This window comes from Poecile atricapillus, chromosome 1 (genome assembly GCF_030490865.1).
Source record: "Poecile atricapillus isolate bPoeAtr1 chromosome 1, bPoeAtr1.hap1, whole genome shotgun sequence".
NCBI classification, from domain to species: domain Eukaryota; kingdom Metazoa; phylum Chordata; class Aves; order Passeriformes; family Paridae; genus Poecile; species Poecile atricapillus.
The window spans coordinates 99,280,621-99,536,385 of NC_081249.1; the positions used below are offsets into that span (position 1 = coordinate 99,280,621).

At 40.3% G+C, this 255,765-nt stretch overlaps 7 protein-coding genes and 1 long non-coding RNA gene across 16 annotated transcripts in view; all 8 read left to right on the forward strand.

Annotated features, from left to right (window-relative positions):
- PLCXD2 (phosphatidylinositol specific phospholipase C X domain containing 2) overlaps positions 1–9,885 on the forward strand; it is a 17,964-nt gene extending 8,079 nt beyond the window's left edge. For 2 of the 3 annotated variants that reach the window (XM_058859360.1, XM_058859364.1), the window contains exons 2-4: positions 4,557–5,017; positions 6,718–6,959; positions 9,722–9,885. In XM_058859360.1, the coding sequence (XP_058715343.1) occupies positions 4,557–5,017; positions 6,718–6,959; positions 9,722–9,878 (860 nt within the window). In that variant the 3' untranslated portion in view covers positions 9,879–9,885. Of the gene's footprint in view, positions 1–4,556; positions 5,018–6,717; positions 6,960–9,131; positions 9,331–9,721 lie in introns of those variants that run through there. The other variant, XM_058859371.1, reaches the window with a different exon arrangement.
- A 16,549-nt stretch (positions 9,886–26,434) lies between these two features.
- On the forward strand, positions 26,435–63,177 carry LOC131582870 (uncharacterized). The gene is made up of 4 exons (XR_009278399.1): positions 26,435–26,528; positions 28,360–28,475; positions 41,700–41,772; positions 61,459–63,177. It is a non-coding gene; the product is annotated as an uncharacterized LOC131582870 (long non-coding RNA).
- Positions 63,178–71,119: 7,942 nt separating this feature from the next.
- PHLDB2 (pleckstrin homology like domain family B member 2) lies at positions 71,120–136,978 on the forward strand. Of its 5 annotated transcripts, XM_058846386.1 has the most exons (20): positions 71,120–71,192; positions 80,610–80,719; positions 84,021–85,369; positions 94,684–95,067; positions 97,304–97,447; positions 98,311–98,448; positions 108,102–108,230; positions 111,774–111,929; positions 112,684–112,794; positions 113,482–113,571; positions 116,735–116,878; positions 117,677–117,850; positions 118,501–118,641; positions 119,210–119,309; positions 126,502–126,709; positions 128,482–128,572; positions 128,993–129,139; positions 131,531–131,750; positions 134,247–134,332; positions 135,020–136,978. In XM_058846386.1, exons 2-20 carry the CDS (start codon positions 80,671–80,673, stop codon positions 135,158–135,160), a joined length of 4,002 nt encoding a protein of 1,333 aa, XP_058702369.1. In that variant the 5' UTR covers positions 71,120–71,192; positions 80,610–80,670; the 3' UTR covers positions 135,161–136,978. The 5 variants fall into 5 exon arrangements, with proteins under 5 accessions (XP_058702369.1, XP_058702387.1, XP_058702379.1 ...); XM_058846404.1 differs by lacking the exon at positions 117,677–117,850; XM_058846396.1 differs by lacking the exon at positions 108,102–108,230.
- Positions 136,979–138,411: 1,433 nt separating this feature from the next.
- On the forward strand, positions 138,412–145,664 carry ABHD10 (abhydrolase domain containing 10, depalmitoylase). The gene is made up of 5 exons (XM_058856128.1): positions 138,412–138,536; positions 141,401–141,584; positions 142,437–142,548; positions 143,474–143,611; positions 144,606–145,664. Exons 1-5 carry the CDS (start codon positions 138,443–138,445, stop codon positions 144,945–144,947), a joined length of 870 nt encoding a protein of 289 aa, XP_058712111.1. The 5' UTR covers positions 138,412–138,442; the 3' UTR covers positions 144,948–145,664.
- Positions 145,665–154,495: 8,831 nt separating this feature from the next.
- On the forward strand, positions 154,496–165,081 carry TAGLN3 (transgelin 3). Its single transcript, XM_058844974.1, has 5 exons — positions 154,496–154,946; positions 155,370–155,551; positions 156,400–156,574; positions 160,876–160,978; positions 164,524–165,081. The coding sequence occupies exons 2-5, from the start codon at positions 155,372–155,374 to the stop codon at positions 164,663–164,665; spliced, it is 600 nt and encodes a 199-aa protein (XP_058700957.1). The 5' UTR covers positions 154,496–154,946; positions 155,370–155,371; the 3' UTR covers positions 164,666–165,081.
- Positions 165,082–186,375: 21,294 nt separating this feature from the next.
- On the forward strand, positions 186,376–217,616 carry TMPRSS7 (transmembrane serine protease 7). Its single transcript, XM_058850690.1, has 18 exons — positions 186,376–186,430; positions 190,534–190,722; positions 191,429–191,559; positions 193,850–193,917; positions 194,923–195,116; positions 195,966–196,004; positions 199,613–199,841; positions 201,146–201,276; positions 202,509–202,621; positions 204,250–204,356; positions 207,915–208,051; positions 209,212–209,319; positions 210,023–210,133; positions 211,244–211,360; positions 213,353–213,530; positions 213,706–213,974; positions 215,106–215,242; positions 217,384–217,616. The coding sequence occupies exons 1-18, from the start codon at positions 186,376–186,378 to the stop codon at positions 217,552–217,554; spliced, it is 2,484 nt and encodes an 827-aa protein (XP_058706673.1). The 3' UTR covers positions 217,555–217,616.
- A 1,710-nt stretch (positions 217,617–219,326) lies between these two features.
- LOC131585023 (transmembrane protease serine 7-like) lies at positions 219,327–241,963 on the forward strand. Its single transcript, XM_058850699.1, has 17 exons — positions 219,327–219,404; positions 219,745–219,913; positions 220,612–220,736; positions 221,616–221,683; positions 222,658–222,836; positions 222,933–222,971; positions 223,838–224,057; positions 226,737–226,876; positions 228,336–228,433; positions 229,339–229,451; positions 230,150–230,283; positions 234,643–234,750; positions 235,769–235,888; positions 236,458–236,641; positions 237,367–237,638; positions 238,853–238,989; positions 241,708–241,963. Exons 1-17 carry the CDS (start codon positions 219,327–219,329, stop codon positions 241,864–241,866), a joined length of 2,343 nt encoding a protein of 780 aa, XP_058706682.1. The 3' UTR covers positions 241,867–241,963.
- Positions 241,964–243,971: 2,008 nt separating this feature from the next.
- On the forward strand, positions 243,972–254,368 carry C1H3orf52 (chromosome 1 C3orf52 homolog). Of its 3 annotated transcripts, none has more exons than XM_058829422.1 (7): positions 243,972–244,327; positions 245,410–245,640; positions 248,417–248,540; positions 249,129–249,262; positions 250,088–250,158; positions 252,362–252,552; positions 253,494–254,368. In XM_058829422.1, coding segments are annotated over exons 2-7 (702 nt in total). In that variant the 5' UTR covers positions 243,972–244,327; positions 245,410–245,460; the 3' UTR covers positions 253,496–254,368. The 3 variants fall into 3 exon arrangements, with proteins under 3 accessions (XP_058685405.1, XP_058685407.1, XP_058685406.1); XM_058829423.1 differs by lacking the exon at positions 243,972–244,327 and adding an exon at positions 245,029–245,211; XM_058829424.1 differs by lacking the exon at positions 253,494–254,368 and having other exon boundaries at positions 252,418–252,548.
- The last annotated feature ends 1,397 nt before the right edge of the window (positions 254,369–255,765 follow it).

A 255,765-nucleotide genomic window follows, 5' to 3' on the forward strand; every position in this document is an offset into this window, starting at 1 on the left:
AAAAAGGTATTTAAAGATATGAATGAAATTCAATCCACAGTTGCAATTACTGGGATAAAATTATGAGGTCGATGCGTAATTTCAAGTCTTGACATCTGGAAGATACCTATATAATGTTATTCTAACTATAACACAGTGATAGTTAAATATCTGGACATTTTATGGTATGTGACTTCTTTCCTCGAAGCTGGCAATCTTTGTCAGATGAAAGAAATGAAACTGAAATAAAGCTGCCAGTTGATTAGCAGTCACCTAATTTTTGTCTTTGAATGTGCAGTCTCTTTTATGATTAAATTTAATGCTTGGTGCTTCCTGCTGCACATCTTTACCCAGTTGGAAGCAATTGGCAAATCACCATCTCTTCCTGTAGTATCTCCTGTGCCTGACTTGGTTTTGGGAAGGGCTGAGCACCAGATTGATGCCATGTCACTAGAGCAGCTCAGTAAGGTTTGCAGTCTGAACACTAATCTGGTCTCATCTACAGTAAGTCCGTGTCCTTCACGTGCAGGAACATGTTTTTGAGGCGGTTCAGGCTGGGGTTCTGGCCTCTCCTTACTTAAAGGACAATGAAGACAAAATTACTTGGTTTTTCTCTGCCTTTTGACTTATCAGTGGGTGAGGTGGAGGTTATAAATACCTAGTCTTGTTAGTTGCTTTGTCCACAATCAACAGGTTTAAGGAATAGCTTTACTGAATAGGGTGTTATTTATATTTAAGTTGTGAATTATCGTGTGAAACGTCTTGCTTCAATAATTCTTGAGGTTGTTTTTTTCCCCAAGAGAAGTACTCAGCTTAATTTGAGAAAATGCTCATTATTTGTGTGGTGGGGAGCAACAGATGGTGAAGGATTTTTTACAGATGGAGAAGACTTTACAGTGTATGTTGCTATGAGAGTTTTGTGGTTCTTGCTCTGTCCAGGAACTGCCAGGCTTGCTGCTGTCACTGCGCAGTGTCCAAGTACCTTCACACATCCTTGTGTTAAATGTGAATTGAGAATCTGCTTAGCAGCTCCTACACTGACCTCCTGAAAAAATGGGGCTGGTCTGCTCCATTCTTGCGGTGTAGGCTTTGCCCTTTGCCTCTGAAGTTTTACAGATTTGGGTTGGTTTAGGTTATGCTTTTTCAGAAAGAAATCATGCTGTATCACATGTATCAGCAACCAGCTTGGCTCCTGATGTAGCAACAGAATGGCAAGACTTTTTATGAGTTTAGGGAGAGAGCAAAGGAGAGCAGGGATTATTTTGACATCATGATGCAATCAGCTTAGCATGTACTTAACATCACAGCTAAGCTATATTAAATGGCAGTGCCTGAGCTGGTAGTGTATCACAGTGATCTTAAATTAAAGAAGAGCCTGGTGGATGATGTGAGTCTTTACCTTGCTGTTACCCCACAGCCTCACAAGTATCCAGTGCTGTTGCTGCAGGGTTTCAGTTAGGGTTTTTTTATTCTTAGCAGAGTCAAACTATTGTGGGTCTAGGTTTGGCCTAGATATTGGTGACTGGCCTTTTTAAATGACCACTGAAGACCTAATTGAAATCTGCTGTCTTTCCAGACTCAGTGTTGATCACAGAATGATCGACAGAATTGGTGATGCTCCACTGCCCTCCTTAGAAGGTGATGTGCTACCAAGAGTGAAAAGGCGAATATATTTTGCAAATGCTCCAACTCATGTTCTGCTTGGTTATATCTAGGTTTACTTGTTGACTTCAGTGTAGGAGGGAAGCTCCATTTCTTAGGCTTTTAGCAGAGCCATGGGGCAGGAGTTAATAGGATCTTCTCTAACTATAGAAGCATGTCACACGTAGTTCAGTTGGCTGTTAAGGAGTGCAGTTTTTAAATTATGTATTGAAAAAGTTGCAATGTGCTGACCTGTTTGGGGGTTTTTTGGTATTGCTTTCTAGTGCTAGGCTCTAAATAGAATTTGGTTTATGATAGTGCAGGGAGAAAATTTGCTCTTTGTATCTTAAAAGTGCCTTGTAAATGACAAACTACAAAGGAAAGAGTTTTGTAGCTGTAAAGTGAATGATCAGAATTAGGAAAACAAGTTGTTTTTTGGTTCAGATTTACTTAGACATTTCTGAGGTGACAACAATATATTAGTGGCCATATAAAATTCTCATTCCTTTGTAAGTCAGATTTATCAGTCTGAGGGAGCATAATGGTGCAAGTGATTCCTATAGGTCTCAAGGATGCTGCACTGTCAGTTAAAATGAAAATATTTCTTATGTCATTAATTTGATGTTAAGCCATCTTCTACAGTGACCTAAACAGAAGAAAAAATAAAAATTGATGGAATTAAGAGCTAGGAAAAAACCAAACAAAAAACACAACCAGATGAAAGATTTTTGTGCAGAGTGATTAATTCCAAGGTAGAAGGCAAGCCCCTTGTGATTAAAGTCTACTTTGCAAATACTGTAGAAGCTTGAATGACTCATTCTGCTGTTCAGGGAGGTAGATGAAGCTCAAATATATGTAAACTACAGTTTGAAGCATCATATGGCTTCTGAAATGTCTTCACTAGATGTTTGCTCCTTTTTTGTGGGGTTAGATGTTTGGAGATGGGGAAAAAAAAAATATCTAGATGTCACTCCACAACTGACAGCCTCTGTGTGATGTATTTACCGGGACAGGTACTAAAGCACTGCTTAAGCTGGCATCTTTGGCACTTCACTTCTGTCCAGAACACTGAATGGAAAGCCATTACAGAGACACACTTTTACAAATGCTGTGAGGAATTCATGGAGAGTTGGTCAGAATTAGTTTTAGTGTTCATTTATAAAGCTTGAAAACTTAACTTTCACAATACCTGCTCAGTGGTTTTAAGCTAGTTGAAATCCATGGAAACAGAGTGCATTTAAGGTTATTGAGAAGTGATGTTTAGTTTATGCAGTCTGTTCTTTCATCTGGATTAAAAATGCCAACAAGATAATCCAATTGAGATCATAATCTTGTTTGTAGCTCTGATCTTGCATCACAGGAAATGCATCAGTGTTCAAGTGAGCACTGGTTCACAAATAAAAGGTTTGGATAAAGGAGGCTGTATGAATGCCTCAAAAGGTATCTTGAGGATGAATATGACAAATAGGGATTTTAAAGAGTTGCAGACTGAGGTAGAGGAGGAAATTCAAGAAAAGCATGGTCCTAGAAGCAGGGATGAGCATGTTGGAATGTAAAACACAGGTGCCAGCAGCTTGGTGCCTGGTCACTGTACCCTGTGGCAGCTGGAAAATGAGCTGCTTGGGTGAAGATGCTTTCTCTGCACTTCAGCAAGTGGGTCCGCAGGTTGCAGGTGGGATTTGGCTTAAAGGGCAAACTCTTTGCTCCTGTCCTGAAGACAAAGGGTAGCAAGGGCTGTTTGAGCTCCCCATAGTGTTTTTGCTGGCTGGAGCTTCACAAGGAAGATGAGTGTGGAGCAGCTACAGCTTCTTGGCTAGATTGCTGGTGCCTGGTGGAAGTTATTAGAAACCCCTGGTAAACCCCAGTCTGTGCTGGATCAGCTTCTGACAGTCTTTGCTTTATGCTGTTCTGGTACAGTGCAGACCAAGACACACTGCCTTTTCACTCCTTGTTCTGTTACTGACTTGGCTACGATAGGAATATTTCATTGACTCTGAAACTTTTTTTTTTTTTGGCATTTTGTTACTACTTAGGTTTTTTTCCCAATTTACTACTGAGTTTTCAATTGGAAGTTTTCCTAATAAGTAAAAATTTTGTATTGGAGATGCAGTTTCTCTGCCAAGGTACAGATTGTGTTACAGGAGCTTTTTTGGATGTGCGTTATTTTGGTAGGGACTGGTGATTTTGATTGCTGGTTGTATTTTTTATTTTTTTTTTTGAGATTGCTGTTCACAATGCCTTTGGTCACTCAAAAGCATGCCAGGTAAAAGACGTGTTCATCAAATTGTTTAACAGGAGCTTGGTATCTATCCACACTAACTGTGATGTGTTCAATTGTTCCACCTCCAAGTCCAGCCAGTCATTGCCCACTGGTCAAACTACTAATCATTCATCTGCCATCTCAGGGCTAAAGTGAGATGTGCTGGTGAGGCAGGTGCAGATCCCTCAATCCATTATGTGGATAAAGGTACCTGTTCCAAGATGTTTGGTGTATAAGGTTACAGCTGGATTTACCAGGTAGAAATAAAGTCTCAGATTCTTAAAATTAATCTGGAGTCTAATCCTAAATCAGTCATATGCCAGGCTCTGAGAAAGCTGTGGGGGTTGGTTTGTAGTTTGTAAAGGAAGGAATGAAGGAAGTTTAGAAGGAAGTTTCCCTTTACCACAAATGTTTGTTCTGTGGTGTTCAGAGAGCACTGAAATTCAGAGGTTATGCAAGAAAGCAGTTCAAACTGAAAAGTTTAAGCTTAGCTCTTGTTATACTGTCAGGGCAAAGTAAGGTGTAAAGGATAGTTTGAAAGACTTAATGTGAGCATAATGCTTCTGCACTCCTGTCATACATGTAGGACTTTGTTCAGTTTTCAGAGCACACGGGTATATGTGTTTTGGGATAGTCAGTTTTTCTAAAATTATTTTTTCTTGGCTTTTTTTCCTAGGGTCACATGATTCTTTCAGCTACTGGGTTGATGAGAAATCTCCTGTGGGACCAGACCAAGCAAAAGCCATCAAACGTTTGGCCAGAATTTCCTTGGTTAGAAAGATCATGAAGAAATGGTCAGTGACTCAAAATTTGACTTTCAAAGAGCAGTTGGAAGGTGGGATCCGCTACTTCGATCTTCGTGTATCTTCCAAACCTGGGGAAATAGGACAAGAGATTTACTTCATACATGGCTTGTTTGGCATCAAAGTATGGGATGGGCTGAAGGAGATGAACAGTTTTCTTGAGCAGCACCCCAAGGAAGTAATCTTCTTGGATTTCAATCATTTCTATGCCATGGATGACAGCCATCACCGCTTCTTGATCAACAGGATCCACTCAGCATTTGAATCCAAACTTTGTTGTGTTGAATGTGTAGAATATGTGACATTACTGTACATGTGGGAGAAGAAACACCAGGTAGGGAAAGGATGTTTAATATTTTTCAAACCCAAATTGTTAAGATTTTAAGGAGACAAGCTGGGTGTAGCTCCCACTCACAAGTGTTGGACCAAGGATGCTGCTGATGGTCAAGTTAAAGCCCACAAGGGCCTCATCTACGTAGTGTGCGTATTTTTCTCCCTTTACATGCTGCTGTGTATCCCCTCATCCATGGTGTGGCCAGTCTGTCATGCTCCAAACACATGTGTTAAATAATTTAACTGTAGTGTCCTTGGAGCCTTATGCTCCTCACAAAGGGTTTTCCCTTCTGGGAGGGTGTTGAGATGAAAAACAAGGGATGGGACCACCGTGCTATTTAAGATGATTTATTACTCAAGTAAGCCAGATAAGATACTGGTCTTGAAGGTATGAGATTTGAAGAGGAGCAACAAGTCAGCCATAGCTCAAGGTAGGCATGGGTTTCTTCTTCACACAGCAATATATAACATTTTGGTCCAATAAACAGTTAAAACTTGTTTCTACTTAATAACCCATCACCTTTGCCTAATTCTGCCACACTGCGTCCATCTTTCAGCCAACAAACTGAGAGGTCACGTGCCCACACACACCTCTATTACAGCTTCCAGATCCTTGGCCTACCCTATAAGTCACATTATTACAGCTTAAACATCTCGCTATTTTATCTATTACAATTTCTTACCTGCTTAAGGCATATTCTTACTTAAAATTATAGGAATGTAAGTTTATAATTTTTCACTCAGTGTTTGTGTGTCTTTGTCAGTACATTAACCCAAGCTGCAGATTGAACCCTTCAGCACCTGTGGAAGTTTCTATTTTTCCACTTCTCACAGAAGGGCATGTAGTGCAGACTTCTGTTGGTGAGGGTTTGATTAACTGTTGTCATTGTGGCCAGTGTGGAGCATATAAGCTTTAGCATGACTAAAGGCATGGACTGAATTTCTTACCTCCTCTGCAGCCATCCAGATCTGCAGAAGTGAGGTTAATGCCTCTTCTCTGTGCTAACTGTTCCTCTAGGTACACAAAAACTGAGAACAGAAAAGGGTTTCAGCAGCAGCACATAATCCTTAAACTGGAAATGAGGCTTTGAGGAATCATTCTGAACTGGTGCTATCAATGCTAAGGTTCAAGATGAATCTCTTGTAAATGTGGGTGTTAGTAAAAAGCTCTGTGCTGTAGAGAAGCACCTTACAAGGTATTAACTTTGGATTTGATGGTTTTGCTGACAGCAGGACTGGCTTTGGTTTCTCGTGCAGGAAGTATGAGCACAATGCCAGTATGTCAGTCATGTGCCAATCAGCCCAGCACGCTTTACCCTCTTAGTAGGAGGAGAAGATGGCAAGACTGCTAAAATCCTTAACTTCAAGTACAGATACAGTATTTTCTGGCAGTAAGAAGTTGCAATGCATTTAAGCTGAGTTCTTTAAATGACAGAGGCAACTTGTCATTTTAAACTGATGACTTGTAAAGCCTGAAGCAGTCCTATCCTCAAAGCAGAACAAAATCATCTCCATCTCCTTTGGCAGTAGTGCAACAAATACACTAACACTCATGACTAAAGAGCAACTTCTTTTTGTTTGGTTCTCTTCACTGCTATACTAGCTGCAGCAGTACTATATGAACATAAACTAATGCAGCAGCCTGTTCAAATAAAAATTCAGTAATTAAGTTTTTGTTTTGTTTTTTGTTTGTTCTGTTAGGTTCTTATATTTTACCACCACCCTTTGTATCAGGAATATCCCTTCCTGTGGCCAGGTAATAAAATGCCAGCACCATGGGCTAATACAACTAATGTGCACAAACTGCTACAGTTCCTGGAGACCACACTTGGGGAACGAAGTCGTTACGGGACTTTCCACGTATCTCAAGCAATTCTCACACCTCGAGTGAAAACAATTGCATGGCATCTAATTCGTGGTCTGAAGAACACCCTTGTTCTTAGGTAAGGACTTGTCTTGATTTTCTCAGTTCTTTATTTAGCGTGTCTCATGTTGAAAGAGGCACTGAGCAAGCAAGAAATTAGGAGATGTTTGCTTAGGCTTGCTGAAAGCACGCCGTTTTGCTCAGTACTGTTGTTCATGAGCAATAGTTGCAATCATTAAAAATAAAGAGTTAGTGCAAATAATAAATAATGTGTATAATATATATAATGTGTATAGTATAATATATAAAATAATATAAATAATATGTGTTTAATAAATAATGTGTTTCCTGGTAATTGGAACTTTTTCTGAATGTGATATGATTTTGTAAAATGTAGGATGGATGTGTGGCTTCAAACCAATAATTCATTTCGAACTGGCTGAAGTTGACTTTAGTCAACTTTTAGGGGGGTGAAAAGAGCTTGTGCCACAGAGGAAAATTGCTTATTTCTGGACTTAGTTTTACATTTGTCCATAAAAATGTTTCAGTAACTTCAGTAATGGCCAGAGGTATATGACCATGGGCAGTATTTTACCTTGTATTTTTAAGGGGCAAGGGGATGGTTTTCCAAAAATGAAATTCACCATTTGACTTTTTTTAATACCACTGTATTAAAATTGTACAGTTAATTTTCCAGTGAGTAAGGTCACTGTAAGAGCGTTTTGCTTTGATTAGCACAGAGTGCCAGTGATTTTTAATAGCATTAACAGCATGACCAGGAGAGTTCCATATGATTTATTTTATGGAATTATCAACTTGTAGCTCGTTTGCTAAAAATTACCAGAACTGTAAAAGTCCTCTTGGATATTAGGAAGAAATTCTTTACTGTGAGAGTGGTTAGGCCCTGGTACAGGTTGTCTAGAGAACTTCTGGATGTCCCATTCCCTGGAAGTGTTCAAGGCCACTCTGGGTTGGGCTCTGAGCAGCCTGGTCTAGTGGAAGGTGTGTCCCTGCAAACGGCAGGGGCTGTTGGACTGCGATGATATTTAAGGTCCTTTCCAGCCGAGGCCCTCAGTGATTCTGTGAATAAGAAAATCGGCGGTTCGGTATAAATCGCGGGATTTCCAGTCCCGTTCCTGTTAGGAGGCGTTGGTCTGGCACAAGCCCGCTGGGTCCCGCTGGGTCCCGCTGGGTCCCGCTGGGTCCCGCTGGGTCCCGCTGAGTCCCGGTGAGTCCCGCTGAGTCCCGGTGAGTCCCGCTGAGTCCCGCTGAGTCCCGCTGAGTCCCGGTGAGTCCCGCTGAGTCCCGGTGAGTCCCGCTGAGTCCCGGTGAGTCCCGCTGGGTCCCGGTGAATCCCGCTGGGTCCCGGTGAATCCCGCTGGGTCCCGGTGAGTCCCGCTGCTCTGGGCTGCGCTGTCGGGGCCGCGCTCGGCAGCAGGTGGCGCTGGGGGCCCGCGAGTGCGGGGTCCTGCGGGGCGGCAGCGCCGAGGCGGACGGAGCTCCTGGGCCAAAGCTACCAAAGGATCGCTGCGTTCCGGGGAATGAGCGAGCAGCTCCGTTTCGAGGGATTCCTGGCACAGATCTGTGCTCTAAGCCATTGTGTTAGCGAGAAGCCTGCCTTCAGTTCATCCCTTTCCCTCATCTTTACCACTAGTTTGCAATTAAACCACAAGTTGCAAATAGGTTCTGTTGTTTGCATAAGCATGACTACTAGTGTAGTCATTTGCACAAGCTATAGCCAATATGCAAATCTGTCACACAGTTTTATGTAGATGCCTGCCTTCTTGTAGGAAAATTTTGCCCTCAATTTGAATATTTAAGTGTTCTTGAGCTCTGCTAAAGGAGACTTGCAACAAGTCACACTTACCTGGCTGAAGTCTGTTGCATCCCTTGGCAGTAATTATGCCTTCACTCATAGTTCTTCATATTTTTTTTTAATTGTCCTGATGCAGCAGGAGTGGTGTGTCTTTAAGATTTTTGGGTTTTTTTTTCTCTTCATCATCCTGTTAGCTAATTTGCTAGCCTACCATCTTCTCAAATAATGTATATATGTTACAGCACTAATCTAAACAATGCTAACATAGTCATTTGTGTCAACTGCTGAAAAGCATGGCGTTTCATCTTAGAGTGCAACAAAGCTAGTGCAGACTCCTGACTTGCACTGTGTCCAAGAAATTACTTGACATTTTTCTCATGGCAGAATTTCTAATTTGATTTGACTCAGTTCCTGACACACCTCTCCTTTATCCAGTTACAGTGATGTGTAGCAGGATGTTCAACCCCTATGGAGGTTCATTCTAGGTTTGGATTCCCTGACCCCATTGCTCTGAGTGGGTCTGGAGGCTGGAGAGAGTTTGGGAGAAATGCAGTGTGCTGCCTCCAACAACTTTTTTCCTGCCCACCCTGAGGCAGAGAAGGGCAAGGAAGCATCTTGGGCCAGGTATAACCTTGCTTTGTGTTACACTGGTCTGCTGTGAAATTGAGAGTTTGACATAAGGTGTGCTTGGGTGAAAACAAACCACAGTGGAGAAAGTTGCAGTGCAGTGTTAAATTCTGAAGCTCAGACTGCCCAGTGAATATAGAGGGCTTTTGTATGCCTGCTAGTTTGGATTGTTGACTGACCAGTATACCTGTTTAATAGCCAATGACCAAGTGCTGTGTTAAGCACTCATCAGCCAGTTGAATTTAGGGTGACAGCCAGGCTCTGATCACAAATATGAGATAATATATTTTGTAAACAGCATGTTGTGTTTGAAATTAGAGTATGTATAGAAAAGTGCCTCTTCTTTCTTTTTTTTTTAAATTAATTTATTTTAATTTTCTTTGTTTCAATTTCTTTAGGAACCTGCCCATGATTTTGAATTGGGTGAAAGCACAGAAGCCTGGTGTTATGGGTGTTAACATAATTACATCAGACTTTGTGGAGCTGGTTGACTTTGCTGCTACAGTTATTGCATTGAACGACCTCCTTTTGGAAGACGATGAATCTGCAACTTAAATCCTGATTGCTGTGTCCCACTTGTGCTCCTTAGTGGACATCTTTGAACTATGCTAAATGTTTTACTTGTCAAGTGAAACCTATTGTAATCTCTTTATGAAAAAATGTTTCCTAGAGGAAACGTGGTGAAACATCACATACAGCCAGGTCCTTTCTCCTGGAGTGGTGTGGACCTGAGTGAGCTGAGTGCTGTGTGAGTGCTGCTGTGTCAGTCTGTCTGTCTGTGAGTGCTCTGTCTGGCTGAGCTGTGCACACATCTGCTGCTGACAGGGGCTGGCCTCTGGAGCAGATGTACCCCATTGTGGTGCACATCTCCCTGGTGACGGCGTGCCCAGCGCGCCTGTGTATCCGTCCTGCCCGCTTCCCATGGCCAGGGCTCGCTCCAGGGATTGCTGCTCATCCCATGGCAGCATGGCCATTATTCCTGGGCCACCTCTGGCATAGCTGGGCTCAGCTGGAGGCTGCTGCTCTCTTCATTATGCTGTTTTAGACACTACCTCTGACTTACTTGAAGAGACAATACTGCTGTTGTTCAGGTGGAAGCTGCTAACGCTGCATTAAATATCAAAACTGTCCTTTGGGCCTGACAGATGAAGGCTTGGCACAATCTTTCTTCTCAACCTCTGTTTTACTTTGTTACTTCAATACATTAATTGCAACCGTGTTTAAGTGTAATTTTTTTGGCATTAATTTGGAGAATATTTCAGTCTTATTTTGAGGATTATAACTCAAGTCTGAATTCCTGTTTCCTGTGACATATAGTAAACATTAATTTTCCTGAATTCCTGGGACATTTAGGACACTACGGCATAACCTTTCTCTTTTACCTGTTGGTAACTTGTTGGTTACTTGGGGTTTTTTAGTCCATCAAATTTTTCTTTTCTCTCACCCAGGCAGCTCTCCTCTGGAAGGAGATGGGCCAAGTAGGGGCTTGCTGGATATTCAGAGAACTGGACCTGACAGGGACTGCTCAAAGCCCAAATATTGGATCACTGTGATTTGTGATGGGACAGTGAATTCTGCAGTCAGACCTGAAAATTGTGCTTGTAGACAGAGAGCCACACCTATTAAGGGAGAAATTTCTCCAGCCTTCACCTGCTTGTGAGACAGTAAGCAATAATCACACAAGCACAGGCTGATGTTAGTACTGCTTCTTTCTTTAGTCATACTTATTTTTGTGCTGGTTCACCATGAAATGTGACTGTGTATGTTTGAGCCAATGGTCAAACATATGTTGGTACTTATCAGCACTTAATTTACTAGCTGATAATATCCTATGGTCTGATTTACCTTCATTGTTTTATTTTTTTAAAAAATGCACAAAAGGGACTGATTAGCAGATGCTTCTCTGCTCAGTCATCTTCCTGAAGCAACTATTGGTGCACTAATTATCTGGTGATTATGAATTTGTATTTATCTCCAAGCTTATTTATTATAGAATGGATTGTCTTTATACGTATTTAATTCAAAGGAAAAATTTATCTCCAGGTTTATTATTTATTTTGATAATGTATTATCAAAATAAAATTAAAAATTTGTTTTATCCTGTATCTGCCATTATGGTCTGACAGCTGTGAAAAATCCCAGCTTTCTTTGCTTGTCACAACTCAGGAGAAATGTAAAGGTTTGCAAATCTTCCATGTGAACCTTGGCCGAGTTCAGAGCAGACTGTAATCTGATTTATCTGTTGTTTGCCTGGCTTTCATTAGAGTTCCTTGAATTTTTTTAACTGAATGGTTTCTCTAAGGGAGTTGGGGGTGGGGGCAGTGCTGTCACACGCTGTCTTTCTCTTTTCCACTTGTGTCTCAGTGATAAAGGGACTAGTCCCAAAAATCAGGGTTTGGGAACTATGTTCAAATTTGTTTTAATACTTCCTTTTAAAACCACAGCAGAAGGTTTTTATTTGATTTGGTGCTTTTCTTCTTGTTGATGAAACCATCAGAACCTGTTTTGAACAGTTCCGTTCAGTCTGCAAGTGTATTTAAAATACCTGGATTTTCCTTAGCTGACTTTTATGTTTATTTTACTACTACTTTACTCATGGCCCCAACTGAAACTCCATGTGGATTTGGTTTTGGTGGTTTCCTTCTGCAAATTGTCTTGGTGCTCAGAGCTCAGCTGGGTGTTAACACCAAAGTTGTGGGTTTGTTCCCAGTATGGGCCATTCATTTAAGAGCTGGATTCATTACCCTTATGGGTTCCTTCCAGCTCAGAATATTCTGTGATTCTCTAACTTGGCTTGAATACCAGTGAGGCAGAAATAATACTTTGCAAGGTTCCCTGCAGAACTGGAAGACAAAGTAAGGTGAAGTGAGTATGGTGTTTGTACTTGACCCTTAATATATTTTCTACTATATATTTATCTGCCTCAAAATAGATTTGTTTAGCTTAACCAATATTTGTGTTGTGTGTGCACAGTAATGACTTACTAGTCCTTCTGCTGTATTTATTTAAATAGAGATAGGATGGGCTTGGGGCTTTGGTTAGATGTTTTTAAGTGCAAACTCAGAAGTTTAACGTATTTGCTGTTAGTTCACACCTGAAACATGCTGGGTGTTAAGAATGTCAGCAGATGGAAAAGAAATGGAAAATAGTTTTAGTACTAATGGTTAAGTATATGGGGAGGGGAAACATTTCTGTAAGTTTGGCCTTTCTGAAGAGACTTGAGTGTCATTTCAGAGCAGGGCTTGGTGGTGTGCTTCCAGTGTGAGCAACCTGACAGTCCTAAATGGTGAGTTGGGCAGTTGGCAGGTAACACTTGTCTATGACATGACATCTCCCTCGGCTTCCTACTCTGGGCAGCTTTCATGCTGGTGTTTAGAATTGGTCCTAGGGGTGTCTGAAACCACCCTAAGCAATATGAACTACCTTTCATCTATTCTGTTACACAGAGAAAAGCTATCCATATAATGGGCTTATCTTGCTTACTCAACACCAAAACATATCCAGACTTCCTCATGCTTTGCAAAATTGAGCTCATCCAGGCTTGGACTTTGGGCTGTGGATTCCATTTTCCAGCATTACAAAATTAAAAGGTGAGCTAGGCAGGAAGGGAGGATCAAGGAAGTAGGGCAGTAGTTTGCATGCAGTGCCCACATGGAAGGTGTGGCAATGCTTAGCCCAGTTCTGGGCAGCAGAATGGAGCAGGTCTGGCAGGTGAGTGACAGCACTGCAGCTCACACTTGCTTGGCCAAATCTGGCCCCTGAGATCAGCAAATAACAGCCTGCAAGGTCAGCTTGAGGAGAATAAAGATGTGTGTGAGCACAGGAGAAGGCGGGGGGGTTCTTACAGTTGATGTAGATGCTCATCTGGTGTATACAGTGGTTTTAGTCTTGCTTGTATATCCCCAAAGCACTAGAGTTCACTTTTAAGTGGGCTGGGAAGAAAACCTCCCCAGAGGAATTGTTTTGACCTCTTGACCATTTGGTAGGTTCTGGGAGAGAAGAAGCTAGAAAATGAGCAGCTGCTTGAGGCAGAGTACTTTAACTGTGTATTCTTGAATTGCACATATAGTTTGTTATTACAGATTCAGGTTAGTTATACACTGTTTTATGACTGTTGTTTCCCTTCTTGGTGTGCAGTCCCTGAATGCTAAGCACACTGGTGGCATTCCTCTTCTCACACTGATTGCTGCTATGTGCCATTTAAGGGCATATTTGAGGCACAGTAGACCTCTGTGTGTATCCCTGATGGGAAGAAGTAGATGTTTGTTATGGAGCATTTATGAGTTTTTAGCCTCTTCCTGTGTCCCACAGGCGAAAACAAAAAGCAGTTAGTACTAGGTATTGCACACTGACAATCATTTGGCTTTTACTTGGGGCCTACTGTCACAATGTACTGAACTGCATGGGGAAATGGTGGAGTCACCATCTGTGGAAGTGTTCAAAAATGTGTGGATATGGCACTTGAGGATATAGTGTAGTAATGAAAACACCACTGATGGACTTGATGGTCTTGGAGGTCTTGCCCAGCCTTAACAATTCTGTGATTCAGAATACAAATGCTGCAAAAAGGCCCATATTCTGTTAAACAGCCTCTTTGAAGGAAAGAATAATAGGGAAATGGTGTCTTTGCTCCTAGCACATGCTCGGTTTTGCTGTTGTTGGTACTGACTTAGCTGAATGTTGGAGTTTAAAAAGCACCTGAACTGTAAGGTGCCTTTTAAACTACACTTTTGAGCAGGGATTTTGTCTCAAACAGGAGCAGGGCTTCTGCCAAGATGCTCATCTATTCTCATCTGCTAAGCCTTTGGAAATACTTTCTTTGCATACCTGTCTCAGGTGTCAGAGTTCATTGATGCATCATTTAGCAGACCAGGGTTTAGGACATAGAGGACATGGATATTTTGATTTGGAATTGGGTTACCTACGGAAGTCTGAGCATGTGTGACTTGAGGTTTACTTGAATATGCAATATTTAATATGGCATTCATATGCTGTTTTCATAAGACTTTCATCTTGACTTGAACACATAGCTCCCAGTCCCTAATGAGCAGACTTTTGGTCAGAGGACCACTGTTTGGGACAAAACTTCAGGTAAATTTTCAATGCTTGTTAAAGCACAGAGAAATTGTCTAATGTGGGGAAGAGAACTGACTCAAAAAATTATCTGAATTATTGATCAGGTGTAAATGCAGTCCTTTTGGCAATGAAAAATAAGAATTATTTTTTCTTCTTTGACAAATTCTTACTCCAGCTTTGGTTTTTAGCTCAACAGATGGGTAGAAGAGCCAGAGCATATGGTGAAGAGCAAATAAATTTTATGCTAAGGACATGCATGTAGGACTAACTGTGGTAAGAGTATGGTGATTTACTTAATGACACCTTTAATGGTAATCCTATCAGCTCTTTGGTTTAGGTTGTTAAATCAGTCTCTGTTTTGCATTAAAAATAATAAGTCCCACTAATTCAATACATCTGTTCTGTTGAAGTGTGTTTACTTCTGTATGCATATTTATGTATTCTTTACAAGTCTCACCAAGTAAACTGTTAATTGTAGGGACTGGAATAGGAATGTCAACTTTAGAACTGTGTGCTGAATCTGCTTATATTTTATATCCCTGAATATTTATGCATTGTGTGTTGTCCATTTAAACAGTACTTACCCTTTGTTAGACCTGTCATACCATCTACATTGAGCTGCAGTGTATTCTTAATTTTGAAGGAAGTGCTGATCAGCACATCCTATATAAAAATAATTTAGATGGTTCTTTGATTTTTCTCAATGTCAAATGTATTTTCCAGATTTTTTTTTTATTATTTATACTCTGAAGGGTGCAGAGGAGACCAGGTGAAGGGGAGTTACCAATTCTCAGTATTTATTTTGTGCAGTCTGTCTTTTGGCTGTTTGTGCTTTACCCACCTGTCTGATTCAGTTTTGGGAAACCAGGATGCCTCATCTGCAGTCTCAGCTGCAGATAAATTTGGGGTTTACATCTGTTTCTTCTGCTTTATATAATTGGAGGTTTTAATCCTGAAAATAATAAAAATAAAACTTGAACTAATCATCTTTGCTGTGTGTTCTGTACTGCTGACTGCTTTGATACATGATGATTACATTGTGAGTCAGCTAACATCAGTTGAGCTCGGTAGCTTCTCTGGTGCAGAATGGTGTCATTGAAGGTTGGTTTGGGGTTTTTGTGAGGTGCTGCATCTTGCTGCACTTGTGTCCCCTGAGTAGGCAGACCCAGACAACATCCTTATTTTTAGGATGTGCTGACAACTTCTCAGTGCAAGTAGTAGTGCAAAGTGATCAGAAATCAGTGTGTGCTTGCGCTTGTGTGTACGCACAGCTAACAGCTTTGACTGCACTGGGACAAAAGCATGGCCAAAATCCATGGATCCAGTTCTGTCCTGGAAGGCAAGTACAACTTCTGTGCAGCCTCTACTGCTGTAGTACAGGTGGTGAAGCTCCACTGTAATACCTGATCAGGAAACAAAGCATTGTTAATGATTCCTAGAGCGTGTGCTGATGTTGGATGTTTGTAACCCAGTGAGATCAAACACACCCTTCTTTTGGGTTCTTTTCAGTGTGCATGTCTTGAAGATGTGGGAGTACTGGGGGTGGGGAGAGGGAGAGAATGGATGGCCCTGCTTCCCTCATAATTTTAGACAGTGGTAACTGAGGAGGAGCTATCTGTAGATATTTTTTTTTCAATCCCAAAGTTAAGAGCTGGGAATTCTGAGCTTAATCACTACCTGTTGTCTCAGACCTCGAAGTAGGTGTTTGCAAACCAGCCTTCATTAGCAGTGACTCACATGAAGCTAACAATTGGTGTCAGTAATGTCTGCAATGTGCTGTAGGCAGGGAGTGTGCCAGTATTTTTTTCAGAATATACCTCTGCAACACGAATCTAGTGACTGGCATAAGCTGCCAGTGTGTAAAAAGTGGATGGTTAAATAGCTTGGAGTGGCACTGAGGCTTACACACACACACACACCCCCACCCCCATATACCGTTTCCCCAGGCCAGGAAAATTATGTACCTTAGAGGGCACAAGAGTGAGTCTGATTTCATCATATTGCTTCCCCAGGGGATTTAATGGAGATTATTTTATTTTTTTTCAGTCTGTGTGCCTTTAGCAATGCTGGACAAGGTCACACATGTATATACATGCACATATATGCATGAAGTAAATGGTTATTTTGAAAGTGTGCAATGGGACTGCAGAAACTAGAAGCACTTTCTGTGAGAAATTTATGCACACCCTTTATACTGAGTTTCGCTGTTGCCACAAACCTGTGATTAGCTGCTCAAACAGAATCATTCCTGAATTGAGTGTGTCTTACTATTTACCTCTTAGGGGATGCTGCTGAACCTGCATGCAGCATTTTAGCTGTGGAGGATAAAACTCTTCCTTGCTGTCTGAAGGACAGCCAGTTTGGAGCCTGGTGTATGCTGCCAGCAGCTCTAGTTCCATGTCTAGCTGGAAGGTGAGCAAAATGCTGGCAGGCTCTGGAGCTGACTAATGGTAATGTCACTGATTCTTCTCATCAGTGAGCTGACACACCAGGCACTTGCATTAGACTAGAAGAGCATTTGACCAAAAAGCCTCTCTCAATTTAAATGTACTAAGGGGTCAGTTTGTCATGCTCTTGGGTGAGCAGATGCTGGAAAAAGAAACCAAGTGAATTTTGAACTACTGCTGGTTAGTGAGCCCAGCTGCTCTTCTTGGGGATCAGGGTTTGATCCACTCAGCTGATTGTGCCGCTGCCTGAAGTCAAGACAAAGTGGATTCTTCTGAAAAGATGGTGAGTGTGACCAGGATCATTAACAGGTAACTTGCTGTATGGGTAAGCTGTTAATACAATCACATTGAAAGTCAGCTTTCCCTCAGTTTAGGGATTTGTTTAAATTAAAAGCAAAATTTGCTTAGAGTAGAAAACGGCTTGTTGTTTTTGTTCTTTCTTGCATATCTCTTATCTGCAGTAGAAATAAAAATACTTTGGCAGAAGAACTTTGGGAGGGTGCAGAGTCTGCTCAGGGGAGAAGCTACTGTTGTACATATAACTCTATAGGTTTATATCTGCAGGTTCAACAAAGATTTGGTCTCAGACTCACTACTATTCCTTTCACCAACCAGTGAGAATGCATGCCCATGGCAGGACTGCTTACATGGCCAAATTTGTGGATTAAAGTTTCCAGCAAAATCTGTGGGCTGAAATTGCATACGGCTTTAAATAGGGTAGTACTTCAGAGAGGTGAATGCTTCTTGTGTCTGCTTCGAGTTTATTTTTGTTCTCTATAGTTTAAAAGTAAAACAATCCCATTTGTTGCAAGATACGATTTCTTAGCCTGGCTTCTAACCTAAAATTGGTGCAAGGGTAATTTTTGCTGCCTTATCTGTAGTGGGAAGTTTCTTGGTGGAAGAAAGGAAGCAACTGACAGTACCTTAGGCACTAGAGCATCAAGGGAGCTTAGCTGGTAGCTGCATAAAGTGGGAAATATATGGTACAATGCCAGCACAGACTGTCCCTTTATGATTGAGGCAGATGGATGAACCTTTAAAAGAGTTCTGGTGGCTCAGGAGATGCTGGACAATGTGTTGCTCTTCATGCAAAGGCTTGCAGGTTTCAGTGAAATGGCATAAAAGCTTGGCTGGTGTGTGCAAAGCCCAGGTGGTATCTCATGCTTGCGTGTGAAAGGGTATTTTCTGTTTGACCAGAGTTGCTGGTGCCTTTGTTGTTTCATCTCTGTTATAATCATGAGGAAATTTTGATATGGTTTGTGCAGATGCTGCTTGGGTGGTTCAGCAGAGGGACAGGCAAATGGCTGACCCCTCACTTTACTGTGGGACAGCACCTTGCCACTTGAGGTATGTTTGCAACTCTAATACCAAATTCCTCTTGGACTGGACATTTGTGAATGCAAAATACAGAAGAAATTGAGAGAAGAGTTATTTTTATCATGTTGCTTCTTGCAAATGCTATCTAAGAAAGGGAAAACAAAACACTGCCTAGGAGATGTTTCTCCCTGCATCAAAGTCATCCTTTGATTGGGTGGAGAAAAACACATTGTTTATTTGGTGAGGTCTGTGTAAATGAGAAATAAAGGTGGTAAAATTATTTTTCTTTAATTTTTTACGGAACGTTCACTTTTGAGTTTGTTCATGGCAACTGAGCAAAGCGTTGGGTTTTGGTAGTCCTGGATTTTCTTCCAGCTTGAATTTGCAAAACCTAAAATCACAAATGCAAGAAAGAAACAAAAACCATCCAGAGAGGCTGAAGCACTGGAAATGGAGGAGGAAAGGTATGCAGCAGTGATAGTGCTGTAACTTGCCCTTTGGAACAGAAAATAAAGCTCTTGGTTTGGAACGCTTTTATTTTGAGACAGAACAAATTATTACACCAAGTTCATTCTTTGAACCACATCCAGTACAAAGTTCATTTGATACATTAACTGCAGTTCCACATTTGCAAATACGCTGAATTTGATTTGATTGCATCTTTTGAAAGGCTACACTGGCAGCAAATAAAATGTGCCAGGTGCTTCTCCTGAGAAAAATAACAATTTCTAGTATTTCAGCCTAATCTCAATGCCAACAGTTTTGGTTCTTTTTCTCTATTTCTGCTTTTTTTGGAGAATTGTGACTTGAACTCTCTGAAGCATTAGAAGCAGCCAACTCATGCTTGTGACAGTGGATAGTGTTAGAAAATGTGCAAAACAAAAAAGAAATAAGTGTGTATTGCAAAGATAATCCCCTTCTGGCCCTCTATCAATGTGTCTTGAAAAATGTCCTTAGTAACAGGGTTGTGTGAGGATCAGTGACACCTGGGGCTGTCTCAGCAGGCTGACTCCTTTGCTGCACACCACAACCATGTACAGAGAGTGATGAACTGGTATTTCTCAAGGCTGGTTTTCCCCCTGTCTGCTGGCTATGTTCACTGTGTAGGCAAGCACAGTGCCGGCAAAAACACTTGAAGCCAGACATATCCTTCCAAGCTTTAAGATACAGAATGAATCTGAAACTCAGTTCTTGAAATATGTCCACAAAGGAAGAGCAAGGCTGCTGCAAGAAGAGTTTACATTAGCAGAGTCTATGTAATTTGGAGGATCCTAGAAATTCCTATCATGTAATTGCTTGTTTACACAGTGCTAGTTCTGGAAAAAGTTGTGGTGGTGCCAGATTGGAAGAGTGAATTTGGATTGTTCAGCCTGGAAACTAGAAGGCTTGGGGTGACCTAATTGTGGCCTTCCAGTACTCGAAGGGAAAGTCTCGAAAGGAAAAACTCTATGAGAAAGATGGAAGGGAACTTCTTACAACATGTAGTGACAGGACAAGGGGGAGATGACTTGAAACTGCTGGTGGGTTTACATTAGATGCTAGGCAGAAATTCTTTACTGTGAGGGTGGTGAGGCTCTGGCTCCCCAGAGAAGCTGTGGCTGCCCCATCCCTGGAAGTGTTCAAGGCCAGGTTCAGTGAGGCTTTGAGCAACCTGGTCTAGTGGAAGGTACTTGGAACTAAATGTGCTTTAAGGTCCCTTATACCTCAAGCCATTGTATGATCTTTATATTATGGAATACCTGGATTTCGTGCACAAAGGAGATTGCTTTCTCAGATGGTTATTTTACTGTTATCTCCTAGAAAGATTTACTAAAAACTAAACTACTAAAAAAATTTCTTATTGTTTATGGCAAGATTGTAAATATCTAGTTTAGATGCCTTCTTGCATTTATTGCCAAGAACAAGAACTCTTAAGTAGCTTAATTTCCCTTCCTCCTGTCTTTAGGCTAAGTTTGTTCCCATTCCAAGGCTGAAGGATAATGTAGGCAGCATTAACAAATGTACCAGGGAACTGGCTTCTCAAGATCAGGATTATAGTGCAATTCTGTTTATCCAAAACTGAAATGAGAGACTTGGCCAGTGAATTTGTTCTCTGCTCTGTTACAATCCTGTGACTCTTGGAGCAAAAGAGGCTGTTAGAGCAAGGATTTTAGCAGAGACTGAGGAAAACAGCTGAAAATCAAGCTTTCAGAGAAGACTGGAATACCCAGTAAACCTATGTGCTTTTGTAGATGGCTAACAAGCAATCAGCTTGAAATCCTTGTTTTCCTGCCCCACTAGCTGTGAGTGGTTGGTTGGGGCACTTTAGAAAAGATGAGAAGAAAAATCCTTCTCACTATCCTTATACATACTGAAATGCACTATTTAGTAGACACATCTGTGCTGCTGTCCCTCCTGCTTCTCAGGGGCCATGGGCTGCCAGAGGCCCAGGCTCACCAGGGTGTCCCAGGTGCCTACCATGTGTTCTGTTTTTGTTGATGTTCCTGGGATCTTCCTTTGGGGCTGGTTTGGCTTTAGCAGCTGTCACACACCCTTTGTGCCTGTGGAATGGATTTCTTTCATCGGTCTCAAGCCTTGCCAAAACTACAAAACATTTTGGAAGTGGCAAACGGAAAAACCTGTGTTATTATGTTTGTTTAGAAGAAAACAGTGACTGCCTTCTCATATGCTGCAAATGACAGTGGTGATCATTGTACCTGCTGAGATGACAGAGGTGTTGCATAATTTATGTTCATTAAAGCCTGAGGAACACTCCTGCTCCAGTGCTGAGGAAATCCAGAGCTTGACACAGGCACTAGTCTGAGCAGACCGAAACCAAACTCCCACACATAGACTCAAGAACACCCTCTGTGAAATGCTGGGGTGCTGTCTCACCTGGCTCTTCCTGTGACACACCTCCCTGGGGAATTCGGACCTCCAGGGTCAAATTTAGACTCAAGCATGTGTTTTGAGATACCATCTCTAACATTTAAGGGCACCACACCTTCTTTTCTTTAAGACTCCTGGATGTGGTACTACAGAGGAATGAGCACACACTACCTGCTGGCCTATCTCAAGCTCATGCTTAGACCTCTGTCTCACTTCCAGCAGAGTCAATCTTCTCTGTCCAGCAAGTGTCATCACTGATGCTGGTGCAGTTCCTTTCCTAACTCAAAGGCAGCTGGCACATGTAGCCGTGTCCCACAACAGACTTTAATGAGGTAGGGCTTTCTGGCTCCAAGCTGAGACAGACTGACTGGGTTTTTTCCAGATCCGATTGGTCTAGGAATAGTGTTGAAAGTTGCTTTTTAGTTTCAAAACACTTAGCCATCCTTCTAAATTATTAGCATTGGCAAGATGCCACCAAGCGGGACAGAGTCCAGTTCTGGCAAGGTGGTAGAACTGCTCTCTTAAGTGGTTTTTATTGAATAACAACCACAAAAGACCACCTAGTACTCATCCAGGTTTTTCCTCCTGATCTGATGGGAGCAGGATGTATAAATAGCATTGGGTCTGAGGGAAATGTGGGCTCTTCTCTCCCATGCTTTTCTTTTCCGTGTGTGCCAAGTTAAGGAAGAAGAGAATTCAGAAAATGAAAGGAATTCTCATTTCACTTTTTCCCTTGCTTGTTTTAAAGTGCCAAAGTCAGAAACCGGTACCTTAAAATGTCTTCTGTTTATTACCTCATGACACACTTTTTTGTGGTTTTGATACATGGAGAGGGAACATCCTCCCCCAGGGGTGTTTTGGACTCCTGTTATTGTATTTGCTGATGTTTGTAAAACTCCATTTGCTATTCTGTCTGTTAGTTGTTCTATTTCAACACACCTTTAGCTGACCTATGCTCCAGAGAACTGTTAAACATTGCAGGCATGCTTGAGGAAGGAAACTGATATTCCTTTCAACTTGGAGTGCAGCACTCCCTGGAGTGACAGAAGGAGCAGTAGAAGTGCTGTGGGTGGTGCTAAACTGGTTTGGAGAGAGCTGGGAACGGCATGAAGTGTGGAACAAAAAACTTTGTGCTGTGATGGGATGGATAAGTTAACTGGAAGATGTCAGACTTTGTTTTATGGGGGTGCTAGAGCTTTAAAACATTGTGGGCTGTAGAAGGAGCACTTTGGAAAGTCTTTGAGCCCCAGCAATGCCTTTGCCTTGGAGAAGGCGCAGGAGAAGGTCGCCAGAGATGGTTAATAAAGCTTTAGCTGCTGAGCTCACTAAACATTCTTCCAGTTCAATGGCCTATGCAGAATGATGTGTTTAGTCAATGTTTAATTCCTAAGCAACAAATGGTGATTGTCATACTAGAAGGCACTTGTGGTGTTGACTGAAGCAATGGAGGCCAAGGATTAAAAAGGTCGTGCAGGGAGATCACTTTGGCAGCCTCAAAGCTCTCACCTCTAGGTCAGGTACCTTCTCAGCAGGAGAAAACAAGGAGAAGTTCATGCTGCCTTAAGGCCAAAAAAGGTTTTCCAATTGGAAAACAAACTAGTTGTTTAAAAAAAAAAAAATTGGCTGTAGGAAATAAAACAAAGGGAAATGTGAACTGTGGTTAGCTGGGGGAAGGCAGGGGAAAACAGGAAATGAAGAGGCATTTACTCTTTCCCTGGTGATGGGAGGGCAGGAGTGGAGCATGTAGCTGGTCAGCAGAGGCAGGCTGTGACTGACAGCAGGAGGGGAATTGGGCAGCAGCTGTTGAGGAGGTTGAGGGCTGCTTGAACAGTCCAGACCTGCAGAAGAGATGAGAGAGGACTGCAAACAATGACTTCATGGAGCAGGAGAAGACCTGGATGCCATGTCAGGCAGAAAACTCAAGAAACTTTCTTGTTGAATGAGTCAGAAATGAGAAGTGCCCTCTCAGTCGAGAGCCTCTAACCCTGTCTCACCTTCAGGCTTTTCCAAGATCTGATTGCCAAGGCCTGGCCCCTGGGCTCTGAGCAGCCACCAGGGTTGTTTATCTCCAAGCCTGTCCTGGTTTTGTCTGAAGCTCCTTTATCCAAGGATTCTGTTAACTCAGGCTTGAAGGGGGGAGTGGGGATGTAGGCATGTGACATTCCTGCCTCCTATGAAAACTAACTCCAAGCATGTGAAGTTTACAAGTCTGTTTATAAAGTCTGGCCCAGGCCAATGGGACTGCTTTGCTGTTTCCTACATATAGCAGTTCACTTCTGTATCAGTGCTAGGAGGACTGGGATTATTTGTCCTTTGATGTTCTTTATTTTCCATGTTTTATGCATCAACATGCATAATAGCAATTACTTTGTGCTTTTCCAATTCTGCTGGGTTACATGGGGATTTTGTGATAAGACAGACAAAGGGAAAGTGCTGTTCAAACCACTGCACTTTCCAGGTTGTGACTCAGTCTTTGGGATTGCTTTGTCTTAAAGACAGATAGAGCTATAACCATTTTTTTTTTATTTTTTTTTTTTTGCTAGGCTGTTGCTGAGCCTGGACGTGTGTAATGCAGACCAGAGTTCTGCTTCAGTTTTAGGAGATTAGGGCAAGGCTGAGTGGATTTTCTTTGATCTACCAAGACCTCCACTGCTGATCTACTATGAGGGCAAGACTGCAAGCTAATACAAGGGCTTACTTGTGGCTAGGACACAGTACTTCTTCCATACTGGATACTGACTCCAGCACTTATTTACTGGGCACCAGGAAAAAGTTTTTGCCCATGCAATTTCCAGCTGCAAGATGGGTTTAGTTCTAAATTACTGATCTGTGATGATTTCCATCATGGCAATGATTAATTTCGCTGATGAGTTGATGGTTTTATAAACATGTAGGGCAGCTCTGCAAAAGTCATTGTTTATAATGTACTTGCTGCTTTTCCTTTTCAAATTTCATGCTGTTTACCTTGAGAATGAAGAATGAATGCTGTATAAAAGTGGCATGTTCCATGAGGCAGTATTACTTTGCTCAGACTGTTAGCAGGGCTGAGCTGTTCCAGCCATAAGGGTGCACATTCCAAAGCAATTACAACAGTTTCATAAGTAAATACTGCTCAGCAGCTGATAAAATGCCTTTCAGATGTCTTTGCAAAATAGATTCAGGTGACCAGCAAAGAACTACTTTCTTTAATCTTTGCACTCAAATGTGAAAATACTTATTTTGATTCTTAACAGCTTTTTCATTTAAAAATTGCTGTGGATTGAAAGCAGTTCATCTCTCTCATTGAAATACCCTGCAACTGAGTCACAGGGAAAAGAAATGGTGACAATCATGGATTCCCCACCCTATGTGTTTCATCAGGGTCTCTGCCCTCTCTGAGCATAACCACATATTGAAATCATTTGATGCTTGGCTTACTGTGAGTATAAAAACTTCTAGGGAGGAGGAAGAACAAGTGGGAGGGTGGAAACAAAAAAAAAAAAAAAAAAAGGATTTCCTCTGCCTATAAACTGGTGTACGAAATTGCAATTCATCTGGGAAACTGAAGCCTGTTTTCTGCTTATAACGAGCATGGTTTCAAGCTGCAGCACTGATTCCCAAACTTCTTGGACCAGCTTTTACCCATATTGTCCCTTGTCATAGAGCTTTGACTTCCCAACCTTAGAACAGGGCTGTGGTCTCCAGGCTCCTTTGCAGGCCCACCTGCTATCTGTATTTCCAGCTGCCCCTGCCCTAGGGCACTCTTTGGGTAAATGCATAGGATGTTGGCCATTATGTACTCCAAGACCAAAGCTAAAAATCTTTTTTTCCAGAACCATTCTTTCAGAAACTAAACAAAACAGTCTTTTAGATGTGGATTTGCTTTTCTCTTCTGTTACTTTTGTTTTCCTTTCTTTACTATCTTTTATGCCTCTTGGCTAATGTTACTTTCTGCAGATTGTTTCCTTTTTTTGAATCATAAAATAGTGTGAGTTGGAAGGGACCTTTAAAGGCCATCTAGTCAAAAACCCCTGGAATAAGAAGGGGCATTCTCAACCAGACCAGGTTGCTCAGAGAGCAACTGTCTAGACTAATCTGGAATGTTTCCAAGAACAAGGCATCCACCACCTTTCTGGGCAACCTGCTCCAGTGTTTAATCACACTCATTATAAAAACCCTGCTCTTTATAGCTAATCTAAATCAGCCTTCTTCTCATATAAAACCATCACCCCTCATCCTATTGCAATAGCCCCTGCTAAAAAGTTTGTCCTTATCTTGCTTATAATCAGAGAATCATCAAGGCTGGAAGAGAACTCTACAATTATCAAGTCCAACCATTAACCCAGCCCTGCTATGACTCCTTTAAGTGCTGAAAAGCTGCTCTAACAAGAGCCACCTACTCCCATGAAGAACAACCACAACTCTTTTTGCTTATCCTCACAGGAGAGGTGCTGCAGCCTTTAGATCACCTTCATGGCTCCTCTGGATCCACTCCACCAGGCCCATGTTTCTGTGCTGAAGCCCACATGGCTGCTTTCTGAAGGATGGCTAGAAGCCTATGGAGGCATAGGGTTTTTCAAACACTTTTGTGTCTGGAGAGTGTTGCTGTGATGAGCTGCACAAGAAGGCAGGCAGGAGGGAAGGCAGGACACTCACTGGAAACTCCAGCTGCAAGGATTAAGGAGGCCAAAAATGTGAAGTAGGGCTGAGTGCTGAGCCTGAGGAGTTGTAGAGAGTGGAGGTGGGCCTCAAGCAAAGACAGCCGAAGTTAAGCCTGGACAGTGCATGAGCCAAACCCTAAATCTGTTTGCTTTGACTGGGTAACTTAAGACCTGCATTTGGACATTGTGGCCAAGCCCTGGCCAAGCATATGGAGCTTTAGCCTGTGTGAGTATGAGGAAGAAATAATCAGCTTTGGCAGTCTAAGTCCCAAGCCTGTCATATAAGCACACTCTGAACTTTAAACCTACGTGTAGCCCTGTTTCCAGTACAGCATTTGAAAATGTGTCCTCACTCCAATCCTTCACCCTGATGAAGAAAACAGAATTTATAAAGAAGATTTTTTAGCATAAAGTTGCCTTTTGTTCTGTGGTGTACTGGAGCACACAGATAGTAATCGTACACAAAGATCTATTTAATTCCATTTACTCCAGTTAGCAGAAGTAGAACTAGCATTGGCTTGGGTTTTTTTGTGTGTTTGTGTGTCGGTCTTGTTCTGTTTTGATGTGGTTTTCCTGGGGATGATTGTATGTGATGTGGTAGCATGAGAATTGTCAGTCAAAGAACTGGCTTGGCAGTTTTCTGTGGATATCCAGGAGGTTGCTAATGGCATGTATCTGGAAAGGTTCCAGATATGATCAACTGTCAGAAGATATTTCTCCTGACTCTTGCCCAGACACTTTCCTCCCCTTGCTACCCCTTCAAGCTTTCTTCCAGAACAGCACCTCATACTTATAGTTGGTAAAGCCCATTTGTTCTAGAAACCTTGGCCAGCTCTGCAGCCTGATGGGATATCCAGGTAAGTCATATCCACTTTTTATCTTCCCTGCCTCCCAAATCTAAATATAAAAATCTGTGTTTCCATGTGTTTTTTCTTTTATAATCCCATGTTAAACTAAATAGGGAATCCTGTTGATTATGCTGTGCAATCTTATTTATGGCATGATTGTCTTCCTCAGCTAGACTCAGCTTTTTTAAAATAAAAAACAACAAACCAAATATTTCCAGAATGAGGTGACTAAAGTTTTCCAATGCCTCTGCGACCTTCAGTTCACAAGAAGTGTCCTGATCCTGGTTTGCTGTGAGTCAAAACTTAAACAAAATCATTAGGTCAACCTTACTTCCACCGCTGATCTCCACTATGTTAGAGCCAAAGGTGCAAATATTTACCTGGAAGAGCTTTAAAGGACCTTCCTCAGTTTGGAAACCTTGTGGAAAAAGTAAGAGGAAGCTTCTATAATTTTACATTTAGTTTCAAGCTGGAGTCAGAGTTTTCATAGTATTTTCTGGCTTTGGTTTGGAAAGGGAGCTGCTTTGGCCATTGGCCAGCTGGCACGGGGTAACTTTCAGCCCTCCCCATGGAGCCCTGCTCTCTGCAGGTCAGCAGCTGAGCCACAGAGTCTGGCCACAGGAGGGTTGGGTCCTGGCCAACTTGGCATGCTCAGCTCTGCTGGGTAAGGATGCAGCAGGCCAAGAACTGAACCTCTGGGAATCAGGGAGAGAGCCTGTAAGGAGCCTACCTCTGCCTCCCTTGGGAGGGTGCTGCTGCTTCATACCAGCATCAGTGTGGCAGGAAGGAGGTGCATCCATCATTCAGGACTGGATGGGAGGATTTCTATGTCTCTGTTTCCTAATCCCACACTAAGAGGAACAGGGTTGAAATCTGCAGCAAAATTAGCTCTGAGTCTTACAGCTCTGAGCGATATTCACTCTTAAAAAGAAATTAAAAGTCCTGTCATTGTTCTTAAAATCCAGGTGTTCTTACCTGCTTCAAAGCTTCCAAGTGGTTGGCATTACCAGCAGAAGTCCTATATATGGTCCCATGTGATGAACAATGGGATTCACCTGCAGAGGAGGAACTTCCTATAGAAACATAGAATGGTTCTGGTTGGAAGGGACCTTAAAGATAATTTCATTTCAACAGCTGTGCTATAGGTAGGGATGCCACCCACTAGACCTTGCTGCTCAGGTCCCCATCCAAGGTGGCCTTGAACACTTCAGTAGATGGGACAACTTCCTCAGGCAGCCTGTTCCAGTTCCTTGCCACTCTTACAGGTAACAATTTATTCTTAATGTCTAATTTAAACCTTCCCTCTTTCAATTTAAACCACTGCCCCTTGTCCTGCCACTATCTGCCCATATAAAAACTCCCTCTTTTTTATAAGCCTCCATGAGGTACTGGAAGAATGCAATGAGGTGTCCCTTGAGGCCTTCTCTTCTCCAGGCTAAACAGCCCCAGCTCTCTCAGCCTGTCTTTGTAGGAGAGGTGCTCTGATCATCTTCATGACCCTCCTCTGGATTTGCTCCAACAGGCCAATGCCTTTCCTGCTCTGGGTCCCCCAGAGCTGGATGCTCCCACCCCAGGTAGGGTCTCAAAAGGGGAGAATCCTCTCCCTTGACCTGCTGGCCAGGCTGCTTTGGATGCAGCCCAGGATGTATTTGGCTTTCTAGGCTGTGAGAGCACATTGCCAGGTCATGTCCAGTTTTTTGTCCAAGTCCTTCTCCACAGGGCTGCTCTCAATGATTGCTTCTTCCAGTCTGTGCTTCTGTCTGGGATTGCCCAATGCTCCATCACTTGAAACCTGGATGGTCCTGCTGGATCAATGTTGCTGTTTTGTTCTTCACTGCAGGCCACAGTCTTGACCTCAGGTACAAAGGTGTGTGGTGAGGTCTGCAGCTTTACAAGTCTGAATGTGGTCACCTGGGCTAAACCTGGCCCTTGTTCCTTGTGCCTTGAATGCAAAAGGTAAATCTTTCTCACTTTTAAACTTGTTGGTTTTCCACTTTGGTATGTTTCTGTTTGAATTGTTTCCTGTGAAAGAGAATGTTAAAAGCTGCTCTTTCACCTTTAATTTGGTAAAGGAGGCTGAGTGCTGCTAATATGACAATGCTTAAAGGGATTAGTTAGCACATTAACAGTTTCAGTTGCTAATCTCCAGTACAACACAGAGGCTTGGAAGGCAATAACTGCTTCTCCCTAGTGACTTTCAATTATTTGTTCTGCATGGATACAGGTATTTCCTCAGTCTCTGCAGAAGGCTAGCAAGCAGTGTGCAGAGGTAACAAATGGTGTGATGCTTCCACAAAAATTGGTAGTCGGCTGAGCTGCTGAGTTAGCATTAAAATCATCCTATGGAAGACCACTGGTCATGATCAAAAATATAAAATGCTTCATGGCATGACAATGTCTTCACCTCTCAGGGAAACCAAGAGCAGCTTCTCAGTCCCACAAGGCCCATGATGCCTAATCACTTCTCATTACTAAGTTAGAACAAGTAGCAAAAATCAATTTCTTCTGCGTTTCTGCTTTCACTTCCAGCTTGATGAAAAATCTGTGCTTCCCACACCCCCTTGAATTTGGTCCTTGCATGCATGGTCTACATGGTGTTACTTTACACTTCTCTGTGTAAAGCTAATAACTTCTGCATGCACATTTTCCAGCTGGGATGGTAGGAAACTGCTCATTTTCCCCCATGTCCCAGATGCTTTTAGTTTCAATGCATAATGATAGTGGGGATCTTGAATCTCTGTGTTCCTGTGGAACAGCTGCCTGCTGCTCAGATGGCAGCTCACGAAGCAGAGTGCTGGAGAGCAAGATGCATTTGTGGTGGAAGATGGACAGAGGAAAACTAAGAGTTCTCTCCCTAAAGAAGCCTTTGCAAAGGTGTTTACATGTTGACACAAATTATTCATCCCATCTCTTCTGCCTTAAATGTGTAATATTTTTTTTTTCCATTAGAGAAACAGACATCTCTGGCTACTCCTTCTGAAGGAAGGTAGTAAAGTTCAGTAGGAAGCCAGAATTAAAATCCTTTTGAGATGTGCAGTGTGTTATGTAAGCCGCTGGATTCCCTCGCATGTGCATTTCAGAATAGTGCTTGCCTGTAATCTGGAGAATGTCCAATCAATATCTCTTAGTGAATTGCACCATTTTTATTTTGGGTGAAGCTCTAACACTCTTTTCTTCAGTATTGTTTTCCTGATCTCAGCCATGGTCTCCTACTACTTCATCTCCCTAAAGCTCACTTGTGTTCCAAAATACTTCTTTGGAAATTAAGTATTCAGGAAAAAGATAAAATAAAGGCCTTGCAGCACCTTCTGGTGTTTTAACAAAAGGTTAACAAATGCAGAAATGGCTCCTGAAAGCTGTGGGCAACTTCAGGCCAGGTTTGCATTTTTCAAATTCTTGCTTTACCTTATTTGGCCATGCAAAATGGGATCCAGCAGTCCCCAGGGATTTGGCTGCACAGAGATTGGGCTTTGTTAAGAAGAAAGTATGTGTTTTTTCCTTGGGAGACACATGGCTAAATATGGGCTGTGTTAATAACAAATGAGTCTGTTTGCTGGCAGAGTTACAGATTCCCAATGTCCTTCAAGTTAAAAAGGCAGGCACACAGCAGCTCTCTAGCATCGAGCTTTGACTTTGACGGGACTGTATTGAAAGGTGGGGGAGTGGAGGGATGTGCCAACATCAACAGTCATGGACCTTGTCCTGATTTTAGTGGGAAGTAGTTTGGGAACAAGACAGCTGCAGTTGTCTAAAACAACTTGAAATGAAACCAAACAGAACAGAGAATCAGAGTTCAGTGATTTTTGTGAGCTGAGACTGTATGTCATCTTTTCATCTTATTTTGCAAAATTTTTCTTTTTATTTTAATTGTCTTTCCTGTGAACAATTAATCTGAAAAATGCAAGTAGGTAAAACAAGCTGGCCAAATAATATGCATAGTTTTGGGGAGTAAATATTGACTTAGTATCAGATATTGGTCAAGTGATGTGTTTGAGGTGTGCCCTATAAAATGTAGCTCTTGGGACAGGAGTGGTATCAGATCAAAAACCTCTGCTGAGTGCAGGTTTTATTTACCTATTCACAAGGGTTCACCTCAGTGCTTTGTTAGGCATGAAACCTGTTGATGCTTGGCCTGAGGTGAAGAGGACAGCAATGGAGAAGTACTGATGTATTAAAGTACGTGTTGTATAAAGCAGTAACTATATAACCACTTTTTAAAAAAGCCAACAAATTGAAGAACTCTTGCAGGAACAGGGGGAGTCATAGGCAGTCAGGGAGCTGTCAGGACCAAGGCAGATGTCAGGAAAAAGGTGGAAGTAGTTAAACAGCTCCTAAGGTTTACTTGGGCACTGCTGATGGGACAATATGAGCTAGATCCTCTTGCTAATTGAGCAATTTTAGCTCTTCAGAAATGATTACAGGCCAAAATCCTTATAGATGATTCTCTGCTCACAAAAACAAAACCTAGACCAACCCAACTTTAAAAAAAGGCAAAAAAAACCAAAACAGTGAAAGTGTAACTTTTCTATTAAGTGCAACTTGAGGCATATCATGGAGGAAAGGCAGAGAGGGTAGGTCCCTTCCCCCTGACACTTGATTAGGAACATGCTACATTGCAAGCTCAGTCACTTCACAAGCTGAGGGGATGAAAACATGAATTATCTAAAATGCTATTTGAAGATGTTGGGAATAAAACAGCCCTCTGTTGATATCTGTTCTTGGTAAAGTAATTCTAAACCTGCTACAGTCTCCTCATGTGTTTATATATTACTGCCTGTATTGTTTTCACTACAGCTAGTTGAAATTTTCTTGTAGGAAGAGTCTTGCAGAAAAGGATTTTACTGAAAAATGAAAATTTCACAGGGAAAATGAAAACTTCTTGCAACATTGCTTTGGATTGTTCTTGCCATCTCTGTTCAAAAATGTTTTATGTGAAAAGAGAATGATTTTAAAGAGCCTTTCTTTCAGACTTCCTGTGAATATTTGTGGTAGGATGGAGGGGAATATTGGTTCCCATAAGCGTTGTGTGGATTAAATACTTGGCAGACCTTTGAACATGTGAAGCATTACAAAACTACTTTTATTTTTGATGTAAATGACATTCTCAGTTGTCTTGCAAATGGTTTTGAAAGCCAGAGAGCAAAGAGCTCCAAAAAAGACAAGTGTATTTGCATGTCCAAGGGCAGCATAACTACTGACCACTAATTTGTTTGTTTTTTGGTGCTCAGGTTTGTACCTGAATATTTGTAAGAATGAATGACTGGTTGGGGTTGAAGATGGTTCAGGATTATCTCAAGTTCTGCTTGGGCACCTCAGGCCCCACACCAAGATTAGGGATATTGCCCTGGAGGTTTTGCTGCAATTTTTCCTCATGGCTGTCACTGGTTTTTTACATTGCTGTTACATGATGGTGAGCTGATATTTGGAGAAGATGACTGTGTCTGCTGAGGACAGATTTCACAGATTTCACAATTTAGAAATGTGTGACCAGTTCAGGAGTCTGCTCTGGACTGAGGTCCTGAGGTAGCTGGAGAATGGGTGAGTGAAGGACTGAGAGCTGAAGACAGTCAAGTCCCCTTAAAATGGTGGCTTGTTTTACTCCCTATGGCCTGTACCAAAGGCTAATGAATTTTACTATTTCTTCTGCATCCTTTCTATGGACAAGGTATAGGATTTTGCTAAGCTCTATCTTCTCATGCCCTTGGAGACAGTCAAGAAACTAAGTGCCTGTGCAAAAGTGGGGATGCAGCAGGCTTGTGGCTTTTCTCAAAAGCCAATCCATTCCTCTAGCTGAGGCAAGATGTGCTACAGGAATGAAGCCACTCCTGCAGCCCCTGTGGGCTTTTCAGTAAGGCTGAGCCAGGCAGTTGCCAGATTTCTGCAATACTGATGTTATCGCTGCTTGTGCTGCCTGTTTTGATTCCGAGCAGCGCCCACGTTCTCAGAGATGGTTTGTGAGGCTTTCACCACCAGCTGCCTGTGCCCACATTCTGGGGTGCGCTGGGACAAGGCTGGGATTCGTGCCTGAAATGCCTGGTGCATACCAGCAAACCCACTCCCACTGCCCGTCTGCTTGGAGGAGGCACTGGCAGACCAAAGGGCTCTCCTGGCCTCCGATAAGTTAATTACTGATGGCTTCAATGTTTATGGGGTGGAATGTGCCTCCCATTCAGCATCTGACCTGTGCTGAGGAGCTGCCTTTGACATGTTGTTTCATGGGTGAATGGTTTCAAGTGTCTGTGCGAAGTTGAAAGTTGTTTGAATGATGTTTTATCAGTGCTCCTTTATAATACTGAAGCTTTTGATTTATAATATGATTAAGCCCAGTACACTGGGGCTGGGGATGTAAGCTCATCTGGCACAAAGGTGTCTCTGAAGCTGTCATACAGCCCCTTCAAACCCAGTGGTTTTTGTGTGTAATTGTGTTGTTGCTAATTACAAGGTAGTCATTGTTTATATCCTCATCTACCCTTCCGGCTTCCTCTTGGAAGAACGGGCACGGCTCCAGTCTCCCTGAGGCAGCCGGAGGCTGTGGCTGATGGTGGCTGGTGGCACCAGCCAAAGTGTGACACTTGAGAGGGGAATGTCTGAGTTGGGATCCAGCAGTTGCCCTCCAGATCATCCTAACCCAGAGCAGGACACAGAGGAACAGCCCCTCACGGGAAAGGGGAGGCTTCCAGGATGAGCAGCAGCCTTAGGGAATGAGGTCTTGTGCAATGTACAAAAACCCCCTTATTCTGCAGTAAAGTGGAATTTGAATGCCATCAGAACAGTTCATTTGAGACAATTCTCTGCATAATTGACTTGATAATTCCCTTAAATCAGGGAATGGTTTCAATTTTATTTTTCCTTTAAAAAAAACATTTATTTTTTTTTAAGGAAATGAGAAGAAAGAAGGGATGCATGCTTTTCCTTTGGAAACAATAATGAGGGATTTGGATTATCAAATAGCAGCTGTGTTGATGCAGACACAATAGCTGTCTGTCAAGAGCATGCAGACAGCTTACAGATGAAATTACTGTGCTTCCAGCTCCCAGCAAACACTGGTATCCACTGTGGGAGAAACTGATGATGCCATGGGTGAGGCACTTCCTTAGCAGATTTCTCCATCATTATAGCTTTACATGCTGGGAAAAATTTTGATGAAAGCATTTTCTGTAGAATAAAGAATGCAGTTTTATCAAAACTAAAACACCTTTATGAAACTGTGGATCCTGGAAAAAAATATTTTGGAAAAAAAAAAAAAAAGAGTGATTAGTTTCCTCTGTTTGCTAAAGTGAAATGTCTATACCTAATCAACTGTGTTTTGGGAAAGTAGTATGTTTCATTTGGTTTGTTGAAGAGGGGAATTTTTCAGCCTTTTTTGCTTGTTAAGACTGAATTAGTCTTGAACATCACAATGATTTTCAAGAACAAAACCTGATTCTTGACCAGCTTATCCACAAGAAAGCATTTTATTCAAGTAGCTACCTAACTGCTAACAGCCTTCAGGATACCAGTGTTTTAGTTATTTCATTTAGGCTGTTAATCTCTCCACTTGAAATAACAGCTCCTCACCACTCAGTGTTTTTCCAGGAGCTTTTTGTACCACATGGAACAGGCAGAGAAGACACAACCAGCCCAACATCACATCTGAGCTTGACTTGCTTTAGATTCTTGAAAGAAAAAGCCCAAATGGTGCTGCCCTGGCAAGCTGTACAAGACCAAGCCCTCCACTTGTGTGTGAACAGAACTCCCTTTTAGTAGCATCCTGCAACACAAGGGAACTTAAAAATCATCACATTTGTGGGCACCTCTTTGTATACTTGATATGCTCATTGTCCTCTGAAACATAGGAAAGACAACATGGGTGCAGGTCTTCTGTTGTGCTGCACTGGTCCTGGAGGATGCCACAGTCAGATGGAAAAGCCATGAGAAGAAAAGATTCAAAACATGTTTGTGAGGGGAAAATGAAGTGTGAGAGACAAAGCAGGAGGGGAAAGAAGTCCCTGACCAGCATACATTGCTTTAGAAGGAGTCAAGAGAGACTCCCTGGCAGCAGGACCACTGGCTTCCAGCAGATTGGAAAATGATTATGGACTGAGCAAAACACAGGGCCTGGGAAAGGGCATATTCTTCAGCAGGGTTTGGGACAGTTATTTCCCTCTGTCTATTCCTGTCTTGCATAAATACTTTAAACTGGCACCAGTCTGTAGCCAGTTGCAGCCGATGTTGCATGTTTTTTATGTACCACATTTTGAAAATGTGACTCAGAACTGCCTCGATCTGAAATGTAAGTTTAATTTTAAAACTGGGAGGAATGGCTTATAAGCCTTTGTGTAAAAGGATATGTTTTAGTACACTGTTATTTTTAAACATGTTATGGCATTGCAAAGTAGTGTGAATCAAGTGCTGATTCTCATGTTGTACCTAGAAATAGGAAAGTCTGTATTGAAGAGTCAAATAACACTGAAAGTTAGAAGGTTAAACTAGGAGCAAAAAGGAGGTTAATGCAAGTAAAAAATTAACCTGATTTCTAAAGATGCAGAGTTGTTTAATCAGACCTGGTACTGTATCTACATGTCTTTTTCTGTCTGAAAACTCTTTTTATCTATTGTCCAACTTCAGGTGTGATAGTGGGAGAAAGATATTCAAAGTGATTAATTTTTTGTCAATGAAATGCAGTGAAAGGGTGGAGAAGATACTGCTGCTCCCCAGAGAGAATTTAGAGGTGATTACAATCTTGCATAGACACCAGAAAATCAATGCAGAGGAGCCCTTGTGGTAGGGAAAGCCACCTGGGGTGGTTGCAGAGGTTCCACAGTTCCACCTTTGTACTGGGCTAGGCTCTTCTCTTTTAGCATCTTTATGGAAATGGTTTTAGCAGGATAGTCACACAGTGATGTGCTCAGCAAAGCCCTGTTTGTTGGAGAATGGATATGGTAGAGTGTAGCAATGGTGATGGGCACTGACATTTCCATGCAAGCCCAAAGGTATTACAAACCCAAAGAACTATAAACACAGAGCTGAGATTGCTCAGCTGTCTCAGCAATGAGCAGCATGGCATGGGGGAAGAATTGTGCCTCTAGCAACAAATATGAAGTCAAGATGGGCTCATTCCCACCCTGGGAATTGTTGTTTTAGAGTATGGAGTGGCTGTTAAATTGCAGAGATTAAAGGCTACCTCTGTGTTTAAAAGTTGTGTAAATATGTAAAAAGTGAAAAAGATGGTGCAAAAGAGTGCAGAGCTTTTATAAGGCTGCATTTCACAGATGCAAAATGTAACACATTTTTGCAGGTTTTTCCTAGTACTGCTTTCTCATTACTAGATGGTGGAGTTGTTCACTGGACCTGCTAAGGAGAGGTGCAGTTTAAATGCCCTGCATAAGTCGATTGTCAAGCATCACATTGCAGAGCTCAGTTTCAGAGCACTGAATTCTTCTTGCCACGGGGATTGGCCATGGCTGCTTTCAGGTGACGTGTGACAGCAGTGTGGAGCACTGGGTGATGAGCCTGGTGTTGATACTGAGTCTTCCCTACAGCTGGTCTAAGTCTCTTCTTTGTGCTTACAGGGAAGAAACCTGCTCCAAAGTGTCCTGTGGACTCTGTGAGGGCAGGATGTGACAGTGCTGGCACCATGCTCAGCAAGACTGAACTTCAGGTACTCCACGCTGTGGTGGCCAATATTGAAATGGTATAAAGCCTGTTCTTTAGCAAACAGAGCTCACCCATGCCTGATGATGATGATGGCCAAAATAGGAATATTTTGCAGTGGCAGGAAATCCTGATGAAGCATGCTGCTGACACTTGTCACTGTGGAAAAGCTGTGCTCATTTTAAAGGTCTTCAAACAGACCAAGTTACTACTTTATTGTCTATTTCCTACACTGTGGAAATGATGTGCTCATCATACTATTTTATGGAGTAATTGTGGTGGGTTTGTAATGGTGTTAAATATTCGGCTTTAGCAGAATCATAAGATTTATAAAACAGTGGAGTTTACAAGTGAAAGGAAAAATCTCAGGGAATTGCAGTAGGCAGTTTTTAAATCTCTGAAACTGTAAGGTTCTAGAAGTTTTTGTTATGACCAAGTGTCTCTTGATTTCCAGCTTTAAATGCCTTTCGCAGTCAAAGATATTTGTTTCCTCATGCAAATCAGTGAGGACTTTGCTTACTTTGGTCCTCAAAGTGAAAGATCCACCAACTAGTGTTTATGAGAAATTATGCTATTAGAGTCAACAAGGAATAGTTTCTGTAATGCTATGCTTGACTGTGGAAGAGAATAGTACAACTGTGAACTGTAAAACAGAAAATTGTTGCAAAAGAGTGCAGTTTAACTTAGCAGTTCTAGAAATTTGGAAATTTTGAGTTTCTGTGAGACTCAGGTGATGGAATGTTTTGTGTGTGTCAAATAATACTTTCAGATCCAGACATCTTAGAACTCTGGTTTTATAGTGCTATTATATTTCCCTTGGAAGTAAATGGGAAATAAAACCAAGCATGTGCAGACCACATTGATCATGGATGCTATCAGCTGATGTTTTTCAACTTGAGCTGCACTGTATTTTTGGTCCCGTTCCTTTCTTATTCTTTTTGTGGTTTTTTTGGATCCTGGCTTTGTTGAAACTGGTCAGACCTTAAGCTGTTACACTTGTGAATGCAATTCTTACACTCTGTCTTTTGCAGGGTGCAGCAAGCAAAAACGTTTTTGTTCCACCCAGCACAAACAGCAGACACAGCTTGGCTGTGCATGTTGGAAGGGGAGCAGGATCTTGTGTGCCAAGGAGCAGTGACTGCCTGCGAGGTGGGCTCGGCTCTTGTGAGCGCTGCAGGCATATTCTTCCTCTGCAGTTACTGTGGGCTGGGCTGTCAGCCAAAATTCCTTGAACTGGAGGGGAAAAAAGAGTTTGGTATGGTGCACTACAAGCAGCAAATCAAACCTCTGTGGTCCTCTTGAAGAATGACAATTATGATGAGGGTGGTGAGGCATGAGCATAGATTCCCCCAAGATGCTGTGGATGCCTCATCATTGAAAGCGTTCAAGGCCAGGTTGGATGGGGGTTTGAGCAACCTCATCTAGTGAAAGCTGTCCCTGCTCATGGCAGAGGAGTTGGAACTAGATGATCTTTAATTTCAATTCAAACCATTCTATTATCCTATAAAGAGCATTTTGGGACCTGCCTTTCAAGGGAACGGTGGAAGCAGATGAGCAAAGACCTCATTTGCTGCAGAGAGGCCTCAGGAGGAGATAATTAGGAGATCAGCTTTTCTGAAGCTGAAGAGATGGCAAGAGGTGGCCATGTCTTCTGAGAGGGAACATGGAATACTTGTCACTTCCTCTTCTGGTTGGTAATTTCATGCTTGCTGAAGTTGTTTTAATCTGCAAGTTTTCTGTCAGAGCTCTACAGGAAAAAGGACTTTGATTCTCCCTTTTCAATAGCACAGTAGTTTACATCAGTCTTTAAAAGATGATACAGGCAAATGTGGATGTGTCCTTTGTTAATCAAATATTCTAACTAAATGTCAGTATTGTCTTGCTTGATAAGTCTGGGGAACTATGATCTAATCAAACAGCAGATCAGAGAAGTGCTCTTCAAGTACTAGCTGGGCTCATCATCCAAATGAAAATATTCATCCAAGAGGCCTGAAGTCAGTATTTTCCCTAATGATTTGGATGATTGAACAGTGATTCATGATTAAATGTATTTGATAAAGTTATATTTCAATAACTGGAAGTGGGGCTCATGATTTCTAGGCAATGAGTTTCTGGTTCAAAATAACTGAAAGAAATTGAAAAAATTATTTGGAAACAGATGATGTAGGCCAGGCAGGACAAATGTGAATTTCTTCACTGTAACAAGCAATAATAGGTCAGTTGGTCACAAGGTGGGAAACAAATTAATAGATTGCAGTTCTGCAGAAAAAAATCTTAAAATGTCAGTGACTGATATATATATTTTTTTTTTCTCTCAGTAATATATTTATATTTACCAGTAATAAATATTTCCAGTTACTCCACAAGGTTAAACTGACAGAGGTGATAATACATGCAAGGAGAGGCTACTCCCTCTAAAACCAACTGGAGAGGCTTGAAAGGAATAAGAAGAAAGACTGGAGCCCTATGCAGTGAAGAGAAAGACATGGGTTGTGGAATTTAAGGAAAGCAAGGCTGAAAGAAACCAAATGAGTTGTTTGCAAAGACAAAAGCAATGCCCTGTTCTCTGGGCTGTGGTGGCCAAAATGGGCATTAAGATGGCTTTGCTGAAGGTAACAGTGGCTGGAGTAGGCAAATTGCAGATTCTCTGTTCAAACCACGCAGGTGACATCTGCCAGGGGTGGTGTGCACTCAGCTGATCCTGCCTGGGAACTGTGGTGTGAATTCAAGGTCCTGCTTGGTCTTGTGCCTCTGATTGTGCTGGGAGGTGGTGGGGGAGGGAGGAACCCTTAACCTGTGGTGGTCTTACTTTTTGGCCAATACTTGCTTCTGCCTTTCTTCAACCTAATGCTTCCAATTCCTGAACTCAGACTCTGCTCTGCCTACTTGTTGACATAAAGTGTGCACCCAGTCCTTTCAGGTAGGGGCTGTGTTTACCTGCCTATTTATCTGGCATCAGAGGGGCTCCAGTGTTGACTGGTGTTCCAAAGCATAAACAATAACCATTGTCAGAGTAAATGATTCAGAGCAGAGAAATCTGAAGTCATTTGGTTATGAAAAGCTCCCCAGAGCATGACTGCTTGCTGTGACCCAGAAATGTTGGCACGAAAATCGATTACATGGTAAGGATTTATGTGGCAAACTTGTGGCTCTTCCTTGTGCAGACAGCACATGGTGTCATGGAGATGGCACCTATTGTGTCAAATGTACATGTGCAGCCTTCCTAAAGGGAACAAACTCCAGCCATGGGAAAGATGCCCATTTGTTTGGAAAGGGGGTGATGAAAAGAGAGTCTTTGGAGTTCCCAAAGCGAGATGATATAAACAATAGTTGCTGGGGAGGGAGTGAGATACAGGGGCCAAAGATGCAGGGTATGAAGCCAAGTGACTTCTGTAGGATATGGTCTCCGAAGAAATGGCAGCTCTGTTGCTTGAGAGCTGATTACACAAAGCACTGAAGAATCCAGAGCTGTTTGAAATGGGCCAAAATCCCTCATTCTCTGCCCTGCTGCTTTCTACCTTGGATGAACATTCCTGCCATATTCTGCTTGCTTTTTGGTTGGTGGGGAAAAACTGGGAAAAATTGCTCCTATCACCTGCCCTGTTTCAGAGAGCTTTGCTGCTGAAGGTACAACAATGGGGATTCAGGCCCTGGAAACTGATGTTATATTCCCCACCAAAATTGTGGAAACTGCTAAGGTCCTCAGCTGTTTTGCCCTGTCGGTTTCTCAGAGCTGTAAAGGACAGTCACCTGAGCAGGCAGACTGTAGGTGCACAGTGCAAAAAAAATAAACTTCTATAAACTTTGGATTTCTCTTAAACAGCTTTAAAATGCAAAATTTGTGCCTTTTTGTGCCAACCAAAACCCCCCAAAACCAAAACACCCCAAAATGGCTAAAGGTCTTTATGGAGACTGTGTTAAATCTTAATCTGAAATGATAAATCTGCCCCAAGGACTAAATCCATCTGAAGATGATCAAAGCCATTCTTCCAGTGCATTCTAACTAGCAGAGCGAGGGAATTTCCTAGTAAGTCATTACTGGTATGTAAAAGTGCAATGTGTTAAATATCTAAAAGGTATGCTCAGTTCAGAGCAATGAAATTTGTCTTAATTTCTGCTTTGGACAAGTTTCAGAAACACAGAGACACAGAGCTAGAAAAGTAAAGCAGCAAGAAGATATGCATGTCCAGCATCCACATCTCCCTCTGGGGAAAATTCCCAATTCCTGAGTCTACAGCAAACCAACCATTTACAGAGCTATGGACTTGTGTGATAGTTTCATATGCAGTGAGACACAGTTTCTTTCCTAATCCATATGGTGATCAGTTTAAACCATGAAGTGTGAAATGTGATTACCCTTGTCCAGAGTTTGAATTAGGGGACTGCAAGGAAAAGCTCATTGCTCTGGGTTGCATGAAAGAGGAGAGAACAGGCAGAGACTGAGCTGCTTCTACATGTCTCTGTGAGGCAGGACAGAAATATTCCTCTTCCATTTATTCCTTGAGATTCAAGTATGGTGAAATAGATAACATTCCCTCAGGAGGGCTTTAATACAGATCTGCCACACAGATGCAATGCACTGACTTGGAGCCCTTTCTCCTACCCTGCCCTGAAAGCTTTTCTAATAGGAAAGTTAGTGTGCTTTGCTGCTGATCTAACACTGGTACTGTTCACACTACAAGGCTGAGAAATTCACTTTAGGGTTACATAAGCTTGCTTTTGAATCTGTGCTGCCATTGGAGCTGTCAGCTTCGTAAAGAAACCCCACTAAACTGTAGGTAAATCTAGAATGTGTAAATGAGAACAGCTGAAAATCAGTAGTGTCTTCATTGAAACACCTAGTGTAATTTTCTCTTGCTCCTTCACTTGCTGAATTTCCATATTTTTTTAACCAGTTATGGTAGCCTTCTAGAATCAGAAGAGTCACTGCTCTGCTCTGGAAGCAGCTGTGTGAAATATTTTGGTTTTTAGTGTAGTTTCATCTTAGTGCACCGGCATCCTGTGACTGCATTTAGAGAGACAAATCCCATCACAGCTCTGCGCTGTAATCGCCTGCTTGCAAGTACTTGACTCTGCAGTTGCTTGGACTTGGACATGTTATAATATTCATGAGATATTGATGGTCTGTATCAAAGGAAAAGAATTCATTCTGCTAGCCAAGTCTGGGAGCTAGACTTAAGGAAATCCACGCAGTACAAAAATCTCAGCTTTAGTTTGGTGGGCTGCTAATACGTGATTGGTTTATCTGAGAACAGAATGGTGTTCTTCACCTGCCTATAAAATGCGACACAGCAAATACATTAGAACAGTAAAGTTTTGTAGTCTTTATGCTTATTCTCTCTTAAAGGCTTTCTACTTGCCTTTGAAAACAAACTAATTTTCAATATTTCAGTATTCACTCCATGCAAGCTATTGTGTAGACTATTGGCAAGCTACCTACAAAGAAATTCCAGTCTGCTTGCCTGTTGCCTTTTTCTGTCACATTATTTATGTATTAACATCTTTCCAAGCATAAGTCTGTGCACTGATGTTTTTTTTTTCATTCAGGGCGTTTTTTCCCCAGTCTGCTGTGTCCTTGAGGAAATTCTGGAGGGATGCTGGAGAGCTGTTGTCAGTCTGGGTGAGTCTCACTGCTGAGCACAGGGATTTTCACTTGTGAGTGGGAGCCTCAGACCTCCCTCCTTGACCCAGTTCCGTGACTTTGCTGTGCAGTAAGAAAAGATGCTGGGAGAAACAGAGTGGTTTTGGGTTGGGAGCCAGGAAAGGTGGGGAGATCGCTGTGTTTGGCCTGCTGGGGATTTGGTTGGGGTTTTGGGGAGTCTTTTAGTGAGCCTCCCTATTCAGCAACAGTGTTTTCTTCATTCATGCCCTGTCCTAGGCTTGAATGGCCAGCATGTAGCCCAGGCTGTAGATCCTGTACTAATTAGAATATAAAAGATCCATTGTTTATTACAAAAGAAGCAAGCAGAGATAGGAATAATATAGCTTGAGCTGTGAATCACATCTGACTCACGTAAAGGTTACAAGTCCAATTCTACTTCCATCTGTATCAAGTGCTGTTCTGCTGCTGGTGCTAATACATGCAAAAACAGGCGTTAGTACAAGAAAGCATTTAATGTGAGGTATTCATCTTATCTTATTTCAGACTAGGTATTTCGACTGTGTCATCACTTGTATTTAACAGTTGTCAAAACAGTTGAATATAGCAGAGGGGTTGTTTCTCATCAGCAGACTTTGCAGCCTGCCTGACTTCAGATAATAAATCCCTTCATAGCAAAAAATATTTTCCTATGGAGAAACCAGTTATTAACTTTTGCCTTCCTCAAAGTTTTAATAATATGCTGCATACAGGAGATATCTGTGGTTTGGATAGGATAGAGATGAGAAGAAATATAGCAATTTATTTTTACATATTAGGCAATATGTCTGGATGATGGGGGATGTGATAGAATTAATTATGTAGAGCTGCTGTGACAGCTAAAAAATGGAGCATACAAATACGGATGTATCTTTCGACTGTTGCTAGTTCTAGCCACCACAAATTATAGAGACTATAAAGCTGGCCCTGCTTGGTTTGTTCATTATTTCCAATTAGCTCTAATTTCTTTCAGATGTATGTGGCATTAGTCATTCTTGTATGGTGTGTGTATATATGGTTTGCTTCCATTTTTTCAGATCATTTGCTATTTGTACTCTGGGTTTGGTGTAGTAATCCTGATTATGTTATTTCTGTTTCCTCACTACTGACCAAATGGCACTGGCAGAAGAGCGCTAAAGAAAGGAAGGAAATGCACTTAGAAATCCTAAATTTCATAATCTTATTAATAGTGATCACTGTTTTAGGAGCCATGAACAGTTTTACAAATACTTGGTAATTCCCAAACATTTTCAAGCCTTTAATATTCTGGTCTGGTAAATTAACATAAATTAAGCTACGAGTTTAATTTCTTTTTAAAGCCATGCTTTGTTTTAAGCTTTCTTTTCCCATGCTACAGTATTTGATCAAACTGCTGCTAGCCACAGGGGTTTGTATTTGTCACAGGCTATCATTTTCCACAGGAAGCCAGGGGCCTTTGGGTTCCTGAGGCTGGGAGCTCTCTCACTGCATTTCTGTGTTTTGTTCCCGGGGTCTCTGCCGTGCTCATGGCCACGCTCACCCTGCTGCCCTGGCTGCTTTTCTCTTTCCTTGCTGTGGCAGGAGCTCAGCTGCATTGGGTTTGCATGGCAAAGGTCTGGTAGCAGGGGGGCTACAGGGGGGGCTTCTCTGAGAAGCTGCCAGAAGCCTTCCCGCCGTGTCCAGTGGAGCCAGTGCCACACAGCCCCAGGATGGACCAAGGCCAAGCCCATCAGTAGCAATAGTAATCCCTCTATCACAACATGTGTAAGAAGGGGAAAAAAATTATTGTGCAGAAGCAAATTGCAGCCAGAGAAAAGCAGAGTGAGAACATGTGAGAGGAACAGCTCTGCAGACACCGAGGTCAGTGCAGAAGGAGAGGCAGGAAGTGCTCTGGGCACGAGAGCAGAGGTTCCTCTGCAGCCCATGGTGAGGCAGGTTGTGCCCCTGCGGCCCAGGGACATCCATGGTGGAGCAGATATTCACCTGCAGCCCATGGAGCAGGCTGTGCCAGAGTGGGTGGATGCCCAAAGCAGGCTGTGACCCTAAGGCAAGCCTGTACCTTTTTCTCTCTCCTGCCCATCTGAGGAGGGGAGTGATAGAGCACCTTTAATGGGCACCTGGTGTCCATCCAGGATTCAACCCATCACATCAGCTTAGCTCAAGAAATACATTTTTTGGCACTGGAAGTAACTCTTATGGTCCTTGTGCCAACTGTCTGGTGCACAAAGCACAAAAAGCTCCTGATCTGTGCTTCCAGGCAGCTCTCATGACTGGTATCATCAATTACCACCTTCCCACATCAATCCTTATCTCCTTCTTCCCCCCACCATCTCCTAATTGTTTGCTGATACGTGTTCATTTAGAAGCATGGTTCTTAAAATTAGTTTACACCACTATTGAGGCTGGTAACAGCAGCAGCTTTTGACTCTGTGCTTTGTGCATGAGCAGTAAGAGATGGCTGTTAGTTCAGCCAGAGCTTCTGTAACATCTGACATGCAGCTTGTCTAGAAAACCTTGATGAAGACATTGTTCATCTACGGCTGGGTGTAGAAATGAGGAGATGTCATGGACCCACCTGGAGCCTCAGCTATGAGCCTCTCATTTTTGGTACCAGACTTCCATTTTCTGCTTTTCTTGAATCCATGAAAGTTAAGAAATAGCTGACATCTGTCTTGCACATCTCTTCATGTGTGAATAATGGATCTAATGACTACCAAAGGAGGCCTTGAGTGGAACAAGCAATAGAGATTCACAGGCTCAAAACTTTGCAAAGATTTTAGCTGGCTAGCTCCTTGGGATGTTAGTTTTATTTGTGTGGCTCCTAAGTTTTAGGGTTAATTATTTTAAATACAAGCTAAGCAGAATACATATTTATGTAAGTCCCTTAGCATCCTTTGGAATTAAAGATAATTTTGCTGCTAGATCCCACGAACTTCAGGAGGAAAATGCAGCTTTATAATATCAGGCAATAAAATTAAACTTTATCCTAGAAGAGGCCTCTTTAGATATTTCTACAGCTTTGCACATTGTCTTGGAAATGTCTGATGTTTGCAAGCATAATAAACCTCCTGCAGTGTCTCAGCTGTAGGCAGATGGCTCTGTCTCTGAATGGCCCATGCATATGGTTTTCTATACTTGAGGGGCAAATTGTATGATTAGGCAATTAATAGTAAACACTTTTCTCCAATGGAGTGCAGCAATATTCAGTTGAATGTATTGCTCATTTGTTCCTTGTAGCTCGTTTTTCTTTCTTAAACAGTCAGCACTGGTTGAGTAATCATTTTTTCATATAAGAAAAACAGTTTTGATTGCAGTCATCCCTTTCTGTAGTCCTGTAGTGAATACATCTCACATTCATTTCTCCTTTTGAACCTACCTGTAGAGGAGTCACCAATGCAAGATACTTGCAATTACCTCTTCTTGTTCAGAGAAGGCAATTAAGCATGTGATTCTTCATGTTGTAAAGTGATGCTTTGTCATAATGGGCCATTTTGCAAACAAATTCTAATGATCCTTTGAGCACACAGGTTCACCTGCTGCAGTCTCATGCTAACACTGCTGCAGCCATGGGTGGTAAATAGGACAAAGGGATATATGGCAGTAGCAGTATTTCCATAAGGGCATATGATGTTGCTAAGGGAGAAAATATTAGCACTGAAGAAAAAAATAGTCTTCTATTCCTCATTGAGTCACTGATATCCAGAAGTAAATAATTCACTGTCTGTCTTTCCAGTGTCATCGCTTTTGATAATACGGGCCCGTCCGTAAGAAGCAGGAGAACTTGCCCAAACAGACAGTGCTTTTGGCAAGCCATTTCTTCTCTTTAGAAAGGATAACGTGCATTTGCTGATTTATTTGGCATAGGTACTTGATTATTTTACTTTGTTAGATAGTATTTACAGCTGTTTTTTTGGTTTGGTTTAAACTCACTTGGTTTGTGAGTTTAAACATTCACTGCTGAAGGGAATAAATATTCTGGAGGAGGATGTTTAATCTGTCATCATTCTTCATTAATAAAGCAAAATCTAAAGAAAAGAGTGAGGATGGACCTTAGTATGGCTGCATTTGATCTGGTCTTGTGAGGTATTGCCTGCTTAGGCTATCTAGCTTGGGTTTCTTTTGCAAGCAGAACCCCTGCCAGTGCCTCTCAGTCACTAGGGATGGCTACTTCTGATCAGTTAAAAAATATGTTTTAGTCATGATTAAAGAGTTAGTCAGAAAACCAGTCTTTTCAATTTTATGAGAACTGGAGATACACCTGCATAAAGCCTGCAGACAACTTAGGGCTTGAATCTATAGGAACATTCCTTAGGCTATTTCTGTTGATAGATGATTTTTGTATAGGAACTTCTTAACTTACGGAAGATTGGTTTTCAGTTTTGAATGGTTGTTTTTTTTTTAGCCAGCTTTAAACACTGACACTTTTAACACATTTATCTTCTTAATATGAGTCTTCTCACTCCACCTCCTTTTCTCTGCACCTCCAGAAGATATTCCAACATGTCTGACTGTATTATTTGGACTCGTGAATGATGTCAGTGAACATGGGCAGCGGTGGTGTAGGGGGGAAATAGAAAGGGAGTGTTTGAACACCCCTTTCACAGGAGTTTAGAGGAGAGGGATGGCCTGAAGCTGGGAGAAGGCAGCACATGTATGTGCACACCCATCACTTTTCCTGGGTTTTCTACACTCCCCCTGTCACTTTTAGGAACTTGAGCATTCAAGAGTTGGATGTGAGGACAGAAAGGCAGAACAGACATGAGAGGGGGTGGGAGAGGCTGAGGCACGTTGTAAACCCTTGTGCACTTTGGATGCTGTCAAGGTCAGTGACTACACTCCTGAAGGTGAATGTCCGCTGCCAGAAAATCCAGGGCTCCAGCCGGATGTCTGCAGATGTTTTGTATCTCCCCAGCAGTGCCAAGGGCACTTGGACCACTGAAACAGTGGGGCAAAGCTGAGAAAGCCTTCCTCAGGCAGGCAGCTCGGAGCAGGAGCGTTGCTTCAGAGCAGCACTTGGCCATTGCTTACATCTGAGGCACCAGGGGCCATCCATCAGTGGGTGCTGAACAGCAGAGCAGGGCTTTGTTTGCCCATGGCAGGCAGCAGCCCCTGGGGCTCACATGTAGGCTCAGGACATTGCTGCCCCAAGCAACCCCTGCCAGGAATGATCTGCAGAAGCATCTACTTCATGCTGCCACTTCCCCCAGGGGATTAAAATTCCCCTTGGATCAAAATTATTCCATGGCATGGGAGGGGTATCTGGCAGTTCACAAAGGAAATAAAAAGGGATTCTCCTGGCACAGCTCCTGCATACTGTATTGTCTCTTCTTCAAAGATGTATTAGTGTCACTGGTTGCTAATATATCCTGGATAGAAAGATCAAAGATGAAAAGGGGGTGCATGAGGAGAGTGGTCCTGTAATGTAACCTAGACAGTGAAATTACCCTGTCCTTCCCTTGGCCATGAAAATAGCTGTTTACAATTTACTTTGAGTATTGTGACCAAAAACTGCATGTGGATTATGTGTAATTCACAGTGAAGTCACTGCTACAGGCACAGGCTAAAATTGCATGGTGTAATTTTCTGAAGTGACAATTGGTGATGTCTTCTTGAAATACACTGTAGGATCTGGGCTTTCGGAGGGAAAGTCTTCAATGCTGTCTGAAAAACAAAACCATCTGAGCAGTTCTGTGTGTTGAATATGGCAAATCAGAGATCCAGACTCACAGATACTTTAGAAACTATGGACTAAAATATAAGAAAATCTATTCTTCATCATTTTATTTCCAGGGTTAATTCTCTTGAGATTACCACTGACAGAGACATTGTCAGTCTTTCATTCCTCTTGCTGTGGGTGCCTAATCAATGGGAGCATTGTAAGACTTCAAATTCTTGTAGTGCAAAGAAAATCACAGCCTTTTTTATAAGATTGGTTTGTACTGACTGAATTCAGATGAAAATCACAGTCTTTGGTTTAAAAGTTTGGTTACATGGTGACTTTTGGCAGTCTTTTTCACAGAATCAGTCACAGAACCAATTAGGTTGGAAAAGACCCCTGAGAATTAGTCCAGCCTTTGGCTGAGCACCACCATGTGAACTAGACCACAGCACTAAATTTTTCTAGATTTTTCTTTATTTTTTTTTAAATCTAGTTTTTCTTGTATATCACAAAGCAAAACCTAAGTGAAGTGTAGCAAGACTTCAAAAATATTAATTTTTCCAGATGTGACACTTGAGTACAAGATGTTCAAAGAAAAAGCCTTTGGCTCACTACCAAAATGTCAATGACATTTGTGATGAATTAAAATAAATTTTGTTAGTTGCCAAAAACTGAATGGGAAAAATAAAGCATTTACAGCCACAGAAAATTACTCTGACTCCTTTCCATTATGCTGGATGATAAGGTCTAAATTCCCTACTCAGACTGATGCAGATCCATAATACTTCTCCCAAAATCAATTCCTAGCTCAAAGTTACTTATTTATAGGCAAGTGAATGGAATATTGCTCAGGTAACGTCTGCAACTTTGATAGAGATTCCAGTTTTCTCAAATGAATCACCTCAGAGTAAACTTCTAAAATGTTTACATAGGTCTTAAAATCTGTATTTTTATTTTTATCATTCCAAATTGAAAGTACAGAGCATTCTGTTTGTGGAAAAGAAAGCCATGGTTTAATTGATACTGGTTACATACTGTTAAAATATTTTCTGAAATGTAATAATAAGTGGAACTATATACTTAAGAAAAAGCTGCTTATTTAGAGTTACACAGATGTATAATATACTGTGAATTAAATTTTAACAGCCTGGTTGCAGGCATTGAGCATTAGGAGTAGTCATCAACAAGTAGGCAGGCCTTAAAATGGTAATAGTGAAATTTCATTTTGGATTAATCTCTGAAAGCTACCTGCTAGTCAAAAGCAGAGTACTGGATTTCTGTCCCCTTAGAATCTTTACAATGGTTCCTAGAAAATGTGAGTTATTTCAATAATATGTTATTGATACATGAATTCTATTAACATATTTGAATTATAATTCAAATACCCATATTAATACATTACCAAACTTCCCAGGCCCAGCAGGATACCCCTTGAGCTCACAAGAAAAAAGCTAACATTTGGAATTGCCCTAAACCATGTCACTGTGCCCATGTCAGTGTTTCCCTGGGGCCCCTCCTTTCCCTGCTGGGTGCCCTGCCTGTGTCAGCAGTCATGGCACGGGTGCCTGGGTGTGACAACGCTCCTGTCCTGCTTGGAGACAACAAAAATCACAGAGGTTGGCTGTTGGAGCTACTGATGGAGAGCTGCATCCTTCTGAAATGCAACAGCAGTGGCCTCTGAATGAGCTAGGCAGTAAAAATGCCATTAATTTGCCTTAAAAAATTTTCAGTGGTTTGATTTTTTTTCCAACAGGATGCATTTGGAGTCCACCAAGAGGAGCATGCTTTTTTGCCCCTTGTGCTCTTGTCTATTTGGCCTAAAATGGTTTAGCAAATTTGATCTGAATTTTTGGTTTGTACTTTTGGTTTGAATAAATTTCTCACTATATTGTGCTAATACTTACTGAATAAGAAAATAATTTTATTTATGCATCAAATTTCACGAAGCAGGCTCTGGGATTAAATTATTAAATATAATGTGTAATATAAGTGACAGAACTTGCAGAGTATATATATATATATAGTATTTATTGTATACTAAACAAGAAAAAGACACTTCAGCCATTATTAATGCAGAGAATAAAATCATAGGGCAGAAGAAAAAGGGACACAAAACTAGGTTTTTAAATATTAGTTTAAATTAATGATTAAACACCCAAATATCTGTAGGATAGGTTACGGTGGGAGAAGAAACCAAGTAATGACAAATCAGTGGCGGATGTAGTCTTAAGACTTAGGCTCTATGGCTTCTGGCTCCCAAAACTCATATTTGGAAGGAACAGGGAAGGCCCTTCAGTGAAGCTGTGCTGGTTTCACAGGGTCCTACTGTCTTGAGGCCTTCTGGAAATGTTTCGTGCTTTGGTGCCATTTGGGTGCCTGTTACTCTTAATTAGGTTTCCAGACCACTTCAGTGTTTTGCAGAAATTTGAGAATAAAAAACAAATACCTCATCTTTTGGGTTTTTTCCACTTGATATTTTTTAATAGAAACTATGGAAGAAGCTGGATTTCTCTGGGGGACAAAACAGGATAGCCTGAGAAATGGCATGTTTTAGTATTTGTGTGTTTTACACTAGATGAAGATGACAGATATCACCTGTTTTCATTTAGAAGCTTCTTTTAATTAGAGCGGCCCTTCTTTCAGCATGGGCTTTACTCTTATGCAGTAACTTTATTAATTAATTAATTTAAATTAATTAATTTAAAAGATATGGTTTTTATTAAGGCCACAGAGGACAGTTTTTAATCTGAATCTTCAAAGATTTGAAGATTTGCTTTGATCTGAGCAATCTCTTTCTTCTCCTTTATATTCAATTCAGTGTTCATCCACTGCCTCATTCAGGTACTGAAACACCTACTGTTCTTGTTTACCTTGGGCTGTAATCTCTGTACCTCTGTGGGGTTTTTTCCCCATCCAGCCAGGAAACAAAAGATAGGGAGTGCTTTTAAAGACAGGAAAGTAGCTTTAAATATCCTGATGGAAGGGCTGTGTGATTTATTTATTTTTTTAAAAGGTAACATTTTCTTGAAGACTTTCCAAATTTGTGCCTCTGTGAAACATTTATTTTACAGTCCCTTTCTGAGTCTAGAAGTGAAGCTTCTAACAACATAAGCAGGACTTCCTTTTCTCCTCTCATCCCCCTGCCTTCCTGGGGACTTTAAAAGAGCATTTTTCCTGTAGAATAAATAACTTCACCAAAATAGATATATAAACCCACTGTAGAACTCAGTCTGTTTATATCTGAAACACAACTGTTATTTTGCAGCTGGTCTCTGTAGTTTATATTGAACCTCACAGAAAGTTGACAGCTTCTCTGAGATCTTTGTTTTACATGTTAGTTCCTTTAAAATGAGAAACCAACCTTCATCCTGGCCTTTCTTAATGCTAGGTTCTATAAGCAATAGGTACAGGAAGGCTCAATACTTTGTGAGTACTTAAAATGTGTTCACTGTGTACACTTTGCTAATTGGAAGTTGCACCAGAGGCAGGAGCTGGTGTCAGGGCTGGATGCAGCTCTGGCAGCCATCAAGGCAAGTAGAAGAAGGTGATAAAGCAGAGGAAGGTGACCAGTGTGACTGTGTGCTAAAATAATACAGATAAAGGAAAAGCTCCACATAATTATCATTATTCTTGCTCTGTGCAAAGCTGTGCTTTTTTGCAGTTTTGAGGTGGAGGAAGAGAGACGGAGACAGGATTTGCAAATTAATCTGTGCAGGACCTTTTGTGGGTGAGTTCAGGACAGGGCTAGCATCTTCATTTTATAAAAGACTGTAGTTTCTAAGCTAGAGGTCATGGTCATAAAAGGTTCACGATCCTAGAGGTGATGTTATGTGCCTAGAAGCATGAATAAGAAATGTATTTACAGAGCAAAATTTTTTGGAAGCAGCCCTCTCTTTTTGCCAGAGCTACTTTTAGGCTCCTGACCACAAGAAAGCAAAGTGTGGAGACAACTGGAAAATTATGTTGCCTTTCCAGTTCAGGTGGTGGTGTCAGAATATACAAGACCTAACAAGATCAGAGTAGTTTTGCCCTTTAATTTGAACAGATGCAAGTTGAAGTTACTAGTAGATCTACATCATCACTCTGGTTCAACCCTGAGTCATGGGATTATTTCATTCTGCTATACTCATTTTTGATGAACCACTTTGCTCCCTTTTTTTTTTTTTTTTTTTCTTTCTTTGTGAGGGTGGGTTAAACAAATGTTAATTCCTCAGTGAAATATTTCTCCCCTGTTGAAACTTGAATGGGATATTACAGAGTGCAGAATCAGAAACCACCCTTCACACAATAGCTGTGCCAGAAATGGCTCACCAGGAAAGCAGATTGCCAAGGGGTGGGTAACGTGAATGAAAGGGACAAGGGGGGGCTTTTCAAGGGGTACTTCTATTTTGATGTTTCTTGTCTTGTGATATGAATGTAATATTTTTTTTTTTGCACTGAATCAAGTTGGATGTCACATATTTCTTTAATCCAAGTTGTTAAAATTCCCAGCTCTTGCTCAAGCACGTTGTCATTTCTGCTTTTCATTGAGGTTGTTTGACTCTTTCATGCCATGGAAAAAGAGGTTATTCACATCACAGCTTTCCTGGTTGTGAGGAGCAGATGGGACTGTATCTACCTGACTGCTAAAGCAAGTCCAGGACCAGGTCTTGACTCTGGATTTTTACAGGAACCCACAAGTTCAGGTGCCTACAAGGCCAGACGGGTAGGAGTGCAGAAGCACAGCACCCACCTCACCCCACTGAAGAGAAGGCCCAGGGCATTTGCAAAGTGTGAGTCAGCTGTGCAGCTCCAGAGTGCAGCTGCTACAGCATCATAGGAAAGCACTAAACTGAAGCTTGAAAACAGGAGAAGGGACAAACTCACTGTAGAAAGAAACTGTAAGTTAGTTGAAGGGTGCCAAGAGGACTTTAATAGAGCCTTCTAAGATTTTCTTGTAACTTCTACCGTTAATGAAAAGAAGCATTTTTCCCAAGATAGGGAACAAGATGCAGGTGTAGTCAAAGTAGTCTTGACCATGGTTGCTAATGCAAATGGAGAATGGATTTTTTTTTTCCAAGGCACTATATTTAAACCAAAGTTTAAATTATGAAGAAAAGGACCATTCTTGCCCAGCGCTGATCTTCCCTTTGCATTTTACCTGCATTTAAATCTATTTTGCTTTCTCTCCAAGAAATTCAATTCTCCCCAAAGTAGATTATGTAGTTACAGGAATAAGACTGCACTACTCATGGAAAAATCTGCATACCTTTGTGCTTACATTCCCCTCCTTTTGCGTCTGGGCTGAGCCCCTGACAACTGAAAATATTTAAAGAAGAAAAACTAAACCCTAATGAATGTGAAAGGCATCTGCACAAAAACACAAGCCTTCTTTCTTCTGTCTCAACTGAAATACATTTAAAGGCTTGTATAAGCTATAAAAGTAAACACGGTTACTCATTCCCTCTATGCTTGGTTTTGAAGGTCCTTGATACTGCTTTTGTGTCCTTATTCTTTACCTAATAAAGATCCCTAAGTAAAATTTCTGTCTGTGTCTAAGCTCAGCAGCTACGTGGTCACATCTCTCTGTATCATTTTTCCTGTAAACTTTCCATTCTTTCTCCTTTACTTGGAATAAAATCAAGCATTCTGTTAATGGCCAGAAGCCTGCAGCGGGAGGGCCATACCACAGCTCATCTGGGCCTGTGGATGCAATAGGTGAAGTGCTATCAGTCTTCTGGAATGGCAATGAGTATCTTTAAAGTCATTTTCCTATAACAGAAACTTAAGTTTAAGAGCAGGAAAAGCATTGGTTTCCTTCATGGCTTCTCAAGACCTGTTTTTGCCACGTAAACTCAATTGGCTATAAGCTGTGGACCCAGCTTGGCTTCGAAGTGTGCCTGGCTCTTCATTCACAAACTAAATGCTCTAGAGAGCTGCCAAACTGGGGAGATTATTTTGTCTCATTTTCTGGCAAGCTGCGACTGCGTGTACCACTTCATTTATATGCTAATTGAGGCCAAGCCTCCAAATAGGCTCCCTACAATATCAGTGTGACTTGGCTCTGGCTGTATGGTTATTCTGCCTTCAGCAGCCTCAATCTGTGTGTGCTCTGAGCTGGACAGGGTTTAATATGTCTTCATCAGTGAAGTCCTGGGTGCTGACCCCAGCTTTTGGAGAGTGACGACTAAACTTGGGGAGTCATTCACACTGAGGATTACCACATCTCTCTGAAGGTGAGCTCATGCCATTTCTTGACCGGGACTCTACACTTTCCAGGTCTGAGGAGATGTTGATGTTTCTTAGGTCAGCTGGCGTAATAAGAGGTTGCAGAGGGCACAGCTAATTATGGGGACAGTGTGTTGACAAGCCAGCTAAGCTGAACAGCCGGTTTTGTTGCCTCCTCCTGAGCATTGCAAAAGCTCGCTCTGTCCCAGACTGCCCATTTTAGAAGCATAGTGAGCATCCATGCTCTGTCAGCCATTCCTTCAGGAGCACAGTGCTGTAACAGAAAGAGCAGATACAAATGGGTGCATTCAAGGCTACTTTAAAAATATATTAAGGGTTCCATTTGACTGTTTTGGGTGTTATGAATCCCAAAAGTCAAGCATGGACTGTTCAGTAAGTGGACAAATGGCTCATGCTGAATATTACAGGATGTTTCACTGAGGGTCTCTGAACATAGGGTGGGAAATGTACATACTTGTGCAGAGAGGAATAGTAGTACCTCATGCTTTAAGGCAGAGATGTACTTTGCCATTAAACCCAGAGATCAGGGGTTCACACCAAGTTCTGAAATTTCTGTGATATTATTTCTAAACTTTTTAAACTTTCTTTTAGAAATATATCCAGGTGTGTTTTTAGAATCTTATTAAAAGAGAGCTGAGTGCTTGAAAGGCAGAAAATTCCCAGCTGTCAGTCACCTGTGTGATTCCTCTGTGGGTCTACTCTGCAGCACATGACATTTTGGACAACAGCAGAATGGGAACATGGAGTTGCAACATGTCTAACTTTTTAAAACTGAGGGCCTGGGCTGCATTTCCAAGTCCTAGTCCTAGAGTCCAAAATGGGGCTACTAGCCATAGCCTACTGGAGAGAGCAAACAGCCAAGGAGAGGGTATTGATAAGAATAAAAATGTGCCAAAAATTCCCATACTCTCCCAAGTTGATTACATGCTCACTACTTTGAAATAAGAGATTATCTGAAATAAAGATTCATGACTTGGGCTCAGGCACTTGAATTGTCACTTTATATATTGGGGGATTTGCTGTTCTCTTCGGAGTTGTGTCAGTGGCCATCTCTCATCCAGGAAGCAGGAGAATCAGTTCAGCATGAGCTTCTTCCCCTTCCTGAGGCAGCTCAAACTTACACCCCCTGTGCAGGATAATTGGCTTTTCCAGTTAAAGAATTGACACAGAGAGGCTCTTCACCTCACCTGTGGATGTGAAGTCATGATTTCACCTGAAAAGAAAGACTCATCAAGCCACAAAGCAAAAAGCTAGAGGTAGCATGACTGCTCTGCCTAGTGATGAGGCAATTTCCTGGGATGGTGCAGTTTTGGGATCAGGTACTTCCCAGAAGTATCTAAGTGTTTTTGCAATCTGCTTGTCATTCATCAGGTAAAACTTCCATGGGATTTCCAAAGCCTGCCCATGCATTCACTTTTATTTGTTCCTATGAACAGCTTGTGCCTGTTTGCAGTAGTGTGTTGCCTCCAGGTTATGACCTGTTGGTTGACAAAAACTGGTGCCAGATGAGGCTCCTGCCAGGGCATGACTGCCAGGCTGAAGAGTTCCAAGGAGGTGGCTCATTTATTTCCATGACACTGTGCTCCTTTGTGTGCTCCGCAGAGCAAGTCATGGCAAGCGGCATTGAAGCAAGTCTCTGTTTAAAGTGGAAAAGCTCCAAAGCTGATAAATTTCCTCTGTCAAATGGGTCAGAGAAAGGACATCCCTGCTCTAGGCCAGGCGGGTGTCATTAGGTAAACGAGGGTTGTTCCTCAGCCTTGGAAGTGGCCCAAGATGGAGCTGAGCACTTGGAAGCTGTGCTAAAGGGATGATTGGAAAGGGCAGGATCAGGGTGGAGGATCTGCAGCACTGCAGGGAGAAGAGCTTGTTGTGCACTCAGAGCACCATCCTGTGCTTTGCAAAGCTCTGCAAGGGGCAGCAGCCTTTGCTCTGTCAGGTGTCAGCTTTTCCCCAGGAAACAAAGGCAGTAAAGAATCCTGGACAAGCTGGGGAGAGCCAAGTTGGCACAATTTGGCTCCTAGGAGACTCGTGTCTGAAGAACCATCCAAAAGTCTGGAAATACCCTAATGAACAGTGGGAATCCTAAAGGTTTCTGCCTCAACCCCACAGCTACCAGTGCTGCAGTTTTGTAGCTGCTGCAGCACAACACTTGCTCCTCAGCAGCACTGGAAGTTTGAAATTGGTTTATTCAATGCTGGAGTGAAAAAAGAACTGTTGAAATGTTCTTCTTTTTTTACATATATATCTTTCATGTTAACTCAGTTGCACTAATGTTTGCTTTTGGATGGTAATGGGATGTTTTCATTCATGAATGTTTGTTGTTGAATGTGGCATCAGGAACTGACCTGATGCAGGGTCCCACTTAAAAGTTCTGCTTAAGTTGGACCAGAGATTTTTACTCCAGACCCACTGAGATGAACAAAGCAGGAACTTGAATGTGGGTGTCCCAATGTCAAGAGCTTTCCAGAGAATGAAGCCAGCTTCTACTCATTGCCATAAATGCCAGTTTTCACTGAAAGGTAAAAATTTCTTTATTCTGGCTATGCTGTATCTTAGCACATTAAGGCTAGCTGACAATACAGGTTAATTTTGAAATGTGTAGAGTTGTGTTTCACAAAGTAACAAATCTACAGTTAAGGCAAAATCCAGATCTTTCAGCAAAGAGAACACTGTTGGTGTATTTAACTGGAAAACAGATTTAGCTGGGGATAGAAAAATGATTTATAGAGCAAGAGGTAGAGTGGAACAGGCCATTTTCCTGTAGTACTCAGAGCCTAGTTTTGTCTAAAAAAAGGGAGCCATTGCATTTAAATGCAGGGTTTCATTACTGTAGGAATGTAGAGGAAGGTGGTCTGCAGCTCTAGAAGCTCCCTGGGAAGAGATCTGTGTGTCTGAGCAAACTTGCTGTCCATGGTCAGTGTCCTGCTGAGTCGTTCTGAGGGACATAAACACAGTGGCTTGCCTGGGTACTAAAAATGTGCATCTTGTGATGCTGGCAGCTGCTGAAGGTAGTGGGTGTAACAACCACCCTTCACTTAAATCAACTGCAGAGTGCAATTAGGCTTTAGGGAACAGATAGCTGAAACAATAGGAGCCACCACCCCAAAAATGAGGGTATGCACAAAGCTGTTTAAGAATGTATTGTGTAGGTGGAGGGTTTGATAACAGGCTGAATTAACATGCAGGTGACTGAATACTGTTCATGTGGAAGAGAAACCAGAAAGACATCAGGACAGCATGAAGAGAAGGCATAAAGAAAGTCACAGCTAAATAAATACTTTCTCTCTGACTGAGTAAAAGCTGAGTTTTCAGAAGTCAGGCACCTGGAGCTTCAAGCAAGCAAGGTGCTATCTCTTCTGAAGTTCTCACTGATATGTGAGAACTTGTGTTTAAGGAGTTGCTCCGAAATCAGGTTTTGTATCAGAAAAATGCAGTACCAGATTCCAACATTTGTCCAACTGCTGCAGACAAATTATGCAAAAGTATTGACCAGTTAGGACGTGGCAATGCTCTGATGGATCTCCTCATTGTTGCAGTGGCAAAGAAGCAGGTATCTCGGTTTTTATCTGTAGTTAAGCAAGTGAACCCTTTATTTGGAATGCAATTCCAGATTCCAGTGTGGAAAATATAAATTAGCATCAATTAGAAGGAAAAGGTCAGGTCAGAATAACACACAAACCAGACCCACCTGGCCTAAGCCAATTCTACTGGAGCTTTCCACATAGCAATATTTACTTGCTACAGAGTTGAATTTGGCAAAGTGAGAGTTGCACTTACTTGGAGGTTTGCTTTTTTCTTTATTGTACAGTCAGCACGATCACAGTTCAGTTTTACCCTTTGATTACTACAGTGTCTAGCACAGTCTCTCCCTTGAATGAGCTTTCCTTGGTTAATCACCTACCTCACTGCCTAGAAGGTTTTTTGCACAATATTTGTTTTGTTGACTAGATTTAGCATGTGCATGTGTTGCCTGCTGTGACAGAAAGGTTGTCCCTCGTGTCTTTATTTGAAAAAAAAAAAAAATGCTTTTGGCAATCTATTTATATGCCTGACCTTAAGTGATTCCTAACATTGTGACTTTATGAGACAAAGTCCAAGACTCTCCAAACTGTGCCTTTCACAGGTAGTTCCTCTGGTTTGAAAGTGTCTGCAGGCTCCACACAATTTCCCCTGTAACCAAGTCTCACTTTTATTAAAGCACTGTCTGCATCTGCCTTTCATTAGCCCCATCACTAAGTGTAAATTTAGATTCTTCTTATACTTGCATTGCAGCAAATGAAAAGCAAATGGGTTCAAGGTAACACTGAAGCAAGGCTGTCCATAATTCTGCTGCATTCTTCTGAACCCCAGCTAGCTCTGTGGTGGTGCACTGGCAGGAGTACTGGCTTTTCTGACCTTTCCATAATGCATTACCAACAGCTCAACATCTAGACATTCTTTCATGTGTTTTAAAGAAGTTTTTAGTCAATTTTCAATGTGAGAATACAACAAAGGCAATTGTTTCTCTTAAAACAGTGAGCAGTGTGTGGTATCACACACTGTACATGGAATAAGCCACCATGGTCATCCAATCCAATACCTCACAAGCACAGGGTCTGCAGACCCAGAAGGTCTACAAATCACCCATTCTGCATACACCACAAGCCACAAAACCCTCCCCAGTGCTCTGTAACAGCTTGAAGTTACACAGCACAGCCTCTCAAAGACACAGATTGTTGTTTGCCACAGTTGGGCCACTGCAAGCTCTTATCGCATACCACAAGAGGATAGCAAAGAAATCTATGGCATTTTCTAAGCTATGACAGCCTAAGCACCAAACACCCTGAAGACCTCTGAATGAAAATGCACTAAGCAATATATCCTACCCCATTCCTCAGCCCTACTTTTGCACTTTGCTGGTATGACACACGCTCAGCACAGGACTCATACCTTGCACTTCATCATTCATGTACATAAACATAATCCCCAGGGAGCTTCCAAAAACTACTTTTCCATCTTCACAATTGTGGTGTGTCTTCTTCCCTCTCCAGAGCCAGAGAAGAGAGGTGGCACCTCTCTTCCCAAGCACTTCCAAAGCCTGTCAGCAAGTCACCCGAGGCTCAGCAGCCTTGGACGTGATCCAGAGGCCAAAGGCTTTTTGGTCTCTCTGATCACTGGAAAAAACCAAAAGCTCTGATCTGTGTTTGAGAGGAAGAAAGTTTTGGGTCTCAATTGTTTGAGCAGACACACCTTCTGGGACTTTTGCTGCTCAAATGCAGAGCTTTTTTTCCTCCTCTTGTCCTGCTGGTGACTTTTATTTCCATGAATAATTAGGTGTGAGTTGCCAGGAATATTCCTTCCCTTGTGCAAAACCACCTTCTGTAATTTCAGAAACAGCTGTGTGTGTTTAATATCACCATATCTGGATGCTTCTACCAGAGTCACTGTGCCCTGCTCTCTGTATCTATTCAGAAGAAATACAGAGTATTCTCACTTGCTTTTTTGCCCCTCTCAGAGCAAAACATCAAATGCAGTAACCAAAACATATGTGCTACACAGGACCCTATAGAAAGTAGGTATGTTTTCAAAATGATGTGTGGTTTGAATATTGAGATTTAATCCAGTTTAGGTTTTCACTTACCCAAAACAGTTGCATCCACCTTAATTTAAAAAATGGAAGTAGCAGCTCTGCTAGGGACCAGAAAATTGATTCTATAAAGCTAGTTCCAAATGAAATGGTTCAGGAAAAATAATAATCTGAGAGCAGTACTCTTCTGGTAGCAGGTAGATGAGAGCTGTGCTTCACATGGAGGATAGGCTTGAACTATTGTCATCCAAACAGATCAGAAATGTGACATTTGTTTCTCACAGGAAAATCCTTTCCCTAGGGTACAGACAGGAAATCCAAAATGAGAGGAGGTAAATACTAAAGAACCACTGAGGAAAGGGGAGGAGAAAGAACAAAAAGCACAGTGTTCACTTGTTGTGTCCACTAAAGAAAGGCTCAGGAAAGAAAACTGCATGAGAAATGAGTGCCTATTTTGATATTAAATTAAGTACTGTGATTGCAGGATGAACCACTTCCGTGCTGCAAAGCTGTAGTTCAGATCACTGTGCAGCCCAGTGAAGTCTTCATTTACTGTATTCTTTGTTTCCTTAAAAATAATTGAATTCCTTTGGGGAAAAAAAAACTAAATCAAAATTCATGTTATTTAACTAAAGCATGAGACAGACTCTAAGTTTGTTCACAACACTTGTTTTTCTGAGCGCTGCCCACTGTGAACCAGCAACTTTTGTGAAGCTTTTGACTCTTTTGAGTTAGAAATTTTGGTGCAAACTCAGTGATCCAGCAGTGGGTGAGGATTACAGCAGCACACGTGTTTTTAACTTGGGGACCTTGTGCTGACCATACTGTGTCTAGGCTCACAAAGCCTCTCATTCTGCTTCCCTCTGAGTTCAGGATGCTCTGTTTCAGATGTAATGAGGGCTGGGAGGGACAAGCTGGCCCACTGAGCCTTGCAGTCGCTCCTTGAACCCGCTGATGGGAGTTTTATATTGGACTGATGCTGTCCCATCAGCCTTCCCCAGAGCTCAGCACACAAATGCCAGGCAGTGATGTGTGGGTGAGGAGAGCTGAGCACCAAAGCACAAGGTACAGAGCAAAGATAATTCACCTTGGAAGGAAGGGCAATGCAAGGCTCTTCTGTGTGGTGCTGCTGAGATGCTCCGTGACAGGGAGCCTGTGAAATGGGGGCTCTGAAAAGGACATTCTTCACTCTGGAATTGCTGACTTGAGGTTTTTGTCAGCTGGATCTTTGGGCTTCTTGCCAGCCCAGAAAAAGCTAACAAAGACCATTTCTGCTGTTGCATATCGTCAGGGAAGAAGGAAAGGAGGAAGAAAATAAATGAGAGACTGTAGTACTTTTTTAAAAGAGAAACATTTTTTGCAGATAAGTAAAAATGGAGAGTTAGGACAGCTTTGAAACTGAAACAACAATCTCACTGTGGTAAAAACTTAGAAAAGAAAAGATTAAGACTCCGATGGAATTGTTTGAACTGGATTTGTTAATCAAAGACAAATTTATTTTCAAGTGTTATTTTTACTTACTCAACGTTTTTTCACTCGGTTTCCTATGTTCTTTGGAGGGTTCATACTATTTTCATACTGTCTAGTGTTTATCAGGATTGCATGATTTCTGTGCCTTCCAGTAGAGAACTAGGATACTCATATATCCCTATTTTTCAAACTTCCATTTCAGTTTCTTAGCCATTTAAAAGCTGTCCAACTGAGATCAAGGATTTCATAATGCTCATAGCCCCTGGTCATGGCATATTAAACAAAAGCTGAGCTCTCAGATAACGTTTCCCAAACAAATTCCAGTACAGCTACATTTTGACATTCTCTTCCTGAGCTTTGACCAGATATAAGTGGCACCATTTCATTACCAAATTCTATCCAACTTCTATAAAAAAATAGAGAGGTGAAAACAACATTTTTAATAGGGAACGATAACTAACTATTGCTGTCCTTTCTCTGTATAAACTGTTATCAAGACTTTGAAGTTCTGCCAGCTTGTTTCCATTACAAGGAAAACCTGATACCAGCTGGAATTTTTGGAGTACAGAGAGAGCAATGGCAATAGTCCTGTTGACTTAAAAACTATGCATAATGTCCTGGGGTTTAGGAACACAGACTAAAGAAACTGGAAACAATTTTCTTCTTAGAGGTCTCTGCCTTTTCAACACTCTAAGCAGCTTCATCTTTTAAAAGTTCTTTCTAATGTGATATCCACAGGAACTTTTCTCATTCTCTCGTTTTCCAGGCTTCCATTCCTCGTCTCTCCTGCCCATCAGTACTTGAAACTATCAAATGTTCCAGCCCTGTGCTTATCTGCCCCTCGAGAAGCCTCACTGCTCACACAGCATAACTTCTACTTCATGTTTTGGGTGTTAGCTTCTGGGATTTCTCAGGCATCGCTGCTCCTGAGAGTCTTCTAGTTTGCTTAATGCAAGTCTGGGACCGATGAAAAGGGTGATTAACACTTTCAGCCTAACAGCTGGCTGCAGCTAGGGACATAAAAACCAGCTGCCATGTCCTGTTGATTGCATGCATCAGCAGGCAGGTAAAGCTTTATAATCAATATAATCTGTGGCAAGGGTCCTTCCTTGTATACACACACAAGTTATAGCACTGCTTCATCTGCAAAACAGCATGCAGTTTCAGCATGTGTACTGTATTAAGCTTTCTTTGCATCAATGTAAAAGAAATCTTCTGCAATATGTCGTGATTTGAGCCATATGGCGTGTAAGAAACAGGTGGAGCAAAGGCTGAGCAACAAGCACTGAAAGAAGAAAACAGCTATTATTTTAAATAATCGAGATAAAGGATTACATTTGTGGCCATCATCCTCCAAACAATTATTAACAGAATAGTCAAACCTGACAGATGTGCTGCTAACAGTTCTGTTCTGTATGTTGTCTATGGACAGGAATTGCTATAGGACAGTTTTCTGACTTACATTTTGAGTGTTCACAGTCTACTGCTTTTGTTATGATTTTTTTCACCTCCATAAAGGAGATTTATTTAAATGTCCCTATTGTGTGATTCTCAAACCCATTAATGCCCTTTTCAAAGTGGTTGCTGGAGCACTTCCCAAGTAAATATTTGTTGAAGTGCTTATTAGCAAGACAATTTCCTTGGGTATTTTCTCCTTCCATGAACATTCTTATTAGAAATGTTAACAGAAATGAAAAACAATTTGCAAAATTTGTTGATATTTCTAGCATAATGGAAAAAGATGGTTTAATCAGATTATTTACAAATTGAAGCCTCCTTTAAATTTTGCCTTTTGCCTGATTTTCTTTTCTTTTTATAATCAATAAAACTCTATGCAGTTGTGTGTTCCTATGGCAAGTAAAAGCCAAAGCAGTCATCCAGCTGTTAAAATTAGCGTTAGATCTGAATTTTCTATGGATTTCATGGATGGCAGGAAATCAGCTTTCATTGCTGCTTCCCCCTCCTCCCCATCCAGCCTCCTATTAGATTAATACCAGAAGCATGAAGTAACGTTTAACAGAAAGTTGTTGCTTTTAGCTCTGGGAAAACTTGGCAGCCTCTCCAGAAATGAAGGGGGAGGGGGAACCCGAAGCCTCCGTTAACTAAAGAGGAGATTGGAGGCAAAAAGAAACACTTTTCTCCCATTAAAATTCTGAAGTTTTAAAAAATGCATTAATGACAAACTGTTTCTAAGTCTAAGGAGGGTCTGCTGTCATACCTCCTCTCGATGCATTAATCGCCTGGCTCCTATGGGCTACTTTCATGTTCCCATCTCATATTGCTTAGTAATTTATGTCCTGTTAGCAAAGTGTATCACTGAAATAGTGCATTTCTCTTTCTGTTTAGAATGGGTTTCTACTTTACAGGATGGTCTGAGGATCATGCAACCAAAAAGAAGGGTGTTGCTTACCATCACTGAGATGCCTCCCCTTGAGTGCTTTAAGGTTTCAGTAGTACAAAGAAGAAAAAAAAAAAGGAATATGTAAACAAGGCATTATGACAAAGAAGCCAGACTACCCCCAGCTTTCTATCTCTGATTTTACAGTGGTCTTTAAACTATAGTACAAAATTAAAATTTATTAAAACAATGTGTTAAAGATTGTCATATGTTAATTTCCTGTGATACTCTGGGATCAGCAAGCATATTTTATTGCTTCCTGTGGGCCTAATCCTACATCAGTCAGTGGGATTTTCATGGGAAGTGTGTGGTGTCATGGCCACAGTAGTGCAAGAGCACAGAGCACATATGGAGCTCTGTGGAAAAGGGGCACCAAAGCTCCAGGAGCAGCGTGGCAGGACAGGGACAGGCACTCTGTGGGGAGCAGCATAGACAAGGACATGTGCATAAGACAGCAGACTTTACATGGCTCAGCTCCTGTAAAACAGCATTTTAAAACTACTCATATTCCCAAAATATCTGTGTTTATTTGCTTTTCAGTTTACCTTGTACCATTAGCTGGGGTGCTGCCCTGTAAAGCTTTAGCTTCTGGTTAAAGAGCAGAGTTCCCACTGACCACAGGCTGGGCAGATGGAGAGATGCAGAGCTCTGAAGTACCCAAATGCTTTACTTTCTTTACACTGAGCTCGGTGCCAGAAGCTCTTCCAGCAGCTTGCAGCCTGCACAAAGGACAAGGTGATCCAGAGCCCTCCCACAGTTTCATCCCCTGCCCAGCCTGCTGGAACCCAGTCCTGTTACTGGCCTGTGACAGACCCTGTAAGGCAGGTGGCACATCCAGCAGCAGGCACAGGGAACACCTGGAGCATGGCTGGGCACAGTCTCCCATTATTGCCCTGGGTAACCCAAACTGGGGCTGACATAAGGAGGGAATAACAGGATACACATTAATCTGGCACAGGGCATATATATCCTGGCCCCAGGAGCCAGATTTGTACAGCACCCATCCATTAAAAATCTGTGGGGAAATGCTGGACTATCTTCCCCTTTCCCTTGCATATTCTGTTGGGAGATGAACGTATTGCATTCTGTGATATTCTCCGCTATCCTGTTATAATTTTAGGATTTTGTTGAAGGGGGTACAAGTGCAGTAGGAAAGCTAGGTGGTGGGCTGTTGTTTGACTTCTGTTTCATTTTAGGTTGGTTTTACCTTGGGTCTTATTGCAGTGCATGTGCCACTTAAATCACAGAACCACAGAATTACTAGGTTGGAAGAGACCTTCAAGATCATCAAGTCCAGCCCAGCCCTAACACCTCAACTAAACCATGGCACCAAGTGCCACATCCAGTCTTTTTTTAAACATATCCAGGGATGGTGACTCCACCACCTGCCCAGGCAGACCATTCCAGTATTTTATCACTCTTTCCATAAAAAACTTTTTCCTAATATCCAATCTATATATCCCTTAGCACAGTTAAGACTGTGCCCTCTTGTTCTGTCAGCTGCTGCCTGGAGAGAGACCAAGTCCCACCTGCCTACAGCCACCTTTCAGGAAGTTGTAGAGAGTGATAAGGTCACCCCTGAGTCTCCTTTTCTCCAGGATAAACAACCCCAGCTCCCTCAGTTGTTCCTCACAGGGTTTGTGTTCCCAGCCCCTCACCTCGTTGCCTCCTCTGGACACGTTCAAGTGTCCCAACATCCTTCCCAAACTGAGGGGCCAGAACTGGACACAGCACTCCAGGTGTGGCCTCACCAGTGCTGAGCACAGGGGAAGAATGAGCTCCCTGCTCCTGCTGGCCACACTATTCCTGATCCAGGCCAGGGGCCATTGGCCTTCTTGGCCACCAGGACACACTGCTGGCTCATGTCCAGCTGCTGTCACCAGAACCCCCAGGTCCCTTTCTGCCTGGGCACTGTCCAGCCACACCATCCCCAGCCTGTAGTGCTGCAAGGGGTTACTGTGGCCAAAATGCAGGACCCAGCACTTGGATCTATTAAGCTTCATCTTGTTGGACTCTGCCCATCCATCCAACCATTCCAGGTCTCTCTGCAGAGCCCTCCTACCTTCCAACAGATCAACACACGCTCCCAGCTTAGTATTGTCTGCAAATTCACTAATGAAGGACTCAATTCCCTTATCCATGTCACCAATAAAAATTGAACAGGACTGGCCCCAGCACAGCCCCCTGAGGGACACCACTGGTGACTGTCACCAGCTGGATGCAGCACCATTCACCACCACTCTCTGGGCCATCCAGCCAGTTCCTAACCCAGCCCAGAGTGCTCCTGTCCAAGCTGAGGGCTGACAGCTTTTCCAGGAGTGTGCTATGGGAGACAGCATCAAGGGCCTTGCTTATTAGCACATCTTCAGGATGTTTGTCTTTGCATTTAGTATATTTTGTCTAAGCATTTATGCAATCTTAAGTAAGGGCCAAGGGAGAGAATTGTTATAATTTACATTTTTCAAATGTTTTTAATAATGCCTCTGTTAGGAGAAAAACCTCAGAAATCTGAGGCTAAAATATATCTCTGCATCTTATTCTGCCCCTATTACTGTGAGAAAGTAGTAGCAATATTGTGTCATCCTTTGTGCTGCTAATGGGAGATAATTCCACATTTGGGGGCCATCTGCTGAAAAGAAAACCTCTACAACCCATCTGGATGCACATATAAAAACTTGTCTGCAAAACCAGCTTCATGAATAAGTTGTGAGAATATATTTTATATAAACTTTGTTAGGCAAAGCTTTTTCCTTTAGAAATGCCCAAATGACTCCAAAGAGAATGAACGAAGTTTTGGCAACCATCTTGTACCATCTTGGTACAAATACATTGTTTTACCTCTTTTGACTCCATACTAATTAATTTAATTTGAATTTAATTAATTGAAGGGAAAGAATACTTTTTTTTCAGGAGGAAGAAAACAAGTGAGAATTTATTTCAACACAGAGAGCTCCATCTTTACACAGATTAACTGTGAAATTAAGGCAGTAACTTTGGTTCTTCTGTTCCATACCATGCCCCCACTGAGATTTCTTGTGTAACCTTGGGAAAATAGTTTAAATTGCTTTTGATTTCTTCTCACTTCCCACTGAAGGAAGTACTGTCTTACTGACATGACCCACAGTATTGTTATATATGCATCCAGATTTGAGAGGGACCAAATGAGAATAGAAAACTTCCCTGGCTTGGCATCAGAAGGAAATCATAGGGTCCCAAACTCCAGTGCATGTAAGGACTCATGAGTCAGCTTGTTGCTTACTGGGTAAAAGATAATTCCAGAAGGGGCAACTATGGAATGAAGGTATCCATGTATCCAACCACTGAGTACAAAACAATTAGCTGTCCTAAACTGTGACTATAATTGTAAACCAGTGTGGCTACAGAATTTGCAACATGTCTTGTCCCAACTGATTCCCTACTGCTTTGGCATCTATGAGGAGCACTGACCAAGGTTTTGCGAGTGCTCGCAGTTTTCAACATGTTTTCTCACAGCTCATATATCAAAAACGTACTTGTGTACAGGAAAAAACACTACTAGAGAGCTTAGCAGCAGTAGCAGAGCTGGCTGATGAAGCTCTAAGCCACCCCCACTGACCAGGGCACATGCAGATTCTAGAAAAGGGAAGCAATTAATCAGCAGTGAAGACAGAGGACCATACACAAGCTAATAGGGGAGTGCTTTTGTGACTTGAAGGAATGTCCGTACTGTGGTAGCAAAAATCATTTTGATTACTAAAATACCCTATTTAATGAAGAAATAGCGTGCTCTTCTGTTGCATTAAATAGTCCAGTTGCTTAACAAAAATGGTTACATCTCTGACAAATCTTGTCTTGTTTATATCTTTAGGCCATTATGGATACAACACTGCTGCTACTTAAATGAGTCATTATGAGTTGTGCAATTACAGACAGAGGGACTTTTAAAGGTAACTACTTATTAGTAACAGAAAATTAACTGCCTAAATTAATCTCCCTTTAATGGTAGTTCTGCAACACAGTTATGCTGTGAGATGGGCAGTTGGCATAAAGGAAGAGCAAACCTCCCAAATATGCTATAAATCTAGGCAAAAAACTTGCATGAGTGCAACAAAACCCACCTACCAGACCTGTCCCTTAAGCTCTGAACCCAGCTGTAAAAGCAGCCAGTGCCTGATTATTCAGAAAAATGCAAAATATAATCGCTTTTTTTGCCTTGCAATTACAGCCCAGTTAATTGTGTACAACTCTGCAAGGGAAGAGAGTAAGGAAATTCCTTTCTTGACCCTTCCAGCAATTGACTTGTGCCCTGAAGCATGAGATTTGATTACTCATGTAACTTATTTTCCCCAGGCAGTTTCTTCTTGATAGCTCTTGTGTGACAGTCCAAGAAAGTTTCAGGACGAGTCACAAGAACACTCCACTGGTTGAGCCCAAACTTCTTTTATTACTGATATATATTTCTACTGTGTGCTGCATAAGAGATTTTTAGATTTTTAACTAGGATGATCGGTGCAATTACAGGGCGTGATTTTTTTTTCACCAGAATGGTACTGATAAATGCAGTCATCCTCCAAGTTGCCTTTTGATTTTGCAGAGATTCCCTTAAAAAGGGGAAGCTTTAAAAATCAAGATTCTTTCATAACCTAGAATCCAGCCTGCTACGCTGCCTCAAAATGTCTTTGAGGAAGTTACAGCAGAGGAATCACTGCTTGCTTTGAAGTTTCACCCGAAGTTCTGGTTTTCAAGCTATAAACGAGTGGTTCAAAATGCTCTGGTTACATGCTTGAAAGCACTGAATCCTTATGACTTCCCTTGTTGTGACAGGTTTGTTCAAAAGGATGCAACTTAATCAATTGGTGTGTTGGTGATGCTGGTCCAAAAAACAGAAGTTCAGTCTCAAGCAGAGCTGCTCAGATCTATTTGTTTCTCTTCTCATCAATCACTCTAATGCAAGTACTTTTTGGACATTTTTGAAAAGAGGTAGAGGTGCTGGGAAGAGGTTTAACCTGGATCATTTTCTTGATCTAGTTCTCATAAATAATTGCATCACCCCACCAAAGAATGCAACAAATCATAGATTGTGAATCCAAATGAGTAGGTAAGGCACAAAATGGAAGGCACCAGAACAGTTTTGCCAAAAGTTTGCACCAAAGAAAAGGCTGGGTGTAACAGCACTCAGCCATCAATGGGAAGCTTTATCTCAATCGATTTTGTCAGGCTGGGAATTGCCTCTCCTCCTGCAGGTAACATAAAGCCAGAACCAACTCCCAGCTGTGGGCTCTGGCTCATGTGACAGAAATGCAGTCATGTCCACACCTGATGTGGATAAAATCTGTGAAGCTAAGGGACCAGGGTAAGGTGGTGGCTGCAGGTGCCTGCTCAGAGGATACTTTAGTTCTGAAGCAGCTGAAGTGATCTCTCTTATCTTATAGAAGCATGGCAACAAAATGGCATTTGATTACCATTTTCAATGCTCCTGATTAAAGCATGCTTTTTGTAAACATTCCAAAATTTGATTTCTACTTATATGAATTACCATGGAGACCAAACTTTTATCAGGCATACTTGCATACTGAGGGGTGGAGAATTTTAAAAGCCTCTGTGATATGCAGTTGATCTTGAAGTGCAATTGCCATGAAAACTGTTAATGCTAGCTAGATGGACTGTTGAAACCATCTTGTAGCTCTCATGAAGGTTTCCATATACTTTTTCCTGACTTTTTTTTTTTTTAATAGTAGCATTGCTTCTTTTGCTCCAGTAAAACTTTTCAGCTCTTTAGTTTACAGAGGTTCACTTGTTTCCTAATTTTGAACTATTTCCTACTCATAAAATGTAAGATGGGGTTTTTCTTGTTGCTTTATATTGCCACACTCTTGCCTGTTAAGCATTACAACTTACCAAGCTATTTTAGAGCCTCAGCTATGGTTGGTTTTGAGTACTTATTTTAGAAATAAGTCCTATTCTGTATTTTTATTCTATTTTCTATTCTCTTGTATTTTTATTTCTTTTGCTGAAAAGAAAGAGAAGACATTGGTTTGGACAAAGTTTTCCTAGCATATAGGTATCAGGGGAAGCATATGGTCGGCCTTACCCAGTTTTGCTGCCTCCTCACCTACTAGGTAGGAACTGAGTGAAGGAACATTTCAGCTGACATATCACAAGTCCTTGAGAGCAACAGTTTGACCGCAAGAGCAAAGTTGAAGCTTTCCGTACTCCTAGGCTTCACATTCCCTAGGGAGATTTTTGCAGACTATTACTTACAGTTTTTCCCACTTAAAAGGAAAAGGAAGATCATGTGAGATGAAGGAAAGGCTGGCTGCTTTTGGTTCTTGCTGTGGCAGGATTAAAAGTAATTTTCAGTTCCACCAACTGTGAGCATGTCCTTAACTCTGCATTTATTACATGCATATGCCTTTATTTTTTAAGTGTGTGTACTTCTCTTTGCTTGCTCAGTGAACTAAAGAGAAGGGTCAGGTTCAATGCTAGTGGAAAACTAAACACTGGGATGTTTGTGGAGGTATCACAGAAGAGACAATCTAGGTTGTGGCCTTTTAGAGTAACTGGTCTCAAAGCTTGTATTTTTATAGTGAGCTAAAGTAGACACCAGGACAGTCAAGGGCGCTCTATACACATTAATGAGGTATTACAAAGTTTATATTGTAGTGAAGTTACGGTTCTAGCCCAGTAAAAGACCCCCTGGAACACGTCAGGCAGGAAGTTTATCGCAGCAAACTCCGTTTCCTCATGGCACAGGGGAGCAGTGACGGCAGGGCTTTACCTGCCCGGGCGCTGGGTGAGCTCGGACCCATCTCACAGGACCCCCGCACTAATAGCTAAGTGCTGCTATTCCCTAATTTCCTCTTTGGGAAACAAATGGGGAAAGGTAGAGTGACGAGGCCACACAGCACGAAACAAGATCGCTATGCAGGAAACTCTGGCTCCCTGCCCTGAGCCCTCCAGGCTGGCTCGCATCTCTCACCGCCGGGTTTTCCTTACCGAGCCTGACACTGCACAGGGGATCCGAAAGCGAAGCTTGGTTATACGCCCTGGGCTGCCAGCACCGTGATCCCCAGCGAGGGACGACCCCTCCCCGAAGGCTTTGTCCCATTTTTTCCCCCCTTGTAGCAGCTCCAGCCGCGCTGGTGGCCTCGCTGCCTCTGTCACCGAGCAGGCCCCTGAGGCAGGAGCCCTGAGGGGTCCGGGCTGCCGCCTCCGGCCGCGGCCAAACACGGGGCGGGCGGGACGGGCTGCTCTGGCGAACACGCTTTGCCGAGCTGGGGCTGGTCTGTAGGGTTGCTTTGGTGTGAAAAGCCCTCCGGTAGGGGCCAGCCGGGCCCACCAGCCCCGTTCCCTGCTTTGGGAACAGCAAAATGCTGCTGGTGGCAGCTGCATCCTTCGGTGATGCGTGGGGAATGGACGGGGTCTTTTGGGAGCACCGTGTGTGTGCATACACACGAGGGTATCTATGTATTACACGCATACTTTCGTGGCTGTATTTTTCTAAGATAAGAGAAAATCTTGAATTTCGGGACACCTCAGGCAGAGGCAGCAGCAGGGTGTGACCCTGGGCTGGGTGAGTGGCAGGGGCGCCCCAGCCAGGGAAAGGAGGCAACCCAGCTCCGCTCCGGGACCGGGAGGGCGGAGAGCAGCCCCCTCCGACACGCGGCTTTCCCGGGGATGAGGAGGAGGAGGAAGATGAGGTGGCAGGCTGGCGCAGGTAAAGCGCACCCCAGCCCCAGGCACGGCAAACGGGGCCCGCGCCCTGCCAGCGCCGCCCTGTTTGCCGAGCTAATCTCGCGGGCAGGAAATTACTTGGCGACTCATATTTATGGATCGTGAAGAGCTCCACGGCGGCCCCTCCGGGGATATCCCCGTGCCCGTTTCCCGTTCTCGCCCGCCCACCCCCTGCTCCGTCCCTCCCCCCCCGTCCCGGCTGCCCTTTGCCCGCCCCGCTCCCGCGACCCCGGCCTGAGGGGAGCGAACCATTCCGCCCGCGGGGGTGCCCCGGCCCCGCCGGGGGGCGGGCGCTGCGGCGGGGGGCGGCTCCCGGGGGCGGCGGCGCTCCTGCAGCCGGGCGGGCGGCGGGGACCGGGATGCGCGGGCAGCGGCGGCGGGAGGCGGCGGTGAGTGCGGGGGAAGCGCCGTCCCGCGGGGTGAGGGAAGCCCTCCCGGGCCGCGAGGATGGACAGGGGCGGCGGGGCCCCGCGGGGATGGGAAGGGGGTCCCTTTCGGGCACGCAGAGCCTGGGCTGAAGCCGGCGGAGCTGCTCGCAACCGTCCCCGTTTTTTGGGCTACTTTTAAGGGAGTTTGTGCCACCACCACCCCCATCCACTCCCCCGCCTCCGGTCCCTTTCGCACGTCTGACGGGTGGGGGCGGTGGGGTCCCCCCTTGCCGCCCGGCTCGGCAGGGACCCCGCAGCTGAAAGAGACGGGGCTCCTTCCCTGTCCCTTTCGTCTCCAGACGCTTCTCCCTCTTTGTCCGGGTGTTCCCCCCGGTTCTGCCGGGTCCCCGCTGGCGAACAAAGCCTCTGCCCCGGGTGCGCCGGGGACATCCGTCCGAGGTCCGAGGAAGCAAGGGAGGAACGGCGGGGCTTGGCTTTGGTTGGTTTGGTTTTCCATCGTAAATAATCTACCTGGTGGAGGGGAAGACGTGGGACAAGGCTCTTTGTCCGCGATCCTTTGTTCGGCTGGTGGCTTATAGAGGCTCCTGCGGCTGTGCGAGGGCTGCCGTGCCCGGCGGGGATGGGTTCCCGGCGCTGAGCCGGCGATGGATGCCGTCTCGGCATCACTGGAGTTCAGCAACAGGAACCCGGCGGATCGCCTTGCGGACGGAAATCGGGGGTTTGGGCTCCATGTGCCCTGACAGAGTCACAGCTCCTCAGTCCCCCCTCGTGTAGCTCTGTCAGCAGCCGGGTGGGATTCGGCGGCACCCGGAGCCCTGCGCTCGGTGGTGAGTTCAGCTTGGAGATCAGAGCTTTCCTCGGAAAGATACCTGCTGCCCACGAGCAAAGGGAGGAGCGGGCTGGAAACTGCGGGCTCCCATCCTTCTCCTCCTGCCCCAAAGCTGCCGGAGGAATTTACCCGTGTGCAGAAGTGTAAATAGACTGACTGCGCTTACAGAAAGACTAAAGAGATGGGCTTTCTGCTCCTGCCACCGAGTGCTTGCTTGATCTCACACACATGGCTTTTGTCACCAGTTCCTTTTCCCCCAAATGCTCATCTTGTCAACCTGTCATCTTGTCTCTGTGCCTTGACTCTGCACATGCCCGAGTCCTCTGTGTCTGCATCTTCAGGGCATCTGGGTGAATATGTTGCCAGTCAGAACATGGTGAATATTTCATTTCTGTGCCACACCTTTCCTCTGTTTTGGAGGAAGAGGGACACAAGAGCAGCCTTTCTTGCAAATATTCGTGTTTAGTGAACTTTCTAGTTTTTGCATTCTCTATATTCTTGTGGATAATGTCCTCAAAAATAAGTTATTAACATGGGAAAGGATCAGAGATGGAAGTGAGACATGATAGAATGGAATTGCAAAGGGTGAGGACAGGCTTGCTTTCCCACAACAGAAGGAAGCAGTGTAGGAAAGAAAGGAGATTAAGTCATCAGAAGATGTGGCAGTGCCTACCTTTGCTGTCATGGGGAGGGATAGTCTGAACTAAGAGAATTACAGAAAAAGAGATTCCTTTAGGACTGTCAAGTAACATCCTACCATTTCTATATGGTTAATTTTACACAGATCCTTTTCTACACCAGCAGTTTATTCTGCTTCCATTTTGACAAATGCTAAATTGACTCATTAGTGTGTCTCTTTTTACTGAGAGAATGGAAATCTTTGCCATTAGCCAGTGCAAGAAGAGTGGTCATTTTTTTCCATATCAGTGTATGTCTATGCTTATCAGGTACAATTATCAGCCATATCTTTGGAAGTAGTAAAAGGCATCAGTTGACTATTGTTGAGAAGGAACAAAGCTCATCATGAAAAATTTGACGTATTTTGGGTTTAGATTGGAAGTGGAGATTGCGTGAGCCAAAGGTTGCAGATCCATCTTGAAGCTGCAGCTGGATCAGAAGGACTAAAGATATTTAAATGGGAAGAACTTTTTTGTCTTTTCCACTTGAAGATCCAGAGAAAAACTGAAACAAATTAGGTGAGGGCAAGTACACGTGATTGTTAATGAAGAGATTGATGCTGTGTTCACTGCACATGTAGTGTATTATTTCCATTTTAATTTGTTAAAATGAATGGTTAATTCTGCTGTGTAGTAACTGCCAGCAAGGCAAACAGTGTTTCCCACTGAATTAAACTAGCAGCTATAAAACGATGCTCTGGGTGTTTTGAGCAAGTGCTATTTGTTTAGGATTAGTTTTAGACTGGTGGAGCACATCCAAAGTGCCACGGAAATCCAAGGGGAGTTTTCCCCTGTAGAACGAGGGTCCTCCAGAGACTACAGTGAAGAGCAAACTGTGTAAATATGACCAACTGCGGGTTTTTTTCTTACTCATGTCTCATGCAGGCAGAGTCAGTTTTTAAGTGAACCACTTTAACTTCATTTATTATAGTAAATGGTGTAACTGCAGGTGTAGCACCCCTGTTTCCCCCCTCCCCAGGGGAAAGCAGTCTGGGACCTGCTGATAAATGCTGCCCCACGTTGGCTTGGTAGCACAGCAGCCACGGCTGGTGCCACTCGAGCTGTCACTGCCCTGCTGAGGTTTGCCAAGCACGTGTGATGAGAAGCATTTAGTCTGGGGGCACGCTTGCTGCCCTGAGAGTGCTGGGAAAGGATGGAGCATTAAAGAGCTGGAGGGCACGTTTGGAAATACGGGACAAGCATCCCGGGAAGGAGGCAAATTGTGGAGAAATAGATGAGCGAAACAGGAGACAGAAGCTGTCAGAATAAGTGGGCACTGGAGAGAATTGATTAACGGAAGGAAGTGACAGGCACAAAGTGGCAGTGAAAGAAATCAGCACAGAGCAAAGCAGATCACGGGCAAAGGTTGCCTGAGACTGGGAAAATGCAATAGGTGGGAGAAAAAAAGAAAAAAAGAGTGGATGAAGCTGTTTTCATCAGTTTTTCTAGCTCCTTAGATTTTCTGTGCCTTATCTATCTACCTGTTCTCATTGAATTTGTCAGGGGTGCCCTAGGGGCAAATTTGTCATGTCAAGTAGGATGGGAACAGAGAAACTTTAAGGTCTTTCTGCTCTTGTACAGACAGAATTTCTGCTCCTGTATGAATTTGGATACAAAATTGTTTTGCACTCAGTCCCCTTCCTGGAATTTTAGATGAAGAAATCTGTATTTATTTGGCTTCAGGAATAAGAATTATATTGGTCTAGAGTATTTAAGTGTATTTATTTGTACACCAGCTATGTTGTTTGGTTTGGGTTTTCTTAGTCTACACAGTAAGCAGTCACTGCCCACCAGCAGAGCTTTCTATTTGCCATCTCTGTGTGAGACTTTAGCGTTTCAGTTTGCAAATCTTATGAGCATGCTCAACTTTTCAATAGGAAAGGAGTTAATGAAATAGCATCAGAATGATACCAGGGAGCTTGTCACTACTGTCATGAGATGATGCAGTCATTGGGTCAGATAACTGACTGGAGCTTAACTAGCAGAAAGGTACCAAAATAGAAAAGATGAGTATGACTGGAGTTTGGCTTGTCCTCTGTCAACCCTGTTTTTCTGCATGATGAAAGGAGTCCATTGTTTCAACAGAAATCTCTTCTAGTACATTTCTACCTGTCCGTGGCTTTTGTTCGAGCAGAAAAGAATTAACTCTCCTTCTTCTTTCAACTTATCTCAGTGAACCACTCCAGATGAAACAGTGGCTAGTGTGACTGTAAGGTAAGGAAGAGGCTGTGATGTCTACTAAAGTAATGCTGTTTGAGTAGATGGTCTTGTATCTTGTCTTACCAAATGCGTAGGAATTAGTTGAGATCCTTGAAATCAATGCTTTAAGTTTCAGTTTCAGGTAAGAGTAGCTATTATGGCACCAAAAGTTATAAAACTTCAACATTTCCCCCAGCATTTTTATTTGTGTTTCATACATCCATGGCTCGACCCTCAGTCTGTAGTCACCCAGCTGAAGTATTTACATGGTCATGAGTGTTTTCATTTTTGATGGGCATTTAAAATTGTTGTAAATCAGCTTTTGTGACCTGATTAAAATGATTATTTCCATCTATTGGAAAGAGCAATTGATGTGACAATGCCTGCAACATCAATCCTTATCAAACAGGAGAGAATCATGTTTTAACAGTAAGACAGAGTAATTAAAAATGTCATATTTAAGTGCAATTTTTGAAGTAGTCGGGTGGATTATTACAGTAAAATAGATGTGGCTTATGAGGGGGATAATGTTACTTAGGGTGTTTCCTGTTGCACTGTTTTATTTCTCCTGTGTCTCCAATATCCAGTGTGATAATTTCTCAGAGGAAGAGGTAAGCCATAAGAGTGACTTCCTCTGCCACTCCCTTTTCCACATCGGAAGCCTGCAGGATTGCAAGGGAGTGACTTAGTCAAATATGATTCACAGATACTTGGGTTTTAACTTATTTAGTGTTGCTGAAGGTGCCAAGCTATGAGTTTTAGAACTAAAACACTGCCTGTCACCAGACCTTGTGGTCATTTGCATGCAAGGACCAGGATTTGTATCTTGAAAAGACAGGGACTGAGCAAATTTCAGGGCTATGCTGGCAAGAAATCAGGCGTAGTTTGTGGTCTAGTGTATTATGTTGTGGGGGAGGAGGAGGAGGAAATGAAGAAGGATGTTTAAGGCTACCTTTAGATCACAACCTTGCTGACTTGTCCAGTTTTTGGCAGAGATGACTTTGCTGTCTATTAAGGATATGTCCATTCATGGGTACAGAATCTCCACCAAATCATGCAGGTGCCTTTCTGTGAATATATTGTTTTATATTTATATTGTTTTATAAATATAAATATATTTTATATTTTATAATATATATTATATAATAATATATATTATATATTATATATTATATATAATATATAATATATAATAATATATATTATATATTATATAATATATAATATATAATATATATTATATATTATATAATATATATTATATTATATATATTATATATTATATATTATATATATTATATATTATATATTATATTATTATATTATTATTATATATATTAATATATATTAATATATATATTATATATATTATATTATATATTATATAATATATAATATATAATATATATTATATATTATATATTATATAATATATATATTATATTATAATATATATTATATAATATATATTATATAATAATATATATTATTTTATATTTTATAATATATAATTTATATTGTTTTATTTTTGCAGTGGGGAAGGGTAGATTTCCACATAAGTGTTTTGGAGGTAAGCAGTAGATTACAGTGAGTTTTACTTTGCCACCAGACTGAGCCTGCCAAGACTTTTGTTTGTAAATAAGCAGAGTAAGTCAGGAATAAAAACAGGTTTGATTTAATCAGGAGTAAGTACATTGTCCTCACATTATGCAGGAGAAAGGTAAATCAGCTTGGTGATGGAACAGTCTGTTTATGCACACAGGCGTGCTATACTGTGAGAAGATGAAATTTCCAGACACTGAAGGCAATCAGCACTCATTCACCAAATTTTGTTCAGAGTGTGAAAATTCAAGAGGCTTTCTTGTTTCTAAAACAATGTGCGTTTTATTGGAATAGTTGAAACTGACCCTAATCATTTGAAGATCTTGTTGCTGAACAAATGAAACTCTAATGATGTGCAGACGGTGCCAGTGATGGGCTTTTGTCCTCACCCTTCATCAGCTGGGGGTTTCATCTGTTTTCCAAGAGTGGCAATACACTGCTGTAGGAGTTTCTGAAGAGAAATGTCAGAGATAATAGAGGTGCCAGGAGCTGGAGGGAGCCACTGTTAATGTTCAGTGAGAAACTGAAAATGAAAAAACAGCGAAGAGCAGAAAAGCCTTAAAAGATAGATTACCAAGTTTGAGAGTTTTGTTTAAAACCATTTATTTTCAGTCAGGGAAGCACATTGGCGATTCCTGAGGCACTGCAACCCTCTTGATGGGTAACATAAGAGCAAAGTGGGTGCTAGAGCATGCTCTGCTAAAGGGAGGTGGGTATCAGCCCAGGCAGAAGTGAAGAAGAGGTGAGAAGCTTATGTGCTGGGACAACTTTGCCCTAAATCCATGTATGAAATGCTGGGAAGTGCTGTGTACACAGGTAGTGTACTTGTGGCTTGGTTGAGCTGCAGCTTTTGGCTCCTACACTAAAGTGTCCTGGTTTTGGCTGGGGTACAGTTCATTTCTTCCTGATAGCTGTTAGAGCATTGTGTTTTGGATTTAGTATGAGAATAATGTTGATAACATACTGATGTTTTTGGTTGTTGCTATGCAGAGTTTCTGTTGAGTCAAGGACTGCTCACATTCTTACAGCACACCAGTGAGGAGGCTGGGCGGGCATGGGAAGTTCAGAGGGGACGTAGCTGGGACAGCTGACCCAAGGGATATCCCACATCCTATGGCATCATAATCAGCATATAAAGCTGGGAGAAGAAGGAAAAAGGGTCTCGAACATTTGGAGTGATGGAACCCTGCATTCCTAGGGGTTTAATTCCCTATTTTGCTTTGCTTTGTACATGACTTTTGCTTTATCTATCAAACTGTCACTAATTTAATACATGTTTTCCCTCTTTTATGATTCTCTCCCCCATCCTGAGTGGGGGTCAACAAGGAACTGGGGGGCCTGAGTTGCCCAGCTGGTGTTAAACCACTGCACAAGGGAAAGGAGTTCTTACTGTAAAGCCGCCCAGTGCTATAATATCTTAAAATTGGAATCCTTTGTTTGACTCTCTGCTTGAGTTCTGAATCACTGTTTCTTCTGGTCGTTAGTGAAACAAAACTTAATTTGGCCTGGGCACTGTAGAGATGAAACATGATTGGTACTGCTGTATACATTCACTTCAGATGACTTTATAAATCCCAGATGAAATCATTTTGCTTCGTTCCAGACAAGGCAGAGCGTGGCATGTGCTCTGTAATGAGAGTCAGCCTTGCTGGAGGCCCTGCATAACCTCATCTGAAAGAATATGATTTCATGAGAGCATATATACTGTGGATTTTGAGCTGCTTGTTTTGTTAGCTCATTAATTCATTGATTGTTTCTTGGTTTTGCTCACAGTGGAAAGTTTTAAAAAAAGTTATTTTCCCCTTCAAATCCAATTATTGCTAAGTGATGACTTCTCTGATCTCTCATCCTCTAGGAAGGGAGATGTGTAATGAGTTCTCAAACCTAAAATGAAACCATATAAATATTTAACCTTAAAATGGTTATTAGCAAACCCAGGTATTCACCAAATTGAATAAAAGATTGAATTTTTAATTGCATAGAAACCCTTCTCTTTCAGCTGTGCTTTCCTTAACGTTTGTCACATTGATGAAGTGGTTGCTGTCACGTCACAAGATAGGAAGGATGCGGTTTTGGTGATCTTAGCCACAAATCAGTAATATTAGAGACACAGGAAATGCAGTGAATCTTCCTGTCTTTTTAACCAACTCTTTGTTCTGTCTTCTAATTCCAAGTTGTCCATGTTTTGTTTTTCTGTTTAAAGATTCGGTGACATCTTTGTTGCAGACAGCTGTGAAATGAGTGTTACTTGTTTTCTGTGTCAAGTTGAACATGGCCTGAAAAGTTTTTGGTTCTTTTCTGGGGACCTCTGGGCACAAAGTTCAGTATTTTTAATAGAGATGACACAAGCAATATGCCAAAGTGTCAACATAGTGGCAATATGAGCTGGATTTGTGTCCTGATCCTTCAGCATTTGGTCTGCAGAGAAGTGGGAGAGCTGCTGTCACCTCTTGCTGGGGTCAGCTGTGGGTCCAGGGCAGTCCCCAGCCCCGCTCCAGCAAAGCTGGGTGCCTGGGATGCTATACAGCCTTTGGGTTTGAGAGTCTGAGACGAGCTGGAAGGAACTGGGGAAAGGGTCTGTCCATAGGTTGGAAGACAAATAAGGTAAGAAGGATGGTAAATGTTTCATGCCAATAAAATAACCTTTGGAGGATGAAAATTGGGTTGAAAAGCTCTCTGATGCCCAGGTTCTTTCCCATCAGCTGGAGAATTTCAGTCCTGCTGTGCTGGAGAGCCTGGACATGTGGGTGAGTCCCTTCAGGAGCTGCAGCACTCTGGGGAGGCTTCCTGTTCTCTGGCTCCTTGGACAGTAGTGCCATTTTCGGGGAACCGTGGATTGTGTGGTCTTGGAGGAAGCTGCATCTTGCTGTGAGGGGCAGGATGTGCACAGTGGGGTTAAAACTTTCCTTAGGACTGAGAAATGACCTCTGCAGAGAAAAATAAAGCATTGCCAAGTGTGGCCAGCACAGGGGGGCTCCTGGGGGAACAGAGTGACAGGACAGGGACTGTCCCCCCTTGGGAGAGCAGCTTGTGGGGAGCAGGAGAGGCAGGAGCCGAGGTCAGAGAGAAGGAGCCTCCCTCTGCAAGGATCAGCAGCCAGCTCCCTTCTCCCAGGGCTGTCCTCCCAGGAGAATAACATGAAAAAGCATGACATGGAAAGTCTGTGCACCACAGACCTGCAACCTTGGGGCTGTGATGACTGCAGTTAATTAAATAGGTAGCTTGTCTCTAGACAGCCCCAGACATCCGTCTCCATTCTTCACTTGGTTTTCCGACATGTTTCTATTTGCTTGTCCAGAGCTAAGCCCAGAGGTCCTACAGATGGTCACCATTAATTTTGTCACTTGATGCAATTTTTAATTTTTTTTTCTCAACCTTTTAAAAACAGGTCTGTATTTAAAAAAAAATCTTTTAATAGAGCAACTCACTAGAGGTCTTCTATTTGGATTTAGGTTTAATTTTAGTTTTTAGTGTCTGGGATTCAATTTTGGCATTTCTTTTAAACCAAGTCTCTCTTGTAGCCATATCAATTTTCAATTTGATCTTAAATAAGTTTTCAAGATTCCCTTTGTGTTCCTAGTCTGGCTTCTTTGGAATCGCAGAAATCATTGCATGCCAAAACATTTTCTTTGTTTTGGATCACATACCTGGTTTTGCATAGGTTTATTCATGATTGCAGGATGCTGGTGTTGCGTGGGCTGAACTTGGGCTACTGGCTTTCCAAATAAAGTCTTCAGCAGTGAAGTGCAACCTTGTTAGTAATTTCTTAAGGAAGCCACAGGATTACAGACAAAACTCAGGAGCTGTGACCAGTAACTGGCCATACAGAGTCAGGATCATAGATAATGGCTAGTTATCAAGCCATTAGTATTACATGTGCTTTTAAATGGATAAACAGACGGGTTTGGCACTTTTTTTTTCACAGTCACTGTATTAAACATGGTGTGTCCTTTCCAAATATCTTTTACATATTTCTCTTTGAGTTGGCTCTGGAAATATTGCCGTAAGAAAAGCCAGTTGTGTTCTGTATTATGCACTCGAAAAATGTTCCCAGGATACACTTCTTAACACAATGACTTTTTTTGTTCTATTTTTTTTCTTTATTTGCAGGTCAAAATTTATCTGGTTCATTCAAATTAATGTAATTTTAACCATCCTGTAGAAGAGAAATATGATGCCAAACAGAAGTAACCTCTCCTCCTTCCAGAATGTTGGATCAGGTAATCAATTAAAATGAAGTTTGTTTGTAATACACTGAGATCTTTCAGAATTTCTGAGTTTGGCCCTTTAATTCTCCTGACACATGGGTAAGATCAGTGCTCTATTCTTATTCCATGTCTAACTCCATTTACCAGGCAGAACAAGGCCACAGCTGGATATGCTGCAGACAGCCAACCCTCCCCCATCACTTTAATGCCTGTCTGGAACAGATATCAGTGACCCCCAGCTAAACAGCTAGGAAAAGGAAGAAAAGGAATGAGGGAGGGAAAATAAAATTAAAAAAAAAAAAGAAAAAGGAAGAATTTCTTTCTGTAGCTCCAGGCAGCAAATACTTTGCTAAACAGAAGACCCTTGTGCTGAGCATGAAAGCTGGATCTGACCTGGATGTAGGATGGGTTCAGGGCACATCACGAGCTGAAGCCTCTGTCCTCAGTCTCTATATCTGCATGCAAAGACAGCATCAGCCAGGATGTGTAACACATCTTGGCATATTCATCAAGTTTCTACTCAAACATTACCCTAAAAATAAACAAAACGAGCAAGATCTGGTTGGTGGGAAGCAGCTATGGTTTATTTAAACGTGTGCTGTTGTCCAGTTGGGATTTAACTCTATGATTGTGGGCACTGTGGTGCTGGAAGCAAAAACACAGAAGAACTGGCATGAGTGATAGTAGAGAAAAGCTGGAGTGGCTACATAAAGGTATTGTGACCTTTTCTTACTGTACTTGCTTGGATTTCAAGTACAATGAACCCTTCACTGCTGTGGTGAACAGGCATGAAAGTTTCCATGAGCTAACTTGTTTTTTGGCAAAAGCATCCAGTCTTTGAAGGATTAAATGTGCCCTACTGCTATTGCAAGGGAGTAATGAACAATTATTAATGTCCCATTAATATGTCTGCCAAGCTATTTATAGAGGAGCCAGTGAAATTTATGCAGAAGTATTTGAACTTAGCTGGGTTAGTTAAGGTTTGGACAGTACAATTTTCATATGAAATGAGATTTAAGAGAGTTTTGGAGATAGTTTTAAGAGAGATTTGGAAGAGGGGAGGAGAACAAGAGACTGAGATAGAAATTATGGTCAGTTTCACAATGAAAGGTTAAGTATAAAAGGCATATACATTGTGCTTTACATCTAGGCTCTTAAATAACTTCTACATCATATTCTTCTTGCTTAAAACATCACTAATACGATGAATGTTTGATTTATCCAGATGATGTTTTCTTGTCCTGACAAGAGTTCTCTTAAATTTGGGTCACATTTATCCTTTTGTTCATTTGAACTTCATCATTGCTGTTATCAAAATTTATGAAAATAGCTAAAAAATGTCAAGTAAAATACCACGATATAAGAAACTGCAGTTTCACTGCTCAGAGTGGTAGTGGTGTGATGGAGAACTCAGTGGTTCAAAGGCAACTTAGGTAGCTGTATCATTATAATAACTGTGTTAAAATTATAAATATAATATAAATCCAGCCATAATTACAGCCAGCATAAAAATACTGAATTCTGTATAGTGGTGGACTTGAGGTTTAGTTTTGAAGGTGCAAGTTAATGCTTTTGTCCACTACCAGAGTTTGTAATTAACAACTACTTAACCAGGTCCACTATAGCCAAGAAGGTGTTATATTTTACTTTGATTTTCGTGTTTGTGTCCCCTGATGCTCCTTCTATCTTCTGCCTATTCAGTTCCATTAGTAATGATGATTGCCTTTGTTCTCAAACTTAGGGTTTTTTTCCTTAATAACCAAGGAGCAGCTGTTGCTGTGCGCCTGGGTTGTGCCGGGAAGCCTGGGCAGCAGAGGACTGCTGATGGACAGTGGTGAATTCCATGGTGTTTTGCCTTATTAGCAAGGAAGGTTCCAGAAACCAGGAGCCATTGAAGAATGCATTGCCACCTTCCACAAGATCTGAACGTAGTGATTCTCAATGAAACCAGGTCATACGAACTCTGGTGGCGGACAGGAATCCCAGATTCTGTCTCTTGGTTCATACAATTGCCTGAAGCGGTATTTGGACTAAAGTATGGTCTCCGAGGACATTATGGGCACTTTACACATTAGATTTCCCTACCAAGTGACAAGCTGAAATTCAGTTTCTCATGAGGATGCTGAAGTCACAGGAGAAATGTGACTGAGCCAAGATTAAATTCCAGATTTGACCCTTATTTTCAGAAACAGCACTTGCGGCAGTGCAGTAACTGACACTCAGGAGTGCTTTATTAGTTCAGAGTGTAGACTAGAACATCCCAGGAGCTGCTGTAAATGTTAATGGTGTCATTTCTGCATCAGCTGAGGTCTAAGTGTAAGCCTGCTGGGGGTCCTGTTTATCTCCTGCAGTAGCTGGCACTGTCAGGAGCTGAGTTCCTTTCTTTACTTCTGGCAAAGTGGAGCTCAGAACTGTGTGCTAGAGCTTGATACATGGTTGAGCAATATCACCCACCACAGCAAAGGCTTTTTTGGTCTATGCTTTCTTCCTGAGTATAAACTAGATTTCTGAAAAATCATTAGGATCTGTAATCTTCCTTCCAGCAGTATTTTTAATAGTCATGTGGTTTTGTTGTTTTGAATGAAGTTATGCAGCCTAGCATTCTGCTTCCTTAAGGTTATCTTTTAACCAAAGTGCTCTTTGCAGATGTAGTTACAGCCTTGTATCTTTGAAGCAATGAGCTGAAACACCTTAAAAAAGCACCTTGGTTTTGTACTTTCCTATTAAGCTTTGCAGGACCATCCACAAAGTAAGCAGAAGGGTGACAAGCTCCTGCTGAGCTTTAAACTGAGCTCACTAGTGTACTGGGGCTCAGATGCACTAGCTGCACAGATTAAAGGAAGAAGTGATCTAGAGCAGTGTCTGTTTCTGGCCCTGGGAGACCCGAGCTGGAGTTCTTTACTCTGCTGTCTGCATTGCATATTCTCCCTGTGCCTCAGTTCCTCAGCTGTAAAACATCAGGACAATAATTCTTCCTTACTTCACAGATATCTCAAGAGGCTCAGAATTATAGAGGCTGAGCCACAGCCTCCTGCAACGGATAGGACAGCAAAGAAAGAGTCTAGCCTCTCTCCAGTTGTGTTGCTGATTTTGGTATGGTTTTGTGCCTCTACCCTTTCTTTTTCAGTCTCCCATCTTTTGCAGAAACAGATGAGAAAATTGTGCATCTCCTCCTTTACGCAGTGATCTGAGACACATTTACTACAAGCACAGTAATTATTGCAAAAAGTGTTCACGTTATTTTGCAGGTGTGCACATGCAAGAGGCTACTTATTTGCTGACTTTTTTTTTCTTGTTTTTTTCTTCTTTACAGATTCCAGTAAGATTATGGCAGACTATAGCCACTCACCAAAACAGATGGAATTACAAAATGCTAGTTTGGGAAAGGGTTCTGTGGCGAATTCCCTTGAAAATGGTCTCCAGGATATTATGGAAAACCTCAACACGAAGAAATATTCATCAACTCTTAAATTTAAAACAAATGGGGACTATGCTGGCTCTTACTTAACCCTTTCACAACCTATGCCAATTAAACCTAATCTTTCCACCAGTGGTAAAAATACACACTCTATTAACAAAATTCAAGGAGGAAAGCAGTTCCCCTGTGAAAGCCCATATCTTCCAGATAAAAGCATCTCTGTAAAGCACTTGGGTTCGATTTCAGGCATGTCTCCGACACTCAGCGGGTATAGTTCAGGAAGGACAGATTTTGACATGCATGCCAGCAGAGAAAATGAAAAATCCCTTGGACAGATGGATAAGTTTCACTACTTAAAGTACAGTCAGAGAAATAAATCTTATGACAACATCTACTTCCCAGGAATGCTGGAGTCAAAGAAGATCTCAGGCTCTCTTCTGACTATGTGGAATGGAAGCTCGGGGAATGAGCTGGTGCTTTCACCTGGTAGCAATTCTGGGGCAGCCAGCATGCCTTCTAGCCCAAAGCAAGGCAGGAGAATGAATGCTGAAAACAGTCTGGCCCTTCACATAAAGCCAATTAAGTACAAGGATGGGATGATGGAAACCCTGGGTTCACGGCCTAGGAAATATTCTGGTGGATCTCTAAGTCATATGGGAATGTACAGTCGTTCCCTACCCAGACTTCATAGATCAACAGAAAACCAGCTGGTGCCATTAAGTTTGCCCCCCAGAAGCTCTCTGGGTAATACTAAAAGGAAAAAACTTGGAGAAAAAGATCTACCTCAGAATGCTTTTGATGCTGATAATTACCTGAATTTTTCTTCTTGCAGCTCAGGGGTTTCACCACATGCAAACTCTGTCTCTGGGAGTAATCCCTATGTCAGTTCAACTCTTAGTGTTCCTGCAAGCCCTCGTATTGCTAAAAAAATGCTTTTAGCACCTTCTTCCCCATATCTCCTGGATGATTTTGATAGACTTGGACTCTCAGGAACAAGTCCCAGTAGTTCTTTCTCCCCAGTGGATTTTGACAGGTCATTCTCTGTCCGAAGAAACCTTTCCACCAGTTCCATGGAACTTGATGACACAGATCTGGAAAGTTACAGACAGACTCCCAATTCTCTGCAGACATCGATGCGAGAGCGGAAGAACAGCATTAGCTCGATTTCAGGAAGGGAGGACCTCATGGACTATCACAGGAGGCAGAGGGAAGAGCGACTTCGGGAGCAGGAGATGGAACGGCTGGTAATTTTTTCTCTTCCTCTTAGTTATCTGTGATATTTAGCATTTGAAAAACACCCATCCCAGGTCTAGCCATCAGGAAGGTGCAGCAAAGAATAAGCTGCTCTGTTTTGAAATTCAAATGCAGCCTGCTCCAGATACCTTGTTTATTCTCACAGTCCATAAAGCTAATGCTTACAAAGTGTGCTGCTTAGATAGACAGTAGCATTCAGCCACCCTGAAAAAATGTTGGAACCCATGTAAATTGTTTTCAGTTATCCTGCAGGCTGTGTTAAAACATCTGCGTACATAAAACCCACAAATTACAGCACAGGGATCCTGCAGGGCTTTTTGTTTTAGATGATGGCACTGTTTTGTGGTAAGTGGGCAAAGAAAAAGAGATTCTGCTATGAACTGCTCAGCCTTGTGTGCTGCAGGGTCGGGTATACATTGGTGTGGGCTAAACAGCCATCAGCAGAGTTTTTTCTGCTTAGTTTTTTTTCCTTCTGAGATGTTCATTAAAATAGATTCTTCCTTGCTTCTCCCCCTCCCAAGATGGAGAGCAGCAGAGGGGGACAGTTTCTCTCTTTGTCTCAGTGTAAAGCAGTTCATGCCTCAGCTTGGGTTTATCTAGGTAGTAAAATGTAATTTATGTGTTACTGAAACAACTTGTGGTTAGGAAAAGTGAAAAGGTCTTCAGAACCCAGAGAGATGTTTGAAACAGTTTTGTATTGAAACTGTCTCTGGAAGAACACATAACAGCTCTTCCAAAGGGTTTTCAAAGTGGCTTTGGGACTCTCTGACCCTGTTAACATGCATTCATATTTTATCATCCACATAGAAACAGAGGTCATTAGATGGACCAGGTGGTATTCCTGAGTCTTAAATCTGAGACATTAACTTTACATTTGTGTGCTTTCATTCATAGCTCATGAATTTGAGCAAAATGGCAGTAGGATACTCTTAAACCTGTCTAGTTTGCATACAGACAGCAAGCCTGCAGGAAAATTCACCTTCTGGGCAGACTTGGGGTGAAAATCCATGGGGAGGATGGATGCAGGGGTATTGGGGATGTGGGAGAACGGGATTCCTTACAACAACCACCAACAGTGACCTGGTGCCTGTGAAGGGCCACAGTTCCCATCTTGAACCATACCAGTGAGCAGGTTCACTGAAGAATTGTAACCCAGAGAGACTTCTCCCCCCTCCCCATCTCACTTGTGTCCGTGATGTAAATTGGTGAGGAGCCTATTACACAGGCAGGAGTCTGCCTTTCCCCCCCATTCCACTGATCACTGTAGTTTATAAGATAAACACTGGTGTTTGCAAGATGTGAAAAAGTTAGTCTTTGCCTGCTCAAAGGCTGTAGCGTTGAGGCAGGCACTGCTTCCTCTCCACTCCATGAGTGTCAGGGCAAGTCCACCTGTGCCCTGCTTTGCTCCCCAAAACCTCTGCTGGCTCCCCTTGAAGCTGCAGCTTCTCTGGAGCAGGGACTGGGTTCCCTGGGGCAAGAAGGACCAGCTGTGAGTGAGATGGTTGGGTGGCTTAGGACAAATGTTTTGGGAAACATCAGAAGAAAAGTTGTTTCTCCCTTTCTTGCTGCCTCTGTCCTGCCATTCCTTTGCTCCTTTCAGTAATCTCCTCTCTAGTCCTGGTGTGTTGTGTGTGTAGTGATTGCTTCTTCTTATCAGAAGGTTTTGCAGGCAGTGATGCAGTAAAACCTGAGATAATCAGTCATAAAAGCAACGTATTTGTATTTCAAAGAGAACAGCCTTTTTTTTTTTTGTTGTTTTGTTTTCATTATTGTTTGTAGTGAGAGATGAAAGATACTGGGTTGTTTCAGTATTCAGTGATCCTGATAATCATTCTGGTTTTATATTTGTATGAAATGGCTACATTCTCACCCCTCAATATTTTCTCTTGCTCAGCAATACTTCCTTCAAGTCCCAGTTCTTCAAAAAGAGAATTTGCTTACTGTTTTTACAAAGCTTTTCAAAACAAGATGATGTTTTGTGTATTGCATATAATTTGAACACGAAGGATTTTCCTCCTGCTTCAGTACATCTTATACTCAAGATGCTGCTCCATACCTGCTCTATTCTCCATTTGCTAGAGCTATCTGGTAGAAGAGTGAAATATCAGGATAGTGCCTCTTTGGTTTGAGAGTCTGCAAAATGGCATAAGCAGATTTCTAGATCTCTTGAGAAGTAGAAAGATAGATGTTAAAAAACTCCACACATCAGTTCTTTGTATATGAGGGCCTGTCCTGTCCTGGTGTTATTTTGTCCCTCTGCGTGGATCCCTGTCCAAAGGGTAGCCAAGGATCTGTCCAAACAAGGTCTTGATATATCCAGCCAGAGCTTCCAAAGGAAAATTTTGTCAGCCCTTACATACTGACACAGGTGAAGGATCCATGCCTGCTCAGGTCTCTCTTTTTTTATGGGGTTGGGGAAGGTACGAATAAAAACCTCAACCAAAGAAACACTCATGGATATCAAAACTGTGTGCTTTGAGCTTTAAGTATTGTGTAAAAGCAGAGGCTGAGTAGCTGGTAGCTGAATGGCAGGGGGAATGAAGTCTCTGTGCACAAGTATCAGGAATTTCCATACTGGGTTTTTGAAGCGTGGTGGGGAGGAGAATAGTGGTAGGAATACTCAGATAAGTCCATCAGGAAAATAACATGCTTTTTTCTAGACTGCTCTGTGGCCCAGATAAGAAGTGGAGAATATCTCCCTTTGCACCATCAATGCCCCTGTAACTATTCTGCTGGCACAGAGTGGCCTGAAAGTGTTCTATTTGATAGCTGATACTCACTTCCGGATTTTTTTTTGGTAGTAAAATCCATGCACTCATTGCAGGCTGACCTAGTATCTGCCCTTGAACTCTTCTGTTTACTTTCACTTGTTTACTTTTTCTTTTCCATATAAATTATTCCATGAGTTCTGCTTGTGTTTAGTTTGCTTTTAAGTGTCAGAGGCTCCTCTGGAAGTTTGCGTTTAGAGCTGCTGCTGCAGCCTGCAGATGACAACAAAAGATCTGCTGTCATTGCCCAAAGAAATAATCAGAGATAAAAACCAAAAAATGTACAAATAGTAAAAATATGTAGTTGTTTTTTTTCTTTAATTGTTAAAAGTCCAAGTTTTAATTTAATTTGTTCCTGTGCACCAAAACAAAAGACACATATGTACTTGTGCAGGATTTGGTGTTTTTTCTTACCTGTTTCTTTAGATCTGCTGTCTGTGGCTGGGTTCACATAAATCAGCTGAAGACTGGTGCCACTTTAGCTTTGCCAGCCTGTTCCTTTGGTTTGAAGAGCAGGGGGAGCTGGCATGCTCCCTGCTGCCATGGCTCTGGGGGCTGATGGGCTGTGGGAGCAGCTGGGGCAGCCCAGGGCTGCTCCTGGCACAGGCAGCAGGGTTACGACCTTCTTCGGCTTCCTCTGCAGCCCAGCTGACCGGACATCACATCCTGGCATGGGGATGTTTACACGAGCTGCACACAAGTAGATACTGCTGACACTAACCCAGGAGCCTTATAAACAAGGGAGGAAATTGCTGCTGTGATCTGATAATGTTCAATGTGATTCAGTTAGCTTCTTTTTTTTTTTTTTTTTTCTTTTTTTTTCTTATTATTCTTTAAAGACGACATCTCACTTTTTTTTTTCCTATCTGAGATGAAAGTCCAATTGTGGTAGCTGCTGGCACTAAAAAAAGGCTCTTTGTCTTCAGATGGTGGGGTGGTTGTGAGTGGAACTGCACAGGTAACATCATTGGGTTGATATTAAGGGCCATCTGTTTTCTTTGGTAGCCGCTTGTTTAAATAGCACTAAAGTTTTCAGTGCTGGTTTTTAGGCAGTACAGTGTATTTCCTCTAGATGGTGGTAGGTACCTAAAAATAAGATGTGCAGTAGGTTCGTGATGCCTTTCATTGCCCAGCTGTCTGTAGGGATCTGTAAACATACATAAACATTGTTAATAAAGTTTTACTAGATCCAGGATTTGTACTGGGAGAGGTTTCAATTTATCAGTGCCTGAATTAGAAGTAATAAAATTCAGGTGGCTTATTCCATAGTCCACTGTGTCACAGTCGGAAAAGCACTGCATTTCATTAGTTTATTCAGATGTAGGGAATAATACAGAGTATCCCTGTGCCTGGTTTGCATTGATGCCTTGCAATTTGGCAAGATGTGCTTATGCAAAGGGAAAATGAAATTAAACTATTTTGGAGATTTTAAGATGGTACTGCTTTAAAATCATGGTTAATAGAGCTTATGTAAATCTTCATGTGGTTTGTGCAAAACCTCATATATACGTTTGATAAATCTATATTGGCACTGTGTCTTTCTACAGATCCTTTAATCATAAAGTACCCAAGCTGTATATAAAACTGTGAGGGATTAGCTCTCAAAGGAGTCCCAGCCAAGCAGACAAAGGCTAGCTTCAAGGTAATTTTTTCCACCACTAGTATTTGACAGTGTCTATAGTGTTACAAAACAGCTACTTAACATCATTTAGTTTTGTAATTGAACAAGTGCTGTATAATAGGATAAAACCCCCTGCAGAATATAACTAATATTGATGACTCCATAACAGGAGCAGGAACATTCAGTTTCAATTGTGTCATAAAACATTTCTGTGGGGTCTTTAATAAGTCAAAATCTGGATTACATACATTTAATTTTTGCAGCTATGTATATTATGCAAATTAACACTGTGGTCTGGGAAGAAATCAATCCCAGGAGCCCTGTTCTCATTTACAGAACTTAAGTAGTGCTCTGGAAATCTGGTCTTCAGGCTCCTGCCCTCAGTGTGGTTTGAAAAGGAGAATCTGCATAGGTACTACAGGGACAAAAGGGCTGAACAGTGCTGTTATTTTGGCAGCCAGTGGCATTCCCTCAGGAGCAGAACACGTGCCTCAGGTACAGGAGCTAATTCTTGGAAAGTCATGTGCTCAGCTCCTCTCTGCAGGCTGTCTCTACTCTGTGCCACTGGTGTCTCCTGTTTTTACCAGTCCATTTCTCCTGTGCCTGCTCTGGAAGGGATGAGGCACAGGTGCTTCTCTGCTGTGACCTGGGGCTCTCCACACCCCTTCCTGTGCAGGTGTCTCTGCTGTGACAGCTGCCTCTGAGAGAGGGACATGAAATGCAGGTGCTGCTTCTGAGAGCTGTGCTGCTGGTGGTAACTTTGGAGCTGAAGCAATAACCCTGGGAAAACAAGGGCTGGCAATGAGAAAACAGACTAGTCTGGAGTGAGAAACTGGTGGAAACCGAAGGGAAGAGGAAGAGCACTTGAAGCTTTTCTCTGTTTTGATGCTGCACTTCTCAAAGCAGATTTCTCAGTCTCTTCAGAGCCGAGTTCCTTTGGGATTCTCCTTCACGGGGAGCTCCGTTTATCTCGGTTCTCCAGGTCAGGAAGAAAACTCCAAAGCTTGTTAGGATCTTGTTTCTTGTGTTTATGAGGATGTTATCACAAAACTTGGCAGGCCTTCCCAGACTTTCTGCACAAGTTCAATTCAGTATAACCTGGCTCACTTTGGCTCTGAAGGCACAAAATGGCCCCAAACCACACGGCTGTTTCATCTTTATATCCATTTTTACCCTATTAACAATAGACATGTGTATTGTTTTTATATATTAACAAATAAGTTTTCTATATCTACTTACATAACTAAAACTGCAACTAACTTTCGACCAGTCACTCTTTGTGCTTCTAAAAACTGCAGAATCATGGAGAAGAGGGAAGGAGAGCTAAGAACCACACCCTTTTTCCTCCATCTTCGCTCCATGTATTAAACACTCTAAAATCTGTATTTTTTACTTCAGTGACATACTGAACATTATACTACTTTCTATTTAATTTTTTATAAATCCTGGTTTACCCAGGTATATTTGGAAGCCTTTCTGTCAGTGTCAGACAAGATTAATACCTTTTTGGAGAATAGGACAAACAGAAATGTTTCTCCATTTCTGAATTCCTACAACACTTGGCGAACTGTTCTCAGACCCAGGTCAAGTTTATCATTGAAATAAGCTCCTTAGAAATGTAGGAAAGAAAGAGAAAGCTTTCTCTAGCCTCTTGTCCATGAGGTAGTGAATGTACTTGTAAGAAAGAAAGTTTGGGGGTTTTTCTGCAGCTCTTTCCCCCAGTCTCTCTGCCTCTTTCCCCACCATCCTTTTTGACTAGCTGCTGTTCCCAGCTTTTGCTGAGAAGGTGGTGGTTTGTCTGTCTGAGCAACAGTAGGAAAACACTGTTCTTTGGCAGCTGCTAGTCTTTGTCACAAGGGATGGACTGCATATGTATTTTTAATTAAATTTGGGGTTATCCAGTTAATAGCACTTAACTGAAAAGCTTCCTGTTTGCCACAGCTAATTAACCAAGGCTTGCCTTGGTATCCAGATATAGCAGCACTTCTACACATTTGTAAAATTCATAAATATGGTATGTAGCAGATGAACAAATATATGTGAATCTTCACATGGTTGCTGTTAAAAAAATGGGATACTTATCTCTGCTAGTTTGGAAGTTTTTTTAATGTGTACCAGGGATGTCTCTTAATGTCATTGATAATCAATAGCAGAAGATGGTTATTATCTCCTTATCCTACCCTTGTCCTTCAGCACTTAAATTTGCAAACAACCATGTGTAATGTGTAGCTTTTTCAAAGCCAGGAGTAGTGAAGCAGCTCAGGCAGAAGCTGCACAAGACCTGTTACCCCTTTTTGTAGCGGGGAAGAGAATTACAGAAAACACACAGAGATGTTTAAATCTGTTAGAAAAGACATTTTATGGGGAAACACACCAGCTTACAAGGCTTGGTTCAACATCCCCCCCCTCCCACCAGAGCCAATTTTAAATCCATTTCCTGCTTTTGACATACCTTTTGGTTTTTTTCCTCTGCTGTGCTCAGTGTCACAAATAACATGTGTGGTATCTCTTGCAAAATTATTGACTGGATTTTCCATGGGCTACTTGTTCTGTGTTCTTCATCGCAAGGGTGCTTTCCTAGCCTGCTTCTTCACTGAGAAATTCATTCTGGAAGCAGTTACATGCAGGTGTGCTGGAACTGGAATGAGCTGGCTGAGATGAAATGATGAGAATAGAGTGTATAAAATAACCACAGAGCTTCCTGTCCATAATCCTCTCAGCACATGTCAAAATAGAAGTGAGAAATATCAGTATTTGTGTAATGTGTCTGAAAGCTCATCAGGAATTTTTTGAAGACCGGTTTTCCTGCAATTTTTAAGCTTTTTCTGAGCAGCTGAGACTTGATGGGGGGGTAAAAAGAACCCCTTTTTTTCCTGTCTGCTGGGGAAAGGGCCGAGCCAGAGCCCCTCACCTGAGCACTTGGGCTGTGCAGTGGCCTTGCTTTGAAATTTGCCGTTTCCTATTATTGCCCAAGGGATGGAAGCTCAGCGTGGGGGAACCTGATACAGCCTGTTGTTGCAGGAGGGGTGGGACCTCATGTCCTGATGTCCATGTTTCCCATCTATAACCATTACCACAGGCTGGATGCCGTCACAACAGGGAGAGCTGCATAATTACTGGCTGTCCCAGCCAGCGCTTGCACAGCGCTTGAGGAATTGGGTTGCCTGGCCAAAAGTAAGAGGGAGGGTAGCAGCACTGGAAGGGTAAGGGAAGGGGCTTAGGGTCTGGCAGTGATTGCTTGAAGGCAGCAAGGCTTTGGAGAGTTACAGTCATGTCCACCCTTTGGGGTTGAAGGATGTCTGAGAATCTGCTGGACGGATTTATTGGAAAATAGAAGTTTGCGGTCGCTGCGCCGGGCTCCATTGTTTCAGCGGCTCGTCTCGTTGCAGGAGGATTCCGAGGAAAGCTGGGAATAAGCCACCCAAAGGCAGAATTGCTCTCTCACAGCACTCCCTTGTTTGGGTAGTGCTTGGAAAGGGGTGGGTTCAGACAGGTTCTCCAGCTCAGAGGTCTTAATTGCAGATGATGTGCACGTGTGGTGCGTACAACCAGGTAATCTCTCAGTAGCCATATAAAACTCTGGGTGCGTGTAACCAGTGTTAAATTTTCACAGAATGCAAAGGCTTGCATTTGTGTTGCATTGCATCCTGCAAAGGGAAAGCTGAGGCAGTGCACTGCCTGCCCTATTCTGCTTGATCCTTGTTATCACTTGCTGTTGGGCATAGGAAGTGTTGGGGCGGGCAGAAGTAGCTGCTGTGTAAATCCTCTTTGCAAATGTAATGTCAGGCAGAGCTGGGAAACCAAATATGCCAGTGGTTCCTGGGGAGGGAGGCTGAGGATGCTGGGTTTTTTGCTTTCTTTTTAAATATTACTGTAAAAGGATTTGCTAGAAACCAGAAATTAGATCATTAGTGCAGGTATTAATGCCAAGCATGGAACCCTCACAGTGGTCTTTTTTTCCAGCAAAATTTCCAGTAGACTTATGGTAAGCAGTTATTTTTTTCTTTTACAAAAGTAACATGAAATTACATAAACGCTTTTACTTCTTAAAAATGAAAAGGTATAAAAAAAAAATCCATCTAAAATAGAAGTTAGCAGAAGCTATGCAAACAGTAAAATAAAACAAATATAGCTTGCTAACAGTTGATAAAAGGTATCGTAGAGATCTAGAAATCATTCAGAAACTGAATGTTTATCTCAGCTTGAAACATATCAAGTCAAAATGGCACAGCTACTCTGAGACTCAACTTTGAAATGTTGGTATGAATCCATAGGGAATTTGAAGTAAACTGGTAAATAAAGATTTCCTCCAATTCTGTGCCTTTGACAGATGTTGTATTTTAGATGTGATGCCTCTTTTTTCTGTTAATGCTTCTAAAACTGTGTTTTGCAAAATGTGGAGTAACTCTCTCAAAGGAGGAATCACAGTTAACAAAATGGACAATCTAAAAAAGTCAGGAATGGGTGAGTTCATGGAAAGTCTGTGCAGTGTTTTGCAGCCTGGTAGGAATATAGCGTAAGTGTGAAGTGGAACAATTAGTGATTTATGTAGTGACATCACTGGATGTGTGTACATACAAATGGGGTGTAGACAGAAAAACCTCAATAAAAAATTTAAAAGTACATTTCACGGAAGTGAATAGCTAGTTAAATAGGATGTCCTAACATTTATTTATCTTTCCAATGTAGAAAGTTTTAATATTCTTAAAATCTTCTTTCATATTAATTTTGAATCTTCATCTTGCACTGTAATTTATTTATCACAGTGTATTATCTCTAAGTGGTAGATGGACTTCATATGGACTTTAATCTTTCACTAAAACAAAAAAAACAAACCCAAAGCAAGCTTTTTTTAACTTCATCTTTACTTTAGCTCCCATGTGACACTCAGTGCTATTATCTTTTTCTGAACTAGGAGCGACAGCGGCTTGAGACAATCCTCAATCTGTGTGCAGAATACTCCAAATCTGACAGCGACCCTGCTGCAGCTACTACAGTTGCTGATGTTCAAAAAATTAATAAAGAACTCGAAAAACTTCAGCTCTCTGATGAGGATTCTGTGTTTGAAGACTCCCAGGCGAATCTGGAAACGAGGTTCAGAAGCCATTTGAAATCATCCGCAAGCGACTCGGATTTCTCGGAGCTGAGCAGCCACAGCCGTGGCACTGCTGCTTACCTGCCCCCACGGGGGCTGAGGGCTGATGAGCACTTCAGTGAAAGCACCAAGCCTCCACCTTTTGCTGCTCCCAGCTTCCTGAAGGACGCCACTGAGTCATCCTACCTGAGCATCACACCAAAGGTAATGCTCTGTAGGAGCAGACACTGTAATCCAGGCCTGAAATCCTCCTCTGGGAGTTGGCTGTCCTGGTGGGGGCCACAACTAGGCTGGCTTAGGTATGAGAATTAATCTCAGAACTCGTACAGCTTTATAAGCCATCAAATATAGAAAATACAGCCAGCAAAATGTAGCAGCCAGCACATGATTATTCCATATCTTGTGGAAGCTAATGGCATTGAAAGTTGATTTTCTTTTAGCGGGATGTACTGTTCAGGAAGAGTTTTAAGGTCTCCCAAGGGAGAAGGATTTGCTTGAACAATTACAGCTACTTAAATAAAGAAGGTTTTCAGAGCCCTGCTTAGCATCCTGCTGAGATGTAGAAGGGAAGGGATGCTCTGCTTTGTCTCCCAACCCGAGGCTCTTGTAAGAGGAGTATGTTTTCTCACACTCACATGGGAGGTGAAGAGGAGTTGTCTGAGCCGAATTTACTGTCCTGTCTCCTTTCCTGGGGTTAGACTTGAGCCACTTGCCAGATCAGCTGTTGTCTCTTGGGGATGATGCAGTGGCATCAAGCCTCCTGCCCCTCCAACCCAACTGCTGCCTTTAATAAGCTGCCGTTCCTTTCCTGTGTACTTCTCACTGCTGTTTCATTACAGAAAGGAAGTTTTCCTTTAATAAAAGAGGTAACAGCATTCCTAACCATTTCCTTACTAGAGCAGCAGCAGCCTCCTCCAGGCTGTGCCAGAGCAGCAGTGTAGTCAATCCCAGTGGCAGGCAGTGTGTTAAATAACTGGATTCAAGGGCTGGAATCAGGAGTGAAATGAGACCAAGCAAAGCCATAAAAGCAGATTCCTGTTTAACAAGTTCACACTTTCAAAATACTTAGTCTCTTCCATTTATTGCTATTTACACACTACATGATCTTCAGCATGGTTATATGCCTCAGGTGAGTTGTATTTAACCCCTACATTCACAGCTTGAGAGTCAATGGTGTGTGTGTAGAGAGAAAGAGAGGTGTGATAGGAGCACATTTTCACTTCCAAAGGGTGATCTCTCTGGAAATCTGCTGAGCCTTCTGGTGTGAAATTGTGTTGAACAGAAACATGCTCTTATGACTTGACTTGGTCTTTCCATGTTGAAAAGATGGTAACACATTTCACTTACAAGTTGCTGTGGTCTTTGCATTTCCTTCCCATTTGTTGCTTTCTTCACACAAGTCAGAGATCCTATTTTAAATCCTTATTAGGGAGTTGAAATCAAAGATGTTATGTCAGCATTATCCAAACAGGAGACCGGACAAAAGGAGGCTTTGCTGCTAGGATTACTATTGCTAAGTCAAGGAATACCATTCATTCATTCATTCATTGTAAAGGGGGTTCTGTTAAGTCCTGAGAAAAGCAGCACCAAGCAACTGCGTTAATGAAGTGCAGCTCGTTTTAAAATACTGAGCTCAGATTTGTCCAGGATAAAATGCCTGCTCTCAGAGTAGCCATTCAGTAGCTGAACTGAGTCTGTCTTGAGCAATGCTGTGTGGCCCAGAGGTGACTGCAAAGCCCTGCTCACAGCTCACCTCTACTCCTGGTGGGGGATAATAAGCCAGCAGCCTTCCCAGAGGAAGTGGATTGCAAGCCCCTGGGGTCAGGTGAACGTGAAGAATGCATGTCAAACTCAGTACTGTTTGATCTAGTGTAGGATGCTGTTATATCACAGGTGTTTTCTTCATAATCTTGTTTAATTCTTGACAGAGGTTTCTAGTAAGGAAATGGCAGTGAAAAGAGGAGCATTAAGGTGGAACCACCTTTTGTCCTTATTTTACAGAAGCTGCCCTTCTTAATGGCTGCTTACAAATATATACTATCCTACCTCCTGACCTGTATTAAATGAACAGCTGAAATTTGCATAAAAAGCATCTTCATCTGCCTGTGTTATTTTTATAAGGGAACAATTGGATTTTTACAACCTGAATAGCACAGCATGTAAAGGATTCTCAAAGGTTAAGTTTTAGTAATTCATTTAGAATGAACAGTATTTACTGTTAAGTATAGTAGTTACTTCCAATGCCTGGAAATAAAGTATCATGTTTATTTCTCTTGTACCCCTCCTAAATATAGAAATAGCAATATAGTAGATAGGAAATATGTAATGGGTTCAAAACCAACAGTGCCATGCATGTCTAAAATGAAAACCATTTGAAAGGGGGCAGAAAAGACAGCATTTCCCTCTTTTTCTAATGCAATTCTTGTGATGTGAACTGCAGATAGCAGAATGCACCAGTGAAGAGCAGAGAAGGCAGGAGCTTGGTCGACTGGAGGAGGAACGCATAGTAATATTGAATAACTTGGAAGAGCTTGAGCAGAAGATCAAAGATTTAAATGACCAGATGGATGAATCCTCAAGAGAGGTATGAAAATGTGTTTTTGGTTTCCAATGTCTTGCCTGTTAGGTGTGTCTACATAGCCTAAGTCTGATGGGTTCAGCAGGCACAGTGTAAGGGAACTCATGGGTGTGTGTAGCCTTCATATTCTGTGCTTTTTCACCAGGATCACAAACCTGGCAGTCTCCTGTTATGAAGGGTATTTTTCTCCAGCTGGGGGATGCTTATGATGCTTGGATTAGCCTTTCCCAGCTGTAACCATTACACTCTGAAGTGGAATTGGAACAATCTTGCTTGTTTAATGGTTACTCAGTTGATCCAAATACCTTGTGTCACTTGGGAGTTTTATGGTGGTATCTCCTGTGACTGTTTAAAGAGAAAGGAAGTGAGACAACTTCCTTTCAAACCTCCTTGGCTTTACAGTGGCAAGGGTATGTTGGCACCCTCTTGACTTCTGGAATCTCACAGTTGCGAACTAAGCTGGCCAGGCATTTGGGTTGTGCCTGCTCCAATTATCAGCAACAGGAAAGAAACAGCTGTTCCAGAAGGGTTTCCTACAGAGCCTGGGCACAGAGACAGTATCATAATAGGAGGAAGCCCAGAGAAGAGATAGAAAACAAAAAGTTTTGGAAAAAAGAATCTTCAAGCTAAAGTTGGTTTGGACTTTATTTTGCAATATTTTATGTTGCAGTTTTACTTTTTCTCAAATTTGTGACCACTTTTTAACTTTTGTGGCAGAAAAACTTACGGGGTTATTTTTTTTCCCCTCCCCTTTTTAAAAAAATATTTCTCTCTTGTGAACCAACTCATTCCCCTCCCCCCTGAAAATAATGTGTATCAAGATTTCTTCTGAATCTGGACTGCTTCTGAAAGATGTTTTGTGTTCCTAGTTGGATATGGAATGTGCCCTTTTGGATGGGGAACAGAAATCTGAAACAACAGAGCTGCTGAAAGAGAAGGAAATATTGGATCATCTAAACAGAAAAATAGCTGAACTGGAGAGAAATGTTATTGGTGAAAAGACAAAGGTAATTCAGTTATTGTAGCCTGCTGTGTGCTCTGTTCCCCTTGATTTTCAAAATATATTTATATTGTTAATATTAATGGAGCTTATTTGATGAAATACTGCCTAGAAGTAAATTTTCTTGATAAATATGGAAGAAAAAATCATTTTTTCACCATAATTTCTCTTTAACAGTGTAATTTTCCAATAATTTGTCCATAATTGACAAGCAAAATACAGTAAGTTGAAGTAAAAAGACCTGACCTACTGTGAAGATACTTTTAGTGATAAAATAACCATATAGGGCTTGTTGTTGGTTTATCTGTTGTTTAAAAGAACATTATTAATTGAACTGTTCCAGTACTCTCCATTATATAAATTGGGGGGAAAAAAAGAAATTATTTTCTCAACAAAACTACAAAATGAAAAAGGGTGCAGTTTTTATCTAATATCATATAGAATATATATTATAAGACATTAATCAAGTAAGCAATTTTAATCTTACTTTATTTTGTTTGCTGACTGACAATTTAAGTACTGTTGAATATTCCCTCTGTAATTAAGCCACAGAAATTAATTAGTTTTGATATACAATCATGTACTTAATTGCTCTCAGCTGCAAAAGAAATAGATAGGCCTATCTTTCCAAATTAAGATAGCAGTGTAAGTAGATTTTAAGTGCAGAAATGGAAAGGTCTTGGAAAATGAAGTTGTATCACTGGAGCCAGGGAGTGCCAGTTCCCTCCAGCAGGCTCTTTGCTGGCTTCTGCAGGCATGCAGTTCCCTTCTCCACAGGGGATGTGCCACGGCCAATAATACCTCAAGGTCAGGAAGTTTTTCCAGGGATTTCAGCCAGTGTTGTTTCCTTTTTAAATTTCATCCTCTACCTCATAATTTAGACCTGTCACTTGTGGAATTGCTCTAACTAGTCTCTCCTCTTTTCTTAAGCTTTCCAGAAATATCTGGAAGTTTTCTGCATTTTTTGCTTAGGAAAGCTGCATGTTCTGAGCACTTTCACAGTTCCCATTTAATTCACACCTTACAGCTTGTATTGTTTTATTCTGAGCTTTCTGTCTTCCATTTCTGCCTGCCCTGTCAGGAGCCTGGCTGCTGTTTTGTGGCTGTGCTTATCAAGCCTGTGTCTGGAAAGGAGAGTAGTGCTCCCACATCACCACTCTGTGGGGAGACAGTGCACATCCAATTTGAATTTGAACCTCCCTGGACCTCCTTGTCTGCACTTCTCCTTGTGTTTGTGTACCCCTCACTGATCCTTCAGCTTTCAGTGTTGCCTGTGGTCACATTTTAAATTGCCTATGGGACGTGTTTTTGGCAGAAAGATGAGTTTAAAGTGGGTGTCAGCAGATAGGGTGTGCAACCAGATCCCCTTCAAAAGGATGCCGCTGGAACTTTTGGTTGGTAAGTGGTAATAAATAACATGTTCAGAAGTTCAAGAGATCTTTCGTTTTTTGTACTGGCTTTCTAGTAGCCTGAAAGTTCAGTTAAACTAATGGAAGTTATTGTAAAAGCTGGAGGAAATTTAAATTTCCTTGCAGTCACCTGTTAGTGTGTAGATAGCAGTCAGGGAATTCAAATGACAGGTCTAGCTTAAACTTTCAGTTGAAGTGAAACATGGAAAGCAGCCTATAAAAAGCCCTTTTTGTTTAAAAGGCAAGTTCACTCAAAACATTTTTTTCAGTATGAGGCATGGCAGTAGTCAGATCAGCTACAAAATTTTAGTTGTATTTTCTTTTGTGTGTTCCTCTTTGTTTTAAACAAACAAACAAACCAAGCTGTGAGTGTGCGTGCTAAACGTCAAGCCATGGCTCAGTTAATAATGAAATTATCTTTCTAGGAATTCCATTATTTTTTTTTTTGGAATATGTCTGAAAGTGTTGCATAAAAGTGAAAGTTGAAAATAGAAATGGGAGACAGGCTTCTACAAGGGGAGTAAAATATAAAGTGGCAGCTGAAGTGTTCTGGGGAAAGTAGTGTCAGCCAGCGAAACAGATGGCACTGATCCTGTCAACAAACAAAAGTTCTTGCTGTCTTGGAGCAGTAGCATTTTTTAAAGCTTGATTATTGTGTCTGTGTTGAAGTTCAGCCATGGAGATCTGATGCAAGGTAGTCAACGTCTTGGTTCTGTAGTAATACAGGATCAACCCCTGCACTCTAAAAGGGGGCTCAGGTAGAAGTGATAGGTTGTCCCTTTAGCTGAAATAATTTGAAAGTTAGGACAAAATTAAGGCTTGGGTTTTGACCAGGAGTTTCCACTCTACTGATGGTACTTCTTGTGTTGTCTTGCTGAAACAAGTGTCCCAGTGTCCACAGTTTCTATTAGTTGCCTGAATATTTCACCCCAAGTGATAACCTGGGGTCTTGGTTTTGGTGGGGCTGCAAGGCAAGAGGCTGTTGGGGTCCCATATCTCAAACAGTGGTTACATTTCTGCCAGGGTAAGGGAGTGATGTCTGAATTTACCACATGGTATTGGTTCTCTAGAGGTTTGAGGGAGAGTTCATTTCACTTGTGAAACGATGGTGGGGCAGTAGTGCTGTATAGGATGGCACTTGCCTCTGGAGCAACTTGAGCATCTCATGGAATTTGCCACTGATCTTGGCACCTGTTTGACAGGAAACTCCTGCCTGTTTGAGTCTCATCCTGACCCATGCACCTGTTTGAAAAACCTGTGAAATTCTTGAAAAGAGAGATAATAAACCTCAGACTAATACTTGGGCGATGTTATGTACTTGACATGGACTGTAGGTAGTATCTTCTACCTGACTACTGGGTTTTTTAATCATTATTTTTTTAAATGCCCTGTGCACATTTCATTTAGGTGATGACACAAAGTTTAGCCAACTTTTTGAGAGTATTAAAGCCACATTTTTTAGTCCTTGCAAGGCAAAAGAATTGACTGGAAAACATAGTGGGAGTCAGAAGGCAGGAGTGAGTTCAGGTTTGTGCTGTCAGTGTGCTCTTTGCTGTGGTGCAGTGTCTCTGTGTCCCAGCCCCTTGCTTGTAAACCAGGGATGAGTTTTGTCAGTGGGTTTGTACATTATATGTTAAGCTTCATGCTGGTCTCATCCGAGTCCTGTGCTCAGCCCTCTCAGATCATGAGGTGGGACTAATGTGGGGAGAGAATAAATGACCCAGTGTAGTGCACACCCTCAGGTGAGTTGAAAGCATTTCCTTTGCTGTTGTGATGGTGCCACCACACACATTGTGAGGAGTGAAGCAACTTGTGTTGGTTTACTTGGGTTTTGAAAATCAGAGCTGTGGGTGATTGGTGTTTCAAATAGATGACAGAACCTTTCAGCACCCTCTGCAGGACTTGGCATAGTTCTGATGTGGTACCTGGCCTGTCAGCTGGGTACAAGTGCTGTCAGGACTCAGTTGTCCTGGCTCAGGTAGCTGCTTCCAGAGCTGTTTCACATGCCCTGTGCTTTCAGCTGTGCTGGAAATCATGCTGTGATATGGAGAAAAGTCCAGCTTTGCCTCCTTGGCTGTCCTTCCTGACAACAACTTACAATCATCTTCCTTTCTTCTTCCTTTTTTCATCCTTTCTTTTTCTCTACAGAAAAAGATGACGACTTACACATGTGAATAGCAGCTATTTAAGCTATTAATCACAAGTTCCATTTATGCAGAGAGAGCCCTGATAAGTCCTTACTAACACAATTTGACAGATACAGCTTGAAGCTCTCTGGGAAGGAGCTTGACAAAATTACTTTGAGCACAGCCTGCTCTAGAGGGAGCTGAACTGGACAGTAGCCAAAATGAGGAAGCAGATGAAGCTTTTCCCTGTTCCCTTCTCCCTGCCACCAGGGCTTGGCTCCCTGTAGTTACTCCCATGTCAGTCCTGTCAGTGTACAATAGTGCTGCTGTTGTTTGCAGTGGAGCAACACCTCAGGTCCAGGGTGCTGTTTACATTTACAGCTTCCTTCACATGAACCTTAGATCAGGATTGACATTTGTCTATAAGGAAGTTGTAGATTTGCCTGATTGGATGCCAGCTCTGCCATGTACCTTGTTTTCACACAGTGCCTCCGTAATCTGTGCTGTCTTAAAACATGCAGTCCAACATGTGTGGAGAAGGATGGGTAATGATTCCCCACACCCCGTGTCTCCAAGTAAAGTGTGAGGCTGAAAGTGACTGCATAGCCAGGGAAGGAAAGAATAGATCAGTAATCATGAATAAACAGGAATAACTGAAAATCAGTAGTGAATTCAGCAGACGTGCTGTGGGAGGTAATCACAGCCAAATGGGAGTTTTGGGAGACTGTTTCAAAACAAGTTTTAATGCAAAAGTTGAGACTCTTAAAAAAGAGAGGTGGATTATTCCTTTTCTTCTAGAGAACCTTGTCCTTATGTCATGAAGAAAATATGTACTCTGGAATTCCTTTATCAGCCCAGGCTTCCTGGGCTCTCTTCAAGAGCAGAAATCAGGAGCAGCTGGGAAGGGATAACTCATCTTTTTTGGAATACATTTAATTTTGTCCACATGCTTTTGTGGAAATATCATTTCAGTCATTAAGAGAAAATCCCAGACATGCCAAAACATTTGAAGCTCAACCTCTTTGCTGAATTAGTACTACAAAGACTTACAAGAATAGAGTAAAAGAAAAGAGCAGCTGTCTGATGAGCCACCAGCATTCAAAGTTAAATATACTGGTCTCTCCTCAATCCTTTCTCTTCTGGATGCAAAATTCCTGCTGCTGGGTTTTATCCTGATGAATCTGAAAGAAAAATTATATCTTGTAGCACAGTCTCTTAAATATTTACTCATCAGATTCCAGTTCAGCAAGAAGCTAAAAGGATTAAAAGGATGAGCTACCGTGTCTGTAACATTGTCTACCTCCTTAAGACACAATACACAAGATGAAGTGTTTTGAGGAATACTTGTGTCTGCTGGATATATCCACATAAATGTCCTGGGGTGACTTTATGATACTGGTGTCTGGTTATTCTGTAGAGAGAATACTAATGACCACAAAGATTATTACGAAGACTCAAGGAGACAAACCTGAATTCACAAGCTTTGTTTTAAAACATTCATGAGAGAAATATCAGAATGGGTTATACCCCTAATGGGAACCCTCTTACTGTCATCTAGATGTTGCAGACTTTAAGAATTTGAATTTTCTGACTTGAATGTTTTTTTTTTTCTTGTGGTTTGGATGATTGTTTCCTCATTTACACTCATGAAGAAACAGTGCTTTAGAATCACGGATTTGTTGTTTAAATCACAGATCTGATTTCTTTTGCCTCCCCATCTGCTCACTAGGGGAGCACATTGCAATGATGGGAGAATGAGCTTAGAAATCCCAAAACATTTGAGTTGTCTTAGGAGCAGGTTAATGAGTGCACCTGTTGGGATTTTTTTACTTGAAGCAGAGGGATCACTTACTCTGATTTAAAATGCTTTTTAAGAATAGATTAATGCATGCATCTGAAACAAAACTATTGAGATGCCTTGTACAGATGCCATCACTGAATATGAACTGTTACAGAATAAATTAGTTACCACTCATACAGAAAAAAAAATGCTATGAACAACCTTCTTTTATCTTACTATGCTCCTTTTCATATGCCTGGCATACTTTTTATTTTCTCCTCTTAATAGCTTTTGTAATGAAACTGAGAGGGATTTAGTGACAAAGAATTAAATTGTGGCAAGTTTAATGCATCTGTCCTTAAAGAGATAGAGGAATGCAAAAGTCAGAAAATACAGAAAAGGAGCATGTACAGTTGGCACGGGAGACTCTGTTTTATTTCAGTGTGGTTTTTCTGGTCAGTTACATGCAGTTACATTTCTCAGAAACCTGTGAGACTAGTTGATTCCATCCTCAGAGAGACTGAACATGCATGTCTGAAGTTTAGTGTGGATTATGGGATGTTTCTACATTAAAACATGATGATTTATATGTGAGTTGGATTGAGAAAGATCCTGGAGTACTTCAGACTAGATCATGGAAAGTTTTAGAAGTGAATCATCCAGCTTGTGGGGTTTTTTCTCTTTCATTTGCATTGTAGGCTTATTTACAATTTCTCTCTGAAACTAACACACACCTTGTGTTTGGGAGAGGGATTTTTTGTTTGTCTGGGGGGTTTGGGGCATTTTGTGTTATTTTGGAGGGCAGGGAGATTTGGAACATTGGTGAGTGAGCCCGAATCACCGAGCTATAGAATTTATTTCATGAGCTAGTAAAATGATAGGGTTCTTATTTGTTTAGGAGGTTTTTGTCCAGTTTTCTCTATTTCATTCAATTTACTTTAATTTCTTATCTTAATTTTTTCAGAGTTTCCATGGGTTTATGCAGGAAGGGTGGTTCAGAGGGAACATGTCCACACAGCCATATGTTGCTCTACAATTTTAGCCAGCCTTGCCTGCCTGCAATAGCAGACTGGGATTAAAGACAAATTGAAAAGCATCAGCTCTCTGCAGAAAGGGTGTGGAAGACCACTAAGGCTTAAAGTAGCAGTATTGATCAGGCATAGGGCATCTTTAACTACTGGAGGCAGCACTGAAGCAATTTGTTTCTCCTTTTTGTTGCTCCCACTCCTATAGGAGCAATGATTGCCTTTAATACCATCCTTTTCTCTCCTCTCCTTTCCATCATGATCATCTATGAGATGTGTTGTGTACATAGACTTTGGGATTTTTTTTCTCTTTCTTTGCTCTAAAATCAATTCTACCAAATCTAAAGATTGATTTCTTTTCCTGACCCATGTTGATCGCTTATGGTCAGTGTTCATACTGTGTGTTCTCTGCTGGCATTCCATCTCTGTCTTTGGGGATAGCGTCATCAACACATCAATTCTTTCTACTGCTACCCTTCACAATTCCCAGAAATCCTCCAAAACTGATCCAAGCATTGCCCCAGCATCATCAAACCCCAAGTCAGTCCTGCTTTTTATTTGGGCGAGTTTGTTCATAAGATGCGTGTAGAGGCAGAGCATAGGCCAAGCTGGGCAGTAGGCTAAGCCCAGATGTTGTACTTGTTTTCTCTGGAAATAGGATGATAAGAATTCAGCCAGACTGCACATGATGTGCCTCTGGCGTCAGCACTGGGGCTGTCTGCAGAGAAGCATTAACCAAGTCCAGATCCTGCGGTTAAATGAGGATGAGCAGCAGGAGCATGGATTCTGTTCCCATGCCAAGCAGATGTGGAGGCAGCCACACACCTGCCTCGGCTGCAAAGTCATGAAGAAAGTTCACAAAGAACTTCTAGAAGAATTTGCCCTGATTCACTTATAGAAAACGCTGCATGAAAAAATTCTCGTTCACTTCTCTTTTCTCATCCTCATTCAAATTACTTTTTGTGAATTAAATGGACTTCACCAATGCACAGCCTGAGATGTCGGCGAACTTAACTCCACAGCTGCAAAACGTGTAATGCCTCTCATTGCTGAAAGTGATATTTCCTGTTAAGACTGCACATTCTGAAGGGAGCCAGTTTGGTGGGATGTTAGCACTTCCTATGCTATAAATAGACCAGATGAGTATCACTTTCAATCTCAAAGGAATACATTTCTAATTTCTTGATGCATGTAACAGTATCTCTGGCAGGATTCTGAGGGAGTTTTATCCTTGGTGGTGATGTCTCCTCACACTCCAGGTTTGACTTGCTTGTTGATGAATGAGCATGCTTGTAGCAGTGCATAGACATTTAGAGAGCTATTTATAGCTTCGGAAGCACTGCAGCTAAGGTCAGAGAAGTCCTTGCTGCTTTGAATGGATGGGTGGGCAGAAAAGGCAGGTGTGAAACAAGGTGGCAGATTGTGGGCTGAATGTTAAATGGACAGCAGAGTTTGTGTGGAGGGGAACTGCCAGTTTATCCATGGCTTTCCTTCTGTGTTGGAAGTAGGGATGAGTCAGCAAATGGAGCTTCTTGGGGACAGCAGTATAGAGGTGACCTCACAGGAATTGCATCTTCTCCCTCACAGTGCAGCTACATCCTCTGTATTCCTGATGCCTGCTGCTGCTGCTGTTGTAAGATAGAGGCTAGTACAGGAAGTTCAGGGCATAGAATATGCTGGCTCAGTTGCTCATTTTCACAAGCTTATTAAAATGTATTTGTGTTCATTTGATTGTATGAACTGAGAAGCTGCATGTGTAAATGAACATAATGGAGTTGAGACTCTGGTTGACACTGGGCTTGAATAAAAATTCTTCCTGTTGTTTTTAGATACTGGGAAAACTGAATCCCATCCCCTGATCCCACTCAGATTTAGAGATAAAATCATAAAGAAAGCAGGCAGCTAATACATGTTTATTACTATGCCTCTGCCATGCATAAGGGTTTGAGAAACTTGTCAGGCATAGCAAAGAGGAAGTTTTCCCACAGTTTGAAATGGCAAGTACTGTGTACTGAAAGACATTCCTTCTCTGTGGCAAAGGGTGATGCAATGTCCAGTCATACAGCACCCGCTGCGCCACACGTTTGATTTCAAAATTAAATAATAGTTGGGACTGGAAGGAGTGGAAATAAATAGATGCTGTGACAGAATTCAACTTTTCTTGGAGTAGTCAGAATACTGCTAATTTTTGAGTATTAAAGAGAGCTAGAGACCGTCTGGAAGGAGATACATTACCACCAAACAACAAGTAATAAAAGAGAAGACAAAAAGTCAGAACAGCAAGTAAGAGAAGAGAGCTATGCAGGTGTGATGCTAGAAGACAGCAGAGAGCCTGGCTTCGTTATTTATGCCTGACATATCAGGCATAAATTGGTTTTTTCCATTTATTAACTGCTGAATTGGAGAAAATGCATCTGCCATGTCAGCCAGTGTAGATGTAAGTGAAAGATGTTGAAACAATTCTCTGTGCTCTGATTTATTGGTTCCCAAACTTTGGTCCGCAGATAAATGACAGTCTACAGGCCAGTTTTAAGTGATGTACAGCCAGTCTTTGGAGCAGTGTTGCACAGTAAATCATGTAGTATTTGATTACAAAGATTAAAAGGCCAAAGGCTTTGGAGGGTGAGAGGCTGTGTGCTGATTACTGCTGGTTGAGTAGAACAAAAGGAAAGCTGAACTAGTTGAAGGAGACCAGGGAATCTCTCCCCTGTGGTCCCCATGAACAGGTTTCAGTTCCTGTATTCTGAAGCAAATTTGCTGGATCACTTGGTGTTTCTGCTGCAACAGGATTTCCTAGCCCAGAGTTATTTCTTTGTAATGCTCTGTCTCATTCTGGCTTTCCACTGCTTGCTAAATGTACTTATCTGTACAGAGCCACACAGGCATGAAATTCATTCTCCTGGGAAGGTCCATTTCTCCCTCACTACCAAACTGCAGTCATTTTCCATCCACTTTCCTTTCTAAAAGCTACTCTCTCTCTCAGCTTCATCAGTTACCTCACTAACATGGCTACAGTTCCCTTAAATTTATTTTTTTTTTACATTTGGTGAGACAAGTGTTTGGGCGGGGGGCTTTAACAGCATCATCCAGGCACAGGTCCAAAGCACAGTGATGAGGGAGGGAATTAATCACCCCACTAAAATGATGAATGTTTTGTTTTGATCCTTTTGCATCCCACCATTGCATTTCAACTAATGAGGTTTCTGTCTCTCACCTGCATGCTTCAATTGTTCAGTAAGGTTTCGCCACACACTGTCATAATCACTAACAACTGCTTGGGTTTGAAGATAATTGTCTTTATTTTCTGGTTCATGCTTCAGGAAAAGTTAAAACTTGATGCTGAGAGGGAAAAACTAGAGAGGCTTCAGGAGCTTTACTCCGAGCAGAAGACGCAGCTTGATAATTGCCCTGAGTCCATGAGGGAACAGTTACAGCAGCAGCTGAAGAGGGTCAGTAGAAAGTTTCAAGATTGCACTAATTTTTTTTATTTTGTTGATTTTTAATTTTTTTCTGTAGTTAAGTGTAACATTTTCTCTTTCAAGTATCCAGTGTCTGAACATATTTGCAACTTAGAATTGTAATAGTCATGAGGGTTATGTTGGTTTTTTGGGGTTTTTTTTGAATGCTTGTAATAGATTATGTGCATGATGGCAAATAAGTAACGTGCAAATGTGTGGATTAGAAATCATATGGAGTTGAATGTTTCTAAAGCTTTGGGTCACTTGCCTGTAATTAGCCCTTTAGGCCTGCTGGATGATGTGGTAGCTGTTGTGATGTTCAGATGGACAGTGAAACATCATTCTTTACCTCTGTAAGCAAAGACAGGAATTGTCCAGTAAATTACCATCTCAGTAAAGCCATGGATAACTTCTATTTTTCACTACATAACTTAGCTGTCAGCCTGAGCTGTACTTTGAAAAATTAATTTTGAAGATTTTATCACTTACTAAAATATCTTTATTTTGTTCTCCGTTTTCAACAGTGTCACACTTGTATAAATGAACTTTGCATAAAGACTATTTGCAATTTGATTTTAGTTTGTATTATTTGTAAGCAAGAAAACTTATTGTCAATATTGTCAGTGAAAGCACCCTTAGTTTCTGTGGAAAAATCTTAGTATTCATTAGCCTTAAGTGGGTTATACAGCACATACTGTTATTTTATGATAATTTTACAATTTTAAAAGCATTGTTATGGGAAGCTCAAGAGACCATCTTAGAGTTAAATCTTCTCTTCTGTCTTGGGTGTTTGTATCAGGAATAAAGGCTGTAATAGCAGTAATGAAAAAAGGGCTTTTCTGCTTTATAGGAAGTACTCTGTAGATGTAGTTTTATTTGCAGAATTCTATTTTTTTTTTTTCAGAGCAAAAAATTTAAAAAAGCCCAGCTTTGGAAAAAACAATGTTAAATTCTCAGTTGCTACAGAAAAAGGGTTCTGGTTTTGAGACTCCTAAAGATTTTTGTATGTTGCCTTAAAAAAGGGGGGAGGTATTATGTAATGTCTCATACATATTAAAAGAAAGGAAGCTTTTCCTCTGCAGTCACATGCTTGAATGTATTAATTCATGAGATGCTGCAGTCTTGTGCTGTGGGATGATAGTAAATCTCTTTTCATTATTGACCACCAAGAGGGTTCTAGGTTAAATTTTATTTGTTTTTTTTTTAATTTTTGGTTTTGTTCCTTGTAAGTTGTCTTAATCATGATTTTGGATTTGAAAGTGGGATGAAACATGAAATGTGGGTGTGTAGTTAAGTGTCCAGTTAGTTCTAATGCACATTATTCCAGGTCAGTTGTAGTGGGAGTTTGCTGTGGCTGCTATGGTCAGTGCAGTAGAAGCTATCACTGAATTTGTGCCCAGTAGCTCCCAAACTGATCTCAGGTGTGAGAGCAGTTATTAAATGATTTTAAGTATTGTACCCAAAATGGAGAAAATATCTTCCCCAAAAGTAGCTGGGGAGAAACAACAAGAGAAAGATGTGGACCTGTTGGAGTGAGTAATTGAGAGGAGGCCACAAAGATGAGCAGATGGCTGGAGCACTGCTCTTGTGAGGAATGGCTGAGAGAGCTGCCTTCAGCCTGGAAAAGAGAAGGCTCCAGGGAGCCCTTACAGCACCTTCCAGTACCTGGAGGGGTCTTCTAGGAAGTTGGAGAGGCTCCTTTTAAAAGAGCAGGTAGTGGTAACCCAAGGGGTAATGACTTCAAACTGGAAGAGGGGAGGTTCGTATTAGATGTGAGGAAGAAATTTTTTACTCACAGGTCAGTAAGGCACTGGAACAGGTGGCACAGCAAACCTCTAGACTCTTCATGCCTGGAAGTGTTAAAAGCCAGGTTGGATGGGACTTTGAGCAACTTGGTCTAGTGTAAGGTTCCCTGCCCATTGCAGGGGTTCCCATCCCATGGCAGGGGTTTGGAATGAGATGATCTTTAAGGCCTCTTCCAACCCAAATCATCCTGTGAAATACCCAAGTCTGCAACACGTTCTATTGTGCTACTTTACTAACAGCAAGGAACGAATGAAGGAGAGAAATTCCCTTGTGGTTCTCTGGGGCTTCAGTAACTTGGTAATTTGTGCCCAGGGGAGTGGGCAGCCAATTTCACTTAGCAGCTGGCTACTGGGTGGGTCTGGAGTCCTGGTTGGGGTGGGCAGCTGGAAAATTCTTGCTTCCCTCTGTCTGAAACACACAGACACTCTCCCTGTTGGGCAGGATGTGTATTTTAAATGCCCCCAGTTGGCTTTTTCATCATCAGTTGCCTTCTCTGAAGTCTGTTCTACTGCCTCAGAAGCAATTATTGTTGTGTACAGTAGGCTGAATTTACTGACTTTCGTGGCCCAGGAAAAGCCCTTTTGGGTTTTTTGGGGGTGCTGAAGATGTCTGGCCAGTAGCTGCTTTCCTGTAAATTTTAGCCTATGCCTTTGCTTTTGATCTCTTCACTGTCTCCTTGAAGTGAAGAGTACATCTTTGGAGTGTAAGGGGAAGATGTTTGTATTCCATGGAGGAACTTGGGATTCTTCAGTTTCTTCATCTGTGTCTTTCTCTGGCACACTTGAACCTGGTATCAAATTCCTTTTATAGAGACCTACCTCAGCAGTGGCTTATCTTGGCCACTAACCTTTGCCTTAGGTTGAAATAAGGAAAGGAACAAGTTTGCTTTCCTTCCAGGATGTAGGTTTTCTTGTACAGCAAGTCATGTACAGTGTGCTTATTTTAGAGAGCCTTACCATTTACTAATGCTGCAATTATTAAACACACCCTTTTCTTCAGGACTCTGAAACTTGTAAGCAAGAGTTCATATTATGAATGCACAGATGTTGCAGGAAGAAGATTAGCATTCATTTCTTGTGCTGAAAAGCACCATGAGTTTTATCTCATCATCCCTAAGCGGAAGGCAGGTGTGTTCTTATTTCTTGGTTCATTTCTGCAGCATTCAACTTCTTATTTTTCTGACAAAACATGATACCAGTTCAGGGGAATGCATAAAAGTGGGCTGATACATGTTCTGAAGTGCTGTACCTACCAGCTAGGGTGGATGACTAGAGTCCTCAATGGCACAAAGAGCAATTTTCAGCAGTTCATTCCATGTGCACTTCTCTGGGGGTACTGGTGTGTCCTTTCTGGTTGGAAAGCAGATGCCCTCAGAGTTTGGCATCAGGCTTTGGTGGTGTCCCAGCCAGGCTACAGCAGAGCCCAGCCAGCTTGAGAGGCTCCACTTGTTCTGAGGGCTGCAAAACTCCTCACCGTGCAGGTGCTTCTTAGCAAGAGGCACAGTAGGAATGATGGAGAAACCAACATCAAAATAATAATTAGCCCTATTTACTCTCTTATGCAAGTAGTACATTAAAAGTATTGAGATCCTGGTGAGACATGTTGTAGAAAATACATAAATATAATTACTTTTAGGTTGATTTTTATTTTTGTTTGTAAGTACCTCTACTGTGGTGTCAGTGAAAGCATGATTATGTTTTTTGATATTACCTTTTTTTTTTCTTTAAGGATGCTGATATTCTGGACATAGAAAGCAAACACTTTGAAGATTTAGAATTTCAGCAGCTTGAACATGAAAGCAGGTTAGATGAAGAGAAGGAAAATCTGACACAACAGCTCCTGCATGAAGTAGCTGAATATCAGCGCAGCATTGTCAGTAGAAAGGTAAGAGCACCAACACTCAATTAATTCTTTGTTGTTGAACATAGAGGCAAGGAAATGGATCTTACAACCTGCCCATCTGAAAGAAATAATGCAAAACGTTCCTTTTTGAAAGAGCTTTTGAAGCAGAGCAAAGGCCATGGCCCAGTGACATCCCACACAGATCAAATAATGCACTTATCCAAGAGGAAAGAAATTAGCAACATTTCATGCCCTGTTTGCATATTTCATGTGAAAATCAAACTAATTTGCTCCAAAAAAAGTACCAGAGATTTTTTTTTTCCCCCTCTTTAAGAAAAGAGATTTGTACTCTGGACAAAACTACAGTTATTTTAGGCTTGTTATTGATTTTTCTGTTAAATGGTTTTGTTAAAATAATAGTAGAACACCAAATTAAGAAAACACAGTCATTTTAAAAATCAGTTATAAAGGTCCTATCTCAATCAATTAAATAACACTTTTTTCAGAAATCAGAGGTTGCATCTCTAAACCAGTTCTGTTTAGTATACGGATGCTTGACACTGTATTATCAAAGAATATATGCAATTATTCTTTTGTCTCTTGAGTAAGTTTTCTCTTTACTGTCTAATTCTTATTTAATTATCTCCTTCAGAGCAGTGAGCTGTCTTGTAAAAACTTATTTTCCAGCTGCTTAGTCATGCATATGAATAAGTGAACTTTCATGAATAGGATCTTTGCTGTAGGTTGCCTTGAGATTTAAAGAAAAATCATGTCAATTGTGATTTTCTTATATTAGGAAAAGATTTCTGCTCTCAAAAAACAAGCCAATCATATTGTCCAACAAGCACAAAGAGAACAAGATCATTTTGTAAAAGAGAAAAACAACTTAATAATGATGCTGCAAAGGGTAAGTATTTTTTGTCTTATCAAACATTTTATAGAGTAAAAGCATTTTATAGAGTAAAAAAATGTGGAGCACAAGAAAAACGTCAGTTGTGCAGAAGATAGCAAGTTGGTAATAATGTGACAGACATTCAACTTTAAAAGAAAAGGAAATCTTTTGCAGTCAATCAGCAGATATTCTTCAGAGAAAACATTACTGGCAGTGGATAATCACAGGACCCACGTGCTGAAGCTGGAGGCTTGTGCTCCCTGTGTGGCTACTGGGACTGTGCACAGAGTGCTCAGATTTTTGGCCTGTAATAGCTCCTGCGAGGCCATGAGATGAGCTACTTCACAGCAGCCAACATCTGGTTAATAAGAAGCTGGCATGAGCCCTTCATGTGTGTTTTATGTTCTGCTTTTAATCATGAGAGAAACCATGTTTAGTTCAGTAGGCAGAATCATCATTTTCAAAATGCTGAAGGAGCACTGACTTGGTTTGGCTGTGGCTGTTAGATAAAGTCTTTCATTTTCTTTTTGTTCTGTATCTCCATTTTTTGTTCAGTTCTGTTCTAAAAGGATGAAGCTGAAGCTCTGCTGCGCAGTTTCAGTCTTCTGTTCCAGTAGTTCTTCACACAGATAAGGAAATTACTAACATTTATTTTCACTACATGGCTGATGGTATTTAATATAAAATGTCTGGTTTTAACAGGAAAAAGAAAATCTCTGTAATCTGGAAAAGAAATACTCCACACTTTCCGGAGGAAAGGGATTTCCTGTCAGTCCCAATAGTCTGAAAGAGGTAGAGTTTCTCTGCTTTTGACGTTACCATAACTAATTTTTAATAATGCTTCATAGAAAAGCGCTTCAGTATGTAGGATTTAGTGAAGTCCTAGTCATCAAATCTTTACAATGTAATTTCATACCATTTTTTAAAGTTATTCATAGAAGTCTAAATTTACTAGTGAGCAAAAATAGCTTCTCTTGACATTCTTCCAAATGGAGCTGGTATCGCTTTAATCTCTTGCTGTGGAGAAATTATTGTTTTTATGTGTGTGGACTCTGTGTGTATGTCTTAAGTTTCTCAAAATAGACAAACCTCATTGAAGAAGAATGAGAACAGAATAACTGTTCAAGTATGAATACAATTTGGTCTTAGCTTTGCACTGTAGATTTTATCATTGCCTCCCCTCCCTTATTCTAGGACTCTTTGCTAAAGAATCACAAATGTACATTTTGTTCTTTTTAAAAAGTATTAATTTGAAGACTTCAAGCTATTGTGGTTCTAAGATACATATTGAGATGCTTATTTCACTTTTTTAAACAGTTAGAGGAAGCAGAAAATTTAGCATTTAAAATATAGTGACAGACATCTATGGCTGCTTCATTAACTTCTGCTTAAGAGTACTGACTGGACTTGCTGGATCTGCTTGTATCAAAGCCCTGAGCAAGGTCTGCCACATCTAATGATGTAGGTGTCACTCTGGGAGGCTGGGCTCCCAAAGTCTAAGGCAACCACATATCCTTTCAGCACCTGGGAACTGGGATCTTGCTTGTCTGATCTCCAAGTTCCTAGTGTGCAGTTTAACACACCAGTGGGATTAAGCACCCTTCCTTGATTGTGTAGACTTTAAATGTCCAGAGTTGTGTTCTGACCTGAACATCTGACCTCCCACCAGGACATCTGGCAAGTCTAAGCTTCATATTTTTCCTTTTGAGATGGATGTGCCCATTCTTTCACTAGAGAGTGAGTGCTATCTGCTTGGTTTTCTCCACATACACTTCATGACTTGTTTACTCACATACTTGAAAATGCAACTACATTAAGTGAGGCTACACTCTTTTTAATGAAATGGATTATTCAGTGGTGTCATTCCGATCACCACAGTGAAGTCAGTCAGGACTTGCTTCAAGGCAGATAAGAGAAAGAACAGCAAGGGTTATCTGTTTCATCCTCAGTGTTTCCATAGACTGTCCTACAAAAGAAATACCTTTGCCAGATGTCATGTTTGTCTTGGTCCAGTTTAATTCTTCTCTGACTGTCCTGGCACCTTCACAAATCAGTCACCAAAGACAGATTTACAGAGACTGCTGGCACAACATAGGGTTGCTTGTGTATCAGTCAAGTCCATGGGTCAGTGTTTGCCAGCCCTCTTCACCAAAGCACACATTTGTAACCCTCTGCCATCCCTTGTGAGCTGACTCACAGACTGCACAGCAAGAGAGTGACACTGCCTCACATAAAGAAGCAGGATGCTTATCCCAGTACTTAAATAAGCAAGGAAAATCAATGCTGTTTAAAAGTTCAGCATTGAAAAAATTATTTGGATGACTAATCTGACTTAAAACCATTTATTTATTTAAATGTAACAGGGGCCTGAGCTAGTGCACAGCACAGTCATTTGTTCCTTGCTTAGGTTTTTATTCCCCTTCTAAATCCTCATTGTCACTGTGAGTCAGAACTGAATGTTCTTCATATAAAGGTGAAAGTGTTTGTATCTTTAATATTAACACAATATTGCATTACAGAATTGCTGAGTTTTGGTTATTGATAAACTGCTATTACAAGATGGTTAAGCAAGTTTTATGTTATTTCTTACTGGATTCTATTTTACTGTACTGTTGTCACATGTTTTGAGAGATAAACTTTAGTATCTTAGCCAGTTTCCTCAATTAATGGGTCATCAAATAATATGAGAGTTAAGATTTGCCTCCCATTTGTAGAGTGCTTTGTTCATTGTATGATACATAATTTTCCAGAATTGTCTTATCTGCTTGAAATATATCTGCATGATATCATACATTGAAAATTATGCTAATAGACAGTAATGTTGGTATTTCTTTTCAAGTTGTCTTCTATGATCATTGGTAAATTTAGGCATTTCTAAAAAGAAGAAATACTGTAGCAGTCTGTGGCTTTTCTTACGGAATTGCTGAAGTGTGCACAGTGGTATGTCACTCTCTTGGTGCAGTAATAGAAGCACAGTCCTTGCCACACACTGCCAGTGTGAAAGCAGCTTTACACCTTGATTTAAAAATATTTCTAGCTCATCTTTATGACATTGCTTCAACAGTGATTTACTCTTCCTTTTGCATAGCCTTGTTTTCTATGGATAAGAAATTAGGACATTTGATTTTCTACAGCCTGATAACCTATGCACAGTGGATAAGAATCCATATTTTACTTTTTAAAAAACATTTGTGCATTTAACACCAAAATACATGCAGTAACTACATTTTGCTGTTATATCTTAAATCTGCTTGCATAAATCTTCTCAGCAGGCAGAAGCACACTGATGTTCCTGCTGTCCCTCAGTCCATCACTTTCTGTATGACTGCTTAATAAAAAATAAAAAAAAAAAGGCAAATTGTAATGGCTGCAGGGCTAACAGAACTTACAGCATCTTACCTGGTTCTTCTGATAACAATCAAAAGTCAGAAGTGTCTTACAGACAATGCAAATGGAAGATGTATTATTGTAATTTATGGGAATGGCTTGTCCTTATAGAAGTTCTTTCCAGTTCTGTTAGTCATTTGATTTTCTCAAATTAGCCTAATAGTTAGGCAAGAAACAAATCAGGTTATTTAATCAGGGACAAAAAAAAATAAATTAAGATCTCAGGATAAGATTTATTCTTCCTTTTCATCCAATCTGCTTTCCTGAGAAAGAGCTACATAATTTCTAAAGGGTATTTTCATTTTAGTAAAATCTTTTGGACACTTAATGTACATTTGCACTTTGCTTACATGTTTTTGTAATTAAATTAAGAACAACTTTCAGAATCCAAGTATTTAACATTTGAAAATCTTGGTGCTAATTTTACTTTATTTATGATTAAGTATTTCAATGATAAGAAATATTTGGCTGAATCACCCTAAACTAACTTTCATTGTACTGGATATATTAATACTCTTGCATGTCTTTTGGCTTTTGCTCCTTTTAACTTCTGAATTCCTCCTTTTAGGGCTATATCAGTGTAAGTGAAATTAGTGAGCTGTATGGCAATTCCACGAATATATCCCCTTCCACTCAGACCCCCTCAGATGTTGAAGCAGTTGCCACTGAGCCTTCCACGGCTGTGCTGACGAGCCAGCCACAAAATAAAGAGGTTTGTTTGAGAGACATTTCCCTTTGTTTGCATTGTTCTTTCATGGCTGCCTTTTTATTTTCTTTATTTTTTTATTTTTTGGTAATTCAGCGTGTAACAAACTGACCCTAAAGCAAACTGCCCTCTGCCAGTTACCAAGTCAGATAACAAGTCAATAGTAAAGCCGAAGGACTGCTCCAGCTGTAAAGTATCTTTCATGAGGTAGATGGGACTCTGAAGGCCAAAAACCCTGAATTCTTATGACCCAAGCAGCACTAAGTGACAAACTTTGCCTGCCAAACACTATAATGTAATGCACCTTTGGGAAACGGTCTGTGGACAAGCTTATGACAACTTGATTAGTGGTGTTCAGGTGTTCATTTTGTATGTTTTGTAGCTTCTTTTTCTTCCCCCCCTGTAAGGTGGTAGAAGTATATCTTGAATAGTTATGGGAGATTAATAGCTTCTACCTATCTTAGCTGTTCCATGGAGTCTGTCCAGTCTGTTTTCTAGCTTACTTTCTTTTCCTCATTCTTCGTGAAATTTTGAATAAATCCCCTTTTAAAGGAACAGAGTAAACTAATAATTGTAAAGCCACGTACTTCTGCATTGCAATAAGGCAGAAACTGGTTTAGAATTTGGCATCTGTGTGCTGCTTCTGGTTGCTCAGTATGCCTTGAGAATTGCAGTAGAGTACACCTCCTTTTCTGCTAAACACTCCAACAAACACAGTGCTAAAACTGCAGCTTTTATGTGCCGTATCTTTTGAGAAATTCCAGAAAGAAAACTCTGTGTGTAATTTCTCTTTTTTCTATAAAGCTAAGATCACCTCTCTGTTCTGGATTTGTGTTTCCTCACTCTCTTTCTCCTCGCTCTATTGCTCAACTTCCATCAGTCCATTGGCCTGAGGTCATGGCTACTCATGTAGATCCTATTCCTTTATCTGATACACCTCCACCTCTGCCAGCTAAGAAACACCGCAGGCAACAACAGGTAACAGATTCAAAGCTGATAACTTGGGATTATTTTGTTTTGTTTGCTTTTGTTGTGGTGGCCACAAAGTTGATTTACGTGTGAGGACTTTAGAGTGATAGATTGTAAGTTGATTGTTCTTGCAGAGTGTTGCACTTAAAGGCACTGCTCATTTAAAAATCAACATAATGTATTATAGAATGTTTCTGAAAAATAATTCACCTTACATTGCAGAGGCAAATATTAATATTCAGGAGCCATTGTAACTGTCAGAGGACTTGCACCAATAATGTACATGTGAAATCCTAAATTAATTTTTCATATGCATTTGAACAATGCCTTTCAAAAGCTGTAGTGGTTTTAAGCCAGCAATTCATTAGAGTAACTTTTAAGGAAAAATTTCCTTTTGTAATTGGGTTCCACTTGTACACTAGACTTGAATGTTTAAAACAAAAGGAAAGGTACAGGGACATGTACATAAAATGTTCACATGAATTGAATGCATTTTTTAAATCAGTATGACTTTAATGTGATATGGAGAGCACTGTGAAGCAGGAGGTGCTCTGTACGTTAGATTTTGTTCTTTCCAGACTATCAGTATTTTCCATAGAGAGCATAACTGAGCAAGTGCATCGATTCCTTTTGTCAAAACTAACAAATTCCCCGTGAAGCATTTCAGAAACCTGGAGGAGCGCAAGAAGCAGCACAGGGAGTGCACGTACCTGAGCGACACCTTGCCCCGCAAGAAGACAACCCCATCTGTGTCTCCCCACTTCAACAGCGCCACGCTGGGACGCAACATCACCAACAAAGTACGTGGCTGCTGCTACTCACAGCCTCCCAGCCCCTGCAGGAAATCCTCTATTGGGCTAGAGGGAAGGCTGGGTAGCACCCTAAGCGTTATGTAACACCCCAAAGTTGACTTTGAAATTACTTGAGGTTTATTAACAAATAGCAATGTATATGAAACTTGTAGTTCCAGCCATTCTTCTGACCTCTGGAAAGGCTGTGCTGTAGTACATTAATCATAAATACACGATTTCTGGCTGAAGGATTGTATTTTTGGGCTGGTTTAAGTTGATTCTAGAGACACAATTTGTAGTTTTTTTTCCTACTGAATACATCTAAATTGTAAAGATAAAGTTAGGTATGAGGTGGAAGTACTCTTTATTTGTGGTAAATCAGCAAACAGCAGGAAGGTGGAGGTACTACTTTGAAAAACATTTTGGCCTAATAGAGACTTTACACAATTGAAATGTCGATGGGTGATTGATATAGCATGACATTAATATCTGTGACAAAGCACATTATTTTGCCTTTGTTGGTAAAAAAAAGTCTTGAAATTCAGTTTTAAGCACATATTTACAAAATTTCCTGCAGGGGCATTTACCATTAGGACAGAGCAACAGCTGTGGCAGCGTACTTCCTCACTGCCTAGCAACCATGACCAAAGAGTCGGAGTCAAGAAGGATGCACAAAGGTAAGACCTTTTCATTGTTTCATTTCTGTTTAAAATCAGTGTTCAGTTTTTCAGAAATAAGCCTGAAAAAAACTTACTTCTGTTGCTATAATCAACAGGTCTTCAACATAAAACTTTACTTCCCGGTGACAAGAGCAAGCTCTAAATTTGATATTGGCAAAATAAGAGGTTAATATTATGATGTAGGTGCATGTGTAGTTGTTTAGTACATGGTTACCAAATATAATCCAGTAAACAAGAAAAGTGTATTGAAAATACAGCTTGTGTTCACTGGGTAATTTATGTGAGTGATTTTGAGGCAATATATTACATGTTCTTTCATTTTATTCTCTTTTTTTTTTATGTTGGGACCTTAAAAATTGTTTCTCACAGGCACATATTTTTGCCTGGATAAATTCCCCAGAGAACTTTGAGAAGCTCTGACTGTGCTATTATAAGTGGTCTTAGATATTTGGGCTACAAAATAGGAAGGGAGAGAGCTGTTCTGTTATTGATAGATGGCTGTGTTTTTTAATAGGGACACAGCAATTCTGGATCCAAAACAAGCTATGCCACTGAAACATGACCTTGTGTCTGTTGTTTGTTGACTTGAGTCGATAAACATATTTGCTGCTTCAATGAGATGTATTATTCATGTGTCCCATCTTCAAAAGGAGGCACTCCTCAGTGCCATCTGTCAGTTTATTTTCTTTCCAGCATCTGCATCCCCATTACCAATATCAGTACAATATCAGGTCCTTGTGCAGAACTGCACTAACTGGGCCTGATCTGAGCTAGATCCATCCCCTTGTTTTACAGGCCTTGTCAGAGCTTGCAGCTGTTAAAGGTCAAAGCACTGACTGAGCTCAGTCATGTGCTCCAAGATGACTCAATGCAGGGATGGAACCAGCAAGCTGGAAAAGGATCATGACTTACTACAGCCCCTTTATAGAGCTGATCCAGTTGTGATTTGTTGGTTTTGAGCTTTAGCTATGCAGCAGGCCTTACACAAACCTGCAGTGCTGTAGCCGGCTTACCTTTAGATGTTTCAGGTACAGCACAAAAGGAGCTTCATGCTCAGTTTGGAAAGTGTCTTTGATGTAATGTGTGTGCAAAGGTGGAATAGCTGACAATTATGTTCAGACTCATCATTGTGATGTTATTTCAGTCTGAAAACCAATAGGGATGTTTTGGCTAAACTTTGACAAGAGATCAAGTATTTAAAATTAGAACTATTTCTGTAAAACAGTTGCAAAGAGTGTTAGTGTGTGACCTAAACACAACTTTAAAGTGTTACCAAACCTAACACAGACAAAGGTTTTAAAAATAAATCAGTGTTTAATTTTTTGTCAGTATGCAATTAAGACGATCTAAGAGCAGGGTCAGATTTCTTGTCTTAAGAGTGAGAAAGAGAGAAACTCATGAGTCAAACTCCAATTATGGCCTGACAAAGAAGAGGCAGGGAAGAAGATGTATTAATTGGGGCAGTTGGCATAGCGCTTTTCATATGTTATAGAGGAAGCATGTGCTATACTGCTTGTCATACTAGTTGGCTGTTATTTTTTGAAAGATCCAGCAGTTTGAATGGAAATAGAAAATTATGAATAGAGCCTTAAGGGATTAATTTGTACTGAGAAAGAGGACAGTCCTAAATGTCCTTTTCTGAAACACCAGCTTTGCCAAAGGGAAACAGTGCTGCTGACAGGTGCTTTATTTGAACTGTCACAGGATTTTCAAAATGTCATTAACAGGAAGGATATGGGAACACAAGGATCATTTGTGGCCTCTCTTAGTAGTTACTAAAGGGTTTATTCCCTTTCTGTTCAGCCTCAAGCTCCTTGAATTTATTGCTGTTGAAGGAACTTGGAGAGTGTAACTGCTTTGCACTGAAGTGCCATGTTTCTCAGCTGGGGAAAGCTCCTTTGTCTGGGATACACACCACAAAAGTGTTTGCAGGGCTCTTTCTGCACTGCAGTGCAGCACTCAGCAAGAACAGGAATATCCAAGTCAGGTGGCTGGAGTCAGATCCCGGAGTATTTCTATACAGCTATACAGAAGGGCCAGAGAAACAGTCTTCAAGCACCTTTCGTTCAGCCTTACAGATAAAGCCTTAATACAAGTCCCTTTGTGGTTTGAGCAGGGAAAGGACCGAGTTGAACTTGGTGGGATTTCTGTTTTTCCCTCACACTTCACACCCATATTCAGCACACGGAAGGAAAACAAACTTTCTTCAAGTCAAAAGTAAAGAAAGTGCATTTCTGTGGAACAGTGAGATTTGGGTAATGTTCTGAACATGATGTACTGCTTCAGTGCACCACAGAGGACCACTGAAATGGAATATCATTGTCCATTAAAATGATGAAATCTTACTTGTCTTGAACTAAAATCAGCAGGACTTGAGTGTGAGTAACTATGGTTAATTTCATCAGACACCTTTGAAAACCAAACCAGATGTAATGTCAGTGGACATCCTTGGAGATGTTTTTTTTATTCCATCACTCATTGATAAATGTTTATATTATAATAAATACAGCTTATTGATTGTAAAAGCATTCTTGAGATAGATCAGGTTTGCCTTTTCAGAGTGAGTATTTTCAGAAGATTTACCAACAAATCAGTGGAACTTCATAAATGTACAGAGACTGATTATACTGATGAATACAAGCTCTCTAATCTTCCTGCTCCAAAAGTTAGTTGTTCATCTAAATAAGGTGATAAATAGATAAAAAGTGCTGTCTACCTGTCATGTGTAGTGAGTCAGCGCTTGCCTTCCTTGTGTTTCTTTCCCCACCTGACAGGTTTTTCACTCCATCAGTTTTCTGTGTCCAAGGTGATCTATTGCAAACGACATGGGCTTCCTGATACCTTGGGCATAGAGCTGCAGCTGGGTTCAGTGGAGAGCCAGGGTCTCATGTGGTAAATGCCACTTCTGCTCAGTCTGGAGCAATGGCTATCAAGCAGTGCCCCACACACTGCTATCCAGAGAGGATGATGTGTTCCAGGATGTTAGTAGCTTCCTATGCTCCTTTGGACTTGACAGCTTTGAGCAAAGTTCTAGACCAGATGTTCTGGTGTGTGCATGTATATCTGAAAATCACTATATTCAAGGCTGGCTGGAAGCAGTAGCAGCTCAGCTGGTTTAAAAATGTTATCTGAGTGTTACCAATAAACTGGTCATGGTCTGAAATGAGTTTTCTCTAATATGCTTTCTCCAGTTTTTCTTACTTCAGTCCAAGAAGGTTTTGAGCTGAGAAAGAAAGAGAAGTTAAAAGCCAGATCAGGAAATTAAGAACAGCCTCTTGTGTTTGAACATGGATTTCATTCTCATTTTCCTTACGGAGGAGCAAGCAATATCTATGAATAAATTTTAGGCTGGATGCAGTAATAAATATTTTCATGGATTTTTAAGTACTAAATAGTCTTTGTTCCATGATTACCAATCTGTGTGCAGTCAGTCATACGAGTTCAAGAATTGTTATTGAACAAAACTGTTACTGTCAGTAATTGTAGCCTGAGTTAAGGGCAACTTAAATGTTTAAGAGGACACATATTTGTTATATAAATCCTTAGTGGAAAAGGGTATTTCTTAGCAGCTATTCATGAGGTATTTTTGAAAGACTGTGTAAATTCACCTGCTGTGGACATGCCTTTGCGACCAAACCAAATGCAAAAACAGAATGAAGAAGCCGCTATTTGGTACGCTCTCGAGGCCTCACCCTGTGCAGGTGGATGCTTGGAGCTGCCAGGGAGTGCCTGGTGCCAGAAGCTTGCACAAGGACAGGCAGGAGCAAGGAGGGAGAGTTGGCCAATGCAGTCCCACTGACTTCAGGATGGACTCCAGAAGGGAGGAAGGAATGGTTATCTGGGAATTACGGTGTAAGACCAGACACAGCACTGGGAGCAAAGGTGTTGGCACAGAGAACTTAGGAACCAGCAAGATGATTATTTGTGTCCTTTCTAAGCTTTGCATTAAAAAAAACCAGTATGCTGCAAGCAAAGGGATATTTGTACAAACAGTCTAGAAACCTTTCAAAGCAGTCTGCCTTTTTTGTTTGTTTTTCACTCTTTTTCTTGTCAAATTCAGGAAAAAACAGAAAAGGTATGAAAATATCCCCTTCCCTGGCTGTATTTCTCATGTGATGTTTTTGCAAAAGTACCAGTTGCATCAGCACTGTCAAGTAGTTCCTAGACTCTTGAAAAACTTTTAAATAATTGTTAAATAATGAAAGAATTTAAAAAATTCTTTTTTTCCTGCTGTCAAACAACCTGTCACAACAAAATTTCTGACTTATGCTAATATCTGCAGACCTATAGCTTTGCACAGGCCTAATTTTTTGCTTCTTTGCTCATAGCCACACAAGTAGAGCAGAAAATTTAGAAATCTTTGCAGCTCTGTGGGCGACAATGACAAGGTAGACAGACTTGGGCTTCCTACTTTGGCATGTTTCTACACAATAAATGTATCTTGACATGCTAATGTCAAGTCTTTAAAAAGGGGGGAAAAAAAAAAAGAGAAAGAAGAAAGAATATTAAAAAAAGAAAAATAAAAGAAAAATGTAATGGGATCATTTTCATAAAATACTAATGTGTTTTTTACATACTTGACAGTGCCACTTTTAATAACAGCTTTCACCTTTAGTTCTACCCGCACAATAATTTTGTGGTGGTATATCTGGATTTTGTGATTCTGCAGTAACTCCTTTGGAATATTTTTCTTTGATGATATGGCTTTATGGATTTTTTCAGTATTTTTCTCAATGGTATGGCTGTTAACATTGTTAAGTTTACTGGTTTGCTGCAAAGCAGTGGAGCTCTGTAGTAAAGCCAATGCAACAACAAACATTTTAGCTCTTGTATCTGGTTAGACTTAACTGATACAAATCTTTGCTTGTGGGAGATTTTAGTTAAGTGCTGGATCTTACAGGGAGTCCAATATTTTTTAAGTGCATGTTGCGTGAATAGATGTCTGAGCAGTTAAAAATTCCTTAAACAACAGATTGTGCCTGCCCAACGTGTAGGTGTGCCTGTAGTGGAGGCAGGTTGGTTGTGAAGCCTCGTGGTGCTGGTATGCAGCTGATCCTAACTTTGAGCTGCCTGCTGCTTACAGCATGAAGATAAAAGGAGAATACTGAATTATGCTTTGTTTCTGTGAATGCATCTCATTTTGCAACCTAACAAATGTTGATTTCTTCCAATGTTTAGTTATATTTGCATGATTGCATAAATTTGACTGATAAATGTTTTCCTCAAAAATGGGTTCTTTATCTTAAGGGGTAGAGCATTTGTAGCACTGCTGTGCTGCTCTGTGCCTTTTAGATGGGTTTATTTTTCAGTGAAATATAAAATACGGAATTAAGATTTCTGAGTGGGCAAGGATTTGTAGAGGGCTCAACAGAAAAACATGCATTTGAATAAAGTTCTTTCAGTAATTTATTTTTTCTTTCTTTTCCTAATGAATCATTGATAACCATTTCACAGGAGCAATTAGTCATTCCAAAGGTTCAAGTATGAAAGGTAATTGCCTATCTGCAATAACAGAAGCATTTGCCAAAATAGGGGAAAAATCAAACCACACATGTGACTCAGTAACACCTGTGTTGTGTGATGCTATTGTTTATGACTGCTGAGGTCTATTTGTGTCCCTTTTGTCTCTTTTACTAATGTATGCAATTGAATCTTTGATTGAATTTTAGCATTCTTTTAAATAGCAAACGAGTCGTATTAGTTCCTTAGAAACCAGCTTTAACTGTCTCCAAGAAAGCTTTGTATGGTACAGAGGAAAGTGAGGAGAAAACTGCCTTGGAAATGCTTGTAGGGAACAGTTTCTTTAATGGCATGCTTTAATTATTCAGCTGAAGACACACTTTTCAGATAACTGCAGTTTTTGGCTCTCTGAACTGGCACTCTCCCAGCTCTGGCGTGGCAAAAAATACCAAAGAGTAACCTTGTATACACAGATAGGGAATGAGAAGGCAGAAGAATACTGCACTTTAAGCATGTTTTCTTAACATCACTGTCTTAATGGTGTCTAAAAAAATTTATCTGGACCTTGCTGCGTTTGTACATTTGTCTGCATTTTTCCTGTGTCTGTTTATCTTAAATATGAAGAATGTTAGTGGCTGCCTTCCCGTAAGAATGTGAGGTTTTCATGTAGTCTCATCAGTCCTTCCTAATCTCCAGCTCTGCCAGGAGCTCAGAATTTGGGTCAGAAATATGCAGAGACTATTATAAACCTAACTCTCAGAACCATGGGAGAAAGTCTCACATCTTGCATTCATTGAAGGGAAAGATGAGCAGTGCGATTGCTTCTGTAATCTTAGATGGAACAACCTTAAAAGGTCACTGTAAAATACTTCAGTAGTTAAAATGACAACTCCTCCTCATCAGGCAAGCTCAACAACCTCTAGGTCTGCATTACTTTCAAAGAGCAGTGGAGACATGAGAGAAAAATAATTGTGAAGAGACATTTTCAAAGGACACATTGACAAAGTTTCCTGTGTTCAAGAAGGATGACTTTCCAGAAAAAAATGTTTTTGTGGAAAAATAACAGAAGAATCTTTTCATGAACCTTATTTTTCTTCAGAATCATTGAGCTATAAGGATCTGCTTCAGTCCTCTTAAGGTGAACTGCAATTTCAAAACTTCACTAGATTACTTCTACACTAGTAACTATGATTCTATAACAAGTAGCCTGTATTATTTCAGCTGAAACTAAGAGTCCAGTTGCAGTTACCAGAAGGCAAAGTTCCCCAAACAGACAAAAAAAATATTTTCCATAGTCAATAAAGTCAACCAGACAAGTACCTAAGACTAATGAATATCAGGACTTTGTTCTTTTTTGTCTAATTTAGTCAGTGTCATTTCTTCTAAATTCCTGAATTTAACTGCATTAGTTTCCAGATGAGCCCTCATTTATATTTTGAAATGTGAATTTCATTTTTTCAAATCAGATTTTCATAATACACATGCAGGAACATATATTGAAAAGTCAGCTATACTAACGTACATATATTTGAATCCATCATAGATAAAATAGGTATTTAGAGCTTTTATTTCAGCATGATTAACTTGTAAAATTAACCGTAATATTGTAGTACCTTGTTCACAGTGCAGTGCAGATTGAGGTGACGTTCAAAATGCTTGTGCTGCTAACTAGTTATGCCTCTGTCACATAATTTTTGTGTGGAATCAGTGTTTCCTCTGTACTTTATAGGGTATAACCATCAGCGCATCTGTGACAACCAAAGGCAGAAGTCTCCGGAATTCTACAGCAGAACAGCATCGGAATCCAATGTGTATTTGAACAGTTTCCATTACCCAGACCGCAGTTACAAGGACCATGCCTTTGACACGTTAAGCTTAGATAGCTCTGACAGTATGGAGACAAGCATATCAGCATGCTCACCAGATAACATTTCCAGGTAAATCTTCTTTCCTTCTGATCCTGCAATGGTCACAGGGTCATAACTAAAAGAGAGAATATGTACATGTTGACGCTGTGACAGTGTGAATGCTGCTGCTTGGTTAAGAAAATGTGAGATGACTGGACAGGCATCACATTTGTCTAGCTCCTCATAATCAGGTTTAACGACATCTCACCTGTTCACTGAAAGATGGAAAATAAAAATATGGAAAAGTTAAGTGATAATGCTGAGGTTTGCAGAGCAATCAGTGCTTCCTCACCTGATCACTGCAGGGAAGGAATTTTCTCTGATAGGAAATTTCTCAAGGACATGTGCCATTGATGAAGTACGCTTGTTCTACAAGTCCAGAGTGTTAACCAACTAGAAGCTTAAGCTGAAGCAGCTGCTTAACAGATGCTTAGGGCTACCTCCAAAAGTCTTCTTGCCCTTTCCTCTCCCTTTTCTGGGTCAGTAAAAAGGAAGAGACGACACTGAAAGGCTTGATTTTCTCATCTTCAGCGGCTGTCAGCTCAGACACCATTTCTCATATGAAAGAAATTTCCATGATCTGTGTTAAAAGTCCAGATGAGTCTCAAAATTGTGTGCAAACAATTTTCTCCTGACAGTCTGTCTTTTATTTCTGACATTATGGTAATGCTTTCATCCCTGCTCACAGTCCTGCCCCAGCAGTTTCACAAGAATAAGTAGAGGCTGATAATAAAGTACAACATTGTCACAGCACTGCAAGAATGAACACAAGGACAGCTTTTTTGGCTAGCATGTAGTGTTTTACTTCACATCTGTTTGCTGTGGCAGGGAAGCCCCTGGCTTTCCCCTTTTAGTCATTATTATTGCAGAATTAAGAGTTTCAGAAAATACCAGTGGCAGTCATTCTCCTGGCTGGTTTGCTTGGGCTTTTTTGTATTGGTTGGTACGGTTTTGGATTTTTTAAAGGAAAAAACATTAGGACTTGGGTTTCAAGGATTTCTGTTTTAAATGGATAGTCAGCAAGTTTCTCATAGCTAGAGACAGGCTAGTAACTAACTCTGTGCATTGATCTAATGCGCCAGTGATATGAAACCTTTCTCTCTGACTTCCTGCTCTGACCATTTGGAGGAAGGACGGTCTGAGTTTACCATCTTGTAAGTCCAGTCTCCAGCCCGGGACTGGGAAGCCCCAACAGCTGTTGAATTTCACTGGTACTCTTTGCTCTTCTGCTTCCCTCTGACTCTTGCATGCCAGAAGGAAAACAAAAGAAAGAAACACAAAGAAACAAATAGCCCAAATCAATACAAAACCCAGAAAACCTTTACAACAGATCTTTCTGTTTCTCACAAGGCAAACTTTGGTGAAAGAAGAAGAGTGTGACCTAATTTTGTTGATTAAATCTCTAAGATAGGCAGTAAATTTTCCTTGACAAAATTTCCCTTAAGTAAAATTAATGGTGTTTGAGAATATTTTCTAACCATATCAGACTTCAAAGGAAAACAATTAATGTGCTTTCTTCTGACCAATTTAAAATATATAAGTTATATTTTACTATGTTTAAGGCGAGAGAAATACTTTTTTGTAGAAATGCATAAAATTTTTGGGTGCTCAGAGTACAGAAGAAGCAGCACTGCTGTAGTCATTCATCAGCTCACCAAATATACCTCTTTTTTTGTTAGTGGCTGTTGCACTGAATTGGATCAGAACACTGTCAACTCCATTCTTAAATTATGTTGGACTGCAAAATATTTCTTTAAATACCAACTATTATTTTAAATAATAAATAATGGGCTTTTTTGCAGTGCTAGCACTTCAAATGTTGCAAGAATAGAGGAGATGGAGAGACTTCTCAAACAGGCACATGCTGAAAAAACTCGGCTGCTTGAGACTAGGGTAAGTGTAATTTTGAGTAACTAAGAGTAGGCATGTAAGTTTGGATAATATTCTCCTAATGCAGCTTAGAAACCTACCCTGTTACACCTAACAGACACTTAAAAAATACCTCTTCCCCCTTGGCTGCACCTGACACTACAACCTTGAGCCCATATGCAATATCTGCTATCTCAAAGGACAAGTTGATGGCAAAAATCCCCAGAAACTTGGTCAGCGTTGGTTTCACACCTGCTGGGGGAGTTGCTTAAGAAGAACCTTCATTTCTATTCACAATTCTTACTCCAAATTTCAGTCCAGTGTGCTGGATAGATATTTCTGCCTACTTAAGGGACAAAAAGGTATTTAGCCCTAGCTTAGTAGTGACATTGGCAACTATAGTTTTGCATATAATTGAAGTTCTATGTATGCTGTGGTATTTAGGAACGGGAGATGGAAGCTAAGAAACGAGCTCTGGAAGAAGAAAAACGCCGCAGAGAGCAACTGGAGAAAAGACTGGAGGAAGAAACGAGCCAGAGACAAAAATTAATTGAAAAAGAAGTCAAAATACGTGAGAAACAAAGAGCACAGGTCAGATATGGGGACCTGAAATGGCTTTGAAATGTAAGACTTCCCCTTCATATACAGAAAAGGACTAAGTGTATTTCTGCCAATGGTAAACAGAACTGCTTTCAGCAGAACAGATGGATTTGGTATTTCTGAGGTGCAATAGCTTTGCTAAAAGTACATTTGGGCTCTTGGAGCCAAATATTCATTTAAAGTTAGGTAACAGCATAGGTATCTAGTTAGCATTTTATGTTTAAAGTATCAATATTAATCTTATAAAGTTTGTTGCTGAATATAGGCAGAGCAGATTTTTTTGGCGAGAACAACAGAAATTAGTGAGTGTGTTAATTTTATAAACCATTGGTATGGAGTTAGTGGTTTTTTGTTTTGTTTTGCTTTTTCTTTTAATACATAAAATACCTTGAAATGTGAATTATTACTTCCAAACATTTGACTGAAAAGAAGAAGACAAATAAGGAAGTTTTTTTCAGCTCCACATCTACAGTAGAGAGTAAATATTATTTTTCCTAAAGTTAACGGCACTGCACAACATGAGAAAGATTACTTAATTTAAAAAGTGTTACCTCCCACATATTTTTGCTTCTACTTTGGGCTTAGAGGTACCTTGAGTTCTCTTTAGGCTTAGGGTTTTGTCTATTTGTTTATTCCTCCAAAACCAATAATATCTATAAGGTACAGCAAATAGACTAGGCAGTCATTGCTAGTATACCCCAGAGCAAGACAATGTCCCCATCTTAACAGATGTATTTGAGTGCAGAAGATTGCATATCATATTGGGATATCTTTTTGGTTTTATCTGTGCTACCTTTGCTGATGTTTAACTAGCTGTTTCCAGTTAAATATATTCATTCATTTGTTTTTATATAAAATATAATCAGGAATGCTAAGTTTTACTTGCTAGACTGCTTTTTTTCTAAGAAATTTTGTTGACAACTCAAGTATGGCCTAAACAATGCAGCGCTGTTATCTTTATCCCAAATTAGAGCATGCATGTGTTGTAGTAGAATGTCCTGTCAGTTACTGCTAATTGTCAGACTTGGCAGAGAGAAGAAGTCTGAATTGGCAGAAAGACAAAAACGTATCTGTCAAAAATGACTGATTTTTTTTTTCTTTTTTGCTTTCCTTTGTACAGTGAGACCAATTTTTTTTCCCCAGCACATTTTGACACTCAGAAATGTAAACAAGAGAAAGAAACTCCACCTTTGCACTTGCCAGAGCTGGTGCCAGCTCATATCATACAGGACTGTATAATTTTAGAAGGGTGCTAAGAGTTCTTGTGAGCAACACAGCTCCTATTGCACCAAGAGGCTCTTAAGAATGCCATGAGGGAAAGTCCCTTTGATTTGAGACTCACAGTGGGATTTAACAGGATAACTTGAGGAATGGAGCAGGGGCAGATTAGTTTCTCCAGGTCACTGACTTCTCTGGAGTCCATGAGGAGAGAGACAGGGAGATGCTCCCTTCACAGATCCTTGAAAGTATCTAAAATCAGCTTCTGTTCCAAAGTAACCTCTCTCTGCCTCAGCTGCAGCGGGAGCCTCCTCTGGGAGACTTGTCTTCTCTGTTTAAAATGAGGGGGAGGTGATTGTGCATAGACCCTCCAGGCACAAAAAGCAGGAATATTCCCTCAGCTGGCAGAGGCTCCAAATCACCATCTCCTCCTGCTTGTTCTCCCAGCTGACACTATCCAAGCTTGGTGCAGAGTCTTGAACTACAATCAAGAATGAGGCACTGTCTCCTGCACTGCTTTGCTGTCTCTTGCAGAGGAATGCACTTCAGCTCTCTGTACCATACTGTGAACTAGTAATCACAGTTAATTTGTTCTGCAGAAAATAATTCTGTTTTGTTCACCACAATCCCTAACTAACCGGGGATTACAGTTCATTCCCATTATTAATGTTTCCTGCAATAGCATGTTCTTATAATTTATATATTATACTCTGCATGAAAATACCTGTAGCAGCAGAATTAAAATTAAAGAGTGACATGTGCAGTGAGTACTTGATCCAGAGAAATAAAGGGTTTGCGTAACACCCTACATATGAAGTTCTTTGACTTCTAAGGCAGCAACACACCCTTACATTTAATTGATGTCTTAATTCTAAGACAGCCTTTCTGTGCTGTGGCCTCTGTTTTACCAGTTTATCAGCTGTTGATTTCAGAAAACTTCTATGCTCTACCTACCTTTTTACAGAGTTATTCAACACTGTAAAGTTAGAAGTTTAAAGAATTTTTCTTTTCCAGAAAATTAGAGCTGCAGTAAAAGCTCTTTGTTTTTTTTACATTTATTCTTAGACTCTATGAGCAGTTTTCAGTTATATCCTCACAGCAGAAAGGGTAGGAGATGATAAAGCTTCTCTCAAAAATAATTTGATTTTCTTTTCTCTCCTCTAGGCCCGTCCCTTGACTCGCTATTTGCCCGTTAGAAAGGAAGACTTTGACCTACGAAGTCACATTGAAACAGCTGGGCACAACATAGAGACCTGTTACCACATTTCCCTCACTGAGAAGACCTGCCGAGGCTTTCTGATTAAAATGGGAGGAAAAATTAAAACGTGGAAGAAACGGTGGTTTGTTTTTGACAGAAACAAGAGAACTTTTACTTATTATGCAGGTATGTTGCAGGATTGCTACGAGGGTACATCTGGTCTTCTGTTTTCTTATCAAACTCATCTGAGTTATGAATAAGTAAGCAGTCCAGATAAAACCAAGGTTTCCATTTCATTCATTCACTTAGAGGTTATGTGAAGCCTTTCCTATAGCATTCAATCCTCATGCCAGGTAAGGCAGAATTGAGCATAGAAAACAAAGCAAAGGAGGAGATAAAGATGGGCAAGAAGAAAAAATGGAAGAAGATCAGGTTACAAGTACACAGAATAATGGTTCCACATACTTTATTTTAAAACATTGTATACTTCCCCCAGTGACTGAATGATTTTTTTACCTTTCAAATAAGAATATAATTCATTATACTTACCATGAAAACTGAAGTGAATGCTTCCACAGTCCTATGCTTAATGTGAAGAAAAGGTTTTCAGGAAGTTAATCATACAGGGGTAGACTTTTTTGAGTTTGCCATATTTTGAAAGTGTAAGGAATTTCAGAAGAAGAATAGGCAATACTCTAAAGGTCTTTCTATACACAAAGTTGTGTTACACAGTATATGGAGCCATTATAAGCATTACGTTACTTTGTTTTCTTAGAGTAAACCCAGAAATGGGGAATTTAAGAACATACTTATCTCTCCAAATGCTGTGCAAATATACATGCAGTTTGAAGTTTCAGTTCTGAGGAAGTCACGAAAGTAACAAAGTGCTCTGAATATTTATTGTTCAGAGAGGCCAGAAAGAGGCATATATAGGATGGTCATTGCTAAGATGCAGAAGAAAACACCGAGTACAAAAACTACCCAAAGAGTTTCACTTTATTGACATAACTGCTTTCCAACAACTCATAAGTAACTTAAAATTGAACTCATTACATTTGTTTATTACATACCCGCTGAACAGTTTGCAATAATACAATGAAGAATGTGACAAATATTTTTGTTATGTTCTTAACATCTGGTTTATTGGTTAGGAAGGCCTGTAACACAGGCAGTAAGACAGTAAGTGTTCCCATGGGGTACTGATCTTCTTTTGACTTTTTTTAGTAGTTATGCTAACATTTAATGGTTTCGCTTTTGAGTGCAGTACAGTTGCCATAATGTAATCTCAATTACCAAGGAAAACTTTTGCTAATGTCTCAAAGACTTCAGCAAACAAGCAGAGTTTTATGAGAAGTCTGTACCAGCTGCACTAAAATGCTGCTGCTTGTATGAGTAAGGATTCATCTAGATCTTTAAATACGTAGTAGATTTCCAAAATAAATCTTGGTGCTGTTAATGCAGAGTAATTGATCTCTTAAGTGAATGTACTGAGATAATGCTTTAGTTCTGCCACTGAACCAGGAACTTACCCTGAAGTCTGACAGCTTCATGTGGTGACTGCAGCATCTGCACTTTGTGATCTGGGAATTCAGGGAACTCTACCAAGACTCTCTCAGTGGGAGCTTGTGGGTACCTGAAATAGTCTGGTACCCAAGGCCCCAGATGGGCCTTGAAAAGAGAGTGGATCCCTTGCTTACTTACAGTGCACAGACAGCTTTGTATAGTGCTGTGTTTATCTCAGTGTAACTACAGTGTGCTGTAACCTCATAAACCTGCACCTCAGTGTTTCAGTACTGCTTCTCTGGGGACTGGCAGACAAATTCCCAAAGCTGCATCCTTTTGCCATATTATGAAGCTTTCAGAATTGCCTGCAGCTACACATAGGATGTAAACTGAGTTCCCCGAGTGTTTAAATGACAGCAGAATCCCTCATGGGACTGATAAAGATGTTCTGCATCATTGTTCAGTGTTGAGATGATACTATGACTTGGGGGCAGAAAGTGTTATATTCCCCTAATACAGAAGTTCTGGGAATGAAAGGAAGTTTGCTTTTCAGTGTCCACATGCAGCTGGGGACCTTCTTCACTGCAGGAAAGTGGAGGGTGTATGCTGCCCTGCCCTGCTCCTTTTTCTTGTGAAAAATTATAGTGGTGACTCTTAAGTTCACATGTGAAGAAGCCTTTATTTTTGAAAAAGTACATGCACAAACTATGTTCTAATGTAAAGATTTTGCTGTCAGATTGTACTGAAAATTTGATTATAGTTACAGTTTCCCTTGAAGGCAAACTGAAGGTCTTAGCCTGCAAACTGTGTCAAGTCAGGCTGATTTTCATGGAATTGGAGGAGTGGATATATCTGAGAGACATCTGTCCTTCTGTGGGCTAATACCCTCCATAACATTTAGACACTTCAGTGAAGGGAATGATTTGCAAATAGATGAGGAAATTACAAAAGCTTTTAACCTTGGAAGCTAGGTGAAAAAGAAGACATATTAAAGTCAAAAATGCATCTCTCAACAAATCCAACAAACTAGTAAGAAAGATTGAAGGTTTCCATGGGATTTCAGAAGCAGAACTGTTAAGTCAGTTGCTTATCAGCTGAACATATATGGAAATGCAAATTAAGCTGTTGCTTTTTACTATTCATTTCAATTCTGAAGTCATTCTCTCTTTTCCATTTTAGACAAACATGAAACTAAATTAAAAGGTGTAATATATTTTCAAGCTATTGAAGAAGTCTATTATGATCATCTAAAGAATGCATATAAGGTAAACTTCGTTACTGCTGTTTTAACCATATATCACATAGAGTACTCAAAGCTGAGTAGCCGCTGTAAAATGAAAGGGAGAGCTAACGTTATTGGGGGAAAAAAAAAGAAATACTAAAAAAAAAACCTGGAGTGGAGGAAAAGGAAGAGGAGGCTAATCAGTGATTAGCATCTGTTTTGGTTTTTTTTATACTGATGGAAACAGAGATAAGTGTGTATCTGCAACGTGGGATTTGCTACCAGGATTTCTTTAGTCCAGGGGCAAGACCATTGAAATCAGTGGCTTGGACAAGTCAAGGGTTGGCTGCATGCCTCTGTCCTGGGGGGGAGTTAACTGTGCCAGCAGCTCATGGAACCCCCTGTCTCTCATCTGTAATTCAGGTGAGCTGTGAACAAATTGTGCAAGCCACTGGACGGAGTAGGGGAGTTAGTTATTTGGGCATGAAACAACAGCTTGGAGTCCTGTAGTGCTGTATAATAGTCTACTGGGAAAATGTAGCTGTAATGTAAAAGGTGTTTATGGTAGCTACAAACACTTTAAATGCATCTCTGCTGCAATATAAGATGCAGTGGTACAGCATTTTATGTTTCTTCTTAACCCTATTCATAAAACTTCCTGTAAGCAATTCCACTTCTGGTACCAGCTTTGATTTCACTCTTTTGATACCTTCTTTGTGTTTTATTCTAGAGTCCCAACCCGTTGCTGACCTTCAGTGTTAAGACCCATGACCGCATCTACTACATGGTTGCTCCTTCTCCAGAAGCCATGAGGATATGGATGGATGTCATTGTTACAGGCGCAGAAGGCTACACCCACTTCATGTTATAATAAACGGGGAGCAATAGGGCATCCTGCAATAACGTACCTAATGAAGTTAGCCATAGCTAGTGACAGCTGAAAAGCCAGTCAATGTCCCAGAAATGTCCTCCTTATGATGTGCACCCAAAACCTCAGGTTGAGAGGGGGTTACAAATGCATTGAAAAGGGGGGGTTGTTAACTGTTGTAGTTGATCTTTATAGGAATGAACGAGCTAAAGCTGTTGAGAGAATCATAGTGCTCCAAAATGGATAATCAGGCAATTTTAATTACAGCATCTTGATTGAATTATAAGTTTCTACAAATTTTCTTATACAAATTCTCTTTATGAGAATGTCTTCATAAATTTTTACTGAACAGTTTACAAATATGTGTGTTCTCATTGGTATGCAAAAATGAAACAAAAAGGTGTAATAAGCATATATTTTAATATGCAACATTTGACATTTATAGATGATTAGGTGACTTTTTAAAACTTTTAGTCAAATATTTTATAAAAATACAAACAAAGAAGCAGCCCTAAGGTACACACAGTTCTAGCCTTAGTAGGTAAGTGTTACAACAGAGCCAAAGAGTTACATGATTCCCTTACTTTTTCATATTGTTACTTGTACCTAACTTTCTGTAAGGGGACAGTGCCAAAACTCTTAATAACTTTTAATGTAATTAAATTGTTATATTCTGTATGTTCAAACACTTCTTGGCAACAACTGTACGTTTGAAGTTTGCATCTATGGAGCTCAACAACAACAACAAAAAAGGATAGCTTTATAAAGATGCATTTTTGTCCACAAGGATGAGAAACAGGTGGAACACAAGATGGAAACACATGTATTAACTTCCTCATAAAGAGTTGTTTTTTTTTTTTAATTTTCTCTGTTAAACAGAATAAGCTGATTCTGGACCCTACAGCAATTTTCTTTTATGTAGTAAGGTCCCAGTGTGGTTCTAACCTTACTCTGCCAAGTGAATGCTCTGTTGAAATCTCTTAAACATTGCCTGCCTTGAAGCCAGCACCAAAATCTCTATCTATCCGAATTCTGTGGAGCCAAGCTTTCAGTCCCAGAGACTTGTTTTGTTGTTTAATGTATATCTGCACAGAATAATGCTGTTAAATAAAATAAAATGAGAGAGGTGAGTTCTAAGAGTTTATATTAAGCAGTGTATTAATAAAAAACCCTGAAAGTTTGAAGTAGTAGGGATTGAGATTCCTAAAACAGTAAAAATACTGAGGGTGCAGCGGTCTCCCATTTTAAAATCACCTCCAAGTCCTTGAGTAATATTGCAAAACTATAAATTAATTAATTGAAATGAACTTCAAGAAAGTGTCATGACTTTGAAGAGGTTCTATTTCAGTAATTGAAACTTACATGCTCTGTGGTTTGTGTACTAGAAGAAAGCACATTAGCCTTTTTTCTTTCCTTGATGAAAAGTTAATGGCTTTTGGCTGGACAAATAAACTGAAAACAGAATAGAAGTATGCTGGCAGAATACTTTTGTTACACTTTTTAAACCCTGTAACTGTAATGAACAGGTTTGTGGTATACACAGGTGATGTGGTTGTTCGAGCGTGACAAACATCAGTTTCGACTTGAATTATAAAAGAAGAGACTGTTGTTGCAAGGTAACTGTTATCATCTGTGCAGATCACAGCCTGTAATCTATAATTTAAAACACTATCAGATAAATTGCTTTTGTTTATACAGTTATTATTTTTTCCCGATGTATCTTGATTTTATTCCTATGTATACTTATAAAGGTTTTCTAATAATGATTTTTGTATCCTGCATGCTGCAATGAAGGCATTTCAATAAACATTTTCAAAAATACACTTGTTTCAAATATTTTCTTGCTGCATTATCCTGAGACATTTCTGCTTTTATTTTAAATAGTTGTATACAGTCGTGCAAACAATACTGTATTTCTCAGTAACATTTAATTGAACTATTCCATATATTTTCCCATAAAAGAACTATGGAAAATAATCTTTCAGAGGGCAGTGAAATTAGGAATGTAGTCTGTTTTCTGTGTGTACATAATACCTTTTCCATTTTTTATGAATCTGTTTGAAAAATTTATCACCAGCTTTGCATATTGACAATTTTTTTGGTTTAACTGCAAATCAGAAATTGCTTGAGTTTAAGGATTTTGAAGTTTTCCCAATATTTGACTTAGACATGACCTGAATCAGAGTATTAACTCACTGTGGAAATGAAAACCAGTGTGGTTTTCTGACTGATTTGTTTTCTCTAAGTTTGCCATCATCATGATGAAGTGGGGTGGGTTCTGTAGTGGTGTACATCAAGACAACGTAAGTAGACACGGTGGTAGGCACCCCTTTTATGATCAGTCTGCACTGATCATACAAAGCCCTTCAAGCTTGCCCTGAAGGCTCTCAGGCAATTGCAGACCACAGAGTCTGAGTCTTAAAAACCACCTCTGCTGTGTCCCATGACCTACAGGTGCTGGCCTGGTGCTTGGATGGGAAAACACCCTTACCTTGGCAGGCACTGACCTCTCCTAGCGTTCGTTTTCATGTGCCAGGGGAGGCTGGATATCAGGAAGAATTTCTTCACAGAAGGGGTTGTCAAGCATTGGAATGGGCTGCCCAGGGAGGTGGTGGGGGACATCCTTGGGGGTATTCAAGAAATGATGGGGCGTGACGCATAGCGCTATGGTCTAGTTGAAGTCGTGGTATTTGGTCAAAGGTTGGACTCGACATTCGAGATCTTTTCCAATCTAAATGATTTGTAGTTTCTATGATTATTTTCTTTTCTTTGTGTTTGCCATGGCCTGTATATAAGAGGGTACAGTGCATAAAGATGCAGTTTTGGCTCCTGTGCTCATCTATACTGAGAGAAGGTGCAGAGGCCATGAATGAGGTCCCTTCTCAGCCATCTCTTCTTGAGGCTGAGCAGGCCCAGGCCTTTCCCTCGGCCTCTCCTCCTAAGAGAGGTTCTCCAGTCACCCTCCTTGCCTGCGGCTGGACCCTCTGCAGGAGCTCTGTGTCCCCCCGTGCTGAGGAGCCGGACACAGCACCCCAGAGGTGCCTGACCAGGGCTGAGCACAGGGCCTGGATCACCTCCCTCGACCTGCTGGCAACGTTCCAACGCACACCCTTGGCCTTCTTGGCTGCAAGACACAGCTGGCTGGGGGGAAACACGCACGCTGGGACATGATCGCTCAATTCTTTGGTTTTTTTAATTGGCGCAACTTTGCAGTTTCCCAGGGAGGCTCGGCCCGCCCGTCGCTTCAGGCGGGGGAGGCGGGCGGCGCGTGCGCGGGCGGCGGCCATGGCGGCCATGGCGGGAGCGCTGGTGCGGGCCGGCCGCGCCGCGGCCCTGCGGGGATCGCTGTCACCGCTGAGGGCGGCCCGGGCGCTCCTGGGTAAGGGAAGGGCCGCGGGGAGCTCGGAGCAGAAGGGGTGCCTGTCGGAGGGGAGAGGATGTGTGTCGGTGCCGGCTGTGACGGCCGCCGGGCGGCTCTCGGGCAGCTGTGGGTGGCACCCTTTCCTCCCCTTCAATGCCGTCTCCATCGGGACGGGCCGGGGTGCGGCCCTCTGGTGGGGATGGGCATCTTAAACTCGGTTCCCTTCCGACGGGGTTCCTGACAGGCTTCTCCTCCCCGCCAGGCTCTCGGGGGGAGCTCGGTGTCTGTGCACGGGGCAGGACAGCTGCTTTCCCACGTGTGTTGTGTTGGCTCTAAGCTCTTGTCCCCGGTGGATTTTGAGGAGCCAGTTCGCTTGATCGGGTGTGAAACGTGCCTGCCTGTAAAGCTCCGCCAGGCGCCTGAAAAACTTTGCTGGCAGCGACTTCTGGGTGAGATCGGTCTCTGCCCAAACACGCAGTGTCCCTTCCTGATGTGTCAGACCTCGTGCTTGTCTGACCTGTTGAGTTTTATTCATTGCCTTTAATCGGACATGAATGTCATCTGAGGTTGCTCAATAAGTAAAACTTATTTGCTCCTAGGGGTGCACATTTTGTAGCTGCATAAAAGCTTGAATGCAGTGGGATTTTGTTACTGTGTTTTTCTTCCTTTCTGTGTGTTTGTAACAGTACCGTTATTGGAGTATCTGTTCATTTGAGTGTGTCTTTAGGTGCTTTGGGACCAGCAGCAGCAGTTCCTGCTGGAATGAGGGTGGTTCGTGAACCCAGGTGTGGACAGAGCTGAGTCCATTACCTCTCACATCAGCCTTAATCTGCTTCTGCTGGCAGCGGGGAGATCTCAGTGCAGGAACCTTCCCAGAGTTGTTCAGGGAACTTCTTTGGCTTTAACACTGGTCTCAATCACAGTTTCTGGTGTTCATAAAAGTGCACAGTGACTCCAGTATGAAGAGAGTTCCATAGATACCGTCAGGCAAGGGTCATGTGGTCTTCCTGTAGCTATCACCTTCTGTCTGTAAGTTGCTTTTATAAACACTAATACCTGCCTTGCACCCTTCAGAAATGCTTCTCTGCTCTTACCAAGGTCTTTCCTAAAATAAGGAAAAGAAACTGCTGGGTAGCTGCTGATAGTTTTGTCTGTCTAAACAGAAGTCTGAGAGGGTGATGCATTGAGCTTTGCTTTTGGGTTGGCTGCAGTGGCTGTTTTAGGGGTTTGCATTATTCAGGTTGAGATTGCTGCTGGTGCTTCCATTAATTTGTAAAATGGAAGAACAGTTTGTTAAATAGCTTAGTGGTTCTGTCTTGTAGCTGCAGTTAGAACCCAGGTACCCCACTGGGCAGGCTCAGTGTCAGAGTAATTTGAGGACACCTCCAGAGCGCTGCAGCACGGAAGACAAGTGGCTTCAAAGATGGCTATCAGGGCTTAAGGGGGAGAAAAATACTCCAATTATTTTTCTATTAAATTTAGTACTTCTTGGTGTGTCTGCTCTTACTGGGACTTGAAGAATTGTCTGGCCTAGTGAGAGACACAAACAAAATCATAAAAAATGGATGCATCTGAATACCTTTACTGTGGAAGTCATTCACATTTATAAACAACTCATGCCTCAGTAGGATAAAGAACTACCTCATTGTTTGAGGAGCTATTTAATGGTTTTAATCCATAGTTCAAATGATAACATTTTCATTAGACTGTAGGAAAGTGCTGAATGCTAGCTGCACCCTGTATCTGTTACATATCCACACTTACCCATGCACATCCAAGTTTAACAACAAACCAGTCCCCCAAAACCCCTTGAATGTAATCTCTCTGATAGTGACAAAACAGAACTCAAGGCTGCAGGACAGTTAAGTTGTGTGATTCTGTCAGGGCTTGGGTTTTGCACTATTTATCCACCCCTAGGAAGCCCTGACGCTTTATTTCAGGTTGCATAGTTTCTGTGCCCCACTGCTGAAGAGCCAGTCATCTACTCTAAGAATTAGGAGTGTCAAAGTCTTAGAAGACTTGACCAGGCTTTCAGTTTAGCAAATTACCATGCTGAATTGGATAATAGAGTGGATTAAGTTTCCTAAACAGCTCTCTACAAATTACTTGTCCTTACCTGCAGTAGAGGTACAACTGACTGCTATAGTTAGAGTAAATCCTGTAGCAGCTGTTGAGATTCAGCAGAATTATTAATTAGTTAGCATTTCCTCTGTAAATCTTATTTCCTTGTTTGATGTTATTTATTTCATTTGGTTTAAACAATGCTAATATTGTTTTATGCTCATTGTGATGAAAAAGTTAGTCAAAGATTCTTCCCCAATTCTTGATTATGAACTTGCCCCTTTATCTCCATATATTGTGTGGATCCAGGGTTTTGATAAGGGTTCAGTATTATCCTTCAGTTTTAATTTGCATGAAAAATTTGTCACTTCATGTACTTGTAAAATTCCATTGCACAGAGTACACTAGTCTCAAAATTATGCTTTTTGAAAATAAAAGGTTAAACTAAGCAGATACTAAATGGGAAGGTTTTTTTTTTGTGAAATGAGTAAATGTATTCAAGATGTGGTATGAAGCATGAGGACTGATGAAGTCTAGGAAGCCTTAGTGTTCCTTTTCAGTCAACCACTTTGTTAATTGCTGAGTGAATTCTCTGTGGTTGGCGTTTAATGATTTGAGAATGAATCACAATAAACTTTCTCTTTCAGGTTCATCAGTGCTTGTCAGTCATTAAAGAATGTAGAAGATGCTTTTTTGTTCTCTCTTGAGCCAAAATGCCTTATTTTCACATAATATATCCATATCTGCCAAACCCTGGGTTTATAGAAACTTGTGTTTCTGCCAAGGTTATCATGATTGTACTAAACAGTTCCTCTTATTAGTTTGCAGGCTGAAGTCATCAGTCAGCTTTCTTACTCGACCAGATCGACCAAATATTGCTTATCAGAAACTAAAAGGGAGGAATCCAGGGGTTATTTTCCTACCAGGCTTCAATTCAAATATGAATGGTCAGAAAGCAACTGCCCTTGAAGATTTCTGCAAATCATTAGGTCATGCCTTCATCAGGTACATAGAGGAGTATTGTTCTTGAGAAAATGAAACTAATCTCATGGGTTGTGGGAAGGTTTTAACACAAATACATAAACTTTGGCATTTGGATTGGGATGCTCCCTGTGCTAAGGGAGCTTGTATACCAGATAAGAAGTCTTTCTTCCATTTCCAAATGTAGGATTTCTGTCAGTAGAGACACTGAGGTAAATCAGGAGAATGTATTCTGAAGGTAATTCAGAAAATGCTCTAATTTTCTGTAGTCTAGCTGTTGCTACATTTTACAGTCAGGCTGTAGGCATAAAAATTAAGGACCTGGAGTTCTGTTTTGTAAGTTACTATGATAAGCACTGTCCTTACCTGCCACGTCTGATTAAGTTACCCTGTGTCTTCTGTGGGTTTAAAAGAATATGACAATTAAATATAGAATATTAAATATAGAATATATTAAATAAGAATATAGACAGCTTGGTGATGCTGTCCTTTGATAGAGATGAGGTGGAATGCTGTGTGTCATAAATCTTTGTATTTGGGTTCAGTGTTTGAAAGAGTTTGTACATTTTAAAAATACCTTTAAAATTGAAGTGTCTGAGGGATTTTTTTTTTTGTCTGTAAGGGAAATTTTTTGTCTCTTCTTTTAAATTATGATATTATATAAAATGATAGAGAATGCTGCACAACTTAGTTGTGTATGTTACACTTAAACCATTTCTGTGTGATTTCTGGTCCCAGTGATAGATAGGACCAAGTAAGAAAATACTCAGTGTGATATCTTGTCCCCTGCTGGTTTGATTATACAGTAGTATTTAATTAGTGTCTGTGTTGCTGTAGACAGTACTGTGACTTACATGTTGATGGTTGTTTTTTCAGATTTGACTATACAGGATGTGGAAGTTCAGATGGTAAATTTGAAGAGTGTACAGTTGGGAAGTGGAGGAAAGATGTTCTGTCTATACTGGATGAACTTACAGATGGACCACAGGTTATATTTTATTTTTAAATATAGAATGCTGTTTTTCCCTCAGGGTAGAACCTTGATCAAAAATATGCCATAATACCTCTGGTCAACAGTAGCTTTTGCTGAACAGCTGACAGCTGCTCACTTCCAAGCTGAATCATTTGAGAGGCTGTATTCATAGGAGCTCTTTCGCAAGCAGGTAGGTCACAAAAATCACAAAATCATGAATGCATGGATTGGCAGGACCTCCTGGAGGTTGTTTATTAGAATTTCCTGCTCAGAGCAGGGCTGTTGTCCCAGAGAGTCTAAGAGGTGCCACCTGACAGGGGACAGGGAATTGTTCCAGTGCACTGCAGCCTTGTTAAAGAAAAAGTGTGTCACTGACCCATGCTGATGCATTAATTAATGGATTTGCAGGAAGATTGCAAGATATTCCATGTGATAAAACAGCTTTAAAAAACAGGCAGGAGAAGTAGCATTTGATATTCTTCAGTTACTTTAGAAATTACTGTGATAAATTTAGAATCTCCTTCAACCTAGAAACACCTAGTATTGTGTTTAAAACAATTCTGTATTATGAATCGCTTTTGTTAACTTATTTCACTGCACTGAGCCTTTACCATGTGCATTTATCTTGAGAAGAAAGCGTAAAAGTATGCATATGATACTGAATTGTTTCAACTCTCATTTTGTTTACAGTGGTTCAGTCTCAGACAGCAATAACCAGCCATACCAGACAGAATAATAAATACCAGATCTTGTGGTGCTCAGGCAAAATTTCCACTGGAGGTGACAGCAGTTCTGCCTGGATAAGGACAGCAGGATTATGCCCAAGGTTTAAATAGTTAAACCAAGTAAAAACTGATACTTTGTGCAAGAAGAGAAAACCTAATAGCTATTTCTTGTTAAACACTATCTTTTCTTCTCTTTTTCAAATTTTCTTTTCCAGATTCTGGTGGGCTCCAGCATGGGTGGATGGCTGATGCTTCATGCTGCAATAGCACGCCCAGATAAAGTAGCTGCTCTGGTTGGAGTAGCTGTAGCAGCAGATCACGTTGTAACAAGTTTTAAGAGGCTTCCCATTGAGGTAAATGTTGATGGTTGGCTTTCACGCATTCTAAAAATCTTTCCAAGGATTTAAGAAATAATGTTATTTAAACTCTACTTTTCCTGCACATTTTAGGGTAAGTTTTCTGTGTTTGATTATGTAAGTTTACAGTATGAGAGTGTCCTTATACTACTGTGGTTTAGAGGATGTGAAGTCAGATCCCTGCTGTTTGCAGTCCAGTAGTTTCAGTGTTGAATATCTTGATATTTGCATTGATTAGAATGCTTATCTTTGAAGGATGGAAAAGTAGCCACTAAAGTAGTTGAGGTGGTGGCACTGGATAAGTACAGCACAGGTTGTGTGCATAGAAAGGAAATTCTTCAGGTTAGTGTGTTTGTAAAGAATCTAAGATTTAGGTAGTGGGAACTGCCCTTCTGAGATGCTTCCTTGATGGTAATAATGTCTAGTCTTGAGGAAAGTAAATGAGGTATTACATGGCAGTAAGTAATGTGTGCTTTAGAATAATGATATTTTCCCAATTTGTTCGGGTTTTTTCTAAGGTACTTTGTAGTGTCAGTATCACCATTTAGGACTCAGATTCTGAAAATACTTAAGAATCTGGAAATGCAGTGTTTAGAGACACCTGTTGTGGCAAAGGCTGATCACTGGAAAATGTCTTTTCCCTAGGGTTTCTCCTTGTTTGAGGATCCGTGAACCGATTGAAGCCAAGGAGATTTACTGTTTGTAGTGGCATTACATCTTTTTCTTTTCTGATAGATTTTGGCTAAGAAACTTAATTTCATTGGTGAATTTTAACTAGATTAATTTGGAGAGCAGCTTTTGTGACATGGTAAGAGATTTGTCTTCTCAGATGCTGTGAGGAGAGCAGGAATACACTTCTGCTAATAAAAATGAGCAAGGTGAAATTTTATGCTTGGGGGAGTTTTACTGCTTTTAGAACAGGAATAAGTTGAGGTACTCTTAAGTACTCCTAACATCTCTTTTGTCTATTCTTTGCTCTCTTTTTTTATAGGCACAAAAAGAAATAGAAGAAAAGGGTGAATGGAAGTATCGAACAAAGCATAATGAGGAAGGATATTACTCCTTGACCTATGACTTTATCAGAGAAGCAGAAAATCACTGCGTGCTGAATAGTCCTATTCCTGTGACATGTCCCATACGCCTTATCCACGGCATGAGGGATGGTGATGTCCCTTGGGAGATCTCTATGCAAGTTGCTGACCGTGTTTTGAGCAAGGACGTGGATGTTATCCTCCGCAAAATCGGCCAGCATCGGATGAGTGACAAGGAGGATACAAAGCTCCTTGTGAATACTGTTGATGATCTAATTGACAAGCTGTCAACGGTAGCATAAGCTGAAGAGTAGCATTAGTGCATGAGCTCTACACCTGACTCTTTTCCTTGAGTTACAGAAGCCCTGTTCTTACCCAGATGGTGGCAGGCCTGTGACTGTCACAGTAGGAACTAAGCTTTATCTGCTGTTTCCTTACCTCTGTTTCGTAAATACAGGTATTGTATTATTGCTGCATTTGCACACAGTCCAAAGTGTGAAGGAGTGCTGCTATTGTGTTCAGAACCTCTCCTTCACCACTTTAACCGTTTTTTTCACAAATTTCCTACAATTTTGTACTGACATGTTGATTACTTTTTGTTACTATTGGCCTGTACAGTAAAACTTTATTTTTACATCTTTGACACGTATTGTCCCTCCTCTGTACCATCATTCTATCTTGTGTCTGAAACCATCTGTGCAAGGCAAAATACAGCTTGAGTGTTTACTGAAGTTAGTTATTAGTATAGTGAGTACCGTGAAACACAATAAACAGATTTCAGATAAATGGTTATTTTGTTCTCAAATGCAGTTAAAAAGTGGAAGGCACACCCTGATGGTGTGCTTGGGGTACTGCATAGGGAAGAATTTGACTTCTGAGAATGCAGGGCCTCAAAGCCTTAAGAGCTCTTTATCTGTGTTTATCAGGAGGGTGTGTGTCATCTTCTCCAGGCTGCCTGTCTGTCGTTGTTCATTTGTGGGCCTACTGTTAAGGGAACAATAAATAATCTTGGTGTAAACTGAAACTGGATCAATAAGGTGACTTTAATAGGAACTTCTTCAAAATGGAGAGTACAGTGCCACAGGGCACCACTGCCTCCTTCCCATGACTTGAGAGCTGTGGATTACTGGGAACAGAAAATTCTTCTTCATTTGTCTTCTTGTCAAATTGTCTTCTTCAGCTGCTTAAGTCCAACCCTGAGAAGCTGTAAATGGAACTCGATAGTTGGATAATTCTTAAAATGTAAATCCATAGAATTTAATAGGAAATTGATTTAATTGCAAATATGAGTGTTACCTGGGTTTTGTACAGAAATACAGTACCATTCATACAATTGAGAGAGAGGAGCTTAGGTGAGAAGCTGGAATTAATGTGTACTATCAGTCAAAAGCATATAATTGTTCCTGGGTGTATTATTTGAAGTAGTAAATTACATCACTATTGTTACCTTAAAAGACTGAAGCTGCTGGGGGTAAGGCATTTCTAGAGAGTTTGTCATTTTCAGTTTTAGCTATGTCAGTAGAAGTGTGCTGAACAGGGCTTTGCTGAGTTAGTGGGATTTAATTTAAAACACTACAAAGAACTAAAGTAAAAAAACCAAAATAATCCAAACAGAAATCAAACAAAAAAACCCAGCAACAACAAAACCTACATTTCAGATGACTTCCTATGAAGTACAGTTTTATTTAGGCTTCAATACTGTGAAAAACAAGAAGCTGTGATATAAAAAATTTGAATTTTGATACAAAAGTGAAAAAAGATGGCTCTTGTTTAAATGCAGATTTTCTGCTTAAAGTACCAATTCCCTAACTCAATTAGTCATAGAATCATAGAATGGTTTGGGTTGGAAGGGACCTCAAAGATCATCTAATTTCAACCACCATGCCATGGGCAGGGATATCTTTCACAGTAAGGAATTTTTCCCTAATTATCTGATCTAAACCTACTCGCTGAGTTTGAACCCATTCTCCCCCTTGTTGTGTCACAACATACTCTTTAATAAATAGTCTCTATCCAGCTCTAGATTGGGATAATTGCTTGGGGAATTAGAACATTTCATGAAATCTTGTTCCCAAGTATTTCTGGCATAGACTGTTCTTCTGTTTGTATCACTATGCAATTCACTTTAGCTTTAAAACCTCTGGAATATGTTTTTAACTTTTGAGAAATTAAATGCAAATTGCATTCCTGGAGTTGGAGCTGTGTTCATGTTTATGTAGTGTTAAGTAGCTGTCATCTTTATATGTGTTTGTATGACTTGCATCTGATAAGACCTAAAAAATGGATTTTGTGAGTTTTAAAGATGCAGTCAAATCAAAATTACTTCAAAACGTTGTGCCCTAAGCCATGAGGTTTTTTTTTAATTCAGTTTTGTCACATCTTAGATTGGTTTGGCTCATAATCAAAGAAAAGGCTGAAACACGTGGACTGCAGTAATTCCAAAGTAATTACTTTTAATTAATTTAATTTAATTAATGCCAAGAGTTACCAGTTATAATAGATGTACTTTTTCTTGACACATATTAAAGTTACTTCAGTGACTGAAAAGTTTTGAGCCTATTTTTTTAATAGGAAGTTATGAACATAAACATTCAATTTAGTACTTCAGACAAGGAAAAGGCTTTGTGTGCCTGCATAAACTGTAGCTGTCTATTCCTCTTGAAGGACTTGCATTGTATTCATGCTTCATGTTAGCCTTTATTAAGTAATTGATATTTTACAGGTAAGGTGTCTGTTGCAGTGCCTTAGAGCAAGACAGGTGAAAGCATGAATAGTGAAGTGGAGCAGTTGTAAATAGTTTTCAGAAGGTTTTTTTTTCCTTGTTTGCTGTTGGTGTTTTGTGTTGTTGCCCCCTCCATTATTCTGCTGTAATAACATGAGGTGAGAGAATTCAGTGTAACAGGGTTGACACAACTGTTGAGAATACAAAACTGCAGCATCAGTTGCTGAAACCACAGCATTACTGAAAGCATGATTCTAGGGGAGGAGGTTTTGCTGCCACTTGTTTTGTAGTTCTGTTTTCCTTCTCTGCTGGCTAAATGGAGATCAGTGCAGGTACACCCAATGTTTGTTACATATAGCCTAAATGCAAAGGCAGAGATGATACTTCCTTCATAAAGACAGTATTCCAGGTAGTGTTTTGAAATTCAGGGAATGCTAGAGCCCTCTCTGTGCTCACTTTTTGTTTTTTTAAGTCTGGTTCACTTAAGTATGAAGAGCTGGCTCTGAGGAAGACCTTGTGCAGACAGACTTTTTTCTCTGACTTTGCTGTGGTATTTCCACTGATGCTTTTATCTTTGCTAGCATAAGCATTTTCCCTGTGTTCATGCAGGAAATTACTACAGTTTTGACTGTTGTCAACTTGGCATGTTCAGATGACTGAAAGAAGGCTTAGTGATAACTAGAGAGATTTACATCCTACCTCTGAGCCACTGTTGACCTACCAGGAAGTTTTGACAATCTGAAATAATGGCATATTCACATATTATAGTGTCATTCCAAATTGGTACTCTTTTGTCCACTGCATTAATGCCTACACAGGCATCTACTAATATTTTCCATATTAGTCATGTTTAAAAACTAGTATTTCATTCCTCTGTAGAGATACTGTATTAAAATAGGATGTTACACACTTGGAAAGCTCTGCATGGTGCAGATTCTTAAAATCCTTTCTAATGAATTATGTTCTGGTTTGTTGTTTTTTGTTTTTTTTTTTTAACAGACTGCTGATTTGTTGACAAATGCAAAGTATATTTTGTGAATATATAATGTACATTTCCTCAACAATAATTGATTCACATGAAATAATCAGTTTCTAAAGCGTATTCAACTTGTTTCCTAATAAACAAGTGCTCATATTCTGCTTATATTGAGCTGTACTTACACAGTTTTAGATACATGTATTTTTATCTTGTTAAATATTCTACTTGTTTTGTCTCTTCTCTTGTTTAACTTTGTATTACACACCAGCTGGCTTGGGTTTCTTGGTTTTGGGGGGTTTTTTGACTTAATTGGTGTAAGTGTTTCATGTAGTTTCAGTTTAGCTAAGCTGTTTTTTCTTGCTTCAACACTAAATGCAAACAAGGCAGTGTTCACAAAAAAGCCTGTCTGGATAGGCCTTAGAAGAACCACCTCCTGCTGTTTCATTTTTATGTTAATTTTGGTTACATGCTCTCTTGGACATGCTGTTATTCAATGGGGCTAAAAGATTTATGGTACCATACTTTTCATATCAAATTAAAACGTGCTTAGAAAGGAACATTCAACTGGTGACTTGTCTGCAGCTGTTCGAGTATCTTCAGTGCTCTGCTCATGGTTCAACACAGTTTTGCAACATTTTCTGAACCAGTGCTGTGGTCAGAGTTTCTACATTAGGTTTGTGCTTGTAATTTTCCTCTGTGGCAGGAAAAAGCCCAAACAAGTGGGAAGGAAAATCATGTCCTGGAGAATAATGAGATTTGAACTTGTTTTCTAAGCTACTCAGTTAAGCTGCTACAAACAGACCTAGCTTGCCCTTTCACATTTTTTTAGTTTTTTTAAGTGCTGAAGAGTTATGGCCATACTAAAGGCTTCCAGGGTTCTGTGTTTGTCCTGTCTTTGAGATGAGCAATCACTCTGCTTTGTGCTGATGACCAAATTGATTAAAAGGTGTACGAATGTAAAATTTCATCAAAGCTTGGTGAAAATTCATCAGCTGTGTAAGGAAAGCAGACAGAAATGCCAAACATCTGTGTGTACTCTCACCCTTCTAAGTTTGTTCTCAAGTCCAGCAGGGGCAGGAAAGGCAGAGGGAACTCAGCCATTGCATTAAATAGCAGCCAGTTTTCTGAGCATGAGGTTTTAATGCCCCTGTTCATGGCACTTCACTCCTGGCAGGTATTTCCTAGGGGAAGATTTTACTGTTGGGAAAGAGTGGCAGAGATGAAGGTCAGAAATGCACTGCTCATAGATTTACTGCTTGTTGGTAAATTTTTATAGCTCACATTTGCTTTGTGACTGTAGCACCTCATCTCTCTTCAATATATATTTGCCTATAACAGAAAAATGTTACATTCTTGATCATGTAATGTGTAAATCTAAATTACAGGACTTATTGCAGTTTGGTTGTAGGCTTGACCTTGTATTTCTCTATCAAATCTTGCATATGTATGTTATGTAGTTCATCAGTGCTTCTTTTCCATTGAAGAGAAATGGGCACCCTCCATATGATGCAGTAATTGCAGCTCACAGGTAGACACACATTCAACCTGCTAGAGTCTCTTGATTTGTGTCTGTCAAGGACCTTCAGGCAGCTCTGCATTTATATTTGGAAGGAAAATCAAGTGACAGCTCCTAAAACTTTCAGTCGTTTGGTTCTGAAATTAAAAAACATATTTGAAATGTTTCTAGGCTAGCACGTGAAAGGTTGTGCTCTTTTTGGGCCTTCTGATCTGCACCATGCTGTTCACTTGCCTCCCACGTGGCAACATGAGAAGGTCACTGCTGCCTGCTGGGGTGGAAGCAGGTGCTCCTGTCGTGGCAAAGCTCTGCTGAACAGTAGCAGGCTTAGGGCTTGGAGTGATGCAAGTGGGCTGCCCAGACTGTAGCCTGGGAAAAACATTCCCTGAAGGCTGCCTAGGATCAGACCTTACAAGAATCCTCAGTTTTGGGGTTTAATTGGTTATGGCTTGCTGGCAGAAAGTGTGCCAAAATGTGCTAGTCCTTGGGACAGTAGCTCTTGAAAAAGTTCCTTAGGGCAAAGCTAAATCCCTAACCATAAGAAGCAGCATTTATGTAATTACAGGATTTGATCTTTTAGGCAGTTTTTGATTGTAAATTTTGCTGTCTTTTTCACCTATGTTTCAGTGAAATAAAGATGTTGCTTCCTTTCTGTTCTACTGTGAATGTGCATCACAATTTATAATTTTCAAGCCAAAGTAGTTCTCAGGAGGTACTGTTTTAGCTGGGGACAGATAAGCAATTGATATGAAACCATCTGGGTTTCTTTCAAAGGACTCTGTTAATCCAGCACAAAACTTAAGAGGTCCTGAGAATACAAATGCACAGTTTACTTCCAAGGTCATCTTGAATAATGGGAATGCTGATAATTATATCCACAGGAACAGGTTTCCAGTGCTAAGTGGTAACTGTTTGTGCTGGCAAGCTGCTTGGAAGGTGGTCAGTGACTTACAAAGTCCAGAAACACTCCTGTTCATGGCAGCCTTGTTCTGCAGGCTGGAGTATTGGTGCATTCTCTTTTGTCACACAAATAGGAATGGCCTTCTTTCCTGAATTTCTTTTCTTTTAAACCCAAATTTGAGGTGTTCCAAGTATGCACTTGCTTGGGGCAAGGGCATGGCATCTTCAGAGCTGGTAAAGAAACCTTTTTGCAGGTGGAAAGGAAGATACTTGCTTAAGTTAACACTTTTTGTCTTCAAGGAACTCGAGATTGTAGATTTCAAAGTATATGGAGAAGTTAGAATTTCTAAAATTAATGTTGTCCCCTGGTTCTGATAACTCTGCCACCTGTTTTTGCACTTTTGAAAAGAAGGCGATATTCCAATACCACCTTTTTCCCCTAGTCCAACTAGTTCTCTTTTGTAGAACATCTATAGGTACCTTATGACAAAGCAAGACCAAGCCTAAAACCAAGGCTCTGCAGAGCACTTTCCTGCCATGAAGTTCCCAGAAAAAGGCCCTGTACTTGAATTGAGCTTGTACTGGACCTGAGCATCCTCTCCACAGCTCTAGAAAACCTGACATCACACAGACATTCATGCAGGGAGGATCTTTGAGCAGCTCATCGGACTTTTCCTTTTGAAGGGGGGTTCTGTAAACCTAAAAGTTTTGGAAAACTCTCTCTTTTTGTTTTGGTTGTTGTTTTTTGTTTTTTGCGTTTTTTTTTAATTTAATAATGAAAGGTCCATTATTGTACATTGGCATACCAGGGAAACGAAGCCTGGACTTCACAGATATTGCTGGATAGTTTTGTGTGATGGGGATTCAACCCACCATACTTTGTAAGATGGTGCTTGGGATAGCTGAAATACCAGGCTCTTTCTAAGGAATGAATTGCCAAACAGTGACTCTGACAAAGGTTAATGATTGCTCTGTGGTAGGATAGGTTTTACTTTTTCTTCTATATTTCAGTTGGAAGACATTGAAAGCTATTGAGTTACCCTGGATCTACACATGGGTAGTGAGCTAGTTAATGTCAGTTTTGTTGTTGATTTTGGTAGCATTTGTTTATAGGCTTACAAAGATTTTTTAAATTTATAGGATAATATTGTGATTATCTGGGAGCATAAGGTGAGTCATGGTGCTTACAGGCATGAAATGCTACTTCAATTATTCAAGTAGCATTTCAGCCCTAGTTTTTAGTCATAAATTCTAGTCTTCTGTTGCCAAGAAAAATAAGTGGACAGAATCCATTTGAAGGAGTAGGTGAAGTGTTCTAATGGTAGTATCTTCGTGCTGTAAACCTGCCCCTTTCTTCCACATCACATTTCTAACCATCAGGCTTTAATCTGCCTGTGCCTGACAAAAGGAACAGGAGCTTCTTCAGTTTTTCTTTAACTTGTAGGCACATGTGCTTGCCATTTCTTAACTTCTGGTTTTGGTGAGATAGGTAATCCTTCTGATGTGATTACTGTAAAAGCTCTAATTTTCAATCCTCCAGTTACTAGAATCACTTTTTAAATTTACTTTACTTGTCCACTCCTTTTTATGAAGAGTAGTTGTCAGAACTGGATATGATAGTCCCATTGCTGTTGGTGCACCTCCCATGTTTTATTTAGCCAAGCCAGCCCAACATCTTCATTGTCCTCTGCACTTTTTTTTTACATCTTTTTTTGTCACAGTACAGAGTTGCATTCTTAAAAGTACTTTTTCAATGATGGCTGGACTTTGGCTGCAATCAGACACTATTTATCTGCTTCCACATAGACTGCTTTCAAGGAGGTTTCTTTATCTTTTTTGCTTACTAACATGAGCTAGGATCTTCTTACGAGCCTGTTTTGTTTTTTTTTTTGTGACTTCTAATAAATTAAATAGTTCAGGCCTGGGAACATATTCTTGTACAAACTGAACAAATATACACCATCTAATGATTTTTCAGTTACAGTCATATTACAGGGCATACTAGTTAGCCATCTTTAATCTCTCTAATGTGTCATGTTGTTTCAGAATTGGTTTAGTTCCCTAATCAACATGTCATATCACTCTAATATATTACAGAGCATTTAGTAAATTGCATCAACATTATCACTTAAAAAAAAAATATTCTATTGTTTTCCTCAGGATTGATAGCACAGAAAGCAGGCTTATGATTTGTTTAGTAGTTTGGAAGATACTGGTGGGGAGCTGGCATTTTTCCAACCCTCTGCAGTTTCCCAGTTTTTCAAAGCCTTATAAAAAATTGATATTGATGGACAAGCTTTTCAGTTTTCCCAGTGTGGAACAGTCCCTCGAGAACAGGTTGCATAGCCAACATCTGTGAAGGGGAAAACTTCTGTTCTGCAGCTTAGGAGAGTAAATTACTCATCCCTGCCCCCAAGTTAGGAAACAGAGGCTGATGCAAAGGTAGGTGACTTCCATGAAATCTTGTTGCCAGTGAGCACTGAGCCCCTTGGTGTGGTCAGAAACAGCCAGGCAGGGCAGCTTCCTTCTAAACAGAAGAACACAAAAAGATCTGAAAGTGCAAAATAAAGCTTATTGGTTGTGGGACTGGCCAAAGAGTGTATAGCCCAGCCCTTAACAGCTGCTTGAAGAGAAAGGATGTCTAATCCATATTCCTGTTGCAGCTGGAGCCTGTTCCTTCTCTGATCTCCAGGCTGGGCTTGCAGCCTTGGTTCCTGCGCATCCGCCGTGCCTTCAGCCCGTGCTCACTGAGACAGAAAGTGCTCAAGTGGTGGCCCTGTCACGTAGCATGCTCTGAGTTATGTAATCGAGTGCTTCACAGGGGTTTAAAACCACCAGTGCAGAGAAAGCACTAAATAAAATGCTTGTGGAGGACAACAATGAATTAGGTCGTCTATTAAATTTTTCATCTCTTGAGTCTGTTCAAGCCCAGCAGCATCAAAAGTAGTATAAGTCTGAGAATTCAGAATCTTAAAATGAGAAAGTAATGGAAGAAGAGCCCATTATGAAACAGATACACAAGGAACTGTATTGCTTTCCCCCCTTATTTTTCCTTTTCGAATGCAGCAGAAGGACTTTTGTTGGCCAAACTGACTGTGTGTCAACCTCCTTGCATATCAAGCTGAACATTAATCATTTGCCAAAAGGCAACTATTTCATACCAGGGTGGATAATGCAGCATGAATGAAAAATATTTGACGAAGTCTTGTGTAACTCAGAAGCAAAGTGATTTTATTTAATATAGGATTAAATCAGACCACAAGAATAGTCTCATCTTAACTCTTCTCTCCCCTTCCACATTGTATGTGTGGTATAATCAAAATTTAAACAACTGTACATGGCCATAGCTCCCTTCCTATCACTGGACATTAGCTGACTCATAGCAGCAGAAAGCAAAATCCTTGTGCTTTGTAGTAGGTTTGCTAGTTTTCAGTGATTTCCTCTTGGTTTCAGTGGTTTGAGTTGTTTTTCAGGACACCATTCCACTATTTGATAGCCTAATATATACTGATGAGAGGGTGATAATAATATTCTACTAAGTACCTTCTCTTCCTTCACTTTTCATCCTATTGTCCCCGTTCAAACTTTTTATCAGCATTTGAACAGAGAAGAGGAAAAATTATTTGTCACCCTCTCCTCCTGTTTTCATCGAGAAAAAAGGTTTGTTTGTGGCTTATGATTAAAAATAAACTAGATGTGTGCTAATTTCTGTCACCTTCATTTCACAGAGTGCCTCTTGTTTGTGTTTCTTCCTATCTGTCACGGGGATGCTTGGTGCAGTTTGGGTTGATGCAGACTAGGTGGAGTAAATCTGAGCTGGTGGGGTGAGCAGCGCAAGGCTGAGGAAAGATGCATGAAAACAGACCACAGATGGGCGAGATAAACAGGATCCCTGGGCTGTGACTGAGGAGGCAGGTCTCTTTAATGGCTCTTAGCAACGCCCCTGCTCTGACCCTCCTCATATGTGAGGAAAATCAAATCAATACACTGTTCTTCAAACCACGATGCTGCAGCAGCAGCAGGGCATTGTGGCAGCCTTCATCTCTTAAATTCATCTTCGCTTTTCAGCGTGCTGATCTCTGGATATCCATTCTTGCATCTCTGCTGAGGAAGACTCTGACTGCATCTTTAATCGGATTGCTTGAGCTCCCATGCACAACCTTCTTCTTATTAGCAAGTATTAGGTAGGCAATTTTAAAGTGCTTTTGGATTTGCAGGCAGCTGTAACGTTGATCTGACAACCCTATTGTATTCTCTGTAAACATAGCAGAAGCCTCTCTTTAAAACCTACTGTGTTTTAAATCTTGCTTTTCTTCTGTTTTTGCAGTTGGGCAGGGGGGGAACTGCTGTTTTTTTCCTTCCTTTTAAAAAATATGTTGTAGCTGCTTTGTGCTTTTGGAAAAGGATATTCCCTCACTGGTCCCTCCCCTGTTCTGTGGAGCTATAACCCGGTGTCATACAGTTACTTTCAGTGTTGATGAACATCTGTTTAACTGTCTAACACTTAGGGCAGGCTGCTCACTCTTTTATCCTTGAATTTTCCTGTGCATACTTCAAAGGTGTAGACTGGGACTCTGCCCCCTAAGTAAGTTCTCCCTTGTTTCCAGAGATGGCTAACAGAGGACCAAGCTATGGCTTAAGCCGAGAAGTTCAGGAAAAGATTGAACAGAAATACGACCCAGAATTAGAGTCTAGGCTGGTGAACTGGATTATTGTACAGTGTGGAGAACAGATAGAACACCCTCCTCCTGGAAGGCAACATTTTCAGACCTGGTTGATGGATGGAACGGTAAGTGTTTTGTCCAATTGCACACTTTTGTGTTTTTATATGCACAGTGCCCCTCTGCTCTGTCTTCATTTAGATAAACTGGTCAGAGCTCATGGTCAGTGCAGAAATAAATGTCTTAGTATCTGATTTATTTCCTTTTGACCAAGAGTCTTAATCTCAGAAGATAAATTATCCTACTAGTGCACCGAGATCAGTACAATATTTATGATTCTTATGAGTCATGCATGTTTTATATATAAGTATGACTCATTCCTTCAGCATTTTTCTCATGCAGTTAAATGAGATCTTTTTTAAAATGAGATGTATACTTTTGTCTTAAAGAAATAATCTGTGTTGACAAAGAAAGGTGAAGAGATATAGCAAATTTGAAGGACAGTATTGTGTCATAATTGTCTTCTTGGGAATAATTCTGTAGCTAAAACATTGTATTCCGTTGGTTTATTGAACAACGGGCAGATGCTGCTGTTTGCAGTGGCTGTAAGACTATGCTAATCATTGAGTCTCTGCCAAAGTGACTTTAACAACATTTCAATTGACATTGCTTATTTTTTGGCTTGGGCATGAGGCTTCTTCTCTGTTAGTTGTTATATAACCTCTACCAGTGATTGTTGTTTCTAGCAGATTAGGATTTATATGGTTAGGCTTTTACCTCAGTCAATGAAAGCGTTAATGGTTTTCTAATATAGTCTGATTATTATCAATTCACTTTTTTGTTCTTAACTGAAGAAGTGATGTCTCTGACAGAAACTGGCTAGGTCAAAAGCATTATGCAGCATCATTTCATGTGCAAAAATTGCCTTCTAGTTTGGTGCCTGCTTTCTAATTTTGTTTCTGTCTTTATCTCTCAGCTGTTATGCAAGTTAATAAACAGTTTGCATCCAAAGGGAAATGAGCCTATTGCAAAGATCTCTGAATCAAAAATGGCTTTCAAGCAGATGGAACAAATATCTCAGTTCTTAAAAGCTGCCGAAATCTATGGAGTAAGAACAACAGATATTTTCCAGACAGTGGATTTATGGGAAGGTAAAAATAATAAACTGAAAGTCAATTTACAGTCTTCATTTTACTTTGCTTTGATGTGCATTTTGTCTAGGCATATTCTCTAATGTAATTACCTTTTGTTTCTTTTTGCCTTACCTCATTACCATGTTCTTCCAGTGCTGCATTATTTCCTCTGAGGGAAATATATTACCCTGAGGGCTTTCCAAGCTCATGTGTTATCCAAAACCCCATCACTCTGATAGAAATTCACAGACCTAATAAAACAACAGTTCTCTCTGCTAATTATTTCAAAGTAAATAGCTCCTAATAAGAAGATGGAAAACCCTGATTTTCTGATGACAAAATTTTATTGCAGTCTTCAAATTATAAGCAAAGCTTAAATTGGAGCTGAAAAATGCATTCCCAGGAGCATATATGCCTCTGTGAAGCTTCTGAGGGTTCGTTTATGACTAGTGAGAAACAAAACTCACTGCTTAATGCCACTGAGCTTCTCTTAGCTGAGCTTCTCTCTCTAAGGAGACAGTCTTTTGGGAGAGGTCACTATGGCAACAGCAAAAAAACTCAGGGTGCTCCTGTGGTTTTACAGTGAGACAGGTGAAGTCTCTCTCCATCCCATGCTCGAAATGGAAACTGCTTGTTCTAGTTGCTGAAGAGCTGAGTCATTTGTGCATTCGTGGGGCTGGTTTTTCCCACTTCTGTGGTGGTACATCCCATCCTGGTGCTCTAACCAAACACCCTGTATATCCTGCATCTCCCTGGACAAGGTGATGCAATGCTTTGGCTGAGCGCTCAGAGCAAAGACAGCTGCAGGGCAGTGAAAGGCACACATGAAAGGCAGTGAAAGGCACACATGAAAGGGTCAAAAATCTTCCATGAGAATCAAACACTGGAAAGAGCAAAACGATCCTCTGAGAGAGCTGGCCAGCATAGTTTGTGTAGGAGTACACATCAAGAGGAAAAACTGGGGGGTGTTTTCACAGGCAGTCAGGATATATGTGGAAGAGATCACTCCTCTGAAAATCCTAAATATGAAAATGATCCTTACAAGGAAAAGGACTTGCTTTGAAGACAAAATTCTCTTAATGCTAGTGGCTGTCTCCTGATTTCCTTTCATTCATCACCTTTTCTCAACAGATACAAGGTGAAAAGATAGTAAGGACAGGAAGTCAAAACACAACTTGCAACCTAGGAGGAAGACATACAAGGCTTTTCTTCACTGTTATTTTAAGACTTCCCAAAGCTCATCTGTGACTCCTCACTTTCCCACTCCCTTTTCATCCTTTCTGCTGCTCATTTCAGTGCTAGGATGAAACAGCACTGAAACAGTCTCTCCAGCAGTGAGAGCTCTTCGTGTGTCACGGTAAATCTGACCTCTGGCATCTGTGCTGCTTCAGGGCTGAATTTTCTGAACAGGGGTCCATAAGCTGGGCAAAAAAAACAGTGTCTTTTTCACTGTTTCATAATTGCAGCACTTCTACACTTCACACCATAATCTCTTTAGAAAGAGAGATGTTAATGTATGTTTATAGGGAAACAAAAGCATGTGACTGAGAAACAGCTTTCCCATGGCACTAGTTGTTTTCTGTGAGCTTTTGCTTTGTGATTCTTAGCAATGATTAATGAAAATGTTTTAGGATATGATCTGCTGTTTGCTGTTTCAAACTCACTCAGTCCATCTGTTGCATTTTTCTTCATCTCTGTGGCTTCTTGATCCAGGGGAGGTATTGCCTCTCTTTTGGCCCCTTCTTATATAAACGTACTGTGCTGAGCAGCTTTCCCTGACCCACACCCAAGACATGTTTGCTGCCTTTTACAGATCCCTCCTTGATATATTTCCAGGCAGGCAAGAGTCAGCTTCACCACTGGCTATTTGTTCAACATTTACAAAAAAGCATTTCAGGAGTACTCTGCAGAGCAGTTCTCCATCTTTATGTTTGAACCTTCTCCTTTCTGGACCTGGGAGAGGACATCCTTCCAGATAGGTTTTCCCTAAAGAGAAAGGCTTAGCACAAGAAGTGAGCAGAGACCTCTTCCTCCTTGTTTTAAGAACAGTGCCAAGTTCCTCTACAAGGCTGTGCTATTCAAAGCACACTGCAGAAGACACTGACATCAGTGTCATCAGTGTGGGTCCCTGCAGAGAGGCTGAAGCTGTGGGCCAGGTGGGCGGCCCACATGGCTGTCAGTAAACAAGTACTGGAGCTGAGGGAAGGCACTGAATACAATTTGCTGCAATGCCAGAGTCAAATCTGGCTTCAGGGGAGGTGTATGATCCTTTGTCAGGTGACTGCACTAGAAATTTAAAATTTTTCCTTGCTTTTTTGTTTTGGTTTGTTTGGTTTTTTTTTTTCTTTTTGTTGTTTTTGGTTTTTTTTTGTTGTTGGGGGTTTGTTTCTTTTTTGTTTGGGTTTGTTGTTGTTTTGGGTTTTTTTTTTAATACTGACCATCGAGCTCTTTGTATCCTTCGCTAGAAGAGGGCAAGTGACACAAGACCAGTTGGATTCAGGTCTTCCCTCACCCACAGCACTCCTCATATGCAGCAAGGAGTCTCTGCAGAGCAGAGCCATGGCTTTGTTTTGTCACGTGTCGTTCAGCTCCCACTCACTCAGTTTTCCCCCTGCAGCATCTCCCACTCGTCACTGACAAATAAAGCAGAGCTGAGCACAGAGCGTGGGGGGGCTGCCAGATGGCTCTGCAAGGCTGATCATCATATTTCACTGCCTGTCTTTTGTTCCTTTTGCTTTTTTTCTTCGCTTGCCGTCATTATTCAGCTGATTCACTTTTAAATCCTTCTCCGCATCTCTTTTCATCCCAGGCAGTCACTGCACTCCTGTTAAATGGGAGGCATCCCAAGGACGTTGCATGTGGCATCTGTTAGAGCATATGGAACATCTGCTGCTCCGGGGAGCTCTCAGGGTTCCTGCCTCATGCTCCTCCGTGTGTGCCTGTGGACGTGCGTGGGGGATGTCAGCTCTGCAGCCCCCTCCCGAGCAAGGACCCTGTCTGATGCAGTGTGCCTTAAATACAGTAAAATACATCCGTTCTGGAGAGCTGACAATTTATTTTCTGAGCAAATGGTCCCCTGCAGATAGGATTTTTAGAAACTTTAGTAGTCTGTATGACAGCCACAGTTGGAAGCTGATAGATGTTTTCAGCTTTAGTCTGCTGTCCTCACTTCAGCCACTGTGCTACAGAGCCCTGGGCTGCATCTGCCTGTGATCAGGGTGATGCACTACATAAACACAGAGTGTGCACTGCTCCCTTCCCTCTACACTCTAGCTCATCCACAGTGATGTTCATTAATACTGGTCCACTGGAAGTATCTCTGAATTCTGTTATCATGGTGTCTCTGGTGTCTCCTTTTTTCTGAATTGCTTGTTTCCACATGTGAAGAACCAGAATCAGATCCGTTAACTAGATACATTACTTTAGGAAAGAGGAAGAATGGGAATGAAAGAGGAGAGTGGGTCATAGAAATGCTTATGGAAGGATTTCATAAGGGAGAAGCAAAATATAGATTTCCAACAACTTACCACCTCACACAACTGGAAATATCTGCTGCAACTTATTTTTGCTAGAAAGAATTCCAAAAGGTAGCATGTCTGGATTGGGTAACGGGTTACGTAACTTTTATTTGGCTAAAGATGCAACAAACCCTGAATTTTTGAACTGATGAATGAAGTGAGATAGAATAGGGAGAATGTGGAAAAATAGTGGACCAAATGAGAGGAATTAAAGGTATGAAACTGAGTAGCATCATAGTAAGTAGGAAGGTTTAGGGAGGCGCTTTGATGGTTAATTTGGGAAGGACTGAAGAATTTATCTGCACAGGAGCTCCCAGAACTGCTGTGAGCTCTGTTGGCACAGGGATCAAACTTGCTCTGAATAAACTGAGACACAGCACTGTTATTTAACTATAACACTATTCTCCTTCAGCCACATTTTACTGGGTATATTTACTGATTATATTACATTATTTGTATACCAAAGTAATCTCTCCTTAGGAGAAAATTTTGTCAAAGGAATTCTATAGACTTAAAATGGTATGGAGGAAGGCATTAAAATAATCAAAGGCCTGGAAACCTAGAAATGTCTGAAAAATTAAGTTTTCCTTTAACTCTATGCCTTTGTTGATGTTTAATGAGCTCTTGCATGTCAGTACTTTCATTTCAGCAATAGTAAAATAGCATTTATAATTCTATAAATTCACATCTTCAGGGACCTGAGGGAATTAGTTAATACATCGGATAAAACTGTTTTTCAGTGTGCCAAACTATTTGTTGTGCAAGGATTTCCTATATTAATTTCACTGTCTGGCTTTCTAGGGAAGGACATGGCAGCAGTGCAGAGAACCTTAATGGCTTTGGGCAGTTTGGCAGTCACCAAAGATGACGGCTGCTACAAAGGAGATCCATCCTGGTTCCACAGGTAAAGTCCAGAGCTCAGCTGCTCAGAGGTCTCTTCCCTGGGGAGCTGGTAATATCATCTGCCTTTGGCTTTAAGGAAATTTATTGGGAAAGGAAAGGAAGAATATTTCCCAAGTTCCCTTGTAATAGGGAGGTTTTTCTCTCTGGAGGCCGGAGAAGGGAAGCAGGAAAAGTGTACATTTGTCGTCAGGTTTGCTCTCTCACATCAGATAGCATACGGAAAGACAAATGAAGACAAGGCTGTTAAGGATGTCTGTGAACCCCCAAGTAGTGACCCCTTCACTGAGCAAAGAGAAGGCATGAAGTTTCTCTACTTTTTTCATCAAACCACAAATGATTTAATTTCCTAGGCTTCTTTTTTCTCTGGGAGCACCTCTTATCTGTGAAGAATTCTCTGTCTTGGCAAAGCTGCTTATTTGTTCTGAAATTCTGTTTGTTTTGGCTAGGGAGGCTGTAAAGCAAGAACAGGAAGAAAAGGAAATCCTCCTGCAGTTACTCTCCTGCCCCACAGGCATATTATTGACACGAGTTTCTGCCATCCAAGAGTATCTCTTACACAGAAATGTCTAAGGCAGGTTAGCAAGTAAGAGTGCTGACTGCTTGTCTTTTCTTTGCCTGAATTTTCTGATGTCTAGGTGAGGCTCAGCAAAAATAAAGCAAACTTCATTTTGTCTTAAACCCTGAGCTGGTTAAACTGAAACTGAGATTTGGATTTTAGGTGAATAAGTGCAAACCCTTATGCATTGTTTTTATGAAATCAGGTTGCATTAACTTAATACACTGCACAAATAGATTTAGATTTATGGAGTATAATTAGGTTTAAAATTGATTTCAAATCCAGTTACATTTTTTAATATAAACCAGACATGAAATCACTATGACCCAGACAGACTTATTTGTTTTATGTAACTAAAACAAAGTCCCACATGGAAAAATTAATTTTCATCTGGACTCTTAATTGTGGGTGGGAAGAGTTTTTGTTGGCATGGATGAAGATGTGATCACCTCCCTTCTCTTCTAGCTGCTTGGATAGCCAACCTATATCTATTGCAGTCCCTGTGAAATACCATGTTATAGCTGCTGCTTTAAGGAAAGCTGGTGTTATGGCATGTTGCCAATTAAGACCTGTTTTCTGAGAAGCTTCCCTATCCCTTCGGGCAGACCAAACTCCCTCACTGCCACCCAGTGTTACTCATAATTCAGGACTTTCAGGCTGATTCTTAATCGCCTTAAGTTAAATTGAGAGACCAATATCAAATGGCATAAGAGTATCCTTGCAGGGATCTGCAGTGATTAGGTTAATGCCACACTTGAGCTAAGCCATTTAACTTTCCATTGCCAGTGTCTCACATGCCCAGAGCCATCAGACTGATGCCCCCTTCCTTGCATGCCCTAGCAAGGTCTGTGGATCCATAGCTGTTTGTTATCCTCTGGCTTGGCAAACGCAAGCACTGCTGTAAAGTTGGCACAAAAATTTGACAGCTCTGGTGGCCTTTAGGTAAGAGTGATGCCAGACTGGCCAAACAGAACTGGACATAGTGTGAGACATGGCAGATGAGTAGACTTGCCTTCACCTCTTTTCTTAGTCTCATTTAAGGCCATTTCCACCCACCTAAAAACAAATATTGTACAAGTTATCCCTGAGACCTTCATATACTAAATGTGGGGCTTATGAATGTAAAAATAACACTATATGATTCAAGCTATATATGTAATCAACTTTTATTAGGATATCCAGGCTATGCTTTAGTCTCTTTTTATTTCTTCTTTGCAGTTCTCATTTCTTTCCCTGTTTAATTACTCTTTGACTTTCTGTGGAAGTATTCATCAACATAGCAAAAAATTCTAGGACAAAAGAGAAGAGAACAGTAGAATGATTTCCTGTTTTTTTAATTAAAATAGAGGCAGACACAGTGAACCTGAGATTCAATTAGGTAATAGGAGTTGATCTAAAAACATCCTCTTCTGGACATCCTGGCAGTAGTTTGCTGCCTGTGTAAGTATTCTGGAAAAGAAATTAAGCAACAGTGAGAGGGGCCCGCTTTCCGAGGCACCACATTTCTGTGTGCCTCCCCCAAAATTGAGCTTTCTGGCAAGAGCTGTGGGATCTGAGAGCCTGTGGTGGGCCTCTATAAGCCCTCTTACTAGTCTATACTTCACCACTTGAGCACTCATTCTGAAAAATGACTTGTCAGTCCTGGTGTCCTGTGGATCCTTCTCCCCCCTCTGCTCTGCTGGGCTTTCATGTGGACATGGGTTCGTCTCCTGCAATGCCCTGAACACCCTGAGCCCAGCAGAGAGTTTAAGTGCTTTTTCGGACTTGAGCCAGGGTTCCCAGCAAGATCTGAGCCTCATAGAGAGGATCATGTTGATGGTTTTCAATCACAGCAGGTACCTAATCTATTATCCTTATCTAGTGGAGGGGTGGGGAAGGAAAGGGGGACTGTAACTCGATGCCATATTGCGGCGTCACCTGTAACCTGATGGCAGGACAAACAGACACAGCAGGCAAATAGATTCTACCCACGTGGGAGTACGGTCTGGTAGATGGAAAGCCTCACCCAGTCTGGGACTCTGCAAATTCATATGGTTTGATATGGTATTCATATGGTATCATTTGATAGCAACAGACTGATCCTTCTCCACTGTAAATTGCTTGTTTTCCCCACCTAGTAGAAATGAAAGATGAATCCAAGATGAAGTTTCTTGTGAGGCAGCAGAGTGCAGAGTTTTGTCCTTCTTAGCTGCCTTCTTAGCTGCCACTTTGGCCTTCAATGCTATTTTCAGGGAGAAAAAAGCTCCTTTTGTACTCCAACAAAGGTTCATTGATCCAAAGGGCTTTTGAGACCAGGGACACTGAACAAAAGTGGTCGGTGTGTTTTGACAGAAGATAAAGGACTGTCATACAGTTAAGACACAGGTGCAAAGTCTATTGCTTAGGAGGTGAGAGATCTGGAAATGGCAACAAAGCAAACATTCTGTCCTGCAGACAACCAATGTCCCCTCTGCAAAAATGAGCAAGTCCGTTTTCTGACCCATTGCTGCTCTGGGTACACTCAGCTTTTATTTACTCCACTGAATTAAATTATACCAGTTTTTAGTTTTTACTGTTGCTCTAGATGGGTATAAACTTGTAGTACAGCACAGGTAAGTGTCTCATGGATCAGATCCCATGGACTACAGCTCTTAAGAGCTATAAGGCTCAACACAAATTAACCCTATTTTGTGTTTAATATACAACACTGCATAAATAGTTTACCTGTCACAGCTTCTGGAGAAGTCCCTTGGAGGTTCTGTAATAACAGGGACAGTGAAAGTCTAAAGTGTTGTCAGTTTGACTAAAGCATTACTTCTATCTGCAGGAAAGCAATTAGCCCAGACAGTATTGTCCAGCTCATGGGGTGGTGCACATGACTTATTGCATTACAAGGGATGTGAGCCAGTTTCAGATTGATTCTCATGATGACAATTCCTTTGTGATTTCATGATCATACACAGAATGATGGTATGTATGTATGTTGCTTTTTTGTGTGTGTATCTGGACAGGAAAGCACAGCAGAATCGACGAGGATTTTCAGAAGAGCAGCTTCGGCAGGGACAGAACGTAATAGGCCTTCAGATGGGCAGCAACAAAGGAGCGTCACAGTCGGGTATGACAGGCTATGGGATGCCAAGGCAGATTATCTAAAAGCATCTCTGTCTGAGGAGAAAACACTCTTTCTGCAGCATGGTCTGTTAAGGGGAAAAAAAAAAAAAAAAAGAAAAAAAAAAGCTTATTAGTTCCCTTTCTGCCTGGTTTTTAATAGTTAGTGCTCTCTAAGGTTTGGGGCATTTTTGGTTTGGTTTGTTTTCTTTGCAGCTGCAAGAGTTCGCCTAGGAACTTGGGTTTTTGTGGTGGTGTGTGTCAGTTCACAGCACGTGCGCACTGCTGCCTCCTACTTTTCACTTCTGAACTATGCAAAGACAATTATTCTGTATTAATTTATTTGCAAAGTGTTATCTTCCATATTTGTCTCACACTGCACTTGTATTTCAACCAGTAACCTCGTTCTTCAATTCAGTGATGATATTGTTTGACTGAAGAATAAAGACAAATAAATACACCTCAAGGACTCATTATTTAATGGAGGTAAAAGCTGAAACCAAGGACCACATGGTACAGTGCAGATGAGTTAAATACATTCAGTGGTCAATCTCTCTTATCTCTAACCCAGAACCCTCTCTGACTCCCTGCTATAGTGTTTGCAGTCTGTGTTACGTGTTCAATTTAGCGTTTGCCTGAAGGTACACCCAAAGTTTTTTCCTAAAAACAAGAAAAGATCTATTATCCAATGAGTCTGATTCATGTAGTCCCAGTCAATTTAGCTCAGATTTTTCTTGACCTAGTGTACTGGGTCATCTGCAGCCCACAAACTTGTGGATTGAGCTAAAATCAGTTTTAGAGGGAAAGCAAAACCTATGTATGAAAACAAAGCAAAATAAGGATTAATTCACTATTTCCCATTGGCAGGTGGAAATTTAGCCACTTCCTGGAAAGCAAGGCCTCAGCATGCATGGTGGTTGCTTGTCACCACAGTTATTCCCTTCCTCCTCTTCCCTGAGCTTTTGCTGCTGACCATGACACAATATGTATGGGATATCCTTTGGCCAGGTGAGCTCTCCCAGCTTCTTGCCTACTCCCAGCTGTGGGGACAGAATGAGAAAGAGAAAAGACCTTGGCACTGTGCAGGCAGTTTAGCAGTAGCCACTACTGGTGAGTTATCAACTTCTTTAGTCCCCAGTTCAAAGCACAGCACCCAGCCAGATTCAGTACACCCAGCAGCAGGTGAGTCTCCAAACTTAGGGAATTCTCCACTTTGAATGAACAGTCTGTCAGACAGAGGTGAGAACAGGTTTCATCTTGTGATAGTTGGTACTATACCAAGCAAAGCAAAAAACAAGTTGTGTTTTAAATGCAAAGCAAGAAATAGAACAAAAGTACCAGAATGCTTCTGACCTGAGAAACACCCACAGTTAAAAATCAAATAATCTGTTATGCTTATCTATGAAGGGCATAAAATATAATATAAATGTGCCTAGTGGTTCATTTGGAGACAGTTTGCTGGAATGTCAACAGAAGAAGCGGCTGACACAGTCACTTGGCCACCAAAGATTATCAGAGCATTCTCTGAGGACTTTCCAGTCAGCACAGCTGCCTTGGGGCTGGGTCCCACACCCACTTGAGGGGTGCACACCATTTTCTCTGCAGGGTTTCCTTGCTATTGACTGTCTCTGGGCTTTCACTCACAACGCCCATTCACTTCTTCCCCACAAGCAAGAGGGAAGGGAAACATAATCGTTGAACTCTGTGGGTTCTTTGTTTGTATTTTTTTTTTCTTTTTAATTCATGATAGTCTTCCAAGAAAGCCTGAAAGCATAATATCTAGGCAGGCATCAAATGAAGATTAATCTGTTCTGACAGCTCTCTGAGTGCCTACATACATAGATGGGGTGATTTTTGTCTGGCTTTGAACCCAGTGACACATGCTGACAGCTAGGTGTTTACTAAGTAGCCCTAGGGCCAGCTGCACACAGGTTCATGTGGCTTCAAAAATTTCTACCACTGTGTAAACTGAAAGGATGGTTCCTCCAGCTCATGGGAAACTCTATCTTCCCTGTCAGAAGAAGAGAGTAACATCTCCCCACTTCAGCCAAGCACTGCAGAGAAAGTGATGTGAAGGTCATGTTATATCATTGGGACTGAGTGGATCTGCAGTAGCTGCCACTGGAAAGGTCCTGTCTCCACTTGTACCTCCTTTTACAGCTGCCAGGACATCTTGGCTCCTCCACTGTCCTACTGCCTCACTGGTTTGTGTTTACTACAAAGTGTAGTAAAAAAGTACACGACAAAGTGTAGCCCTGTTCAGGGCTATTCTTCTGTTACCCAGGTGAATTAACTCTGCAGAGGAGCAGATGACAACTCCAGATGGTGAATCTCTGGTAGGGGAGCTCACATTTCAGCTGTGGTGGGGCAGTAGCTCAGTGCAAAGTAACTTCCCCCTAGACAGGACATTTGTGTAGCATGAAGAGACTAGCAGGTTTTCTTACTAAAATCAAATAAACTGATTAAAGAAATCTGGGCTGATGGCAAGACAAATGCCTGCCACCAGAAATTTCACCTTGGTGAATGTGAACAGCAGCCACCTTCCTCTAACCAAACTACAGTCATAGCAAGCGAAATGGCTGGATGGGAGGAGCTGGAAGAACTGCCTTGCAGGTAGGTAAGAGGTCTGAGAGGTCCCAACCTGACCCTCTGCCCCACACCACCCCCAGAGGGGACACAGCCTGCAGGATCCATCCGGAATTTGGTGACCTTGGCCTCCCCTCTCTGGCTGCAGAATTTTCACTGCAATTTCCATTCACATGTCTTCTCTGAAAACACCATTTTTAAGAGCTACATGACAATTAAATTCCCAGGGTTTTCCCATTGCTTTCTCTATTTCTGATGCTAATATAAAACAATGATGTCTATAACTTCTCATTGAAGTTATAGAAAACATTGTGTGCTTGTATATTAAAAAAAAAATAAAAAAAAAATTACCAACTATATTAGGGGGAAAAAAAACCTAAGTGCTCCAGGAAAGAAAATCTATACCATGTAGCTCCAGACACAGGACCTGGTTGGTGTGGGAACAATGGCAAAAAATACTGATTCCCCAGGATCTTATTTTTGGCAACCCATCCCCAAGATGATAACATATTCTTTCATTACCTTAATCAATCAAACTAACCTAGCTGTTAATATCTGGCAGTCAATGCTGCAAAGTAGACTTTATTCTGGGAGTTAGCTTTATCCTTTCATATGATAGATATAGAAATATTAATGTTACTGTTAATTAAATGCTAATATGCTCTGGCCTACTAATATTCTTCGATTCAGATATCCTAACTACTAAATTTATTAACATCCTAAGCTGAGAAGTAAATTAATACGGTACATTATTAGTTGCAACCAAGTTAGCAGAAAACATCATCACTTCTCTTAAATTAGCAATAAGCCATTGTAAATTTGCTTCTATGGCATCAAAAGCACCTATGCAGGTCTCCCAGAAGACTAGTTAATTTATGTGACAACCTTCTGCATTGTTACTAGTTAAAAGCCTTGATATACATTAGAATAAAGACATACAGGAGCTTTGAACATTGAGGGGTACAGTGTGTGTTTGGGAGGAGGGGTTTATGTGTTTTCCCTAGCTCTCTAATGCTTAGAGGAGGGTTTCCCTTCTAGATTATGAACAGCATCTCTCTGAAGGCTTTGGACTCGGTTTGACAGCAAGGACAAGCCAAGACAAGATTTTCCACACTCTGCCTATAATCCTGTTTGAAGCCTGGTTGTAACTTGATGAGCTATCCCAGGAATAGAATAAAATAGAACAGAATAGAATAGAATAGAATAGAATAGAATAGAATAGAATAGAATAGAATAGAATAGAATAGAATAGAATAGAATAGAATAGAATAGAATAGAATAGAATAGAATAGAATAGAATAGAATAGAATAGGAATAGAATAGAAATATTTTTGTAATAAAGTACTTTAAATATCATGATATCATCTCCTTCAATGGCTGTCCTAGAGAAAGCCCCATCAGAGCAGGCTGGACCAGAAACACCTTAAACATTGTCACCCATGAGCTTCAGTTTGCCATACTTGTAGACAAGTAAATGACATTTATCTGCCTTTATAGAGGTTTTGAGACCATGACCTCATTATGGACAATTGCTAAATAACTTATTTTTAACATTAAGTTGGCATCTAATGACCTTCTGAAAGGATGCTCAACAGCTGTGTGAGGGAGGAAGAACATGAGTACAGGATCCAAGTTTATCTCCATGTATAAGAAAATACAGTGCACAGAAAGTATTCAGTTTGGCCAGTTCAATTAAGCTGGAGTTTGAGGACTGTCAGGCAAAATAAACATGATATGTTTATTTTAAACATATCATAAGATATGCTTAAAATAAAAATTAATGAGGGTGAACAGCATGAAGAGGCTTCACTCTCCAGTAAATCAGCCTGCAGCACCACTTTCTAAGATGCCTGTGCTAAACAGCATCTCCCACACACAGCAGGGCTGAAAGGAGAAGGAAGGTGCTCCTTGCAGCAACGGGCAGCAGCAGCCCTGTCCCTTTCACCTGGAGCTGTCTGTTTGGGCTGTTCACAGGCCACAATGCATTCAGACCAAGCTGTCTTGTTTTACTGACTTCTTAGGCCAAAACAGAGTCTCCAAGGAGCAAGGATAAGGACTCAGGAAATAAAAGTTGCATTTCTATGTCTGTAATTAATTGCATTTGGCTCTGGCTGCATTGTTGGGATTGGCTACCTCCATTCCTCTAATGGGAAATACTAACAATAGTGATGGTTTGAACAGCTCAGATATTAATAGCATAACTGATATGGTAGTGTCTCCTAACTAGAAATAAGGTTTAAATACGCTGAGAAGGGAAGTGAGCACCTTTAGACGAAAGAAATTCAGTCATTTACACTAAGGGTGTTCTATGATTAGCATGGTAGATCCTGAGCAAGGGAGCAAGGGGTTACCAAGGCTGCAGACAAGCCTGTGTACACAGACCTTCCTACAGCTATTTCGTCTTCTATAAACTTTAAGAAAAACATAAAAGCTGATAGTTTTAATGCGTGCATGAGCTACCAAAGGAAACAACCCCTATATTTAAGGCTGTCACCAAACAGATAGAGTAACAGACAATTTTGTCAGCATGAGTTTTGAGTATGCTCTTGATGGGAAACAAACTATTTTCCTCTTCTACAGGGCTTGCCATCCTGCAGAAAGGGCAGGCAAGAAGACAGCACAAGCCACTAGTAGGAAAACATTCAGAGGCAGCCACTACTCCCCACCCTAACAAATCAATGTATCTATTTTAACTTCTCTGAGGTTGTTCTGCCCACATGAATCTCCAAAATAAAACTACCACAGTTCTACGACTAAGGCTGAGCAGTACAAAACCATTAGATAAAACGGCAGAGGGGGACAAAAAAAAATATTAACTGTTACCACAGAGGGAAAATCACTGCCTTGGATGGAAGGAAATTCTTCTGCTTTCACCTGCATTGTTTGTACTATCACACAGTGTGTGTTGCTGTGACATTCAAGTGCCGTTATAAAGCCATTTCTCAGATGTAGAAACAGATTTGTCTGTGCTACTATTGGATTTATGGGGGAAATTAGAAAGGTGACCTTTCTCCCTAATGAAATTTCTGTTAAAGGGCTCACTTCGGTAGAAATGTTACTCTGTTATTGGGCAGCAGTAAATCTCGTGCTCCAGTGAGTCAGTGCTCTGCAGACCATGTGGCAGCTTCAATGTTTATGTCTAGGTTCAGAAGAAGTGATGTCCAGAAACTCAGGCGAGAGTTTCCTGAGATCTGCAGTGCCCAGCTTTCTGGTAAAGGAAGGGGCAGTGCTAGAGGGAAGGAGCAGACAACTCCAGGCATGTGGCTTTTGGGGGCTTGAAGCAGCACATCTGAGACTGCTGTTGCCCATAATCAAAGACAAAAACTTTCTAAATGGTATTAAGAGTGCTAATATAAAAACCAGATCTTTAATGAAAGCTTTCAGACGCACAAAGATGGCTCTGCACACATGTACAATTGATTTACTACAAATTTTATAAGGTTAATTAATTAGTGTATCTAGCAGATACAGCCAATAAGAGACCAGTTGCCCCAGCAACCCACCCTTGGGGTCTGCACCTTGGAGTTCTTCCAGGGATTTTTTTGTCCTTTTTTCTTGTTATGTCTTCTAAGTTCTAGGGCAAAACAGTGTCCTTTTTAGAATTCCTCTTCTTGAAAATAAGACTAAACAGAATTTCAGGAATATGTTAGAAAGGGTTAGATTGTTGTTCTAAAATGTGAGAGAAATGCCAGGAAAAGTACTAGAAGCTATATAACTATGTATTAACGGTCTGCAAGTATATGAAAAATATATGAAAAGCAAAAATCTTCAGGCATCACTGCTGGGTACTTCCAAACTGAATTTTAAGAAAGGGCATGCATTGTCATCTTGTCAGCAAAGACGTGAGATGGATAAAAGCTTTTTTGTTTGCACAAGAATCAACTAAATGCTGTTTTTCTCATTTCTCGTCAAGACACGGAAAGGCCAGCAAAAATGAACAGGGTTTGTTTTTAGGAGCAGGTTTTGCATTAGTGCCATTATGAGTCAACGCTTCATTCTATGTTTCTTTGTATTAGGTCCCACACATAATGTAAATGTAAGGGTAACTCCTCCCCAGCTCCTCCCAGCACTCAACTTCCAGCACTCAGCCCAAACATTGTTTTGACCGGGTTTTCAAATCTGCTGGAGGAGTGTTGGCACCCATGGCTATGTCCCAGCTCTCCCAGGGCTGCTAAGCAATAGACATGGTCTTTGTTGGTGTGGTTCTTGAAAAAAGGGGGCAAATCCCCTTCCTCACCTTCAGGAAAAGTCACTTAAATTCAGGTCTGGCTTTAGAGTGCTGGGGTACCATGGCAACATTAGTCTTCTGAGAGAATAGAAAAACCTTTTGATTCAAGGAGGGAAAATAAATAATTCAGGTTTGGAAGGTGCAAATGAGAGGTCAAGTGAATCTGTGCATGTGCCAGGGATGTTCATCATCTCCTGGCATTCTTAAAAACCTTTCTTCTTTTCCCTGAATCTGCCACAACAGCTCTGACAGTGACGTTAAATCAAAGCAGTATTTCTTAGATTCCCCTACCTAAGAAATGTATTTCGAATTATGGATAATGGTCAGACTCAATTATAGTTCTCAATATTAGGGTATTTTCTCACCTAAATGATTGTATGGTTCTGTGAAGAGGAGCTTCAGCTGTGTCCCCACACAAGTAGCAGCTGAAGATGTTTTTGCTGCTGGAAAGCAAGAGCTGGGGCTGTAGCCAGGTGAATTTGGTAGCTAGAATGCATGAAGGAACTGCAGTGAACTACCTGAGGAGACAGAAGGTGAGCTAAACAACACCCAGCCTCATGTGTGTAAGCTGAGGTGAACTTCGTGGGGGACTTTGCTCTAGGGAATGTCCCTAAAAGGGCTCATCAGGGGCAGGTGCTGCTGCGACTGTGGCAAAGCAGCTACTAATCCTTGCTGGCTGTTTGTTAGCGAGTGTGTTTTGTTGCCGGATGTCGATGAAGCTGTTGTTAAACAGGTGTTATAAATCTATATTGTGATATTGGCTTTCGCAAGTATTAAGATGAATATTATATGTTAAATACTTTTTGGCTATGTATGTACTTTTTTTCTTGCTAACAAGTTTTAAGCTTAAAAGAATTTCCTAGGTACAAAGCAAGGAAACCCCAGAGGGCAAAGACAGTGGGGCCCAAGCTGCTTATCAGGAGAACAATAGAGCCCAAATTGTTATCAGCAGAAGATATGAAGCCCAGCTGCCCTCAAGGGAAGGATGAGGGGCCCGGACTGTTATCAACACTGACCATTTGCAGAAGAAAGGAAACCAAACTCAAAATAATGCTCATCAGCAAGAATAATGATGACCAGCAAAAATAGTGCTGAATAGCAGAAATAGAAATCAAACAGCATGTTCTAAATAGGCGGAACCAGGGTGGGGACATGCTAAATACTTCTTGAAAAAGTTTGAATATGCATCAAACCCTCACAGCAGGAGGGGATAAAAAGGGTGTTCCCAAGATACCAGGTGTGTTCCTGGCAACCCGCCAGGGCACCTGGCCGTTTTAACCCTTTGCTTTATTTCTTTTGTCTCCTAATTGTTTGTTTATATTAAACTTTTTATAATTTATTAAGTGAATCTCATTTTTAATACAGGGGCAGCGTGGCACAGCTGCAGGCGGCCGTGTGAGGCGGCAGGCCTGGGGCCCGGGGCCGCCCGAGGCCCGCGGCCGACCTTCCCACATTGGCCCGGCCCGCTCGCATGTGCTGGCCGCCACCGTGAAGGTCAGTGCCATGACGTTTAGGCAACAGACCTGCAGCTTTTGAGTACTGGGAATTTTAATATTTTTTTTCCTTTTTTTTTTTTTTTTTTTTTTTTTTTTGTTCAGGTTCTATGCATTCAGTTTCATTCTCTACCTTTTTTTCTTCGAGATCTTCTCTTTAGGGCTTCTTACTGCAATTAAAAAACATTTCTGCTCGGGTCCCAAAAAGAGATCCACTAAAATCATACTGTGTTTTGTAAGAAATTTACTTGGCCCTTGAGGTTTTGCTTAAAAGCACAAATCTTTTTGTGCCGTGACATGTTTAATTATGTAAATCCTTCCCCCAGAAGCATTGCCATAATGTGAGCTGGATTATGAGGTGCCAAATACAATGGTTAGAACAGAGATGTTTTTGGGGATTTTTTGTGGTGGTGGGGAGGGTTATGCATTAATAAGTCAAGCTTTTCCATAACCTTTCAAGAAAGGATATGAAGAGAAGTATTATGTGAAAGTGATTGTTGTGGTATATTTCTGTGTTCTCTGGATGTGAGACACATGTAACCCATTGAATGAAAGTAAGCAGAAAAAAGAGAATGATGCTTTTACAATAAGTGACTATTTCCCTTATTGTTTATTACTTCTGTCTTTTTCACTTTCTTTCTTTATACTTGGCGTAGGATGAGAATCAAAAGTAAAATTACTGTTTACAGCCTCTGCATTCTGTAAAATGAATCCATGAATGATTAAACAGTTTTTGTGCTGCTTGCTTTTTAAGTGGGAGTTGTGAAATTAATCAAGCCATAGTACTGCCATGTCACTGAAGCAGGCTGCATGAGTGTACCTCACTCTAGCAGAATATGTTCTCTATTTAAAATGCCTGTCTCCATGTAATATGATAAGTCCCTTAAGAACTACCTTCTGCAGTTGCTCTGTGAATTGCACTCCTACTGGAGTCAAGTACATCCAGGCAAATTGGATTATTAGCTGGAGATAAATGGGCCCAGGGAGCACTTAAATGCAGGAGCAATGATGCTCTTGCCCTTTAGCTAAGTGTAAATGCTGGCTCTTACAAAAGCAGGAGGGATAAAGGAAGGAGGTTTTAGTTCTGAACATTGTCTTCTTCTTTTCAGAGGCTCTGTACTAGCTCTAATGGGATGAATCATAAACCTTTACATACATCTAGAATGAAGCTTTAGTTTTCAGCACAATGAATTTCAAAAAACGCTACATTCTCTATACTGATTTTGAAATAAAAGGGGCATTTTAGCTTTGTGTTTAGGAGAACCTCCTTAAAATGATAGTTAGTTTAATTGTATTGTAGGTGTAACACGTGTGATCAAGGCTAGCAGAGAACAGTTAGCATGCTTTATACTTCCAAACCTTACAGTGGTATTTTTAGAGTATGAGAAGATGCAGCATTGAAACAGCTGGATTTATTTGTTTGCTTGCTGTGTCATGGTGGTGAGATGTGAACCCGTACAGTGTGGTCAGCAAAGCCTGCAGGGAACTGAACTGCGGTGGTCATGGCTGGCCTAGGTGGGGCTGAGGAACATAACACCCTCTAATGGGCAGAGCAAACAAGAGAGGTTTCTTTGTTGGTTTTGGGCATTTATTTTATTATTCCTGAGCACCATGCTTAACTCTGAAAAAGAGAGCATATGCAGTCTTACAGCAAATAAAAACTAAGTGCAAACAATTCCTATCTGCTGCTAACCTGCCTGTTTTATACATGTGGTAGGTCTTTAGGAAAAAAAAATAGAAATCAGGAAGAAAAATTAATTAAAAGAATAAATTATTTTAAAGCTTTCTTTCCTGTAAGCAGACTTGAAATAACCAGTGAAATACAGGAAAAATTAACCCATAAAACACAGGGAAATGTGAACAGAATAAAGTAAGTTCTTGGGAACAAAAGACTACTGTGGGCTATGGGGTTATAATGTTGGAGTGGTTAAGGCTTATGCTCACCAGAAGGCCCTGTGGGAAGGCCCAGCTGCAGGCTGCATGGTTGGAAGTGGGTTGGGGGGTGAGAGGCAGTCATGGCTCGTGGACAGCAGCGCTGCAGCTGAGCCAGCCAGTGGGTGCCCTTCTTCTGTCAAGTTTGGGTTTTGTCTGGTTGAGATTAAAGGTATAAAAGGGGCCAATCACAATTTCTACAATAAAGTGATCTCCTTCAGATGCATAAGGGGGTCCATGTATCTTTGTTCTCCATTGCTACAGAATGCAGTGGAAGGTAGCCAGCTGTTCCTTTAGAAAAAAGGAGCATCTCCCTCATTTGGAAGAAGAAGGAAATGAATGATTTCTACAAATGGCAACATAAACCAGTCATATTTAATGTCATCAATACCACCTCTTCTGTCAACAAAGGTCACCAGGGGCCTCAGATTTTAGTTGTTCTTTTGGTCAATGTTTGTATAGGCTCAGTTAGTATTTCCAATTTAAATCTATATATAGCAAGTGAAGGTGCATGTCCTGTCATCTTGGCTGGGAATTAGGGAAGGCTGATCTTTATTCACATTTGTGGGAAGCTGTTCATAGCAGAGACCAGTAATGTACATTGCTTAAAGAGAACTGGCATTTACTTGTTCACTTGGGTGTCTTAACATAAGACTGAATGCACAGCGAAAAGCACATTATATCTCCAGATCCTCCCCTCTGTTCAGGCAGAGCTGCTGCACTGGGAAAAACTGTTCCTGTGTCCAGCAGGAGCTACTCAATAAACAAAGAAATAAAAGACAGTGGTCTGACTAAGGTGTTTTTATTCCAATGTAGATGAGTGTCTATCCATCAAAAGGCAACCAGGACCTCTAAAAGAACATTTTTTTTTTAATTTTATGTTTAAGAACACTGTTTTGCTCCTTGGAGTGAGGAAAACTAACTCCAAAAATAGTTCTTACTATTGATTTACTTATGAGCTGGGTGCTTTTAACTACCCTTTGTCCTTTGGGATCAAGGATGTGGCTATTGCCATGTGCTCAGTGTTTTACAGAATGAATCATGTTTCCTCTCTTAGGATTTATTATAAATGCAAAGCACTTCTCAGCCTTATTATTGTGTCTGGGAGCTCTTTATAATCATCATGAGGTGGGCTGCACTGAAAATGCAGGGTATTATGAAGACTCATTGAAAAACACAGTATCCATAACCAATTTGAAATCATGCACATACGGTTATGTGTCATGTCCTCACCTCCCCACATCCACCCCCAAAGGGAAATTTGAGTTAAATATATTCTTTGAAATATAATGAGAAAGAAGTTTGAGAAATGATGAGGCTGAGACAAGCTCTGAGATTTGATGTCTTGAACAGGATCCCAGCCATGTGATGAGTTCAGTGTGTAATGAACGTGCTGGAGGAGAAATACTGGCAGCCCTGCATGTCACCTGCAAAACTAAGAGCTGAGACAACATGAGGGTGCACAAAATTCTGAGCTGTGTGAGGAGGGGCCCAGGCTGTCCTTATAGAAGTGTAGGTGGTTTTTTGTTTTGCATATATTGTTTTGTGGCCATGGCAGTAAAAAAGGTGGCTCTGCCAGCATCTCAGATGATCCTAAATTAGCTCTCTGCTCCTTTTGACTCATCAAAACACCATGAGGAATCCAGCTGGCCTGTTAAAATAAATCCACTACAAGTCTGGACAAGCAAAAGGTAGCCAACATGGAAGTGATCACAGGGAGCTCCCTGTGTCTGAAGGTCAAGAGACAGACATTCAGCACTACTGTGTTACGTGCAGGAAGTGCGGTCTTTGCAGGTTCTGACATTACTGTACACAAAGGATTTAGTGTGGGGATCTTATCCCATGCTTTCCAGACAACAAAGGATACTGAAATTTCGCTGCAGTAGGCAGGTGCTGCTTATGTGAACAGCTACCCTTACGAGGCACTGTACTTGTACATGTGTGATCAGCTTGTGTGCTGTGATATCCACCTGATCCCTAAACAAATCTCAGGTGGCTTGCCTGTTTTGGCAAATTGCTGATAAGACTGATTTCCCCAATGGTCTTGATTAGTTTCATTTTACTTTTTACAAGGTGATTAGCTCTAACACTGGGACAGTTGAAGCTTCTTGAAGAATATGGGATAGGACCTGCTTATGGGAAAGCACAGTATTTAAATTCCAAGCAAAGCTTTTGTTCAAAAAGCTGGCTCAAGTGCTATTGCTGTGAAATGTTGACTGATGGAGCTGGATAACATGGTGGGGCTGAAGAAAGGTTCGCAAGCTCTTTGTGTTGAGGCTGTGTAGAGACACAGCAGATGGAAATGGTGTTTCTGCTGACCTTCCACATGGCAGACATAAAACATAAAAACAAAACCAAATCCCCTAGCTGTAGTTCAAACTACAGTAAGATTTTTTTTTAATGATTATACTGTAAATGGAGCAGACAGAGCTGTAGCTCCTTCCTGTTTAAAGTTCCTTACAGTTTCTTCACAGGGCAGCGAATGTGTAAGCACATTGCTATATGCAGAACGTGCCCATATCCAACCCTTGAAGTCCTGCTTCTCTAACCAACATACGAACAGCAATCTCTGTAATGCAGGATCTAGCAGGCAGGGGAGAAAATGCAGCTTGTGTGGATCACAGTAGCAAGTTTTATATTTAGACTTTCATTTGTTTCCATCAGTCCAGATCCTCTTAACTTCTGTCAGTTATTTCCCAAGGGCACAAGCAGATATTCAGCTGGTGATCAACCCTTAATGAAGATTAACATCCCTGCAGCTGAGATAGAGAAATTACCTGCCAGTACCCAAAGATGTCAAGGTCAGAGAAGACTGCAGTGACCTAGGTAGAACATCAAGAGCATATCTGGAAAAAAATAATAAAATTGCAACAGGACTGTTTGTTCAATAGGACCCAGTGCAATTCTTGGTTAATTACATCCATGGTTAATAGCCCTCATGAGCAGTTCATCTTGGCAGGCTTGTCTGTGCTTCCATGTGGTTTTTATTCTGAACTCCAGATTTTCCTTATAAGTTATGTAGGAATAGTAGAGCTTTGTTATTCAAACACTAAAAATACTTTGTGAAACTTTTCCTTGTCAAATTAGGTGGATTAACTTCCTGTTGCCCCTCCCTGTCAAGTAGGTTTTTTCTTGAATTAATCTCTTTAGGTCTTCTGTGTGCTCTGCTTATCAAAATCTTTAGTGGGTGAGGGATGACAACAGCAGTGTGTGTCTAGGCATGAAATATCAAGCTGCCCCATTAATCCTGAACAAAAAATTTCAGTGACATTCTGAAAGAAAAAATTACATTGAAATAGTTTGTTTAATACTTGAAAGTGAAAATAATCTGTTTAATAGTAGATTATTTTGAATTACTTGCTTTAAAAAGGAAAAAAAAATAAAATCTGTACTGCTCCTTAACAGTTGAAGTTGTATGTGCTTGCCATATTCTCCCTGCCTGGATCATAACATGGAAGGACTAATAAAGTAGAAATAAAAGTATCACAGGTGGCATCAATGCCTTCCTGAAGTCTTTACCTAAAAAGTAATAAAGCCAGAAGAAACTCTAGGGATTTGTTTTGTTTGGGTTTGTTGGGGTTTTTTTTTCCCCCACAGGCTGTTTTGGTCTATCCTCCTACTTAGAAAGTGATCAGAGTAATAGAAATAAGGGGAAAAATCAAGACTTGAAAGGAAAGGGCATGGATAGGTTTGAAAGAAAGAGGAAGGAAAACGAGGAGTTAAACTTCCAGTGCTGGTCTTCTATCAGGGTATCCAAGATCGTTTTGCCTAATTGCAAGGAAAATGCAACTGTGGAAAGGCAGAACAAGTAGACTATATTAGAATTTTGTAGGGGCATTTGTTTGTGGCAAACACTGAGGCTAGGCTGGCATGGGGCTTCGTGTTTCCTGGGGAGATAAGCATGAGTAAGATATTTGTGGTTTGTTTGCACTAAACATTAGACTCACATCAGCTGGCATCTGTTGTGGCAACAGATATAACAGCTAAGAAAGTGAGAGAGATGTATTCCTCTTTGCTTTCCATGTGGCACACAGGGTTTGGTGATGGAGAACAGGGTCTCCATTAACCATAAAAGTTTTTGGAGATCTTAGCCTCATGTGCCTGTGCTTTTGTACAGCACTGCCTACAAGCTGAAGCCATGACCTTATAAATCTCATCCTTGTTCACATTTAACCAATTAAGGACCAGGTCACCAACTGAAGTGGAATTTGAAGGGACAGGCACAGAGACTTTCACCATTAAAAGTGCTTTGACTTGGCTTGTCAGACCCTGCTCAGGCCTGACCTATCCAAGCACACATGACTGAGCATTCTGAATGATGGGAGTTTGAGGAAATCACCTGAAAAGCTACAAATGGCTTTTGCTTGGCTGAAGAGCTGCCCTGACCTGGCCTCTGTAGAGGGTGTTACCATTGGTTTCCGTGCCACTTCATCTGGGTCAACCTCATTATTGCAGAAACTCTATTTTTTATAACATTTCTTTTATTTGAAATGCAGCAGGTTTCATATCACTCTAATTGTCCTAAGAAGTCATATTTAATCTAGCAGTATTACTCCATGTATGCTGAGTCAATATCGCTTGACTTGTTCCTTGCCCTGCTACACATAGCAGTTTCATATAAGCAAGAGAGAAATGGAGAGTAAAATTAGCTAGTGTAGCCAATGAGCATTGAATAGTGCAAAACCATTACCACAGTGCTTGCTGTCCTTAAAATGGCACAGACTGATGAATTAATATTGTGTCCAAAAGATGTGCTCACTAAGCATTTTAAATTTAATTTGATGTGATGCAAGTAACTAAGCTGTTCTCAGTCCATTGTTGAAATGAAATAGCTCTATTTTACTGCTGTGCAAGATGGTCAGCTGCTTCATTTCAGGTGATGTGTTCTTCCAAAGGCAGTTATATATTGTTTCTGGATCCTTGAAGACAGCTCAATTGCCTGTTATTTCCAAGGTGATTTTGTCTGTTGGAAAATGTTTTGTTACATCAGAGACCTCTAGTGCATAGTCAAGCATTGTCAGTAATCAGAAATTGAGTAAGAAATCAAGGAGAAGAAAAACAGATACAAGCACTGTGATTCCAAGTTGCATCTCTAGATGACAAAGATCTGGAGAGCAACCAACATGGCTCTCATTCAGTGGAGGAGGGGAAAAGAGATTCAAAGTTGATACTGAAACATGTGTTACTAGACTGTTATTAATAATTTAGTATTTAGTGCTCAATTGTCACCCACTTCCATACTTTGATAAAAGCATCACTTTGTCTCGCTTGCAATTTCAGCTTTCAAAAAATTGAAATAGCATCTATTGTGTGCTGGTTCTGTCTTCAGTGGTGGAAGTGGATTTGATGTATTCAAAATGTTAATGACTTGCCTGTGTGTATGCAGATCCTTGCAGACTACTAATACTACAGCAGTTATTAGTACATGCTTATTGAAGGTATAGGTATTTGACTTTCTCTGTGTTTAAAATGAAGCTGAATAAAAAATTCAGCTGGCTTATTAGAAAGGACAGCCAAAACCTTTCCTTCCTGTGTTGGAAGTAATCTCAGGTGTAATTTAGAGAAATTATTTCAGGAACAAAGTATGGAATCAGACAGTGTAATTGTATAGTGATGAAAATTGATTGATTTAAGAATGTTTATGAATGCTTCCTGAAATTGCCACTTGAACTCTTGTTTAATTTTCACAGACATGTTAGAACCTGTGCTTTACCTGAGTTTTGATTAAAGAGAAACAGATAAAAGCAGTATGCAAGAGAATTCTTATAGGTGATAAAACCAGGTTGTAGCAGAATTAACTTTGCATTGTGCAGGGACTTTTTTCCATGATTTCATGCAGCTTATTAGACATTTCTGGTAAGCAATGGAAGATCCTGCAATACAAGCAAACTCTGTCACTTCTGATGTTTAGTTTTGAAAAAATGTCATGCTGAGGTTAGCTCCACAGAGCTCCCTGCTGTGTTAGTGGGCTGATGCTGTCAGGCTGGTTCTGGGCTCCCATCAGTTAAAGGAGCAATAGGCCTCTGAGCTGAGCATGAAGGCAGTTTAGGTCAGAAGGGAAACATTTTTATTACACAGAGAGATGATTTTGTAGAGGATAGGTTCGGTGGGATAATTGCCTCTTTTCTGTCTGTACCCAGTGGTGAAAGTGTGATTCATCTTCTGTGTTTTGAATGCTTCTCTGTCACCATCATGTCATTCAGTCTAGAAAACAAACTTGGAATTCCATGCCTAACTTCTAGACAGTCTAAGACAGGTGAGATGAACCCTACCTCCCCCAGCATAGCGCTAGGTCTGTGCAGCACAAGACAAACTTTTTTAAGCCCATGTCCTAGAAGGCTGAATTGCTGGTATCCCAGCTTCCTCCAGGAAACATCTATGTAATAATACAGACAGACATCTCTGCTGTGCCTTGCGGCTGTTGCGTGGATCCTCTGCAACCTTTCACTTAATGAGGGACTCAGAGGGCTGGGAGGTGTAGCAGAGGAGGTGAGGGAGTGTTCTCAGACAGGTGTTAGAAGTAGGACACAATCAATGTGTGCATGATCGTGATCAGATTTATTGCTAGTACAGTATATAAATATTGCCAATGCAGCATATAAATTAAAGCTTTATCATCTATTAAAATTGATTATAGTGTCTGAAGGGTTATAAATATAAGGAGGTTTGGCTAGAAATGTGTAAGTTTACAGTCTTTGCCTTGCAGAATTCTAGATTGTAAAGCAAGAAAGCACCTATGTAGCTAATTCAAGATTGTACATCTGTATTTATCAGATTTTTAGTACTTTTAGTCACTCATCCAAAAGTGCGTGTTCCGTGTCTTTCCTGTTAAAGGAATCCACCCTGGAGTGCTGGTAGCTTCAGGATGGCTTGTCCTCAGGACAGCTGTCCTCCTGGGCTGGTAGATTGTATCAGAGAGCAGAATGGTCCCCCTGTTATCCAGGAGGAGGCAGTCAGAGAACTGCTGAGCCACTTGGATGTTTATAAATCTATGGGCCCAGATGGGATCCATCCCAGGGTGATGAGGGAGATGGCAGATGAGCTTGCAAAGCCACTCTCCATCATTTACCAACAATCCTGGCTCACTGGTGAGGTTCCAGATGACTGGAAGCTGGCCAATGTGACACCCATCAACAAAAAGGGTGGGAAGGAGGATCCTGGTAATCACAGGCCAGTCAGCCTGACCTTAGAACCTGTTAAGGTAATGGAACAGTTTATACTGAGTGTCATCACACAGCACTTACAGCATGGCCAGGGTATCAGACCCAGCCAGCAGGGGTTTAGGAGGGGTAGGTCGTGTTTGACCAAACTGGTCTCTTTTTATAACCACATGACCCACCTGGTGGATGAAGGAAGGGCTGTGGATGTGTCTATTTGGACATCAGCAAGGCCTTTGACACTGCATCCCACAGCACACTCCTGGAAAAGCTGTCAGTCCTCAGCTTGGACAGGAGCACTCTGGGCTGGGTTAGGAACTGTCTGGATGGCCCAGAGAGTGGTGGTGAACAGTGCTGCATCCAGCTGGTGACAGTCACCAGTGGTGTCCCTCAGGGGGCTGTGCTGGGGCCAGTCCTGTTCAATTTTTATTGGTGACATGGATGAGGGAATTGAGTCCTTCATTAGTAAATTTACAGACAATACTAAGCTGGGAGCATGTGTCGATCTGTTGGAAGGTAGGAGGGCTCTGCAGAGAGACCTGGAATGGTTGGATGGATGGGCAGAGTCCAACAAGATGAAGCTTAATAGATCCAAGTGCTGGGTCCTGCATTTTGGCCACAGTAACCCCCTGCAATGTTACAGGCTGGGGACAGTGTGGCTGGACAGTGCCCAGACAGAAAGGGACCTGGGGGTTCTGGTGACAGCAGCTGGACATGAGCCAGCAGTGTGCCCTGGTGGCCAAGAAGGCCAATGGCCCCTGGCCTGGATCAGGAATAGTGTGGCCAGCAGGAGCAGGGAGCTCATTCTTCCCCTGTACCCAGCACTGGTGAGGCCACACCTGGAGTGCTGTGTCCAGTTCTGGGCCCCTCAGTTTGGGAAGGACATTGGGACACTTGAGTGTGTCCAGAGGAGGCAACAAGGCTGGTGAGGGGCTGGGAACACAAACCCTGTGAGGAACAACTGAGGGAGCTGGGGTTGTTTAGCCTGGAGAAAAGGAGATTCAGAGGTGACCTTATCACTCTCTACAACTTCCTGAAAGGTGTTTGTAGGCAGGTGGGAGTTGAGTTGAATGAGAGGACACAGTCTTAAGCTGCACCAAGGGAAATACAGGTTGGATATCAGGAAGAAGTTTTTTATGGAAAGAGTGATAAAGTACCAGAATGATCTGCCTGGGCAGGTTGTGGAGTCACCATCCCTGAATGCGTTTAAAAAAAGACTGGATGTGGCACTTGGTGCCATGGTTTAGTTGAGGTGTTAGGGCTGGATTGGAGTCAATGATCTTGAAGGTCTGTTCCAATCTAGCGAATCTGTGTGATTCTGTGTCTGTGTGTGACATCAGTTTTCCCAGATTGCCTGGTCTCCAGTGGCATTTTATATACCCTTTTGCAAACCAGCATGCACCAATGTTAATCCCAACGTCACAGCTCCCTCATCTCTGGCATGCATTCACTACATGAGCATATAGATCGTTCCTCCTGCAAATACCTGTCTGGTGTTTTCTTCTTAGGACAAACCACATTGCCCATCAGAGTGGAAAGGGACAGGGGTGTTTGTGTGTAGGGGAGGAGGCACCAAAGATCCAAATATCTTTTCTTCACTATCTTCTTTTTTTTCTTTTTTCTTTCTTTTTTTCTTTATTTTTTCTTTTTTTCTTTATTTTTTCTTTTTTTTTTTTTTTTATCACCATCATGGGAGGTCACAGATTAGACTGTCAAGCTGCCCTGCTTGTGTGAGGGTCTTGATGAGATGGGAAACGGAAAGTCAGGCTGCCAAACAGATTGCATGAGGAAGTTACTCACCTAAGTGAGAATGGTGTGAGTAAAACCAAATGTCATCATCAGTGTGTCATTCTCAGACTGATCTGAGGAGTCTGTGATTTGTGGAACTGGGTTTTGCAGTAGAAAAGCATGAGAAAGTGGAACTGCTCTGGAAGCTATGACAAGAGCAAGAAAATAGGATGCTGAAACTGTAATGTTGATTTGGGTCAGAAAGAGATTAGAGTCACATTTTATTATACACTACTTACTGAAGATGAAAATCAAACTGCTTAATACCTGTACATTCATACCCACTTAAAGCAAACAGCCCTTTCAGGTGGACCTATGTGAAAGCAAATTTCTCCACAGAGCTCAGAACTGGAATAATCAGGTCATGGCCAATAATTAGGTCAACTTTTCAAGCTGAACTGGAATCACTGGTCCCCATCAGGGGATTTGAGAGAGTAAGCTTATAGTTTGCATTGGTTTTGAATTTTTTTTAATCTTCAGACTTCTTTTCTTTATATAGGAAATATGCAATTAATTAAACAGAAGAAAATGACTGTGCTTGCTTTCGTAAGATGGTTTTATTTCTGATGTGTTTCATGTCTCATTTCAGTTTGTCAGTCTCTTTATATTTAGTGCATTCTATTTCAAAGATATCATGAGCAAACCTCAAACCTGTGCTTTTTAAAAGGAGAGAAGGAGAAAGTATGTACCAGGTACTGCAACACTGTAGTGTTTAGCCATGGTTTAGCCATGGCTATCAGCCAAACTCCCATCCAGCTGCTCAGCTCCTACCTCCTCTCACCAGGATCAGGGGAGAAAATGGAAGATCAGGAAGGAGGGAAAATGTTTTCTCATGAAGACAGGGAGATTATTTGCCAAATACTGTCACAGGCAAAATAAACGCAATTTGGGGAAAATTTACTTAATTTATTGCAAATTCAAATAGAAATTGAAGTATTAATGTGGGTAGTGGGAAATAGAAGGCAAACATTCAAACAACATTGCTCCTCCCTGCTTTCCCAGGCCCACTTCTTTACTTGCTGCTCTTCTACTTACCCACACCGTTTCACCTCCCAAACTCTGAATAGTGCAGGGGGATGGAGACTTACCTGTCAATGCTCTTTCAATCCCTGCACTAGCTTCTGAAATAGCACTTACAGCATAGTAACTCCCTGTGCATGGGGCAGTGGGAGACCTTGGGGACTTACATGATCAGTTTAAGAGACCAGAGTAGTCCCTAAAAGTTAAGCATAATTAAATAAAGACAAAAAAAAAAAAAAAAAAAAAAAGAGGGACTTCGAAGCAATTAAATACAGTAATATGGAGTAACATGGATAGACTTTCCTATGCTGCTAAGCTTTAATATGGCTCAGAACTTAACATATCACTTCATATAATTAAAATACCGTGCAGTTCTAGATCAAGCATCAAGGACTGAGGACATAATTACTGTGCTTCAGGGCATAAGCTGAAGATGACTTCTCATAAGAAGTGCTAGTACATTACCTAACCATAGGAATTTTTGCCTTGTAGTTGAAGTAATTAATTGCTGGTTATATGGACAGAGCATAGATCACGCCTGGAGCTCACTTGCTATGAGTTCTGACTACATTTTTCTGTTCTATACCTCTGTTGTAGTGAGTTTTTTTGGTTGGTTGGTTGTTTTGTTTTTTTAAATTGCTAGTCTAGGTTTTATATCTCCAAAGATAAATTAATAGAAGGGTTATTTTTTAAATAATAATATTTGTACATCTCCAGTACCATTTCTGCAGTTGACCCAAGGAAGGCATTGAGATTGTTAATCACTTAAAAGGAAAGACAGCTCTATACTTAGCATCCATTGAGGAAAGTACTGGTTTACATCCTCTATAAATATTTAATTAACAAAGACAATAGGATGGAACTGTTATAATGCAAGTGACTTCCTGCATCTGATTACAAAAAGGATTCTCAGTTTGAAGCCTGATCTATTTTAACAATATGAAATAAGTTGCCTGGAACAGTTTATTTTTCAGTTACAATAAAACAACAAAATCTGAGTGTTCAATAGGTACATTACAAAATTTTAGAAGAGAGTCCAAATTGTCATCTTGATTTGCTGTTGTTATCTGCAATTTTCAACACTCTTACTTAGGGTGGTTACATTTCTTTTTTTTTATTTTAGCATGTTTTTGCTCTCACTTTTACATTTTAGTTGCCACTTTTCTTCTTCTTGTAACTAATGTAGCGACATTTTCACAGAATCATAGGATATGCTGAATTGGAAGGGAGGCATAAGGATCAGTGATGTATGGATTTTAGCACTGCAATTTTGTATTTTAATATTTCAGCTTTATAAAGACCAAGAAAAGCCTATTTTATCCAGTCTGAATTTGAAGTCTAAAGTTACATGATAGCAGCCTTCTAACATTTGCAGAGGTGCAGTAGGACAGATGAGATTACAGTTGGAAACTCATTGAAGTAAATTGATGCCTCTTTTGGTCCTGGACATTGCAATTAGCTGTCCTCAGCTTCACAAGCAGAAGGGGTGCCTGAGAAAAGGTGCAGGGCTCTTTTTCAGCCTGTTCAAGTCGTAAAATTAAGTCTACTGAAATGGATGAAAAAAATGATCCCCCAACAGCTAAACCTGAAGATGAAGTAAGTATAAGTAGGTGACTTAAACATTCTTGATTTTCTATACTTCTTGACATTATTAGATGTCTTGTGATCTAATTCTGAAGTGTTAAACTTAACATGATGGTTAGATTTGGTATAATTTTCTGGTTTCTAGCTCAGTCTGAAAATGTCAACATGTGTTTATCTCTGGATTGCTAATATTATGTATTTTCAGACAATTGAAACAATGGACATGTCAGTGTGACAACATAAAAGCTTGGTGTCATGCAGCATGTTTTTCCAAAAAGAAGTTAACTTCTAGGCAATAAAGGCAAAATTAAAGGAGGCAAAGTGTTTTGCTTTTCCCAGAGAAGATAGAGAAGGGGACTGTTTTGTGAGTGCTAACTCATGAGAGAGTTGTAATTAAATAATTCAGTGTATGGCAATAGTCAAATTGCAATGTTAGCTGGAAACCGGTTCTAGAATACAAGAACTAAGTTGCAGTAGAGAGGAAAGCTGAACTGAGAATTATAGTCCTTATTGAGGGAAGAGAGCAGCTTAACTTTGCTGTCTCTTTCCTTTCTATAAAATGTTTATGGTAAATTAATAAAACAAATGGAAATACTGATAATGTAGCACATGGCATTCAATATTCCTATGAATCCTATCTAACAGAGCACTTTGTCATGGAAAGCTTGATACGTGAACTGCTTTTTTAAAAAAAGTAAGATGAGGATTACAGTAGATGCAATGAAGACTTCAGTTGTTTCAAGTGCCCACTTATATATCCAGTGATGTCAATGTTGAGTAATTTTTAACAATACTTGACAGTATTATTTATTGTTTAATTATAAATCTGCCTGTTGAGATCTAGAGCCACAAAGAGGAGTTACATGGGAAAAATTTAATATAAAATATTATTGTGGGAGTCTTGATGAAAGTGACCAAAATTTCAGATGTCAGAACTCAACATTCATTGAGCTGCCTCAAGCTGGCCTACTGAACACGAGTGTATGAAGGAACATTGTGACAGTCTAGAGCTTTAAACAAACAAACATTCATTTTCATTCTTAAAGAGACTCAATAAGGTTTGTGAAAAATACAGAAGATGGATACATCAAGTGGAGAGCACACAAAACACTACAGTTGAATTACCTAGATAGAAGATATGAATCTGAAATGTTCCAATTCTGTGTTTAAAGATTTTGTTTGTAGAGGGTCATACTTAGTCTTTTAACTCGTTATTATTTATTACAAAGTTTTCTTCTCCTCTTAGAGCGTCCTCCACTCTGAGATCAAAAATTGCTATCTGTTTTATTTGACTACAGGGCCAGAAGGATATTTGTGGGGATGTTTCTTATGCTTCCTCTGAGGATACACAGAGGTCTCTTTTTGATAGTATTACTAGTGCATAATATCAGAGAAATGTACCAAGAAATGTGTTGGTGAAGACTTCTTCAGGTTTTTATTGTTATTTTTTTTTAAGAACAGAGCTAACATCAAAACAAGAACAGATTTCTTGGAACATTGATCCTCTGAGGTTTGAATAACTCCAGGTGTGGGGGTTCCCTAACCTCTCTGGGCATGGCTCAGGTGCATGGCCCTTGTGGTGAAATATGTTCTTCCCCCTCCCCCAGTGTAGCTGGAATGTCTCCTGCTGCTGTATGTGACTGTTGTGGCTCTCTCTTCACTGTGCACCAGTGAGAAAAGTGCAGCTCTGTCTTCTCCATAGCCCACTTTAGATATTAAATATATAATTAGATTTATTGACACTGTCTTTGCCCTCATCTCTCATGCTGAAAAATCCTAAGGCTCTCATCTTTTTGCTGTACATCTGTCCTCCAGCTCCTTACCTCTGTGATCGTCCCCTGGAATCACTCTGGATTATCAACATCTCTCTTTTCCTGATAGGCCCAAAACACAGATGAGGGTCTCCTACTGTTGAGTGAAAGGAAAGACTGATTGTAGATTATCTCACAACATCAGTTGTGCAAATGGTTGGCAGTTGTGTTTGTCATTTCCTGTGTGTCAAGGTGCATCACCACAGAGCTTTTGTAGCTACTGCATTAAAATTGGCATCCCACACTGAAAACTCAAGAGTGAAATTCTCAGCTGGTTACTTCCTGACTTAAGTGGTCTTGTTTCTCATCAAGTATAATATAATTAGTAGGGATGAAAAATGACTGTTGTGTCCACGCATTTTAATCTACAAGAGGTCACACATTCTGCAGGGTACCTTCTGGGAGGCTTCAAACAATGCAATGCTGGTAAATAGGTGAGCACCCTTTCTCCTCATTGTCTACCTACTGTAGCTCTACAGAGGCTAAAAAGGGCCTATTGAGCACAGGGAACAGCTAGATCTGCCCGAGGTGGGGGTTCTGCTGTTTAGTGTGTCTGTTGTAGTATGATTATGAATTCCTCACTATTTTTGTGTAGGCACAGAAGGGGATAGGTAATAGGACAGCGGCTTGTCCCTCAGAGGGAGGCTGTCAGCATCTTGGGCAAATCATAGACCAGTTATCACTAGACATTGTCAGAGCTTTTTGATTTGCACTGCTAGAAATTATGAAACTGTTAGAAATGCACTGTTAGAAATTATGAACCACTTAGAGAGGCCTCTGAGTGGCGTAAATTCAGCTAGAGGTGAGGGAGACCAGCTTTGAAGATGCCCTTAAAATGAATCAAGCAGTTCCAAAAACAAGGAAAAATAACTATTTATTTTGGTCTTCATCTTTAAAATTATGAAGTTCAGTTTAATCCTTATATGTATGAGCTTCTGAGCTATGTCATTTTGTTGACATATGACTGTTTTGTGCTTCATAGAAGACTGTGCACTAAAACCCTTGCTGCTGATTGATGGCTGGTTTTTGTCAATGCCTCCAGTCATGGACAACCCACAGCTTCCTAAGGCCACACCTTGAGAGCTTCCCTCTCCTTGGTATCAAGATGTTTTTAGAGCATTTTCCCTGAATGCTCAAGTTTTATGTAACAATATTATCTAACTTATGCTATCATTTTTATGTAAGGAGGAAATGCATGGTAGATTTTGGTTTGTTGGGGTTTTGTTGTGGGGTTTTTGTTTTTTTGTTTTTTCTTGTAATTTAATTCTGGTGTGTGGGCTATGGGGTTATAATGTTGGAGTGGTTAAGGCTTATGCTCACCAGAAGGCCCTGTGGGAAGGCCCAGCTGCAGGCTGCATGGTTGGAAGTGGGTTTGGGGCTGGGAGGCAGTCATGGCTCGTGGACAGCAGCACTGCAGCTGAGCCAGCCAGTGGGTGCCCTTCTTCTGTCAAGTTTGGGTTTGTCTGGTTGAGATTAAAGGTATAAAAGGGGGGTGATTTCTACAATAAAGTGATCTCCTTCAGATGCATAAGGGGGTCTGTGTCTCTTTGTTTCCCATTGCTACATTGGTGTAGCTGGGTGTAACAGCCGCAGCTGTATTCATATCCAGTGCACTTGGTCAGTAATACTCTGAGTGGTCCAGGAATTTGCCAGCTAAACTCTGCAGAGATAAGACAATGAATTGACTTAAGAAAGGTGGTTGAACTTCTAGCTGATCTCACAATAAACCATTTGACTGTGACAGGAGATACCCTAAGAGAGAATTTTATGAAGTGCCAGAGACTCCTTCAGGCAGCTCTTGCTGTGCCTGCAGAAACTGATAAACATTTTTTGTCTGCTTAAATATGTTGATTATCTTCTGCAGAGGAAAATGCCTGAGGGGTGGCAGTGATGTCTGGTACAAATGGGCTTTCCAAAACAGACAAGCAATAGATACCTTGTAGGAAGTGGAAACACTCCTGCAAATATTGAAATGGTCATGTATTGTACCTGGATGAGATGGTCAGGACATATTTTGGATCCAGCTTAGAAGATTTGGGACTGTAGTTCATAATAAACTGTCAAGAGTTTGGATATCCAGGTAATGATTTTATGCACATCCCATATCAGTAAGACCTGTGCTATGCTCTCCTGTTCACTGCAGGTAACTTCTCAGAGGGAGCTAGATATGCAGAAAGAGTCTGTCCATAGCCACTTCTCCACAGCCTGAAGCAAGTTTTTCTCTGAGGAACTAATTGGTTGAGACTTGTTGATCAGTCAGTTCCTGCTAGAAACATTCCATGATTTTTGTTGTCTTTCGCCTTATTTTAGGCAGCCAACATTTCGGTCCAAATGGTATCTGCAGAAGACAAGTTGGCAAAGAGGATTCTAGCAAGGAAAAAGCATGACAAATTGAAGAAAAAAGATAAGTTGCTATGGAATTTTCAAAACAAAATAATTCTCTTTACCCTCATTCTATTCGTTTTAGGAGTTGTAACCTGGACATTACTGTGGCTCTTCATTGGTGAGTTGCTGAAAGTTCAGGCCAACTCCATATATCATTATTGCCAATAGTACTTTCTGATAACTTTAGGATCTCAGTTGTCTTGAAGAGTGTAAATGTGGAAATCTTTTGTCTTTGCTAAGAATTAACAAGTAATTAGAAAAGCTGTTTTTAGAAATCATGACTTTATTTCAGTGTTACGCAAAACATTTTAATGTGCAAGCTGATTTGCACAGACCTGACAGGTTTTTATGAGCTTGATTCCTCAGAAATTTTGCCTTCCACTGTGTTTCTTGGCCTTGTGAAGTTCAGGTAAGTACTTTATTTTTCTGAATAGATTTAAGGAAATAAAAAGGGAGTAAAATAAATATGCGTGTAATTAAGCACTAAAAGCTATGTTTTCCTCTTTAGGCCCCTGATGCTAATACTGGCTAAGATACCCTAGGGATGCTTCAGAATCTGGATGTTGAAGGCAGCATAACTGCCTTCAGTTATGCTGGCTCATTTGTATAGTGGTGTCTTATCTTGTGTGTAGGTAACAGGAGCTCAATTAACCATAATTTGGTACACATCTAAAACAGTTTGGCTATAAAAGTGTAGTGTTCTTTGGGTAGTTGTTTCAAACTAGAAAGTAGAATAGGCCAAATAGATTAATTTGGTTTTGAATTTAATAAAAAACCTTCAGTGTTATTAAAAAAAGGCTAACTGACTTCTTTGTTTCTTGCAGTTCAGGCAGAAAACAAAGATGCACTGTATTTTGTTGGACTGTTTCGTGTTGCCAACATAGAGTTCCTTCCAGAATATAGGCAGAAAGAGTCAAAGGAATTCCTCTCTATGGCACAGACTGTGCAGCATGTGGTAAGATGGGTGGGCTACTTGGTTAGCAAAAAAAACAGAGCTGTGAGGAAGTGATGTTCAGATGCCATTGAGGCAGCTGTGGTGTTCTTCTACCCCTTCCCCCTCAGAGGATTATGTGCCAGCAGTGGCTGTCCAGAGGTATGAAGGAACTGGCTGCTTTCAGCTTGTTAATCACAAACTGAGTTTTGAACTGGTCTGGTTTTTACATTTGACTTTAAATTTTACATATTTTCACCCATAAATTATGATCTATGACTAAAATTCTACAAAAGTCCTTAAACCAAACTACCACTTTTGAAACATTAAACAGAAGAAATCTTTTGCATTTACACTGGTATCTTCTGCCTTAAACCATCTATAATTACCCTAGGGATCACAAACATATTTGCATTTACTTTTTCTTCTGATACTAGGAATCAGAATGATCTAAAGACTATTATTCTTCCCAAATACCTTGCATCAGTCAAAGCAGAAATAGAATTCTGGATCAATAGCTGCTCTATAGTGGGAAGAAAGGGGTGGAAATCTTGGTTAAAAGGGAATTTGACTTTAAAGACATTTAATGTAGGGAGCAAAAATACATTATTGCCAGGAACTGCAGTACTGTCCACATAAGGATTCAAGCACCTGTATGAAAATTTCTAAACAAAACAAAACAAAACAAAAAGTTAGATACAACCAAGAAAATTTTCAATAATTACTAAGTTTTTTGTTACCTTATATTGTGAGCTAATGTTCCTGTTTTTCAGCTCTTTCCAAGTCTTGCATATTAATCATTAAAGCTCTTTCAGATTACCAGTACAGGGCATCACCTTTCCCTGCTGTCCATGGAGAAGCTCTAATGTCCTGCATTCCCTGTGTCTTGCTCTTGTCTCAGAGCATCCTGCCCTTGTCATATATAGTGAAGAGGCAACAGACAGAAGGTGTTGAGCTGCCAGTGTCACCACCTCCTACTTGAACATTACTTGGAATTTATTTTTTATCTGTAAACTTTGCCTGAACTCATCAAAGGATTTTGCATTTCTGAAACTGGAAACCTTAACTGTTGAATAAAATTGTTAGTAGAGAAATGGGGGAAATGGGATTGTGTTTCTTGTTCTCCTCAAAACCCTTTTGTTAATGGCTGCTGGCCCAGAGACCCCAAGTGGCAGTAGAAAAACCTCTCAAGATAGATTCTTTCCATTTGATCATAACAGTAATACATAAAATCCCTTGTACCTTAATCTGGAGAAAGATTGAGCTCTACCCACCTTATTTAGGTCCTTAAAATTATTGTTTAGACTTCCTGTTTCAAACTATGAAAGTTAGAGATTAGTATAGATGCAATTTTTACAGCCTTTGAAACATTCTGTGTCATAGTCCTTTGCACATTAGCTTTAATCACAAAGCAGCAGTGAGGTCTGAACAGTTTGAGGTACATGCCACCTTGTGGCTTTGAGCAGGCGGGGAAGAGGAAGGTTATTATCACACTAGTACTGTCACAGCCCAACAACAGGGAGAATCAGGAGTTTGTTTTGCCCAAAGGTAGTTCTTTGTCAGGGAAGAGGCAGTGATTTTGCTTCTCCACATTTTACACTGTATGTATTGGAAAGAAATACGTTAATACTAAGCTGCTGATGAAGAAAATAGACACAAATGAATCAAAGTGCAAGAAATTCCATGGAGACATTAAAAAAATAATTCCTTAGCTGTGAGGAGAATCAAGCACAGGGTTCTCATCTGGTGAAGATGTGGAGTTTTCGTTCTTGAAGATAATCAACTGGAAATGGCCCTGAGCAATGTGGGATAGTCGACCCTGCTTTGAGCAGTGGGATTGGACTAGATTCTCTCCAGAGACTCCTTCCTATCTCAGTCTTTCTGTGATTCTGTGGGAAAAGCTCTGGTACATGCTGTTCACTGCACATTAGTAACAATACAAAAAAAGTATTGTGAGTGCCTGCGCATTTCTTGAAGCCTTAAGTTTTAGCATCAGGATAGGGAAGCCCTCTGTGCTTGAGATTTTCTGGGTGAAGGATGTGCACCTTTTTCAAAATTCATTTATATGGAAAGAGCATTGTTGTATATATCAGCCAGCCATGGGCAGAAGATTTGGTGTTTCCTGGGAATACCAGATTTCTTATGGGTGCCTTGAAGAGCTGGTCTGTTCATCTCCTGTTCTGCCTAGCTTGGCGTGTGCATGTTGCATAATCTGGGTGGAAAACAGGTTGTTCCTAGGAAAGCCTAGGCATATAGCATCTCTAGGTGTGATCCTGATTTTCAGAATGCTAAATCTTTATACTTTGTCTTTCAGATGAACTTGGTCTACACAACTTCTTCTTTCTCCAAATTTTATAAGCAGTCCACCGTCTCAGAAGTCAGGTAAAACTGTGGTTGATGTAATTGTTTTTCTGCTGGGCAGTATATAATGTAATAAGCCCACAAAACAAGGTCATTTTTAATGGTTATGATTCAATGTCTTTGCCATGTACTTGAATTGATAGCAAAATATGTTTATAACCTATATGAATTCACTTAACAAAAGTAAGGGGAAACTAAAGTCATATAAACAGTTCCTTGTCTGCCAGAAATACAGTGCAGGATGAACAGAAATAATGTCAATAAAGAGGTTTGGTGATCCTTTGTTTCATGCAGAAATTTAACAACTTAAACATGCTTCTGGAGCACAACTCTGTATTATTGACTAAATTGCACATATTTTGTAAGTAATGTTATTGGAAAAACACTATTTTCTACTTAAGAAGTAGGAAATCTCTATGCAATGAAGTGTTCTTACTCTAATAGTAATGTTTGCAACTGATGCTAGAAGTTTAGTTATTTCTGTCCTCTCAAATCAAATACAGTTTTGTTTCAGAAACTGGAGGAGTTTAGGCTGTGTTTGATTTAAAGGTCTTTCTCCTCACTAGGGAGATAGAGATTAGTGTGATCATACATGGCCTGGTTACCTAAATAGTCTAGGAATCATTTCCTACATGCTGCAGCACACAGTGCAGAGTGAGATACATACCAATGCAGAGCTCTTCATTTCTGGAGATGATAATTCTGCTGTTTCTGTTCTACTGTTTCTGTTTTGATCTTCAGGAAATAGTCCAGCTCTGATTCATATGCAGACAGTGTGATTTCTATAGATCTCAAAAGCCCTCAGGAAATCAGCCTACTGAATATTCCTGACTGGATGTGAAGAGTTTGTTTTGGTGTTTGTCATGTTTGTTTGTTTGTTTGTGGGGAAAATATACATTCAGTGGGTTCAAGTAGTTATAAAATATGGAAATGAGCAATGCACCTCTGAATTTATACTTCAGAAGCTTGGGCTAAGAGTCTAGTCTTCAGAGAACTTCCAACAGGATGATAATCTCTTTATTTCAGTAACAACAACAATGGAGGCCTTCTTATTCATTTCTGGATCGTATTTGTGGTACCACAGGCGAAGGGGCAAGTGCTGTGTGAGGATTGTGTGGCTGCCATTTTAAAGGATTCCATTCAGACAAGTATAATTAACCGGACTTCGGTGGGAAGTCTTCAGGGCCTTGCAGTCGATATGGATTCCATTGTCCTAAGTGGTTAGTATTAGAACATATCCATATCCTTGAGGAAACACTTCATTAAGCAAACGATTTTACCTTGGAGTAGCAAATCCCATAAATAAACTAAAATCCTGATCCTACATCTCTAGCTTCTAATTCTGAAATTTTAATAGAAAAAAAAAAAAAAAGTGAGAAGGAAAAAAAAAATTAGATTTGAGGACAAATCAAAGTACAAATTGTCCTTGTAAAAACGATTGCAAAATTTCCTGTATTGGGACAGCTTGTGTTCATAATCAGGAGGTAAAATGGATACCTTTGTAAGCAGATTTGGGTTAGTCTGTGATTTTAAAAGCATAGAAAGACTAAGGGTTAAGGTGGATCACTTCATTGAAAATTAGATTCTTATCACTCCTTTATTAAAGATTCTAAACCGGATTATAAAGCTGTCCATTTGTTAAATAACTCCTGTGCCATTCTTGTCTGGGGAACAAACTCACAACATGTGATTCAAGCATGTTTAATGTATTTGGCTACAAAATGTTTAATGAGTTTCCATTCTAAGGACATCAGACAGAAGAATTCTCTTGAACTGAAAGCTGAGAGACACTTTGTGGCCAAGGATGAGAAAATGACCTCCTGGTTACCTCTGTCTCAGTCCTTCAATTGACTTTGACTGTTTAACTGCCATGCAGTTTCTTCTTGCCTCACCTCCAAGGCTGCTTGCAGAATTTTCAGAAATGAAGGGAGCTATGGCAACCCCCCTCACACTGAGAGAAGTGTTTTGTCCTGTGTGTTCAGCGTTAGGACTGAGGTGTGATTGAATTAAACCCTGAATTCTGGATTTCAGGCAAACAAGAAGACTTACACAACTCTTTTTCTATGCAGCAGGTCTTCGGTCAGATTATTGGTCAACAACAGGAACAGGTAATTCACCCTTTTGGCAGCCTCCTGCAGAGAAGAGGTACAGAACAAAGCTTTTAGTTCATGACTTGGACTTAAAGACACTGTTCAGTGTTAATTTAAGAGGGCTAAATTCAGCCTTGGCATTTAAGTCCTGACTTACTAAAAGAATGACCAAGAATCTTGCATGTAACAAATACAGAAACTATCTACCTTTAATCTGCCTGTAGATTAATTTAGATGTACCTGATGACACAGTAGGAAACAAACTAAATCAGGTGTTTGCTATTCATTTTGTTGACCAGCAGATTAATCTTTTCTAAACTGGACAGTAATGAATTTAATATGCTGAAGAGAAATGCTTTTGTCCATCCTTTATCCACCTTAACTCCCTTTTCTCCAAGGTTACTGGTGAGTTATATTTTTGAATAAATTCCCTAACAGTAATTACTTTAGGGAGATGAGTTTTGCCAGGGATGTGGGAGATACTGTTTATACACCTGCTTGGTTTCATGTTGTAAACATCCCAGAAGTGTTCTTTTCCAGTGTGCAAAGCTCTGAACAAGCAGGTCAAAAGTACAGTACATCTACCTTCACTAGTACATGGAGTAGGTACCTGATAAAAATAGGCTGAGCAATAGTACTGCATCTCTGATGCAGACACCTGCTAAGACTCTGTTAGGCCAGCAGTTATCAATCAGCTGGGGATGTGTTGGCCTCTTTTGCTCCTTGACACAGACTGACTCTTCATCTTGAGAAATTGCACTGTTTTGATTTTTAAAGGGCATTATATTATGTTTGTATTTTTCTTTCCTGAGACATTTTTATACTTTTATGTGATTTTCACTTCTGTTACCTTGCAAAGGTTTTACCTTGCACATGTTTTCCAGAATCCAATAACTATTTTGCCATTCAGCCAAGTCAAGCTCTTCTAATTCTGAGGTCCACAGGTGGACTTCATGTCACAGAGCAGGGGGCAGGGCTTGCAATGTTTAGATTGCTAACAGCTCATAATTTCTCGAAACTTAAATCAGGTTTGCTACAGCATTCACTTGTTAAAAGCCTCCTGACTTAAACTGCAAAGCATAACAATATTGGCTTCTATTGTATCTCATTACATGCATTTTATTTCTATGAAGAATTTTATGTACTGGTGTTTATTTGCATAGCAATTTCACCCAGTTCAGTGTTCCAGGGTGGAGAGATCAGCACAGTTGGAACTTGGTTCCAATCTATTCCAGAATGCAGCCCCTAAAACAGAAGAAATTAAGAAGAGTGCAACACAAGCTTACACAGCTAAGGCTTTTTAAGACTTATGTGGTATCTTTCACACAAAGGGAGAAGGATGACCTGCCAAATTCTAGACATCTTTCAGAGACTTTGTATAGGCACCCACAGGTGTCAGCTGGTATCTGTGAGAGGCATGGAGGGGGTAATGTAATGAAGTTTCTAGGGATAAACAACATGGATGGCCACAGTAGTTGAGAATCTTGTACTGGCACAATTTTATTTCTTGGGGTTCTTTGGCTGTGTCTGCTTAGGACTATGGGATACAATGTGGAGGTGAAAGTGAACATGCTACAGCACAAAATAAATGAGCATTGGCAAGCTGTGTTTTGAGAGCAATGGAGTTAATTTTGGGTATGGAGATGCACCCAGTGGTTGGTTCAGGCACAGACTGGAGTGCAGATTTATTGAAGAGTGGTGTTGGAGAAGGGACTTGTGGACATTCAGCTGATGTGAGGTTCTTGCATTACCATAATATCTGGTTGTACTGGGTTTGCTTGGGTAAAGAATTTGTCCAGCTTTGGTTCCAAGACAGCATGCTTGAACTACTTGTAGTTCTAGAGTCAGCTCTGAATTCTCCTGACTGTACTTCATAGCAGCAGTGAGCTCATCCCCTTATTAATTACTCAGTAGAAATAATGGTAGTTACATAACTTTAGAGATTATGATCAAATTTGGCTCTGCTAAGGGTGACTAAATAAGTACAAATAACTATTACAAAAAGAATGTTATTGGGAAGAGATAAGAACAAGGAAGAAGGAAGAACAATAGCTTAAACAAAGCTTTTAATAGTTGTTACTGTAATTCATTTAAATGGAATGTGACCCTTACAGATTGTTCATAAACATTCATAACATTAGTTTCAAGTTGGTAATTTAGAAGTGGAAGTTGAACAAAGCCTGCCACTTCCCGTCTTGATTAACTACTGGTCAAAAGGTCAACATTAAATCTGAGTCAACAATGGGTAGTAAACTTTCACAGGGGTCTAATTGGTGTTCCATAATGGTAACTAGTTCAAAGACTTACATTTGTAATAGGCAGAAATTAATGTAAATATTCACTTTGGAACTTGTTCTCCCTAATTTGCATTTTCCTTCCTTCTCACCTTTCAAAAAGCTATGTTAAGAGCTTTAGATATGACCAAACAAAAATTCCCTAAGCTTTTTGCTGACTGCAAGCTGCAATATTGAATTGAAATAAAGATATGTTTTAATAAATATTAAATATATTAATATATTTTCAATATATTTTATTTGGAAATTGCAGTTGTTTCAGCTTAATTGGAAAATTGGATGCAAGTATGATAATATTCTTCTTATTCTTGTCTAAATTATGACACACATTTTTACCTTTTTTTAATAAATGTTGTGTAGGGTAAGTTGCATAATTTTAAATTCACAGTATTTCCATTTCTAATGGTGATTTCTAATGCTGCAAAAATTTTCAAGACTGAGCAAGTAACAAAATCCTGGTTTGAATTCATTTTGATCCTGCTTTGAGTAGAATGTTGAGCAAGAAAAGTCTTAGCATCCCTCCAAACTGAAGGACTTGGTGAATCTGAATTTGTCGCTAGCACTTCTAGCTCATGTCATGATAAAACATTGAGAACCTTGACATTTGATCAATTAAAAAAGCTGAGGGGATACAGACATGCAGCTGCATTTTTGCTTTGATTTTATTTTATGTATTTTAAATATCCTAGTGTCCATAGGGGCAAGCAGTTTATTTATGCATTGAAAATAGATGAGTATCTTCCAGTGAAGAATTAAGTAGTTTGTCCTCTAGAGACTCCACAGAACTTTAACTGCAAATTGTACATAATGGCACTGCTTTAGTGCAAATACCCTGCAAGAACTGAATTACAGCACTGTTGGCCATGCTTTGTACTTTTTATGAATAGAGTCTTCTTTGACCACAGAGTTGTAACTAAGATGAAAACAGTGACACAGCCAGGAAAGGATCCTTCACAAGGTCAAGGGGGCATGGCTTTAACCTGAAAAAGGATAGGTTTGGGTTTAGAATAGGAAGAAATTCTTTACTGTAAGGGTGGTTGCCCAGAAAAGCTGTAGATGCCCCTTGGAAGTGTCCAAGGCTGGGTTGAATGGGGCTCTGGGCAGCCTGGTCCAGTGGAAGGTATCCCCATCATGGCAGAGAGTTTGGAACTAGATGATCTCTTACAACCCAAACCACTCTGATTCTATTTTAACTTTGTTTTCCAAATTAGATATGCTTTCATATTTTACTTTAGTTTAACACAAGTTTTAGGATGTCTTGTTTTAACGCCATGTGGATTTAGGAGATTTGGAGTGATTGTATCCAGTGTTGAAAATGTGACATTTTCACAGGAACAAATTGCATGTATGATCTCTATGCTGACAGACTACATGAGCACTTTCCTCTGGATACACGAGCTACCTCAGAGGGAACAATCTGCTATTTTAAGCTTATTGCATCTGTGGGCCACCTTATCCGCCTTTCAATAGTATCCCTTCAGATTGAAGCTGATAACTGCATCACTGACTCACTCACTGTTTATGACTCTCTGGTGCCAATCAAAGATAAGATACTCTACCGGTGAGTATAAATTTCTATTGAGAATTAATTGACAACTTTTTTTGTAGACCTGTGATCTTCATTTTTTTGTTAGTTTGGTTTTGCTAAAATTGTTGTGATCTTCATGTATTACTCACACAACCCCTGACAAATTAAAATTTCCTGGATAAGTTATCTTGCTTATAAAAGGGAAAATATTCTTCAGTTTTTTCTCTTTTTTTCTCAATTGGAGTGCCTCTTCACCTAGCTACAGAACTATGAAAAATTCACTCATTACTGGGCAAAATTTTCTGTTTCTTATCAGGAAATAGATGCTGACTGAAAAAGAATGTCAAAATTTCCTCCCTTAAGCAAACTATTCTGTGTGAAGATTAGTGCTTTTCAGATAAAGACTCAAGTTCTGAAACTAAGTCTCGTGATTTTCGCTTACTGGCACTCACTAGTTCAGTGCTTTTTTTATCTGCTCTATTTGTTTAGAGGGTTATAAAAATCTTGACTTGAAGCTGTGATGGGTTGAGGAACATGAACTATTACTTTTTTTCTTTATCTTCTCTCTCTTTAATGATTCATTATGCTTATTTAGGGACTTTAAAATCCCTGATAATTAATTCTATAGGACTCTGTAAGTCAAAAGGAAACAACAGCACCTCCATGGAGTAGACAGAAGCTCAGTGTTTTCACCCCTGGAGCCCTTTTCTCTGGCAATTCAGTCTCTGTATAAGACTCAAAGACAGAGCATTGGCTTTTCAGTCCTTTTTGAGAAGTTCTGTACTAATCTGTATCTCCAATTGCCTTGGATGGTGTTCACTTACATGTTAGTATCTGTAGAGGACTGAAGATGTTTTCTAGGTAATGCATATGGAGAGTAATTTTTTTCTTTTAAATGAGACTACTTTATTGGCTCAGATTCTTAATCGTTGACTTGAAGAATAACTTTCTTGTCTTTTCCACTCCCCAACAAGAAGATAAAACTGTTGGTATAATAAAATAAGCCTTCTTTTTCTTCTAGTTTTTCATTAATTTTGGCTTCGTATATTTTAACTAGGAGTGAAGTCTGAAAGTCATTATCTCATAGAGTGAACCATTCCATATGAATTTACATGTTTACAATTTTCCTTTTTTGTAAGAAGAATTTTCAGTATAGAGTTTCTAACTGGCCTTGTAATAGGTACTTTTGTGCTTAAGAGCGTGGAGATTTGACTGGACTTTGAAGTAGGTAAGATCTGAACTAGCAGAAAATTTATGCATAGAGTGAGAGTAATGTGTTAAGCTTTTTGCTTTTTAAGTGATTGCTTATGTATTTGCTCTGCTTTCTTCCCCCTCAGAGCCTGTGAAGCAGCTGATTCATTGGTGTCACTTGTGTCCACAAATAATCTCATGCTGGTAATATTTAAGGCAGCTCAAGTAAAGGAGCAGAAGGAATTCCGTGGCTATTTTGAGGTCATTGCACAAGAAAGTAGGTTTGTTCTGTGTTTGGAAGTATGTTTATTATATTTTTTCTTCTGAGATCCTGAAGTGTCTGTCATGTTTCTGACTATGGAAAAAAACTCCTGTATCAGAGTTTCTTCTTTTTACAGGTGCCTGTCTGCCCTTCATCTCCTCTGCATTAATGTGTGTCTTCCTGTTGAGTAATGTAATCTGATCAGACCAGTTGTGAAGTATGAAGGTAAAAGGTTGAAAGCAGCCCTGAATTCAGTTGGTGAGGACTGCAGTGTGCCAGTAGATGGGGCTGTTATTTCAGGTGTAGCAGAGGTCTCCCTTCTGCCTTCGGACTCCGGGATGATGTTAAAGGTGGAAGGATGTCAGCACTAAAAACTGCTTTCAGAAAATTAAGCTTTAGTTGCTTTGTCTGCATTTGCTATCGGTCCCTGCCTCCTCAGGAACACAAAAGAGTCAGTAACATTTGTGCATCAAGTCCATGGCTTTATTGCTTTAATCTCTAAGAAATGGTGAGAGCATAATCACAAGTAGTACAAGGAATATAATGCTAGTGGCAGAAGGAGAAAAATCTCACACAACTCAATGCAAGGAAATTCAAGCTAATCAAAAAGATGCTGTACACTTTTCATGTTGACAGTAATTAAGCTTTAATATACTGTCATAAAAGCATGTCATAAGTTCTTCCTAATAAATAACTTCAAGTTCTGTTCTGTGTGTGGGGGTTGGTTGGTTGGCTTTCTTTAAGTTCAGGCCTGGGTTTTGTTTGTTCATTTCTCTGCATGTGTGAATTTGTCTTTAATGAATTCTGTAAATCCGTTGAGCAGTCATACAAGAAAGTTTTGGCTTCCAGGAGGCAGTTTAGTGTGTTGTCTATTTCACTTCTAACTGGCTGCATTCTAAGACTAGAGGTCCCTGCGTAGTACTGCAGTGTGGATGTGTTGATATTCTTGTTTGTAAAACTGTCTTCAGTGAAATAACACAAATAAACTTTACAGTGTGTTCTTCTGGTCCTGCAGAGCTCAGAACTCATCCCTGGATCTTTACATCCTTTATCTTCTGTGTGCATCACTGGAAAGGGTCTCTTTTTTATAACTTGAATCCAGCTAAATATAATTCCTCACCTGCCCAGCTTTGCAGTAACAGACTTCTGATAAATTTGGATCCTTTAGCCCACTGAACAGCTTTACTGAAAATATATCAAGGTTTGCCAAATTTTTCCTCTCTCTCTTTTTTTTTTTTTTCTCCTAGGGTGTGGAAAAGCAATACTGACAAAAGAGGAAACCGGCTATGAAGGGAGAATCACAAGTCCATATTACCCAAGCTATTATCCTCCAAAATGCCTGTGTGCATGGAACTTCCAGGTAACATGATTCTTTCTCTCTTAGGCACTGCTGTGTGTTTTGGGCACATAGAGCTTAAGTAAAGCAGAGGAGATTGAGTTGGCAGTAACCTGCATCCTCACAGATCTAGTGGTTTATAGAAATGGCATTGCTGAATAGCTGACTGCTCAGGTGTTTTGTATCAGCTTTTTTTTCTTTCTGTGCACTTGTTTTTAAGGAAGAGGACATAGTTCCTAGTCCTGTTACAAAGGTGAAGAGCTAAGATAGGTTTTGATGCTTAGCCTGCAGAATTACTTCATGGCAGGATACATAAGACCTGACTGTTTTTAACTCTTCTCTTTCCACCCCCAGAAATTTGGATGAAAAGTATGTACAAAAAACTCCTCTAACCTAGTTAGTACTGCCACTTCTCTGGTATCTTTTCATATGCCTAATACATTTAATTTGTCTTCAGAATGGTCTGTCCTATCAGCACAATCCCATAGACTCTTTCTTTAACTTGGTATCCTTTTTCTGCGTCTTTTCAGGTACTCTCCTGAAGGCAAATTGCTGAAAGTTGATATTGTTTTAAAGTAGTTCTGTTTTCTCTGACATGAGTGTTTCCTTATTAGTACTGCTAAAATAAGGTCTCTGACTTAGAGTTTGCCCTTCAGTGTTTTCCTCTCCCAAGAATATAGCAATGGATGTAATGAGGTCCACTGTTTACCCATCTTTCTGCTTATGTTACTCATGACTTATTAAGCTAATGACTGCCCACATTGAATCACATTGAATCAAATTGCCCACATTGAATCACAGCAATACAAATTAAGTGCAGCTAGCCATAACCTACAGCCTCTTCTCCTTCTAGAATGATGAGGCAATTTTGGGGGGCCTAAATTTATGGTCTTGAGTTCACCCTGGACTTCTGATAGAATGGTTTATTGCTCAAACTAGTTTTATTTTCAGTATTGTATTTTTGTGCAATATTGAAACTTCACTCATTTCCCAAGTTATATTTTCTGTAAGAGAGAGGGAGAAAAAAATTTCATTTCTGGATTTTTGCCCTGAATCAGCCCTTGTTCTTAAATGAACACTGCCTTGCCTTGCTAAAAAGGTTCTGTTTCTTTTATGAAAGGAATTTCCAGTTAAGTATGAACACTCATGATTTTGCTGGGTTTAGAAATGTTTCGTAAAATACTAAGGAATACATGGATAAGCAGGTTCTAGCAGAAGACTGTAATATTGTGGTAGAAGTAACTCCTAGCATTACAGGGTGACACAAGTATTCCAGGCAGTATCTTAACTCTAAAAATCCGCTGGGGCTCTGCATCCCTACACAATTCGATTTGGATGTGTTTGAGTGCTTTGATCTTGATACAAAAGCTGCTTTCTACAGCCAGTGGCTCTCTGAAGATGAGAAGGCTATTGGCTAGAGGGGGAGAAAGGCTGCAGCTGTGGTGGGGTTGTGCCAACCCTTGCTTTGACTCAGGACTGAATAGCTGGCAAGTGTGTAAAGTGTTGGCTGTTGAGCGGGTGAAGCAGCACAGCTCCCAGGGTGTGGCAATGCCAGGCTCCGAAATTCCTGAAATACATTTATAGACTTTTGTGTTCTACACCTGCCAAAGGAAAAAGAAGACTGCTTGCACTGTCTTTCTTGCTCACAACAGACTCCACAGAAGAGCCTTGGTGTGGCTCTGAAGTTTCATAACTATACCATTAGTGAGAAGAATATTAAAGGCTGTGAGCGAGGGTGGTGGAAAATTAATGAACGCATGTAAGTACTCTGTTTGGAATATTAATGTAATGGTACCAAAATAAACCTTCCCATTACTGCTGCAGCGCACTCAGAGAGCTTCCACAAGGACAGAAGTAATTCACTGGGGTGTCCTAACATTCTTTCATTTTAGCTGATGATGTAACAATCCTTATAAAATGTATGTATGTATATATATATATATATATATATATATATATACATACATACACACACACACACACACACACACACATACATATATATGTTCTGCTGAAAAGTACCAGAAAGATGAAGGCAAGAGTCTTTGGTACTCTTCAGAGAGAGAGAGAAATGGAAAGAGTTGGATGAAGATTGATGTCCTATGAACCCTGAAATAATTCTGTGTTTTCTGGGGCAATTAAACAAGGTGTGTTTAAAGCCCTTTTAAGTGTAACTTAATTCTATGATTGCTCAAGAGGACAGCAAATCTAATTAACTTCTTGGTGAAAGCCCTTGCAATGAGATGACTGGGAACAGAATTGTAACCACTTCCTCATTCCAGTCACTGGCTCTTGAAAGAGAAACTGCACAAAGCGGCTTTGAAGCAACCGCTGTATTTCTGAAGTTTTTTTTATTAAAATATTGCTGCTGGTTTTCTGTTAAGATACCACTGCTTTCCCAGCACATTGTCCACCCGTTTTTTCCTCAATTTTGAAGTCACCTTTGGAATGCTGGATGATGAGGCAAGGCTAGATCTAAAACATCAGATATTTTTTTTCTTAAACTTCGTTCAAATGGAAACCTCAGTAAGATTAGTGTTAAAACTGAGTTTCTGAACTCGCTAATGGAACTAAGACAATTAGGCCTTTAAGAATACAACTGAAAGAATTACAGAGAGAAGAAAAAACTTTATCTGTTCTTCAATAGTATGTTGTATTGATAGAGTGAAAATTCAGTTTGAAGTTCCTGCAATTGTGCCTTGATGGGAATTGGTTGCTGGACTAGATGAGTGCATAAAAACACCAGTGAAAAAACACTCCATACTTAGTATGTTCGTGGGGTTTTTTGATGGTCTTTTTATGACAGAAATGGAAAGATTTGTGATATTTGGGATGGCTGAGATAAAAAACAAAGGCAAAATCTGGAGGGAAAAAATGATAATATGTTCATACTGAAGAATTCTTTGACAGAGAAACCTGAGCAGCTTCTTGATAAACCAGCCAATTATGCATTCCACAGAATCAAATGTCCATGGTATGATTGTTAGAAGTGCACTCAGGGTTACTTTTGAAGTACTGCACAAGAACGCATGCTCCTGCTTTCTGTTGCAAGTTGCTGGTTACAGTAGTAGACCAAGACTAGCTTTCCTCTGAAAGACTGTCTTTTTCATTGAAAAGAAGGCTTTTGAACTTGTGATTTTCTGTTCTATATTTACTTTTGAAGGGGAAAAAATATGACTTCAAGCATGAAACATGGTGATGTTTAATTTTCTTTTTTTTCCCAAATTTTAATTGTTAATGAAATGGGGGTGGGCAGGACAGGCAGGGGACCCCCATTTTTCAGCTTCTTGCAGTTGCAGCCTATGGGATGCTTATTCTGTTATCTTAGGTAAAAATGGATAAGAACCTTTGGGATGCTGATATTAATAAACAGTGGGACCAAGCAGGTGGTGCAGATAAGGTTCCTTCAGACCTCTAGGGACAGCTTTACCTAACCAGAGATACTGAACACAACCATGCAGTTCTTCCTTGTCCTTCTTCCAGTGCACATACAGTGCATCACTGCCTGTCAAAGAGTTACAGCTGATGAACTTCTTTACCTGATATTCACAGGGGCAGGAATACCAATGAGTCTCTTATGAGCAGAACACTAGAGGTTTATGTGAACTCAGAGGTGCTTTATTTCTCTTAAAACTGTTAGTGCAATATCCCATTGTTTCTGCTACAGTGGGCATGTATCTGCTTATCCCCTGAAAAACTATCCCATTCACTGTTTGCTTTTGGTTACACCTTACATTGTAACCCAAGACAGGGTTGTTTGGGGGGGTTTTTTTGAGGTTTTTTTGGTGTGGTTATTGTTGTTATTTGGTGGCTTTTTAAAGTTTTTTTGTTTTGTTGGTTTGTTTTGGTTTGTTTGTTTGTTTGGTGGGGTTTTTTGTTCTTTTTTTTTTGTTGTTTTTTGGTTTGATTTTTTTGTGTGTTTTTTTTTCTGGGGGTTGATTTTTTTGGGTTTGTTTTTTTGTTTTTTTGTGGGATTTTTTGTGGTTTTCTGGGGTTTTTTTTTATTTTGTTTTGAGAGTTTGTTTGCTTGTTTCTTTGTCTGGGGCTTCTTTTACAATTAATTTTCCTGTAGTAAAAAGCTGTAAAATTTAATGGGATTTTTCCATCTGCTCTCAGGATGTCAAACAGGAGTCTTGTTTTTTAAATTGTTTTCTTCCTTTATTCTTCACATTGTTAGAACAGACTCTCCTAGATCTGTTAACAAGATATATCATTTTAGTAGGGTAAAACAAGGCATACATGAAAACATATGAAAGAGTGTGTCCATTCCCTGGGACAGACTTCAGTGGAATGCTCAGGACACTGAGGCAACATCTGTTCACATGAAAATCACTGACCAATTTTTCTCCATTCTTTGATGTGAGGAGTAGTCCTGATGCAATGCTTGATGTGGAAAATACACAAGGGGAATATTTACCTCTGGCTGATAATCCCCTACTCCATTTAACAATATAACAATCCATTTTTTGTCTTTTGTTCTTTGTGTTCATTTTGTTGGCAGTGAGTGACCTTGTACTGCTGTCAAACAAGTGTGTGTGCCAAGTCTTCTAAAAATCAATACAACTGCCTGTGCTCTTAAATCTAGTTAAGATTCATATGTACTTTGATTTTGGCAGGAATATTAAAGCCAGATGTTTTTCTTACAAGTGTTGCCTTTTTGAGACATTTTTGTTGAACAGAGGAGAGAGTATTTCCACTTCTAAAACAGCCTGTACTGTTGATGGTCAGTGGTTTACTACATTTAAAACTGTCTCAATTTTTAAAATAATGATCCAGCATACTTTCCCTTGTCAAAGAGGCTTTGTTTGTTGTGAGTTGTTTTTTGTTTTTTTTGCTTTGGGGTTGGTTTGTTCTTATTTGGTTTTTTTTCCTTTTTTGGTAGTTTTTTTGTTGCCTACCCCCCCCAGCTAAAGAATAACATATTTGATGAAAAGAATAGTAGAAATGCATTAATAATAGATGGATAAAATGTTTTCTGGCATCAGAAAGCATTTAGATTTCTCTGAATCAAGTGACACTTAGGCAGAAATCCAAGGAACCTTTTTGCAATAGCAAATAGCAATTTAAAGTGGATGTGCACCCAAGGCATTATTTTTTAGGAATATTTATTTGAAGGTGTGACATTCAGAATTAAATTTCCACAATGTTAATGGTGGATGAAGGCTGGGTGACTACTGAGAAATATTTTTGGGTTTGGTTCTTAATGAAAGTATGTCAGCTGACTGTATTTCTGAATTTCAATGGTGTTGACATTTGAATTGTATGTAAGGCAGTTTTCATGTGAAGGGTGCTCTAGAACTTGCCTGAACACTTTTAGGTACTGTGGTTACTATGTTGATCACCAAACAGTCTTCCACATTAAGAGTTCTGCTGCCAGTGTGGAGCTTCAGTGCAGCTCAAAGGTCTCTGAGAAGCCTCTGCTGGTGGAGTATGGCAGCTATAGCATCGGCCAGCGTAAGATGGATTTTATCTCTTTCAACCTTTCCTTGCATTTCAGATCTGTGAAGTAGCGTTTTTTGGGTCCAATAGGACTTAATTAAGTTTATGCAGGAAATGACCTGTCGGGTTTCAGTTAATTTTCTTTTCTAAATCTCACTAAGCCAGATGACTAGCAAAGAACAAAGACTAAACAAAGAACTTTTTCTAGGCTGTGCATTATGCCCACATGTTTGTGGGCATGTGCAGCATGCTCTGGTTTCCTGCATGCACACTGTTCTCTTCTGCACAGTCCTCAAATCTTCCTGCATGGCTACGACCATGGTGCAGTCAGTTGAAGTCTGCTGTTCCCGTTCATTTTCATCCCCAATGTTTTGTTTGCAATGTTTCTATTGCTATAAGGCTTCCAGGTAATGAAAAGAGTGCCAAATAACCACCTGATTATTTCAATGTTTCCATGTACTCATATATAGTGTGCAAATCTGAAATCTGAGCTGAAAAAACAGCTCATAAAATTGATAAACTCTGAGACCCTGAGATTTTCCAGTCCTGAAACAGACAACTTGTTTGCTGGTACTTTTTCACCTGTGTTAGTCTTATATATTCTTTTCAAAGTAGTAGGGCTTCTAAACATAGTTACTTGTAACATTAGAGGAATTTTATTCAGTGCATATATGTAGAATATGTAAAAAGAGGGGAAAATTGATTATTTTAGTTTCTAAGGCAGAATTATGTAGTTACACCACCTCATTTATGTAGTACACCACCTCAATGCAGATTATTTGCCAAAGCTGCAAAATGCTGCAAATTTTGGTTATTGGAAGTGAGACTGTCCTTTAAAATAAAGATGGCATTCTAAGCAGTCTTGTGTTGCACCATAAAACACTGGCAGATGTGGTCCAGCCCTAGAGAGCCTGTGGTACATATTCCAGGAAGAGCTCAAACTGGAACTTTAGAGACATTTTTTCCTCTTCTTTAAATCCCAGTTTTCAACATTTGAATTCAATTTAAGTGCTGGCAATGTGTACAGACTATTAAATCTAGATCAACTTTATGGTTCCCCAGAACAGCTTAGTGACTGTAAATTGAAACAAGCTGGCAATATTTGTGAAAAGCAAATTTCCAAGTTTGGTTGCTTGGTTTTTTGTCTTGTTTTGTTTTTCCTTTTTAACCTCCAGCATGTCCACCTGGACATTTCAAGTGTTCTACTGGCTTATGCATCCAGCAGATGCAGCGCTGTGATGGCATAAACAACTGCTTCGATGAAAGCGATGAACTCTCTTGTGGTTTGTATTCACTTATTAGAGATCTTGACTGGAAAACACAGTGATTGTATTCTCTAATCTTAGAAGGCAGCTGAAACAAGGTGAAATTTTTTAATGGGGATAACAAAAGATGCTTTCAGCTTCACTGTGCATCTCGGTACAGACTACTTGTCAGTCTCGTGAATGCTTAATTTGTAGTTAATTGGCAAGGGACAAAAGCAAGAATGAGGAAGGTATGGCACTGGAGAGCACAAGGAAGAAATTTAGATGTGCAGTAATAGCTGTAGTAGGCTATATTTTAGTTTTTTCTCATGTGATGAAAGCTTAAAATTATTAATAAAAGTACTAATAAAATTATTGATAAAATTATTGATAAAATTATTAATAAAATTATTAATAAAATTATTGATAAAATTATTAATAAAATTATTAATAAAATTATTAATAAAATTCTGTCCCATTTAGAGATTAGTTATTTTGATTTTTTGGGGGAATGACAAAGGGGGGAGTCCACAGAGTAGGTGAGAGTGATACTAAACATCTCTACCTGGGGAGCTCACTGAACTCCTTTGTGCTCTATTTTCTCCGTGCATAATGTGGCACTGATGCCTATCCTTGTTCCATGCTGTGAAGGAATGAATGTTGTATTAAGATGCAATCAGAAGGGGATGTGTTAGCATTTACAGGAATGTTTCTGTACCTGATTTGGTTTATATTTTTAAAGTTGTCCCTGAGTGGAACTGTAACTCCAGCTTTGCAATACAGGACAACTTGCTTGTCTGCAATGGAGTAAGTGATTGTGAGAACGGAAAAGATGAGCAGAACTGCACTCAGAGTAAGGCTGCTCTCCTGAATAACTGATTTTTTTCTCTCTTTTGTTGTCTGTCTATTCCTGACTTGAATTCTGGATGCTGCATTCAAAGGGTTAAGAGGCACAGTCAAATCTCACTTGGGCTATATAATACTATTCAATTTTTCTGTTACTCTTAGAAACAAGCCGTTACTGATTCTAAGCTATTTATTTTTAATAAGCTCATGAACATCTATTTCTGCAAAATACTGGCAGAAGAATTAAGTACTTCAGGTGCATGGTGGGCATCTAGGGATATAAATCTTGAATCCGAGATTTTATCTCTTTACAGCATAATCTGTGCAAATTAATTCCTGTATCTGTTTTACCATCTGTAAAATAACTATAAAAATCATGGTTTATCTGTAGCAGTCTTCAGGGTTATAAGGTTAGTGGAAGCCATAAATTTAGCATTAGGCAAATGAAACTTTTGAATCAGAACTTTCTTGAACTTTTTCGAATAAATGGATGCTGTCACATATGAAAGGGAGAACAACTGAAAAGTGCTGCAAGTGACTTTTTTAAAGAAAACTTTTTTGACCCCTCTGACAAGACAGTCTGTGTAAATGATTGCAGGATACTTCTGTATGTTGACAAGAGAAATGTATTGGGTTTGAGTGGCCTCATTTATTGCAAGCCACAGGGAAACAGGAAAATGCTGAGTTTGGGGGTTGCAGTTCTACAGGATACAGTTAATAAGGCTGCTTGCACTGCAGTCTTTCATTTCACATTTAATACTGAAATACAAAGGAGAACTCCTTTCCAGAGTACTGGATGTTTACTCTTGCTATCCTTATATTCTACATCTAATTTTCACTACTATATCTGTGTGTGTTAGTGCTGTGGGAAAGGATTGGAGGAAATAATTGTTTGGACTTGGCCAAGTAAATTCACACCCAAGTACAGATGCAGTTCTGTTTGAATAGTTTATTCTGTTTAGAGGTTAAGCCATCCCAGCCAAAGTGCTTTTTAGTTGTATTACTTCCTATTAATACATGTATTAATACATGTACTTCTTCAATCTGTGTAGATATGTCTTTGTGTGTTAAGCTGAGCCAATGGTTGTTTTGGTTTTTTTCCTCACAACTATTTCAGGTATTCCCTGCACCAACCACACATTCAAGTGCAGGAATAACATTTGCATTAGGAAACAATATGCAAAGTGTGACGGGACTGTGGACTGTGTTGATGGAAGTGATGAAAGCAGCTGCAGTAAGTTTATCTCAAATATTCATCTTTCTGAACTTCGAACTTTTACACAATAAAGACCTTTATTTCTTCCTGTTTTGGAGTGGGTACAAGTCAGGCTGCAGGTACTGAATTTTTATTGCATTCTCTCTGTGATAGTTGGGTAATGATCAGATACCAATTTACCTCAGATCTGGTTACAGAATTTGCCAAGTTCCTGTAGGAGGGTAAGCTTACAGTTATGGGGAGGCTAAGACAGCTGTACTGCTTATTGCAGCTATGCTAAGGATTAGGGCATCAGGGTTAATTACAGAGTGAGCTTGGTTAGTTGGTAAAGCAACAGCTTTTGTTGTGTGCAGCAATGCCAGGCATTTCGTTGAAGTCAGACTGTTTTTGGACTTCAATAGCGATACAGCTGCAATGAGAAAAAAACAACAAACTTTTCACTATTCTGACTCTTCCATATGGTGAAGATCCCAATACTTCATATTATCAAGTTAGGTTCTAGTCTTAAATCTTCCTAAAGTAACCTCTGTACAACCTTTTCAGTTTATTTTACTGTAAAGCAAACAGATGATTGTCACTGCAGTAGCAATAAAAGTGGGGTTAGGATTAGTTGCTTAAACTGAATGATCTCAAGTATATTACATAACATGGCTGTATTGGAGCAAGCCCAAAGGAGCTTTATGAAGATATCTGCGGGCTGGAGCACCTCTCCTATGAAGACAGGCTGAGAGAGCTGGGATTGTTTAGCCTGGAGAAGAGACAGCTTTAGGAAGAAGGCTCTTAGGACCTTTCAGTAGCTAAAGGGGCCTACAGGAGAACTGGAGAGGGACTTTTCACAAGGGCTTGTGATGACAGAACAAGGAGTGATGGCTTTGTAATAAAAAAGGGTAGATTTAGATTGGGTATAAGGAAGAAATTCTCCACTGTGAGGGTGGTGAGGCCCTGGCAGAGGCTGCCCAGAGAAGCTGTTGATGCCTCATCCCTGGATTTGTTCAAGGCCAGGTTGGATAGAACCCTGAGCAACCTGGTTTAGCAGGAAGGTGTCCCTGCCCATGGCAGGGGGATTGCAACTAGATGTTCTTTAAGCTCCCTTTCCAGACCAAATAATTTCATGATTTTGCCTGGCCCTCAGCTGTCGCTGGCTTGCTGCCAGATGTCAAATCTGTCAGCACTTGCCTTGGATCTAGTAGGATGTCTAAAGGGTCTAGCCATATGCCTATTTTTATTTGGAAATATTTAAGCTGCATTTGACTCCCTGGAAGTGTTCAGGAAAGGGTCCAGAAATATTAACACCTGTGTGTGGGAGTGTGGGACTAAAACTCCGGAGCAGAAACTTTATGTGCAAGCACTAGGGATGGATGGGAGGCTCTACACAAAGGTCTTTCTCCCGTTTTTTTCTCCCTTGCTTTTCAAATTAAGAGTTCAGATTTTTGTGCTGATGAGACATGACTTCTTCATCTGTTACTAATATACACTGTCAGACTGTCAGTCATTTCCATATGAAATAATTATTGTACTACCTTGTTTCTCAAATAAATGTCCAATCTCCACATATATTTTTCTTGTATCATTCCCACTGTTTTGGCAAGAAGTAAATATTCTGATGACATTGAACTTCTTTGTTGATGGTGTCCTTTCAGGTCAGGGTTGGCAGTATCAAAAAGAGATGACGGTTTCCCCATTTGTATATATTAATTGTGATGCTTATTAAATCAATGGATCCTTTGACATTTCTGACACAAGAAATAGTTAGAGGCTAACTCCTGCAGAAGAGCTAGAAAAGGGACTTAATAAAATTTTCAGATTAGTGCATTTTTATGGAGTCACCTCTTGTTTCATTAATAGAGCAGCCAAAGAGAGAAGTTTTGTGAATATAGGAGGGGAATGAAATAGATTCCAAAATATTTCAAAGTCCAATATTCTTTCATGCCATGTGTGGGAAGCCCCCTCATTAAAAGAAAGTACTGGACTTTAAAGACTGGGGACTATAACCTGAACTCTCTCTTACAGGTTGTGGCAGTAGCAAGATCAGCAGTCTCATCTCTCGGATTGTAGGTGGCTCAAACACTGAGGAAGGTGAATGGCCCTGGCAGGTCAGCCTTCATTTTGTGGGAGCCGCTTACTGTGGAGCATCAGTGATATCGAAGGAATGGCTTGTGTCTGCAGCCCACTGCTTTCAAGGGAGCAAGTAAGCAGTCTTCCCTCTATATCTGTCCCAAACATGGCCAGAATCCACAAGTGCCTTTAGGTTCCTGAGTCTGAGCTGCATGGAGCTGCTGTGCTCCCCTTTCCCCAGCCCTGCTGTCCGTTGTTGTTTTGAGGTACTTTTTAAAGAAGTGACTCCTTTGTTTGCTCCCACCCAGACTGGCTGACCCCAGAGCATGGCGTGCCCACCTGGGCATGCAAATGCAAGGCCATGCCAAGTTTGTGTCTGCAGTAAGGCGGATCGTAGTGCATGAGTACTACAACAGCAGGAACTACGACTACGACATCGCGCTGCTGCAGCTGAGCACGCCGTGGCCTGACACCATGAGCCACCTCATCCAGCCCATCTGCCTCCCTCCCTCTTCCCATAAAGCCCGCAGTGGGGACAAGTGCTGGATAACAGGTTGGGGCCAGAAGCAGGAAGCAGGTGAGTTTTATCCCTTCCACTGAGCTAATTTTGTTCCCAGGAGCCTTCACAGCTGGGGGACTGTGCATGTACCTTCGTATGCTCAGGTAACTTGGCTGCTGGTCCCATGGATCTGAATGCCTTCCATATTATGTTGCTGGTGTAGAGAGCAACACTAAAATATCACAGTGTTGTCTTTCCCCTCTGTTCCCCTTGGAGGGGTGGGATGCATGGTGTGGTTTCTCTCTTTGGGCTGCTGGTTAGTCATATGTGAAATTAAAAAGCTGATTATTTGAAAGAAACGTAATGCCTCAAAAAAACAAAGAAATGGGGGGGGGGAGGGGGGGGGTTGTATTTTTTTTCCTGTTTCCCTTCATCAGCTTTTACCATGTAAGTGCCAAATCAGTATTTTAATTTAAAAGTAGACTTTATTACATACTGGCTTTATCAAATCCTAAAACAAAGTTTCATGTAAACTAGTGTTTGCATATTTGAATATGTGGGTGAGGGCTTTTTGGCTATAACCAGATATTGAAAGGATCACCTGGTGATAAAATTGGGCCTGCTGTATTGAAAGGAAGGGAAACTTTGGGTTAGTTCTGTTATTATTAAAGTATATATATATCTTATAAAAATGAGGTGTTTCACCAAATCTTTCAGACAGAAAGAAACAAATTTAGAAATTTGTTCTTTATGCTGTCAGAATTCACATTCTGAAACTCTGACTCATTATCTTAGTCTTTAATTTGGCTTCTTCAGATATGCTTTCCTCACTGCAAATCTGTCATGTGATGATCTAAATTCTGTTTCCTTTTCTGTAAATTTCTGTTTCCTTCTTGAAATAAAAAGAGAGAAAATTAAGAAGTCTCGAGAGATTTTGGAAAAAACAAAGGAAAATCTTTTTGGCCAAAAAAAGATTTTAGTATTCCATTCTATTTGGTGTGTCTGAAGGACCCAGATAATGTTACACAGTTGCCTGATAGTTCTAAGAGGCTTTCTGCTCTGTTACAGTTAATTGTTTGGAATCTGGAATAACTTGATGGTCAAAAATATGTATGGATATTTTCTGAAGACCTCTTGTTTTGTATTTCAACAGATGAGTAAAATGAGTTAAGCTCTGTTGAATCACCCTGCTCTGAATTTGTTTTCCAGATGATGAAGGTTCAGTAGTTCTTCAGAAAGCAGAGGTAGAAATTATTGACCAGACATTATGTCATTCCACATACGGGATTATCACAGCTAGGATGTTTTGTGCTGGGCTATCATCTGGGAAAAGAGATGGGTGTAAAGTATGTATCTCAGCAAACTTTGCAAAGTGCTTATCTTGTCTTTCATTGTTGCGTGTTGAGGTGTAAAGTTGACTGGCAGACCACTTTGTGGTCAATCTGTTTCAGTTCTGAAAAAGAGCAATATAAGAATTGTCTGTCAGCAAATCTCTTCTGTGGGTGATTTCAGAGTTCTGCTGCTTTATGTGCATCAGTAGCACCACTAAGTTTCAGTTGCAGATCAAGAGTCAAACAAATTGCAAGTCCCAATAACAAGTTGAAATCAGGCAATTCTTGGCATAATAGGCTTTCAGCTGAAGAAAAACTGAGAAACAAGCTTGTGTCTTTTCAGACTTCTCAGACTTTTCCTCCCCTCCAACTTGGAGCTGCAGGACTTTATGATGAGATTCAGACAATTAGGCATAAATTTGCAAATGTAAGATATTTCTGATCTGGAAAAGTTGAAAGATGATAAATGTAAATTGCTGAATTTACTTCTAGTGAATAGTAGTAAAACCACAGAGATATGCAATATATGTCTATATGACACTTGATATTACAGATCTTATATGCCATATTATATTATATTGAACTTAGATAAACCATACATATTTTCTGCTAAAACAGTAGTAAATTTACTGCTGAAATAATAATAAAACCACTTTTTTATGATGGAGAATCTTCAAGATGTTCTAGCTTTCACTGATCTACACAAAAATGAGCCTACAATGGCTGAGGGAGTATAATGAACCAGCTGTTTTTTAGAGGTTAGTGAGGCCATTGATATTAAGTATCATTTTCAGTAACTGCAGAATTTGTTTAAGGCAGCTCAAGATACAGCCAAGGAAATAAATTTTTGGCTTCGTTTTTGTAAAGGCAAATGATTTGTGTCTGTCTGGTAGTTGTTAGAACTAATCAAATAGTGCTATTCCTGTTTTGTGAAAAGTGCTGGTGTTCCACTTTTGTTTTGCCCTAGGAATGAAAGAAAATACTTGCAAATTTTACTCTCTAAATGTAAAATCTTATTTGTCATGGAAGGAAAAAAAGTCTTCTAAATTCTTCTCCTTTTTTGAGGCAGTTCATGATAACCCTACTTTGAGGAGTGGGTGGCACCAGAGCACCTTGGAAGAGGTCCCTTCCAACCTGCATATCCCAACAACCTATAAAGTGAAGGCAGAATAGTTTTCTAGCTCTAACAAATATTTGTCTAGAAAGAAGGCGCTTCTCTTGCAAAATACCTGAATTTTGCCAAATGTACCTTTTGCTTTTAGAAGTTGTACCTTGCACCCAATATTATGGTAAAGTTTAATTTTCCACTAGGTGTCTTTTTCAGAGATGCTGTGTGTGTGACAGAGCCTTCCAGACAGAAAAGTATAAGCTTGGTCCAAGGAATTCCCCAGATGGTGGAATATGGTTTTATGCCTGATGCTGTGCCAATGTATTTCTAAAAGAACACCCTTCAAAGGAAGAATCCTAGTTGCTTTCTCATGTATTACAGCATTATGAGATCCTGTATTAATTTTGAAGGCTAGAACAGACTTAATTTTAACTGCTCAAATTACAAAGACATTATGGGCCCCTAAACATTATATGCTGACTAGTATCTACTAGAGGACAATCCTTAGGCCCTTTTTCCTTCTTAAAAAAAAAAGTAAAACCACAAAAAAACAAGAAAAACCTCAAACACAAAACAACTGAGGGACTCTGTTTCTGTTTACCTCTAAGTTAAAAGAATCATACAGTTATTAAGTACTTTATTTATTGTATTTATTTTATTTTAAAATATTTTCATAAAGCTTACTGTTTTTGAGTTTTAATGTGGAACCTGTGAATATATATATATGTTAAGTAGTAGATTTGGGGTTTAGCTGTAAAATATATTTCCAATATATTTCCAAATATTTCAAATATAGTCCATAGAAAGTAATATCTTTATTACTGTCTTTAAAGCGTGAGAATTACCTTCTCTCTTGTGAAAGAGCAAACTTTGATAAAACTGTGCAATGCCATCTACTTGAAAAAAAAAGAAAAACTCTATAAATTGTTTGAACTATATGAATATGAAAATCCAATCACTGGAATTATGCAAAATAGCTCCTGTGGATTTTTCCCCACTTTTTATAATTCATATTATAAACACATATAACTCGATACATTATTTTTAGGGTGATTCTGGTGGACCACTATCATGTCAAAGCAATGGAGATGGAAAATGGTTTTTGACTGGCATTGTGAGCTGGGGTTATGGATGTGGAAGACCAAATTTCCCAGGTGTCTACACAAGAGTGTCAAATTTTGCACAATGGATACACAAATATGTGCCTTCAGACTTGTAACTTGAAAACTTTTTTCTTGGAATAAAACATGTCCTGGATATCTTCATTAAAATCATATTTGGAAGACCTGTTCAGTGGTGGAATTTCTTTGCATGTCTCTTGCTGATTCTGGAATTCACAGATGGGGGGTAATAAATACCATTGTTTCAAGCTTTGGTGAAAAAGGAAGAGATGTTCCTTGTGGTGGTTGCTCCAAGCAGATATCTGGAGACATGGGGGGAGGTGCAATAGTGAACTTCATTTTCAAGGCACCAGCTAGGTGCAGGTACACTCATCTGTCAGGAAGCTGAAGATACAATTGATTGTGTAAACAGAGAACTTGGTGCTTACTCATCATTTCTTCTGAGATGTGTGCAGCCAATACAGAAGTAACTGTGAAGTAGCAATGAACTGTTTGCACTGTGCCAAATACTATTTTCCCTGCCTCCTCCACCAAGAACAGCTGACAGGGAGAAAGGGAGAGGAGACACCGTAAAAAGTGAACTCAGTCCTTTCAAATCCATAGGGCCCTAATTTTTGAAGATCAGAAATTCTGCTGCTATAAGTGGTGATTTGTTGTATGTTTCTTCCTTCTCCTGCATGCATTTTAATCAACTGCATGATTTGGAGATACTAACTCTTTTATTTCCTGCTTTCATTTCTTTGTTTTCAAGCTCATCCACCTAAGAATTTGAATTCTTGAGCTTCAGGTAACCTTATCAAAATGAATAAACATTGAATATGAATGATTTCAAAAATGAATAGTGTTATTGCAATGATCTTGTCCTTGGTGAAACAAAACCGGTGTTTCTAAAAGGTCCTGATACAAATTTTATGCAGAAGTGGATTTTTTTCCTCTAGGCATTTTCCTGTGGGCTTTTCTCTTTTCCATGAAGGAAGGGGCAAAGTGCCTGTCATCAGGTTCTGTGTAGCAGATAGGGTGTTGAAAAAGAGAGAACTTGAACAAAGCCATCTGTCTGCAGCTGTAGTTTGAATTCCTGAGCTGTGAGGATTGCCTTCCAATTAATCCCTTTTGCAATCTCTGTGTGAACTGCTGGGATTTGTTTGTTCCCTTTGTATTATTTTTCTGGGGCTGAGATTTCTTCATTCCCTTTTGCTTTTCTAGATTCTGTTCTTTGTGCTCTCTCTCTCTTTCAACATTTATCAAATATGCTATTTCTCCACACACATCCTTGATTTTTTTTTTTTTTATTTTACATGAAGAGTATGCTGAACTTGATGGTTTGCTGACTTAAAGCAGCTTTTCCTTTCAAACAGGAAATGTGAACATAAATTGGTTTGCAATTTATTTACCACATTTATTCTATGGTAATATCTTGAAGCTGGAAAACTAAGGTCATATGTGGAATTGAGCATTTCTCCTCTCTTACAGATATTTCTATGAATTCCCCAGGGAATTTATTAGAAGTTGCCTCATTTATATTGCCCTGGGACCTTTTGTCTGTAAATTGATTGTATGTCCTTTGTGTTGTGTCATAAATTATCTCCCTATTCTTGTAGTTCTGAAAGAAGTGATCTATTTTCAAATTATGGGATCCATATCCTACTTAGCCAGTCAGGAAAACAAGGAGTTACAGTGATGGCAACTTTTCCTGCCCACCTTCTTTGACTGCAGATCAGCTGGCTCCAGCTTCAAGCAGTATAGCAAAGGTGAAATAAGAGAAGCCTGGTGTGTGTTTTGGGGAGAGCAGCTATTCTGAGTTATGTTTAAGTAACAAGGTTGATTTAGGGGGTTGCTGCTAGGTTTGTCAAAAGGCATTTGTCACGGCATCATGCTGCAGGCTCTTCCCTCCAGCCGGATTTCTGTGTACAGCATTCCGGCTCCGGACGCTGAACGGGCTTCAGGGCAGGTAAGAGCTACCAGCTAAGCTTTGTAGTATGAACACAGTAAATAAATTATCTCTGGCCACTCCTGTGTGCATTGACCCCTGTTCTTCATAAATTGCTCTTAATCAGTGATTAAAGTCAACATACAATCCCTGCCTCCCCCTGCCTGCTTTCACAGCCTGAGATGCATACAAGGAAATAGCCCAGAGAGATGCAGGTTTCACGTGTGCCCTAGCTGATAACATGAAAGCTCTTATCTCGATTTTAGTCTCTTTGAAACTAAGAGAGTAAATACACCAAAATGTGATACAATAGCTCTTCTTTTTTTTTTACTAACTGATGCCATCCATGGTCTTTCTGTAGGAAAGTCCGCGCGTTTCCTACTGCCCATCCTATCAAGAAGGTGTGTGCCAAAAGTATCATTTCTTCAAAAAGATGAAATTGTGTTTCTGGAGGAGATGTCTTCTAGGAATATTACCTACAGTTTCTTTAACAGTTACAGCAATCCTGCTAGTCCTGCACTACTCACTCTGTAAGTGTTACTCCCAGTGTGGTCTGGGTGGGATGGATATTTCACACTGTGAAAAGCTCTGCACTAAGCAGCTGAGCTGCTTAGTTTATATATACACACATTATATACACATAGTGTGTGTATATAAACTACTGACTTTGCCTTCTCCTTAGCGTCTTTGCTAAAGCAACAAAAGACACAGTAATTAGCAGTTAGTAGTTGCACAAGAATATTGAAAGTGTGCATTTTATCTCTATTTATTTTTTTGTTTCTGCTCATGAATACCATCATTATTGGTATTAAGTGTTATCTTTTCCAGGAACCTATGGGAGTTATTTGTCTATTTTCTCTTCACTTTTTAAAAAAACAGAATGCATACCTAAATTGTTTATGTACTTTTCCAAATATCAACACATAGCCATTAAAACCGTGCCTCTTCAAGATGAGAGCACTTCAAAAAAAAATGGAAGATTAACAATGAAATTTTCCTAGTAGAAATCTTCTTATCTCCTTATTTTCCTTTCCTGCTGGGCTTTACTCTGTCAGTGGGACTGGCTGAGTGCTGTAGCTATTACTGCATGTTTCTCTTAAGAACTAATACCTACAAATGCCAAGGACAAGCACATACTTCTTGTTCTCTTCATACTTCAAGCCTCTTGTTCTGTAACATTATTAGGTGTGCTTTTTCTTTCTTTTTTTTTTTTTTTTTTTTCCCTCAGCTCCAGCTTTTTCCTTTACTTATATCAGTGGAAGTGTAGAAATTCCTAATTTGACTTATACAAGTGACCTCAATGATCCAACATCACAGAAGTTCCTCCTGCAAGCAAAAGCAGTCCAAAATTATGTAAGTTTCCACACAAGTAGAGCAATATTTTGTAAATATTTATACAGAATCAGCTGGGGATGAGGAGAGGACTTGGGTTGGCCTTTCCCCCCCCTTTCCCCCCCCTCCCCCCCCCCCCTTGGAAACAGTAAGTTTAAAGCTAGCAAGAGCCTTGGCAGTTTTCAGTTTTAGAAATGCAGCTAGACAGATGGGTCTGTGTGTCTTAGAGTAAGGTGAATACTTTCTAGGTAATAAGGTTTCAGGGTTATGGACAAATTGTCTTGAAGGAAATAGGAGAGTGATTGTTTTATTTTGCCTTATTCAAACTATCTTCCTTCTACATTTTGCTTTTTCTTTTTAATTTCACCTCCAGTTCAATGCTTCACTTTTTTTAATCTTCCTTATCACTCACAACAGTGCTTGCTTTCTTGCCCTTCTTATGAGTTTCTATTTGTGAGATCAGTACTGTTTCCTAGGTACATGTGGGCAGCAGTTTAGAAGACAAAGCTGTTCTCTGTTAGCCTGTATTTCCCAAAAGAATTAATCTGGTGTCTCAAAGCTGCTTTGTGCACAGCCAATACAAGTCAATCATACTGGAAGTTTAAAGACTGAAACAAAAATATAAATGTATTCATAAAGACTTTTTCGTGACTAAGTATCAAGAACTGTCTCAGTGGTCTTCAAATGTAGTGTGAAAAAGCAATTTTTTAGTGGAATTTAATGCACATTTATGATCCTTATTTGATACATTTTGTGAAAATTATGGACAGTGCTTGTAATGTGGGGGAAGGCAGTGAGGAAGAAGAAAGAATGAAAAAGACAAGCACTTTATAGTATTAGAGGTTATATTGGCACTATAATATAATGTCACATTTTCTTTCACCACTACTTCATTGTCAGCTGGCAGAAACATATGAATCTTCCTTCTTGGGAAAGTACTACTTGAAGTCTGTAGTGGCTACTTTCAGGTAGGTGCTGTTCCAGCATATGGTAGAAATTTTAAATATTCAGCTGTGTTTTTCTCTGTTTTTTAATGCATTTAAAATAAGCTATCTAGAAGAACATGCACATTTCTGTAAGAGAATTAAAAACGCAGAAATGCGTTTAAGTACATGAGCTAAGCTAACAGTATGACTTCTGTCCTGCCCTGTAGAATTGGTGAGATAAATGAAATCTGATTAATTGTTCCTGAGTCTATGAGTTGTTATGTTGTCTATTAATCTACTTTTAATTTTTGAAATAACAATACAGCACTTGCATGATCTTATTTCAGTTTTGTCCATTCAAATGAAGTTCCTTTTTAACCTCTGAAAACAAATCCTTAAATGTGTAACTTGGGGCAAAACACTATTTGAGTTCCTGGTAAGAAACGTAGATCCTTTGAACAGCAGGTTATTACAAACCTGGTACTTCCTGAAAACCCTGAAGGTTCAGTGTACAGGCATTTTCAAAAGGATTGTGGTGGAATCACTGAAGTAATAATTTGTATGCATATGCTCAAGGTTTCTTTATTTCAACAAAAATTGTGCAAAATGCTGCATCGAAGTACAGACATAAAATTGTGTTGTTGTATGGTGCTATCTTCCATTAAAAATATTAATTACAAGGTGTCTGGAGTTGTTATATGATCTGAAAAGTGTATCATTGTACAGCAGGGAAGGTAACATCCAATTTCATAAAAACTATTGTAGGATTTCAAGGTGTGATTTTTCAGTCTCAGTGTGTAGCTGGTTAAGCTGCATATGTCAAAAATATTTCTACTGGGCAGCAAAAATAATTGCTAAACAAGAGAGTTTTTTGTCACCATGTTTAGCAGCAACTATTGGGCACAGAAATTCAGGTGGCTATGAAACTGTGCTGGCTAAAAATACAGACCAGTAAAAACCATGTCCAAAACAGTAATTAGACTGCATTTTTGATGATTTTTTTTTTCCTTTCACAGTGAAGGAGAATCTGGGCTTCGAGCTTATTTCTGGAATACATTCTGGGCACCACAAGATATGGTTGCTTCTCTAAAAAAATTAACCCCAGTGGAACAAAAAGAAATCTGTAGTAAACAAGCAGCTCCCTTGTTCAGTTCTGGGGAGGAGGATTTTGATCTTGATACAATGGAGCTTTTTGGTAACAATGTACCTGTCATTTAATACCTATTCTGTCTATTTTTCTTTCTCCACTTTGTGTCTTTGGCTTATGTAGCTGATAATTATTACATTTCAGTTTCAGATTCCATAGAATATGATGTGATGCTAAAATCAGGTAATTATGTTTCAATCCCAGGTGATACCACTTTGGGGGGGAGTGGAATCCTGTGACAGAAAAATGGCATTTTGCCAGTTATTCTTATATCTGTAGGGCTTATGAACTAAACTAGACTATGGAATCTCCATGTGTTGTGTTTCAAATGAAGGCTGGATGAAAATACCTTACAACTTTTGTTCTGATATTCCAACTAGAATGGTTGAAATTTAATAGTTCCCACTGAATTGCAGTGAGCTGTGGCTCCTATTTTTGCCATCTCTAAAAACACACCCCCTACCCCCGAAAAAACCACCAAAAACAAAACCAAAAAAAACAAAACCAAAAAAACCAAAACCAACCAACCAACCAACAAAACAAAAAACAAACATCTAACAAAACCTCTAAAAAATTGTACACGATTTGGCTGGTGATTAGACAATTTTGGTTATATGTTGTTAGTGATCATGCAGATAATGTAGAGCTTTAATTCACTTTGCCTGATTTCCTCATGCCAAGCGCATCTCGAGGTTTGTCTTCATGTACTTAGTGTTGTCACTGCACAGAGAGGGAAGAAGAGAAAATGGCAAAGGAAGCAGCAGGTGTGACACAGATATTGTAGCAATTGCAGCTGAATCAACTCCTACTCATGGAATGTGCAAAGAGCTGGTGATGGTGAGACTTTGTACTTCCTTGGCCAGAGCAGGAGAAGGTGATGCAGTCTGATAGGGAAAAGGAAACAGAGCTGCAAACATAAGAGCAAAAAGGGAATAGAGTAGTCAAGAAATATGGGTAGGTGATCACTTCTACCTTGTCTGAAACCTTTCCCAAGAACTTATCTTTCAATCTAACAGTTTTTCCATACTGATCTACATTGTTTTTCGTAGCAGTATCCTTTGACCTGTATGCCAAGCCAGGTAACAACAGGACTCTAACTCTGATGAATCCCAAAAAGTCATTTTATCAATGGAGACTGCGAGTTCCTTCTAACTATGTGGTGAGACTGGTAGTTATCACTCTGCGTGGTGTTACTCCAGAGAGCTGTGCATCACACCACTTGTCAGCATATGATTTCCTTCTTCCACTGCAGAACAAGATCATTACCAGGTATGATACACAGAACAAAGATGCTTTACTGAGCTGTACAGAAGAAAAATTGATGAAATGTAAGATTTGAAATACAACTTAATCAGAAGTCTTGGACAGCATAATAAAAAGATCTTCTAAAAGAGTTGGAAAGGTCTGATAAGGGTTTTCAAGTCTTACTCTCTACTCCTCAGAGGACTACCTAAAACCAAATCATCTGACTAAATGCATTGTTCAGATGTTCCTTGAATTCTGACAGGCTTGGTGCCATGACCTCTTCTCTGGGGAACCTGTTGCAAATTTCTATGGGGTTTATTCTACACTATGACCAATTCTTAATGGGTTCCTTTCCATAAAATTACTCTCACAATTCAAAAATGTTCAGACTTTATTTTAGAGTATTCTATTGTATTACTTTCAGAAAATGTATGTTTTATGGCAGTCCAGTCACAGCTGAAGTCCTGTTTATAATAGGAGGGTTGGAGGGCTCTGTCCTCAGAGTCACTCTGTAGTCTATTTGCATAAGTAAGTTCAGATGATATTTAAATTTGAGTGGCTACACTGCTCCTACTTTTCAAATTTCATGTATGAGCACAAAGAATCTGTCTTCCTCAACCAAATAAATAAACAAGCTGTAGGATCTGAAGATGGATGGTTTCAAGAGGGGAACTTTACTTATTTTTTTTATTTTAGGAACTTTCAGGAAGAGGTTAGCTGGGCATGAAGATTCAACTAGGAATCTGAAATGCACTCATTTAGGAATGCTTTAACTTAATTGAATAGGTGGTCCTCTTCAGCTCTATTAATGTACTAATTGCTCCCTGTGCTCTATGCCAACAACAGATTGCCATTGTTGGCATGGAATGAATGCAAGGTTTTTGTAACGAGTTACTCTCAAACTGTAGCTTAATGAGGAGAATCCTGTTTCTGATGTGAGCCTGCATCTGTTCTGCTACTTATTATGGATTATTGCTGCAACTGTTACTCCATTGTGCATTATTACCTCTGGCTCAGCTTTTTAGGAATCACAAATGTAGAGCTGGCTCTGAGCAATAAAACTCCTGGAAGACAGCAAGACCAGCACAGGTGTCTGATGTAACACATTCAGAGAACATTGATGCAGGAAGCTGTAAGACAAAATTCAAGAATGTGCATTGCTATCTGTCTATTAAAGAACCAAAACAGAATTTGGTGACAAATTATGTAAAAAGCCTCGTGGTACCAACTGTTTTGGTTGCTTTTATTGCCACTCTAGAAAATGTGTTGTTTTGCATATGTCTATTAGTTTTCTGCTTGGGTAAAAAGCAGCCTAGTGGCATACTTAAGACACATACAGTAGAACAAATAATAACAGTATGTCCAATATCCAGGACAGCCAGTAACTATAGTAGCCATTATTCCCTGATGTTTAGGTCTAGGCTCTCACATGATGATTGAACTGGTTCTCACCAGTTTCTGTAAACTACAGTAATACATCTGTTCAGTGACAAATCCTAAAGCATTTTCAAGCTGAGATGATGTGAGGTGTAAGACACCTGAGTGAGAGTAAGCATCTCATGTGGATTCCTCTTCTCATAGCTTGCCTTGCTGTTCTGATGATACTATGACAGAAAGCACAGATAGAAGATAAGCCAGGCTGTCAACTGGGTTGATGAAGATGCTGAAATATTTCTACATGGCAATGTGGAGAGAACTTAAATAGTTATTTTATAAATGTTTTGTCAGCTATTATGATAAAAAGGATTTAATAATGTCTGCTGGAGAGGCAAAGCAGAGATTCATTCACTAGTGTCTCACTTCAAATGTGTGAAAGGAATAGCCTGCTAAAGCAGAAGACAATTACTTTCAATTTAAGGTTAAAAACTTTTACTTTAATGCTTCCAATTTGGATCTCAGTGACATCAGAGAACTTACTGCTGGGCTGTGATTGAAATACTCTGTTACTGTGAGGTCTAATCTTAATTGCTTTCATTTGCTGTGCACAGAAAAAGAGAAACCTGTTAGAAATTTTTAACACATAGATTCACGGATATCACAGAATATTCTGAGTGGGAAGTGACCCACAAGGATCATCAAATTATAAATAAATGAAAAAAACTCAAAAATATTATGTGGGTTGCAAAATGGAATAAGCATAAGAGTGAATTTACAGATGCAAGAAATAGCATCTCACATTACAAGTAAAAGAACAATAGGAAGCAATAGCTGCCAAGCGTGGGGCTTCACATTTTGTGTGATAGCTTTTGTGACACAAAACAAGGCTGAAAATGGATATATTGGGAATGTTTTGGGTTTATCTGTTGCACAGATGCTGCTCAACACTGCTGCACTGGCACTTCTTGCCTTTTCATTCCTAACCTTTGCTTCTCAGTGCCACTATCACTACTGAAGTAACATAATCTGGCTTCTGTAGGTAATCTGATGCTTCTATAGGTATGAGAGCTCCAGGGCACTTGTTAAGCAAGAAAACTGTGATGTACACACAGAGTGACTAAGCCTCAAGGCTGGGAACTCCTAGCATCCCATGCACTATCAGCTGGGTGGAAGAATAAAAGGGAAGTGATAGCCAAGGGAATGCTACTGAAACACAGATGCCCAGATCAGTGTTACTTCTGCCCAGTTTCCCAGCAAAGATGACAGGAACGTGGGAAATGTTTGGGGGATTACATTTTTTAATGCTTTTTTTTGGTAACCTTCCAGATGGTGTGGGCCTGGGGCCTGGTCTCCTTCTGTTGTGCGTTTAACTTCATCAAGTAATGTAATGTTGCTTACCTTCTCACTGGACCGAAGAGGAGAAAGAAACATATTAAAAGCTCACTTTCAAGCCATTCCTAAAATCAGTATGTAGTTAATAGGAAGAAGCATCTAATAAAGCACACACTTATTGCTGTTTTTGCTTCTAAAAAAGTTGATATTGCCTTGAACATATCTGGAGGAGGGAATGTTGGCATATAAAGCAGAGAGTTACCATTCTGATCCACTTTACAAAAGACTGAGAACTGAACAAAGAAGAGAGAACATCTTTTGGTCTGAGAGACTTTGTCTTCCTGATAACTACTCAAGCCTTACTTGCCAGGCATTACATTGGTAATGCTGAGTAGTGCCAGCAGAGCAGCCAGCCAGCTAGAGGCACTGTCTGCCTAGGCAAAGTTAGATAGCCCCCATGACAGAGCAGCTATTTTATCAGTTTTGGCAATGTATCCACAGATCGTAGAATGTGTGTTTAAAGAGAATGGAAAACAAGAGCAAACACTTCTAATTTATCTTTGTTCTTTTTCTGAAAGCATTGTTCAGTGCAGTTAACTGAATAAGAAAAGTGTGTTCCAAACCTAAGAAATACATTCCAAACCTATGGGGTACTATGGATTTTACATGGGTGCTGTGTGGTGAAATATTTTGAGTAATGCTAAACTGTAGTACTAATTATAGAAGGGATAAAAAGGCTTCACAGGATCAAGTTTAGCCACAGTTATTTGGTAAGGTGTAAGTGAAAGAGTTTTGACAATGAAGCAAGTGATTATTTTTTAACGTCTTGAACAAGTCACAGGGGATAAACTTGCCCAAAGATGCCACATTTCAGTTTATGTCTCTCTGCATGCTGCTTATCCAAATATTTATCCCATGCACATTACTAATTAAAATGGCTTTATTGTTTTGAGGATGGGCATTTTGAATTGTATTTAGCCCAGGTTTTGCTACAAGATTTTTTAATTTCAAAACTAGCTTATTTTCTGTTATGTTCGTATTTGTATTCATAACATTACCTAAAGGGAACCAAAAAGCACTAAGGACTGGATATCTAGGAGAGTCTTTGGTAAAAAATAAAACCTCAAAGGAATTGTTCAAATATGGCATGAATTTTCAAAGTGGGAACTGATACATGAACTTCCTTGTTTACATTAAATTAATCAGTTTTAACTTCAGTGGGATGATTGCTTTTTAATTTTGAAAATGCATACATAAAAGTCAGAAGTAAATTGGAAGGGGGAGGTTTGTTGCATCCACATCTAGTTGTTTCTTTCACTTACCGTGAAAGAATGCTTTCTTAAAAATGAAAAGCTTCAGTCAGAGGTTTTTTGTATTTACCTGTAGTTTTAATTTGATCCAAAAATAAGAGAAATACAGTGTTATGTGGAGGTAGAAGTTAAGTGATTTTCAGTTAATACAGGGAAAATGTTAGTTTAATACTGTCACAATGTATTCTTCTAACTGTAGTTAGAGAAGGGTCCTAGCAAGTGGACTCTGCACTTTGGTCCAGCTGAGATAATTGTGTTCCTTGCTGATGTTTTTCTCTCCTAGTATGTGGTGGTCATTATACTTCCTGGAATGGGACACTAAGTTCCCCTTATTACCCAAGTTACTACCCACCAAACATTGACTGCACCTGGATCATCAAGGTAAACACTGGGAGCTCTTCTGAGTACTGATTACTCCTCTTTATCTTATGTGGACTCAAAATTGGGAGAAATGGCTTTTGATGTGGGTGAAACAGAGAGAAAACCTAGTGAGCCCACTGAACCTGACTTCTTTGCTGGCACACGTTTCTTTCCTGTCCTATGTACACGTGCCAACTATGGGAGGGAAATACTGCAAACTTCCAGAAGTTTGAGCATTATTTGTGACAGAAACAAATTAATGCATAAGATGACAATTCCCAGCAGCCAGAGAAAATTAATAATAATCAGAGCTTTTCTTCTATGTTAAAAAGAAAAAAAAGATCATGTAAATCATGCCTCACATGATGGATACTACATTGTATTTCCCTGAATTCTGCAGGGCCAGGACCTTCTCTGGCTCAGAAATTCACCTCTGAATTTCCAGCAAGTCCTTTGGCAAGGCTTAAAATCTGCTCATGATTTCTACCAACTGCCTAATGTGTTGGTCTATTGTTCCATTCAGCATTTAACTACTTTTTCAGTTTCCCTGGTAAAGGAGACTTTTCATGTATACCACTTGACAAGTCTCTGCCTCTCATGGTATTATTAGCAGCTTGTGGCAAAAGCCTCTCACCTCTGTGCAGGACAGGAACACATGGCATTACAAGCCTGGTGTGAACCTCAGATATAGTGCTTTATTCTGGCTGCAGAAAGGCTTACATTCCTTCATCAGGCACAGTCTCACCAAAGATGGTCTAAAAAGATTTCTATAGATGTTTAAATTAGCAAAGGTTTTTGGCTCTTCGGAGGTGCTAATTTCAATAGTAGAAGTGCAGTACTTCCAATCCTGCAATAGGTAGAACACCTTGGGAGCAAAGGCTGTTTTCATTTTGTGAATGTGTGTCGGGTTTTCTTTTGATTTTTAGGCACCATTGCCTGGCTACAAACTCTCAATAAAAATCCTTGTAATACAAATTCAAGAGAAGTCTCCAGGGTCCAGTAAATGTGATAAAGACTGGTTAGAAATTGATGGAGTTAGGTGAGTAAATACGTAATTTTCTGACATGCTGATTTGCACTTTGAGTTCTGCACATTCAGGCATCCTGGTTTTTTTCTTACAGATATTTACTTTTTCTTTTGTTCCCCTTAGAGCAATAATGTAGAAAATTACAGGATTTTATGCAGCTGCAGCTGAGCTGTAAAATCCTGGCTGTGGTCTTGATGTGGTTGAAGAGTTTGTGCAATCAGAAGTTTAATTTTCTTTACCACTTGCTCTTCAGGGACTGTAATTGTTACACAAGCACTAAAAATAAAGCTATTCAGAGAAATTTGTCTCTTGGAAGGAGCATATTGAAACAAACAACAGCTGTTGGGTTTGGCTGGATGATTTAATCCTTTCCTGGATGTGGAACTTTTGGGTTTGCAAACCTAAATGGGCAATCTGAAATCAAGCATGCTTGAAGTAGTTTGTGTTTATAAGGTAGACCCTGACACTGATCATCTCGCTATATCTTGTTTCAAAGTCCGCTAATCCCAAAAAAGTTTCAGAGTGGGAGAAATTCTTAAATAGGCTTTCTAAAACTTTAATTGGACAATTTTTAACACCAAAATACAGCTGATCCCTATTGCATTGTCTTAAAATTTTTGACATCACCACCACTCAGTAAAAGGAGACATAGCTGGATGGTAGTGGTCAGTTTGGTTAGAAATTAATATTTCTCACTTTTGCCTTGCTAGATACTGTAAAGCTCTTTCAGAAAACAACAGAAACAGAGAATATGGCTATTCTGTTGAAATCAACTTCCACTCTGATGAGCTGGTCACCCACAGAGGGTTTTATATTGAATACAAAGCTTTCAGTCACACAGACCGTAAGTTATTAAGCACACACTTTAATTTTTAAGGAGAAACGTTTGAGAAACCCTGCTTGACAGACCAATTGTATACAACTCAACCTGCCTATTTTCTTAACCTTATTGCAGGAGACAAATGTATAAAATGTTATGTCTTTAGTTGACCAAATAGAGGTACAAATTTAGATATAAGGTGCATTTAGGAGCTAGCACTTATTTTCTAACTTTTATCAACATTTCTGTAAAATAGGGAGTAAAAGTAAAATTTCTCAGTTTCTGTAGATCTACTTATATGACACTTTGTTGACACCTTAAATAGCCAAGCTGCAACATGAAAATAGAATGGCAGAGGGCCTCTAAATACGACTCTTCTGCCAACAAAAAATAACCATGAATACTTAATCTTCTCTTTAAAATCACAACTCAAGGTGCTCTAGATCAGTTTTCAGGTTTAGACAAACTATTTTAAGTTTTAATGGCAGTCAAAGAGGACCCCTTGCTAGAACATGTTGCAGAAATACCTCTGGGTTTTTTATGGGCAGTTCCTAACTCCACAGTCTATGTACTTCTGGAGTAATGTTAGGTTTGGGGGGGGGCTTCCAGATGATGGAACAGGAATTTACAGGATATACACATATTTACTTGTGACACTTCTTAGAAAAGATACAATTTCAGATTTTTTTAAATGCCTGGGGTTTTTTTACCCAATTAATGTCTGGGTAGATAAAGCTCTCTATGATCTCAAGAAAAAACAATTTTGCTTCATTTTGAGAAGCCTCTTCAAATCCTCAGCTTGCTTGTCAGAATGTAGTTCTGTTCTTGGTTGACATAGAAGCATTTAAGTATTAAGGTTTCTGGTAAAGACTTTTGTTTCATGCCTTCATTTCAAATAAGTGGCACGTTTTGTGGTCAGTCATTCTATAAGACTCACAAATTTTCAGGGATTTCTTCTTCCACCAATGTGGGTCTCTTTCTACTAGAAAAAGCTACCAACTATTCTTAGTTCTATGGTTACTCTGGTTGCTGCCTCAAAAATGGTTAAGAATCTAAGCCTAAGAGCACATTTTTTAATGGAGAAAATCCCATCTTTATTGTGTGTATCTTTGTGCTCTGCTTCTAGCACTGAGCCAGCAAGCAGATGGCTCAAAGTTATTTAATCAATTCTTAGTCACAGTCAGGAGACTGTATAAAGACTCATCAGGAGGAGTGGAATAGCTGTGATGTGTCAGTACCAAGTTGATGCAGTAGTTTGGGGAAGGCTGTCTGAGATATCAGCATGGATTGAGAGCGCTGGCCTATATCAGCCTTGCCTGTAGCAGTAGTAATAGGAGAAGGAAAAAAATTAATTCGTGTTTTCCCACATCTTTAGTACTTGCAGTCACCTACCTGAGGTTAGTTTTTTCTCATTGTAGAGTGCCTATCAAAGCACAGTTGTTAAAAATCACAGGCACTGCTCTGAGCTGTCCTGGAAAGCAAATTCCAGCCATCAGCTAGACAACTTCAGGCCTGGAGAGGTGACAAGAAAATGGAGACACTCCTGCTTTGAGCTCATGCTGGCTGGGTGTAGTGTATGCTTTCCTCCCACTCATATCACATGCAAGGAAATGAAGAGAACTAATTTACTCCAGGTTGGAACTGATTAGACAACTGTGGGACAAATGGATTTGGTACTTCAGTCTGATGTAGCTCTTAATTTGCCCATAGTGCTAAATGGGAGAAAGTTTCATTTGACTTCACTTGGGCAGAAAGAGGAGTGGGTTGAGATACTTAGTCTTTCAGAGACTTTTTTTTCCTTGCACATCTGAAAGAGTGAAAGAGAACAAACATTTTTTATATACTGGAAATAAATAACTTAGCATCTATACTAGTAGTTAGTTTACGTGAAGTGAAGGAAATTCTTGGTCAAGGGCTGTTTCATAACAAGACTGCAAGTTTTGGGAAGTGTTTGATAAAGCACTTTTTCACACCAGACGTTGAGTGTAGTAACACAGAGATTAATTTATACAGAATTTTAATATCAGGAAATACATATTTGTAATACTAAAGAGAATGCCTAGTTTTGATTTTATTTTCCTTCTCCTTAGATGCTCCTGTATTAAATACATTCCCTTAACAAATTAAAGAAATGCTTCCTATCAGTAGTTATGCATCTGTTATGAATGACTTCCAGCCCTTAGAGCAGAGGCAATTAATGTGAATTTTATCTGCTAAGTCTATTTAGGTGACTCATTTAATACAGACTGCTTGATAAAAATCTTTGACAGATTGTGCCATGTAAGATATTATTTCTTTTTTAATATTCAATTTATGTTACAAATTACACAAACTTTAATTTTTAGTAGTAATTTTAATATTTTTTCATGGTAGAGTCCTGCATTACTGCATTGAGACTGTATCAATATTTCTAGGTGTCATTGATTTCTTATTTTTCTAGCTTGTCCTTAGATATGCAGACAAAATATGCATTTCTTCAAGAAATCAGTGTGAATGCTGGAAAAGCTGCCCAGATGGTAGTGATGAATTGGATTGGGGTAGAACAATTATTTCTCATTACTTGTCTTCTGTAAAGAGTTTCTTCCACAAAGTTGAGACATGGGCTGAAATTATCTCTAAAATACTGCTGGCAACCTTTAAGATCACATGAAGCCTGTGGGTGAAGATGTAAAAGTGTGGAAAAGAGGCTGTGTAATGTATCTCTTTAAAGAGTGAGAGAACAGAAAAATCAAGAGGAAATTTTGCACCGATCTTTATAAGCTAACCTTCCAAAGGAAAAAAAATGCACAAGAAGTAGCCAAAGGAAAGTAAACTATTTGTAACTAGTGAAAAGAATATTAAAACCAGCATGAAGATTTAAAATTTTGTTTTAGTTCCCTGCTGTGAGAGGATAAATAGATAAGTTGTACTTTAACACTGTCTTGTGTGACAAGCTTATCAGTAAGTAAAGAAAATGTGGGGAGAAAAAAAAATACAGGAAATTCTTTCCACAGAACAATTGGTCAAGACTCATTACCAAAGAAGAAGGATATTTTTAATGTCATTCTGCAAATGTTGTTATGGAATGTCACATAATTTTTATTCATGATCTAAATTATGGATTAGAGTAGATGCTTATGAAATAGGAAAAGCATCACACAATAGAAAGGTGGAAGTGTTTTAGAGGGATTGTTGTAAGTGTTGTAAGTGGTCCTGAGAAGCTGTAGAATATATATGGAGAAAAATAAAGACAAGAATACGAGTCAGTGGTGCCCTGGCAGCCAGGAGGGACATCCATGTCCTGGGGGGGCATTAGGCACAGCATCCCCAGCCAGGCAAGGGAGGGGATTGTCCTACACTGGGTCAGCCTCACCTTGAGTGCTGGGGGAAGTTTTGGGCACCACAATATAAAAAATAGTAATCTATTAGAAAGTATCCAAAGTGGGGTTACAAAGATGGCAAAAGGCCTTGAGGGGAAGCTGTATGAGGAGCAACTGAGGTCACTTGGTCTGTTCAGCCTGGAGGAGACTGAGGGGAGACCCCACTGCAGTTACAGCTTCCTTGGGAGGAGAAGAGGAGGCGCAGGCACTGATCTCTGCTCTCTGGTGACCAGTGACACTCCCAAGAGAATGGTATAAAGTGTCAGAGGAAGATTAGGTTGGATATTAGGAAAAGGTTCTTCACCCAGAAGATGATTGGTCACTGGAACAGGCTTTTTCCAGGGCAATGGTCACAGCTCCAAGGCTGCCAGAGCTCAAGAAGTGTTTGGATGATGCTCTCAGGCACAGGGTTTGACTCTTGGGGATGTGCAGAGCCAGGAGTTGGACTGTGAAGTCGATCCTTTTGAGTCCCTTCCAACTCAGAATACTCTGTGATTCTGTGAAGAATGTAGATAACTAAACAGACATGTGGATTGCCTAAGTTGCTTTTTTTGCTAAAAAATGTCTAGGGGGGATGATTATTACTCAAGAGATGACTTGTGAGTCAAAGTCACAAAACACTTTGTGAGTTTTGCTTGTATTTGGTGTTTTGTTGGTTGTCATTGTTCTGGGTTTTTTTTTAAGTGTCACACTAGGATGTAAGACAGGAATTTGAAAATACCTTCCCAATCACCAGTGGGAAGGCTTCAGCTAGAGTACTGAATTAGTAGAATACTGAATTAGGTATTGCATGTCAAAGAAGATAGGGAGCATTCAAAAGATGCCAGAAACAGTGAGCAGAAGGTAATCCAAGGCCAGAGAGTACAGCACAAGTCTCTGTCACTGGATGCTATCAAAACCAAGGTAGATAAATGTCTGACAGAAATGGCACAGGAACATCCAGGTAACCTCTGGCAGGGAGTGTAGCATGTGGCTGTTGGTCTGCTGTTTGTATTAGAAATTTACAGACTCTTATTTTCTTCAGGTTGTAATCCAGAACAATTGAACTGTGGTGATGGGAAGTGTAAACCTCAGTATAAGTCTTGTAAAGATGATGACAGCTGCAGGCAGGACAGTGATGAAAACAACTGCTGTAAGTATGTATTTTTAGCTATTTTCTGAAAGATGGTAGAAGTCAGAAGCATGCATATTTTAATGGTTAAATGTGTTGTTTCTAGATTATTTTTTTCATGGCACAAAGTAAAAGTTTCATAATAGTGAATACAAATCATGCAGAATAAAACTAGGTTTTGTGAGAGTTTAGACAATGAAGAAAAATCCAAGATAAAAGGGATTTTAGTAAGAAAGCCAAACCACATTTTGCTGGTGATCCTGTTGGAAGAGCACTTTTCCCCCAATTGCTGCCAGATCAGTACCACATAATTTAAGGGAGACATAGTAGGCTGCAGACTTTCACCACATTGATGATCTTTTTACTGTAGATCCACATTAGTTGTGGACATTGCTGGTACCACCAGTGGCTCCTTAGTGATTTGCTGCATTTTGCTTGTATAATTTTTGTCTTGCTTTCAATCTTGGGGTAGCCAGGAGTAAATCCTTGTTGGAAGAAACCTACCTCCCACTGTTTAGAGGTCCTTGTGAACAAGTGATAATAAGAATAATAATAATGGAAGCAAATTGCTGAGATATATCAGGATTCTCACATAGTAAACTACGATAGTCCATAGCCAGAAATTTATTGGAGGGAGGTATAAAGCTCTCCCACAGTTTTCTCAATTTCACTTGAAAATTAAAAGATGCTGTGACAATTTATGATTTGTAATGCCAGTAGTGCTGGTGAAGGCAAAATAACAGAACTGAGAAGCCACACTTATTCAATTTAGAGTTATGTAAAATAAGAGTGTGGACAGTTGAAGCTTCTTCTTTTTCCTCAGGGACAATGGAAACTGAAATTAGTGTGGTCATTAATTAGAGTGGATCAGTCCCCTGTCGCCTCTCGATAGAGGAACCAGTTTACACCAGTATAGACTACTACTTTGAGCAGGCTAGAATGTGTAGCTTTGAACAACTTGCTGAATGTGCAAGGATTTGTTAATAATTTGAAAGTGTGACTCCAAACATGTGACACTATCTTCTCTCTCTTATTTCAGCCTACAAAAGTTGCTCCCCTTATGCATACAAATGCCTCAATGGAAAATGCTTGCTGAAACCAAATCCTGAGTGTGATGGGAAAAGAGACTGCACAGATGGATCTGATGAAATGAACTGTGGTGTGGTAGCATTTATTTTAAAATCTGTTAGTTACTTGGGAAACTAAGTCAGCAGTTTGTGTTATTATTAAGCATTATTGGATTAAGAATTGGTTAAATCAAATATGAATTAAAAAAAAAAATTAATTTCCTGGTAACACTTTTTGCAAATGTCTGTCTTGAATTTTGCACTGTTTCTTTTAAATTAACTCATCCATTCTATCTATGGTGACTTATTTCAAGCAGTGCACTTCCAGGATAAGCTGGTATGTCTTTCTGCTTTTTTGAGCTGAATGAAATGCAGTCAAGGAGCTGTGTTTGTAAGGAGGAAAAAGAGACAAGAATGATTCAAATGAACTTTTAAATTGTGCTTAATCTCTTTTTGAGTTATTCAGCTCTTTGGAAAGCTACAAAGGAAGATAGACAATGATTGCTTTATATCTGACCTGCCCTGATTGAGTGAAAACGGGCAAGTACCCACCTTTTTACCAATTGCACAATAAGGTCTAAGGGTAAAAGTTTGTGTCAAGGATGGCAAAGTGAATTAACCAGTGGGCTTTTTACTAATTTATTAAATTATTTCTTGTTAGCTTGTGGAAGACGCCAGCTTAAGAAAACCAGAATTGTTGGAGGTGAAGATGCGAGATCTGAGAAGTGGCCTTGGCAAGCGAGTTTACAGATGGGGGCACATGGCCACGTGTGTGGCGCATCTGTGATTTCCAGCAGGTGGCTCGTATCTGCTGCCCATTGCTTCCTGGATTCTCATTCTGTGAGGTACGAGGAAATTATACTGTTCTAGAGCATTTGCAGTTTAATAACCTTACAAAGTTGCTTTCAGTAGTTTGCAGAAGCTATTCCTTGTCTAGATAAGTTGATCCACATTATGACTTGGTGACATGACCTCACTACGTAAACACTACATAAAAACTCAGTGTTTTCTGCTGGCTTCAAAAGTCTTAAATATTTGCAGTTATTCTTTGCTGAAGTTGCTTCCATTGCCAATGAATCCTCCATGACAGAACACTGTTCTGTTAGATTTAGGGTAAATGCTGATTATTCTCCTTCTTTTCAAAAGGCAGGGGTTTTCTGAGTAGAAGTACGGCCTTTCATCCCAAGACATGTCCAATTTATTGATCAATGAGTGAAAACCTCAGTGATGTCTGGTTTAGGTAGTGTAAATTGAAAATGCATACCTCCTTCATGTGGTAAGGAGGAGATAGAGTTTAATTATATGCTTTTATGAGTTCCAAAGCATGATGCATAGCAAGGAGTTGGTCTTATAGCTCCAGGAAATTAATTAATTTTGTAATAGCAGGTAAAAACATTGCTTAATGTTTTAGCAGACAGAGACTAGAATGCATCTATCTTTTGAAGTCATATTCTACTCCATGCACTTTGGTTTTGATGAATGTCCTCAAACACTGAAAAGTAGTTAAAATGGAACAAACTAACACTGCATTGCTTTCCAATGGGGCGTTCTAAAAACATTTTTTTTACAGATACTCCGTTCCAATGGGATGGAGAGCATATATGGGCTCACATACTATTAATGAAAAGAGCAATCGTGTAGCTGTGAGATCAATCATAAGGATTATTGTCCACCCACAGTACGACCAATCTATCTCAGACTATGACATTGCCCTGTTGGAAATGGAGACACCTGTACTCTTCAGTGAGCTGGTACAGCCCATTTGTTTACCCAGCACCTCTAGAGTATTTCTTTATGGAACTGTCTGCTATGTAACTGGCTGGGGAGCCATAAAAGAAAATAGTATGTTCATTTCCTGGATATACTTTTTGCAAGTTTGGCTTAGTTTTAAACTCTAACAATGGAATATTTATACTTGTATGCAAAAAAAAAAAAAAAAACCAACCCATGTAGCTTACTTAGTATGTCTATAAAAAGTCAGAAAAGATCTCTTTAGCTACAGTCTGTGAATTCTGAATGATTGCTTGGGTGGTAGGTGATAAGTGACAAAACGCATACTCAGGTGTCACAGACCATTGAAAAGCAAATTATTCTAGATTTACAAAAATGTGCCCATTTTCATGCTCATGACTCATTTTATCTGGTGAATAGAACCTTGCAGGTAAAGAGATCTGTAGCTTGCAACTATTGCAGTGAAATAATTTGTGATTGACAACAGAGCCATAAGCAGCAATAATTGCAAAAGGATGTGGAGGATCTTTTATTTTTGCTGTCTTAGCCAAAGGCAGTTTAAAGTATGTCTCATGAGGAGTTCTGCCTCTGTGTAGCTTAGAGCAGCCAGCTGCAATGGAGAGGCAGGAAAAAAGCACCCTGAGTTAGAGAGGGGTGGCGAGGGAGCCTGTGGGATCCTTGCTCTGTCTCAACATTAAACAGCTTGAAACCTGGGCTTGGGCAGTATCTCAGCACATCAGAGGTGTCAGGATATTTAGCTCACAAGGGCATCTTATGTCAATACCATAGTACAGAATTAAGATGTTACCATCATTTGTAAGTTACAGACTGTTCTTTGGGTTTTTTTTAAATTATTTGGTTTTCCACACTCAGCTTTTTTCATCAGTTTCTTCCCTAGAACTGAGAAGATGGAAAACTATATAGAAATTGCATTTTGTAGGACTTGGATGTTGCTTGTAGCACAACCATGGTGTAAATAATAACAAAAAGGCATAATTTGAAATGGCATTCAAATTTAGTCACCCTGTGTACAGTCTTATCTTACAATTTGCATGGCACTTTTACTACTTTCTGGCAGAATAAGGTCATAAGGATAAAGTCTAGGGAAATGGAAAGGTGGTGCATTGGAACCTCTATGGCTATAGCGTAGTGTGGAGAACAGCTTTCAAAAACTCGGGCAGGCACCATTTGAAGGGAAGGGAATTACTCTGCTGTCATTAGCTGGGTAAAATTTGAGTTTGAAGTAATCCTCCTTTGTTTTGATAATTGATATCTCTATAAGAAATTTGTGCCACCTTTGCAATACCATTTGTATTTTTTTCTAGGTCATCTTGCCAAAACTCTGCAGGAAGCTCGAGTGAGAATGATAAACGAAAGTGTTTGCAACAAGCTCTATGATGATCTTATTACTTCACGTATGCTGTGTGCTGGGAATCTTAATGGTGGTGTTGATGCATGCCAGGTAATCTGTAACTGGCAGGAAAACTACAAAGGAATGTTTGCTTTCATTGGAAAGCTCTTCAGAGTTTTAGGTTGTTTGTGTGGTGGGTTTCTTTCTTTGTTGGTTTTTTTAATTGAGATGTCTTGAGTGTGAGTTTATGGTTAATTAAACATAGCAACTAAAAGCCCATCAAAATAAGGAAGAAAATTCATCATAGATAATGTCTGACTCTCTTGAGAAATATCATTTTGCATAGGCAAGGGGTAAAATATGTTGAGAAGAATTCTTTTTCATCTTCAACAGTTATATTTCATACAAGAGAACAAAAATATAAAGATAAAAGGAATCATCTGTGATAAAGGGTCCATCGGTGAATTATGCTATTTTTATTAATTTCTTTTTATATTTTTTAATATCTGGGTATGGAATTGCTAAAATACTGTAAAAGTATGATGAGTAACGTATTGTTACAGTTGCAAAGAAATATGAAAGGAAAAGCTAAGCTAGGTTTTGGAACTGCAGCTGCAATGGTGCTTTTTAATTTCAAACATTCATTCATGTGTGTAATTACAAGTTGTGACTACATGACAGTAGTGTAAGTTATGAAACCCAGCTTGTTTACACACACAGTCAGAAACTGCTTTTTGGGCATACCACCTGTCCTGACTCTGCCTTCTTTCTCCTAGTGCACTACTTGTGTACTTCATTGGTGTTCAAATTTCTCATAATGAAGAATGAAAGAATCAACTTTACAAACATGTTTTTTTATTCCAGTTACCATGTAAAGGGGATAGAAATTTGTTACTGATTATTAGACTGAGGCAATTTGGTATATTTTTTGAGTAATATATAAAATTTATTCTTTTAATGAAATAAGGTAACTTTTGCAAGATTGTAGCTCATGATGGGTCAAACCTCTTTTACACAATAGACTATTTGTAGAATTTTCTTGCAGCGTCTAAGAACTAATTAAATTAATTAGTATTTTTATTTACATTATGTAGAGTTTATCTGCAAACTGTGACCTTGGAATTGTTTTGCTAAAATATGTTAATTTGTAGGGGTGATGTTCCTACAAAGAATGTGCTGTTTAAGAAATGCCCTTGAATTTTCAGATGGGCATTTTTAACAAATTCAACTGTATATCACGTATTCAGGTGGCCAGTTTTCAGCATAATACACTGTTTTTGAGTTCTAGCATGTTGGCCCTATGGGTCTTAAAGTTCCTAGTCTGGGTAGCATTTTTGCATTTTTTTTTCATTTCTGTCACTAGTATATATATCATGTAATATATAGTATGTGTTTCCCATACAGTGTTAGAGAGGAATGACACTGGGAGTTCAGGAAACCCCCACAGCAGCCTAAGCTCCCTTTACTATGCTTTCAGACTTGTGAGCATCCTGTTTGGTTTCACTTCTTCCGGGACATGTATGTGGTGCATATATTGCACAAGTTAAGTGAAGCTTCCAAATACCTTCCATCTTTAGAGGATCTGATACATCAGAAATAAAAATTTATACTTTCAGACTGTTTTCTTATCACTCTAGGATGTTCTTTGGTCTTGGTTGCTCTGCTTAGGAACCAAGACCTCATTCCTCTCCCCACTGGCATACAGCCTCTTTGGTCCTTCAGAACTGGCTGAGTAATTGGCTGAACTATGCAGCCTCCTTTGTCAAGTCACTTTGACATCAGTCTCTTGGATTATCAACATTTCTAGTAAGACAGCAGCCTGAGAGAGAGGAAGAACTCTGGCCTCTTCTTTTATCTCTACATAATTTTGTGCCACCATAATAGATAATTTTGTTTGGTTGGGAGATGAAAGCTTTCTGTTATTACTCTTTAATCAGTACGTGTCTTTCTCCTGACCTTGTACATGTTTTGGCTGCAGCTGGAGGCTCAAACAAATCCCAGGGTCAATTTGGAGGCTGCTTGACTGCCTTGTGAGCATTAGGAAATGCTGCAGAGAGGAGCTGCATTGTAGTTGCCCAGAGTTCTGTGAACAGACCACTTCACAGACGACATACAAGGTTAAAGCAATGAGAGGCAAAAAAACATTGATGAGCCCAAATGCATTTTGATCCTGTGAGCTGAATTGAATGGGAATTTTTATTTTTCTACATTGCTGTGCAAACCTGCGTGTTCCATTTGAGAAGCCAGTTCTTATTTGCACATTCCTTAGTCTTTGTTCTTTCTTCTGCCCCTTCAAAGTAGTCTACTGTAGATCCAGTCCTGATTATAAAACTGCTGATAATACTTAATTGTGCCTGGTTTGTTTGTTGGGTTTGGGTTTGTTTTGGTTTGTTGGCTTTTTTTTGATTTGGGGTGTGTGGTATCTTTCTGTTCCTACTTAACACACAGTAAAAGAGATCTACTTCAACCTGTGAACAATTTTTATTCAAATTGTAGTAGAATTCCCTATTTCCATCCATTTCTTTTTCTCTCCCTTTTTGAGCTGTGGTGTTATTCTATGAATCCTGTAATGGGACATTATCAAGGAGTAACTTTATAAACAGCTTCTTGCCATTTGCTTTATATTGATAAGTGTGCTACATACATAAGTTAAAATAATTGAATAAATATGACATCTGGTTGGGTACATTATATCCAGAAGTAAGTTTTAATTAATACTAAGTTTTCATTTGAGAAAAGGAGGGGCATGGATTTACTGTTCTTAAATAGTTTATTTTTTGTTGCAGTGCTCTGTGTGTGTGCACTAATGGCTGGACTCCTTCCTTCTAGGGAGATTCTGGAGGTCCCTTGGCCTGCTCAGGGAAGGGCAATAGGTGGTACCTTGCTGGCATTGTGAGCTGGGGTGAAGGGTGTGCCCGGCGCAATCGTCCTGGTGTGTACACCAGGGTGACAGCACTTTATGACTGGATCCGTCAGAACACAAACTGATGAGCCAAGGAGAAAATGCAGATCACATCTGTGTGAAAGCTGCTTCCTACTGTAGTCAGTTTGATGATACAACATGAAAATGCCATTGACTGTTCCTCTGTGAAAAAATACACTTTTTTAATGAAGAAACTATGAGTTGTGGTTCACCTAGCAATAACTGTCCAGCCTCAGAGGAACTTCAGATTCCTTATGGATTCCTCTTCCTTATGCCTATTTGCAGAAACAGCACTGCAGTAAAAACAAAATAAAATGGATTAGAACCTGTAACAAAAGTCCAGCCATAGCTCTTTTGTAACCCTTCTCCTCTCCCACCTCATCCCTTGTTATCTATATTTGTTTTTACATATGCATATCGGGCTAAAAATGGCCACATGCCATATATATTCTACTCTTTAGGGATGTTACAGGATTCTAAACATAAATAATTATTTCAAAGTTCTCAAAAATATGAATAATGTATCATGTACAAAGCTGAGATTAATTTGTTCTAGTTATGCACAACTGCAGGACTTTTACATTCTGGGCTGTAACTTTTGGGGTCTCTACTGTGTTTTCTTAAAAATACCAGATATATAGTTCCAAAATGTTAGGATGCAAGAAATTTTCATTAAAGAACTGGAAAAGCATAATTTAGGTTCTTTGGGATGATGTCTAAATAAAAGGAAGGAATTAATGAGTTGTGATTCATTAAAAAAAGGAAACTATAATTCTTTCTTAAATTCTCTTTAGAATTTGAACTAACTGTAGGGTTAAATGTTTGCAATATGTTACAGATGTATTTTGCCAGCTCTGGCTCTGGCATGTATTGTGAATTTTTAGCATGTTCCTGGTAGATTAGGATTGTTTTTCCTGCTGTCCTTGGTCCACAATAAGCAGAGTTTCAGGCCCAGGAATTATTTTTTTTTTTTGTGTATCTTTCTGGGCTGTGCCCATAAGGCCACGCTAAATTGAAATGGACATAGAATGAAAATGGAATTATGTGGTTGGATGCATCCTTCAGCTCAAAGAAAGTAAAAGAAGAAATGACAGCCACATTCCTTTAACCCTGGTAGTAAATCTAGGTTTTATAATTTTAATCTCTCGATGAGCTTATCACTCCAAATCTAGCCAATTTAAGGTTTCCAAAGCTGTTAATGGGACTTCAGAATATCAATACTTAGCTTAATAAAAGAATTGTTTAAATGGCCTTAACACCATTTAGATGCTCTTTAAGTTGTGCTTAATATTTGGAAGTGTTTAGCTTTCACCTTTAATATATATATTTTAAAAATGAAGCTGGTGGTTTGAACACCTTTTATTGCTGTCCACACAGCACACTTACTGTGCAGTACATGAGATCTTTGTTTCATGTTAGAGCCACCTTGGCAGCACGTGGGGGAAATGTTGAAAAGAACCAGCACTGTAATCTGCATGCAGTGAGATTCCTCCTTCTAACCCTGCCATTGCTTTTCCTTCCTTTATCCTGGTGGGCATCTTGTCCCAGCTTGTGTCAAACTTACAGCATAAGCTATATTCAAAGCCTGTATGTTAGGAGGTTTGTTTCTCTAGTGGCTGAGTATTATTATTCACACCTTCCTTTTTAATAAACACATGCTAAAACTGCAAGGGACTGTGTTTTATTTGTTTGGATGCGCCTTTGAAACTCCAAACCCCAGGTTCATCAGAGCTTGACAAAGTGCCTTTGTCAAGGCACTTGACAAAGTTCAAGTGCCTTGGACTTTGCTGTTTTTGTAAAGCTGAGCTCAATGTGCCCCTGTTACTAAAGAGTACATTTAGGGGCACAAGTTTCTTTTCCTTTTGCTGAAACCAGAAATAGCCTGCCTAGGGAAGAAAACAGCTTTCCTGGTATTCTGTTTTAGATAAAAGCCTAGCCTAGAAAGTTCAGCTCATTTCTTGACTTCTCATTTTCTCAGAGTTTCTCAGCAACTTGCCAGAAGGGTCAGTATTTCACATGGAAGAAATGTGCCAAGTGTAGGAAGTTAGATCCCCCAGATGAAAGAAAGACTTTAAGGAGCTTCTTCACAAATATGTAAAATAAAATAAGGACTTTGGCCTTTGCATGGTGAGATCTGTATAATCATTAACTCTTTGTCTTAGAGGAACAGTTTTGGTTTCAGTCAATCCAGTAGGAAGGTCTACTGTGAATGGAAATTAATGAACCTGATACCCAGCAGGAGAAGTGAGAACCAGATAGTCGTTTCTAGTGTAAGATGTCCTAAGGAAGACTTTGTAGATCCAGATACATGTTCTCATCTTGATGACTGCTCAGCTTCACCTTCAGTCTTCCAGAGCTTTAAGGATTCTCAGAACCAGAAGTTGTGGGGTATATAAATTTGTATTTCCTTTTACTTGTGGAATAAACCCAAGTCATGCTCACTTTCATGGAGTGCCTTTGCCTGGATGGGTGTGAGGTGACATCAGGAATGCAAACCCTGGGTGTGCTTCAGGCGGCAGAACCAAGGTGAGTCTCACAAAGAAAAAACTGAGGTGTTGGCAGGAAAAAAGAGTGGTGCTGTGAGTGGATACCCAGGCAGAAGGGAAGGGGGCTGGGGAGAGAGGCTGTGTTTGGTTTTTAATGCATGATACTCCCTGTGCTGGGACAAAAGAATGAGCAAGGATGTGGTTACCAGCTGTCTGCCCAGACCTTTTGATTCAGAGGGGAGAGAGATGCCCTGTGGGGAGGAAGGAGAAACATGGGGATGGAGTGTGAACAGGAGAAATAAGATGAGGTAGGGATCAAGGATATTGGGGAGGCTGGGTTTGTAATCAGCCCCTGGCTACAGTGAGGTGCTGTGAGTGATTCCAAATGCACGTGAGAGTTCCTGTGGGAAGCTGGCACAGACCAAATCACCACGGTTTCATAAAAGCATGTCCTCTAGAGCACAGGTTGAAATTGAAGGCCATCTTTCTCTTTTCTTTAGCTATGTCCTTTGGGGTTTTTTTATCTTAAAGCAGCTTCTCAGGTTTAGGTTGGATAGTATGTTAAAGCACGTAAATGGTTCTTTGAGACCAGATATGATTTTAGGCAGTATAATAGCTAGAGGGAGAACAATTTCCAGTACAAAGGTCAGCAGTGTTCATTTCTTTATTAACTATAGAGGGAGACTAGAATTACAAGTGTTAACAGAGTCCCAGCCTAAGCAAACAACATGCTCTATGAACTTTTACTCACTTTGTTCTGTTCAGCAACACATCTGTTTAGCTGCATGGATAACAGTAATAACATTTTATTGCTTTGGCTGACAGCAGCAGAGAAAACACTCGGGTTCCTTTGAAAATCGTCCCAGCAAATGACAGCGTTGCTGAAGGTTTAGTCACTTGCTCGTCAAGAGCTGGTACAGGAAGGTAGGCAAACTGGAAAACCTAGTATTGCATAGCTGAGAGCCAGAGTTCTCACGGCTAAGCAAATCGATACTTCCTCCGCCTTCCCTGTCTCTGCAGCTAGGGCAGTCGACTTTATTTCTTCTTCCAAGGAATTCCCCTAATTTAGCAGTATTTTGAGACCTCCCTTTTGAAAACTATCCCCACTCTCCCTGTTTCCAGCCTCGTGTCAGAGCTATTACTGAGCATAACTGCAGCTGAAACAAGAAGGAAATGAGTTGGCTCCGTGCTCACTTCAGAGACAGAGGACCTCGCAGAGGCCCTTCTTCAGAGACAGAAGCAATGAAAAGGCAGAGCTCTGCTCAGGAGCATGAGATTATTGAATTACGGGGACATAATGCAGAGGAAAGTGAGACTGATCATGACAAGGCTCTAAATGCTCAAATGAGAAAGGTAGGAATTTCACTTGCTCATTTGATCCTTCCGGTGTGGGAAATACTACACAGCAAGAGGAATGACACTTGAAGGAACATTTTGTAGGGGTGATTTAATTTGTTGTTTGAGGGAAAGAGGCTAAAAACCCGTTAAATGTGGGGTTTTTTTTCCTTATCAAAGAAGTGTTCTAATATGAGAGTGGGACTTTAAGCTTAAATTTAGGAACTGAAACTGTAATTGGTTCTCTGATTTTTGCTTTCTCTTTTAATGTGCTATCTATCAATGGGATTGGGCTCAAAACCAGAAAAGAGAAAAGCTGAAATAAGTTTTAAAACCAGGCTTTCCTTCAGTAGGAGTTAACCAGGAAACAGTGCTGCCAAACAAAAATAAGATGTCCCTGAACAGAGCATGCTGGATTCTCTTTATCCCTGAGTAATTTTCAGTTGCTAGCCATTATGAATCTGTATTAACAGAATGCTCTGAAACCTCAGTTAAGATCAGCACATGAATCCTAAGGGAGGTAGCTCCTAGTGCCTAGTTTAAAGCTACAGAACAGACTAATTCTGGCAGAGGAATAGCAACATGTTCACACGTGAGTGCTGTCCAGTGAATGGCACTACTTGCTGCAGGGATATTTGTGGAGGAGGAAGAGGTTTCCCTCTCTGGGCACGGCTGGGATCTGTCTGCAGGATCCTCCCCACCCGGCCCTTCCCTCTCCCCTGTGCTGCTCACCCTGGGGCTGATCCATCCCTCTGACCGGGCAAAACCCCTGTGTCGTGTTCTGTCGGGGTCAGCTACCTCTCCTGTGCTCTGGTGAGCTGAATCAGCTCGCTGCAGGGTCAGACACATTCCCAGAGGTGCAAAGAGGAACAGGAAAGAGGGGAGGAGAGGCAGGGATGTGCTAGATCTACTTGACTGTCTTGAGAAACTTCACCCTTGGGTTTATCCTTCCCCTTTCCAGCACTGCGTTTTCGTTTGAGCTCTCTCTATGCTGATGATAGCAACTGGCTTTCTATCCCATACAGACTGCTGGAAAGTTACAGCTCAGGTTAATCAGAAACCCTGCCCAAATCCCTGCCCACTGCAGAGAGACTTTCTCAGCTGCGGCTACGGGCAAAGTTCAGGTGGTGTTGTACTGATTGTGGAGCTGAATGTTTCCTTGGGATCGAGCCAGTTTGCTATGTGTGATTAAGAATTGTGTTTTGTGAAAGTCTAAACATGTGGTGGCTTAATCAGAACTTGGGCTTGACAGCTCCCTGTGTCAACTGATGAGGCTATGGCTGATTTCATAGTTTCACTCTAGGCAGTAGTTACTGGCTTTTAAAAATTTTCGAAATCCAAAACGATACGGTAGTATTAAGTATTACATTGAAATTCATACTTCTAAAATATTTTAAAAATCAAATTAAAAAAAAGTAAATGTGATCACAGCTGAAAGCATGCTGTAAACAAAACTATACTCAGTGTTTGCCTTTCATTCTCCAGCAGAGCAAAGTTCTGTGTGTAGAGGTGTCTACAGAGAGTGTTTCCCTTTTTCTGCCTCTGCTCCTGGAGGAATCTCTCCTGTAAGCTCTTTCTCCATGCGTGTTTTCTCTCCCTGTTCCCCTGCCACCCACACAAAAGCTTTCAGCCAGCTGCCCAACTCAGTTAAATTCAGTGAAAGCCTCTGTTATTCTGTGTTCTTAGAAAGTTCAAAAAGTAAAGGAAGGAAACTTGGATTAGTGCCTCCAGCAGCAGCTGGTTCCTGCCAATCTGCATGTGTGTGGCCCAGACAACCCACAGCACATGCTTTGCCTTTCCTGGTACTGATGTCAAAAAGGACGTGGAGTTTACTACTACCTTTATGGCAGATGGAGAGGGAGGGAGAAGAGTAATTAAAAAGACAGCATGGTCTGCTTATGAATTCAAACCATTGCTTCAGTCTTCTGATTCTTCTGGCTGTAGAACAAAACAGATGAAGTTATCTGTTTTGCTGTCACCTAAGCTTGCTTTTATCTTTTTTAATTTTTTTCCCCCCTAATATTCTTCTCGCTGGATTAACTCATTAAATGACTAATTTCAGTCATGGCTTTCAGTCTTATTAAAAATTAAGTAACAGGCAAGGTATTGTCCTTTCTCTCCCCTGTGAATGTGCATACATGCACAATTGCTTTGAGTGAAATGTTCTTTTGACCTCATAGAACAGGTGAGATTTACATTAAACTGTCTGTTAAATACACTCAGTAGCCTTCAAGTTTCCAGTCTTCTGAAGAAAAAGTAAGTCAGCTATGAAAGTCTCAATTATTTTATGGAGGTTTTATCACAATAGTATCTATTGAATAGCATTGCCTTTGCTTAGAGTGCTGGCACCCAGAAGCTATGCAGGTTGACATCATCAATGCTGCAGAGGTGAATGATTTTGGAAATACCTCCAGAGACACCTTTTTAATTGGGAGAGATGGCAAACATTAAAAGGAGAGCTTGTGGAATATGAAAATTTAATTAACGTAGTTAAAAAGAAAATGGAGCCAAGAAATCACCTTTGCAGTACTTTAGCTTTATGGGCCATTCAGCAGTTGGAAATTTTGCACAAAGGGGAATGATCTCTCTCAAGTGAATGTCCTTTACCTATTCTATGTCTGCATTTTCTCCTGCAGCAGTAGTCAAGGCTGGGAACCCCTGAGGTAGGGCATTGTTTACCAGTGAGGCTCTCCCATCTATGTGGGGGTTTTGTTTCAAAGTAGAGACATGCTTAATTTTTTTTTTTTTCCTGCCTGATTTGATTAATCAATATGTCCTTCTCTTTTATATCTAGGAGAGAGATCCCTGGAAATCATGCAGGGATGTAGTTTTCTGGAAGTGTAAACTATGGATGGTTATAACTACAATATTTCTAGTGATCTTCCTGGTCATTCTCATCAGCCTAATTCTTTATTCTAGTAAGTATCTCACTCTTAGTTACACTAATACAAACATGCAATATGTAATATCTCTAGCAGAACACAAATGCAACAGTAAGATCCTCTAATCTCTTTCAGTAAACTGCTGAAGGAACTGGGATAGGGACTGCAGAGGGCGGTGTTGTAGCTCGGTAGATGTTGTGAATGCTTTTATCTTAGCAGGCAGCAAGCAACTTGTGTCCTGATCAGGCGGCAATTCAAGTTTGTAGCTAAGTAAGAAAATACCACAAGAAGAGATTTAGATATGAGGATGGAAATAGTGTTTGTAATGGAACAAGGGCCATTAATTAACAATGCCATCCATGTAATGGATGACTTGGGTCCCGTGGTGTCACTGCCTGTCAGGCTCCCAGAGCAGATGACTTTTGTTAATGGAGGTGGGTGATTGATCTCCATGTGCTGTCACATTTTTTAGGTGACTTGCACTTTCTTTCTGTCTTTCCCAGTCAGTCCTTACCTAGGAAATTTGTGAGAAAACCACCCAGGAGAAAGCCAAGAGGGGCTTTCTTCAATACTTCAGCTAACTGAAACTTTTTTCTCCCCTTTCTATCTCCTGTTAATTATTAGATGTTTACACAGATGAGGATGACTACTGGGATCCTGATGAATTACTAAGCAGTGGAAACTTTCACAATTTTTCAGGAACATTGGAGTTAATGTGTGGTCTCCCACACTTCTCCTCTGAGGACATTACTGAGAGGGTAAGTGTTTGTATGATTCTTGGCAAAGTTGAGTCTACTTAGAACATTATTTCAGTGTTTTTCCTTCTAAGAAGTTTCTGTTTCTCAGTTTCTGTGTAGCAACTCAGTCATTTGCAAGTCCATAAATAAAACGTGTTGTACTTTTTAAAATCACAATCTAGAAAAAAAGGAATTGTTTTCTTTTCAGCACAAAAAAGTGTTGATTTTTTCCTCTTAAACTTGACCATTTTTTAAGACAGTCTTCACCTTTTTCATAGAATTATTGAATAATTTAGGAGAGGCCTGTGAAAATCATCTAAGCATAATATGGACTAAACATCCTTTGTGCTGCATTCTCTAAATGAGTGTACGATCACAGCCTGGGTTTATAGCTGTGATGTCTGCTGAGCCAGCACAACTCTGAGTTACAGCTGAAATAAGCTCAGCATACCTGGCAGTGATCATTTGAACATGGTGGGAAGACAGTCTCAGGACATAGACCATCCCCTCCACGAAATAAGAGTTAGAAGAGCCTCTAGGTACTAATTAAATCCCAAACCTAACAACATCAGTTGCACATGGCAACACAAGCACATACTTTTAGTTCACCCTGAGTGCCTCTATTGTGTTAAGGTTACATAGCAATCACTCAAATGCACAATTAATTTGTCTGCCAAATTTAAATTACTCTCTACCTTTTTCAGAGCAGATATTTGCTGTTATTTGACCTTCAGCCCTTGGTTTTATGCTCCTTAAAGCACTTTATAAGAATAATTTGCTGTGGTTTTGGTTATTTTTTGTGAGGGGAAAAAAGAGATTGAAGAAACAATTTTTTTTCTCTCTCAGCTAACAGAAGTCTACAGTTCATCTCCAGCTTTAGGACGTTACTTTAGGTCAGCTCAGGTGATTTCTTTCAGGTAAGCAATTTCTGTCACCAAAGTTATCTGAAAATTACAGGCTTTTGACAAGACATGCATGTGCTTATGTAAATATGTGCAATATTTAAATAATGTGAAAAACAGGTTGTTTGGGGAAAATTATGTATATAGGCAGTGAAAACTGTTCAAAGGATCCTCTGGTGTAAGTGGTAAACACTGCTAAAATTATAAAATGACAAGAACATATTGTTGCTGTGAAGTATCATTTGTTATCTTTGATTCCAACTGCAGCCCGTAATAAACCTATTCAAGGATATTTATTAAAAGAAAAATTAATTGCTGGAGACACTTAAGATTGACATAGTTTAAATAATCTTAAATGAACAAAACAGGGTTCATGAGGAGGAGAGAATCATTTTGTTTCCAAAAGAGATAAAGGCAAGAGGAATATACATGTTTCCTGTCACAGAGAAATAGCAGAGAGGCAAGGGAAGACAGAGAAAGGAGTTCTGAAAAAGAACTCTCACAAAATAAATTTGAAAGACAGGAGAAGATCAAGGGAAGTAGTTTTGCAAAGTCCCAGGTCCTTTGAGATAGCAAGGACAGAGGGATAGCCACGTTGGAATGTGGCAAGGTGCAGCTGTGAGGGCACTTTGCTCCCTTGAGGAATATTCTCCCTTGCCCTGCCAGCCTTGGGCACACCAGCCTTATTCAACAGTGAACTGTAGCTCCTTAGCCCTATGGGTACTAATTATGATTTACAGCATTAGGTACAAAGCTGTAGTCCTGCACATATATTGATTAGCTAATAACTCTCTCTCTGCACCTCTTTGATGTCTCTCTCTTGCTGCTTCCCTCTCTTTCTTTCCTTTTATTTCCCCCCATTCAAGTACTTTTTGAAAATGTTTTGAATTCTGTGAGTACAAAAGTTAGCTCTTGAATTGTAGTCAGTTTTGGTAGACCACAAAAAATGAAATCTTCAGAGATGGTCTCCAGTTCACTGGTTTGTGTAATCCACGCCTGCGCTTAGTCAGGAGCACAGCTGGGTGGTCTCTGGCACTGCTAGCAGGAAAACAAGCCTTCCAAACAGTTCCTAGCTAAACTATTATGTGCTGTACTAGCACAGGATATTGCTACGCCTCTTATCAATAGCTTCTTGTGAAGCACCAGGGCTGAAAACCACATCCCATCAGAACACGTGTTCAGCTGCCCCTCCTGCATCTCAAAACATGTCTCTGGCTGGCTTCAAGTCTCAAGAGCTGTTCTGAGAAGGGAGGGGGAGGTGGAAGCTGACATCTTTGGCAGTTTTCTTTCATAATGTTTTTCTTGGGGAAATGTGTATCTTTTCTCTAAAAAGTCCTTTTTCTGTTTCTTTGTTTCTGCTGCATCTCTTCTGTATTTTTCTTTTTATTCTTGGATTTCTCAGCTTCCTTTGGACTGAATTCTTTTGGGATCCTCCCTCATGGGGAGCCCTGCTTATCTCAGTTCTTATGATTCGAAGAAAACTCCCGAGCTCATTAGAATCTTGTTTCTCGTGTTTATTAACAAATGATCACAAAACTTAACAGGTTTCTCCAGGCTGGTCACAAGGTTAATCTTTGCAATTTGGTACATTTCTTTCTTCTGATGGTATAAACAAGGCCTTGTGGCACACTTCGTGTCTGATGCACAAAATGGCCCCGAACTACACAGTTCTTTTATCTTTATACTTATTTTTACCCAATTAACAATAGATACATATATTGTTTTTCTTAATGACCCAATGACCCATCACCTCTGTGATGCACTGCGGCATTTCCTATCCAATCACGAACTATTACCCAAAAACCTCTAGGAGAAGAACATGAAGAAGAAAGACAACAGGATTTAGGGACAATACCCTAAATCCTCCATCTTGTCTCCTGTTCTCTAAACTTACTTTTTCACCCAGTGATTTAAAAAACTTTCTAACCTACACACACTTTTAGCTTTTTCTATCTAACTTCAACATTTGTTTTCATGTATCACCATGAAAACATGCTCATGAATTTCATATTATATGAAATGCAGTGTTTTTCTGGATCTTATAACTAAGTATCAGAAACAAGGGCACACACTCTGTATTCCAGACTCCAACAAAATGGTTTTTTAAACAAAGAATCCATTCCAACATTGATATGAAAAGTCACACTTCAAAAATAAAAAAAATCAAGAAAGATCCTGTTGAAACTTGAAGACTTTCATCCTTGACTTTGTTTTGCAGTAATGAAAGCTCCACTGTAATTTATCAGCTAGTGTTTTCTGTACCACCATCAACAGAGGGATTTATGGAAAACAATATGAACCCGGATTTTATAAGGAACATTTTGCGTCAAAATATTTATGATGAAGATACTCTTAATCCTGGGGCATCTGAATGTGACAGGTTAAAGCTCAACCCAACTTCTCTCACGTGTAAGTGCTGTACATTAGAGAAACTGTTTCTTTACAAAGGGCAGAGGTATTTTTGGAAAAGGAGGGAAATATTTCTAGAAAGATATTTGTATTCATTAGTATATATGATTTGCATAACAGTATTAAGAACATTTTAAAATAGCTTTCAGAAAATCTTGATATGCTTAACTTAAAACCTGACACTCACTGTTTGGTCCTCTGATGAGAAAAGGAATGGTGATGAGACTGGTTAGCTGTGGACTCCAACCGAGCTTTTCTGATCTAATATTGCATTTTATCTATACCAAAAAACTCTCCTTATATGTGTGTGTACCATAAAGGGGAGACAAAAAATTTAAAATATTTCTCCTTATTGTACATTTGATGCTGGATGCTAACAAAAGAAATTTTAATCCAAGGGATAAAAAAGACTCCTGATTTGTGTCTTTCTGTAGTTTTTTTGAAAATTTATTATACACAGAAACACCTTTAAAGAAAACAAGTGTTCATTCTTCCAGGTTTTCTAGGCAGTGAGTCCAGTGACTACCAGGGACTAGGAAGTGATTCCAATGCATTTATATTTGTCCTGATAGAAATGCCCATATAAAAGTCCCGTGAGCTTTGAAGCGATACTGAAAATAATGCATGGAACTGTCTCCCCCCAGTCCCAATTTACTGAGTCACAGCAATGTGCTTTTAGAAAATAATCCTAGGCTAACAATTCAGCATTGCAGTGTAGGTAGGTATGGTTTGCAATTAACTTGCATTGTTTTTTCTTGAGACTCTTACCAAGGGACAAGAGATCAACAAGTTGTGAGTTTCAATCTATAGAAGCATTTTATTCCTTATATCTTGACAAGATTTATAGAAAAAGTAGCATAAAAAGAGACAGGAAAGAATATGTTGAAATAACTACTTAAAGCTTTATTTTAATATTAATATAGTACTGTTTTAACTTTCAGAGAAATTATGGAAAGATTCCTCACCTTCATCACCACCTCGAAGAGATGGGATTCCCTGTCTATAAGCAATCCCAGGGCAAAGAACTATTCATTAGGAAGAAACACTTCTAAAATTGTTGTCCTGTAAATACTGCCTGTGATGCAATATTGTAAATGGAAAATATGGTATATTTATGATGGTGTATTGCTATAGCACTACTACCTCCTTCTTTTATATCTCAATAATCCGTTTCACTCTTGAGAAAATCGTGCATCTGATACATGCTCTGTTGACTTTGAAAGCTCTGCTTTGTCTTGCCTTATGATTAAATCTGAATGCTCTGCATGAGCTTTAAAAGCAGTCTTGCACATGGCTCCTTTTTCTCTTAGCCTATGCAAAATTATCTGCACGGCTTTATCTTCAATGCTCACTTCCACTCAAACTCATATCTGTTTTTTTTCCCTCCAAACTTCACATGCCACGTTTCCTTGTTGATCTTTCCTTGTAAAACAGCCTGAAAACATATATATATATATATATATATATTTGTATTCTTGACTTATGTGCAAGGTCTCTGCACTAGCTTCTTAAGAATGCTTTAGCTCTCATGATTTCCTTATTCTTCCTACTGTCTCCTTGGTTAAGGTGCTCTTTGCTCTATTTTTCTCTTCTTCAATGTGAAATATGAAAGAAGAAAGCAACAGCATGAAGAGACATGTCTTGTTCACTAACGCGTGTGAACATCACAGGAATTTTTAAGAGGTCGAATTAGCAGTGTGCTTTTACGGTTAGCTACTGCTACCAGTGAATAGACAGATGCTTGACCTGTTTTTGTGAATTTGAAGACAACTCTATGCCCTTAATTATCGTTCCTGCCCAGCACTGGGGATAAAAATGAACAGATGTAAGGTATTTGCCTTAATAAGGCAGTAAATAGTCGTTCTTGTTGATGAGAGACCAGATGAGATGAATCAGTGCCAAGAGGAAAGTGCCGAAGCAGGTGACATAGGCCAGCAGTCAGTAGGCCAGTAACTGGCTATAACATAAAAACTAAGCATTAACTTTATGCAGAATGGAACATATTCACTACCATGTGAGTGAAGTATATCTTGTCATTTATTTATAGCCTTATAAATATTAGTACTCTTGGATACTTTTATTTTAAGAAGCATTTTTTATTGTAAGAAATATGTCCTGGAAAATTGTTTTTCTCTTTCTAATATTACTGGTTTATTTAAGGAGTAATCTGACAATGTTATAGTGCATTAAATTATTTTTTTTTTACTCTTAAAGTGACTGTTTTCATTCTTTAGCAGCTCTAGTCTTTCAGCTGTGTGAGTTGGAAAATAGCCATTGGAATTCTAAATGCTGAGCTGTATGAAGCATGTCTGAGAGAACTGTACGCTCAAACCCATAGTTGCTGTTGCATGTGTTTAAACTGAGCTTGGGAAACATCCTGGAACAAATTAGTAGTTTGCATGACTCTCATATTTGTGACTTATTCTGATTCCCTCTTGGTTTGTAAGATATAGCATTGACTGTAAGAACTATAATTTCTCTTCCTGTAATAGTCTATGCAGCACACAGTTAGAAGAGAGATTTCTTTTGATCCTTACGCTGGGGAAGGACAAAGTTTATGGCTTGTATGGCTTGTCCCAAAAGCAGCTAGCTATCAAAGTACCAACAGCAAAGAAATAAACTGCTGTTGAGATGTTGCTCAATCTTATTGCTCTCACCAAGACACCTAATCCCTTCCTTGAACACTTCTTTATTTTGATTCTAGGAACTGAAAAATAATGTAATGAATAGACTTATTTATGGTGATACCCATATGGGCATTAAGAGTTGAGAAAGGAGTCGAGCATTCATTTTTTTCCCAGCCATCCTCCTTTACATCTATACCTTTTCCCCAGAACCTCACATGGAAGAAGGAGGTGGGGCTGGAGTAAGATGTGATATTCAACGGGAAATGTCTGACTTTACAGACTGCATCCAGTCAGGATTGAAGGAAATGTTAAAAAAAAAAAAAAAAAAAAAAAAGTAGTTTCTGGTTATATATCTGTGAAGTAAATTGATCATGTAAAAGAAAATTAAAAAGTGAATTAATTATGACTCAATCCATTAGGGACACAGCAGTGTGAAAACACATAATTACATCAAGTTAGATGTTTTGTGTGAATGATCAATATTAATTTGAATAGAAGGAATGAGGAGAATACCTTAATAACTGAGACATCATTAAAAAGCTGCATGTGGAGTGTACAATCAGCCCTTTAAAATCCTGTGGCAGGT

Excerpts from the sequence above, each read along its gene's own strand:
- C1H3orf52 (XM_058829422.1), top strand. The coding sequence starts at position 245,461 with ATGAGTTGGCTCCGTGCTCACTTCAGAGACAGAGGACCTCGCAGAGGC. Across the intron at positions 248,541-249,128 it reads CAGCCTAATTCTTTATTCTA|ATGTTTACACAGATGAGGAT; the intron begins GTAAGTATCTCA and ends GTTAATTATTAG. Across the intron at positions 250,159-252,361 it reads GCTCAGGTGATTTCTTTCAG|TAATGAAAGCTCCACTGTAA; the intron begins GTAAGCAATTTC and ends TTTGTTTTGCAG.
- TMPRSS7 (XM_058850690.1), top strand. The coding sequence starts at position 186,376 with ATGGATGAAAAAAATGATCCCCCAACAGCTAAACCTGAAGATGAAGTA. Across the intron at positions 213,531-213,705 it reads CACTGCTTTCAAGGGAGCAA|ACTGGCTGACCCCAGAGCAT; the intron begins GTAAGCAGTCTT and ends GCTCCCACCCAG. Across the intron at positions 215,243-217,383 it reads GGAAAAGAGATGGGTGTAAA|GGTGATTCTGGTGGACCACT; the intron begins GTATGTATCTCA and ends CATTATTTTTAG.
- PHLDB2 (XM_058846386.1), top strand. The coding sequence starts at position 80,671 with ATGATGCCAAACAGAAGTAACCTCTCCTCCTTCCAGAATGTTGGATCA. Across the intron at positions 129,140-131,530 it reads GTGAGAAACAAAGAGCACAG|GCCCGTCCCTTGACTCGCTA; the intron begins GTCAGATATGGG and ends TCTCTCCTCTAG. Across the intron at positions 131,751-134,246 it reads AACTTTTACTTATTATGCAG|ACAAACATGAAACTAAATTA; the intron begins GTATGTTGCAGG and ends TTTCCATTTTAG.
- ABHD10 (XM_058856128.1), top strand. The coding sequence starts at position 138,443 with ATGGCGGCCATGGCGGGAGCGCTGGTGCGGGCCGGCCGCGCCGCGGCC. Across the intron at positions 141,585-142,436 it reads TTAGGTCATGCCTTCATCAG|ATTTGACTATACAGGATGTG; the intron begins GTACATAGAGGA and ends TTGTTTTTTCAG. Across the intron at positions 142,549-143,473 it reads AACTTACAGATGGACCACAG|ATTCTGGTGGGCTCCAGCAT; the intron begins GTTATATTTTAT and ends TTTCTTTTCCAG.
- LOC131585023 (XM_058850699.1), top strand. The coding sequence starts at position 219,327 with ATGCTGCAGGCTCTTCCCTCCAGCCGGATTTCTGTGTACAGCATTCCG. Across the intron at positions 219,914-220,611 it reads AGTCCTGCACTACTCACTCT|CTCCAGCTTTTTCCTTTACT; the intron begins GTAAGTGTTACT and ends TTTTTCCCTCAG. Across the intron at positions 222,972-223,837 it reads TGATGTGATGCTAAAATCAG|CAGTATCCTTTGACCTGTAT; the intron begins GTAATTATGTTT and ends TGTTTTTCGTAG.
- TAGLN3 (XM_058844974.1), top strand. The coding sequence starts at position 155,372 with ATGGCTAACAGAGGACCAAGCTATGGCTTAAGCCGAGAAGTTCAGGAA. Across the intron at positions 156,575-160,875 it reads GACAGTGGATTTATGGGAAG|GGAAGGACATGGCAGCAGTG; the intron begins GTAAAAATAATA and ends CTGGCTTTCTAG. Across the intron at positions 160,979-164,523 it reads GATCCATCCTGGTTCCACAG|GAAAGCACAGCAGAATCGAC; the intron begins GTAAAGTCCAGA and ends GTATCTGGACAG.